Source organism: Oncorhynchus kisutch, linkage group LG26, assembly GCF_002021735.2.
Source record: "Oncorhynchus kisutch isolate 150728-3 linkage group LG26, Okis_V2, whole genome shotgun sequence".
Classification (NCBI taxonomy): Eukaryota; Metazoa; Chordata; class Actinopteri; order Salmoniformes; family Salmonidae; genus Oncorhynchus; species Oncorhynchus kisutch.
In genome coordinates, this window is record NC_034199.2 from 1004811 (window position 1) to 1293168 (window position 288358).

Consider the following 288358-nt stretch of genomic DNA (forward strand, 5'->3'; position numbering starts at 1 on the left):
CTGTACGTCTCTTGGGTATGTCTTCATAAGCTCTGCACATCTAGCCACTGAGCTTTTGCCCATTCTTCAAGGCAAAACTGCTCCAGCTCATTCAAGTTGGATGGGTTCCGCTGGTGTACAGCAATCTTTAAGTCATACCACTGATTCTCAATTGGATTGAGGTCTGGGCTTTGACTAGGCCAATCCAATACATTTAAATGTTTCCCCTTAAACCACTTGAGTGTTGCTTTAGCAGTATGCTTAGGGTCATTGTCCTGCTGGAAGGTGAACTTCCATCCCAGTCTCAAATCTCTGGAAGACTGAATCAGGTTTCCCTCAAGAATTTCCCTGTATTTAGCGCCATCCATCATTCCTTCAATTCTGACCAGTTTCCCAGTCCCTGGGTGATGATGATGCTGCCACCACCATGCTTCACTGTGGGAATGGTGTTCTCGAGGTGATGAGAGGTGTTGGGTTTGCCCCAGACACAGTTTTCCTTGATGGCCAAAAAACGACATTTTAGTCTTATCTGACCAGAGTACCTTCTTCCATATGTTTCGGGAGTCTCACACATGCCTTTTTGCGAACACCGAACATGCTTGCTTCTTTTTTACTTAATGGGGATAGGCGTGCCGCTAGCGGGACACAAGCCGACAACATCAGGTGAAATTGGAGGGTGCACAATTCAAATAAATATTAGTAATATTAAACATTCCTGAATATACAAGTATCTTATATCATTTAAAACCTTACATTCTTGTTAATCTAACTGCATTGTCCGATTTACAATAGGCCTAACTGCGAAAACACTTGTCTGAGGACGGTTCCCCACATCAACATATTTTTCAACCAGCACAGGCTTCATAAAATCACAAATAGCGATTTGTGATTTTATTTGCAATCCCAAGGGTCCCAGCTACAACATGAATGGTTGTTTTGTTAGATAAAATCCTTCTTTATATCCCAAAAGTCTGTTTAGTTGGCACCATCGATTTCAATGATCCACTTGTTCAACGTGCAGACAAAGGAGTCCAAAAAACTACCACTAACCTTCGTCCAAACAAGTCAAACAATGTTTCTGTTCAATCCTCAGGTACTCTAAAATGTAAATAAACTTTCATATTTAATACGGAAAGTAGTACGTTCAATAGAAAAGGAAAATGACTAAGTGCGCACCCTCTCCCTCACGCGCTGAAAGACTGATATTGTTCCCGTGCTCTTCATACCAAAACTCTAAATTCTTGCTTGTTTTTCAAAAAACAAGCCTGAAACTTTGAATAAAGACTGTTGACATCTAATGGAAGCCATAGGAATTTCAATCTGGAAGACAAATTATAAGAGCCTGGGACCTAAAAAACAATTCTGGTTGGTTTTTCTTTGGATTTTTGCCTGCCATATCCATTATTTTATAGTCTCAGACATGATTTTAACAGTTTTAGAAACTTCAAAGTGTTTTCTATCCAATGCTATCAATTACATGCATATCCTGGATTCTGGGCCTGACTAACATGCAGTTTACTTTGGGCACGTCAGTCAGAAATTCAGGAAACTAGACCCTATCCCAGAGAGGATTTAAAAGGATTTAATAATAAAAATGATTTATTATTATTTTTTTCTGGCCACTCTTCCATAAAGCCCAGCTCTGTGGAGTGTACGGCTTAAAGTAGTCCTATGGACAGATACTACAGTCAGGGTTATCCTTGGTGTCTTTGTTGCCTCTGATTAATGCCCTCCTTGCCTGGTCCGTGAGTTGGCAGGTTTGTTGTGGTGCCATATTCTTTCCATTTTTTAATAATGGATTGAATGGTGCTCTGTGGGATGCTCAAAGTTTCAGATATTTTTTTACATCCCAACCCTGATCTGTACTTCTCCACAACTTTGCCCCTGACTTGTTTAGAGAGCTCATTGTTCTTCATGGTACTGCTTGCTTGGTGGTGCCCCTTGCTTAGTGGTGTTGCAGACTCTGGGGCCTTTCAGAATAGGTGTATATACACTGAGATCCTGTGACAGACTTATGCACGAACCAATTTTTTAAATTGTTTTGGAAAGCCACGCATTCATCTAGTCATTTTTTTTCAACACACTTAGGGGATCCTTTAATTTTTCAACTCATGATTCATTTTCTTGCCCCTTCTGTGTCCTCATTATGTCAGACCATTCCCCCATTCCTCAAATATAGAAAATCCCTGCATTTAAAAATATACATTGTTTGCTTGTGATGGAATCCAATGGCTATATTCACAATATGTTTTTTTCTGCCTGTGCAGGCTCAACATTTCACTCAAACGGAAACAACAACACCTCAAAACCATTTATTTTATTTTGGACTAATATCAAATCCTTCAACTGATGAAGTTTGATTTTGCCCAGATTAAATCAAATTGAAAATAAGCAGACCTGAATTATTTACAAAAGCTATAGTCCATTTCGCCAGGGAAGGCCACTCAAGAAAACATTCCAAAGATGTCTGTGATATAATGTCTTGATTTTTTAAATCATCCCCTTGCAAAAGACACAAACTGTCCACAATACAGGAAGCCGTATAGATTGGAGTGTGGATACTATAAAGAGAACTACAGATTAAAGGTTATATAAATTGTATTCATGTAAAACACACAAGAAGAAAAAGAACCTACTGCATATCTGAAAGCTTGTAAAATCTTGAAAATGACCTGCTTGTACATGTAAGTCATTCAATGACTGAGTGAGAATCACAAGTTATGGACTAGTTCAGAAAGCACAACCATGTTATAGCTGTTTGTAGAGAGAAATCTAATTAGCATTGAAGTGCTCACAGACCAAAAATATAGATATTGTAAGAATCATGTGGTGTACAAATATTCCCTCAAAGTTTTTTTCAGCAGCTGACAAAAAAGTAATGTTTGTAATCCTCAATTCTAATTTCATTTTCCTCTGTAGCATTTGTGGAGTTCTGGTCGAGATGCACAAGTATCTCTTCGGCCTATTTTCCACCCACTCCAATCTTCCATTTGAAAAATACATTATTCGATGTGTGGCAATCATCCTCCCTCTCTCTCTCTCTCCAGGCTTCTCTGCAACACAACATCCGTATATGATTATGTAAACGGGTTCCAGAAAATGAATGTGACCCCTTTAATTTGGGCTGTATGAGAGAGAGAGGGTGGGAGAGAGATGGAGGGATAGGAGGGGAGAGAGAAATAGAGAGAGGGGTTGAGAGAGAGACATAGAGAGGAATAAAAAAGGGAGAGGGATTGAGAGATGGAGAGGGAAAGAATGAGAGATAAAAAGAGAGAGAGTGAGTGAAAGGGGCCCTGCAATTCTCCACACTCCCTCTTTTGCCAGAGACCAGAGAGAAGCTGTTGCCATGACTACTCGCTGGCAGCTTCTCTCCCTGTGTGTTCCGAGAGCACTGGCTGTATCCACTATCCAACGCCTGGGAGTGACGGAGGGGAGGGGTGGAGCCGCTGAAGAAAACAAGGCTAAGGTCTCTCTTCCACAAAACCTAAGGTTTGCCGGCTGGTAAAAGAGCAACAAGAGAGAAACAACAAGGGCTCCGATGTCGGATCAGCTCATGGCCCTTAGTTGGAAGATTGTTGGTGGTTGCTACTACATATGCAGTGGCAAGAAAAAGTATTTGAACCCTTTGCAATTACCTGGATTTCTGCATGAATTGTTCATAAAATCTGATCTGATCTACATCTAAATCATAACAATAGACAAACACAGTGTGCTTAAACTAATAACACACAAATTATTGAATTTTTCTTGTCTATATTGAATACATAATTTACATTTCCACAGTATAGGTTGGAAAAACCCCTAGGCTAATGACTTCTCCATAAGCTAATTGGAGTCAGGGGTCAGCTAACCTGGAGTCCAATCAATGAGATGAGATTGGAGATGTTGGTTAGAGCTGCCCTGCCAAATAAAAAACATTCACAAAATTTGAGCTATTCACAAGAAGCGTTGCCTGATGTGAACCATGCCTCAAACAAAATAGATCTCAGAAGACTTGAATAAAGCTGGAAATGGTTACAACAGTAACTCTTAAAGCCTTGACATTCATCATTCTACGGTAAGACAAATTGTTTATAAATGGAAAAAGTTCAGCACTGTTGCTACTCTCCCTAGGAGTGGCCGTCCTGCAAAGATGACTGCAAGAGCACAGCACAGAATGCTCAATGATGTTAAGAAGAATCCTAGAATGTCAGCTAAAGACTTACAGAAATCTCTGGAACATGCTAACATCTCTGTTGATGAGTCCACAATACGTAAAACATTAAACAAGAATGGTGTTCATAGAAGGACACCGTGGAAGAAGCCACTGCTGTCCAAAAAAAACATTGCTGCCAAGACCCAAAACACATAAGTAATTCAACAACAAGATGGCTTCAACAGAATAAAATACGCCTTCTGGAGTGGCCCAGTCAGAGTCCTGACCTCAACCCGTTTGAGATGCTGTGGCATGACCTCGAGAGTGGTTCACAGCAGACATCCCAAGAATGTTGCTGAACTGAAACAGTTTTGTAAAGTGGACTGGCCCAAAAATCCTCCTGACCGTTGTGAAGGTCTGATCCGTAACTCCAGAAAATGTTTGGTTGAGGTTATTGCTGCCAAAGGAGGGTCAACCATTTATTAAATCCAAGGGTTCACCTACTTTTTGCACCCTGCACTGTGAATGTTTACACAGTGTGTTCAGTAAAGACATGAAAACTTGTAATTGTTTGTGTGTTGTTAGTTTAAGCAGACTGTGTTTGTCTATTGTTGTGACTTAGATGAAGTTATGATCACATTTTATGACCAATTCATGCAGATATCCAGATAATTTCAAAGGGTTCACATGCTTTTTCTTGCCATTGTATACATCATCTCTATAGTTGCACCATAGTAGCGTTGGCACACTAGTGGTACAATGTCTTTCAGTTTGAGAAGTGCTGTATTAATGCAAATCATTATTATCAGGTATCTCCACGGAGTTTGTTACATTATTATGTTTTTGAGGTTATGGTTCCACCCACATGACTGAGGAGAATTATGTTCACTCACTGCTCGCCAGTATCATTTTTCACATTCCAAAGTAACTTGTAATACCTCAATTAAATTTCTGTAAACCACTTTGAAATATATAACATATTATATTTTCAGCTGTTTGAAGCTGGTGTAACAATCAGAAAGTAAAAGATGCAAAAACCAAACTTTAGTACAGGACGCACAGAAATAGCGCACATATAACATATCTACCTCTTCTTAGACTTGCTTTCAATGAGAATGACAGATCTATAACTCACATTTCTATGTAAATTTGATCCGGTTGTCCAAAAAGTTCTATATTACAATTGTAAAGGTTTTATTTAATTCCCCTGCGGTTCTATCAGTATGTGTACACAGGTGAATCAGGCATGTCAGAAAGGGTTTCAGTGTCTATGGCTGCACTCTAGCTCAGAAAACTGTGTGTGTGTACGTAAGATGATCGAGGTAATGGATACAGGTGGAATGGATATAATACAACAGCCAACAGCTTTAGGACATACAGGTCTCCTTGTTACTTTCATAGTCGTCCTTCTCCTCATCTTAAATAGTCAGGGCTACTTTGTCAGATAATCCACAGTGTTTCGATCACATTGTGATGGACTTTTGTTCTGTCGTATTGTGTGCGTGTGTGTGAATTCATGGCAGGTTGACATTTATTGGGCCAGTTGCAAAGTCAAAATTGGCTATATCATAAAATAATGCTATTTGGTCTTAATTTAAGTTTAGGGTTAGGCATTTTATTTATTTGTATTTCATCTTTATTTAAAACTTGTTAGTGCTAGGGTCCTTTATTCTCAATTTCCGCTTGACTGACGTGCCCAAAGTAAACGGCCTGTTACTCAGGTCCTGAAGCCAGGATATGCATATAATTGGTACCATTGGAAAGAAAACACTTGGAAATTTGTTGAAATGTTAAAATAATGTAGGAGACTATAACACAATAGATATGGCAGGAGAAAATTGAATTTTTTTGAGAGCCCATGCTCTTACAATGGAAAGTAGAGCGCCGTTCTGAAATCTAGCTCTCAGGATGCAATTCCTATGGCTTCTACTGGGTTCAGCACTCAATGTTCAAGGTTTCAGGCTTGTTTCTTCCAAAACGAGAACGAATAATATGTTTTACTCCGGTGACACAGACTTGGAAATGTATGTATGTGCCGCGAGGAAGAGGGCACGCACCTGTTAATATCGTTTTCCTATTGAACATACTTCTTTCCGTATGAAATATTATCGTTTAATAAAATTTTTGGATTCCTATCTTGGCATGTTGAATGAGTGGATTACTCAAATCGATGGCACCAACGAAACAGACTTTTTGGGATGTAAAGAAGGATTATATCTAACAAAACGACACTACATGTTATAGCTGGGACCCTTTGGATGACAAATCAGAGGAAGATTTTCAAAAGGTAAGTGAATATTTAATGGCTATTTGTGATTTTATGAAACCTGTGCCGGTGGAAAAATATTTTGATATGGGGCGCTGTCCGCAAACAATCGCATGGCATGCTAAAGCCTACTGTAAATCGGACAGTACAGTTAGATTAACAAGAATTTAAGATTTTAACCGATAAAGACACTTGTATGTTCCTGAATGTGTAATATCCATAATATTATTATTATTATTATTATATATTTGAATTGCGTGCCCTCCAGTTTTACCGGAAGTTGTCCCACTAGCTGGATGCCTAGCCTTATTAATCATGTTGGCCAGTTGAGAACAAGTTCTCATTTACAATTGCGACCTGGCCAAGATAAAGCATAGCAGTGTGACAAAAACAACAACATGGAGTTACACATAAACAAACGTACAGTCAATAACACAATAGAAAATATAATAAAATCTATGTACTGTGTGTGAAAATGTAGAAGAGTAGGGAGGTAAGGCAATAAATAGGCCATAGAGGTGAAAATAATTACAATTTAGCATTAGTACTGGAGCGATATATGTGCCGATGATTATGTGCAAGTAGAGATACTGGGGTGCAAAAGAGCAAGAGTTTAAGTAATAATATGGGGATGAGGTAGTTTGGTGTGCTATTTAGAGATTGGCCGTGTACAGGTACAGTGATCTGTAAGCTGCTCTGAAAGCTGATGCTTAAAGTTAGAGAGGGAGAAAAAGACTCCAGCTTCAGATATTTTTGCAATTCGTTCCAGTCATTAGCTGTAGAGAACTGGAAGGAAATGCAGCCAAACTAAGTGTTGACTTTGGGGATGACCAGTGAAATATACCTGCTGGAGCGCGTGCTATGGGTGGGTGTTGCTATGGTGACCAGTGAGCTGAGATATGGCGGGGCTTTACCTAGCAAAGACTTATAGATGACCTGGAGCCAGTGGGTTTGGCGACGGATATGTAGGTAGGGCCAGCCAACAAGAGCATAAAGTTGCAGTGGTGGGAAGTATATTGGGCTTTGGTGATCGATTTTATGATTTTTTTGGGCTGTGCCAGCTAGCGATCACTTTGCAGAGCTGCGTCCAGTACCAGTCATCACTATGAATGCCAACCTAAAAAATCGTGTGCATTTGTTTGTGAACCTGAATGTGTGTTGTTTATGTGTGCTGGCTTTTGTGTATACTTATTTGACAATGAGTGGTCTACTCTTCACTTGTGAACCTGAATGTGTGTTGTGTATGTGTGCTGGCTTTTGTGTATGCTTATTTGACAATGAGTGGTCTACTCTTCACTTGCCTCTCTGTGTGTCTGAAAGGCTTTACCTTTCCAGATTCAGTTGCTATTGAACACTGCATGCAGAGGCCATTGTGGTCATGTTGGAGCCTCCACTCCCATCTTCGCACCCACCGTGTCCGCTCTCTTCCCCTCCGGATCCCAGTGAGAGGCTGACCTTGGCTGGGCATGACAGAGCTGGCCTGGAGCTCCACACCAGCCCCTCGAATCAACCCACAGATGTACTGATGCCTGGACAAACACATACAGAACAGAAACACACATGCTCAGACAGGCGCACACAGACACACACACACACACACACAGCCCCTGGACCACTGGAGGCCCCTCGAGCTAGCAGATGTCCAGTCTCTCCCTCTGCCTCTATTCCTCTTTTTCCCTCTCTTTCTGTCTCTTTCAATGCCTCTTCCACTTATAGTAGCTGTGATCTACATCTGTCTGTATTACTTACTATGCTGTTACTAAGCAGTAGTGTGTGTGTGTGTGTTGTTGGTTTATTCAGATCCCCATTAGCTATTGCTGAAGCAGCAGCAGCTATAGCCTTCAGCCTGCCTGAGTCCCAAACCCAGGTTCTGTACCAACCAACACACTTACTGCCTAGTCCACTCCCTAAGACCATACACTATAGCGTTGCTTTGTATGATATTGGTTTGTTGGCATTGTTTTTGCATTGTCCGGGACACATAATTCCAAAGCATACATAATATTAGACCTTGATGAAAAAGTACTGTATCTTCTCAGACACCTGTTCGCATACCTTCGGACTAGTTAAGGAGCTCGTCTCGGACAAATCTTTCAAGTCAAACAACTTTGAAATGTTTCTCAAGAACAATGGAGTAAGGCACATCCTGTCACCAACTTACCACCCAGCATCAAACAGTGCATTGGAGAAAGACGTGCAAACCTTTAAAAAGGCCTGGACTAGACTCGACCCATCCATCAAACGCTTGCCCGCTTCCTGTTCACTTACCAGAACACACCACACACAGTAATGGAAGGTACACCAGCTTAACTGTTTATGAAATGCCAACCACGTACCAGACTTGTCAAACACTGTGGCTAAGCACCAGCTACAGCAGGTGAAAGCTCAAGACAGACAACAAGACCATTGTACTTGCCTATGGAGCAGAAAGAGGAACTGCCCCTCCCTACCTTCATGCTATGCTCAAACCCTACACCCCAACCAGGGTTGTTAGGTTACTTTCTAACTGAAATCTGTTAGACACTGGTTCCCTGTCCAAAATTGTAATCAGAAACGTAACTTTTGGATTACCCAAAATTAGTAACATACTCTGATTACTTTCAGTTACTTTTAGATTAGTTTCCCATCAAGAGGTATTAGAAGAAGCCAAAAATGTATGTTACCAATTGAGCGACATCTATTACACGATAAATCAATGTTAAAGTTTACACAGCTGGCCATATATGGATGTTAAATTTTACTTTATGGGTTGGTTATGTAGGCTTCTTCTAACCCATCGCTTTCTACTACAAATAATACTACGATTAAATGATATCTTTACATTAAAAACCAAAGTCTATCAGAATTCAAGTCATTCCAATAAATGTTATACCCCTTGATCTTCAATAATAGGACTTGGAAACATAGATTAGGCAAATCGTTTTACCTGAGTATAACCCCAAAACTAAGGACTTATTAGTCAGATCTACTCTGTTGTTTATGATCTTGTCATGGAGGACTGATTGCTGTGCTCATGGAATGGCATATTTTGAGCACTACTGAAAAGTGCTATGTCCATGTGAAAAATGAATGCCATGTGCTGCATTTGCTATAGGCCTATTATTTACCTTTAAATTGGTGACACTTTCATATCTTGATAATACATAGCTGTTTAAAGGGCAAATCCACAGATGAAACTAAAACAAATTGGCCCACCCCGCCTCTGTTTTGGTAAAAAGCTGAGGGATGGGCCTAGAGAAATGTAATCACTCTCAGATTAATAGACAGAGCTATGGATGCAAGGACTGACCATCCATGATATCAAAATTACTGTTTTAGCCATGTTAGGAGGCTATACAGTGTTTGTTTACATTCACAATCTTTACAAACATTTCAGAAAAACAAGCGTATATTTTGATTTGGGTTCTCATGGAGTGTGACAATTGAACTAACCTCATAAAGGATTTACAATATGTATTCTTCAATAATCAATGGATATAATAACACTACCATTCAAAAGTTTTAGAGCACCTACTCATTCAAGGATTGTTCTTTATTTTTACTATTTTCTACATTGTAGAATAATAGTGTAGACATCAAAACTATGAAATAACACATATGGAATCATGTAGTAACCAAGTGTTAAACCAATCAAAATATATTTTATATTTGAGATTCTTCAAATAGCCACCTTTGCCTTGATGACAGCTTTGCACACTCTTGGCCTTCTCGCAACCAGCTTCACCTGGGATGCTATTCCAACAGTCTTGAAGAGTTCCCACAAATGCTGAGCATTTGTTGGCTGCTTTACTCTGCGGTCCGACTTATATCCCAAACCATCTCAATTTGGTTTAGATAGGGAGGATTGTAGAGGCTAGGTCATCTGATGCAGCACTCCATCAATCTCCTTTTTGGTTAAACAGCCCTTACACAGTCTGGAGGTGTGTTGGGTAATTGCCCTCTTGAAAAACAAATGATAGTCGCACTAAGCGACTTAAAGCAAACCAGATGGTGTATCACTGCAGAATGCTGTGGTAGCCATGCTGTAACGGCTTTCTTCCTGGGAAAGAGAGGACCAAAGCGCAGTGTGGTGAGTTCATCTTCGATAATAATAAATCCCAACTGAGCACTTCAAATTACAAAACAACAAATGTGAAAAACAAAAACAGTCCTATCTGGTGCATAGACAAAATCACCCACAAACCCCAACACAAAACAAGCTACCTAAATATGGTTCCTAATCAGAGACAATGAGTAACACCTGCCTCTGATTGAGAACCATATCAGGCCAAACACAGAAGCAGACAAACTAGACACACAACATAGAATGCCCACCCAGCTCATGTCCTGACCAACACTAAAACAAGGAAAACACACAAGAACTATGGTCAGAACGTGACACATGCTGGTTAAGTGTGCCTTGAATTCTAAATGAATCACAGACAGTGTCACCAGCAAAGCACCCCCACGCCCATCACACCTCCTCCTCCATGCTTTACGGTGGGAACCACACATGCAGAGATCATCTGTTCACCTACTCTGTGTCTCACAAAGACACGACAGTTGGAACCAGACTCATCAGACCAAAGGACAGATTTCCCCTGGTCTAATGTCCATTGCCCAGTGTCTCAAGTCTCTTATTATTGGTGTCTTTTAGTAGTGGTTTCTTTGCAGTAATTTGACCATGAAGGCCTGATTCACGCAGTCTCCTCTGAACAGTTGATGTTGAGATGCGTCTGTTACTTGAACTCTGTGAAGCATTTATTTAGGCTGCAATTTCCGAGGTTGGTAACTCTAATGAAATTATCCTCTGCAGTAGAGGTAACTCAGGGTCTTCCTTTCCTGTTTCGGTCCTCATGAAAGCCAGTTTCATCATAGCGCTTGATGGGTTTTGCGACTGCACTAATGTTCCATATTGACTGTCATTTGTTTTTTCAAAAGTTGTAGTCTGATTGCAATATTTTAGCTGGTAACGTAATGGATTACAGTTCCCATTTTTTGTAATACATTACATGTAATCTGTTACTCGCCAACCTGAGTTCTCTGTTCTGCCATCTCTTGTCTCTCCCACTCCTACAGGAGGGAATCTCCTGCTCCGACCAGTCCAGTCTGTTTTCTATCCTGGCACCCCAGTGGTGGAAGCAGCAGAGAGCAGAGTCCGAAAACATCTTTAAATCTACCTCTTCAAAGAGTATCTTAAATAATCCCACAGCATCCCCCAAGAAAAATGAAAAAAATAAACGTGTGACCTAACACTCAGACTTGACCCCCCCTTCCCCCGTTACTAGCACAGACTTTGCTGATAGCTACTTAATTTAAAAACATTTAGTTACAATGACTAAAATGTAGAACAAATAAATAGACACTGAAAGACTGTCAGAGAATTCAAAGAGGGAGAGAGGGTGATGGTACGTGATTTCAGAACCCAGGTTTTATACTGTGACGTAGAGTATCTTTGACCTACCAAGTCCGAGTTAGTCATCGCCATGTCAATGCTCATGTGGTCCAACACCCCGGCAGAGACATACAGAGAGAACGAGAAAAAAAACAACTCCCAGGACTATATCTCTGACTGTGGACATACAAGAGAGACATAGCTTGACCTTCACCCTGAACCTGTCCCACCACCAGAAGCCCAGGAGGAGCGGAGGTATCCTTTTCAACATTGAAGAGCACCTCAAAAGCTTGACCTTTGAGTTGAGTTGATACAGGAAGTAACGAACAGTGAACAAAAATACTTTGATATGTCCTAAAGAATAAAAAAAGCAAATGGCATCACACAAATCATGTCCAAAAACTACACTGAACAAAAATATAAACATGTAAAGTGTCCCACGTTACAAAAGCTGAAATAAAAGATCCCAGAAATGTTCCATGTGCACAAACAAAGCTTAAAATTTGTTTACCTCCCTGTTAGTGAGTATTTCTCATTTGCCAAGATCCATCTACCTGACATGTATGGCATATCAAGAAGTTGATTAAACAGCATGAACATTACACAGGTGTACCTTGTGCTGGGGATAATAAAACGCCACTAAAATGTGCAGTTTTGTCACATGACACAATGCCACAAATGTCTCAAGTTTTGAGGGAGCATACACGGCCACGTGTAACCACGCCAGCCCAGGACCTCCACATCCAGCTTCTTCACTTGTGGGATCATCTAAGACCAGCCACCCGGACACCTGATGAAACTGTGGGTTTGCACAACCAAAGAATTTCTGCACAAACTGCCAGAAACCGTCTCAGGGAAGCTCCTCTACGTGCTCGTCGTCCTCACCAGGGTGTTGACTTGACTGCAGTTTGGCGTCGTAACCGACTTCAGTGGGCAAATAATCAACCTTCGATGGCCACTGGAACACTGGAGAAGTGTGCTCTTCGTGGATGAATCCGGCATTCAACTGTACCGGGCAGAAGGCATTGTGTGGGCGAGCAGTTTTCTGATGTCAAGGTTGTGAACAGAGTGCCCCACATGGTGGTGGTACAGTTATGGTATGGGCAGGCATAAGCTACAGACAATGAACACAATTGAATTTTATCGATGGAAATTTGAATGCACAGAAATACCGTTATAAGAGCTTGAGGCCCACTGACATGCCATTCATCTGCTGCCATCACCTCATGTTTCAGCATGATAAGGCAAGGCCCCATGTCGCAAGGATCTGTACACAATTCCTGGAAGCTGAACATGTCCCAGTTCTTCCATGGCCTGCATATTCACCAGACATTGAGCATGTTTGGGATGCTCTGGATTGAAGTGTACGACAGCATTCCAGTTCCCGCCAATATCCAACTACTTCGCACAGCCATTGAAGAGGATTGGCACAACATTCCACAGGCCACAATCAACAGCCTGATCAACTCTATGCGAAGGAGCTGTCGTGCTGCATGAGGCAAATTCTGGTTATACCAGATATTGACTGTTTATTTTATCCACGACCCTACCTTTTTTTCTAAGGTATCGGTTACAACCAGATTTATATCTCTATTCTATTAGATTAGGGCCTAATGAATGTATTTCAATTGACTGATTACCTTGTATGAACTGTAACTCAGCATAGTCTTTGAAATTGTTGCATGTTGCGTTTATATTTTTGTTCATACAGGTGTTCATTCTCGGACCAGTTTGGATTTTTTACTTTACCTTCTAAAACGGTATTTTAAAGTTTGATTTGTTACATTAAAGCATTCAGCAATTACTCTGAAACATTATGGCAATATTCTGATTTTAGCATCAGGAAGACCTGCTAAGAGCTAGATAACAAGCAAGATCAACAAGTCAACAACATTCGGAGTACAGACTCCCAGAAGTCGGGCGACTAAAACGCACAGTTATAGGACAAAAATAATTATGTCAAGGAAACATTGATTATTTTCTTGAAATAGAGGCACACTAAGACAAAAGAAAAGAGACAAATCAGGAAAATGAAAACGCTTGGAGTGAATAGAACAAATAACTATGCAAATGGAAAACCATTGGTCGAATAACAGTTTAAGAGGCTACAAATTATGAACACATTCAACTACACATTAAAATGCACTTTATTATACACAACAATACATGAAAAGCAAAACACAATCATAAAAAACAGACACATTCTTCAGTAAAAAGGTCCCCTAACAACCGTCTGAAATGCCCAAGAGTCACCAATTCCTCCAATTCTAAAGTGTATTGTAGATCATTCCACACGTAAAGTACAAAAAACTAAAACCAGATCTACCCAACTCAGTGGAGATCGAAGGGCTCTCTGGAGCCCTCCATGAGCTCGGGTCCGGTTGTCAGGCGGTGGGTGTAGCTGGTGCATGAAGTCAGGCGCAGGAGAGCAGAGATAAGTGAACAACACACTTTAATAAAGGCAATAGCACAAAGTAACAAACCCACCTATCAAACTAACGGTTTCCACTAAACACGGGTAAAACAGCACCCGGGAATAAACCAGCCGGAAACGTACCGACCTAACAATAAACAATCACGCACAAAGACATGGGGGAAACAGAGGGCTAAATACACAACACATAATGAGGGAAATGAAACCAGGTGTGTGGGAAAACAAGACAACACAAATAGAAAATGAAAAATGGATCAGCGATGGCTAGAAGACAGTCGAAGTCGACCGCCGAACACCGCCCGAACAAGGAGAGGCATCGGCAGAAGTCGTGACACCGGTAGCCCATACATCTACAGGTTAACAATGAGAAGGTATGGCGGAGGTTTATTCAAGAGTGCTTTATAGACAAGAGTGCAATGCAACGATCTACGAGACTTCACCCCGTAGGTCTCATGTACATAATCCTGTTGAGTGTTATTAGCTGGTAAATCGTTATACAATGGCTATTACTATGTACTTTTTCTTGTTTAATTCAATAGCAGAGTTTTTGGGTTGTGTTCCTGTGTGTATTCTATTAAACTATTCTGGTATTTTCTTTTCTTCCATCAGTGCACTTTGTTATCTGAGCCATGGGGAGAATCCCTTCACAACAGCTTTACATTGACCAAAAACGGTGGTTTGTAGTTCTCTTTCAAGTCCTGCAAAATACTACAAGTCCCAGCAGCAGCACAATCACTTACATTTACCTCTGGTTTCCGGTACATCCGGTGACATTAATGCTGGAGTATTTCTTCATGGTTAACATGACGAGCTTACTAGCTGGGTTTCTGATAGTAAAGAGTGTTTTGTGTGCTTGTTTAATATTGTTGCTGTAAGCATTTTTTTATTGATGGGATTTATAGCCATTATCATTTCACTTTATAAACTCATTTCTATATGTTTATATGATGTTAACTGCTACCTTCTGATATTGCACTGCAATATGCAACCTTAGATGCTATAGTTGTTATTTGTCATTTATGCTAATTCCTTACCACTGCTAAGCTATTACATGCTATATTTGCTTATGCTATGCAATGCTGTCTTTAATACCTGGTCTCTCGTGCTAATTCATTTATGCTATGCAGTCACCTGCTAATACTGCTTGCCACTACTGCTAAGCTATTCTACACTATGCTATTACCCTTACATGCTATTGCTGCTATAGATGCCATTATGCTATCCTAAGTTATGATAGTCTATTGTATGCTGTGCTATTCTGTTGCTTATGTTATTGCTGATCATTCTCTGCTATTACTTAGTAATAATGCCTAGCCATAGCTTATCCGAATGCATACGTTTCCTGTTTCTGTTTACTTCCGAGGAATATCATTAATTCATTTACCAAAAATATGTGTGTGTCTGAGGTATAATAAAGGGTTAGAATTGAGTTTGTGTCCTGTTCGTCATTGTGCCTCTAACTGGGTACCTGGAGCGATCATCCCTTGTCTATACCGACACCTCACTTTTCTGAGTCCATCACCAGTTGATGGCCCTCTATTTTTTTATGGTCGTTCATGATGGTTACTCTGGCGAGATGATGGACAGACGCAGCTCTAGTGGCACCCTAGCCCACAACCAACTCCCGGTCCTGGTCCAGGTCAGCTATCCCGACTGGTTGGAGGTGCATTACATCCCTTGCTCAGCACCCCGAGCGATTGGAATGACAGGGAGATCAAGGGGCTCAAGACACTGATCAGCCCCGTGGAAACTCTGTAATCCGTGCTGGCTAAATTCTGTATCAAGAACTGGGGATCCTCGTCATCAGATGAAACCAATTCCCCCTGGCCAGAACGCCGGACTCAGAGCTTAAGGCATGAGCAGCTCCACCATACAGCGCAGTCCTTGCAGTCCACTACAGGACCTTTAGGGACTTCCCTGCTGCTGCAGCAATACCCAACAGTATCGCTGCTGTGTAGGGAGTTGGATTGTGCATGTGGGCCATGGCCATCAGTCGGGTATCCGGCAGCTTGACCACCTCATTTACCTCAGGGCCTAGTAGGTCTTCCCAGGCCATTTCTCCCAGACTTCACATGAGACAACAGACGGAAATTTGTATTCCTGAAACTGGCCTAGAGGACCTGCTATGCCCTGGAAGAGCTTGCCCACATGATGGACACCCCCGATGTCTGCCTGGTTGATCCAAAGGGTGTCTGCAGATTATGCAGATTCTCCCTCTGTGTCCGGTCGCTAGAGATCGTCCTGAACTCACTCGGGCAAGCAGGAGAAGATGAGCTGACCTGCTGATCGGATGGGGAGATGATCCTCCACAAGCTTCCGCCGGAGCAAAGGATGCTCTTTCGGCATCACATGTCCGCCATCAGGCCACACACTCCCCTCACGCTTGCAGATGTAGCAAACTGGCTCCAGATTGAAGCGGATTTGATTTGATTTGATTTGAGTGTCAGGGCAGTGTAAAAGAGATCAGAGAGAGGCATGAGCATACAGCAGTGGCCACGGAAGAGCTGGGGCATTTAACGTTCTCCACAGGACCAACCAGCGTCCGTCCGTCCCCAGAGTAGAGCCAGCCTTGTCAGCTAAGGGTAAGTTCAAGGACAAATTCCAACCCTACTGTCCCTACTGTGAGAACCAGGAGCACTTCCTCAATCAGTGCTCCTGGTTCAAAGCCCTTAGACTAGGACCAGACGATTGAGGAGGAGGAGCACTGCACCAGATGTGGCCGAGGGTACTCAAGAAGCTCTGAAACGTCTTTGAGGGAATGTTCATGAGATCCTTGTCACAGCCCCCATGAGTACAGAGCAAATGGGGTGGCTAACCTGCAATGGCTGGGTGCTCCTCGAGGTGGACATGTTCTTGCAACTCCACAAAGGTCCCTGGAGACATACATGGTCCTGGACGATGGCTCGGATCAACCACCGTTCCTCCAAGCCGCTGCAAGACGGCTCGACCTAAACTGGGCAGCCAAAAGAGCTTTACCTGAAGACAGTCTTCCCGATGTGACAGCACTCCAGGGGTCAAATAAAATAAAATTGTATTGGTCACATACTCATGGTTATCAGAGTGTAGCGAGTGTAGCGAAATGCTTATGCTTCTAGTCCCGGCCGTGCAGTAATGTCAAACAAGTAATCGAACAAATTCACAACAACTACCTTATACACACAAGTGTAAAGGAATGAATAAGAATATGTATATACAAATAAATAAATAAATAATACAAATAATAAATATATGGATGAGTCACCAGGGTCACCAGTCTCCTTCGAGATCATGCCTCTACACAGGCCCAAAACGTTTATTACTGACGGCCTGACCCTGTCGGAGATGTCTTATCCGGTAAAGACCTTAAAGGAAAGATACCGTTGCCTGAGAGACCTTCCCTGCAGCGAGAGAGTGAAGACACTCCTCCTCATCGAAGCTGATCACATGCACTTGATCACTCCACCGGCTTCCTGGAGCATCCCTACCATTGTGTCACTGAGTTGTCATAATGCTTCAGCAAATGTACGCAATGTAAGTAGCCTAATGTATGTCCCTCTAACTGCCCTGAATGCCTCTGGTAATCCTACAGCTATTGTATGCAGTAATCATGTGCCTATGAACAATAGTTACAGTGCCTTGCGAAAGTATTCGGCCGCCTTGAACTTTGCGACCTTTTGCCACATTTCAGGCTTCAAACATAAAGATAGAAAACTGTATTTTTTTGTGAAGAATCAACAACAAGTGGGACACAATCATGAAATGGAACAACATTTATTGGATATTTAAAACTTTTTTAACAAATAAAAAACTGAAAAATTGGGCGTGAAAAATTATTCAGCCCCTTTACTTTCAGTGCAGCAAACTCTCTCCAGAAGTTCAGTGATAAATACAATCCACCTGTGTGTAATCAAGTCTCCGTATAAATGCACCTGCACTGTGATAGTCTCAGAGGTCCGTTAAAAGTGCAGAGAGCATCATGAAGAACAAGGAACACACCAGGCAGGTCCGAGATACTGTTGTGAAGAAGTTTAAAGCCGGATTTGGATACAAAAAGATTTCCCAAGCTTTAAACATCCCAAGGAGCACTGTGCAAGCGATAATATTGAAATGGAAGGAGTATCAGACCACTGCAAATCTACCAAGACCTGGCCGACCCTCTAAACTTTCAGCTCAAACAAGGAGAAGACTGAAGACTGAAGAGGCCCATGATCACTCTGGATGAACTGCAGAGATCTACAGCTGAGGTGGGAGACTCTGTCCATAGGACAACAATCAGTCGTATATTGCACAAATCTGGCCTTTATGGAAGAGTGGCAAGAAGAAAGCCATTTCTTAAAGATATCCATAAAAAGTGTTGTTTAAAGTTCGCCACAAGCCACCTGGGAGACACACCAAACATGTGGAAGAAGGTGCTCTGGTCAGATGAAACCAAAATGGAACTTTTTGGCAACAATGCAAAACGTTATGTTTGGCGTAAAAGCAACACAGCTCATCACCCTGAACACACCATCCCCACTGTCAAACATGGTGGTGGCAGCATCATGGTTTGGGCCTGCTTTTCTTCAGCAGGGACAGGGAAGATGGTTAAAATTTATGGGAAGATGGATGGAGTCAAATACAGGACCATTCTGGAAGAAAACCTGATGGAGTCTGCAAAAGACCTGAGACTGGGATGGAGATTTGTCTTCCAACAAGACAATGATCCAAAACATAAAGCAAAATCTAAAATGGAATGGTTCAAAAATAAACATATCCAGGTGTTAGAATGGCCAAGTCAAAGTCCAGACCTGAATCCAATCGAGAATATGTGGAAAGAACTGAAAACTGCTGTTCACAAATGCTCTCCATCCAACCTCACTGAGCTCGAGCTGTTTTGCAAGGAGGAATGGGAAAAAATGTCAGTCTCTCGATGTGCAAAACTGATAGAGACATACCCCAAGCGACTTACAGCTGTAATCGCAGCAAAAGGTGGCGCAACAAAGTATTAACTTAAGGCGGCTGAATAATTTTGCACGTCCAATATTTCAGTTTTTGATTTGTTAAAAAAGTTTGAAATATCCAATAAATGTCGTTCCCCTTCATGATTGTGTCCCACTTGTTGTTGATTCTTCACAAAAAAATACAGTTTTATATCTTTATGTTTGAAGCCTGAAATGTGGCAAAAGGTCGCAAAGTTCAAGGGGGCCGAATACTTTCGCAAGGCACTGTATACTGTTAGCACTGAGGCAGTGTTACTTAATAGGAAGTCCACTGTGTGCAGCTCACCGTGCACTCTCAGCTCCAATATAAATAACATGAGCAAGTCTACTTATGTTAAGCTTCCCAGTAAAGCATTAAAAACAATCAATCATCCCAGAAAAGTGCAAAAAAATAGACCATATTAACATATGTAGCTTAAACAAGGTTTATGAAATCAATAATTTGCAAGTAACAGATGACATTCATATTCTGAAAATCTCTGAAACTCACTTAGATAATACCCCTGATGACACTGTGGTAGCAATACAAGGTAATAAGATTTACAGAAAATACAGAAATGCCAGTGGTGGAGGTGTTGCTATTTATATTCAGAACCACATTCCTGTAAAGCTTAGAGAGGATCTCATGTTAAAAACTTTTCAAGTAGTATGGATACAGGTTCATCTGCCTTACCTAAAGCCCATTCTGGTTGGAAGCTGCTATAGACCACCAAGTGCTAACAGTCAGTATCTGGATAACATGTGTGAAATGCTTGATAGTGCTATACCTGATATGTGATATCAACAGAGAGGTATATTTTCGGGGTGATTTAAATATTATCAGGCTGCCCTCTCAAGAGAAAGCTTCAAACTGTAACTAGTGCCTGCAACCTGGTTCAGGTTATCAGTCAACCTACCAAGGTAGTTACAAACAGCACAGGAATGAAATCATCAACATGTATTGATCACATCTTTAGTAATGCTGCAGAAATTTGCTTGAAAGCAGTATCCAAATAAATTGGATGAAGTGATCACAATGCCAGGCCATACAATAAGTTTTGTAATTATTTTTACAGTATGTTGTTGATGTAAATGATATGTGTTGGTCAGTGGTGTATAATGAGAAGCAACCAGACGCTGCACTTGACACATTTATGAAATAGCTTATCCCACTTACTAATAAGCATTCACCCATTAAGAAAATGTAAAAACTGTCAAATCGCCATGGATTTATGGGGAATTGAAGGGATGAGGCTACATAAAATGGCAAATAAGTCTGGCTGCACCACCGATTGGCAAACATACTGCAAATTGAGAAATCATGTGACTGAAATGGAAAAAAGAAGAAACTACATTATGAAACAAAGACAAGTGACGTAGAGAAAGATAGTAAAAAGCTTTAAATTACCTTAAATTAATTAAATGGCTCATTCATCACAAATCACACAGAATTTGACAACGACTTTGATGATTTTTTTCACTGGCAAGATTTTCAAACTTAGGCATGACATGCCAGCAGCAGACGCTGACACTACACATCCAAGTTGTCTAAATTATGAAAGACAAGCGTTGTAATTTGGAATTCTGTAAAGTGAAGAGGTAAAAAAAGTATTGTTGTCTATCAACACTGGCAAGCCACCGGGGCCTGACAAATTGGATGGAAAAAAAAGTTTTGTCACACTTTTTTCATAGAAAACAAAAAGAAAATGTATTCACCAAAATACATTGACCACACAAGGCAAAGACTTTTGAGGTCTTGGAAAAATCTAAGCATCTTTTATTTTTGAGTGTAGTTTGTCCTCTAATTCAGTGTGCATGCGCTGCACTGCTTGGTTAGCGGAGTTTCTATAGCCGGAGTAAGCACATGTGATGAGTTCGCAAATCAAATGGCCACTTGTGGTGCCACTGGACAGTGAAAAGTTCACCTTTATATATTATATTAATTTGTTGATGATATTACATAGCAACCTCAATCGTTATTTCAAATAATTTTTGTAAATGTAAGAGGAATATAATCCTACGAATCGAATTGAGTTTCCCAATTTCCCAATGTAGTTATTTTGCCCTTATCCAGATGGTGTGACAAAGGCATTTCCTAACAGACCTGGTAACTTTCTTTGTTGTTATTTTTAAGGTTTAACCAACATGTAGTACCTCCAGCAGGCAGAGGCAAGAGCCATTTGCCCGCCAGCTCAGGGTCAAACTACACAATTCACAAATGTTCAATGTAATTGCATTGCTGGACTTTTTAAAACTTGATTTATTTGTATTGTTAAAAAAATACAAATAAATAAAAGGAAATGTATGGTTTAGACATGTTTTTAATGCCTATTTGTTTTAGCTGTTAGTGAATTCCCTAAGTGTTAATACATTTGTGTTTATGTACATTATGCCTTTATGTATGTGCTCCCGCCCGCACCCATAGCTTTTAATACCACACCCCTCCCGTACATGCTGGCTTTCTGTCTGCCTCCCACCCCCTACTGCAAGAACTGGTCTCTAACCCAACCACAGTCTCGCAATGTTATTTTAGGCATATGTGATGCAGCTCACTTGCCAGCCATGGTCCCAGCAATTTTGCAACCAATGGGCAATATCAAATGTGCAAAAATAACTTAAATTACCAGAGATTCTCACGTGGCCCATTATATTATTTGTTTGCTATTTGTTTTACTGGGCTACATCAGCGAATATTTTAGATGTAGTTTGAAGAGAGCAGAGTTGGAGAGACTTGCAATTTCTCTCGAGTTGCTATAATACCCTACCTTTTAGGAGTGGGACGATTTTCAGATTGAGAAATATGAGTGATCAAAAATAGAATCTAGGAAATGTAGTAAACTATAGCCTAATCATATTTAGCAACCTGCTACGTGCTTCTCTGCCCATGTAATACGACCATTTCAAATAATCTGGGGACAACAAAAATATTTTCATCCCAAAGTTTGTCTGTCTGACCTCCCGCACCCGCCCGCAGCATGGAAAATGCTGACCATGCTACAAAGATCTCTGGCAAGACATGCAGGTCCCGTGGGATGCTGCCATCTATTATGAATTACCAAAGGTGTCTAACTTTATAATAAGTACGGCGTCATGCGAGTCTATATGGGTGAGTGACCGAAGATGTCTCACTTCAAACAAAGTATTATAGGACACCACATAAAGTGTCAATAACATACTGCTAATTTATGAAGGACAGCCACAAAGTCATAATTATGGATAAACCCTGCCAATTTCTACAATTTCTCTACTTAAAATGTTATGGTAAACCTAACCCTAGCTAATGAATGCCAAGTTGAATGTGTTGGTTCATCAGACCCTCCACACATTTGGGCAGAAGTGTCTGGGAACAAGATTAGGTGTAATGTGACTTCACTTTAGAATCTGTGCCCTCCTCCAGCACACTATGTCACCCTTTATAAAGCACATGTTTACACTGTATCATATTTGACATAAGTGAGTTGTGTCACATTTGATATTAGTGATTGTCCCATGGTTATGCCACAGTTATGAACCCTTTATAAAGCATGACATATGGTTAAAGATGCTTTGTAACACATTTATGTAGTGCTTTATGAAGCCTTTATAAGCTGAATGTAATTTAAAGTGTCTAATGGACACTTTTTAAATGGACACCAATGGACACTAGGGAGGAAAAGAGAAGGGGGAGAGAGAGAGAGAATGAAAGACAGAAAATGCAGGAGAGAGGGGGAGCAGTGGTGTTAAGTACATAAGTAAAAATACTTTAAAGTACTACATAACTTGTTTTTTGGGGTATCTGTACTTTACTATTTATTTTTTTGTCAACTTTTACTTTCACTTCACTACATTCCTAATGAAAATAATATACTTTTAACTCCATACATTTTCCCTAACACCCAAAAGTTCTTGTTACATTTTTACAGGAAAATTGTCCAATTCACACTTCACACAAAATTACATCCCTGGTCATCCCTACTGCCTCTGATCTGGCGGACTCACAAAACACAAATGCTTTGTTTGAAAACTATGTCTGAGTGTTGGATTGTGTCCCTGGGCTATCCGTCAATAAAAAAAATAGTGTAATCTGGTTTGCTTAATATAAGGAATTTGAAATGATTTATACTTTTACTTTCGATACTTAAGTATATTTTAGCAATTCCATTAGCTTTTTACTAGTATATTTAAAAACAAATACTTTTAGACTTACTTAAGTAGTATTTAACTGGGTGACTTGGTCCAAAAGGCTCCTTAACAGCTTTTGCCCCCAAGCCATAAAACTGCTGAACAATTAATCAAATGGCCTCTGGACTATTTACATTGACCCCCTCCCCACACACACACACACCTGCTACTCACTGTTTATTATCTATCTATAGTCACTTTGCCCCCACCTACATGTACAGATTACCTCGACTAACCTCTACCCCTGCACATTGACTCGGTACCGGTACCCCCTGTATAAAAGGGGCCAATTATTGTTAAATATTGTGTCACTTTTTTATGTTTTAATATAATTTTTTACTTTAGTTTATTTTGTAAATATTTTATTAACTATATTTTCTTAAAACTGCATTTTTGGTTAAGGGCTTGTAAGTAAGCATGTCATGCTAAAGTCTACACCTGTTGTGATTTTGATATGTCAGAAATTACCTTTAAATGTCAAACATGCTACAACGCAAATCATCCTCAGCGCTACAGATTGAATCGAGCCCTACATTTTTATCCACCGGGTGGCCATTTGAAAAAAAATTCATAGCAGACCATACATGACTGCATCTGATTAATCGTATTTAATTGAAAATGTTGACTGTCCGTCAGTGACACAGATTGTCACAGAAGGGTTTTGGAGCAATGTCGTTCAGAGGAGGAAATTGACTCAAATGTGCATCCCTGTCAAGTACCTAAATCATAGATATTCGATCCATTACTTCTGTTCCTTTTCTCTTGGTGATGTTGGTCTCTGAGGTCTGCTCTCTTTCTCTCTCTCTCTCTCTCTCTCACTCCTCCTATGCCTCCTCCACTGCCTTCTCTCTCCTTCTCTTAACCCCCCTTTTCCACTTACCGCCAGCCCTGGACTCATCCCTTTCTCTCAGGACGCTGTGCAGGAGTCTTGCCCAGTCTGAGTGACCTCAGGAGGGGCCCTCGTGGCTGTGGTCTTTCACAAGCTCTGCTGGGGAGCGAGGAAGAGGGCTGGGAGCCCTGGCTCTGTTCCACAACCTTCCCATTTCACCTTCCCCCAGCCCCTGCCTGCAACCACACCAACCCATCTCCTTCCAACCTATCTAACTCAACCTCCCCCAGCCAACCACTCCAGCCCCCAAACCCTCATCCTCCCATTCTCCCTCTATCTCCTTCAACCTTCCCCGTCCAACTCCTCTCCTCCCTCTAGCACCAACTACCACTCACCCCCTACATTCCCCACCTCCACACCTCTCTCAAGTCCTTCCACCTTACCCCCTCCATCCCATCCCACCTCCCACAACCTCTCATCCTCCCTCCCTCTGCCACCCCACCCCTCCAACCTCTCCCTCAAATCTCCACCTCCTCCCTCATTCTCTCTGACTCCCTCTAACCACGTGCCAGGGGTTCCTTGTGAGTCTGTGTGTGCGAGTGCGTGTATTTGCGTGTGTGTGTGAGGCTAAGTCTGGTGCCCACTCCCTAGCCGTCATCGCGGCCACAGCTGCTTTATGGCCCTACATAGGTATTGGAAGACCGGGTGATTTTCAGTCGTGAACTGAGTTATGGATACATATTTTCAACCAATAATTTATTTGCATAGGGACAGATACAATCACAACATTGATACATTGAATATGCAACAGTCAGATTCATTGCACTATCTAGTCACTTATTCATCTTAATGTAAATATGTAATCAATTGGGTGTAGTTATTACTCTAAATGTCTCCATGTATTTAAAGTGTTAAGAACTTCTTATGGCTGCAGGGGCAGTATTGAGTAGCTTGGATGAAAGGTGCCCAGAGGTGCTCAGAGTAAACGGCCTGCTCCTCAGTCCCAGTTGCGAATATATGCATATTTTTAGTATTATTGGATAGAAAACAGTTTCTAGAACTGTTTGAATGATGTTTGTGAGTATAACAGAACTCATATGGCAGGCAAAAACCTGAGAAGAAATCCAAACAGGAAGTGAGAAATCTGAGGTTGGTCGATTTTCAACCCAGCCCCTATTGAATACACAGTGGGATATTGGTTATGTTGCACTTCCTAAGGCTTCCACTAGATGTCAACCGTCTTTAGAAACTTGAATGAGGCTTCTACTCTGATGTGGAACCAGATGGGAGGAGTTTGAGTCAGTGGTCTGGCAGAGAGCCAGGTCCTGGTCATGCGCATTTCACATGATAGCGACCTGCCTTCCATGGCTTTTCTACAGACAGGAATTCCCCGGTTGGAACATTATTGAAGATTTATGATAACAACATCCTAAAGATTGATTCGATACTTTGACAAGTTTCTTCAACCTGTAATATAACTTTTTGAAGTTTTCGGGCCGACGTTCGGCTGGACCTGCTGCTGTTTGGATTTGTGTACTAAACGCGCTAACAAAAGTAACTACTTGGACATAAATAACGGACATTATCGAACAAAATAAACATTTATCGTGGAATTAGGATTCCTGGGAGTGCATTCTGATGAAGATCATCAAAGGTAAGGGAATATTTATAATGTCTTTCTGATTTCTGTTGACTCCAACATGGCGGAAAATGTTATTTGTTTTCTGAGCGCCGTCTCAGATTATTGCATGGTTTACTTTTTCCGTAATCTGACACAGCGGTTGCATTAAGGAGAGGTATATCTATATTTCCATGTCTAACAATTGTATTTATCGAAATTTATAATGAGCTCTCTGCAATATTACCGGATGTTTTTTGAACTAGTGAACGTAACGCGCCAATGTATACTGAGATCTTTTGATGAAGATCATCAAATGTTAGTGATACATTTTATCTCTATTTGTGCTTTTTGTGACTCCTCTCTTTGGCTGGAAAAATGGCAGACTTTTTCTGTGAGTTGGTGATGACCTAACATAATTGTTTGTGGTGCTTTCGCTGTAAAACCTATTTGAAATCAGACACTGTGGTGGGATTAACAACAAGATTACCTTTAAAACGGCATAAGATACATGTATGTTTGAGGAATTTTAATTATGAGATTTTAATTTTTACAATTTTTTACATGACAATCCATAACCTACAGAAACATAAATTGCTCTAACCTTAATTTCAGTGGCTAGTTAGCTGGTTGTCTGTATGGCTAGCTTGTGAAAGTGAGAGTTGAGATTGATGCTTCCTGAGCGTAGCCCAAATTTACCGCTACACACAACTTTTCTTGCCTGACAGACTAACTAGATAGCTAGCTATAGTAAGCAGCTTGGGCAGGTTCCATATGAATTACATTGGTAGAAACAAGACAAAACAACTAACTAGTTAGCTGACTATATACAGCCAAACACTACAACTATTTCCATGACACAGAGATCAATCTTTTGAGCTCCACCGCTGATGTGCTCGCCTATACCAACCGTGATCATGACAGGATTTGCTTGTCCGATAACTATTCCCCAAGATACATAGCATCAAACATCGACAACACCAAACATGTATCTGCTGTTTACTTATTTCACTCACCTCGACATCGTCGCTTTTCAAAGTGCAAAGACGTGTCCGAATCCTTATTCACAATGAAAAGTTCTTCGGCGCCGTCATTTTGAGTAATGAAGTGAAAAAAACCCATTGACAAGTCAAAAGACAGTATCAGGACACAAGGCGAGACCCAGATGCAGACACAGGCAGATGGTTGGAGTCTTACAATGATTATTAATCCAAAAGAAGTTGGCAAGATAATGGTTGTGGACAGGCAAAAGGTCAAAACCAGATCAGAGTACAGAAGGTACAGAGTGGCAGACAGGTGTGAAGTCAAGGCAGGCAGAAAGGTCAGGCAGGTGGGTACAGAGTCCAGAAACAGGCAAGAGTCAAAACCAGGAGGACTAGAAAAGGGAGAATAGTAAAACGCAGGAGAACAGGAAAAATGCTGGTTGACTTGGAGAACATACAAGACTATATTGGCACAGAGAGACAGGAAACACAGAGGGAAATACACTGGGAAAAATAAGCGACACCTGGAGGGGATGGAGACAATCACAGGGACAGGTGAAACAGATCAGGGCATGATATGACAGCATACCCTGTTTCCAGTTTGTGATTGATGACAACTGCCAGGGAATACGACAACAGGTTGTTGGCAAGTTCATTTTGCGATATTGACACAGATATTATTGTTAGAGAAACCAGGCTGTTCGCGGTCGCTATAGTAATTTAAAGAGATGCTGTTGATGGCCGCTATGGGTTCTAAAGTGCTAACAATAAACTTGTTTAAATACATCTAAAACCAAAAACATTGAAATTGGTTCAAATAATTATCTTAGACCTCAACTGGAGTAGTGCATAAAGGGTGTGACCATTGAACAAGTTGAAGAAGCTGAACTCCTAGGAGTAACATCAGATGGTCAGTTGTCATGGTCACATAAGTCATATTGACAAAGTTGTTGTGAAGATGGGGAGAGGTATGTATGTTAAAAATATGTTTTGAAATAAAGATCAACTGTACTAGTAATTCAGACTCTGATCTTGTCTCATTTTGATTACTGTCTGTATTATTCTGACATTTCACATTCATAAAATAAAGTGGTGATCCTAACTGACCTAAAACGGAATTTTTACTTGTATTAAATGTCAGGAATTGTGAAAATCTGAGTTTAAATGTATTTGGCTAAGATGTATGTAAACTTCCGACTTCAACTGTACATACCCCACCAGACACACCACTATGAATTTCTTCGCTGTAGCCAAACCAAAAACAGTTTTACTGTGTCACACTGTTATGTATAGAGCCATGTCATCATGGAATGCACTGCCACCAGAGGTAACTCAGGCAAAAAGCTAGTTTAGCTTTAAAAACACAAATAAAATAAACACCTTGTATCACAGTGACTCTCCTGTCTCTAAATATTTCATTTAACTGTACTGCATATAAGAATATGAATATGTATACAGTGCCTTCAGAAAGCATTCACACCCCTGAGACTTTTTCCACATGTTGTTGTGTTAAAGCCTGAATTTAAAATGGATTCAATTGAGATTTGTTGTCACTGGTCTACACACAAATTCAAATAAAATAAATTGTTATTAGTCACATGCGCCAAATACAACAGGTGTATGTATACCTTACAGTATACACACCTTACAGTGAAATGCTTACTGACAGGCCCCTAAGCAACAATGTAGTTTCAAAAAAATATGGATAAGAATAAGATATAAAAGTAACAAGTAATTAAAGAGCAGCAGTAAAATAACTAAAGCGAGACTATACACAGGGGGGTACTGATACAGAGTCAATGTGCGGGGGCACCGGTCTGTTGAGGAAGTATGTACATGTAGTAGAGTTATTAAAGTGACAGCCTAACCAGCTCTACTAGGGTGAGTAAAATGGTCAGAGTGGGGTGGTCAGAGTGGGGTGTTCTCTCATTATGTGTCTGGAAGTAGCTAGCAAGTTAGCTTAGGTGCTTTATTTTTATTATTATTATTATGAACAAACAGAAATATACAAACAAGAGTACATAAACCTAACAAGAGATACATTTTCAATTTGTCAAAACGTTTTATGGTACATATTGCTTTTACACTTACTGATAATTTAAAAATAATATTTCAATTTTATCTTAAACAATGTGAAGAGGGGTTTGTTCTCAGCCCACGTTATTTCATGGATTAAGAATCTGCCATGAAAAATAAACGCATTAACAATAAAAGTTAAATCAGGGTACATATAATTTGGATCAAAATAAAAAAATTATGTTAGTCTTTCAAATTAACATGAATAGTAGTTTATTTTAAAATAAAATATTCTAACTCACTCCAAAATCTTCTGACATAAGAACAGTCCCAAAATAAAATGGTCAAGAGTCTCTCGGTCACAACCACAAAAGACACATTTGTTATCAATAGCTATTTTAAATCAGTGTATAATAAAGGTCTTTACAGGGGGTGCTTGACTGCTGCTGTTAGTACAGAACGCTCGGATCAACTCTTAAAGCGATGGGTAGGGCTAAAGCTTAAGAGGGTATGAATGAATCTGAATGAGTGTAGACAAAGAAGGGCTCTCCAGCAGTAGTACCAAAAGATTCAAAGGCCATTTTCTCAAAAGTAGGATTACAAGTTTTTCAACTTTCAAAGCCAAATTACTTTCCCATTGTTCCTCAAATGCAGTGTATGGTATATCATTTTGTAGCTCTGAGTCACTACTTTTATCTTATGTAAAAACAACAGTTTCAAATTTTGCTACATGATACCGATTTGAGCCGGTCGGCCACAAATGCTCTGAGACAAGGTTGAATATGATGTCCATTTTGATATTGCCTATAGGTCATACAATTGCTGGGACCATCGCTGGAAAGTGAGCTGTGTCACATACGCCTAAAATAACATTGTGGGACTACGGTTGGGTTTGGGACCAGTTCTTGCAGTATTGGGTGGGAGTCGGACAGAAAGCCAGCGGGAGCTGGCGGGAGCAGGTAGTGCGGTATGAAAAACTGTGGGTGCAGGTGGGAGCGGAATGAGGAAATCAGTCCCACACAGACCTTTACTTGAGATCATAAGGGTAAACTTCAAGCACAAAATATACTTTTTCGAAAAGTCTTAACTGCCATTGGGGCATCCTTTTTAATGCACTGTTGAAATGCTACCACATGGGCAGTAATGTTAGTTTGGGTCAAGATCACTTGGTGCCCTAAGGGCGGATTTCAAGAGGAAAAAGTTATAACAAGTATTAACCGCCCTTGGAGCAAACATTCACTATTTATTAAGTGCTTCCCTAGGGGCAGTAATGTTAGTTTGGGTCACTTGGTGCCCTCAGGGCAGACTTAAAGCTAAAGGTAATAACAAAGGCTTTTACTGCCCTTGGGGAGGCCAATAGAATGAAGTGTTTAATCTCTCTAGGGTACATGGGACGGTAGCATCCCACCTCGTCAACAGCCAGTGAAATTGCAGGGCGCCAAATTCAAAACTACAGAAATCCCACAATTAAAATTCCTCAAACATACATGTATTTTACGCCATTTTAAAGATACACTTGTTGTAGATCCAGCCACAGTGTCCGATTTCAAAAGGCTTTACGACGAAAGCAAATCAAAAGATGATGTTAGGTCAGAGCCAAGTCAAAGAAAAACACAGCCATTTTTCCAGCCAAAGAGAGGAGTCACAAAAATCAGAAATAGAGAAATGTATCACTAACCTTTGATGATCTTCCTCAGATGACACTAAAAGGACTTCATGTTACACAATACATGTATGTTTTGTTCGATAAAGTTCATATTTATGTCCAAAAATCGGAGTTTACATTGGCGCATTATATTCAGTAGTTCCAAAACATCTGGTGATTTTGAAGAGAGCAACATCAATTTACAGAAATACTCATAATAAACATTGCTAAAAGATACAACTGTTATGCATGTATTTTAGAGCCACTTCTCCTTAATGCAACCACTGTGTTAGATTTCAAAATGCTTTACGGAAAAAGCACACCATGCAATAATCCGCTCAGAGACCAAAACAACCCAAACAGATATCCGCCATGTTGTGTCGTCAACAGAAGTCAGAAATAGTATTATAAATATTCACTTACCTTTGATGATCTTCATCAGAATGCACTCCCAGGAATCCCAGTTCCACAATAAATGTTTGATTTGTTCGATACTGTCCATCATTTATGTCCAAATACCTCCTTTTTGTTAACGCGCTCAGTACACAATTCAAACTCATGACGCGCGGTCACTAGCAGCAGACGAAAAGTCAAAAAGTTCCGTTACGGTCCTTAGAAACATGTCAAACGATGTACAGTGGGGCAAAAAAGTATTTAGTCAGCCAACAATTGTGCAAGTTCTCCCACTTAAAAAGATGAGAGAGGCCTGTAGTTTTCATCATAGGTACACTTCAACTATGACAGACAAAATTAGAAGAAAAAAATCCAGAAAATAACATTGTAGGATTTTTTATGATTTTATTTGCATATTATGGTGGAAAATAAGTATTTGGTCAATAAGTGTGTAGGTGTGTACCTTTCCAAATCATGTCCAATCAATTGAATTTAACACAGGTGGACTCCAATCAAGATGTAGAAACATCTCAAGGATGATCAATGGAAACATGATGCACTTGAGCTCAATTGTGAGTCTCATAGCAAAGGGTCTGAAGGCTTATGTACATTTGGTGTTTTTTATTTATTTTGTAAAAATACATTTAAAATGTTTTTAATCAATTTTAGGATAAGGCTGTAACATAAGAAAATGTGGTAAAAGTCAAGAATACTTTCCGAATGCACTGTATTTAGTTGGGCGAAAAAAAAAACTAAATTCCATTTTTTTAAAAATCCAATCAGTTTGCCAGGTTGATTCAATGTCATCACATTGAATTTTGCTGTTGAAATTACATGGGAACAGCGTTGATTCCCCCAGTTTTTGCCTAGTAGGATGGGTCTTCACTATCCCCTGTCTCTCCTATCTTCTACTCTCTGTTTCTCGTTTAAAGCAGCAATCTGCAGTTGAAACAATAAAAAAGCATCTTCTCCACCACTGTTTTTGTAAAAAGTGGAGGGATGGGGCTGCAGAAATATAACCACTCTCAAATTCAAAGGCTATGGATGCAAGAACTGACCATCCACGATATCAAAAGTATAGGTTTAACCATGTTTTTGGGCTATACAGTGCCTTCAAAACTGGTCAAAACTGGTCACTAGGGGCAACAGTGAGCGCTACTGTGAGCGCTGCCACCATCAAGTAGACTAGGGTTTTGGTAGAATGCTGGTGGTGGATAGCCATAATCCCATGACTTTGATCAGAAGGTTGTGTGTTTGATCTCAGCAATGAACACTGTTTTTTATTTATGGTTGTAAGTCTATCCCAAACCTTAACCCGTACCTTAACCATTTGGAATGAGCACCAAAACGTTATGATTTAACCATATTACAAACATTAACCCTTACATTTGAAATTTGACTTTTGGAACGATACAGAGCAGCAGCAGCTTCAAAAACACTTCTAATTTTGAGGTTTGGAGCAGCTTTGACATTTCACGTTTGGAGAACGTGAGGCATTTCTACGAATCAATGGGTACATATCATTAATTTAAAAGTCCAAAAATGAATTTAGCAACTGCTGATTGTCCCTTTAAATGGGGAGGCACTCCAGTGATCACCCCCAGCCCTGAGAGGCAGAGAGAAAAAGAGGCAGGGAGAGAGAGAAAGGCAAAGAGTGAGAGAGAGAGAGATCTGCCTGCCTGGACGGATGCGTCGGAAACCTCCCACGAGGGGCCCCATGTAATTAGATGCATGCTGTTCAAGCTAGAGTATATTGTCTTCCCGTTGCCTATGAAGCCTCCACCCACTGGCCCACCCTACATTTAGCAGATCATGTGATGGGGGCGGGCAAGCTAAGTCATTTGCAAGTACAACAGTTCTCTGTGCAGCTCCCCATTCATTTCCTGAGAACTGCAAGAGCTCAGCAGCTGAGAGACAGAAGGGGAGGGAGCTGCACACGCAGGAGTGAGAGAGAGAGGAGCAAAAGAGAGAGGACTGGAGAAGGGAAAACCGTTTTCTACGGCTCTGCAGCTTCTGACAAGGTCTGTGGAAACGTTTCCTCCTTCTTCTGTTCTTCTCATGCTGTGGTTCTCATTTGTCATGCTTGTGGGATTGTGTGTGTGTGGTTCAGCTGTCATTGCTGTGTCCAGCCTTATGACAACTCCTGGTCATCTACCTACATACTGCACACTGCCTGGCTGCCCGTGTGTGCCATTGTGCACTGTAAAACTTTTCCCTGTAAATGTACAGTACTATTTTCCTTACTGTAAAACATATTACAGCATACAGCATCCCTGCTGTAAATGTATAGCAGGGATGCTGTAATGTTTTATTATTAGAGATTAGTAACGTGAAATATATTACAGCTTCTCTGCTGTAAAGCAAAATTACAGCATTGAACTGGCAACTCAGGTGCCAGGATTATGCTGTAAATTTACAGGGCAAGTCTCACTGAAAAGTAAATGTAGGAAAACAATACATTTGTACATAAAATACATTTATTCAAATTGGTAACAAAATGAACTGCAAATGAACAACAGAATGGAAAATAGAAGTAACAGTTAATATGTGTAACCAAATAAGAGCACCATTGCAACACTTATTTTAAAACTATATTGTATGTGGGTGGTGTGGGGGAGCGAGAGATTGGGTACAATTCTAGATCTACGATCAGGGGCAACTCTATTCGGCGTAAGGGGATTCAGAGGTAGTAAAACACAACGGGACAGTTTGGGCAAGAGAGCATCCAGGAGAGAGAAGTCAGCACAGCATCAGGTGTTCCTTATGAGGCTCCCTAACAATCCTCCTCAGTTCTGATTTGACAGCTCTTCTCACCCCTATGACAAGCCTGGAAAAATAAAGAATAGATTGAGAGACAGAGAGCACCGGGGCTGTTACTCTGTAGGTAAAAAGACAGGTGACAAGGGACATATCAAGCTTGTGTTGTGTGAGTACTTACCTCACTAGAGGTCGTCATTCAAACTCAGTAAGCTCTTGGAAGAATGAGGCATGGGGTTGAAAACAGCTGCTTCCTCTGGGCCACCTTGTCATGCACTTTGTCCCTTCTTCTGGTTTCATCATCTTGGGTTGATTCGAGACAGGAATCTGTACAGCTATATCCAATACTGTTTATGAAATACATTGAGGCACTGAACAAATACAAATAAGACAGCTACTGTAGATACTGTACACCTACTTCAAACCCTAGTTAACTATATAATAAAATATTGATATAAGCCTAAACAATAACACATTATTTGACCAAACTCACATGTTCCTTTCTTTCAGTGCCACCAAATGTTTGTATACTACTGTTGAAGTGAGAAGGTTTAGCTGATACTATGACATTATTTAACAATGCTGTTTAAATTAAACAAATGGAAAGGGGGAGAGGCTGTGCGGACACTCCTGGCCTGTAAAATGATGACGTACGTTGCGCAGCCGAGAGCCAGGTGAACCGAATCACAGGGTTGTGACAGCTAAGGACACTGTCCCAGTGTGGTTGCAGTTCGTGCTCTCCCCATTGAGCAGACTGTATCATGGTGACGTCTAGATGGCTACCAATATTAGTTATTCCTTGTGTAGCCTGCTGTCTTACTTGAAGTATAATCCTGGGAGTAAAACAAATTGCCACGTTACTAGCTACCGCCGGCGACACCGATACAGCTGCCCGTATTTTACATTTAATTTTTTATTTTATTTAACCTTTATTTAACTAGGCAAGTCAGTTAAGAACAAATTATTATTTTACAATGACGGCCTACCCCGGCCAAACCCTCCACTAACCCGGACGATGCTGGGCCAATTGTGTGCTGCCCTGTGGGACACCCGATCATGGCCGGTTAAGATACAGCCCGGGATCAAACCAGGGTCTATAGTGACTCCTCTAGCACTGAGATGCAGTGCCTTAGATTGCTGTGCAACTCAGGAGCCTGTATACACACCCCTTGTACACACCTTTTGGATTCACACCCCTTGACCTTTTCCCCAAAATGTTGTGTTTTTGTGATTTGTTTTGTCACTGGCCTATACACAATACCCCATAACGTCAAAGTGGATTTATGTTTTTTAAAGATTTGACAAATTATTATAACATGAAAAGTTGAAATGTCTTGAGTCAGTAAGTATTCAACCCCTTTGCTATGGCAAGCCTAAATAAGTTCAGGAGTAAAAATGTACTTAACAAGTCTGAAAGTTGCATGGACTCACTCTGTGTGCAATAATAGTGTTTAACATGATTTCTGAATGACTACCTCATCTCTGTACCCCACACACACATACAATTATCTGTAAGGTCTCTCAGTCGAGCAGTGAATTTCAAACACAGATTCAATCACAAAGACCAGGGACATTTCCCAATGACTCGCAAAGAAGAGCAGCTATTGATAGATGGGTAAAAAAAGTTATTAATTACATTATGGATGTTGCATCAATACACCCAGTCACTACAAAGATACAGGTGTCCTTTCTAACTCAGTTGCCGGAGAGGAAATTTCACAATGATTCTAATAGTGACTTTCAAACAGTTACAGAGTTTAATGACTGTGATAGGAGAAAACTGAGGATGTATCCACAATACTAACCTAATTGAGTGAAAAGAAGGAAGCCAATACAGAATAAAAATGTTCCACCAAAACATTACAACAAGGTACTAAAGTAGTACTACAAAAATGTGGCAAAGCAATGAACTTTTTGTCCTGAATACAAAGTGTTATTTTGGGGGCAAAACAACAAATTACACAGGTGCAGCTTCTGCTGGGGACAGTAATTTTTTTCATATGTTTTTTATTTAACCAGGTAGGCTAGTTGAGAACAAGTTCTCATTTACAACTGCGACCTGGCCAAGATAAAGCATAGCAGTTTGACACATGGAAAGTTATACATGGAGTAAAACAAACATACAGTCAATAATACAGTAGAAAAATAAGTCTATATACAATGTGAGCAAATGAGTTGAGATAAGGGAGGTAAAGGCAAAAAACAGGCCATGGTGGCGAAATAAATACAATATAGCAAGTAAAACACTGGAATGGTAGATTTGACAGTAGATGAGTGTGCAAAGTAGAAATATTGGGGTGCAAAGGAGCAACATAAATAAATACAGTAGAGGAAGAGGTAGTTGTTTGGGCTATTTATAGATGGGCTATGTACAGGTGCAGTGATCTGTTGGCTGCTCAAAGCTAATGAGGGAGATAAGTGTTTCCAGTTTCAGAGATTTTTGTAGTTCCTTCCAGTCATTGGCAGCAGAGAACTGGAAGGAGAGGCCAAAGGAGGAATTGGCTTTGGGGGTGACAAGTGAAATATGCCTGCTGGAACGCGTGCTACGGGTGGGTGGAGCTATGGTGACCAGCGAGCAGAGATAAGGCGGGACTTTACCTAGCAGGGTCTTGTAGATGACCTGGAGCCAGTGGGTTTGGCGATGAGTATGAAGCGAGCGCCAGCCAATGAGAGCGTACAGGTCGCAGTGGTGGGTAGTATATGGGACTTTGGTGACAAAACAGAAGGCACTGTGATAGACTGCATCCAATTTGTTGAGTAGGGTGTTGGAGGCTATTTTGTAAATGACATCGCCAAAGTCGAGGATCGGTAAGATGGTCAGATTTACGAGGGTAGGTTTGGCAGCATGAGTGAAGGATGCTTTGTTGCGAAATCTAGAATTGGCTTCCTATTTAACTTTAGATTGGAGATGTTTTATGTGAGTCTGGAAGGAGAGTTTACAGTCTAAGCAGACACCTAGGTACTTGTAGTTGTCCACATATTCTAACTCAGAACCGTCCAGAGTAGTGATGCTGGGCGGGCGGGCAGGTGCAGGCAGAGATCGGTTGAAGAGCATGCATTTAGTTTTACTTGCATTTTAGAGCAGTTGGAGGCCACAGAAGGAGAGTTGTATGGCATTGAAGCTCGTCTGCAGGATTGTTAACACAGAGTCCAAAGAAGGGCCAGAAGTATACAGAATGGTGTCGTGTACGTAGAGGTGGACCAGAGACTCACCAGCAGCAAGAGCGACATCATTGATATATACAGGGAAGAGAGTCTGCCCAAGAATTGAATCCTGTGTCACCCCCATAGAGACTGCCAGAGGCCCGGACAACAGGCCCTCAGTTCTGACACACTGAACTCTGTCGGAGAAGTAGTTGGTGAACCAGGCGAGGCAATAATTTGAGAAACCAAGGCTGTTGAGTCTGCCGATGAGGATGTGGTGATTGACAGAGTCGAAAGCCTTGGCCAGGTCAATGAATACGGCTGCACAGTATTGTTTCTTATCGATGGCGGTTAAGATATCGTTTAGAACCTTGAGCGTGGCTGAGCTGCACCCATGACCAGCTCTGAAACCAGATTGCATAGCAGAGAAGGTACGGTGGGATTTGAAATGGTCGGTGATCGGATGTTAACTTGGCTTTCGAAGACCTTAGAACGGCAGGGTAGAATAGATATCGGTCTGCAGCAGTTTAGGTCTAGCTTGTCTCCCTCTTTGAAGAGGGGGATGACCGCAGCTGCTTTCCAATCTTTGGGAATCTCAGACAACATGAAAGAGAGGTTGAACAGGCTAGTAATAGGGGTTGCAACAATTTCGGCAGATAATTTTTAGAAAGAAAGGGTCCAGATTGTCTAGCCGGGCTGATTTGTTGGGATCAAGATTTTGCAGCTCTTTCAGAACATCAGCTGACTGAATTTGGGAGAAGGAGAAATGGGGAAGGCTTGGGCGAGTTGCTGTGGGGGGTGCAGTGCTGTTGACCGGGGTAGGGGTGGCCAGGTGGAAAGCATGGAAAGCATTGCCAGCCGTAGAAAAATGCTTATTGAAATTCTCAATTATAGTGGATTTATCAGTGGTGACAGAGTTTCCTATCCTCAGTGCAGTGGGCAGCTGGGAGGAGGTGCTCTTATTCTCCATGGACTTTACAATGTACCAGAACTTTTTTGAGTTTGTGTCGCAGAAAGCAAATTTATGCTTGAAAAAGCTATCCTTGGCTTTTCTAACTGCCTGTGTATATTGGTTTCTAACTTCCCTAAAAAGTGGCATTTCACAGGGGCTGTTCGATGCTAATGCAGAACGCCACAGGATGTTTTTGTGTTGGTTAAGGGCAGTCAGATCTGGAGAGAACCAAGGGCTATATCTGTTCCTGCATATTTATGGACATTCTAAAATGTGTACTTTTGTCACACAACACCACAGATGTCTCAAGTTGAGGGAGCATGCAATTGGCATGCTGACTGCAGGAATGTCCACCAGAGCCATTATGAGAGAAAGCCACCTTCATCATTTTTGAGATTTTGGAAGTACATCCAACCGCCAGCCCAGGACCTCCACATCCGGCTTCTTCACCTTTGGGATCGTCTGAGACCAGCCATCCGGACAGCTGATAAAACTGTGGGTTTGCACAACCGAAGAATTTCTGCACAAAGTGTCAGCTTATCTGCGTGCTCGTCATCCTCACCAAGGTCCTCACCTGACTGCAGTTTTGCGTTATAACTGACTTCAGTGGGCAATGGCCACTGCCACTCTGGAGAAGTGTGCTCTTCACGGATGAATCCCGGTTTCAACTGTACCGGGCAGATGGCAGATGTGTGGGCAAGCGGTTTGATGATGTCAACGCTGTGAACAGACTGCCCCATGGGAGCGGTGGAGTTATGGTATGGGCAGGCATAAACTAAGGACAGCGAAAACAAAGCATTTTATTGATGGCAATCTGAATGCACAGAGATACCGTGATGAGATCCTGAGGCCCATTGTCATGCTATTCATCTGCCACCATCACCTCAAGTTTCAGCATGATAATGCACAGCACAAGGATCTGTACACAATTCCTTGAAGCTGAAAAATTCCCAGTTCTTCCATGGCCTGCATATTTACCAGACAGTTCACCCGTTGAGCATGTTTGGGAGGCTCTGAATCGACGTGCGGAACATTGTGTTCTATTTCCCACAGCCATTGAAGAGTGGGAAAAAATTCCACAGGCCACCATGTGATCAACTCTATGTGAAGGAGATGTGTTGCTGATGATGGTCACACCAGATACTGACTGGTTTTCTGATCCACACCCATACTTTTTTTTAAAGGTACACTACATTACCAAAAATATGTGGACACCTGCTAGTCGAACATCTCATTCCAAAATCCCAGACATTAATATGGAGTTGTTCCCCCCTTTGCTGCTTTAACAGACTCCACTCTTCTGGGAAAGCTCTCCACTAAGTGTTGGAACATTACTGTGGGGACTTTCTTCCATTCAGCCACAAGAACATTCGTGAACTTGGGCACTAATGTTGGGCGATAAGGCCTGGCTCACAGTTGGCGTTCCAATTCCTACCAAAGGTGTTCGATGGGGTTGAGTTCAAGGCTCTGTGTCAATTTCTTCCACACTGATCTCAACAAACCATTTCTGTATTTACCTTGCATTGTGCACGAGGGCATTGTCATGCTAAAACAGGAAAGGGCATTCCCCAAACTGTTGTCACAAAATTGGAATCATTTAGAATGTAATTGTATTCTGTAACGTTAAGATTTCCCTTCACTGGAAGTAAGGGGCCTAGAACAAACCATGAAAAACAGCCCCAGACCATTATTCTTCCTCCACCAAACTTTATAGTTGGCTCTATGCAGTTCCCCTGGCATCTGCAAACCCAGATTTGTCCATTGGACTGCCAGATGGTGAAGCATGGAATGCATTTTCAATGCTCCAGAGTCCAATGGAGGCAAGCTTTACACACCTCCAGCCGATGCTTGGCATTGCGCATGGTGATCTTATGCTTGTGTGCGGCTGTTTGGCCATGGAAACCCATTTCATGAAGCTCCCAACGAACAGTTGCTTCTAGAGGCAGTTTAGAACTTGGTAGTGAGTGTTGTAACTGAGGACAGACTATTTCTACATGGTACTCGCTTCAGCACTTGGTGGTCCCGTGCTGTGAGCTTGTGTGGCCTACCACTTTGCGGTAGAGCCGTTGTTACTCCTAGACATTTCCACTTCAGTTGACAGAGGCAGCTCTAGCAGGGCAGAAATTTGATGAACAGACTTGTTGGAAAGGTGGCATCGTATGACAGTGCCACATTGAAAGTTACTGAGGCCATTCTTCTGCCAATGTTTCCTTCAGAAACTATTCAGACCCTTGACTTTTTCCACATTTTGTCTCGTTACAGCCTTATTCTAAAATTAATTACATTTTGATAAACCCCATAATTGACAAAGCAAAAACAGGTTTTTAGAAATGTTTGCTCATTTATTACAAATAAGAAACTGAAATATCACATTTGCATAATTATTCAGACCCTTTACTCAGTACTACAGTATGTTGAAGCACCTTTGGCAGTGATTACAGCCTTGAGTCTTCTTGGGTATGACGCTACATGCTTGGCACACCTGTATTTGGGGAGTTGCTCCCATTCTTCTCTGCAGATCCTCTCAAGCTCTGTCAGGTTGGATGGGGAGTGATGCTGCACAGCTATTTCCAGGTCACTCCAGAGATGTTCGATCTTGTTGAAGTCTGGGCTCTGACTGGGCCACTCAAGGACATTCAGAGACTTTTTCCCGAAGCCACTCATACATTGTCTTGACTGTGTGCTTAGGGTCATTGTCCTGTTGGAAGGGGAACATTCACCCCAGTCTGAGGTCCTGAGCGGTTTGAGCAGGTTTTCATAAAGGGTCTCTCTGTACTTTGCTCCAGTCATTTTTGCCTTGATCCTGACTTGTCTCCCAGTCCCAAAAAATCCCCACAGCATGATGCTGCCACAACCATGCTTCAATCTTGGTTTCATCTGACCAGAAAATCTTGTTTCTCATGGTCTGAGAGTATTTAGGTGCCTTTTGGCACCAAACTCCAAATGGGCTGTTGCCAATAAAGCCTAAATGGTGGAGTGCTGCAGAGATGGTTGTCCTTCTGGAAGGTTCTCCCATCTCCACAGAAGAACTCTAGAGTTCTGTCAGAGTGAGCATTGGGTTCTTGTTCACCTCCCTGACCAAGGCCCTTCTCCCCCGATTGCTCAGATTGGCCAGGCGGCCAGCTCAAGGAAGAATCTTGGCAGTTCCAAACAGGCCACTGTGTTCTTGGGAACCTTCAATGCTGCAGAAATGTTTTGGTATCCTTCCCCAAATCTTAGCCTCGAGACAATCTTGTCTCGGTGCTCTACAGACAATTCCTTTGACCTCATGGCTTGGTTTTTGCTCTGAGATGCATTGTTAACTGTGGGACCTTATATAGACAGATGTGTGTCTTTCCAAATCATGTCCAATCAATTTAATTTACCACAGGTGGACTCCAATCAAGTTGTAGAAACATCTCAAGGATGATCAATGGAAACAGTATGCACCTGAGCTCAATTTCAAATCTCATAGCAAAGGGTATTACTGTTGTTCACTTTTTGTACATTTGCAACAATTATGGGGTATTGTGTTTAGATAACTGAGGATTTTATTTAATCCATTTTAGAATAAGACTGTTACATTATAAAATGTTGAAAAATTCAAGGGGTCGGGATACTTTCCCGAAGGCATTGTAGTGTAGCTGTGTTTATTCCCAGTTTGGTGAAATCCATAGATTAGGGCCTATAGAATTTAAACCAATTGACAGATTTCCTTATGAACTCAAAAAAAGAAGAACAAAAAACGTCCTCTCTCTGTCAACTGCGTTTATTTTCAGCAAACTTAACGTGTAAATATTCGTATGAACAAGATTCAACAACTGAGACATAAACTGAACAAGTTCCACAGACATGTGACGAACAGAAATGTAATAATGTGTCCCTGAACAAAGGGGGGGGAGTTAAAAATCCACCAGCTGCATTTAGTACTGCAGTGCATCTCCTCCTCATGGACTGCGCCAATTCTTGCTGTGAGATATTACCCCACTCTTCCATCAAGGCACCTGCACGTTCCTGGACATTTTTGGGGGGTATGGCCCTAGCCCTCACCCTCCGATCCAACAGGTCCCAGACGTGCTCAATGGGATTGAAATCCGGGCTCTTCGCTGGCCATGGCAGAACACTGACATTCCTGTCCTGCAGGAAATCATGCATTGAATGAGCAGCATGGCTGGTGGCATTGTCATGCTGGAGGGTCATGTCAGGATGAGCCGACAGGAAGTGTACCACATGAGGGAGGAGGATGTCTTCCCTGTAATGCACAGCGTTGAGAGTGCCTGCAATGACAACAAGCTCAGTCCAATGATGCTGTGACACACCACCCCAGACCATGATGGACCCTCAATCCCGCTCCAGAGTACAGGCCTCGGTGTAACGCTCACTCCTTCCACGATAAATGCAAATCCGACCATCACCCCTGGTGAGACAAAACCACGACTCATCAGTGAAGAGCACTTTTTGCCAGTCCTGTCTGGTCCAGCGACGGTGGGTTTGTGCCCATGGGCGATGTTGTTGCCGGTGAGGACCTCCCTTACAACAGGCCTACAAGCCCTCAATCCAGCCTCTCTCAGCCTATTGCGGACAGTCTGAGCACTGATGGAGGGATTGTGCATTCCTGGTGTAACTTGGGCAGTTGTTGTTGCCATCCTGTACCTGTCCCGCAGGTGTGATGTTCAGATGTACCGATCCTGTGCAGGTGTTGTTATACGTGGTCTGCCACTGCGAGGACGATCAGCTGTCCGTTATGTCACCTTGTAGCGCTGTTTTAGGCGTCTCACAGTACGGACATTACAATTTATTGCCCTGCCTTGTGTGTGTGTGTATGCACGGGGCGGGTGGATGGTGTCTTGGATGTCATCGGCAGTGGCTCTGATTTCCAGGGTGTTAATAGTATTGATATTGATGGGTGGCTGTCACCGGGCCCAGAGGCTCAACACAACCCAGGCAGGGCTAGGGGTGGCTGGGTGCTGGCCCTGGCCTGTTCTTTTCAATTACAGGGGACCGGGCCAGAGCTGACAGCAAAGGCATTTGTGCAACAGGGGTTGGGGGCCAGGGAGAGCCAAGGAGGGGAGGGGGGCTGCAAGGGACTGAGGGAGGGAGGAGACTGAGCACTGACCTCTGTGACCTTACCCCCGTGCTGGAGAGAGGCCCTGCCTTTAACACTGTGACAGCCGCAGGGTGTGCGTGTTTTTGTCTGTATGTGTCTGTGTGTGTGTATGTGTGGTGGGTTAGGGGTAGGGAGGGGAGGGGAGGGGGGTAAGAGCAGATCCACTGCTGCTCAACGGTATTCAGGGAGACAGATTAGTGCCCATTTAAGCTCTAACTTTAAATCTCTTTACCATAGGTCCCCTTGCCTCAGCATTAGTACACCTTATATGGGGTAATATAATGTACTTAACATTTACACTGAACATAAAATTATATTGATACGGTATTACATATATTACAAATATATTACTAATATTTTAAAATATATAATATAATATAATATACAAATATTAAAAAAAAAATACACTAACATTGTGTATAAATGTTTTCTATATTTATAATATATGTTATACTGTATACATAACTGTATTTGGTCATGTTTCCCAGATTTAGCCTAGTTTTGGACTAAAAACATGCCCAATGGAGATGTCCATTGTTAGACCCTTTTTGGAATAGGGCATGCCTTTCATTAAATAGCAGACAACAAATCATTCAGTTGACATTCATTCCGGCTTTAGACTATGGTGATTTTGTCTATTTGAATGCAGCTGCCACTGTATTGGTGCCATTGGACACTGTTTATCATAGTGCACTATACCTTTATTATGGCTGATAGGTTCAGTACACATCCCTGCATTCCTGCACTCTGTATCAGAAAGTAGGCTGGCCCTCTCTTAAGACTCATAGATCAATGCACTGCTCTCCTTTTGTTTATAAAGGCTCTTGTGTAAACTTCTGCCATACCTTACTTCATTGTTATATTACAGACATACGAGTCATCAGACCCGATCACAGGGGTGGCTAACTCTGGAGATCCCTTCAGTCTCCACGGACTTAGGTCGATCTGCGTTTAGTTTTTTTGCACCTTAGAGAATTCTAGAGATCATTCCACAAGGTTGGATGTTTCTGTGCCACTAGGGCAGTTTAAAGGGCTTGTTGATGACTTTTTACTGATGAAAGTGTTTGTTTTTCATGATCGTGTTTGTAAATGACTTTTCTTACATAACTTTATTGCATTTGATTTGTAAATATTGTGAATTGTATGATTGTGTGAAGGGCTCCATTGAAAAAAAGGCTTTGGTCTCAATGGGATTTCCCTGTTTAAATATATTTAAATGAAATAAAACAGAGTTCAGCCTAGGTAGTCAATTATAAATGACCAATCAGCAACAGACAGTCTGTCTGTCCAATCACTAACAGACCTATAGGGACATATACTGTAAAATTTTGATTTTTTTTTGCCTAATTCCATTTAGTTTTGGTGAAAACAATTCTGTTTTCTCTATTTAATTTTTCCAGGCTTCTGTTTTCCCCATCTTTTCAGGTTTCCGCTCTCAAACTCACACATTTTAACAGAAAGACAACTAAACTGGATGCTGTAAGTCCCCAACCATGCTTAAAACCACATCGGGAGACAACTTTTGAGGTAAATAATCATGAAATCATTCTTCCAGGTGGGCATAGGATACTTTGTAGTTAATATCTAATTGAGAACATTTTTTGGGAAAGCCTTTCCATCTTTACCAGAAGAAGGTTTTCGTTAACATCATCGCGAACGGCTACACAAAGTGTAGACATACTTGCACGTTGCACATGCACAGACAGGGCATTCCTGTGCCGTTTCAGAAAGTTGCAGGAAAATACTGATGCATTTTGTCCATGTTTAACATGACTTGAGAAAATGTATACATTTTCTAATAAGTTAAATACATTTAGTTGATTTCCTACTAAGTTCAATACCTTTTTCAATATTACTGAATTCTGTTTTAATGTCTGGATTCTGTTCCAACCACCTTCTCCGCAACGCAGGTTTGATTGGGCCCTAGACATAGATAGTCTGTCCAATCAGCAATGGACCCAGTCTGTGTCCAATTAACAAAAAAGGACCAATCAGCATGGACACAGTCAATCAAACCAATCAGCTGTCTAACTGTCCAATCAGCAGCAGACAGTCTACTGGTCCACAAGGATCATTCCAGTCCAATTATAATTCCTCTACAGGATCCTGCCACCACTGGCATCTGCTGTCTAACTCATTGTAATAACATCGACACAGATTGGAGCAATTGTCGACAAATGAAATGTTATGGACTAGCTATTGTATTCTATCACTGATAATTGTTCCAACTAATATTGAATAAACTGACCAGGTCTTGAATTATTTAAAAAAATAATGGATTGGATTTACAGTAGCACCTTTCCATGTGCTCAGAGGGTAAATGGGTTTAAATATCCTTATCTATGCTGAACAAAAATATAAACGCAACATGCAACAATTTGACTGACTTACAATTTATATAAGGAAATCAGTCAATTGAAAAACATTCAATAGGCCATAATCGATGGATTTCACATGACTAGGAGCGAGCGCAGACATTGGTGGGCCTGGGGAGCCAGCCAATCAGAATGAGTTTTTCCCCACAAAAGGGCTTTATTACAGACAGAAATACTCCTCAGTTTCATCAGCTGTAAGGCAGATGTGAAGGTCCTGGGCTGGCATAGTTACACGTGGTCTGTGGTTGTGAGGTCGGCTGGACACACTGCCAAATTTTCTAAAATGACGTTAGAGGAGGCTTACTGTAGAGACATTAAATTATCTGGCAAAAGATCTTGTGGACATTCCTGCAGTAAGCATGCCAATTGCGCGCTCCCTGAAAATGTAGACATTTGTGGCATTGTGTTGAACAAAACTGCACATATAATAGTGCCCTTTTATTGTAAAGGTGCACCTGTTTAAGGATCATGCTGTTTAGTCAACTTCTTGATATACTACACCTGTCAGGTGGATGGATTAACTTGGCAAAGGAGAAATGCTCACTAACAGGGATGTAAACACATTTGTGTTATGTAGCAAAATTTGAAAGTGTGTTTTTACATTGGATAAAAGTAAAGACCCAGGGCTAGAAAATGGAATATCATACACTGCAGTTAAGGAACAATGGGAAAGTAATTCTGCTTTGAAAGTTGATACAGTTCTAACCCTACTTTTGAGAAAATGTCTCTTGAATATTTTGGAACACCTACTGGAGAGCTCCTCTTTGTCTACACCCATTCAGCATCAATCACATACCGCTTAAGCGTTAGCCCAACCATCTCTTTAAGCATTCACATGTCATGTGCTAAACACAGTGAGTAGTTTGGTAAACAACCAAAGATTTCAAGACTTAAAGTGGTAAAAGTAATAGCCTACAGCAAGGAAAAACTCCCAAATAATATTACTACACAGATCATACACATAACGTTAGCTAGTGAGACAGCAAGCTAACGTTTGCTAGCTAGCTAACATTATGCTGTAACTTGCAATGAAAACAACTTTCTGACTAAATGTGAAACTTACAATATCTGAAAATGTAGCTAGACTCTTACCTGTGTATACATGGAATGCTTCATGGCAGACTGTAACCGTTTAACTCTGTTTTATTTGTAGCTACATCTTGTTTGCCAGCGTTGTGTCAAGTCACCCCGGTTCACACTGACCGTGGCATGTGTAGAAAGTAGCCCATCACTTTTTTCCAACTGATCTTGGATCAATTCAGGGCATCAATGTTGTTGAGAAAGTAGTATCCTCGATGGCTAATGTTATATCTTTCAAAAACAGCATGGTAGAAAGGACTATCAACACATATTGAGCAGCTCATGTTATAGACAGATGCATGCTGTCTATAACAGCAGACAGAAGACAGACACACACAATAGCAAGACTCCAGCAACACACACACACACACTTAAAAAAAAACTACATTCAAAAAATAATCGTTTAGTAACTGGTTCCACATTCTTTTTTTATTTAAATACATTTTTCATCCAAAGTGTTACCTGAACTTAACATTTTAGTTGGCCCAAATTTAGCTCCAATTTATGAAAAATGAGGTTAGGAACACCCACACTGCAAGGGCACAAGGCGAGTCCCAAATGCAGACACAAGAGGCACATGGTTGAGCTCCGATATTTATTATACCAAAAGGGTTAGGCAAAAGGCAGGTCAGAGTCCAAACAGTACCAGGCGATAGGCAGGCTCGAGGTCAGAACAGGGAGAGTGGTCAGGCAGGTGGATTCGGCGTACAGACAGGCAAGGGTCAAAACCAGGAGGGCTAGGAAAAAACAAAGACTGGGAAAAATAGGAGCTAGGAGAAACGCTGGTTGACTTGGCAAAACAAGACAAACTGTCACAGAGATTCAGGAAACACAGGGATAAATACACCAGGGACTAATGGGGAAAAGAAGAGACAGGTGGGTGGAGACAATAACAAAGACAGGTGACACATATCAGGGCGTGACACACACACACACACACAGTGCTTTTAACATACAATGTTTCCAACGTATATATTTGACACATCCATGATGACATTGTGCATGTTAATTTATACAGTTAATTATTATTCACCATGTCCTCACCAGGTATTTGAATCATGGCATTCCGATCTTCCTGCTACGTCACCATGTCTGTCAGTCTTCAGTTTACCGCTCTAGGATAAGGGAGGCTCGCGTCCCACTTGGCCAAAAAACAGGGAAATGCAGTGTGGCAAATTCAAATAAATTGATATAAAAATCTAACTTTCATTAAGTCACACATGTAAGATACTCAATTAAAGCTACACTCGTTGTGAATCCAGCCAACATGTCAGATTTTAAAAATATTTTCGGCGAAAGCATAAGAAGCTATTATCTGATGATAGCACAATAGTAAACAAAGAGGGCAGCATATTTCAACCCTGAAGGCGCGACACAAAATGCAGAAATAAAATATAAAACATTCCTTAACTTTGACAAGCTTCTTTTGATGGCACTCCAATACGTCCCATAAACATCACAATTGGTCCTTTTGTTCGATTAATTCCGTCCATATATATCCAAAATGTCCATTTATTTGACGAGTTTTATCCAGAAAAAAACAGCTTCCAAAATGCTCAACGTCACTACAAAATATTTTAAAAGTTGCCTAAAAACTTTGCCAAAATATTTCAAAGTACTTTTGTAATACAACCTTAGTTATTTTTAAACGTTAATAATCGATCAAATTGATCTATTTGTTTTCAATAGAGGACGAGAGGAAACTAAAGCTACTTTTCATGTCTTGGCCAACTCTCAACAGTGTTACGCAGTTCCCAGATGGCATACTTCTTCATTGCACAAATGATTAACCTCAAGCAAATTCCAAAGACTGGTGACATCCAGTGAAAGAAGTAGGAACTGAAAACAGGTTCCTAAGAAATATAATTTGCCATTGAGAAACCAGTGAACAGACAGAGACCTAAAAAAATTGAAATTCTGAACGGTTAGTCCTTGGGGTTTGCCTGCTACATACAGTGCCTTGCGAAAGTATTCGGCCCCCTTGAACTTTGCGACCTTTTGCCACATTTCAGGCTTCAAACATAAAGATATAAAACTGTATTTGTTTGTGAAGAATCAACAACAAGTGGGACACAATCATGAAGTGGAACGACATTTATTGGATATTTCAAACTTTTTTAACAAATCAAAAACTGAAAAATTGGGCGTGCAAGATTATTCAGCCCCTTTACTTTCAGTGCAGCAAACTCTCTCCAGAAGTTCAGTGAGGATCTCTGAATGATCCAATGTTGACCTAAATGACTAATGATGATAAATACAATCCACCTGTGTGTAATCAAGTCTCCGTATAAATGCACCTGCACTGTGATAGTCTCAGAGGTCTGTTAAAAGCGCAGAGAGCATCATGAAGAACAAGGAACACACCAGGCAGTTCCGAGATACTGTTGTGAAGACGTTTAAATCCGGATTTGGATACAAAAAGATTTCCCAAGCTTTAAACATCCCAAGGAGCACTGTGCAAGTGATAATATTGAAATGGAAGGAGTATCAGACCACTGCAAATCTACCAAGACCTGGCCGTCCCTCTAAACTTTCAGCTCATACAAGGAGAAGACTGATCAGAGATGCAGCCAAGAGGCCCATGATCACTCTGGATGAACTGCAGAGATCTACAGCTGAGGTGGGAGACTCTGTCCATAGGACAACAATCAGTCGTATATTGCACAAATCTGGCCTTTATGGAAGAGTGGCAAGAAGAAAGCCACTTCTTAAAGATATCCATAAAAAGTGTTGTTTAAAGTTTGCCACAAGCCACCTGGGAGACACACCAAACATGTGGAAGAAGGTGCTCTGGTCAGATGAAACCAAAATTGAACTTTTTGGCAACAGTGCAAAACGTTATGTTTGGCGTAAAAGCAACACAGCTCATCACCCTGAACACACCATCCCCACTGTCAAACATGGTGGTGGCAGCATCATGGTTTGGGCCTGCTTTTCTTCAGCAGGGACAAGGAAGATGGTTAAAATTGATGGGAAGATGGATGGAGCCAAATACAGAACCATTCTGGAAGAAAACCTGATGGCGTCAGCAAAAGACCTGAGACTGGGATGGAGATTTGTCTTCCAACAAGACAATGATCCAAAACATAAAGCAAGATCTACAATGGAATGGTTCAAAAATAAACATATCCAGGTGTTAGAATGGCCACGTCAAAGTCCAGACCTGAATACAATCGAGAATCTGTGGAAAGAACTGAAAACTGCTGTTCACAAATGCTCTCCATCCAACCTCACTGAGCTCGAGCTGTTTTGCTAGGAGGAATGGGAAAAGATGTCAGTCTCTCGATGTGCAAAACTGATAGAGACATACCCCAAGCGACTTACAGCTGTAATCGCAGCAAAAGGTGGCGCTACAAAGTATTAACTTAAGGGGGCTGAATAATTTTGCACGCCCAATCTTTCAGTTTTTGATTTGTTAAAAAAGTTTGAAATATCCAATAAATGTCGTTCCACATCATGATTGTGTCCCACTTGTTGTTGATTCTTCACAAACAAATACAGTTTTATATCTTTATGTTTGAAGCCTGAAATGTGGCCGAATACTTTCGCAAGGCACTGTAAGTTATGTTATACTCACAGACATGATTCAAACAGTTTTAGAAACTTCAGAGTGTTTTCTATCCAAATCCACTAATAATATGCATATTTTATATTCCTGGCATGAGTAGCAGGAGGTTGAAATTGGGCATGCTATTTATCAAAAAGTGAAAATGCTGTCCCCTATACCTTAAGAAGTTAATCTAACTATTCTTTCATCCTTGATTTGATTTACTTATTTTAGGGTTTTCCGTTTTAATGTTGCTACAAAGTAATAATTGTAACAATTCTGGAGTGTTTAAAAGCTTAGACACACCGGTAGGATTGTTAAGCGTTTGCCTGCCTACAATACTTTGCACCACTGAACAGAGTGTTGGCAGTCAATCTCTTTTGTGTTCACACTGCAAAGACCTTGGAAATCGTCAGCCACTCAGACTTGTTAACCTCTCTAGGGTATGTGGGGCGCTAGCCATCCCATCTGGCCAACATCCAGTGAGATCGCAGAGCACCAAATTCAATGCTCATCATACAATTTCAGAAAATAAACATATTTTACATAGGTTTAAAGAACTTCTAGTTAATCCAACTACGGTGTCAGATTTACAAAATGCTTTTCGGCGAAAGCATACCTAGCCCAAAACATACCTAGCCCAGAACATACATACAGCCCAGTTGACAAATTATTACAAACAGTAACAAGCCAAGCAGAAGCGTTACAAAACTCAGAAATAGAGATAAAACTAATCCCTTACCTTTGATCATCTTCATATGGTGGCATTCAGAAGACATTAATTTACTCAATAAATGTTATTTTTGTTCAATAAAGTCTCTTTATATCCAAAAACGTCCAAATTGTATCCGTAAAGTTCATAGAAACATGTCAAACGATGTTTATATTCAATCCTCAGGTTGTTTTTAGCCTGAATGATCTATAAATTTTCAACCGGACAATAACGTTGTCAATATAAAAGGTAAACAAGAAATGCACTCTCTCGGGATTGCTGGTCTTACTCCCTCATTTATAAGAATAGCAGCCTGAAACAATTTCTAACGACTGTTGACATCTAGTGGAAGGCATAGGAACTGCAAATTGAGTCCTAAGTCAATGGATACTGTGATGGCATTGAATAGAAAACTACAACCCCCCCCCCCCCAAAAAAAAAAAAATCCTGAATGGATTTTTCTCAGGTTTTCGCCCGCCAAATCAGTTCTGTTATACTCACAGACACTATTTGAACAGTTTTGGAAACTTTATAGTGTTTTCTAACCAAATATACAAGTTATATGCATATCATATCTTCTGGGCCCGAGTAGCAGGCCGTTTAATTTGGGCATGCTTTTCATCCAAAATTCAGAATGCTGCCCCCTACCCTAGAGAGGTTAAAATACTCCAAACCAGAAGGTGGCCAGTAGCGTTGTTTGGCAATGCATATCCCTGCACTTTGCTTATGGTATAGATTACAATCTGCGCAAATGTTGTGATTTTGTAGAAAGCCTTTGTTGATACTAACCACAGCTAGGTAACTACCTTGCAAGATGACGAAGAAACAATTTAATTCACTCTCCATAATCCCATACTGCCAGTGCCAGCCCACAGTCAAATGTTTAGCTAGGTGACACTTTGACCGAAAAGTTGACTAAACAAAAAAAAGGCTGTGGAACAAGATACTAAGTTACATTTTTATTTTATTTAACCTTTATTTAACCCTAAATTAACACACACACACACACACACACACACACACACACACACACACACATGAATGATGCTGTGAAATGATTTGGTGAGAATATTGTTGAAATCAGAATCACATTAGCTAATCTGAAATTGATTGCTGGTGACCGTCGCTTCTAGTCTTGCTGTATGTACAGTATATTATATTTAATGACATACTTTTCTAAATTAAGTGGTCGGAATGTTTCATTGAGAAATTTTGGAGTATTCATAAATGTATTCATTTCTGATTTATTACAGTATAGGCTATTTATCAGCAGTGGGAATCAAGAAAAAACATTTAAACATCAATTTCAGTAGATGGTTATACAATCAAATCTTAATATAAGATTGTTTATATATTTCGCACTCAGGAAACATCTCAATCTGAAATGTGTGTGTGTTTAGGTGTGTATGGATATAAAGGCCATCATCCCTACTAATTTCGACATCCGTTAAGTTGACAAAATGTTCTTTCTACGTGTCCTCATGTGTAATCAATCCTTGACCTCAGGTCCAGCCCATGTTTGTTTACTAAAGCTGTAGGGTGTGTGTCTGTGTGTGTGTGTGTGTGGGGGGGGGGCAGATTATGCAAACACCCACACAGTCAGAGGTGGAGGAAGGGGTGAAAGTAGAGGATCTGGTTCTAGTTGTTGACACTGACAGAAACATTAGTATCATCTGACACCATTGGCAAACCCTGTTAAATACCACACCAAATCAAATTTTATTTGTCACATGTGCCGAATACAACAGGTGTAGTAGACCTTACAGTGAAATACCTACTTACAAGCCCTTAACCAACAATGGTTTAAGCAGTTTTAAGTAAAACACAGATAAGTAAAAATATAAAAATAAAACGTATCAATAGCGAGGCTATATACAGGGGGTACTGGTAGGTACACCTGGTTCTTTGTTCAGATTCTCTCCTCAAAAAGTGTGGAATCCTCTCATTTTTCCAGGCCAGTGTGTTAGTTTTGAGCTATTGGACTAGGGGAAATTGAGAAAAGTGAGAGTGCCAGCCCACTTGTTGTGCAATCAGATGTATTTAAGCCTGTCTTGCTTGAGGAACGAAAGAAAATGCATTATGGATTTCTGAAACAGATGACAAACAACAGTGTACACATAGAGTAGCGAAAAGAAGCAAAGGTAGTCTGTCCCTACCTCACAGTCTTACCATTGTGCGTGGAATAAAAATAAAACAACTTCGACAGAAATATTCAGCCACACGGACAAAAACTGAAGGACATAAAAAGGACTGCAGAACTACAAAAAAAAGACAAACACTGAAGGACAAACTATCCTTACGCTTAGAAAGTCCTGTGAAAAACAGAGCACATTTACGTTCTCACACATTCCCCCAAAATCCTTAACGTTTGGGTTTAAAAGTTATGGATAGAATGCTTAGTGCTTAGACATAGAGAGACATATCGTCTCCAAAATCAATATTTTCCTGAATTTAACCTTACTTCTCACTGTAACCCTAACCTTCACCTCTAGTCTAGGCTATAACATAATCTAGGCTATGACATGTTTGTTAAGGTTCCTTGGACTGGGCTGTATGAGGTGAGGTGAGCCACTAGGAATTATGACAAACATCTTTGGGACCTGGTCCTTGTTCTAATACTGTAGAAGTAATCACAGATGTATTCACAGATCTCACCTGTTGCTTACGAAGCATGTGACAAGTACTATTTTATTTTATTTGTTGCGTGATTGAACTTTAAAAGTAATTTCCAGTTTAGCCGACATATACAGCATTGACCGTGAATGCAGACTCCGTCAATACGGTAACATTGCCTTTAAATATCAATCATGCTACAACCCAGATCTTCTGTGCTACGGATTAAATCGAGCCCCTACGCAAACATTTGAGTACATGAGCAACCGAAGTAAACACAGCTGCTGGTTTTATTAAGTGGGGCAAGAATACTGGAATGGGTCAAACTTAGCGGAATTTTTTTTCTCCTGTTTTTAAAAATAGCCGCAGTAAAATTTGATATAATGAGTGTCAGTGAGTAAGAATGTTTTCCTTGGTACGGTATTGTCTGTTTCCATGCGCTCAGTCTGTGTGTGTGTGTGTGTGTGTGGCGGGGGGGGGGGGGGGATTGTGTGTGTGGGTGTGGAGGTTTACAAGGTGTCAGCGTAAATGCTAAGTGAGGTCTGATAGTGTTACCATTCCGTGAGGCTGCATGGATAGGGCTCGATAGGACTCCGTAAGAACATTAAAGTGTGCGTGTGTGTGTTAGAGAGAATGAATGTGCTTTTTGTATTTCTTAGAGGGTATGAGTTTGTGTGCTCATTTGTGTTTATAGTTACTGTACATGTAAACACTTATTTTTCTACCATGGCAATGTGTCCATACAGTATAATATATACGGGTTATGAACTTCCATACATACTTGAGCATGCATTTTTATTTTATTTATTTATTATTATATATATTTTTGAACCCTACCACCCTTCGCCTAATTGGAGTAAACTAACAGACAACAACACTTAGGCTTCTATTTCCAGCTTATACATACTGTATATACAGAAATATTTGATGAAACTGGCTCTCATGAGGACTGCCACAGGAATTGGGTTTTTGGATACTACATGATTCCATATGTGTCATTTCATAGTTTTAATGTCTTCACTATTATTCTACAATGTAGAAAATAGTAAAAATAAAGAAAACCCCTTGAATGAGTAGGTGTGTCCAAACTTTTGACTGGTACTGTATACAGTGGCGCAAAAAAAGTATTTAGTCAGCCACCAATTGTACAAGTTCTCCAACTTAAAAAGATAAGAGAGGCCTGTGATTTTCATCATAGGTACACTTCAACTATGACAGACAAAATTAGGAAAACTAGGCAAATCCAGAAAATCACATTGTAGGATTTTGAATGAATTGTAGGATTTTGAATGACTTGGGTTATATCAAAAGTAAGTCAAGCCATTGTTTATCGGGAAAATACGAGCAGAAGAGCGAATGTAAACCATAGAAAAAACACACTACCGTCCCCTGTGGCCCCCCAAAAACACACTACCCTCCCCTGTGGCCCCCCAAAAACACGCAAAACCCCCCCCCCGTAATTTCGATCTGTCCCTTTTGGATCCCAATATATATTTAAATAAAGATGTAATGTGAATTGTGAAATGTTAATTATGTATCGGTAACATATTTCATCCTTGGCTACTCAATTAATTTCTCTACTGGGAGAATAAAGACTAATTTGAATATAACAGCACTATTAGATAAAAAGGTGTTATCTAGAACCATAGGATAAACGTTTGAAGAACCCCTTTTGATTCCAGTAAGAACTAATTTTGGTTCCATGTAGAACCCTCAGTGTAAAGGGTTCTACATGGAACCAAAATTTGTTCTAACTGGAACCAAAAGGGGTTCTACAATGAACCAAAAAGAGTGCATGTATGGGGACAGCCGAAGAACCCTTTTGGAATCCTAAGAGTGTGGAGGAGGAAGATTGTTTAGTACCTTGGTGACTGCAGCCTAAGCCCTCTGCAGAGAGAGTGAGAGGTAGAGGGAGAGAGAGAAAGAAAGGGGGAGGGGGACATGGAGAGTGGGAGAGTAAATAAGGGAAAGGAGTTGTGTCACTGTTGAACTCTGAGAGTTCACGCACATAAGCACACACGCATCTCCCAGAGAGAGTGCACTGAGAATGCTGCTCAATTGCACGCACATTCACACACACACACACACACACACACAGACAGACACAGACACAGACACAGACACACACACACACTGAGAGAGAGCCCTGAGGGGGATAAGGCAGCAGCTTTAGGGCAGGAGTGTACAACCATCCCAGAGAAGGAGAAAGAGATGAGAGTGGAGGAGCGCAGAGCAGTTATTGGACTGATGATAATGCTGTCTCTGGCCCCTCCTCTCCCCCTCTCCCCTCTGACCCATTCTGTCTCTTTCTCTCTCTTTTTTTCTCTTTGTCTCCTTCACTGGCCCTGACCCTAACTCCATCCTTGGGGTCAGGGCCAGTGAAGACCCTTGAAGACCCATCTTCTTGCGCCGGCCCACTAGCTTTCTAAGCGCCATGTCTCCCACTCGCCTAGCGTAGTACTAACTACTGAATGCCTCCCGGACTCACCTATAGCTGTTCTTTGAACCGTATGATCACTCGGCTACACAGCTGATGCCCCCTGGACAGTTTCAATAGCACTGTACCTTGTTTAGTTTCTGTCGGCCCCAGCCTCGAACTCAGGTCCTGTATGTACCTAACTGACCCGCTCTGCCCATTCATCGCCATTTACCCGTTGTTGTCTTAACTCTTGAAATTACCCCTCCAGGATCCGTGAGAATTGTCATCAACTACACTAATTAGCATAACGCAATGGAAAAACATCTTAAATATTCATATTCATGAAATCACAAGTGAAATATAGTGAAACACAGTTTAGCCTTTTGTTAATCACCCTGTCATCTCAGATTTTGAAATGATGCTTTACAGCCAAAGCAAGACAAGCATTTGTGTAAGTTTATCGATAGCCTAGCATAGCATTATGTCCAGCTAGCAGCAGGAAGCTTGGTCACGAAAATCAGAAAAGCAATCAAATTAAATCGTTTACCTTTGATGACCTTCGGATGTTTTCACTCACGAGACTCCCAGTTAGACATCAAATGTTCCTTTTGTTCCATAAAGATTATTTTTATACCCAAAATACCTCAGTTTCTTGTCCACGTTTTGTTGAGAAATCCACCGGAAATTGCGGTCACGACAACGCCGGAAAAAACTCAAAATTAGATACATAATATCGACAGAAACATGGCAAACATTTTTTATAACCATCCTCAAGGTGTTTTTCAAATATCTATTTGATAATATATCAACCGGGACAATTGGCTTTTCAGTAGGAGCGAGAGGAACAATGGCCGCCTTTGTCTGTCTATTATGCACAAATCACTCTGAGAGCCACCACCTGACCACTGACACAATGTTGTCGTTCACGCTCATTTTTCAAAATAAAAGCCTGAAACTATGTCTAGTGGCTATAGACACATTAGGGAAGCCATAGAAAAAGGAATCTGGTTGATATCCCTTTCAATGGGCAATAGGGATGCATAGGAACACAGTGGTTTCAAAATAAGAGTCACTTCCTGATTAGATTATAGATATCATCTTGACCAACCTGCCCTCTAAATACACCTCTGCTGTCTTCTACCAGAATCTCTGCGATCACTGCCTCATTGCCTGCATCCGTAATGGGTCCCTAAAACACTTCAGCGAGCAGGCCTTTCTAATCGACATGGCCCGGGTATCCTGGAAGGATATTGACCTCATCCCGTCAGTAGAGGATGCCTGGTTATTCTTTAAAAGTGCTTTCCTCACCATCTTAAATACGCATTCCCCATTGTAAATATGTAGAACTAAGAACAAATATAGCCCTTGGTTCACTCCAGACTTGACTGCCCTAGACCAGCACAAAAACATCCTGTGGCGTACTGCATTAGCATCGAATAGCCCCCGCAATATGCAACTTATCAGGGAAGTTAGGAACCAATATACACAGTCAGTTAGGAAAGCAAAGGCTATGTTAATCAAACAGAAATTTGCATCTTGTAGCAAAAATTCCCAAAAGTTTTGGGACACTGTAAAGTCCGTGGAGAATAAGAACACCTCCTCCCAACAGCTCTGCACCTCCCACAGCAACTTGCCAAAGCCCCCCCCCCCTGCTTCGCCCAAATCCAGATAGCTGATGTTCTGAAAGAGCTGAAAAATCTGGATTCCTACAATCAGCTGGGCTCGACAATCTGGACCCTCTCTTTCTAAAAATATCCACCGAAATTGTTGCAACCCCTATTACACACCACTGCAACCTGTATGCTCTTGTTGGCTGGCCCTTGCTTCATATTCGTCGCCAAACCCACTGGCTCCAGGTCATCTATAAGTCTTTGCTAGGTAAAGCCCCGCCTTTTGGGGCGGCAGGGTAGCCTAGTGGTTAGAGCGTTGGACTAGTTACCGGAAGGTTGCAAGTTCAAACCCCCGAGCTGACAAGGTACAAATCTCTCGTTCTGCCCCTGAACAGACTGTTCCTAGGCTGTCATTGAAAATAAGAATTTGTTCTTAACTGACTTGCCTTAAATAAAGATAAAATAAAAAATAAATAAAACGTTTCTCAGTGATGTCATTTCCAAAATAGCCTCCAACACTCTTAACAAATTGGATGCAGTCTATCACAGTGCCATCTGTTTTGTCACCAAAGCCCCATATACTACCCACCACTGCGACCTGTATGCTCTGTTGGCTGGCCCTCGCTTCATATCTGTCGCCAAACCCACTGGCTCCAGGTCATCTATAAGTCGTTGCTAGGTAAAGCACCGCCTTATCTCAGCTCACTGGTCACCATTACAATACCCACCCATAGCACGTGCTCCAGCAAGTATATTTCACTGGTCATCCGCAAAGCCAAATCCTCTTTGGCCGCCTTTCCTTCCAGTTCTCTGCTGCCAATGACTGGAACGAATTGAAAAAATCCCTGAAGCTGGAGATTTATATCTCCCTCTCTAACTTTAAGCATCAGCTGTCAGAGCAGCTTACCGATCACTGTACCTGTACACAGCCATTCTGTAAATAGCACACCAGACTTCCTCATACCCATATTGTTATTTATTTTTGCTCTTTTGCACCCCAGTATCTCTACTTGCACATCATCATCTGCACATCTATCACTCTGTGTCAATGCTAAATTGTAATTACTTCACCACTATGGCTTATTTATTGCCATACCTCCCTAATCTTACTACATTTTCACACACTGTACATAGACTTTTTCTATTGTGTTATTGACCGTACGTTTGTTTATTCCATGTGTAACTGTTGTTTTTGTCGCACTGCTTTGCTTTATCTTGGCCAGGTCGCAGTTGTAAATGAGAACTTGTTCTCAACTGGCCTACCTGGTTAAATAAAGGTGAAATGAAAAATGTAATCCTATAGGAACCATTGCTTCAGTAAGCTTCCGCTGCATTAACTAACAGTCAGATGTACACTGTACACCATTATACACTATCAATGTCTAAGATACTATGTGGTTACATTAAAAACACATTTACTTACTTTTCCAGTTATGGGTCATCAACGTAACTGTTGTTATTGGATCCCAATATATATATTTTTTAAACATGTAATGTGACTTGTGTATAGGCCACATGCTTTTTTATTATCTTGCACTGGCTACAGAATGCATTTCTCTACTGGAACAATAAAGTCTGATTTGAATTGAACTAGAAGCAGAAGATTGGTGACTGCAGCCTAAGCTCTCTGCAGAGAGAGTGGTGGAGAGCGAGGGGAAGGGAGAGGAGCACAGAGAGAGAGGGAGGTGGAGAGAGAGGGGAAGGGAGAGGAGTACAGAGAGAGAGGGAGGTGGAGAGAGAGGGGAAGGGAGAGGAGCACAGAGAGAGAGAGAGAGAGAGAGGTGGAGAGAGGGGAAGGGAGAGGAATACAGAGAGAGAGAGAGGTGGAGAGAGGGGAAGGGAGAGGAGTACAGAGAGAGAGAGAGGTGGAGAGAGGGGAAGGGAGAGGATCACAGAGAGATGGAGAGTAAATAACAAGAATGAGTAGAGTCACTGTTGATCTCTGAGAGGTAGACTAAAATGTATTTCCATTCAACATCATATTTTTCCTAAACTCTAACCCTTACCCTAACCTTCATCCTAACCCAAACCCTAAACCTAACGACTAACCCTAATTCTACACCTAATTGTACCCTTTCCCCAAACCTGACCACTAAGCTTAAAATAGCCTTTGTCCTCATGGAGACATGGGAAATGTTCTCGTGGGAGAATTTTCTTTGTTTTACTATCCTTGTGAGGACTTTTGGGGATTATAGGTACACCAAAATGATAGAAGAGCCAATCAACACATATACACACACACACCCCCCAGAGAGAGTGAAATCCACATGTTTACCTAGGTTTACTCCTCCCCCAAATCGGTGCAACTGAAGTTTTTGTGTCAGGGCTATTTTAGACAAACAGCCGCTGAGTTGACACCACTTTAATGTGGGGGAAAGGGTGTGTATGTGTGTGAATGTGCCTGCGTGTGTGTGTTGGGGGGTTCCACAGAGGTCATTATATTCTGTTTTTTAACATTCCCGACCATTCAGTCATGGTAAGTATTGAAATGGTACTCTCTGCTTTCTATGGAACTGAAACCTGTGAGCTGTGTGAGTCTCATATACAATCTTGACCACTCACATCTGTAGATCTTTCAAAATCACTACTTTGACTGCATCTGTGAAACGTACCAATTTAATGGTTGTTTTTAAAGCTGTTTTTAGTCTGCCTTCAGCACTGCCATGAGCACAGGTTGTTGTGCTGCTTCGCCCACAGATCTGAGGCACATGATGAAATCATCAGGCTGCCTCTTTCAGGACTGTTGTGTGAAAGAGTGTGAGAGTATTCACTCAATGGTTAAAGAGGGATCTCCCATGGTGCAGCTTGGTGTGAAGAGTGTGTTCCGTGTGTGTGTGCGTTGATGTGTGTGTGTGTGTGTCTGTGCCTGTGTGTTGAGAGTATTGGTTAAAGAGGGATCTCCCATGGTGCAGCTTGGTGTGAAGTGTGTGTTCTGTGTGTGTGCGTTGATGTGTGTGTGTCTGTGCCTGTGTGTTGAGAGTATTCACTCAATGGTTAAAGAGGGATCTCCCATGGTGCAGCTTAGTGTGAAGTGTGTGTTCCGCGTGTGTGCGTTGATGTGTGTCTGTGCCTGTGTGTTGAGAGTATTCACTCAATGGTTAAGGAGGGATCTCCCATGGTGCAGCTTGGTGTGAAGAGTGTGTTCCGCGTGTGTGCGTTGATGTGTGTGTGTGTGTCTGTGTCTGTGTGTTGAGAGTATTCACTCAATGGTTAAAGAGGGATCTCCCATGGTGCAGCTTGGTGTGAAGTGTGTGTTCCATGTGTGTGTGTTGATGTGTGTGTCTGTGTCTGTGTGTTGAGAGTATTCACTCAATGATTAAAGAAGGATCTCCCATGGTAAAGCTTGGTGTGAAGTGTGTGTTCCTTGTGTGTGCGTTGATGTGTGTGTGTGTTGGTTAGTGGTCTCCTATGGTGCTATGGTGTGAGGTGTGTTTACAGCGTGGTGTGTGTGTGTTGGTTAGTGGTCTCCTATGGTGCTATGATGTGAGGTGTGTTTACAGCGTGGTGTGTGTATGTGGTGTGTGTGTTGGTTAGTGGTCTCCTATGGTGCTATGGTGTGAGGTGTGTTTACAGCGTCGTGTGTGTGTGTGTTGGTTAGTGGTCTCCTATGGTGCTATGGTGTGAGGTGTGTTTACAGCGTGGTGTGTGTGTGTGTGTGTGTGTGTGTGTGTTGGTTAGTGGTCTCCTATGGTGCTATGGAGTGAGGTGTGTTTACAGCATGGTGTGTGTATGTGGTGTGTGTGTGTTGGTTAGTGGTCTCCTATGGTGCTATGGTGTGAGGTGTGTTTACAGCGTGGTGTGTGTGTGTTGGTTAGTGGTCTCCTATGGTGCTATGATGTGAGGTGTGTTTACAGCGTGGTGTGTGTGTGTGTTGGTTAGTGGTCTCCTATGGTGCTATGGTGTGAGGTGTGTTTACAGCGTCGTGTGTGTGTTGGTTAGTGGTATCCTATGGTGCTATGGTGTGAGGTGTGTTTACAGCGTGGTGTGTATGTGGTGTGTGTGTTGGTTAGTGGTCTCCTATGGTGCTATGGTGTGAGGTGTGTTTACAGCGTGGTGTGTGTGTGTGTGTGTTGGTTAGTGGTCTCCTATGATGCTTTGGTGTGAGGTGTGTTTACAGCGTGGTGTGTGTGTGTGTGTGTGTGTTGGTTAGTGGTCTCCTATGATGCTTTGGTGTGAGGTGTGTTTACAGTGTGGTGTGTGTGTGCACATTGTTCTATCTACCTAGGGGGACTCTGATGTACAGAGACAACAACACGTGGTAACTCAGTGACTGTGTCTGTGTGTCGTGCATGCCTGCGTTTGTGTATGTTAGTGCAGTGCAGCACAGTGTGGGTGCAAGCAGAGGTCACAGGAGTGTGTGTGTAGCAGACAGTTTTAGACGTGGAACAGAAGAGGCCCTAGGAAGCCAGACTAACTTTACAAATAGTGGGTAAAACCTCCAACACACACATGCAGACATGACGGAAAACACACACACACACACTGGATAGAAAACACTTGATTCCTACTTTAACTCTGACTATGTTCCCCTCGATTCTGAAGAGGAGTTCTTTATTTCCCACAGTTTGACAATATGAGAGGCAGAGGTGGTTAGATATCTATAGGCTGCTGTAAAGGCTGCACTGCTACTGAACAGTCTGACCTTTCTAAGTGAATAATAATGGCTGTTATTCTATTCTTACTGGGCACAGAAAGTACTTTGATGCACGGATACCTCATGTTGCAGACAATAAAGGACTGAACATGGCTGGAAATACAGGGGTTGTTTTAGGGTGTTGTGAGTAGTAGCATATCATGAAAAGGCAACCAACACATCAAACAGCTTATAGATAACGTGTGGCAACATTCACATGACAAAGTTACCATACTTGGATAAGAAATGCAACAGAAAAAGAGTGTTTGAGGTCTGTTTAGAAGTGTGCGTGTGTGGATGTGGTTGCCTGTATGTGTCTGTGTGCAACACAGTGCATCCAGCGACCTCATCAACACTATCCTATCAGCATTACTGACACAGGATCCCCTAGCAGAAATAAACCAGGCCCCAGGGCAATCCACTGGGATAGGGACTTCCATGTCTGTGTGTGTTTACATGGGTATCATCACTCTAAAAGTAGAGCCCGTTTTTTCACAGGTGCTGAGGCCCTGACTTGGGGCATTGAGGATATGATATTCATTCTGTGTGTGTCTGTGTTTGTGTGTTTACATGTACCATATTCTACTCTCCTGTCCTGCCTGTCAACACTATAATCAAATCAGGCTGTTCATCTTGGTTTGGATGCATCTCTCATACATATGGATGTGTTTAAATCTTTATCAAATCATGTTATACCTCCATTGTAGTGTATTTTTCTTAGTATTGAATACTTCATTAGGTTTCATCAAATGGGTTTAATATGAGCCTGCTGTGTCAGTAAACTGACTACTTTTGCTCCCTTTATTGTTGAGCTACTGTATACAATATGTTTACAGTGATTTTTTTAAATTAAACATTAGGTTAAGTAGGGCTTTGCTCAAGTCTGATGTAGTGTATTTTGTTATATGCACATTCGTTCACTCAATATGCAACCATTCCAGCCTTAACTACAATGGTTAGTAGCTCCATTAGGTAGTGCAGTCTGCACTGTAAAACATGAAAAGTGAAAGTCCCAGTGCAGTCAAATTCTATTTTTTCTGTGTTTTATATAATATTGTACAACAGCTGATGAAACGTACACTGTAAAAGTGAATTGTAAAAGTGAACGTACACTGTGAAACAATTTGATCAAGGTTATTTTATGTTACTTGCTGGTTGTACATTTTCACAGGACTTTCTTATCAGAAGGTTTGCATGGGCAGGAGTTTAGGCTTTCCATGGTGACATCACCATGTGGTAAATCGGTTATTGGGTCGATCACAAAGTGAGTTCCAAACCTCTGCCAGTTCCTCCAGACAGTTTTCAGTTTCCCCCTCCCTACTCAGACAACTACCAGACAGTCCTAGCAAAGTTTTGCCCATTTTATTGGAAATCTAGTACAGTAAGGTACTTAAATGCCCACACCTGTAGAAATCCACTTTTTTGAGCTGAAAGACGATGGCCAGCGCATACCTATGATGTTGAACAACGATTTAAGTCAATAATTCATAATTTTAGTCAAAATATGATATATTTGCATGACGTGACAAATCGGAACTGTCTTTGAAATGAGTGCAAATTATTTTCATTAAAAAAAATTTTTTAACACCGGCAAAGTTATTCCTCTTCGCGACTGAGCCAAACAGCCTTACATGTTCTTACTCCTGCTATTTTCTAATATCTATCTATCTGTCTGTGTGCGTGTGCGTGTGTGTGTATGGGTGGGTTGGTTCTCCTATCCTTGTGGGGACCTCTGTTTGTAACTTTGTCCATGTTTATGTGTCTCTCTTCATCCGTTTGTCTATCAGTTATAAGCTGTAGACGTTTGTGAGTGTAGGGTTTCTGGTCGCAAAATCAAAGACCAGGGTTTGCATGATTTACCCTCACGAGGTCTCCATCCTCATGTTGACCATCAGTGGAGGACTTTCCTCATCTTGGAAGGGTCGGAAGAAACTGTACGCGCTTTAGTCTGCAATGCGCATTTCACCTGGGAGTCCTTTTTGAATTACTTGCCGGAAGAGATGGACTTTCAAAATTCGACTCAATGAAGATGTTGTTCCGACCATCTACCTGGATGGTGTAAGTAAAGAGCTCTTCTCAGCTAGCTAGTTAGCAGATCAAATGTCAAATGTCAAATGTTCTAGACTTGCTTCTTCTAGTTAGCTACATCATTACAAGAAATGCTTATGCAAGTAACTAGCTAGTTAGCTAGCTAATGATATTAGCTATTTGACTAGCAAGCTGACTGCTGACTAGCAAGTTGATTAGCTAGCTGTGATAAATGCATGTTATCAAAACATCTTAATGAAGCGAGTTCAGTTCAAGTTAGCTAGCTAGCTACCAACTATTTGGTTTAGGGCAAAACTTATCCAAAACTGTAGAACATACAAATATATTTACAGGTTTCTAGAACACGAGAGATCGGCTGCCAGACAGACCCGCAAGAATCCCCGCAAAAGATGAGCAAGGGTAAGCTTCTTTAGTCTTTCTGCATCATTTACAGCCACCCTTTTCCAGACAAAATACAAGAGCGTCTATTGCAATACAGCAACACTGGTGTGCATGCCTGAAACTGTATCTCCTTCCATTCCAGTAAAAATGGCAAGAGTGGACTACTCTAGCAATGACTCCATACTCCAGTTATAACCCTGATGATGACACGGACACCATCCGCGATGGCCAACTGTAAGATGACACTATAGTGAGCATGTAATGGCAATTTATGGGTGAGTGTGTTGTTGTACTGACCCATTTGATCAGTGAACTGCCTTGCTGTGCCAAAATACTACATGTCGACTAATGTAGACAGTGTACCTAAACTTTTTTTAATCACTATTGCAGAGTCCCTGACATACCTGTTCACATGTACATGGTGTACAAAGACTGTCTGCTGCAGCTTTTCCACTGTTGTCCGGTTTGTACCAGAACATGGAGCATCACAAAGCAGTTCAAAGGCACCCTGATTTCCATTGTCAGATATGCCCTCACTGCGACCACACCAAGACGTGGAAGAGTCAGCCGTATGTGTCCGCCAACCCTGCAGGCAACCTCCACCTAACTGCAGCTATTGCTTTCACAGGCTCTTCTTTTGCTCAGACAAACAAGGTAAAGCAATACATGTTGTACTGTCACCTAATACCTTTAATGTAAGCCCATAATGCTGAACTACTTTTTTTACCTTCTTTATTTCTGTTTCAGTTTCTAAATCCGCTAAAAGTGCAGACCATATCTTAATCGATGTTTTGCAGACATCATAAAACGGTCCTGCTTCCAACCATATACTAGCAGTGGAAGTCAGAGTCGTCCAGCAGTATGTCGGGGAACCTTTGGATCTTGGAGGGGATATGACAGCAGACTAGCCAGGCCCCTGTGCAACATTTGGTTCGTAAAACGTATTTGCATGCTTTCCACTTTTGAATTCCATGTGGAGAACGGCACACATGACTGCATGTCCTACGCATATTTGACCATACGCATGCATATACAAATGTCAACAATTCTCTTGTGTTGGACAGACATTGATCTCATACTCTAACATCTAACAGGGTCCTACACCACAGTCAACTACAGAGTGCCTGATGTATGACTTGTAACTTGCTTTTCCTCCATGGAGTACCTTTTTCAGTGCCATGTTGGTAATGGCAATCCTGAATCCTGATTTGGGAGCCTCTGTGCCCAGCCTAACAAAGATTGAGGGAAACATTGCCAATGATACTGTTAATCTCTTCCACAGCGCAAAGAGGTTGGCAATAGTCAGAGAACGGAGAAGGAGGGACTGCTGAGGAGCATTGTTTTTGGAGGAGGCAGATGTCAGCATCGGCTCCATTATCACAGATCAACACTTCTCAATCCAGAAGTTCCTGAGGGAGGAGATGCCTGACATTAATAACTACTACGATGGGTGCCATGTGGCTAAATGTATGTAGTTGTTCAATTTTCATGTTTCAGTAAGTGTGGGTATGAGGGGGGGACTGCACAGGCAACAAGTGTGTGTAATACTCTGTCGGTTATTTTGCGTCTATCCAGCCACGTGGAAAAACTTGATGTCCCTGGGAAGGAGAGAAACTGTCAGATGGTTACTGGCTGGCGGAGGTCAATGTGAATGTTAAACATAATTGTGATGTTCACTTACATGTCTGACATGTTGTCTTACAGACTTCTCCTTGCAGCCATTCACTACAACGAGAATGCAGACAGGCCTCAGGTAACCACTGCAGCCGGAGAACCCAGGTTCATGATTCGGTTCCCTAAGTGGAAGAAAGGAGGCTATTCCATCCAAATGTATGGTAATTATTCCCCCCATTGTTTTAGAAATCTTTATTACCCAAATGTTATAACTGCCTGTATATGTCATTTATTTTTCAAAGCTATGTCCACAAACTCCTGGAGCTACTGTTCCTGGATGTAGTGGGAGATCCAGGGCCATACCGACAGCTGCTGGAAAGTGAGACTATCTTCTTTGAATATGACAGAGAAGAGTGACACCGTGGCCATACACTAGTCTTGCTTTGTCTCTCTGGAGAATGCTTGAGTATGTATCGGTCTAGAAGTTAAACATTGATCTATGATGGTTATAACAACTCTTTGTATACAGCCATGACAGACAGGTATCACTATTCAACTGTTTTACCACACTTTACATCTACCTCTGTCTGTTGCGTCTGCTACAGGAACGCTGCGCTGTGTGATGACCGGAGACTGGATGAGAAAGCAGTTGCAGCCGTCAACACAGTAAATGTGTTCTACCACGGCACACTGAAGAACTGTGCTCAGAGTGCAGTCTACACATTCATTCAAGTATAGTGAAGGTAAGTCATGGAATCCTATCACTAGGATATGTTGTTGTTGGATTTGGAGCCATGACAGACGGGACTGAATCATATCAACACATAATTTCTGCCATAAATCTCCCACTGACATCACAGCATGATTTGAGCAAAAGTCAAAGCACATAAATCTCAAGCTAGGATTCCACCTACACTCTTAGAAAAAAAAGGTGCTAACTAGAACTAAAAAGGGTTCTTCGGCTGTCGCCATAGGATAACCATTTGACGAACCCTTGTTGATTCCACGTAGAACTGTTTTGGATTCCATGTAGAACCCTATCCACAGAGGGTTGTACATGGAATCCAAAACGGTTCTACATGGAACAAAAAAGGGTTTTACCTGGAACCAAAACGTTTTATCCTATGGGTACAGCAGAAGAACCCTTTTGGAACCCTTTTTTCTAAAAGTGTACAATATTTTCTCTAACTCTACTTTTTTGTCATGTGTTTTACAGGACTGCTGTGCTGCGTGAGATCAGATGGACAGATGCTGAGGCAGTGGTTATATTGCAATAAAGAAGTGGAATAAAATGTATTCCAATCTACAAAAAGCCTACAGGTGTAATCTACTCCACTATTTGCTCAGAGTTAGATTTCCCAATTGACTTGGGGTTAATTGATATTTCAGTTACTATAGGGATGTCCAGTCCCCCTTTGATTAGAACCCTGCCTGTGCTCTAACACAGCATACTTTTCATTTACCTACCCATGTATTTCAGCATCCGTGTTCTTTTGACTTGTATGCATTGGATATGGCATGTAGGCCATATGGGGTTGAGACATACAGGGCAAAACCTGGGTGGTCAGTAGCATTAACACATGTTAATGCACTTGGCCCATCACCTGTACAGTGCATGCATACATACGTTCCTATTAAATTCCTCATTTTATGGTATACACATTGCCGGGCCGCCAGTGCTATGTCTTTATAGAACACTAGTTAGCCAACTAATAATGTTGTGTAGTTGCATGAACAGTGTGCTCAAAGATAATGATAACTAACCCTGTACGCTATCATCTGCATTGTGTGATGGTAGTTATATCATTGGAAATATGTTTATTGTGTGACCAACAAAGGGCTCATAACAACCACTATACAGTATGTAATGTATGTGTCTCTCAGTCATTTAGTTGTATGATTGATGATTATGTACTGAGTATGAAATGCAATCAGAAACATAAGCTTCCTCCTCTACAGCACAGATTCTCACTGGCAGTGGATACAAGAGCACCCATTTGGAGAGAACATTAGATGGCAAAGTTTTCCCTAAATGCTTATGACAAACTATTTCCAGAACCAGCCATAGCCAGTGTTATGAGTGAAGATGGAATGTGTTGTTCTTTATCATTGCCTGGGTACAAGGTCATCACTAGAGCATCATGGGTAGGTCACATTCATTCGGAAGTATCTGAGTGTAACGGTACCGCTGTATCACAGAAAAGTAGCATGTTAGGCTGTATGCTAGCTAGCTGTATCACACAAAAGTAGCATGTTAGGCTGTATGCTAGCTAGCTGTATCACACAAAAGTAGCATATTAGGCTGTATGCTAGCTAGCTATATGTGAATAAACCACCAGACATCACAAGTAAAGTTACAACATGTGCTTATCTTTATTCACATCATCTGGTGTCAAAAGCTAGAAGATTAGATATGGCATAAGGACTCAAAATAATTTATCCCCTTGTCTTTGTCGAAAATAACAGATAACATTACTAGCTATAATCTAGCTAGATAACATTAGCTAGCATGCTAGCTAGCTGTCAGTGTCATCCATATCAGCAAGCTGTCAGTGTCTGTGCCCTCCCCTCCCTATTTGTTGTTGTTTCACTCCATTCTACGTGGAATTCACCACAACGATGTGTGTGCACACCCCCAATTCATGCCTATCTATTAGTAGCCTTGTGTGGATCAAATCAAATTAAACTTGATTTGTCACATGCGCCAAATACAACAAGTTGTAGACCTTACCATGAAATGCTTACTTACAAGCCCTTAACCAAGAGTGCAGTTCAAGAATAGTATTATTTACCAATAAAATAAAATAAAACAATTATAAAAAGTAACACAATAAAATAACAATAACGAGGCTATATACAGGGGGTACCGAGTCAGTGTCCTGGGGTACAGGTTAGTTGAGGTAATTTGTACATGTAGGTAGGGGTGAAGTGACTATGCATAGATATTAAACAGCGAGTAGCAGCAGTGTACAAAACAAATGGAGGGTGGGGTGTAAATGTAAATAGTCCCGTGGCCATTTGATTAATTGTTCAACAGTCTTCTGGCTTGGGCGTAGAAGCTGTTAAGGATCCTTTTGGTCCTAGACCTGGTGCTCCTGTACCGCTTGTCATGCGGTAGCAGAGAAAGCTTTGGTGATTGGAGTCTCTCTGACAATTTTATGGGCTTACCTCTGACACCACATATTATATAGGTCCTGGATGGCAGGAAACTTGGCCCCAGTAATGTACTGGACCGTACACATGACTTTCTGTAGCACCTTGCGGTCAGATGCCGAGCAGTTGCCATACCAGGCAATGATGCAACCGTTCAGGATGCTCTTGATGGTGCCGCTGTAGAACCTTTTGAGGATCTGGGGACCCATGCCAAATCTTTTCAGCAAGTAGACAAGGAACTGAAATTGAGATTCTCCCCTATGTTCTCCTCCCTATACAGTAGGCACTCATAAAAGTATAGATTTAGGCATTCACTTAATTTTCTGTTCCTACTTCAAACCAAATACTCTTGACAACTTTATCTTTAGTACTGTTTTCAAGGCTCATGTGGAAGAAAATACAACTCCAGCCTTAAACTACACTGAACAGATCTAGCGGCTAGGGGTGGGTTATTTAGGAATGAGCCAAATAATGAACAGTAACCAGAATGACAAGAAACCTATCTGTGTGTTTAAAAATATACTAAGACTTCCTCATGCACCAACAAAGGAAGAGCACAGAGAACAGTATGGACATCATGTAGTTCCTAAAAGGATTACATATCTTGGTAACACTTTTCTTGACACCCAGCGTCAGAACACGATATGATGGTAATGATATCTGATATCTTTCAAAAGAGCCACATTGGAAAGGATTATCTACACATACTGACCAGCTCATGTTATAGAAAGAAGCGTGCTACATAGCAGACCAATCCAAACGAATCTTTCGGCATGTCCAGCCCTTCCATTATCTCAGCCAATCATGCCCAGTGGGAAGGTTCCCCCGCTTTTTCTGTGGTTAAACCAACAAGGCTTGTAATTTAACAATTGTATTCGTATCTGCAGATCGCATACACGTGTTTTTATTATGGCACATGAAAGGTCACATGGTTCAGTAAGCATTTCTGACAAAAAAAAAGCATTTTGATAAAAGAATGTATGTTTATGTTCAAATACCTCTCCTGTAAAGTAGTGACTTGCGACATATGTTTCCTGAAACGAGTCACAAACATCTGGAGGGGTGTTGTTGCACAACTCGGAAAAGGATATTAACAATGTAAGAATTCTCCAGAACTATACCAATCACCAGGATAAAGTGACTAAGGGTGCAGTTGAAATCATTGAGGGGCCACAATTTTGGGGAGCTTATATCACGCTATACCACAATACATATATATTTCAAATGCCAAGATTCAGAGACCATTGATTGTGTGCTTTTGAAGTGACAGGCTACAGATTCCATGCCTACCTATCTACAAGATTGATAGGCTGTTTACAATATGTTAATTACCCTATGTGAATGCAGTCGTACACACAGCTTTTTTTTACCAAAATAATGCAAACTAAATGATGAAAGTAGTAGCCTAGATATTCATGCATGCAAAAACAATACTAAATAGCTGTTTGGCTTGGAATACCGACACAACTGCTCATGCTAACGAAAGAATGCGAAGAGAACAAAGGAGTGGTACCAAGTAGGTCCAGTAAACAAAATATCGAATCGATAAAAGCATGCCAAAATCTATATTTAGGCTAGTTAAATTAACACTAAAGAAACGCAGTAAACAAAAGGCGAATGGAGATCCAAATAACCAAAACATAGCCTAAAACCTACTATAGTGAGATGCATCCATGCACCGATGTCTTGCCAAACAAATAGGCTCCAAACATGGAAAGCCATGCTGCTCATGAGTACAGCAACACAAACTCATGAGTGGCACAATACACTTCTGTGGATCAAATTCGACTTACGAAATCAAGCAATTCCAGCCTACCATAAACATGTTTCCAATATGTACAGTTCCAATTACAACCACGAAAATCAATAGGCTACCAAGAAAACCATAGTAGAATGTATCTATTTCTAGTGTAGGATTCTAGGCTAACCTGGGCCGGCTCCTCTGTTCCAAGATCGCCAGGAACAGTAGGAGGTGGAGGGGGCTGTGGAGCCATTATCCTTGCAGCTTTTGTGGAAAGGTGGGTGGGCTCTGCATGTGAAACTAGCTGGAGCTCAGCAGCATTGCCGTTGCTTGGTGGTTAGATGTTGCTTCTCATCGCTCTCATTCTCATTTTGGCTTTGTTTGGGTACTTAGTCAAAGCCAATTTCTGATATCCATCATGGCAGTGGCAGATTAACTGGTTCCAGCTAGCTAAGTAGGCTAAGGCTAATAACACTAGCACTTTTTAAGGCTAGCTATGAAGCTAACTAAACTCTGTAGTGGTTGGACATGAGGCAGAGTTGAGTGAAGCTGCTTCAACTGTAAACTTGACCCTGCCTTTGTGAATCCAAATCAAATATTACAGCTTGCATGTAACTAATTTGTTCTATCAATAACACTCAATCTGATTGTATACAATCTACAATAATTAATAATTGAGTAATAAGTGCTGAGTGAAAGTGAATACATTTAACTTTTAGTCACCTTTGAGTAAATTATACTTAATTTGTTTAGCAAGATGGACTGTTTGGAATGTAACCTCACAGTAAAACCTATGTCCACACTATAATACAGTGGTGGAAAAAGTACCCGATTGTCATACTTGAGTAAAAGTGAAAGTCACCCAGTAAAATACTACCTGAGTAAAAGTCTAAAAGTATTTGGTTTGATATATACTTAAGTATCAAAAATAAATGTAATTGCTAAAATATACTTAAGTGTCACGTTCTGACCTTAGTTCCGTTGTTATGTCTTTGTTTTAGTTTGGTCAGGGTGTGAGTTGGGGTGGGTAGTCTATGTTCTTTTTTCTATGTTTTGTTTATGTGTTTGGCCTGGTATGTTCTCAATCAGAGGCAGGTGTCGTTTGTTGTCTCTGATTGAGAATCATACTTAGGTAGCCTGTTTTCCCCATTTTAGTTGTGGGTGATTGTTTTCTGTTTAGGTTGTTTCCCTGACAGAACTGTGCGCTTTTGTTTTCTCCGTTTTGTCATTTTGTTTGAGTGATTTTCTTTGTGAACATTAAATATGAACAATTTCCACGCTGCGCTTTGGTCTCATTCCAACGACGATCGTTACATTAAGTATCAAAAGTAAAAGCAAATGTGTGAATAATTACAAATTCCTTATATTAAGCAAACCAGACAGCACAATTGTCTTGTTTTTTAAATTTACGGATAGCCAGAGGTACACTCCAACACCCGACATAATTCACAAATGAAGCATTTGTGTTTAGTGAGCTCGTCAGATAAGAGGCAGTACGGATGACCAGGGATGTTCTCTTAATAAATGTGTGAATTAGACCATTTTGTGTTCTGCTTGAGTTTCAAAATGGAACAAGTTATTTTGGGTGTATGGAAAATGTATGGAGTAAAATGTACATTATTTTCTTTAGGAATATAGTGAAATAAAAGTAAAAGTAGTCAAAAAAAGAAGTAGTAAAGTAAAGATAAAACGACTACTACAGTAGTACTTTAAAATATTTTTACTTAAGTACTTTACACCACTGCTAGAATACAATGTAGAGTGCATGCCAAATACATTGTTTCCTTAGTAGAATGCAAGTGTGAATAATGGAATGGAGTTTGAGAGTTAAGCTACAGTATGTTTATGCTTGTTCCTCTCACCTTTGGCCTTTACGTCTCCTCTTGGTCCAATTGTATACTTTACCTGAGTGCTGTGTTGATTATAGGTAAATAATCTGATAGTGTTGATATTGATGTTTTGATGATTCTTTGTTGGTGGGAAGGCTGGATAAGTCAGGAGGACACTTGAAGTGAAATTAGAGCACATTGGGAGGAAGTTCATATAGCCATATAGTTTTGTGATTAAGGTTGTAATTTGAGATTGAGATTTAGATTTGATTTGTAATCTGTAACAAGGCATGGATGTGGGTGTTTTGAGGTCAAGTGGATCAGTTGAATTGACCCACAGACAGAGTTTGAACACTATTACCAACACTTTCAGTGTTTTACTAAGAGTTCAGTTGTACAAATCATTACCAGCCAATGGTGATATCATTCATTAGAAGTAGTATGCAAGGACAGGAAAATGTATTGTGTTAATATCTGGTCATCCACAACAGTTGTTTGTGTGTACACCATTTTGTATTATGTATTATTTATCATGTATTGTGGAATAAGGATTAAGCATTGTAAATAAGGACTGTCATTTTCTGCTCCTGACAATTGCTTTCATAGTGTCTTACCAAAGGTAGCACTGAGGTAGCAGCACTCGGCTCTCTTGAGACCGGTTCAAACATTTCAAGGAAGAATCCAAAGGAAAATAAGCCTTTTAAAATGGAAATTCTGAGGCCATTCACAGAGTGCCAGAAAAGATTAACCAAAAAACTAAAACGGTGTCCATCTGAGTACATCCAGATCTGAGGAAAGAGCGAGTCCAAACAGCTATCACACTCTCACACACACACACACACACACACACACACACACACACACACACACACACACACACACACACACACACACACACACACACACACACACACACACACACATACACATACACATACACATACACATACACACACGTACACATACACATACACATACACACACACACACACACACACACACACACGCACAATATCCGTGAAGTAGGACTATGTGGAGAAACAAATTACAGGAGGTTGTTGGGAGTTCATTTTTTTTGTCAGTGTTAAAATGGAAAGACAGAGCTTTTTCACAATCATTTTTGGTGATGTTGATTTAATCCAGAAATATGATAATCGAATGGAAGCTAGTTAGATTTAGGAAGAAGAACCGGGGGGGCTAGATGAGGTCATTGCAAATTTAAATCAAATCAAATTGTATTTGTCACATGCGCCGAAGACAAAAGTTGTAGACCTCACAGTGAAATGTTTACTTACAAGCCCTTAACCAACAATATATATTTTTTAATAATTAAGAAGTAAAAAAAGTGTTAAGGAAGTTTTCACAAAAAGGAAAAAAAAAGTCAATTTAAAAAAAGAAGAAGAAGAAAAGGCCAGCATCTAGGAGTCGTCTCTTCCCTGTTGACATTGAGACTAGTGATTTGCGGGTACTATTTAATGAAGCTGCTAGGTGAGGACTTGTGAGACAAATTGTTTCTCAAATTAGACACTCTAATATACTTGTCCTCTTGCTCAGTTGTGCACCTTCCACTCCTTTTTCTATTCTGGTTAGAGACAGTTAATTTCTCAGAACAGTAATAGACTGACGAGTTTCAGAAGAAAGGTCTTTGTTTCTGGCCATTTAGAGCCTGTAATCGAACCCACAAATGCTGATGCTCCAGATACTCAACTAGTCTAAGAAGGCCAGTTTTATTGCTTTTTTAAAACTTCTTCAGGCTAAGGGTCCTTTTTTCAGAATTTCCGCCTGACTGACGTGTCCAAAGTAAACTGCCTGTTACTCAGGCCCAGAAGCCAGGATATGCATATAAATTGGTATAATTGGATAGAAAACACTTTGAAGTTTGTAGAAATGTTAAAATAATGTATGAGACTATAACACAATTGATATGGTAGGAGAAAATCCAAAGAAAAACCACCAACATTTTTTTGAGGTCCCAGGCTCTTATAATGGAAAGCTATGGGTTCTATGCAATTCCAGATCCCAGATTGCGATTCCTATGGCTTCCACTAGATGTCCACAGTCTTTGTTCAAGGTTTCAGGCTTGTTTCTTCCAAAACGAGGAAGAATTTGGAGTTTTGGTACAAAGAGTCACAGTGAAAAATCAGTCTGTGGGCACGTGAGGAAGAGGACGCGCACTTGCTAATTTTATTTTAGAGGGAGCTTTTTGGATTAATTTGTCTGCATGTTGATCGAGTGGATTACTCGTTCAATCGATGGCGCCAACTAAACAGACTTTTTGGGATTTAAAGAAGGATTTTATCTAACAAAACGACCATTCATGTTGTAGCTGGGCCCCATGGGATTGCAAACAGAGGAAGATTTTCAAAAAGTAAATTATTATTTAAATCGCTATTTGTGTTTTATGAAGCCTGTGCTGGTTGAAAAATATGTTGATGTGGGGCGCCGTCCTCAAACAATCGCATGGTATTCTTTCGCAGTAAAGCCTATTGTTAATCGGACAATGCAGTTTGATAAACAAGAATATAAGCTTTTAACCAATATAAGATACTTGTATGTTCATAAATGTTTAATACGATTATTTATTTGAATTGCACGCCCTCCAATTTCATCGGATGTTGTCGACAGGTGTCCCTCTAGCGGGACGCCTAGCCTTTTAATCAGCACAACAGTTTTCAGCTGTTCTAACATCATTTCAAAAGGGTTTTCTAATGATCATCTAGCCTTTCTAAATTATAAACTTGGATTAGCTACCACAAAGTGCTATTGGAACACAGGAGTGATGGTTGCTGATAATGGGCCTCTGTACGCCTATGTAGATATTCCATAAAAAATCTGCCTTTTCTAGCTACGATAGTCATTTACAATATTAACAATGTCTACACTGTATTTCTGATCAATTTGATGTTTTTTCAATGGACAAAAAAATAGCATTTCTTTCAAAAACAAGGACATTTCTAAGTGAGCCCAAACATGTAGGTACATGTAGGTAGAGATAAAGTGACAATGCATGGAAAATAAACAGAGAGCAGCAGCAGCGTTAAAATGGGGGTGGGATAGGGACAATGCAAATAGTCTGGGTAGCCATTTGATGAGCTGTTCAGGAGTCTTGGGGGTAGCAGCTGTAAGGATCCACCTCTTTTTTTTCAATTTTTGCCTAAAATGACCCAAATCTTACTGCCAGTCGCTCGGGACCTGAAGCAAGGTTTAAAATGTTAGAGAAGACACTTGCCAGTTGGTCAGCGCATGCTCAGAGTACACGTCCTGGTAATCAGTCTGGTCCTGCGGCCTTGTGCATGTTGACCTGTTTAAAGGTCTTACTCATATCGGCTATGGAGACCGTGATCACACTGTCATCTGGAACAGCTGATGCGCTCATGCATACTTCAGTGCTGCTTGCCTCGAAGTGAGCATAGAAGTAATTAATCTCATCTGGTAGGCTCGTGTCACTGGGTAGCTCGTGGCTGTGCTTCCCTTTGTAGCCCGTAATAGTTTGCAAGCCCTGCCACATCCGACGAGTGTCGGAGCAAGTGTAGTATGATTCAATCTTAGTCCTGAATTGACACTTTGTCTGATTGATGGTTCGTCAGAGGGCATAGCCGGATTTCTTATAAGCCTCCGTGGTAAGAGTTCCACTCCTTGAAATCGGCAGCTCTAGCCTATAGCTCAGTGCGGATGTTGCCTGTAATCCATGGCTTCTGATTGGGTTATGTACTTACAGTCGTTGTGGGGATGACGTCATCGATACACTTATTGATGAAGCCAGTGACTGATGTGATGTACTCCTCAATCACTGCCACCGTAAGAATCACAGCACATATTCCAGTCTGTGCTAGCAACACAGTCCTGTAGCTTAGCATCTGCATCATCTCACCATTTCCTTATTGAGCGAGTCACTGGAACTTCCTGATTTAGATTTAGCTTGTAAGAAGTCATCAGCAGGATAGAGCTATGGTCAGATTTGCCAAAGGGGGGGGGGGGGCAAAGGAGAGCTTTGTACACGTCTCTGTGTGTGGAGTAAAGGTGGTTTGGAGTTTTATCCCCCTCTGGTTGCACAGAACTATTACAGATGCCGCGTTCTGATACTTGTGACCTAAATAGTACAGTCGTGGCCAAAAGTTTTGAGAATGACACAAATATTATTTTCCACAAAGTTTGCTGCTTCAGTGGCTTTAGATATTTTTGTCAGATGTTACTATGGAATACTGAAGTATAATTACAAGCATTTCATAAGTGTCAAAGGCTTTTATTGACAATTACATGAAGTTGATGCAGAGTCAATATTTGCAGTGTTGACCCTTCTTTTTCAAGACCTCTGGAATCCGCCCTGACATGCTGTCAAATAACTTCTGGGCCACATCCTGACTGATGTCAGCCCATTCTTGCATAATCAATGCTTGGAGTTTGTCAGCATTTGTGGGTTTTTGTTTGTCCACCCGTCTCTTGAGGATTGACCACAAGTTCTCAATGGGATTCAGGTCTGGGGAGTTTCCTGGCCCTGGACCCAAAATATTGAAGTGTTGTCCCCCGAGCCACTTAGTTATCACGTTTGCCTTATGTCAAGGTGCTCCATCATGCTGGATAAGGCATTGTTCATCACCAAACTGTTCCTGGATGGTTGGGTGAAGCTGCTCTCGGAGTGTGTGTTGGTACCATTCTTTATTCATGGCTGTATTATTAGGCAAAATTGTGAGTGAGCCCACTACCTTGGCTGAGAAGCAACCCCACACATGAATGGTCTCAGGATGCTTTACTGTTGGCATGACACAGGACTGATGGTAGCGCTCACCTTGTCTTCTCCGGACAAGCTTTTTTCCAGATGCCCCAAACAATCGGAAAGGGCATTCATCAGAGAAAATGACTTTACCCCAGTCCTCAGCACCTTTTTCAGAATATCAGTCTATCCCTAATGTTGTTCCTGGAAAGAAAGGGATTCTTTGCTGTCCTTCTTGACACCAGGCCATCCTCCAAAAGTTTTTGCCTCACTGTGCGTGCAGACGCACTCACACCTGCCTGCTGCCATTCCTGAGCAAGCTCTGTACTGGTGGTGCCCCGATCCCGCAGCTGAATCAACTTTAGGAGACGGTCCTGGCGCTTGCTGGACTTTCTTGGGCGCCCTGAATCCTTCTCCACAACAATTGAACCGCTCTCCTTGAAGTTCTTGATGATTCTATGAATGGTTGATTAACCTTTTGCGTGTAGGGGGCAGTATTTTAGTTTTTGGCAAAAAAACGTACCCATTTGAAACTGCCTGTTTCTCAGCTCCGGAAACTAGAATATGCATGTAATTGTCAGATTAGGATAGAAAACACTCTAAAGCTTCCAAAATCGTAAAATGTTGTCTGTGAGTATAACAGAACTGATATTGCAGGCGAAAGCCTGAGGAAAATCCAATCAGGAAGTGCCTCTTATTTTGAAACCTCTGTTCCTATGCATGCCTATCCTCCATTTAAAGGGATATCAACCAGATTCCTTTTTCTATGGCTTCCCTAAGGTGTCAACAGTCTTTAGACATAGTTTCAGGCTTTTATTTTGAAAAATGAGCATGAAGGATCACATTGCGTAAGTGGAGAGGTGGGGGCTCTCAGAGTGAGTTTTGCGCAACTGAGTAAAGCCGCCATTGTTTCTCCCGCTGTTATTGAAAAACCTACACACTCGGTTGATATATTATCGAATATATATATATATATATATTTTTAAACCTGAGGATTGATTATAAAAAACTTTTACATGTTTCTGTGGTCATTATGGATATTATTTGGAATATAGGCCTGCGTTGTCGTGACCGCTCTCTCCTGTGAATTTCTGAACATAACTCGACAAACAAACATTGTTTTTTTGGGTATAAAAATAATCTTTATCGAACAAAAGGAACATTTGTTGTGTAACTGGGAGTCTCATGAGTGAAAACATCCGAAGATCATCAAAGGTAAACAATTTTTTTGATTGCTTTTCTGATTTTCGTGACCTAGCTACTTAATGCTTAGTGTACATAATGTAATGCTATCGATAAATTTACACAAACGCTTGGATTGCTTTCGCTGTAAAGCATAATTTCAAAATCTGAGACGACAGTTGGATTAACAAAAGGCTAAGCTGTGTTTTCCTATATTGCACTTGTGATTCCATATGTTCCATATGGTGGGTATCAAGAGCGATTGCGCATTAGATGATACCTGTGCTTATATGGTTTTACTAAACAGTACGCTCAAAATAGTACAGTGTGCTATTGTTATTTTCTCATAACATTAATAAAAAATACATTTCTGTTATTGTGTCATGAACACACATCAAATGTGGTTTCCACAATGTTAATACATGCGAATCAATGTTTTAGATGTAGAAAAAATTGTAATCGAGCACAAAAGCCAGGTTTTGTTTTCCTTTGGAAATACAAGTTCAATGATTTACATTTTCCACCTACCGCTGACTGAAAATCAAGCTCATTTGTCTTTAATTTTACAACTTTTATCTTACACAGTGGAAGTAAAAGCTGAGGTTTTAAGCATGGCACATGAGGAGATGTAATCTCTTGATGTTAAAATCTAGTTCATGTTGAGTGTGTTATTTTTTTAACGATGTTAACAGTCTCGTAGCAGTCTCTCTCTCTCTCTCTGCCTCTCTCCCCCGCCCCTCTTTCTGCAAGCTCGTTCTGTGTGCTCTGAGCTCGGCTGGGCTTTGGCTTCAATTCACTATCCCCCCTCTACCCCTCTCCCATCATTCACCCTCCACTCTCCTACTCCACCTCTCCACTGTGCCCCCCCCACACACCTCTAGAAAGCAGCTCCTCAGTTTTTCCCCTTTTCCAACCTCTCTCACCCTTCCTCACCTCACCCCCTTGTTTATCTATCTCTCTCTTTCTCTCTCACTCACAGACACACACTCTACTACCCCCCGACCCCTCCCCCATCATCTGTTCTTCCCCCCTCGGCCCGGGGCAGCAGGTCCAGTCTCTGTGACACAGATGCACACAGTTGCTCTGGGCGCTCGACATGGGAACAAAGCATTGGCGGGGCCGAGTGGGCCCGTCTGTTAGAGAGAGAGAAAGAGAGTGAGAGTGTGTGTCTGTGTGTCTGTATGTGTGGGTTGGTGCTCTCCTGAAAATATAAGCAGATAACAGAAGAGAGTAGAGGAGGAACTACACTTTCTGTCCTCTCTTGTTTAAGATACATCAGGTCCAATACACATCATTCCACCTCTACTAGCTGCCAGAACTCCCAATTTTACGGGCATTTTGATCTTGGAAAATATTTCCATTCTGACTTATACTAATGCACCGCACCACACACACATACACACACACACACACACCATTTAAAAATTTACAGTTGAAAACAAGCCGTGATTAAGAATGAGCAATTCCTTTTAAAAGTGAATACATCTTAGAATCATTCACTTTCCCTGACACACTACCATTGGATATGCACTGGAATAGATTCAATAGAAAATACTTCCAGTTGCACAATGAATGGACTGGACTGCCAGTGTTCAGGATCAAATGAATGTTCTTACAATCAGTTTGTGTGTGTGTGTCTGTGAATATGGGGTTTAGCGTGGGTCCAAGGTCAGGGTTTTCCTCAGAGGCCTATCGCCTCCTATTGATCCGCTATCATTCTGTCTGGCTGTGGCTCCCTGGCCCTTACCCCTCTACACCAGCCAATTGGTTCAGTCATCACAGAACTGATAGCCATCAGGGAGTTAGGAGTGATGGAGGGTGGAAGAGGTGGGTGGGGGTTATGGGTGCAGGATTGGATGGAGGCTCCTGTTGCGCGCGCACACAGACACACACACACACACACACACATCACACACACACACATCACACTATCTCTCTCTCTATTTCTCTCTCTGACAAACACTCTGACACACACCCTTCTACCCCCTTCGTTTTTGGGGAGTAGAATTGGCGTCATTCTTGCCTGCCTCCTCTCTGGGGATATAAGCGGGTCAGAGGACGGAGAGAGGGGGAAGGGGGTTGTAGATGCCTCAACACTCCACAGCCCATCTCAGCCCCCACCCAGTCTCCCTCACACCTGGGATGGTAATTTAATTTCGGAGCAGATCAAATGGAAAGACGATCTTAATCTCCTCTCCTTTCCCTGTCCCCCCCTCTTTCCATCTCTCCCACACACAGAGCCGTATATTTTGCTGATGAAGGTCTGAGGTCTGCAACTAGACCTAGTCTGAAGATAGTAGCCATAACCATTGTGTGTACATAGCTGCTATTTTCCTTGTAAGGGAGGGCTCCAGAGTACAACCACACGTTCGACTTTGCTGTGCGAGTAAAAAATGTATCGGTCGCATCGGTGAGAGCTGCAAATTCTAGCGGGTCACATCAATCAAAACACATTTTAGAAGTGGCTAAAATCATGATTTTGATCTGATCAACTCATGAGCTGGTGCCACCAACTGAAAATGTTAGTGTCACCAGGGCCACCAGGGGAAAATGTTTGTCCGGAGCCCTAGGTTCCTATTCCTTTCCGAACCATATTACTGTAGTTACATGGGTATAAGGGCAACTTAATGTAAAGCTATATACACATTTTACCTTAAAAGGTGTCAGGAAAAGGTTTCCTTTTTCTACTAAGCTAACATCTGGAATTGTTTTAAGATGGTCATACCATGGATTTCTAGCTATTTGGTTTTGAATTTTAGGACCCCTTTAGGTGGCAAATTGTTTTCATTTTTTATTATTTTATCAAATGTGACACACCAACTTGATTCGGTCTTATATAATAACATTTAATTGGTGTTTATTTTTTTATTTTTTTTACATTGAACAAAAGTAGAGACTCGGAGCTAGAAAATGATATTTCATACACTGCAGATGAGGAACAACGGGAAAGTAATTCTGCTTTGAAAGTTGATACACTTTTGACAAAATGGTCCTTGAATATTTTGGTACACCTACTGGAGAGCTCTTCTTTGTCTACATCTTCCTAATCTGATTTTGGTGCAGGTAACGTTGTTCTTCACATTACGTTCCCTGGTAAACACACACACTATCAAATAAAAACAACGTTTATTTGTCATATGCACAGGATACAGAAAGGTGTAAATGGAACAGATAAATGGTTACTTGCATAGTGGAGTCTTTTTTTTGTACATGTAGCTTGCTAGCTAGCTAAAAAATAAATCATAATCCCAACCTATACTACTAGAAATACAAACTGACTGTCATAGCTTGCCACCATGCATAGATCTGCAGGTAGCTAAAGCTAACTAGTATTACTATGCAGCCCATACACGTAATATTAACTAGCCAGCCAGACAGCTAATGTTAGATAGCTAGCTAAAATTACGCTTGAACTAAATTAGAAATGCTATAATATCTTAAAATGGAGCTAGACTCACCTGTATACATGGATGAACGACACTCCCTCTCTGTAATGGATGCCAGGGTTGCCCTTAGTTTGAAGATGTTATCCGGTGACAGGTGTTTTATAAAACAGCCTTCTGTGTTTACTTTTTGACTCACTCCACTGATTTCAAAACTCGCTCAACACTGAAGTTGTTCCAAACATTACATTGAATGTTTAAGGTTAAGTATAGGCATTAACTCTGAATTGATAGGGTTAAGGTTTGTGATAGACTAAACAAAGATCTCAAAAACAACTTCCTATCACTGGAATTGAGCATGCAACCAATTGCTCCAAAGGCAGATGCTTAAGTAAACTGTAGCCTTAACCAAAACCTACTTGAATGTAAGAGCACTCACTGTTGCCCCTAGTGGCCGGTTTCCACGTAATCTCCCGACATCCTAAGACATGGATGGACATCTAATACTGATTTTATCACAGATGACCTGGTTGTGAAAAACACTGCTATAGGTCGGCCACCTTCCACTGCAGGTGCAGAAGTCCAACATGCAAAAAAACTGATATCTCTAGTTTAAACTGACAGATTTGTATGTGGATTTTTTTATTATGTTATTTACTTTAAGTAAAAGGAGAGAGCCTAGATCCGAGCCGTGGGGGACACCAGTAGTGAGACTATGGGGTGCAGACACAGATCCTCTCCATGTCACCTGGTAGGAGCGACCTGCCAGGTAGGAACCTCCATGACACAGAGAAGAGCGGTCTCGGTTGAGTGACCCATCTTGAAGCCTGACTGGTTTGGGTCAAGAAGGTCATTCTGAGAAAGATAACGAGAAAGTTGATCAGAGACAGCACGCTCAAGGGTTTTGGAAAGAAAAGAAAGAAGGCATACAGGTCTATAGTTTTTGATGTCAGATGAGTTGAGTGTTGGTTTCTTGAAGAGCGGAGCAACTCAGGACATTTTGAAGTCAGAGGGGACATAGCCAGTGGTGAGAGATGAGTTGATGAGGGAAGTGAGGAATGAGAGGTCTCCAGAGATGGTGTGGAGAAGGGAGGGGGAGATGGGGTCAAGCGGGCAGGTTGTCGGGCGGCCAGACCTCACTAGTTGCAAGATGTAATCTGGAGAGAGAGGGGAGAAAGAGGTTAAGGCGTAGGGTAATTGTGTGTGAGTGAGACCAGTGGACTCAATAGGCTGAGTGAATGAGTAGCAGATGTAGTCAACCTTTTTTTCAAAGTGGTTTTCCTAAGTTGTCCTCTGAGAGGGAGGGGGGCTGAGAGGATGAAGGAGAAGGTGGAAAGGAGTTTCCTAGGGTTAGATGCAGAAGCTTGACATTTAGAATGGTAAAAAGTGACTTTAGTAGCAGATACAGTGGAAGAGAAGGTAGAGAGGAGGGAGTAGAAGGATAATATGTCCTCCCCGAACTTTAGTTTTCCTTCATTTTTGCTCAGCTGCCCACAGCCCTGTTCTGTAAGCTCGCAATGAGTCACTCGGCCACGGGCCAGGAGGGCTGAGCCGGCCCGGGAGGAAAGGGGACAGTGCAAGTCATAAGATGCAGAAATGGAGGAGAGTAAGGTCGAAGAGGCAGAATCAGGAGACAGGAGGGAGAAGAACTCAGGAGAAGGGAGAGATGATAGGATAGTAGAAGAGGAGAGAGGAGTGGTAGAGAGCGAAGATTGTGACGACGCATGACCAGCTGGGTTGGGGCTGAGTGGTTAGGGTTGAAGGAAAGGGAGACAGAAAAGGAAACAAAAGTAGTGATCAGAGACCTAGACAAGGTTTGTAGTGAGATTAGTAGGCGAGCAGCCTCTAGTAAAGATGAGGTCAAGCATATTGCCTGACTTGTGAGTTGAAGTGGATTGGGAAAGGGTGAGATCAAAGAGACGAGGAGGGGTAAGAGAGAGTTATAAATAAATAAATTGAAGACAGACGAGGTTGAAGTCACCAAGTACGAAGAGCAGTGAGCCATCGTCACGAAATGAGCATAAGGTGTCAATCTCATTGAGGAACTCTCCTGTTGAGCAATATATGACAATGTTTAAGCTTGAGTGGATATGAATATATAGCATTCACAACATTTGGTTTGGAGCTATAATACAGTTATGAAAGTTATTAAATTCAGGCTTGGCTCAATTGCTTTCAACGGGGAAAGATTGCTTCTGTACACGACTTCCGTGATAATCATTGAAAACGTCACTTTGCCATGTGGAGCTATTCCAGTCGAGTTGTTTTCACTTTTCACTTGCGCTTCACAGTGAGGCAGAATAAGAAGAGAAAGAAGCTGTTCTCCATCAATCTAGTGTATCATTATAAATCCCTTGAAACGACACTACTGTTTACAGTGATATTTATTTACGGACAGTGCCAAAGTGGTTGAGACAATTTTTTTGTAATTCAGACAATTATTTTCAAAGTGAGATCATGGATCATCGTGGCTATAATCCAAACTTGGGTTAGTTAACTTTTTCTAGCTAGCTACCCATTCGGCAAAAGGGACTAACTATATTTGATCAGAAACACCAAAGCTGAATTATTTAAGTGCTATTTTTATTTTATTTTTATGTGGTAGTTAGTCACATTTTGGTTAGCTATTTAGCTAAATGCTGTCTAGCTTGCTAGATATTTAGCTAGCTAATTATAGAGAATCCAATCAAAACGCATCTTTTCACAAATCGGTAAAATAATATGTTACTTGTGTAGATACTCCTCTAAGAAAACCAAGGTTGATAAACCTCATGTCTCTATCATAATCCATTCAAAACTTATTGGAATTTTTACCCTTGTAGGTCAAAATAAGGGTGACTAAGTCGATGGAGGCCAGAGAAAGAAAGTGATCACAAATCAGGAAAATAGCATTGCGTCAGCTAGGCTGGATGCTGTGTGAGTATTAAGGTTACCGGACAAGCTTACTATTGAACTCATCATCTTTCTTCTCAAATCCGGAGGTCATAAAACCATATAGAGGTGAGATAGATACGCTGTTCATATTAACCTCTCTGGGATCGTTCGGGACGCTAGCGTCCAACCTCGCCAACAGCCAGTGAAATTGAAGGGCGCCAAATTCAAAACAACAGAAATCTCATAATTAAAATTCCTCAACAATACAAGTATTTTACACCATTTTAAAGATACACTTCCTGTTAATCCAACCACAGTGTCCGATTTCAAAAAGGCTTTTCGGCGAAAGCAGAACATATCATTATGTTAGGTCAGCAACTAGTCACAGAAAGCATTCAGCCATTTTCCATCCAAAGAGAGGTGTCACAAAAAGCTGAAATTTAGATAAAATGAATCACTAACCTTTGACGATCTTAATTCAGCTCATGTAATGCTTGTTTAGCTTTTTGAGACTTGTGGAAAAAACTGGGAAGACGACGACCACCAAAGCATTCATCCATGAGTTCAGTGAGTTCTGTTGACCACTCTGTCAACAGAACTCATGGAATATTATTGGATGTATTAGGTTAAAAAAAATCAACTTTTTGAGTAAAATGTTAATACTTTAAAGAAAGACCCCGCTCAACAATTCAGAACATGAAGAATCATATTTGTCTTGATAAAAATGTATTTTTTTAACATAAGGAAGTGTCATCACCAAAGCACGTTTTCACCCACTTTGGGCAGAGTGGGGGGACAGCCTTGACAATATTTATTCTATGTTTATTAGTTAGCTAAAGAGCCAGCTAACATTCATTATGCATGTGTTGTCATCCAACCATTTCTGGTGGTTAGCTAGCTAATCTTAGCTGTTTAAATGGCAACCTCATCACATTGATTGGGAATTCACTGACTGGCTATGGCTAGCGAACTCTCATTTTCTGGATATGAATGATAATTGACAATTTTTCATCCAGGAAATTACACATGCCTCTAGCTTGTGTTGCTTGCAGTAAGCCAAATATTTTAATTTTTTACCCACAAATGTCATCATCTTTGTATTCTATGGTCAGAAAATGACATCCTCACCAAAACGTAGAAATGACAGCCAAAATGTAGTGATAGACAAGGCTTTATTAATGAAGCCTAAATGAGCATTACTATTTAGTGTTATGGTTTATGTGGAGACTTTTGCCTGTCACCTTTAAGGTACAATGATATGATGTTTTTACTTTCTGTTGTTGTATTTCACCTTTATTTAACCAGGTAAGACCCATTGAGGCTAAACACCTCTAATGCTAGGGCAACCTAGCAAGAAAGTGAACAGTGAAATAGCAGTGTGTACATACAATATTACAATACAATACAAAATACAAAGTTTCACAACTTAAAGAAAACTGCAGCTATCACAAACAGTGTCATCGATCAGAGTCTTAAAAACAGGCAAGGACACCAACTCCCCTATCTTAAATATCTTTTGAAGCCTGTTCCAGGATGAATATTGTTTCCCCATCTCAGTTCTAGCCTTAGGAACAGACAAGCACTTTGGGGATTTTAGTGTCTCTAATGCAAGCAACTGCGCAATGATCACTTATAATCATTAGGGAAAATACCAATGACCGAGTATTTATGCAGATTGTTAGTTAAAATATCAATAAGTGTTGCCTTAGAGATGTATTTTGGATTGAATTGTGTGACTGCATTTATAATTTCATTAAAATGCGTGGTATTGCTCAATCCTCTTAGGTCCTCGTCGTCTGGAGATACCCAGTTCCAGTTTAAATCGCCCATAAGCACCATTTAATTTCCCCCAACCACACATCAGTTAATTCAGAGAATCCAGGGATTCTACTTTTGCAGACGGAGGTCTATAACATCCTTTTAAATCTAAGTTCACAGCATTCGATAACTGCAATGCTAAAAACTAAGACTGTTTTGGTTTAGATAAAGACCTTAGTTCAGTAACCACATATCTGTCTTTAATATAAATGGCTATACCTCCACCCTTACTTCGTCGGTCACGTCAATAAACATAACCATCCAAGCCTATAGACAGATTTACAACAGATTTCTTAGGCCAGGTCTCGGACAGAATTTTAAGACATCTGAGTCAATAGTGTGAACCCAGACTTTTATCATGTCCATTTTCAGCATCAGACTCCTCACATTAATATGCATCAGTCCAAAGCCTGATCTAGTGTTTAAATCATTTGGAGTGGGAAGTTCATCCATTGCCAATGGGCCTGGGTTTGGGTGAATGTTTCATGACACCAAAAGCAGAAAGAATAATGAAGCACCTTGATTTGTTGCTTCCCAAAATCTCTACACTTTGATTTAAAAAAATAATCCAAACAGTCATCTGATACAACAAACAGTTTTTAGCCAGACTAAACCCTGTAGATGAGAAAGTTTTATAAGCATGTCTCAGTAGGAGTCAAATGGTAACACAATCAGACCCCTCTGAAAGATAAAAGCTGCTGTAACATCAAGGTGTTCAGCTGTAGTCAGAAACCAAGCCCGGCCTTGCTGCCTTAGTTAGAACGTCAGCGCGTTTCATAACGCGCCCGGCGCCTTGCCGTGCTCTACTGCACATTGAGCCCAGTAGAATGGTCATTCACTGTGTCCACCTAGCTGGGGTATCCTGGGCTAGCAAGCCCAGTGCATCTAGATGCCATGCCACCGCGCAGAGACCGACCTCTGGCTTCCACCACACAGCACAGAAAGGCAGTAGAGGAATCAGAGATTGGCGGAATACAGTTGACAAACTGACCTTTGAGGAGTATCCAAGGGTAATCAGCCCAACGTGTCTCGACAGTCAGTCAATGTGCAGATGTATCCTCTTGGCTTTCAGGGAGGGCACCACACTGGCACTGTCTCCTCGTGTCGAAAATAGCAGATGTCACTGCTTGGTTTACTAGCGATTTTAATGCTTTAATCATGTAGGATTTTAGATTTTTACCTGTTGTTTAATGACAACTCCCGCAGCCTATAACTGTTTTGCTTAGTAATAAAATCTGTAACACTTAATTTGTTTCAAGTGTGACAACTAGCTCAGTGGAACTGCCCTGCCTCCATCTTTAGTTCTGCCCTGTCGATATGTTCCATTGTTTTAAAGAACATGCATTCTGTGATTTGATCACACACAGGGCAAGAGCCTCAAAATTCATCCTACAACTCTTTCAAAAGAAAATGGCACATCAGAACCATTTTCCAATGGTCCTGCTTTCGAGAAAGAATCACTCCATTAGCTCAATACTCAGCGTTAATTCTCCTTCTCTGCTGTTTCTGGGTGGTCATTACATAGACAACCACTGGCCTGTTCTACCCATTGATTTCATGTGGGGAAGCTGCTCCCGGACAGTTCATTAGAGTAAATCAGTGTTTCCCAAACTTGGTCTTGGTGAACCCAAGGTTTTTTTTGGCCCTATACAGCTGATTCAAATCAAACTCATCAAGCTTTGATTTTCCATAAGGGAGGGAGTTCCTAATATGGACACCATTTACCTGCAGTATAATCAGTTCACTGGATCAGAAAGTGACCACTACTACCGGTCTGTGGAAATACTGTAGAGTATTAGACTACTGAATGAAACTGCATTCACGGTAAATGGTGCATGTCTTCTAAATCAGAAATTACCTTTACATTTCAACCACGCTACAAAGAATATCGTCGGCACTATGGATTGAATCGAGCCCTTGACCTTTCTATGAAAAACTACAGTTTTAGTTGGTGGTGTATGTCTGTGAGGTGGTCATTTGAAAGGAGAGAAAGAAAAAACCTGTCTCTCAACAGCCTCCTCTCCGCTCAAGTCGCTAGAGTGAGGCTCCACCCGTGGTTGCCATAGCAATGCTATCTGGGCCCACCAAGACCTAAAGCCCAAGGACAAACTGGACAACAATACAAAAGCTGTACACAGCCAGGAGTATCTGGTGAATTCAGACCTACACACACAGCTCTACAGCCAGGAGTATTTGGTGAATTCAGACCTGCAGAGGATTTCTGCCTGCTGGATATCAAGTGTGAATCTCCCCTATTTACCTTTTTTCAAACAGGGAAGTCATATTGAGATTAAAGTCTCTTTTGCAAATGAGCCCTGCACAATACAAAAATGAACATATCGATAGGCAAGTAGAGAAATGATTAAATACACATTAAGACAGGATTTTTTGTGTGTGTGTATAAATACAATCTCACAAAGTGAAAATATCTCACACACATGTTTACAAGGTAAACTTAATGCTTCAAAGTCTGTTTGCATCCTGGCAGTTGAACTGCTTGCAGTAAGGATTGGTGAACATGGATACAAACTAAACTTGTTTGCAGACATGATATACCTGACCAATATTGAAAACTCAATGCCCCCTGTAACAGAGACGCAGGAGGTCAGGAAGCAGGTGCAGTCGGTGAGTTTAATAGAAATTAAAATGGGGGAAAAAAGGATTAGCATCTAAACATGAATCCAGGAAACAATACTACCTAATGGGTGATACAACGGAGTGCTAGATGAAGGGGAAGTAATCAGGGAGTGATGAAGTCCAGGTGTGCCTCGTGATGGGGTGCAGATGTGTTTAATGATCATTTGTGGAAAAAGTACCCAATTGTTATACTTGAGTAAAAGTAAAGATACCTTAAAACTTGTTAAGGATAGGGGGCGGTATTTCCCCTTTGGATGAATTGCGTGCCCATAGTGAACTGCATAAAAATCTGTCCTAAATTGCTAATATATGCATATTATTATTATTATTATTGGATAGAAAACACTCTGAAACTTCTAAAACCGTTTAAATTATGTCTGTGAGTATAACAGAACTCACAGGGCAGGCAATCTTCCAAACTAGTTTTGGAATCCTGAAAGTTGGGGCAACTTTGACATCATCGCCCCCTCCCTTCCCAACCAGTTATGGATCTGGAAATACTTCCTATGTCTTCCACTAGATGTTCTCATTCAGTAGAACATTGAATGGTGCATATGCTGTGAACTTTGACCCTGTGGGGTGAGTAGTTCTAAGTGTCGCAAAGATTTTCATGTGCGTGAAACGCGCGCTTGGGAAAGAGAGCTTCCTTTGTTCCAGTCAGCCCCAGATGAACTAAGATTGTCCGGTTGGAATGCCATTCGTTTTGTACGTTTATAATATCCTGAAGCTTGATTCTGCACTTAGTTTGACCAGTTTCGTCGACCTGTAATATGTAATTTGGAAGTTTTGATGCGCAAATATTCTGGACCAGAAGTCATTTTTTTGGACATTTGAGCTGAAAGTGGTAGCATATGCTACTACATGGACACTAGAATTGAACATTATGAAACCAAACAATGTATTGTGTAAGTATGACTCCTTCCACTACATTCTGATCGAAGACCATCAAAGGTAAGGGAATATTTATGTTGTAATTTTGTATTTCTTTTGACTCCAACATAGCGGAGAAATATTGTTACGTCTGAGCGCCGTCTCAGATTATTGCATAGTAAACTAATTCCGTAACGTAAAAAAAAAATGTGACACAGCGGTTGCATTAAGAACCAGTGTATCTTTCTAACTATATGTAGAACATGTATCTTTAGTCAAAGTTTATGATGAGTATTTCTGTTATCTGGCGTAGCTTTCTATAATTTCTCCGGACATTTTGGAGAATTTTCTGAACATGGCGTCAATGTAAACCGAGATTTATGGATATAAAATGCATATTATCGAACAAAACATAAATGTACTGTGTAACATGTCATATTACTGTAATCTGATGAAGATTTTCAAAATGTTAGTGAATGATTTTTCTTTTAATCCTGCTTTTGTCATTTTATCTTTTGTTGGACAAAATGGCTACGTTTTTTCTTTGTTTTGTTGGTGGTCTAACATAAATATATGCTGTGTTTTCGCTGTAAAACATTTTAAAATCTGACACGCTGGGTAGATGAACAAGGTTTTTATCTTTCATTTGAGGTATTGGACTTGTTAATGTGTGGAGGTTAAATATTTCTAAGAATATTTTTGCAATCCCTGCACCACTGTTTGAGTTGAACGGGGGGGTGTAGTTCCCGCTTGGGAACCTATAGGCACAACAGGAAATGAAAATGAAAATGACTGAGTTAAAAGTGAAAGTCACCCAGTAAAATACTACTTGAGTAAAAGTCTAAAAGTATTTGGTATTAAATATACTTACGTATCAAAAGTAAATGGAATTGCTAAAATATACTTAAGTACCAAAAGTAAAAGTATAAATCATTTCAAATAACTTATAGTAAGCAAACCAGACTGCACAATTTTGTTTTTTAAATTTGTATTCACACTAATAATTTTGAAATTAAGCATTTGTGTTTAGTGAAGCCACCAGATCTGAGGCAATAGGGATGACCAAGTACTTTTGGTTGTCAGGGAAAATGCATGAAGTAAAAAAATCCATTATTTTCATTAGGAATGTAGTGAAGTAAAAGTAGGAAAAATATCAATAGTAAAGTAAAGAACAGAATAGAAAAAACAAAAAACAACTTAAGTACTGTTTTAAAGTATTTTTACTTAAGTACTTTACACCACTGTTAATGATGGTTGCCAGGTGTGCGTAATGATGGGTTGCTAGGGTTGGTGGTTAGTAGACCGGCTATGTCGAGCACCGGAGCGGGAGTAGACATGACAGTACCCCCCGGACGTGCGGCTCCAGACGCAGGATGACACTGGCCAGGGGAATGGGCCAGTCGGCAAAGGTGGAAATCTCAGATGTCGACTTCCGTACTCCTCCAATTCCACCAGGTACTGGAGCCGACCCCCACGAAGCAGGGAGTCCAGGAGGTATCTAACAGCATCGGAGGGGATTCCCTCGATGTCCAGGGGAGGTGGAGGGGTGTCGTGGGGGAGACGCCATCAGCCAGGGGAGCGGTAGTCAGTGGGAAGCTGTAATCAGTATGTTACCTCATTGACCCTCCGGAGGACTTTGAATGGCCCCACAAATGGCCCCTACCCTGCTCCGCTACGAGCAGGGTAGGCGGACCGGGAGGTTCTTGGTAGAGCCGTAATCTGCCTGCTCCTATTGGAGGCAGCATTCCAAACTTCCTCGGTGTGCCAGAACCACTCGTCCACCGCAGGGGCTTCGGTCTGGCTCGGGGTCCACGGGACCAGGGTCGGGTGATACCCCAAGACACACTGGAAGGGAGACAGCCCGGTGGAGGAGTGAAAAAGTGAGTTCTGAGCACACTCTGCCAAGGGAAGGAACCGGGCCCACTCCCCCTGCTGGACCTGACAGTGACTCCTCAGGAACCTCTCCAGCTCCTGGTTGGTCCTCTCCACCTGCCCATTGGACTGAGGCCGGGACCCGGATGTGAGGCTGACCGTGACACCCAGCTTCTCCATGAAGGCTTTCCATACTCACAATGTGAATTGGGGACCATGGTCTGAGACCATGTCCTCCGGAAGGCCATAGTGCCGGAAGACCTGCTGGAACAAGGGGCAACGATTCGGGAGGGTAGTACTCAGGAATCGTGGAGATGGGACAGGGCATTGGCTTTGATGTTCGGCGAACGTCAGCGTAATGACAGGGTGAAATTGAATCTTGCTTGGCGCGGGTTCAGCCACCACGCTGTCGGTATGTACTCCCAGGTTCTGATGGTCGGTGAGGATGAGAAACAGGTCTGTGGGGCCCTTCAGCCAGTGTCTCCACTCACTTCTTAAATGCCAACTTCACCGCTAGGAGCTCCCGATCACCGATGTCATAGTTCCTTTCTGTGAGGTAGTATTCTGTGACAGAGACGCAGGGAGTCAGGAAGCAGGTGCAGTCGGTGCGTTTAATAGGAACGAACATGGCATGAATACAAAAACAGGAGTAGCATCTAAATATAAAAACAGGAAACAATACTACCTAATGGGTGATAAAGGGGAAGTCTGGGTGTGCCTCATGATGGGGCGCAGGTATGCGAAATGATGGTTGCCAGGTGTGGATAATGATGGTTTGCCAGGACCGGTGGTTAGTAGACCGGCGACATTGAGCGCCAGAGCAGGTGAGCGGGAGTAGACGTGACACCCCCTTTCATACAAATGTTTTCAGAATACTCTAAAATCTCAGGATATAAAATTTACTTGGAAAAAAATGAAATAATGGCAACAAGAAAAAAGTATATCTACGAATTATGTAAAACATCACAGCACCATTTTAAAATATATGGCACATGGAAACCAATCGAGGGTGGTCTATGGTGATAGGTGGGATGGGCTGAGAGTAGCTGAGGGGTGGGATTAAAGAGCTTATGTTTGGTAATGCATTATTTTTATGTGACTGCTTTATATAAAAATAAGTATGTATGTAAAATGTATATGTAGCAGAAAAGCTATTAAAAAAACAAAAAGGTAGTTGTCCTCCGAAAGAGAGGGGCGGTGGAAGAGTAAAAACAAAAAGGATGTCTCACGATCTACTTAAAATCCACAAAAAATATTAAATACTTAGGATGCTTAATGACATACACTACTCAAAAAAATAAAGGGAACCCTTAAACAACACAATGTAACTCCAAGTCAATCCCACTTCTGTGAAATCAAACTGTCCACTTAGGAAGCAACACTGACAATACATTTCACATGCTGGTGTGCAAATGGAATAGACAACAGGTGGAAATTATAGGCAATTAGCAAGACACCCCCAATAAAGGAGTGGTTCTGCAGGTGGTGACCACAGACCACTTCTCAGTTCCTATGCTTCCTGGCTGATGTTTTGGTCACTTTTGAATGCTGGCGGTGTTTTCACTCTAGGAGTAGCATGAGACGTGAGTCTACAACCCACACAAGTGGCTCAGGTAGTGCAGCTCATCCAGGATGGCACATCAATGCGAGCTGTGGCAAGAAGGTTTGCTGTGTCTGTCAGCGTAGTGTCCAGAGCATGGAGAAGCTACCAGGAGACAGGCCAGTACATCAGGAGACGTGGAGGAGGCCGTAGGAGGGCAACAACCCAGCAGCAGGACCGCTATCTCCGCATTTGTGCAAGGAGGAGCAGGAGTAGCACTGCCAGCATGACCTCCAGCAGGCCACAAATGTGCATGTGTCTGCTCAAATGGTCAGAAACAGACTCCATGACGGTGGTATGATGCCCCGACGTCCACAGGTGGGGGTTGTGCTTACAGCCCAACACCGTGCAGGACGTTTGGCATTTGCCAGAGAACACCAAGTTTGGCACATTTGTGCTCTTCACAGATGAAAGCCTGTTCCCCAGACCTGAATCCAAATGAGCACATCTGGGACATCATGTCTCGCTCCATCCACCAACGTCACGTTGCACCACAGACTGTCCAGGAGTTGGCAGATGCTTTAGTCCAGGTCTGGGAGGAGATCCCTCAGGAGACCATCCATCACCTCATCAGGAGCATGACCAGGCGTTGTAGGGAGGTCATACAAGCACGTGGAGGCCACACACACTACTGAGCCTCATTTTGACTTGTTTTAAGGACATTACAGTTGGATCAGCCTGTAGTGTGGTTTTCCACTTTAATTTTGAGTGTGACTCCAAATCCAGACCTCCATGGGTTGATAAATTTGATTTCCATTGATAATTTTTGTGTGATTTTGTTGTCAGCACATTCAACTATGTAAAGAAAAAAGTATTTAATAAGAATATTTCATTAATTCAGATCTAGGATGTGTTATTTTAGTGTTCCCTTTTTTTTGAGCAGTGTATAACTTTATTCCATTACTCATCAATATGAAAGCAGCTTTAATTAAGTGATATACTCTTCCCATATCTCATGCAGGTAGAATAAACCTATTCCCAAACGTTTGTATAAATGTTTGATCATACCAATTACCCCATCTAAGGCATTCATTTTAAAAAGTATATTCAGTCATAACAGACTTTATATGGGCAAATATATTTTCCTAAGTCTGAGGGTGGTTTTAACCTTCCAGACCTGGAATTGCAAAAAATCTCTCCCCAAGGCTTTTACCTATGACATGTAGTTAAACGCACTAAAGAGGAACTATGGTTACATACTGAAGATGCTCATCCCCAGAATCTTTTTACGTGTCTGTTTTCACAGGATAAAGCTAAGAACATGTTTTATTTTTTATTTTTTTTCACCTTTATTTAACCAGGTAGGCAAGTTGAGAACAAGTTCTCATTTACAATTGCGACCTGGCCAAGATAAAGCAAAGCAGTTTGGCAAGTTATAAATGGAGTAAAACAAACATACAGTCAATAATACAGTAGAAAAATAAGTCTATATACAATGTGAGCAAATGAGGTGAGATAAGGGAGGTAAAGGCAAAAAAAAGGCCATGGTGGCGAAGTAAATACAATATAGCCATTAAAATACTGGAATGGTAGATTTGCAGTGGAAGAATGTGCAAAGTGGAGATAATGGGGTGCAAAATAAATAAATAAATACAGTAGGGGAAGAGGTAGTTGTTTGGGCTAAATTATAGATGGGCTATGTACAGGTGCAGTAATCTGTGAGCTGCTTTGACAGCTGGTGCTTAAAGCTAGTGAGGGAGATGTGTTTCCAGTTTCAGAGATTTTTGTAGTTCGTTCCAGTCATTGGCAGCAGAGAACTGGAAGGAGAGGGCAAAGGAAAAGGGCAAAGGAAGAATTGGTTTTGGAGGTGACCAGAGAGATATACAGTGAGGGAAAAAAGTATTTGATCCCCTGCTGATTTTGTACGTTTTCCTATGGACAAAGAAATTATCAGTCTATAATTTTAATGGTAGGTTTATTTGAACAGTGAGAGACAGAATAACAACAAAATAATTCAGAAAAACGCATGTCAAAAATGTCAAAAAAGGATTTGCATTTTAATGAGGGAATTAAGTATTTGACCCCTCTGCAAAACATGATTAAGTACTTGGTGGCAAAACCCTTGTTGGCAATCACAGAGGACAGATGTTTCTTGTAGTTGGCCACCAGGTTTGCACACATCTCAGGTGGGATTTTGTCACACTCCTCTTTGCCACTCCAGGCCCATACCTCTTGAAATTAGGGGGTACTATTTTCATTTTTTGAAAAATAACGTTCCCTAAGTAAACGGGCTATTTTGTCAGGACAAGATGCTAGAATATGCATATAATTGACAGTTTAGGGTAGAAAACACTCTAAAGTTTCCAAAACTGTAAAAATATTGTCTGTGAGTATAACAGAACTGATATTGCAGGCGAAAGCCTGAGAAAAATCCAATCAGGAAGGGACTCTTATTTAGAAAGCTCTGCGTTCCTATGCGTCCCTATTGAGCAGTGAATGAGATATCAACCAGATTCCCTTTTCTATGGCTTCCCTAATGTGTCTAGTGTCACAATACATAGTTTCAGGCTTTTATTTTGAAAAATTAGGCTGAACGACAACATTGCGTCAGTGGTCAGCTGGAGGCTCTCAGAGTGTTTTCTGCGTAAAAGACAAATGTGGCCATTGTTTCTCTCTTTCCTACTAAGAAGCCACCTGACCCGGTTGATATATTATCGAATAGATATTTGAAAAACACCTTGAGGATTGATTATAAAAAAAAACGTTTTCCATGTTTCTGTCGATATTATGGATCTAATTTGGCGTTGTCGTGACCGCAGTTTCCAGTGGATTTCTCAACCAAATGTGAAGTACAAACAGAGGTGTTTCGGCTTTAAAAAATAATCTTTATGGGAGAAAATGAACATTTGCTGTCTAACTGGGAGTCTCGTGAGTGAAATCATCCGAAGCTCATCAAAGGTAAACGATTACATTTTATTGCTTTTCTGATTTTCTTGACCAAGCTGCCTGCTGCTAGCTAGGCATAATGCTATGCTAGGCTATCGATAAACTTACACAAATGCTTGTCTTGCTTTGGCTGTAAAGCATAATTTCAAAATCTGAGATGACAGGGTGATTAACAAAAGGCTAAGCTGTGTTTCAATATATTTCACTTGTGATTTCATGAATATGAATATTTTCTAGTAATATTTTTTGTCCGTTGCATTAGGCTAATTAGTGTCAGTTGATGACAATTGGCCCAGATGCGGGAGAGGGAGTTCCAAGAATCCTACAATGTGATTTTCTGGATTTTTTTCTTCTCATTTTGTCTGTCATAGTTGAAGTGTACCTATGATGAAAATTACAGGCCTCTCTCATCTTTTTAAGTGGAGAACTTGCACAATTGGTGGCTGACTAAATACTTTTTTGCCTCACTGTATATGCAAAGAGATAATAAATATATATATAATCTGTTTGCATGTATATAATGCTGTATATTCCTAGAATGTGTTCAACATTTATGAATGGGTATCGAATTAGGACAATAAAATATCAAATATATATAGTTCGAACCAGCCACAAAACCTTGCTAAGCTAAAGCCTAAGCATTACTTCGGGGAGCTAATGCAAGTCTTAATTTCTCATGCAAGGGTATTCATCACATATGAAGTCTGATCCCATGCCAGCTTTGTTATGTGTGTGTGTTTGTGTACACGTCAATGTGTGAATGTGATTATCCGACGATCCAGACACTTGGGGGTTAACTCAGCCAAGGATGCTCTCTCTCCCCTCACCAGAGTAGTTTCGATGGGGTTCTGAGTGGAGACATGGCCACACATCCTGTTGCTGATGCCAGAAGTGGAGTGTAACAGAGATGTTTAGAGCATATTTGCTTTGCTTTGCTTGCATTCCTCCATGTACTGCCTGCTAAAATAATAAAAACCTGGGTTACTTCAGGTCGGCCTTGGCCAAGGGAGACGGAACATGCATTGTTGTCATTGGCTCCTTCTGAGGAGCCATCTTAAAGGTACCGTGCAGTGTCTTAAAGGTAGAGTAGTTTGAGGACTAAGGAGCTGCCCATATTATTGAATGAGTGTACTTTGTGTCCCTGTTACTGTGATAGGTGTCTGTAGGGTAGAGGTTCAGATTCAGAATCACATAGGCAGTACTTTCTTTAAACATTGTATTACATTTTCACTTAGGACTTAAAAAAAAAAAGATTGAATGACATTCAATAGTTTTCAATGCAGAAATTTCAGAGAAACTCCATTATAACATTGGTATCTGTACTCTAGTATTATGTGGTTCATGTTGTTTCATGTGCTATTCTAGAGACAGCGAAAGCCATAAGCAGTCAATTTCAAAGGGCTGTTTTAACATATAATGTCTCCTTAAACACATTGTCCCTCCAAGAACTGTAATGTACGACTCATTATCGTGTTCTTAGAAGACGTAATCAACTGTGAATGGGACATTCAATCAGGTCATTCATTGTCACACATTATGCTCACGCACGCACACACCATGCACTCACACACACTGCACACTGAATGTACAGGTTCACTGTAAGTCACTTTGGACAAAAGTGTCTGCTGAACAACTAGGGCCGGGATCCAACGCGATCACTGGTTAAATGCATTGCAACTATTATATGCAGCATTTACTGTGAATGCAATCTCTACAAATATCTGCACATCTACCATTCCAGTGTTTAATTGCTATATTGTAATTACTTCGCCACCATGGCCTATTTTATTGCCTTAACTCACTTATCTTACCTCATTTGCACACACTGTATATGTACTTTTTGTTTTGTTTTTACTGTATTATTGACTGTGTTTTGTTTACTCCATGTGTAACTCTGTGTTGTTGTATGTGTCGAATTGCTATGCTTTATCTTGGCCAGGTCGCAGTTGCAAATGAGAACTTGTTCTCAACTGACCTACCTGGTTAAATAAAGGTGAAAAAAAATTAAAAATTAAAACATGGGAACATTGCTTTTAAAAACCTACTGTATAACCCGTGATCGGACTGAATCCCAGCCTAGGAAGCATTAGCTGAAAATCAGAGTCTCTGTGTGAAGGAGAGACCTGGGTCATTGTCAGTATGCATGAAACAGAAGAAAATGTTTGTTTCTCTAGCAATTTGCCTCTCCACCTGTACCCAGCCACACTATCAATGATCCAGAAAATCACTTGTAACGATCTCCGCTGTTCCCCAGTCCTCATGGGTCATAGTGGATTTGAAAAGTGTTTCAGTGTGTTGTTCTTTTCTTGAACTATCTTTTCACCAAAACAATGAAGAATCCCAAACCAACCTCTAGATAAAAACATCTCCAGGGGAAGATTCTGCAGGCTACAGAAACAACCCGATATTCAGATTACAAATACATGTATTATTTTACACTTCCCCCTCCCGAAAACAATCATTGGATTGCCTGCCTATGGAGGTATAGGCAATGCTGACAAAGAAAGTGATGCACAAACAGCTCACTGTGTAAGCATTAAAGCCTTGCTCTACGATTCTCTCTTTCTTTCCCCATACCTGGTGTGATTGATTATATGCTAACAGTGATTTTTGGTCATATCCATGTACGAGCAGAATATTAGGACAAGTCAGCTGGACGAGTCATTGTGTGCTCAAACATGGATAATTGTTTATACTGTATGGATCGATATCTTTGTTACATTGTGTTGTACTCTATGACTTGGTGATAAGCTTGAAACATTCCCTATAGCATTTCTGGCACATATATTGTAAATGGCTGTACTATTTTGCCTTTGTGCAATGCAATCATGATCATTATATACTAAGTTGAGAAGTAATTAACAAAACGGACCATGAAATAAAATGCAAATAATAAATGAGTGTTTTGAGACGTGATAGGGCTCTGGTCAAAAGTAGTCAACTATGTACGCATAGGGTGGCATTTGGGACACATCCATTTGTATGGTTGTTCCAATATCAAATCAAATCGAGCTTTATTTATACTGCACATTTCAGACATGAAAGGCAACGCAATGTGCTTCACAGGAAGAAGAAAAAAAACAACATAGAAATTAATCGGATCTCCATGGTTGTGCTATTGTGCTATAGTTTTATGGGAATATAAATATGGTAATTATATGTCTATTGCACATTGATTAGTTGTAAACATACTGGAACACTCAGACAAGTGACGTCAGTGAACACAGTAGTTTCATACAAAAAAATGTGGCTTGTTTATACAGAGAGAGTGCGGTGTGTGTTCTTAGATGTGATTATTTCTTTGTGTACTGTATGTCAGTGTGTTTAAGTTTGTTTTTGTCAGTGCACATACAATACCTGTAATACCTGTAATATCTATTTGATTGTAAGCATGTGTATGTGTGTACAGTATTTGCTTGCGTATATTTCTATGTGTAGTGTGACTTTCTGTAATTTTGTGCAGTTTACTATTCTGTTAGTCAGCACCTCTACCAACTTTTTTGGGATGTGTGTCAGCTCCAGCTTTTTACTGTATGTGTGTGTCAAAGTGAAACTAAGATGCTTAGTCATGGTCAAACTCAGCGTCCGTCTTACACCTCCTCCCCCTCCCTCTCTTCCTCCACAGACGGCCCGAGAACAGGATGTTAATGCTTGATGGAATGCCTGCAGTCCGAGTCAAAGCCGAGCCCCTGGAATCGGAACACGGGGTAAGAGAGCAGTTTTCCAAACATTTCCTATTTTTTCCTTCCTCCTTTTTTTCTTTCCTCCTATCGACAATAGCCCTACAATCACTCCTGGGGGAGGAAGAGATCGAGAGAGAGAGAGAGAGAGGAAGAGAAAGAGAGTTAGTGACAGGGAGGGAGGGAGGGAGTACAAGGGAAGAGAGTGCGGGGGCTCGGAGGAGTGGTCGTAGAGAGTGGTGGTGAGGAGGAGAGGAGAGGGCTTAAACAGCTGCGGTCAGAATGCATAAAGGACTTACAGTGAGGTTGCTTTAGCTAGCAGGGAGTCCATGTTGGCAGGGGGGCAGAGTAACTGCTTCAGGGAGAGACACAAGGAAAACTCCCAAAACGAAGTATATCTCTCTCTTGCTTCTTTGTCTCTCCTGCCCTCTCTTTCCCCCTTTCTCTCTGCCTCTCTCCAATTCAAAATCAAAACACACACACAGTCTCAGTCTCTCCCTATAAGTCGCTTTCTCTCCCTAACTAGCTGTATGCTGGAATCTGTCTCTCTCAGTCCTCTGCCTAAAGCCAACCAACTCTGTATTTCCATCTATACAAACACTCACTATCATCCCTCCATCTCTCCCTCCATCTCTCTCACTCGCCTACACACAGTCTCTCTCACCCTTCGTTCTCTCCCACTATGCCCCACTCTCCCCCTCAGACATACTTTCAGTTCCAATCCTCTCTCCGTTCAATTCAAGACTGGCATGAAATGTAAGGACATTTCTTCACAATTTGCAACAACTGCGACAAGAATTTTGTTTTAAGTATCTAACAATATGTGTCATAGTAGGATAAGACGTGAAAACAAAGAAAGCTCTCTCTCTCTCTCTCTCTCTCTCTTTGTCACGATTCTCTTAATACTCTTCCTGTAACATAGCAGCCCTCCAAACTGTGTCACCACAATATGCACAAAAAGTGACACATTCATGGGTGTTTGGTATGCTTCATCCTTTGCTTTCCCCTTAATTTGCACAATTAGCTACCTTAGATGGGATGCATACTGTAGTGTAGTAAGTAAAGTGTATGTCTTGTACTATTCCTCGCTGCAAAGCTGCCAGTTATGACGTAATTGCAATTAGTTTTGGCCACTGCGTGAAGTCTCTGTACTGTAACAGGAGTCCAAAGATATACTATATTATTGTTTTTTTCCCAAACATAAGTGCTCTTTAGTCAAAAAATCATCAGCTACAGACATGAAGTGGTCTTCTGCTGTGCTGAAGCTGTTGCTAGGTTACGACAGAGCTTTGTGTAGCTGTTACAGCTGTGTGTGTGCGCAGAGGAGTCCAGCCAATGTTTTATTTTTAGTGATGGCTGTCACCACGATGAATAGTATATCAGTTATCAATAACTTGTTGATTCTAATGCGTTTTGTAATTGGAGATGTAATGTCTGTGACAGGATGGGCTCATTTCTAAATTGAGTTGGGGTCTTTCATTCCAATACAAGTGTCCAATTTGAATTGAATTAGAATTAAAGGAAATATAATTTATGCTGAGCAAAAATGTAAACAAGTAAAGTGTTGGTCCTGTGTTTCATGAGCTAAAATTAAAATTAAAAAAATTCTACACATTTTTTTCATTATTATTATTTTTTTGTTTTTTGTTTTTGTTGACATCCCTGTTAGTGACAATGTTTCCTTTGCCAAGATAATCCATCCACCTGACAGATGTGGCATATCAAGAAACTGATTAAACAGCATATCATTACACAGGTGCACCTTGTGCTGGAGACAATAAAGGCCACTCTAAAATGTGCAGTTTTGTCATACATCACAATGCCACAGATGTCCCAAGTTTTGAGGGACAATGCAACTGGCATGCTGACTGCAGTAATGTCTACCAGAGCTGTTGCAAGATAATTAAATGTTCATAAAATGTCTCTACCATAAGCCGTCTGAGACCAGCCTCCCGGACAGCTGATGAATCTAGGGTTTGCACAACAGAAATATTGTCAGAAACCGTCTCAGGGAAGCTCATCTGCATGCTTGTGGTCCTCACCAGTGTTTTGACCTGACTGCTGTTTTGCGTCGTAACCGACTTCAGTGGGCGAATGCTCACCTTCGGTGGCTGTCACGTTGGAGAATTGTGTTCTTCACTGATGAATCCCGGTTTCAACTGTACAGGGCAGATGGCAGAGTGTGGGCGAGCGGTTTGCTGATGTCAACGTTGTGAACAGAGTGCCCCATGTTGGCGGTGTGGTTATGGTATGGGCAGGCATAAGTTACAGACAACGATCCCACTTGTATTTTATCAAAGGCAATTTGAATGCACAGAGACACGGTGACGAGATCATGAGGCCCATTGTCGTGCCATTCTTCCGCCGCCATCATCTCATGTTTCAGCATGATAATGGATGGCACCATGTCACAAGGATCTGTACACAATTCCTGGAAAATAAAAATGTCCCAGTTCTTCCATGGCCTGCATACTGACGTGTCACCCACTGAGCATGTTTGGGATGCTTTGGGTATACGTGAATTTCAGCGTGTTCCAGTTCCTGCCAATATGCAGCAACTTTGCACAGCCCTTGAAGAGGAGTGGGACAACATTCCACAGGCCACAATCAACATCTGGATAACATGTGTGAAATCCTTGATAATGTATGTGATATCAACAGAGATGTGTATTTTCTGGTTGATTTAAATATTGACTGGCTTCATCAAGAAAAAGCTTCAAACTGTAACCATCAGTCATCAGTCAACCTACCAGGGTAGTTAGAAACAGCACAGGAATTAAATCATCAACATGTATTGATCACATCTTTACCAATGCTACAGAAATGTGCTTGAAAGCAGTATCCAGATCCATCGGATGTAGTGATCACAATATAGTAGCCATATCTAGGAAAACCAAAGTTCCAAAGGCTGGGCCTAATATAGTGAATAAGAGGTCATACAATACGTTTCGTAGTGATTCATATGTTGTTGATGTAAAGAATTTGGTTGGGTCGTGGTGTGTAATGAAGAGCAAACAGACGTTACACTTGACACATTTATGAAATTGCTGTAAAAACGTTTAAATCCCTGTGGATTGATGAGGAATTTAAACATTTTATGGTTGAGAGGGATGAGGAAAAGGGAATGGCAAATAAGTCTGGCTGCACAATCGATTGGCAAACGTACTGCAAATTGAGAAATGATGTGACTAAACTTAATAAAAAGAAAAAGAAACTACACTGACATAAAGATAGTAAAAAGCTTTGAAGCACCTTCAATGAAATTTTCAGCTCCATCATTCATTGAATCAGATGGCTCATTCATTAAAAAAATTACTTATATTGCCAAGTACTTTTATGATTTTTTCATTGGCAAGAAGAGCAAACTTTGGAATGACATGCCAGCAACAAACGCTGCATTACACATCCAACTATATCTGAACAAATTATGAAAGACAGGAATTGTAATTTTGAATTCTGTAAAGTGAGTGTGGAAGAGGTGAAATAATTATTGTCTATCAACAATGGCAAGCCATCGGGGTCTGACGGATGATATCATCACTCCTATTTGCCATATCTTCAATTTAAGCCTACTAGAAAGTGTGTAACGTCAGACCTGGAGGGAGGCAAAAGTCACTAAGAATAGTAAAGCCCCCTTTACTGGCTCCAATAGCTGACCAATCAGCCTGTTACCAACCCTTGGTAAAGTTTTTGAAAAAATTGTGTTTGACCAGACTTTCAGAACATTCAACAAGCACGGCACTTAGACAAATGACTGATGATTGGCTAAGAGACATTGATAATAAAAAATATTGTGGGGGATGTTTCATTAGACTTCAGTGTGGCTTTTGACATCATCGATCATAGTCTGCTACTCAAATAGCCACCCTTTGCCTTGATGACAGCTCTCTCAACCAGCTGATTTTCTATTTCAACAGTCTTGAAGTAGTTCCCACATATGCTGAGCACTTGTTGGCTGCTTTTCTTTCACTCTGCGGTCCAACTCATCCCAAACCAGCTCAATTTGGTTGAGGTCAGGTGATTGTGGAGACCAGGTCATCTGATGCAGCTCTCCATCACTCTCCTTCTTGGTCAAATAGCCCTAACACAGCTTGGAGGTGTGTAGGGTCATTGTCCTGTTGAAAAAAAAATGATTGACCCATTAAGCCCAAACCAGATGGAATGGTGTTTCACTGCAGAATGCTGTGGTAGCCATGCTGGTTAAGTGTGCCTTGAATTCTAAATAAATCACAGACAGTGTCACCAGCAAAGGACCATAACACCACATCCACGCTTTACAGTGGGAAATACACATGCGGAGATCATCTGTTCACCCACACCACATCTCAGAAACACTTGGCGGTTGGAACCAAAAATCATCAATTTGGACTCCAGACCAGAGCACAAATTTCCACCGGTCTAATGTCCATTGCTCGAGAGAATGCCAAGATGTGCAAAGCTGTCATCAAGGCAAAGGGTGGCTATTTGAAGAATCTCAAATATAACATATATTTTGATTTGTTTAACCTCTCTAGGGTACTTGGGAAGCTAGCGTCCCATCTGGCCAATATCCAGTGAGATTGCAGAGCGCCATATTCAAATACAGAAATGCTCATTATAAAAATTCAGAAAACAAAACATATTTTACATAGGTTTGAAGATTAACTTCTTGTTAAACCAACCACAGTGTCATTTTATGAAATGCTTTGATGATGATCATATGATATATTGATGATCTTCATATGGTGGCAATCAGAAGACATTAATTTACTCAATAAATGTTCCTTTTTTTCGATGAAGTCTCTTTATATCCAAAAACCTCAGTTTTGTTAGCGTGTTTTCTTCAGTAATCCACATGCTCAAATGCAGTCAAAATAATCAGACAAAAAAATCAAAATTGTACCGGTAAATTTCATAGAAACATGTCAAAAGGTAAACAAGAAATGCACATGCGCATGAAAAAGCTCTGCCTCATTTATAAGAATACAAGCCTGAAACGATTTCTAAAGACTGTTGACATCTAGTGGAAGGCATAGGAACTGCAAATGGAGTCCTAAGTCAATGGATACTGTAATAGAAAACTACAAAAAAAACCAAAAAACTACTTCCTGAATGGATTTTTCTCAGGTTTTTGCCTGCTAAATCAGTTCTGTTATTCTCACAGACACTATGTTTACAGTTTTGGAAACTTTAGAGTGTTTTCTATCCAAATCTACCAATTATATGCATATCGTATATTCTGGGCCCGAGTAGCAGGCCATTTCATTTGGGCATGCTTTTCATCCAAAAGTCCAAATGCTGCCCCCTACCCTAGAGAAGTTAACGCTTTTTTGGTTACTACATGATTCCATATGTGTTATTTCATAGTTCTGATGTCTTCACAATTATTCTACGATGTAGAAATTTGTCAAAATAAAGAAAAACACTTGAATTAAAATATTCCTGTCTGTGTAAGCAAAACAGTCCTGTAGCTTAGCATCTGCTTCATCTGATCACTTTTTTACTGATGTAGTCACTGGAGTCACTTTCATTTTTGCTTGTAAACAGGAATCAGCAGCATTGAATTATGGTCAGATTTTCCAAATGGAGAGCGAGGGAGAGATTTGTATGCATCGCTGTGTATGGCGCTCAAGAGTTTTCTTCCTCTGGTTGCACATTTAACCTGCTGATAGAAATTTGGTTTATTATTAGATTAGAATTAGATTTAAGTTTCCCTGTATTAAACTCCCCGGCTACTAGGAGCGCCACCTCTGAGTGAGCGTTTTCTTTTTTGCTTATGGCGGAATACATCTCATTCAGTGCTGTCTTAGACCAGCCTCTGACTGTGGTGGTATATAGACAGCTACGAAAAATACAGATGAAAACTTTCTACGTAGATAGTTTGGTCTACAGCTTATCATGAGATACTCTACCTCAGGCGAGCAATAGCTCAAGACTTCCTTTGATTTGATGTGGGTTCTAAAGCTTTTGCCCGTTAATGTACGTGTTATGGCTTTACACCCCTGCTATATTGTGGATAAAGAGTTACCTGTCTAACAGAACACAGACGGTGTTCTTTAAAACTTCGTATGGCTTGAATCCCACTAACGGGATCGATATGACAACAGCCAGTGAAAGTGCAAGGCGCCAAATTCAAAACATCAGAAATCCCATAATAAAAATTCCTCAAACATGGAAGTATTTTACACCATTTTAAAGATACCCTTGTTGTTAATCCCACCGCAGTGTCCAATTTCAAAAAGGCTTTATGACGAAAGCACACCAAACGATTATGTTAGGTCTGCACCTCTTCACAGAAAAACACAGCCATTTTTCCAGCCAAAGAAAGGTGTCACAAAAAGCAGAAATAGAGATAATATGAATCACTAACCTTTGTTGATCTTCATCAGATGACACTCATAGGACTTCATGTTAAACAATACATATATGTCTTGTTCGATAATGTTCATATTTATATACAAAAATCTGAGTTTACATTGGTGAGTTTGCAGAGAGCCACATCAATTTATAGAAATACTCATAATAAACATTGATAAAAGATACAACTATTATGCATGGAATTATAAGTACACTTCTCCTTAATGCAACCGCTGTATCAGATTTAAAAAAAATCTTTACCTAAAAAGCACACCATGCAATAATCTGAGTACAGCGCTCAGACAACAAATCAAGCCATACAGATATCCGCCATGTTGTGGAGTCAACAGAAGTCAGAAATAACATTATAAATATTCACTTACCTTTGATTATCTTCATCATCATGCACTCCCAGGAATCCCAGTTCCACAATAAATGTTTGATTTGTTCGATAAAGTCCATCATTTATGTCCAAATACGTCCTTTTTGTTCGCGCGTTTAGCCCAGTAATCCAAATTCATGACGTGCAGGCCAGACGAAAAGTCAAACAGTTCCGTTACAGTCCGTAGAAACATGTAAAACGAAGTATAGAATCAATGATTATTGAAGTATATCTTCAATAATGTTCCAACTGGAGAATTCCTTTGTCTTCAGAAATGCAATGGATGCAAGCTAACTCTCATGTGAACGCGCGTGACCAGCTCATGCCACTCTGCCTAGACCACTGACTGATTCAGCTCCCATTCCCCCTCCTTCACAGTAGAAGCATCAAACAAGGTTCTAAAGACTGTTGACATCTAGTGGAAGCCTTAGGAAGTGCAATTTGACCCCATAGACACTGTATAATCGGTAGGCCAAGCTTTGAAAAAGTACAAACCTCAGATGTCCCACTTCCTGGTTGTATTTTTCTCAGGTTTTTGCCTGCCATATGAGTTCTGTTATACTCACAGACATCATTCAAACAGTTTTAGAAACTTCAGAGGGTTTTCTATCAAAATCTACTAATAATATGCATATATTAGCAACTGGGCACCTTATTCATCCAAGCTACTCAATACTACCCCCAGCCATAAGAAGTTAATGGAAACCTCTCCAACATAATCCAGGTAGAATCAGCAATTCTCCAGGGCAGCTGTCTAGGCCCCTGACTTTTTCAATCTTTACTAATGACATGCCAGTGTGTAAAACCAGTGTGTCTATGTATACAGATGACTCAACACTATACACATCAGCTACTACAGCAACTTAAATGACTGCAACACTTAACAAAGAGCTGCAGTTAGTTTCAGAATGGGTGGCAATGAATAAGTTAGTCCTAAATATTTTAAAAACTTGGATTGCATTGTATTTGGAACAAATCATTCACTTAACCCTAAGCCTCAACTAAATATTGTACTAAATAATGTGGAAATTGAGCAAGTTTAGGTGACTAAACCGATTGGAGTAACCCTGGATTTTAAACTGTCATTGTCAAAACATATTGATACAACAGTAGCTAAGATGGGGAGAACAGTAGCTAAGATGGGTCTGTCCATAATAAAGTGCAGCTCTACCTTCTTACCTTCTTAACAGCACTATCAACTAGGCAGGTCCTACATGCTCTAGTTTTGCTGCACCTGGACTACTGTTCAGTCGTGTGGTCAGGTGCCACAAAGTTGCAATTGGCTCAGAACAGGTCAGCACAGCTGGCCGTTGGATATACAAAGAGAGAAAATAATAATACAAAATAATATGCATCTCTTCAGGCTCAAAGTAGAGGAGAGATTGAATTCATCACTACTTGTGAGCGGTATTGACATGTTGAAAGCACAGAGCTGTCTGTTTAAATGACTAGCACACAGCTCAGACACCCATGCATACCCCACAAGACATGCCACCAGAGCTCTTCATAGTCCCTAATTACAAAACAGACTATGGGAGGAAATACAGGACTACATAGAGCCATGACTCCATACCAGGTAACTGATGCAAGCACTAGAATCAGATTTAAGAACATTTAAAAATACACCTTATGGAGCAGTGGAGAGTGTGAATTAACACAAACACAAACACAAACATACACACTATTCTGCCCATGAGTTGCGTTCCCATGCAAAACTAGACAGATAGCTAACAACTAAGTCTTCAATAAAACTCCCAAGGCGTGACTTTTCATGAATTAATATATTGAAAACTTTTATGTTGTGAAACTGCAAAATACAGAAAAGAATATACTTTAGTATTCAATTCACACCGACATACTGTCGCTGTACATTATACATTTGAAGTTGCATAAATACAAAACACGCGCTAAGGTACCATGCATCTGGCATGATGCCAAACCATATAGCTAATTGTTACTCATATGGTAATTGGCTCCTTTCATTACTCTAATAATGTACAACCATCTATGTTGAATAACAAAGCATATTACACTAGAAACAGTAACAAAACTACAGTATTGTATATTTTACAAATCGTTTGCATGACGCACGAGCAAAGTAATACAGCTAACGATATACATTAAAGGCATTGCAATTGTGTGAGTAAACCAACCAACATTGATATGTAAGCAACTCTATCAATAACAAGATTATCATCATTAGCTAAATGCTTGAATCAAACTTAAAAACATATATTTTCCAAGGCTGAAGCGTGACAAGAAATAACTACATTGAAAGACCTGCACCGTAGCGTTGTTTGTAGCTGCTTCTATGCGTGCAGCACAAATTCTCTACTTCCTGTTTGTGTAGTCTTTCTAAGTACCAGAAAGCTCCACTAGGGGGCGAATAACACCATTGAACACAATGAAAATACATTTTAACCATTGTAATAAAATAATCTGTTACCTTTTAACAGGATGGCAGCACACGCACTATACACACACGTACGTTAGTGTGTTGTGAATTCTGTAATAAATGTATTGTAATGTTTTTTAAATTGTTTAACTGCTTTAATTTTGCCAGACCCCAGGAAGAGTAGTTGCTGCCATAGCAGATACAAACAGCCTGATTAGCTCTCTGCGAAGGAGATGTGTCACGCTGGATGAGGCAAATGGTGGTCACACCAGTTACTGACTGTTTTTCTGATCCACGCCCCTAAATTTATTTGAAGGTATCTGTGACCAAGTCATATAAAATCCATAGAGCAGGGACAAATTCATTTATTTCAATTGACTGATTTACTTTTATGAAATGTCACTAAGTTAAATCTTTGAAAGTGTTGCATATATATTTTTGTTCAGTGCATTGAATGAATTGAACTACAAATTGATCATGTATTTCATACATCATTATGTTTATTTTTCCATCATGTATGGTAACCTATGCTATGGTTAATATGTTCTTTCCAGTGGTCTGGAAATATTCTAAGAAAATGTTCTAATAATTCACAATTCACTTAGATGTTATCAAATATTAGGAAAAAATACATTTCCAAAAAGGAATTAGATCCAACACTTCAGAATGTAAGGGAACAACCAATAATGTTATGGAAGAATACAAACAAAAGCCTCTTTGACATATTTGAGTTATAATCAAACTAATATTTGAAATGGTATCTGTATTCTTTAGTAAAAGGATGCTTTTGGCAAGGTATTTGTCAAATGAATGAGACTCATATGTCTCGTGTCAGCATTAATGGCGTTATGTTCCACTTGTCCAGACGCTGTTTGTGTTTTGTTTCATGTCTGTTTATCCATTAAATATTCACTCCCTGTACTTGCTTCTTGTCTCCCAGCGTCTGTCCTTACATTTAATTCAAATTCTATTCAAATTCTGTTTGGCCAATTGAAATACAATTCTGAAAAACTGAATGGACCCCAACCCTGGTGCATGACAGAAACTGTAGATTTGAAGGATCACTTCTGAGAAGCCTGAGAAGCTTGCTGAGAAGCTTTGTGAGCATAGCTAATTTTGTACCCCACAAAAACACTATCCACTATAATAGCCTTAGTCACTTTTCATAGATCTGAATGGATTCGATGAGTGGGGGGAACAATCCACCTTGCCTGAGAGTGAAGTGAAGCTGTAGCCATAATTGTGTACACCTGTCTTAATTGAACCTATATTTTGACAGGGAAGTCATAATGAGACTAAGGACTATTTTACAGATGAGATCTGCGTAAATACATCAAACACATACAATATAGAAAATTACAGAAAAACAAACAAAGTAAAGGTCTACGATCAAAACTCTGAACTGACCAGGGGGGACCAGAACATCTCATTTCAGAAAGCACTGCATGTTGTTCCACATAAAGGGAGCAAAAAAAACACATTTTTTTATACAAAACACAATGGTGAGATCTAGAATCATCACCAGTAATAAACCTGAGGGCCCAATGGAAAACAGCGGTGGTTTAAGTGTAGATTCTGCTGCATGCATATAGATAATATCTAAGAAATAGAATAGAAATATAAAAAAAAGAATATCTAAAATAGACATTAAAGTGGCCTGGACAATTCCCTTCCTATTAACTGCTACAGGATCGGTGGGTCCCGCGCGGGAGGGTTGAGCTAACATAGGATAATGTGATTAGCATGAGGTTGTAAGTAACAAGAATATTTCCCAGGACATAGACATATCTGATATTGGCAGAAAGCTTAAATTCTTGTTAACCTAACTGCACTGTCCAATTTACAGTAGCTATTGCAGTGAAATAATATCATGCTATTGTTTGAGGAGAGTGCACAGTTATGAACTTGAACATGTATCAATGCACCAATTAGGCACATTTGGGCAGTCTTGATACAGAATTTTGAACAGAAACGCAATGGTTTGTTGGATCAGTCTTAAACACTGCTGCCATCTAGTGGCCAGAATCTAAATTGCGTCTTGGCTGGAATAATACATTACAGCCTTTCTCTGCATTTCAAAGATGATGGTACAAAAAATATAAAAAAATGCATGTTTTTGTCTTTGTATTATCTTTTACCAGATCCAATGTGTTATATTCTCCTAAATGAATGTTTCCTTTCAAATGGTACCAATAATGTACATATCCTTGCTTCAGGTCGTGAGATACAGGCAGTTAGATTTGGGAATGTCATTTTAGGTGAACATTTTAAAAAGGGGTGGATCCTTTTAACAAAAGTCAGACATGCTTTGTTTCTGCAAAACCAACCTTGAATTTCAATTTCTTCACCAGCTCAGTGACATTTTTTGTTTTCAATTACAGTTTGTCATAAAGCCAGATACCAAGATATTTGTAGGAAGGAACTCATTCAATTTGTGTACTGTTCAAACTAGTCATGAGATCAAGAAAAAAGCATGGATTTTTTGTTGTTGCATTTAGCACTAACTTTCAGATACAATAGAGACCTCTGCAGTGCTTGAAAGTCAGACTTCAAATGTGAAAAGGCTTGGCCAACCGATGGAGCAATGGAATAGAACAACGCATCATCTGCATACAAATTCTATATATATATTTTTTTACAGCATTACCAATGGTATTTATATTGATTGTAAACAGTAGTGGGCCAAGTACAAACTTTGGTGTGGGCCAAGTACAAACTTTACTTAGATTAACCCACCGGTGCATCAATCGACTCTAGGGGGAGATTATTAAACAGAAACGGGTCTAAATTGTCCCTGATGACTTCTTGTTATCAATAGCTAATAAGGCAGAAATAACTTTTGTTTCTGTGAGTTGAAAAATATACAAACATTGCATATTATTTCCCAAGTCACATGAGGTTGACTGATCATCCATCGAGGCCACTGGAGGCTGTATGTGGGAGGAACAGTCAACTGGAGGCTGTATGTTGGAAGAACAGTCAACTGGAGGCTGTATGTGGGAAGGACAGTCATCTGGAGGCTGTATGTGGGAAGAACAGTCAACTGGAGGCTGTATGTGGGAAGAACAGTCAACTGGAGGCTGTATGTGGGAGGAACAGTCAACTGGAGGCTGTGTGTGGGAGGAACAGTCAACTGGATGCTGTATGTGGGAAGAACAGTCAACTGGAGGCTGTGTGTGGGAAGAACAGTCAACTGGAGGCTGTGTGTGGTAAGAACAGTCAACTGGAGGCTGTATGTGGGAAGATCAGTCAACTGGAGGCTGTGTGTGGGAGGAACAGTCAACTGGGGGCTGTGTGTGGGAAGAACAGTCAACTGGAGGCTGTGTGTGGGAAGAACAGTCAACTGGAGGCTGTGTGTGGTAAGAACAGTCAACTGGAGGCTGTATGTGGGAAGATCAGTCAACTGGAGGCTGTGTGTGGGAGGAACAGTCAACTGGGGGCTGTGTGTGGGAAGAACAGTCAACTGGAGGCTGTATGGGGGAAGAACAGTCAACTGGAGGCTGTATGGGGGAAGAACAGTCAACTGGAGGCTGTATGGGGGAAGAACAGTCAACTGGAGGCTGTATGTGGGAAGGACAGTCAACTGGAGGCCTTATGGGGGACGAACAGTCAACTGGAGGCTGTATGGGGGAAGAACAGTCAACTGGAGGCTGTATGTGGGAAGAACAGTCAACTGGGGGTGGACATGGGAAGAACTGTCAACTGGAGGCTGTATGTGGGAGGAACAGTCAACTGGAGGCTGTATGTGGGAGGAACTTTGGTGGAGGCCGTTGATATTATTTCTGATTGTATAAAACCCTTTCTGGTATCTGAACTGGTTGTGTTAGGAGATCTAAATCTTGATTGGCGTACACATGCCTCAGATCAGTTTAAGAAAATCTGTCTTGAGTTCAACCTGAACCTGCTGTTAGTGAAACCCACTCGGATTAATGTAAAAATAAATTGATTGACCTTTTCCTGACTAACCGTCCCCAGAAGTAGTTAGCTAGTGGTGTTTTTGTAAATTATATCAGTGGCCACTGTTCTATTGCTTGCATTAGAAATACGAAATTGAAAAACTCTGATAGTTATGAATGTATTTATTTTTTACAAAACACAATGGTAAGTTCTGTGACCATCACCAGTAATAAACAAAGGAAAATAGCATCTACTGGTTAAAGTCAAGATGCTGCTGCATATAGATAATATCCCCGTAATCTAAAATAGACATTAAAGTGGCCTGGACAATTTCCTTCCTTCCTCATATAGAGTGGAAATGTGTATTGAAGTAACTAGTTCCACAGCCTTTTTTTTGTTTACTCAACTTTTCGGTCCATGTGTTACCTGAACTAAAACAATTGTTGAACTCACAACCTCTTGATTCACAGCATTCCAATCTTCCTGCTGCGCCACCATGTGTTTGCTGATGACAGATTTCAACTGTATTTCTAGATTTTGCACATCAAAGTAAATCTCATCTCTGTTTTAACTTCTTATGGCTGGGGGGCAGTATTGAGTAGCTTGGATGAATAAGGTGCCCAGAGTAAACTGCTTGCTACTCAGGCCCAGAAGCTAAAATATGCATATTATTAGTAGATTTGGATAGATAACACTCTGAAGTTTCTAAAACTGTTTGAATGATGTCTGGGCACCTTATTCATCCAAGCTACTCAATACTGCCCCAAGCCATAAGAAGTTCAAAGTAAAAAATATATTTAAAAAATGCTGAAATAAGTTAATTAAATCAATAATGAGAGAATAGTCAGATTAACTGATAATTGAAACAGACAAAGCAGGAAAGTCGGATTCCCATGAACCAAGAGGTTGTGAGTTCTTATCCCCGGTGAGGACATGTTGAATAATAATTACGGTATAAATGAACATGCATAATGTAATCATGTATGTCAAATATGTAAATTGAAAATGTATGTTAAAAGCACTGTGTGTGCAACTAATTACACAGCCTTTTTGAGTTAAGATGCCCAAATATTAATTCAAAGTTGAGTGAACATGTGAGACAAGTTGAACACATCATTTTAAACTGACCAATATTTTTGAGCTAAGTCGGAGCAAAGTTTGGGCCAACATTTTCTAGTTCAGGTAAAAACAGTTCAGTAAAAATAAAAAGGACAGGGAAGTCATACTGAGATTATGGTCTCTTTTACAGATGAGCCCGACATACAGTGTCGTCAGAAAGTTTTCCACATTTTGTTGTGTTACAGCCTGAATGTAAATAGTCTTAAATGTAGATATTTTGTCACTGTCCCACACACAATAACCCATAATGTCAGAGTGGATTCATGTTTTTTTTTTATTCAAAATGTATCAAATGTGCAAAGCTGGGATGTCTTGAGTTATTAAGTTTTTAACCACTTTGTTATCAGAAGCCTAAATTAGATCAGGAGTAAAACAGTCACATGATAAGTAGCAATAAGCGCAATGATAGTGTTTAACATGATTTGTAATGACTACCTGATCTCTGTACCACACACATACAATTATCTGTAGGGTCCCTCAGTAGAGCAGTGCATTTCAAACACAGATTCAACCACAAAGACCAGGGATGCTTTCCATTGCCTCGCAAAGAAGGGCGCCTATTGATAGATGGGTAAAAACTAAAAACAAGCAGACATTGAATATCCGTTTGAGCATGGTGAAGTTAATTAATTACACTTTGGATGGTGTATCAATACACCCAGTCACTACAAAGATACAGGCGTCCTTCCTAACTCAGTTGCCAGAGAGTTTTTCAGGATAAAATCCTAGAGGAAACCTGGTTCAGTTTGCTTTCCATCAGACACTGAGAGATGAATTCACCTTTCAGCAGGATAATTACCTACAACAGACCAAATCTAGACTGGAGTTGCTTACCAAGAAGACAGTTATTGTTCGTGAGTGGCCGAGTTGCAGTTTTCTATGGCAAGACCTGAAAATGGTTGTCTAGCAATGTTCAACAACCAATTTTACAGAGGTTGAAGAATTTTGAAAAGAATAATGGCCAAATGTTGCACAATCCAGGTGTGGAAAGCTCTTAGAGACTCACCCAGAAAGATTCACAACTTTAATCGCTGCCAAAGGGGATTCTAACACAATCCAGATGTAGAAAGCTCTTAGAGACTTACCCAGAAAGACTCACAGCTATAAACGCTGCCAAAGGTGATTCTAACACAATCCAGGTGTGGAAAGCTCTTAGAGACTTACCCAGAAAGATTCACAACTTTAATCGCTGCCAAAGGGGATTCTAACATGTATTAGTGTTGATATATAAGATATATTAATGTTGTATTATTTTTTTTACGAATGTTATAATATTTCTTCTACTTTGACATTTCAGAGTAGTTTGTGTAGATCATTGACAAAAAATGACAATAAAATAAATTTTATTCCCACTTTGTAACACAACAGAATGTGGAAAAATCAAAGGGTGTGAATACTTTCTGAAGGCAGTATAAATGCATCAAGCACGTACGATATACAAAATGACAAACCATATAAAGAAAAACAGACACATTTAGCAACATAGATGTCTCTGATCATTACACTGAACTGACCAAGGGGGACCAGAGCATATCATTTCAGTGAGCTCTGTATGTTGTTCCACATAAAGGGCACAAAAAAAAGGAAAGTAACTTTACCCAACTCTGTGGAGTCCGAAAGGGCGCAGTGTTATCCAAGTCTGATAACGGGTTTGGTTATTTGTAATTCTAAATAGAAAAAATGATGATAGGTAGATAGGACATTTCTGCATTAGTGCTTTGTAGATAAACACAAGAAAATGTTGAGTTTTAAAACCATCCCCAGTAATAAACTTAAGGGTACAATGGAAAATACAGTCCCACTCAAAAGTGTGATTTTAATGTATTTTATGTGATTGTTCTGTATTTTATTTATACATATGTGTTGAGTAAATAAACAAAAGGTCTGTGGAACAAGTTACTTAATAACAATTTGTTAAAACGACTAGATTTTTACAGTGTGCTCCTGTTCCTCTTATAGAATATTAGCTCAAAAGTATTGTGGAGCTCCTGCACCTAAATATAAACAGTACCGGCACCCAACGTGAGTCCCGGCACCAGTGGGTGTGTGTGCGCCTCCTTAGTCGGACTAGAAGTCCATTCCGAGTACCTCTTTTCCATCGGCGATGTTTTGATCTGCCTCCGGAATCAGTTCAATTGCCCTGGGAGGTACGAACTTAGCATCCGATTCGGAAAGGTAATTTTCCTGGTCGTAATGCTGGTGAGCTGCCGTCGCTCTGGTATCACAAAGTTCTGGCTGGCTGTAAGTAATAACACAAAAAAATTCTGGACTAGTAATAAAAATAACACATAAAAACACATAAAAAACTAAATAATGCAAAGTTGCCTAGGGGCTAGAAGCACAGCTGCACTCTTTGCCAGGACAACAACCCTGAATGTGATCAAGACACAGGAGCTGATTATAGACTACAGGAAATGGAGGGACGGGCACGCCCCCATTCACATCGATGGGACTGTTGTAGAGTGGGTAAAGAGTTTCAAGTTCCTTGGTGTACACATCACCAATCAACTATCATGCTCCAAACACACCAAGACAGTCGTGAAGAGGTCACGACAATGCCTATTCCCCCTTTAGGAGACTGAAAAGATTTGCCATGGGTCCTCAGATCCTCAAAAAGTTCTACAGTTGCACCATTGAGAGCATGGATGCATCACCACCTGGTATGGCAACTGCTCTGCATCCAAATGCAAGGTGCTATAGAGAGTCGTGTGTACAACCCAGTACATTACTGGGGCTAAGCTTCCTGCTATCCAGGACCTCTATACCAGGCGGTGTCAGAGGAAGGCCCTAAAAATTGTCAGAGACTTCAGCCATCGTTGTTATAGACTGTTCTCTCTGCTATCGCACAGCAAGCGGTACCGGAGCGCCAAGTCTAGGACAAAAAGGCTCCTTAACAGCTGCTACCCCCAAGCCATAAGACTGCTGAACAATGAATCAAATGGCTTCCCAGACTATTTACATTGACCCCTTTCTTTTTAGGTGAATTAAAGTGCTTATGTTTCTAGCTCCAACAGTGCAGTAATAACTCACAATACAAAAAACACACAAATCCCAAAAATAAAATGAAAAGAATTAAGAAATATCATAATGAGCAATGTCAGAGTCCAGAATATAAATATATATGTAGCCTATATGATTGTGTGTATAGACCTTATGGACAGTGTCACGCCCTGACCTTAGAGATCCTTATTATTCTCTATGTTTGGTTAGGTCTGGGTGTGACTCGGGTGGGAAATTCTATGTCTTCTGTTTCTTTGTTTTTGGCCAAGTGTGGTTCCCAATCAGCTGTCTATCGTTGTCTCTGATTGGGGATCATACTTAGGCAGTCCTTTTTCCCACCATTAGGTTGTGGGATCTTGTTTTCTGTTTAGCCTGACAGAACTGTGCGCTTTGGTTTTCACTTTTGTTATTTTGTTTCAGTGTTTTTTTTATTTAAAAAATCACGAACACTTTCCACTTTCCACTTTGGTCTACTCTTCCTACCACCAACGAGAGCCGTTACAGACAGTATATGAATAGAAAAGGTGTGTACAGCAGTAGTTATATAGGATGAGCCGTTACAGTTACTAGTTACCTGTCCAAAAATTTCATCAGTAATGTAACTTTTGGATTACCTAAACTCGGTAACATAATCAAATTACTTTCAGTTACTTACAGATTACTTTCACCTTAGATTTGAGTAAGTCATTTCAGGCAAAAATTGAAAAAAAGGGGCGGATCCTTAAGAGGGAGTCACAGGTTAGTAGCTTGCTCATCCACAAAGTCATAAAATCTGATTTTAAACCTAACCTTAACCTTAAGCAAACTGCTAACACTATGCCTAAATACAACCTTAAATAACCCTAACCTTAACCACCCTGCTAACCCTAATGCCGAACCCTAACCTTAAATTAGACCAAAAGGCTAATTTTTGTTTTCATAAACATTTTAATATATCTAATTTTGACTTTGCAGAAATAGCTCAGTTCTGCCAAAACACATCCCATTAAAGTCAACGTGCTTAAGAGGAACGAGAAGAAGACATAAATTAATCCTATTGCAGGATAAATCAATGTCAGAGATTAGATAGCTGGCCATAAATGGATGTTGCATTTTACTTTATTGGTTGGTTATGTAGGCTTCTTCTAACTCACAGTTTTCTACTATAGATAATAATACAATTACATAAAAAACAACAGAGTCTGTCAGATTTTCAGTCATTCCAATTTTAATACACCTTGATCTACAAAAATAGGATTTAGAAGGAAATATGGAAGTATAGATTAGTCAAATTGTTTAACCTGAGCATAACCCCAAAACTAAGGACTAATTAGCCTACTCTGTTGTTAATGATTTAGTTGTCATGGACACCTGATTGGGCTCATTGATTCGAGTTGAAAAATAAATGCTGCTCTCGGAATGGCATGCTTTGAGCACTACCGAAAAGTGCTATTTGCATGTGAAAAATGTATTCCATATGCATTCTATATTCCATTTATGTTTTTGTTGGTGACACCTTCATATCTCAATCATTTCCAGCTGTTTGTCTATCTGTTAGGCCTATGGCCTTTTTTTGAATCAGAACAAATTAGATTGAGCGGTAAAAGCCCCACTCGTGGTGTTCTTAAATTCAACTTGTTTTTGACAGTATGCAGCACAATACCACGGCGGAGTGGTATAAACTTTTATTTCATAGGCTGGGATCCACACTATGCAGCTGTTGCAAGAGCGCATATTTCACTGGCTGTCCACCGGGACGTATTCAATACACCAATTCTACTGCAAAACGTTTAGTTTCTTTTCTTTTAAAAACATTTTTTTTTACCCCGTTTTCTCCCCAATTTCGTGGTATCCAAATAGATTTTTTTTGTAGCTACTATCTTGTCTCATCGCTACAACTCCCGTACGCCAAGCCGCACTGCTTCTTAACACAGCACGCATCCAACCCGGAAGCCAGCCTCACCAATGTGTCGGGGGAAACACCATGCACCTGGCAACCTTGGTTAGCGCGCACTGCGTCCGGCCCGCCACAGGAGTCGCAGGTACGCGATGAGACAAGGATATCCCTACCGGCCAACCCCCCCCTAACCCGGGTGACACTAGGACAATTGTGTGTCGCCCCACGGACCTCCCGGTCGCGGCCGGTTACAACAGAGCCTGGGCGCAAACCCCGAGTTTCTGCAGGCACAGCTGGTGCTGCAGTACAGCGCCCTTAACCACTGCGCCACCCGGGAGGCCTGCAAAACGTTTCTTAAATGGGAGTCAACAGAACGAAACATGGAGGGACCTACCTGAATTTGTCCAATAGAAACTCTCATTTTGCTCAGTTTTCTCAGTTTACTTCTGTTTGGTTCTTAAGCGGTAAACGGTTTCAGTAATGAATACACCCCATGTTGCAAAAGCAATGATTGATAGACAGCTTAAACTTCTTCAATTCAACCATTATTGGGTTTACATACACATATACATTTGTGAACAGCCATCCACAACAACTACAATTCGTAAGGCGCAAATAGCTAAATGAGAGAGCAGCAGTGTGATCATTGTGCTATGTAGCCTAATGGGCCTATGTGATATCTGTATTTCCCGTAGGTTACACCACTGCTGTAGTCATTACCTCTTAAGAGTTTATTCAAGTTGGATAATCTTTGGATGCCGACAACAGTCACATCACTGGAAGTATCCTACAAAAGCCTATTCCTGCTGTTATCCTGTGATCCATCAAACGCATTTAGCGTGTCGTCATTGTGTCTCTGACTTGTGGTCAGACTCGCACAGGCAGAACAAACTTAAACTTTGCTGCCTTTTTTCAATGCTGATGTCACGTGTGCTCCCTCTCTGGCCTCTAGGTCACCAGGCTGCTTGTCATGGCGCACACCTGTCACCATTGTTACGTGCATCATGACACTCACCTGGACTCCATCATCTCCTTGACTACCTTCCCTATATATGTCACTCCCTTTGGTTCCTTCCCCAGGTGTCATTGTTTCTGTTTCAGTTGCCTGTCTGTGCATTGTTCGTGTTTCTTGTTTTGTGTTATGTTTTCATTTATTTATTAAAACACTCACACTCTGAACTTGCTTCCCGACTCTCAGCGCACATCGTTACAGATGATTTGAATGTCATTGAGAAAACAGAATGGTGTAAAATAATTATTTGGCAAACATCCTTTTTGAATTTAAAAGTAATCCTTTAAGCAATCGTCTAGTTTTTCAAAAGGTATCTGTAATCTGACTACAATGTCTTTGAGAACACAGAAAGGTATCTGTAATCTGACTATAATGTCTTTGAGAAAACAGAAAGGTATCTGTAATCTTCAAAAGGTATCTGTAATCTGATTACAATGTCTTTGAAAAAACAGAAAGGTATCTGTAATCTGACTACAATGTCTTCGAGAAAACAGAAAGGTATCTGTAATCTTCAAAAGGTATCTGTAATCTGATTACAATGTCTTTGAGAAAACAGAAAGGTATCTGTAATCTGACTATAATGTCTTTGAGAAAACAGAAAGGTATCTGTAATCTTCAAAAGGTATCTGTAATCTGACTACAATATCTTTGCTGGTAATGTAACGGATTGCATTTACAGTTCTTCTTTTGTAATCCGTTACTCCTCAACCCTGTATACAGTGTAAACAAGTTCAAATATATACCACTGTACGTTTTCCACTGTTATAGGCACTTGGGTTTTGCTCGATATTGTTTTCAATTGCGTTTTCGTTTTGGATTATAGAGGTTGGTCCTGTTTGGGTATGGCTTGCCCCGATTGGAAACATCCTTGTTGGTCAGGATGTGTTGCACCTGTAGTCTCCTTAGTCAGTCATTAGGACCCATATTTCTTGTTGCTTGCAACTTTCAGTGGACATAGGTGTCTTTGAGAACCCATTCGAAACCCCTGCCTGTTTTGTTTTGGTTGTTGTTAGTGACTCTTTGTTAGTTCCCCCTGCTGTTTGAGAGACAGTTTTTTGGTTTCTTGTTGGGGAGCGTAACATTCACACACAGCTTCATTTATCTGGCAACACTTTACTGTAGGTGTCCGTTGTATTTATATCATAAAGACTATATAACATGCCGTTGCTAATTATGAATAACTTTCAATAACTGTTAACAAAGGCTTATGATGAATGTTATAATGTGCTATGTAGCTGTTATGTAGCTGTTATAAAGGTTCTGTGAATGTGGAAGGACACCTACAGTAAAGTGTAACCTTGTTGGTAACTAATAAATACAATGGATAGTTTGCATCTATGGACTGTATACATTACTATTAAAATGTTCTACAGGATTATTCATGCACCTACTGTTGTGGATTTACTTCTTAAAACATTGTAATAGTTATGCTTTAAAATAGGGCCTTTCATGTAGCCACCACGTTCAGAGAGTCCTGTCTATTGACAGCAGCAGGCTAGCAGTTGACAGCGGTATGTCCTAGATAGTTAAGTTGAGATAAACAGTGTTATGAAATGCCTCCGGACAGACAGAACAATGTGTCTTAGAGGCCTGGGATTTGTTAAGTATAGGGTGCATGGAGGGACACACTGAACCACCAGCATTGGCCTTAAGAGGCCTGGGACAGATGATTGCCCATATGATGTTTTTTCCACCATCACAAAAGGAGATTTAGGAGAGATATGGGGGAGCCAAGAGAGCTGTGTTCCTGTGGGAGGGATAGAAACCAGGAAGGAGAAAGAGACAAACGCCAGGCGAGAGAGAGAGAGAGGTGGAGAAAGAGAGGGAGAGAGAGAAAGATGGGGGTGGAAATAGTCAGGAGAAAGAGAGAAGGGCCAGAAGAGAGAAAATGAGAGATAAGCACAGTAAGAGAGAGAGAAACACTTTGAGAGAGAAAGTAATGAATGCCAGTAGAGAGAGAAGAGACCAAACATTCCCAATCATTTCCTCTCGGTCTATGACATCATAGTTACGGCAGATGAATCATTTTTTTACTTGACAGCTTCCATGAGCAAGAGGATATTACTATGTTCATATACTTCACCCTCTCTAATCTAGTAAATATCAGTGCATACATATGTCTGTTTCGTCATCATATCTCTGTCATACATCATAATCTATGTATTTATGTTACCTTTGAATGAAAGATTGAAACAAGTCCTTCTGAGATTGAGGCTGTTAACTTGTAGTACATATAGACACGCTAGTTCCAATACTTAATACTTAGTCCTCTTCATCATTTATGGGACATCATTTTCTGCCACAGGAATCGGTCTTTGGCCACAGCTTGCGTAGTAGTTCCAATGAGCTATATGAATAGCTGTATAATCATGACACATGTAGATCATATATAGAACATGGATCTTTTGTGTTTCTTTTCCTCCCTCAATCCCCCAAAGGTCAATAGTGTGTGTCTCTTGGCAGGTTGAAGTGATATGCATACCAAAGGGAAGACCATCACATGACTAATACAGATGGTGGATCAATAATCAGATATTTGTCTCCTTTTTTCCTCTTTAGTCCCCCAAAGTACACAGCTACCCCACGATGGACACCGTCCCCCTCCTGCTGAGCAAAGTCAAACCTGAACCTCCTGAGGACCTGCTCTCCCATGACCCCCACTTCCAGACACAGACCGAGCCTGTCGACCTGTCAATCAACAAGCCCCGCCCCTCACCCCCGTCCTTCACCTCCACGGCTTCTCCTGTCACTTCCGCTTTCTCGCCGCCCTCCATTTCTTCTTCATCATTGTCATTCTCCTCTCTGTCTGTCATCACCTCCGCCTCGTCCGTGCTCACGCCCGGGCCCCTGGTAGCCCCTGGAGCTGCTGTCCGGGGTCATCATCATCATCATCAACAGCAGTTTTTGCACATCATGCACCCCGTGCCGCCACCGCCCTCAAGCCCCCTGAACCTTGGAGGGGTACAGGGCGGGGGAGGAGTAGGGGGTAAGATGGGGGGCCACCAAGTGCATCGTATCCCTGTGGTGGTGCAGTCGCTACCCCTCATGCACACCACGTCCGTGCGCTCACCCTCCAGCCTCCACAACAATGCCATCATGCTACCTCTGCTGGACGACCACAAGAGCCACCATGGCAAAGGTGAGACAACGAGTGTGCTCTCTCTCTCTAATCTGTCGCTCTCTTTATCTATATCTCTTTATTTTTATCTCTCTCGTCATCTTGAAGAGTCGGGTGAGACGAGGCAGAAGACTACCTAATTTTCTTCAGTCTTCTCCTCCCTCCCTCGCTCTTCTCTTTTCACTCTGTACTGGAATGTACAGTATATGGCAAAAGTGGGACAAGTACCGTGCCATGTAGTGTAGTTACTGTACACTGTGTCACAACAGTGTCATTACTGTTTAGTTGCATGTACCCGAACTCAACAGCCTGACATTCACATCATACTAACATCATACTAAACATCTTCCTGCCTTATCATCCCAATGCCATAGTTGGAGTTACTTGGGATAAAGTTAGCCACCCCTACATAGTTCTGCCTTCTCCTCCCTTCTGTCTCAACAGACAATGTCTACAATACAGTGTGAGAACACTTCAGGTCAGACATAAAAAGAGACAGGATACAGAGAAAGACAACACCGTCCGGTGTAATGACAGGCCTGTGTGTGCTCTATGCTATAGATGGTCCCCAGGAGATAGCGCACTCCTTTTGAGAGGAGATGAGATTTAGAGGATGAAAAGCTTTCCGTCTGTAAGTGTGAGGATTTTTCTCCTCGGCCGTCCTATTGCCTCCAGTCAAGGTAACGAGGACCAGGCAGGCTGCCATATTTCTCTCCCCTAATCTAAAGCACGCATCTGGGTCTGGGTTATACTTAGATTTGAGAGAGAGAGAGAGAGAGAGAGAGAGAGATAGACCGAGAGACAGACCAAGAGACAGACCGAGAGACGAGTGTGCGTGTGCTTATAATAAATCCTAATAATTGTACTTGTGCATTTGCTCTCTATGTGAATGTTTGCATGCATGCTTGTATGTGTGTGTGCGCTCTGACTGATCCTTCTGTTTTGGAGCAGACAGGCTTGCTTAAGGGTGTGGTTTTATAGTCAGTGTGTGTAAACCACTAGTGACTTTGGGTGTTTCTGTCAAGTCGACTGGAGGCTGTACACTGGGGAGCAGTTTGTTGTAAAAGAACATTGTTTATCTGAGGTTGCTGTCCGTCACTCCCTGGCAGATTGACACACACACACCCACTCATTGGGTAGGCGGGAGGGTCCACTGAGACGGGCGCTTTAAACGCTGGGTGTCTGCATTCTGGGAGAGGAGAGAGGACAAAAGAGAGGAAAAACAAGGCTTGCGTAATAGGGTGGAGACCAGTATTAAAGATGGGTGGCAGTGTACATTGAGAGCACAGACACACACACACATACACACACACACACAGCAACACCATCAGCTCCACCCAGTGTGTGAGTAGAGAGCAGGGGAATCGGGGTCAGCCCTGGGGTGGGGCAGACACAGTCACTGTGGTGAAACAGCCAGAACATGAGGCACTCAGAGCATTGCATTGTACTGTACTGTACAGTTACTGTGTGTGTGCACATGTGTTTAATGGGTGGTATAGCGTAAGACGTTACAGAAAGAACATGGCAATGAACTGTAGAGTCATTGGGTTTGGCAGTACTGCAATGATATCCAAACAAATGGTTTCTCTGGTTGGAAAAGCACTGCAGAGCAAGCCAAAGTACTGTACCATCCTTTCACTGTAGTGGAATGCACACTAATATGCTTCTTGTATGATTACATGACCTGTCCCCTCATATGACACATTATTGTTCTTCTTCTATGGCAAGTCACTCTCCTTTCCTATTGTGCTGACAGACAGATTTGAAACAGTGGGAGATAGATGAGGAGGAGACACAGAGAGAAGGGAACGCTCGGGATTGAACCCCAGTCTCCTGCGGCGTGGCACATACGTGCATGGAGCCAGGAGTGTTAACACTGGACCACAGCTCCACACTGTGCTTCTTTGTAGGATGTGCCATTTGTTCCTTATGTGTTGATAACTGGCAATCATACTGTGTTGCAGACCAGTAAGAATCCCTGTCACTATATTGGTCTCATAATGTCTTCTTGGGAATTGCTTTTGCTGCATGCATCATCTGGACTGGACTGTAATGAAGTATAGGATCAATAGAATTATGAAAGAACAGCTCTCTTCTCTCCCATTCTCTTTTTTTACTCTCTCTCTCTCACACGGACACGGCCCTACCGCCCACCCACCCCCCATACACACACTCAGGTTGGCCATTCCTCTTTCAGAGAGAGGGGCATGTGCCCTTCCTCTCTCTTATCTGTCTCCGGGAGCAGGTTTCCATGGAAACTAGGCTTGACTGGAAACAACAGGCAAGAAAGAGAGAGAAAGAAAGAAACGCGCCAAGGCTCTTCTCACCTCTCCACCATGTACTCCTCTTTTGTGTCCCCTTCCCTCACTCCAAATACACGGTTTCCAACTAACGTTTCTACTAATCAGCCTGTATAATTAGGGGTTTTGCTGAGAATATAGATGCTCAGTCTTGGTAGGTATACAGGAAAGCCAGAGACAGAGTTGTAGTTTTAGTATTGGCTGTGTTTTCTTTCCGCTGTAATACTCAGTCCTGGGTTCAAATAGTGATTGAAATATTTCAACATACTTTGAGTGCTTGCTTGTTTGTATGGAGTACCAGATGGGTGGAGTTTGGCACTTTTGGTGATTACTGTATGCCTTTGGTTTAAATGACCCAAGCAAGCTCAATCCATCACCGTTTTGAAAGGGTTTGAATACTAATTGAACCAAGGTCCAACAATAACACCATGTCTGTCTCCTGCCTCCAGACTCGTAATATTCGAGACCGTTATGGTCACTGTCTGCACTGCTCTGAGACAGCAGCTGACCTGGTAGATGGGGAAGAGAGAGTAGCATCAAGATAGACAGCACACTAGAGAGGACATGCTTTGTTGTATATTACTGCATCTATGAAATACAGTAAACACCTCTAACTGCTACACATTGAATGCACTGTGTACCAAGAGGTGAACAAAATATTGTTCTCTATCAACAATGGCAAGCCACCGGGGTCTGACAACTTGGAAGGAAAAATACTGAGGATAATAGCAGACGATATTGTCACTCCAATTTGCCATATATTCAATTAAGCCTACTAGAGAGTGTGTGCCCTCGGGCCTGGAGGGAAGCAAAAGTCATTCTGCTACCTAAGAATAGTAAAGCCCTTTTTACTGGCTCAAATAGCCAACCAATCAGTATGTTACGAACCCTTAGTAAACTTTTGTAAAAAATGGTGCTTGACTAGATACAATGCTATTTGACTATAAACAAATTGACAATAGACTTTCAGCACGCCTATAGGGAAGGACATTCAACAAGCACAGCACTTACACAATTGACTAATGATTGGCGAAAAAAATTTGATGACAGAAATTGATGACAAAAAGATTTTGGGAGTTGTTTTGCAAGACTTCAGTGCGGCTTTTGGCATTATCGATCATCGTCTGCGGCTGGAAAAACATATGTGTCATGGCTTTACACCCCCTGCTATATTGTGTATAAATAGTTACCTGTCTAACATAACACAGAGTATCATGGCACAAGGCGAGACCCAGATGCAGACACAGGAGGCAGATGGTTGGAGTCTTACAATGTTTAATAATCAAAAAGGGGTAGGCAAGAGAATGGTCGTGGACAGGTTAAAGGTCAAATCCAGATCAGAGACCAGGAGGTACAGAGTGGCAGACAGGCTCGTGGTCAAGGCAGGCAGAATGGTCAAGGAAGACGGGTACAAAGTCCAGAAACAGGCAAGGGTCAAAACTGGGAGGACTAGAAAAAGGAGAATAGCAAAAAGCAGGAGAACGGGAAAACCGCTGGTGACTTGACTAAACATACAATATGAACTGGCACAGAGAGACAGGAAACACAGGGATAAATACACTGGGGAAAATCAGCGACACCTGGAGGGGGTGGAGACAATCACAGGGACAGGTGAAACAGATCAGGGCGTGACACAGAGGGTGTTCTTTAATGGAAGCCTCTCCAACATAATCCAGGTAGAATCAGGAATTCTCCAGGGAAGCTCTTTTGCTTTTTTCAATCATTACTAAGGACATACCACTGACTTTGAGTAAAGCCAGAGTGTCTATGTATGCGGATGACTCAACACTCTTCACGTCAGCTACTACAGCGACTGAAATGACTGCAACACTCAACATAGAGTTGCAGTTAGTTTCAGAATTGTTGGCAAGGAATAAGTTAGTCTTAAATATTTAAAAAAAACTAAAAGTATTGTATTTGGGACAAATCATTCACTACTTAAGCCTAAACCAGTAGTGTAGTACCCAATTGTCATACTTGAGTAAAAGTAAAGATAACTTAATATAAAATGACTCAAGTAAAAGTGAGATTCTACTTGTGTAAAAGTATTTGGTTTTAAATATACTTAAGTATCAAAAGTAATTTAATTGCTAAAATATTCTTAAGTACCAAAAGTAAAAGTATAAATCATTTCAAATTCCTTATATTAAGCAAACCAGATGGCACCATTTTCTTGTTTTTTAAATTGATGGATAGCCAGGGGCATGCTCCAACACTCAGACATAATTTATACCAGAAGCATGTGTTTAGCATGAGTCCACCAGATCAGACGCAGCAGGAATCACAAGGGATGTTTTGTTAATAATTGTGTGAATTAGACCATTTTACTGTCTTGCTTAGCATTCAAAATGTAAGGAGTCATTTTGGGTGTCAGGGAAAATGTATGGAGTAAAAAGTACACCACTTTCTTTAGGAATGTATTGAAGTAAAAGTAAAAGTTGTCAAAAATATAAGTAGTAAAGTAAAGTACAGATATCCCCCAAAAATACTAAAGTAGTACTTTCAAGCATTCTTACTTAAGTACTTTACACCACTGCCCTAAATCTCAATTACATTTTGTAATGAATAATGTGGAAATTTAGCAAGTTGAGGTGACTAAACTGCTTGGTGTAACCCTGGATTGTAAAACTGTCATGGTCAATACATATTGATACAACAGTAGCTAAGATGGGGAGAAGTCTGTCCATTTTAAAGCGCTGCTCTGCCTTCTTAACAAAACTATCAAAAAGGCATGTCCTAAAGGCCCTAGTTTTGTCGCACATAGACTACTGTTCAGTAATGTGGTCAGGTGCCACTAAGAGGGACTAGGGAAAATTACAATCGGCTCAGAACAGGGCAGCACTGCTGGCCCTTGGATGTACACAGAGAGCTAATATTAATAATATGCATTTCAATGTATTTTGGCTCAAAGTGGAGGAGAGATTGACTTCATCACTAATTTTATTTATGAGAGGTGAATGTTGAATGCACCAAGCTGTCTGTTTGAACTACTGGCACACAGCTCAGACACCCATCCATACCCCACAAGACATGACACCAGAGGTCTCTTCACAGACCCCAAGACCAGAACAGACTATGGGAGGCACACAGTACTACATAGAGCCATGACTACATGGAACTCTATTCCACATCAAGTAACTGACGCAATAAGTACCATTTGATTAAAACAAAACAGAAAAAAATGCAGCTTATGGAACAGCGGGGACGTGAAGCATCACTAACATAGTCACAGACACATGCATACACACACACACACACACACACACACACACACACACACACACACACACACACACACACACACACACACACACACACACACACACACACACACACACACACACACACACACACACACACACACACACACACGATAACATAAGCACTATACACACATGGATTTTGTATTGTAGATATGTGGTAGTAGAGTAGGGGCCTGAGGGCACACACTTAATGTGTTGTGAAATCTGTTGTGAATGTATTGTAAAAAGATTCGTATAACTGCCTTAATTTGGCTGGACCCCAGGAAGAGTAGCTGCTGCCATGGGGATCCATAATAAATACAAATACCAGGATTGGTACAGAATGCATTCAGATTGCATTCTATTTCAATTCAGTCAATTTATCAAGTAATCTGAAATTCCGATTACAATTACAATTTTCCACTAAGATTCTGAATTAAGTGACAAACTCAAGTGTGTATTGTGTATTTTACCATGTACTGTACCATGTAATGTCACACATTTCGTAGCGATATTCTGTTGTATTGGTGAGAGATTGTTCATTGCATTGCTCTGCCTCTGTCCTGGCAGTACTCGGAGAGCAGGAGAATGCTTAGCTAGAGAATGGCTGAAGGCCCGGGTCAGATATCCAAAGAGTCGCCCATTGGAGAGGTTGTGGAGGGAACATTAGCTACAATAGAGCATTGCTCCCCGGTCAAGGGTCACATTTGGCCTGGTCAATGAAAAGAGAATTCACACATGTAGAATTGACATTGGTAACTGAGGAGAATGGAGCTGTGGATGATCAGGGATGGGCAACTGCATGCCTATTGTGGGGAGTGCAGGCTTTTGTTCTTGCCCAGCTCTGAAACAACTAACAGTGGTCTATAATGAACACCATATACACACTGCGGTCCTTGTTACCCACCACAGAATTACACAGTGAGCAGAGTGGTCTTTCTTAACATATCATTTCATTACTCTATACATGAAAGGTAAATGCCTGAATGTGTTTTACAGAATTTATTGTCAAATAATATTTCACAACCTTTCATAACATATTTTTTTATAAAAGAATGTCTGAACATTAGTCTGCTGTAGGAGAGATGTGCTTTTGAACAAATTGTTTAAAATCTCACATGGACTGTGGGAATGTAGACACACAAACACACTTGCCGGGCTATCACTATCACAACATCCCCCACCCACTGCTCAAAGACAACAATAACGCCCAAATACACCGCACCACCCAGCTTCTTATCTACAAGGCGGGGGCTATAGTGGCTAATAAATTGTGTGTGTGTGCATATGTGTATTAGTGCCTGTTCGTGTCTGCACATGTTGGGGTGTCTCTGGGGTGGGCCCATCCTCAGTGTAGACCCTGCAGGCACTTCCTGTCAGGAGCTGTCAATCATACCAGACAACTGATCCGAGGGCAGGACAGCCTGTTAGCCTGGCTACCCATACTCCTTGCTCCTGCCAATTGCTTCACAATGAGTCTGGAGTACCTCCCCGACGCTCCCCGAATACGAACACATTCAGGACCGTCTGTTTAGTCCAGAAACCAATGGGTTGGGCTAGAGCCAGAACATACGTGGATAAAGAGATGGTTTGAAAATGCATAATTTGCTTTGGTTAGAGACGATCCAAACACTGATGACAATGTTAAGTACAACAACCCTTGTCGCCACAAACAACTTCAATGATGGCAGTGTCATACTAAAGAATGTAGCGAACGACAGAGCAGCGAAATAATTGTGTGTGAGTCGTCAGACTAACAGCCTGTAGCATGGCATGAGCATTGTCCCTCCCTGTGGTGCCAAACACACACGCACGCATGCACGCTCGCACACACAGAGGTTCAGACAGTCTACCATACAGGATGTACTGGGTGTTTTCACTATCTATTTTCGTCTGCAGAAAGGGTGGAGGGCAAGAGGGCTGGGGCTTTGATTGCTCTAAATGCAGAGGAGAGAAAATAGAGCTACATTATTCAAATTCTTAAAAAACATTCATTTGGTTTTCTATGAGTGAAGTGGCCTTCATCAAGCTCTTCTTTGAGTGAAATTCAGTGAATGAAATTGAATGTTTTGTATACGAGTATGAATGAAATTCAATGAAAGTATGTCAGAGCAATAGGACTAGGAATGAGACAGACATCGGTGTCAGACAGGTCATTTGAATAACCCCAAAACAGCCACATAGAGGGAAATTTAAAAAGTATTGACAACATCCCCAGTAACTGGAAACCATGTACAGTAAGAGCACCTTATTCTACAGAAAAGTAAAAAACATTGTCTGATACTGTATGTTGGACTGTTATTCATACAGTATGACATATGATTAAAACAGCCTGTATTTTAAGGAGTGGTTGTTGATAGATAAAACTCTTTGGCTTGTAAAGTGTATCGGCTTGTCTGTGTCTGTATATGGTAGAGTATAAAGTATAATGTAATGTGGGACTTCTGTCTTTGTCTTCTGTGTTTGTGTCTGAATTATAAATAATATACATTTTTGTAGGAGTTGATCCAAAAAAATCTTAGTATACAGTGGGGTCTGAAATTATTGGCACCCTTGATAAAGATGAGCAAGCAAGACTGTATAAAATACAAATACTGAACTATATTGGTGTGTGACAAAATAGTTTTTTGTTTTTCATGCCGTCCACCAAATGTAAATGCCTGGCGTGTGCTAAACGCCATTGGCACTTGGAATGGAACCGGTCCTATCATCAGATGAAATTAAAATAGATCTCTTTGGCCACGCATACCAGTAGTGGATTTGGCATGAAAATAATGATGCAGAATTTATTTTTATTTTTTTGCTCTTTTGCTTCCACTGGTCCTAGGGCCCTTGTTAAGGTCAACGCATGATGAACCTAGTACCAGGACATTTTATCCAAAACCTGGTTGCCTCTGCCAGGAGGCTGAAACTTGGCCGCAAGTGGATTTTCTGTCAAGACAAAAACACCAAGCATCAAAATCCACAAAGAAATGGTTAACTGACCACAAAATCAACAGCAATGACCAGCTCAGTCTCTGATCCCCTTTGAAAACCTATGGTTTGAACTGAAGAGGCCAGTCAGTATGCGTTCTAAGATCCCTCCCAATCTATTCTCCATTCTCAGCATTTTTTGGGGAACAAGGCTCAGTGCCATTACCCTCGAAAGGTGAGGAATTGAAAGATATTGAAAACAGTGTGTACAAAACATTAGGAACATCCCCTTTTGCCCTCAGGAAAGCCTCAATTCTTCATGGTATGGACTCTACAAGGTGTCAAAAGCTTTACACAGGGATGCTGGCCCATGTTGACTCCAAAGCTTCCCACAGTTGTGTCAAGTTGACTGGATATCCGTTGGGTGTTGCACCATGCTTGATACACAAAGGAAAATGTTGAATGTGAAAAAACCCAGCTGTGTTGCAGTTCTTAACACACTCAAACTGGGATGCCTGTTCAAAGGCACTTCAATCTTTTGTCTTACCCATTCACCCTCTGAATGGCACACGTACATAATCCATGTCTCAATTGCCTCAAGGTTTAAAAATCCTTCTTTAACATGTCTCCTCCCCTTCATCTACACTGATTGAAGTGGATTCAAGGGATCACCTGGTTTCACTTGGTCAGTGTGTCATGGAAAGAGCAGGTGTTTCTAATGTTTTGTCCACTCAGTGTACAGTATGTTAGTATAAAATAATATAATTTACCACTTTTTTTTGCAAACAATATAGCTCAGTATAAGTATTTATTTTAATTTATACAGTATTTTTGTGAATCTTGGCAATAATTTCAGCCCCTACAGTAATCAAGTCTGACACGCTACAATTTGTCTTTTACAATTCTTTTACACTACAATTTGCATTTCCTGCTTTGCAGGAAAAGTATCTTCTACAACAGAGTGATCAAATAAAGATAGTATATCTGTATGTCTAACTCATGTAACCTCTTGACAGTATCACATGCTACAGTATATAGAATAGAACATGTGGGACTTACTCTTCTCTGTCTGTTTCCATGGCAGCCCGCACTGACCACAACGGCTTGTTGCCACGGCATATCAAGAGTGACAGTGAAGATGACGACCTGCCCAATGTCACACTGGACAGCGTTAACGAGACCGGATCTACTGCTCTGTCTATAGCACGGGCCGTGCAGAAGTAAGTACCAGAGTGTTCTGTGTGTGTGTGTGTTTGTGTATTTTATGTCCCTCTGTATAGCCTTTATCACCCTCCCCATGTGTCTAGTCCATCTGTGTATAATAAGATGAGTCAGGGCTTCCCCATCCATCCTAGTGTAGTCTGATAATCAGAACCAGTGTTTCAGTCTGCTCTCCCTCCCCCCTAAACGTAGACACTTCAAGACCCAGCACTCACACTTTAACACAGCCAGGTCACCCATGATACAAGTCAGTATTCAACATCCATCCATGTCTGAGGAGTTGATGTGGAAACCAGCCACTAGGGGCAACAGTGAGCACTGTTCCTTCAAGCAGGTTTTGAATTTGACAGGCTGTTGTGGTCAGGGATGGTGGATGGGCATATGCAACTGCCTCTGGTGCCAAAGGTTGCATGTTCAAATCCAGTGATAGAAAGGTAGAAGCAGCTACTCTTCCTGGGGTCCAGCAAAATTAAGGACATTTTAAAAACAGTACATTCACAGCAGATTTCACAACAAATTAAGTGTGTGCCCTCAAGCCCCTACTCTACTACCACATATCTAGTCCATGTGTACAGTGGATTGTCATTTAAAAGTTATAGAGTGTTGCAGCACAGCTTGCATGGTGCCGCAGAATTCTATGGCACGTTATTTAAGTGTCAACCACTGTTACCATTAATGCTAGTTTGACCACCAGAGGGCATCTTTGAGAAGCATTTGATAGCCTTCCATAATGGCTGTACGAGAGAATTTAAAACCTTTTTTTGTAAGAACATAATATTTGGGACTGTGTTTCCATTAGGATGGAACGGAAAATATGGTACTGTACAATGTGACGGTCGGTAGGCAACAGTACTGGGCTATTTAGATAAAGAATTCCTTTGACGTGCAGGCACGTGGGAGATTGGGGTTCAATTCCTTGACAGGCAGGAAGGAGTAGGCTGTCCTTGTAAATAAGAATTTGTTATTAACTGACTTGCCTAGTTAAATAAAAGGTTACACTAAGAGCATAACAGTTCCACACTGTAATTGTAGTCTAACCGATACCCAAATGCATATTCAGTGAAAATAAACATCTCATTGATTTATCAAGACCCTTGCTTTTCTCAGAGCAGCGTGAAATGGGGCTAAAATAGTTATATAATAGTTAAATATAAAATAGGCTATTGCTTAAATTAAAACCAAAAGCCACCTCATGTGTCTCCCGGTGGCAGCCAGCACAGGTATGGAACCTGCATCTGTAGCAACGCATTTTGCACTGCAGTGTACAGCTGCGCCACTCAGGAGGCCTCATCCACAAAGTATCAAAATACAGAGAGGTGTTGGTAAAGGTATATTGTCCTGCTAATAGCCTGTAATAATACTGTACATGGTGTCCAGGTCAGGATCACCAAAACATTGATTTATTTAAGACTATCAGAAAGATTGTTGGTACTTATTTATTTTGATCCAAAGCCATGAATGAGTGAGTCACCCCGCTTTATGTAGGGGCTGACTCTATGACTATGCCATCCACTTGATAATATATAATGATATTTTGGAGGTTATTTAAATTTCCAAAAAATTTAAGTGAGCGATTGTAATCTGAATAAAGGCCAAAATAATATTTGTAAAGGCCAAAACATTTATTTCTGTTTTTAGAGGGAGAGAAATGCTGGGCGAATTGTGCGCCACCCTATGGGACTCCCAATCATGGTCAACAATACTTTTTGTTGTATTATTTGTTTAGTCTTTTCTGGTGGATTAAACTGAAACTGCAACCAATCATGGCCGGTTGTGATACAGCCAACCTAACTAAAAAATACATTTGACGATAGAATTCTCCCCCCTACCCTCCTTCTAGGCAAGTCTATTGTCCAGCTACCTGCTAATATTCATAACGGCGCTGTACAACGTGATCGTGTGTGTTTGAGAGAGTATTTTCCAGTAAGCATCAATTTGTTTACCTTCATTAGACAACTTTGTTCTAATATTTCTGTAATTCAGTGACATTTATTCCCATAGTAATTCGTTATGGATCCATAACTAAATAAACATTGGCATTTTGAAAGAGTATTTTTAATATTTTATTAACGAATGCATACAGATATTGATGAAGAAATACAGTGCTGTACAGTATATGCTTTATCCGACATTTTGCGGTTACATGAGATCGCCCGCTTTATGTAGATGCCGAGTCTATATGACTGAGCCATCAACTTGATTATTTATTAGACATCACTTGCTTATATTCAGTTAACAAATTTATCTTAAGAATATCATGGAATATAATTGAACATTTTAGTTTCTCCATGCTTGTCTCAGAGCAGCCGAAACGGTGCTGAAATAGTCGTCCACGGCGAGTAGGCTATATACAGTGTGGAGAACAAGTATTTGATACACTGCCGAATTTGCAGGTTTTCCTACTTACAAAGCATTTAGAGGTCTGTAGCTTTTATCATAGGTACACTTCAACTGTGAGAGACGGAATCTAAAACAAAAATCCAGAAAATTACATTGTATGATTTTTAAGTAATTAATTTGCCTTTTATTGCATGACATACGTATTTGATACATCAGAAAAGCAGAACATAATATTTGGTACAGAAACCTTTGTTTGCAATTACAGAGATCATACGATTCCTGTAGTTCTTGACCAGGTTTGCACACACTGCAGCAGGGATTTTGGCCCACTCCTCCATACAGACCTTCTCCAGATCCTTCAGGTTTCGGGGCTGTCGCTGGGCAATACGGACTTTCAGCTCCCTCCAAAGATTTTCTATTGGGTTCAGGTCTGGAGACTGGCTAAGCCATTCCAGGACCTTGAGATGCTTCTTACGGAGCCACTCCTTAGTTGCCCTGGCTGTGTGTTTCGGGTCATTATGCTGGAAGACCCAGCCATGACCCATCTTCAATGCTCTTACTGAGGGAAGGAGGTTGTTGGCCAAGATCTCGCGATACATGGCACCATCCATCCTCCCCTCAATACGGTGCAGTCGTCCTGTCCCCTTTGCAGAAAAGCATCCCCAAAGAATGATGTTTCCACCTCCATGCTTCACGGTTGGGATGGTGTCCTTGGGGTTGTACTCATCCTTCTTCTTCCTCCAAACATGGCGAGAGGAGTTTAGACCAAAAAGCTCTATTTTTGTCTCATCAGACCACATGACCTTCTCGCATTCCTCCTCTGGATCATCCAGATGGTCATTGGCAAACTTCAGACGGGCCTGGACATGCACTGACTTGAGCAGGGGGACCTTGCGTGCGCTGCAGGATTTTAATCCATGGCGGCGTAGTGTGTTACTAATGGTTTTCTTTGAGACTGTGGTCCCAGCTCTCTTCAGGTCATTGACCAGGTCCTGCCGTGTAGGTCTGGGCTGATTCCTCACCTTCCTCATGATCATTGATGCCCCACGAGGTGAGATCTTGCATGGGGCCCCAGACCGAGGGTGATTGACCGTCATCTTGAACTTCTTCCATTTTCTAATAATTGCGCCAACAGTTGTTGCCTTCTCAACAAGCTGCTTGCCTATTGTCCTGTAGCCCATCCCAGCCTTGTGCAGGTTTACCATTTATCCCTGATGTCCTTACACAGCTCTCTGGTCTTGGTCATTGTGGAGAGGTTGGAGTCTGTTTGATTGAGTGTGTGGACAGGTGTCTTTTATACAGGTAACGAGTTCAATCAGGTGCAGTTAATACAGGTAATGAGTGGAGAACAGGAGGGCTTCTTAACCTCTTGAAACTAGGGGGCACTATTTTCTTTTTTTAAACAACGTTTCCCAAAGTAAACCACCTATTTCTCAGGACCAGATGCTAGAATATGTATACAATTGACAGCTTAGGATAGAAAACACTCTAAAGTTTCCAAAACTTTAAAAATATTGTCTGTGAGTATAAAGGAACTGATATTGCAGGCCAAATCCTGAGAAAAATCCAATCAGGAAGTGACTCTTATTTTGAAACCCCTGTCTTTCTATGCATCCCTATTGCCCATTGAAAGGGATATCAACATGATTCCTTTTTCTGTGGCTTCCCTAAGGTGTCTACAGCCTTTAGACATAGTTTCAGGTCTTTATTTTGAAGAATGAGCGTAAACGACTACATTGCGTAAGTGGCCAGCTGGGGGCTCTCAGAGTGATTCTTGCGTAAAAGACAGAGGTAGTCATTTTTCCTTTCGCTCCTACTGAAAAGCCAATTGTCCCGGTTGATTTATTATCCAATAGATATTTGAAAAACACCTGGAGGATTGACTATAAAAAACGTTTGCCATGTTTCTTTCGTGACCGCTATTTCCGGTGGATTTCTCAACATAACGTGACCAACAAAAGGAGGTATTTTGGGTATAAAAGTAATCTTTATGGAACAAAAGGAACATTTGCTATCTAACTGGGAGTCTCGTCAGTGAAAACATCTGAAGATCATCAAAGGTATATGGTTAATTTGATTGCTTTTCTGATTTTCGTGACCAAGCTTCCTGCGCATCCAACCCGGAAGCCAGCACCTGGAAGCCAACACTGTGCACCTGGCAACCTTGGTTAGCGCGCACTGCACCCGGCCCGCCACAGGAGTCGCTGGTGCGCGATGAGACAAGGATATCCCTACCGGCCAACCCCCTCCCTAACCCAGGACGACGCTAGGCCAATTGTGCGTCGCCCCACGGACCTCCCCGGCGGCCGGTTACGACAGAGCCTGGACGCAAGCCGAGAGTCTCTGGTGGTACAGCTGGTGCTGCAGTACAGCGCGTGTTTTAAGCCTATCCCAAACCTTAAACGTTACCTTAACCATTCTGATTTAATACCTAACCTTAATATGTCGGTGTCAATGCCTAAACGTAACCTTAAACACTTCGAAATGTGACTTTTGGAACAACATAAATGTGACGTTTCAGAAACATGGATGAACATTTCATTTTGATGTGAGTCTGTGAGAGCTGGTTGCCATTGAAGCCCATTCGGATGATCAGAACCAGGGACTCATCGTCTGCTCTCCTGCCCTAAACCCATAAAGTTCCAGACACAGAACTACAGTCATATGTCCCTGCCCAGACTCTGTACTGTTACCCGTCAGACTGGCCAGACTCATAATATTGCCGGTGTTGCACTGTAATTAGGTTTAACTAGTAGGAAACACAAACCGTCTATGTGTGCCACACACACACACACACACACACACTGTTAGTTAGACTAACTGTTAGGAAACTGTTCCAGGACTGTGTTCCTGTGTTAAACCCCCACTAATGATGTTCCCTCAGTAAATAGACAGGTTTCCCTCTTCCAAAATGACTCACATTCCCAAACATAGTACGACATAGGGAATATGGTGCCATTTTGGACACAGGCATACAGTACTATGCATTTGTGCTGCTTTTCAACTGTGACACCAGTGTTACACTGGGGTATATACCCTGATGTTATACTAGGAAAATTGTGTTTCCATAGCTACAGATGTTGGATCTTAACTTGATCACTCTTTTGTCGCTGAGAATTTGAGAAGTACTCTTTCTCTCCCTGCAGGGGCAACCGAGTCATAGGGATCAGAGCTTGCTATCAAAATCATATTCTCTCTCACTCGCTCAAAACGCTATGCCTAGCTCCTATTTTTGCAACATAAAAATGTATCTGAAATGCAGCCATACACATCAACAACCGTTGTTTATATAGCTTAATAACATAAGATGAACATAAGCTATTGGTCTTCACTAGGCTACGACATAAAAGTGTCTAGTGTATCCCAAGGTTACGAATGAACTGTCAAAATGTAGTGGTGGTCCAGGTGCGTAAATATAGGCCTAATGTGTAATTAAAGGCCTACGTGGGTTCGATTCTGGACCTTGCACTTCTGGCAAATAACTCAATCCCTCCGATTGACTAGATTTAGTTACAGATTTCAAGTATGGACAGCCCAGGGATATTTTACCCCTGATCTTGATGATAAATTACCATACCAGACACTTTCGGATAACATACAGTGCATTCGGAATGTATTCAGACCCCTTGACATTTTCCACATTTTGTTACGTTACAGCCTTCTTCTAAAATGGATCAAATAAAATGTTTGCTCCTCAAACTACACACAATACCCCATAATGACAAAGCAAAAACAGATTTTTTAAATTTGTGCAAATTTATATGTACATAAGTATTCAGACCTTTTGCTATGAGACTCGAAATTGAGCTCAGCTATATCCCGTTTGCATTAATTATCCTTGTTTCTACAACTTGATTGGATTCCATATGTGGTCATTTCAATTGATTGGACATGGTTTCCTCCAGATGTGACACTTGGCATTCAGGCCAAATAGTTCAATCTTGGTTACATCAGATGAGAAATTATTGTTTCTCATGGCCTGAGAGTCTTTATGTGACTTTTGGCAAACTCCAAGCGGGCTGTCATGTGCCTTTTACTGAGGAGTGGTTTCCGTCTGGCCACTCTTCCATAAAGTCCTGATTGGTGGAGTGCTGCAGAGATGGTTGTCCTTCTGGAAGGTTCTCCCATGTCCACAGAGGAACTCTAGAGCTCTGTCAGAGTGACCATCAGATTCTTGGTCACCTCCCTGACCAAGGCCCTTCTCCCCCGATTGCTCAGTTTGACCAGGCAGCCAGTTCTAGGAAGTGCCTTGGTGATTCCAAACTTCTTCCATTTAAGAATGAGGAAGGCCACTGTGTTCCTGGGGACCTTCAATGCTACAGAACTTTTTGCGTACCCTTCCCCAGATCTGTACCTCGACACAATCCTGTCTCGGAGCTGATTCGACCTCACGGATTGTTTTTTGCTCTGACATGCACTGTCAACTGTGGGACCTTAAACAGACACGTGTGTGCCTTTCCAAATCATGTCCAATCAATTGAATTTACCACAGGTGGACTCCAATGAAGTTGTAGAAACATCTCAAGAATGATCAACAGAAACAGGATGCACCTGACCTCAATTTCGAGTCTCATACAAATACAAAGGGTCTGAATAGTTATGTAAATAAGTTATTTTAGTTTTTTTTCTTTAATAGTTTTCGCAAAAAAATGGGGTACTGTGTAGATTGCTGAGGATTTTTTTGTATTTAATCCATTTGAGAATAAAGCTGTAACGTAATAAAATGTCAAGGGGTCTGAATACTTTGAAGGCACTGTAAACTATTATAGAACATAATATATTCCAAATAACTAATCTAATCAGGCAACAACCCCCTTACAGTCTATGGTACTGTCCCCTGAGGGAATATAATGATTCACTATAGTAATGATAACATTTCATTTTGTAATATCAGTAATATCAGCACCTCAAGAAGAATGTGAAACCCATAGCAGATCATTGAGGTGGATGGAAGAAAAGGGGATTGTAACTGTAACCCACCTGGAAGCCAAAGCCAAGACAGGCCAATTTGAAGCTCTTGATTCACCTGGCTAGACCAAGAGGTTATTCAGTGGGGTCTAGCTGAGTCCACTATGAAGGAGACGTGAGACCACCTGTTGCCTAGGGTAGAGAAAGGGAGATGAATGGGATGGGAAGGGAGAGGAGGGTACCTGTGAGTAGAGTGCTGTCAATATACGTTCAAGTCAAATGTGAGTGTGTGTGTGTCTCTGCCTGCCTGACTGCCTGTCAGTCAGTTACTTCATAGTCTACCTCGATCAGTAGAGTGTTGCATGGGGATAAACATTACTCCTACTCCTGCTGGCGGAATTCTTCCTGGCCCTCAGCACCGAGGGGTGAAGGACAGCAGGGGATCTGATGGGTGCTCATCTCTCATCCAATAGAAATGTTGAATGCAGAATAAACCATCTCATGGTGAATGGATGGAAAATAAATAAATCATTGCCAATAATTGAGCAGAGCTGCTTTTGCTAGTTCCAGATCTGTATGTACAATCACCCACAACTACTAATCATAGACCAATCTGAAGTTAAATCAAATCAAAATGTATTTGTCACATGCGCCGAATACAACAAGTGTAGACCTTACCATGTCAATGTAAATAGTCTGGTGGCCATTTAATACATTTTTCAGCAGACTTATGGCTTGGGGGCAGAAGCTGTTAAGGAGCATTTTGGTCCTAGACTTGTCGCTCCGCTACTGCTTGCCGTGCGGTAGCAGATAAAACAGTCTTTGAACTACATCACTAGGGTGACTGGAGTTTTTGGGCTTTCCTTTGACACTGCCATTTATATGTCTGGTTGCAGGAAACTTGTCCCCGGTGATGTACTGGGCCGTTCGCACTACCCTCTGTTGAGCCTTACTGTCAGATGCCGAGCAGTTGCCATACCAGGTGGTGATGAAACTGGTCAGGATGGTCTCGATGGTGCAGCTGTAGAACTTTTTGAGAATCTGAGAACCCATGCCAAATCTTTTCAGTCTCCTGAGGGGAAAAGGTGTGGTCATGCCCTTTTCACGAATGTGTTTGGACCATGATAGTTTGTTGGTGATGTGGACACCAAGGAACTTGAAACTCTCGTCCCACTCCTCTCCCCGTCAATTTTAATGGGGGCCTGTTCGGTCCGCATTTTCCTGTAGTCCACAATCATCTCCTTTGTCTGGCTTACATTAAGGGAGAGGTTGTTGTCCTGGAACCACACTGTCTGACCTCCTCCCTATAGGCTGTCTCATCATTGTCGGTGATCAGGCCAACCACTGTTGTGTCGTCAGCAAACTTAATGATGGTGTTGGAGTCGTGTTTGGCCATGCAGTCGTGGGTGACTAGGGAGTACAGTAGGGGACTAAGTACCCACCCCTGAGGGGCCCCAGCGTTGCAGACGTGTTGTTGCCAACTCTTACCACCTGGGGGCAGCCCGTCAGGAAGTCCAGGATCCAGTTACAGAGGGAGGTTTTTAGTCCCAGGGTCCTTAGCTTATTGATGAGCTTTGTGGGCATTATAGTGTTGAACGCTGAGCTGTAGTCAGTGAACAGTATTCTCACATAGGTGTTCCTTTTGTCCAGGTGGGAAATGGCAGTGTGGAGTGTGATTGAGATTGGGTCATCTGTGGATTTGTTGGGGTGGTATTCAAATTGAAGGGGGTCTAGGTTATCCGGGAGGATGCTGTTGATGTCAGTCATGACCAGCCTTTCAGAGCACTTCATGGCCACCGACATGAGTGCTACGGGGCAGAAATCATTTCGGCAGGTTACCTTCACTTCCTTGCGCACAGGGACTATGGTGGTCTGCTTGAACCATGTACAGTGCCTTACAAAAGTATTCATCCCCCTTGGCGTTTTTCCAATTTTGTTTTATTACAACCTGTAATTTAAGTTGATTTTTATTTGGATTTCATGTAATGGGCATACCCAAAATAGTCTAAATTGGTGAAGTGACATTTTAACAAACAAAAAACAGAAAAGTGGTGTGTGCATATGTATTCACCCCCTTTGATATGAAGCCCCTAATTAAGAGGGGCGGCAGGGTAGCCTAGTGGTTAGAGCGTTGGACTAGTAACCGGAAGGTTGCAAAGTCAAATCCCCGAGCTGACAAGGTACAAATCTATCGTTCTGCCCCTGAACAGGCAGTTAACCCACTGTTCCTAGGCCGTCAGTGAAAATAAGAATTTGTTCTTAACTGACTTGCCTAGTTAAATAAAGGTAAAAAAAAAAAAAAAAGATCTGATGCAACCAATTACCTACACAAGTCACATAATTAGTTAAATAAAGTCCACCTGTGTGCGATCTAGGTGTCACATGATCTGTCACATGATCTCAATATATATACACCTGTTCTGAAAGGCCCCAGAGTCTGTAACACCACCAAGCAAGGGGCACCACCAAGCAAGCAGCACCATGAAGACCATCAAGCTCTTCAAACAGGTCAGGGACAAAGTTGTGGAGAAGTACAGATCAGGGTTGGGTTCTTGAGCACCATTATTAAAAAACTGAAATAATATGGCACCACAACAAACCTGCCAAGAGAGGACTGCCCACCAAAACTCACGGACCAGACAAGGAGGACATTAATCAGAGAGGCAAAAAATAAACCAAAGATAACCCTGAATGAACTGCAAAGCTCCACAGCGGAGATTGGAGTATCTGTCCATAGGACCACTTTAAGCCGTTCACTCCAAAGAGCTGGTCTTTATGGAAGAGTGGCCAGAAAAAAGACATGACTTAAAGAAAAAAATAAGCAAACATGTTTGGTGTTCGCTAAAACGGCATGTGGGAGACTCCCCAAACATATGGAAGAATGTACTCTGCTCAGATGAGACTAAAATTGAGCTTTTTGGCAAACAAGGAAAACGCTATTTCTTGCACAAACCCAACACCTCGCCTCACCCCGAGAACATCATCCCCACATTGAAGCATGGTGGTAGCAGCATCATGCTGTGGGAATGTTTCTCATGGGCAGGGACTGGGAAACTGGTCAGAATTGAAGAAATGATGGATGGAGCTAAATACAGGAAAATTCTTGAGGGAAACCTGTTTCAGTCTTCCATAAATTTGAGACTGGGATGGAGATTCACCTTCCAGCAGGACAATGACCCTAAGCATACTGCTAAAGCAACACTTGAGTGGTTTAAGGGGAAACATTTAGATGTCTTGGTATGGCCTAGTCAAAGCCCAGACCCCATTCCAATTGAGAATCTGTGGTATGACTTAAAGATTGCTGTACACCAGCGGAACCCATCCAACTTGAATTAGCTGGAGCATGGGCAAAGAATGGGCAAAAATCTCAGTGGCTAGATGTGCCAAGCTTATAGAGACATACCCCAAGAGACTTGCAGCTGTAATTGCTGCAAAAGGTGTCTCTACAAATGTAACGACGTTCTTCGTTTGTAGAAGGAGAGGACCGAAATGCAGGTGGTTACTCATGACTTTAATGGAAAAGTGAACACATGAAATAACTATACAAAAATACAAAACAACAAACGGAACGTGAAACTTAATTACAGCCTATCTGGTGAAACTACACAGAGACAGGAACAATCACCCACGAAATACAAAGTGAAACTCAGGCTACCTAAATACGGTTCCCAATCCGAGACAACGAGAATCACCTGACTCTGATTGAGAACCGCCTCAGGCAGCCAAGCCTATACTAGACACACCCCTAATCAACCACAATCCCAATGCCTACAAAACCCCCAATAAGACAATACAATAACCCCATGTCACACCCTGGCCTGAACAAATAATTAAAGAAAACACAAACTACTAAGACCAAGGCGTGACAACAAATAATTTACTTTGGGGGCAGGTGAATAGTTATGCACGCTCAAGTTTTCAGTTCTTCTGTATAATTTTTTGTTTGTTTCACAATTAAAAATATTTAGCATTTTCAAAGTGGTAGTCATGTTGTGTAAATCAAATGATACAAACCCCATAAAAATATATTTTAATTCCAGGTTGTAAGGCAACAAATTAGGAAAATTCCAAGGTGGGTGAATACTTTCGCAAGCCACTGTTGGTTTTACAGACACGGTCAGGGAGAGGTTGAACATGTCAGTGAAGACACTTGCCAGTTGGTCCACGCATGCTTTGAATACACGTTCTGGTAATCCATCTGGCCCCGCGGCTTTGTGAATGTTGACCTGTTTAAAGATAAACTTTAAAAAAAAAAAAATATTCAACCTTTATTTAACCAGGTAGGCTAGTTGAGAACAATTTCTCATTTGCAACTGCGACCTGGCCAAGATAAAGCAAAACAGTGACACAGACAACAACACAGTCAATCAAGCCAATAACACAATAAACAAGTCAATGACACAGTAGAAAAAAGAAAGTCTATATACAGTGTGTGCAAAAGGCATGAGGGGGTAGGCAATAAATAGGCCATAGGAGCGAATAATTACAATTTAGCAGATTAACACTGGAGTGATAAATGAGCAGATGATGATGTGCAAGTAGAGATACTGGTGTGCAAAAGAGCAGAAAAGTAAATAAAATAAAAACAGTATGGGGATGAGGTAGGTAGATTGGGTGAGCTATATACAACTGCTGCGATTGGTTAGCTGCTCAGATAGTTGATGTTTAAAGTTGGTGAGGGAAATAAGAGTCTCCAACTTCAGCGATTTTTGCAATTCGTTCCAGTCACTGGCAGCAGAGAACTGGAAGGAAAGGCGGCCAAATGAGGTGTTGGCTATGGGGATGATAAGTGAGATAAACCTGCTGGAACGTGTGCTACGGGTGGGTGTTGTTATCGTGACCAGTGAACTGAGATAAGGCAGAGTTTTACCGAGCATAGACTTATAGATGACCTGACTTGATGTTAATCCCACCACAGTTTTTCAGAATACAAGCCTGAAAGAATTTCTAAAGACTGTTGACATCTAGTGGAAGGCATAGGAACTGCAATTTGATTCCTAAGTCAATGGATACTGTAATGGCATTGAATAGAAAACTACACACAAAAAAATCAACTTCCTGAATGCATTTTTCTGAGGTTTTCGCCTGCCAAATCAGTCTGTTATACTCACAGACATTATTTTAACAGTTTTGGAAACTTTAGTGTGTTTTCTATCAAATATACTAATTATATATATATATATATATATATATATATATATATATATATATATATATATATATATATATATATCTATCTTCTGGGCCTGAGTAGAAGGCAGTTTAATTTGGGCACGCTTTTCATCCAAAATTCCAAATGCTGCCCCCTACCCTAGAGAAGTTAAGTTAAAGATCCAGGCAGCCTCTCGTTTTAACAATAAATTATCAAGGTCACCCCCTCTCCTCTCCTAGGGAGGGTGACATGTTCGATGCCAATATAACTCAGAGACAAAATCGAGTGGCCTGCCTCCAAAAAGTGGGCCGCAACTGGGTAAGTCAAGTTTTTGCACCTGATGGTGCTACGATGCTCTGAGAAACATACTTTTAATTCACCCTTTGTTTTACCCACAAGGACAAGTTATAAGATAAATAACTGCCTTATTGGAGCACGTAATAACACTTTTGATTGGGATCGATTTCCCTGTGTCACGCCCTGACCTTTGTATTCTTTGTTTTCTTTATTATTTTGGTTAGGTCCGGGTGTGACATGGGTGATATGTGTGTTTTTGTCTTATTCTAGGGTGTTTGTACTGTCTTGGGTTTTTTGTAGATTTATGGGGTTGGTTTCATCTAGGTGTTTCTGTTGGTCTATGGTTGCCTAGATTGGTTCTCAATTAGAGGCAGGTGTTTATCGTTGTCTCTGATTGGGAACAATATTTAGGCAGCCATCTTCTTTGGGTATTTTGTGGGTTATTGTCTATGTGTAGTTGCCTGTGTCAGCACTCATTATCATAGCCTCACGTTCGTTTTGTCATTTTTGTTTTAGTGTTTTGTGTTTTTCGTTATTCAATAAAAGAATGGATTCACACCATGCTGCGCTTTGGTCTACTCCATATGACAATCGTGACACCCTGTTTGCGGGTATTTGAAGGATCTTCATTTATAAGTGCCATTGCAATGAGCACAGCCATTACACTTGTAATTTCCATCCAGTAGGAGTGCAAATAGACATTGTTCAGGAATATCTTGGGGTGGTAAATCAGAGTGTACCAATTGGTCTCTGAGATTTCTGCCCCGCGAGAATATGACCAAGGGAAGGTCCGAAAACACATTAACGAGACTATCATCGGATTTTAGAATGTGCCAATGTTTGTGAACGATTCTCTTGTTTTGCTTCCAAAACATCCGGTGATTTTGCAGAGAACCACATCAATTTACAGAAATACTCATAATAAACATTGATAAAAGATACAAGTGTTATGCATGGAACTTTAGATAAACTTCTCCTTAATGCAACCGCTGTGTCAGATTTCAAAAAAGCTTTACGGAAAACGCACACCATGCAATAATCTGAGAACGGAGCTCGAACACAAAAACAAGCCATACAGATACCCGCCATGTTGTGGAGTCAACAGAAGTCAGAAATAGCATTATAAATATTCACTTACCTTTGATGATCTTCATCAGAATGCATTCCCAGGAATCCCAGTTCCACAATAAATGTTTGTTTTGTTCGATAAAGTCCATCATTTATGTCCAAATACCTCCTTTTTGTTCGCGCCTTCCAAATTCCAATTCCAAATTCACGACGCACAGGCCAGACGAAAAGTCAAAAAGTTCTGTTACAGCTCGTAGAAACATGTCAAACGATGTATAGAATCAATCTTTCGGATGTTTTTAACATAAATCTTCAATAATGTTTCAACCGGAGAATTCCTTTGTCTTTAGAAATGCAATGGAAGCAGCTACATCTCACGGGCACACGCCTGACTGAGCTCATGGCCTTCTGCCAGACCTCTGGTTGAAACAGCTCTCATACTCTCCTCCTTCACAGTAGAAGCCTCAACAAGGTTCTAAAGATTGTTGACATCTAGTGGAAGCCTTAGAAAGTGCAATCAGACCAAATTTACACTGTGTCTTGGATAGGCAAAGAGTTGAAACACTACAAACCTCAGATTTCCCTCTTCAGGTTTTTGCTTGCCATATGAGTTCTGGTATACTCACAGACATCATTCAAACAGTTTTAGAAACTTCAGAGTGTTTTCTATAAATATCCTAATAATATGCATATCTTAGCTTCTGCGCCTGAGTAGCAGGCAGTTTACTCTGGGCACCTTATTCATCCAAGCTACTCAATACTGCCCCCCAGCCATCAGAAGTTAAAGGTCTTGCTCACATCGGCTACCGAAAGCTCTTTTGACGCTTTGCTTGTTTGATGGTTCGTCTGAGGGCATAACGGAATTTCTGACAAGTGTCCGGGTTTTTGGCATGCTCCTTGAAAGTAGCAGTTCTAGCCTTTAGCTCGATGCGGATGTTGCCTGTAATCCATGACTTCTGGTTTGGATATGTACGTACGGTCTATGTTGGGACAACATCGTCGATGCACTTATTGATGAATCCGATGAATGAGGTGGTATACAGTGGGGCCCCAATTTTTTTTTGTCAGCCACCAATTGTGCAAATTCTCCCACTTAAAAAGATGAGAGGCCTGTAATTTTCAGGTGTCTTTTATACTGATAACAAGTTCAAACAGGTGCCATTAATACAGGTAACGAGTGGAGGACAGAGGAGCCTCTTAAAGAAGTTACAGGTCTGTGAGAGCCAGAAATATTGCTTGTTTGTAGGTGACCAAATACTTATTTTCCACCATAATTTGCAAATAAATTCATTAAAAATCCTACAATGCGATTTTCTGGAAAAAATGTATCATTTTGTCTGTCATAGTTGTGTACCTATGATGAAAATTACAGGCCTTTCTCATCTTTTTAAGTGTGAGAACTTGCACAATTGGTGGCTGACTAAATACTTTTTTGCCCCACTGTATTCCTCAATTCCATTGGATTAATATCTGAAAACATATTCCAGTCTGTGCTAACAAAACAGGCAGATGTTAGTCATTATCTCTGATTGGGAACCATATTTAGGTTGCCTGGGTTTGTATTGTCTTTGTATTTGCACCAGATAGGGCTGTTTTGAGTTCTCACATTTCATTGTTTTGTAGTTTATTCATGGATAGTTTTTCCGTTATTAAACAAACATGAATCATCATCACGCCGCATTTTGGTCCGCCTCTCCTTCAACTAAAGAGAACCGTTACAGTACATTGGCCAATAGAACGGATGGCAGTGGGGGTTTACTCGCTCGCCTACAAATTCTCAGTAGGCAGCAGGACCTCCTCTCCCCTTTTCTCCGTCTCCCTTTTCTCCTTCTTTTCTTCACGCAAATGACGGGGATTTGGGCCTGTTCCCAGGAAAGCAGTATGTCCTTCCTGTCGGACTAGTTAAAGACAAAAGAGAAAGTATGAGGGAGAGAGAGAATTCACATAGGAGTGCTGATCTAGGATCAGGATACACTCTGTCCATATAATACTAGTCTGAAATATGATAGTACTGTAAATCCATATGTACATGTACTAGCTAGCACCGTAGTAGTACCTAATTTAGGACACTTGCATCAGCTGTTATAGCTTCATGACCTGCTACAGTAAAGTTGCCCTCCAGTGGCCAACACCACTCCTCCAGCCACATGTGGAACTCCAAGACAAACAGATAGACAGGCTGGTAGACCCACACATGCACACACGCACCCATGTCGGCCCAGTTGATGAAGAAGGTCAGACTCAGATTTCTCTGCAGTGTATATAAAGTAAACTAATGACAACACCATGGACATTGCTCAATGACAAAATATCTGCCTCAAACCGAGGAGAAAAATAAAAGTTGATCAAGAAAACCGGCCATAATGTAAAACTGTGCATGAGAGGAAGCCAAGCATACCAATTAGTCTATGATAACGTTTCCCCATAATAACATCTATTTCTCATAACTTGCCTATCTCGCTATAACATGATCTTTCTCATTATAACCTTATCTTTCTTGTAATAACAAGATAATGGATTATTTTGTTTTTAAGAGATGTTGAATTTTTTCATAATAATGTCATGTTCGTCGTATGAGTGAGACCAAGGCGCAGTGTGGTATGTGTACATTCTCTTGTAATGAATGAAACACTTAACAAAAACAACAAAACTAACGAACGAAACGTGAAGCTGTACAAATTAGTGCAGACAGGCAACTAAACATAGTCAAGATCCCACACCAGAAAGTGGGAAAAAGGGATGCCTAAATATGATCCCCAATTAGAGACAACAATAAACAGTGGTCTCTGATTGGGAACCATATCAGGCCAACATAGAAATACACAACATAGAATGCCCACCCCAAATCACACCTTGACCTAACCAAATAGAGAAATAAAAGGCTATCTAAGGTCAGGGCGTGACAGTACCCCACCCAAAGGTGATGACCCCCGGCCGCAAACCTGAACCTATAGGGGAGGATCAGGGTGGGCATCTATCCTCGGTGGCAGCTCTGGTTCGGGGCATGGTCCCCGCTCCCTACATTGATCCCTTCGCTTCTGTGGAACCGGACCGTGGATCGTTGCCGGAGGCTCTGAACTGGGAACCACCTCTGAAGACTCTGGACTGCAGCTCATCGCTGGAGGCCCCGGACTGGGGGCCGTCGCTGGAGACTCCGGCTGGGGATCGTCGCTGGAGACCCCAGACTGGGGACCGTCGCTGGAGACCCCAGACTGGTGACCCCAGACTGGGGACCCCAGACTGGGGACCGTCGCTGGAGACCCCGGAATGTGGACCGTCTTTGGAGGTTCCGGACTGTGGACCGTCTTTGGAGGTTCCGGACTGTGGACCGTCTTTGGAGGTTCCGTACTGTGGACCGTCTTTGGAGGTTCCGGACTGTGAAACGTCACTGGAAGCTCTGGACTGGGAACTGTAGCCGGAAGCTCTGGACTGTGGAGGCGCACTGGAGGCCTGATGCGTGGGACCGGTACAGGTGGCACTGGGCTGATGACATGCACCTCAGGGCGAGTGCGGAGAGGAGGCACAGGACGTATTGGACTGTGGAGGCGCACTGGAGACCTGATGCGTGGGACCGGTACAGGTGGCACCGAGCTGATGGCATGCACCTCAGGGCGAGTGCAGAGAGGAGGCACAGGACGTACTGGACTGTGGAGGCGCACTGGAGACCTGATGTGTGGGACCGGTACAGGTGGTACCGGGCTGATGACACCCACCTCAGGGCGAGTGTGGAGAGGAGGCACAGGACGTATTGGACTGTGGAGGCACACTGGAGACCTGATGTGTGGGACCGGTACAGGTGGTACCGGGCTGATGACACCCACCTCAGGGCGAGTGTGGAGAGGAGGCACAGGACGTATTGGACTGTGGAGGCACACTGGAGACCTGATGTGTGGGACCAGTACAGGTGGTACCGGGCTGATGACACCCACCTCAGGGCGAGTGCAGGGAAAAGGCACAGGATGTACTGGACTGTGGAGGTGCACTGGAGACTTGATTTGTGGGACCGGTACAGATGGCACCGGGCTGATGACACGCACCTCAGGGCGAGTGTGGAAAGGAGGCACAGGATGTACTGGAACCGTGGAGGCGCACTGGAGGTCTATAGCGCAGAGCTGGCACAACCCTTCCTGACTGGATGCTCACTCCAGCCCGGCAAGTGCGGGAAGATAGCAGAGGACTCACTGGGCTGTGAAGGCGCACTGGAGACCTGATGCGTGGGACTGGTACAGGTGGCACCGGGCTGATGACACGCACCTCAGAATGCCCGCCCTGCAGCGCTCTCAATGCCAGAACCTCTCACCGGAATCTTGCGTCAAGCTCTTCACTCGATCAAAAAATGATTGGGGTTGCCTCTCGCGCTTGCTCCGTTAAGCTATCTCATCGCATTTTCGTCGTCCTGCTTTCGCTGCCTCTATCTCCTCCTTAGGACGGCGATACTCCCCGGCCTGCGTCCAGGGTTCTTTTCCCTCCAGGATCTCCTCCCAAGTCCACTCTTCTTGTACACGCTGCTTGGTACATTTTTGGTGGGATCTCCTGTCACGTTCATCATATGAGTGAGACCAAGGCGCAGCGTCGTATATGTACATTCTCTTTTAATAATGAATGAAACACTTATTAACAAAAACAACAAAACCAACAAATGAAACATGAAGCTATACAAATTAGTGCAGACAGGCAACTAAACATAGTCAAGATCCCACACCAGAAATGGGGAAAAAGGGCTGCGTAAATATGATCCCAAATCAGAGACAACAATAAACAGCTGTCACTGATTGGGAACCATATCAGGCCCACATAGAAATACACAACATAGAATGCCCACCCCATATCACACCCTGACCTAACCAAATAGAGAAATAAAACGTCTATCTAAGGTCAGGGCGTGACAAATAATGTGATTTTATCTCGTAAAATTTTCTTGGTCACATACACATATTTAGGAGATGTTATTGCTGGTGTAGTGAAATGCTTGTGTCCGTACAGTGCAACAGTGCAGTGGTACGTATCTAACGTATCTAACAATTCACAGCAATACACACAAATCTAAAAGTAAAATGGAATTAAGAAATAGATAAATATGATGACGAGCAATGTCGGAGTGGCATTGACTAGAATACAGTACAATAGAATACAGTATATACATATGAAATGAGTAAAGCAGTATGTAAACTTTATTAAAGGGACTAGTGTTCCATTATTAAAGTGACCAGTGATTCCATGTCTATGTTTAAAAAACAGTATGTTGGGCAGCAGCCTCTAAGTTGCAGGGTTGAGTAACTGGGTGGTAGCTGGCTAGTGATGGCTATTTAACAGTCTGATGGCCTTGAGGTTGAAGCTGTTTTTCAGTCTCTCTTATCCAGCTTTGATGGCCTGTACTAACCTTACTTTCTGGATTGCGGTTGATGTCCTTGATTATCTTTTTGGCCTTCCTGTGACATTGGGTGGTGTAGGTGTCCTGGGGGGCAGGCAGTGTGCCCCCGGTGATGTGGGGTAGACTGCACCACCTTCTGGAGAGCCCTGCAGTTGCGGGCAGTGCAGTTGCCATACCAGGCGGTGATACAGCCGACAGAATGCTCTCAATTGTGCATCTGTAAAAGTTTGTGACGGTATTAGGGGCCAAGCTGAATTTTTCAGCCATCTGAGATGCTGTTGCACCTTCTTCACCACAATATCTGTTTGGTTGGACCATTTTAGATTGTTAGTGATGTGTACGGATGGAATTTGAAGCTTTTCAACTTCTCCACTGCTGTCCTGTCGATGTGGATAAGGGCATGCTCCCTCTGCTGTTTCCTGAAGTCCACGATCAGCTCCTTTATTTTGTTGAGGGAGAGGTTATTTTCCTGGCACCACTCCGCCAGGGTCCTCACCTCCTCCCTGTAGGCTGTCTCGTCATTTTTGGTAATCAGGCCTACGAATGTTGTACCATCTACAAACTTGATGATTGAGTTGGAGGCGTGCGTGGCCATGCAGTCATGTGTGAACAGGGAGTACAGGAGGGGGCTGAGCACGCACCCTTGTGGGGCCCCTGTGTTGAGGATCAGCGAAGTGGAGGTGTTGTTTCCTACCTTCACCACCTGGGGGGAGCCCGTCAGGAAGTTCAGGACCCAGTTGCACAGGGCATGGTTCAGACCCAGGGCCCCAAGTGTAATGATGAGCTTGGATTGTACTATGGTGTTGAAGGCTGAGCTATAGTCAATGAGCAGCATTCTTACATAGGTATTCCTCTTGTCCAGATGGGATAGGGCAGTGTGCAGTGTGAAGGCGATTGCATCATCTGTGGATCTATTGTTGTGGTATGCAAATTGAAGTGGGTCTAGGGTGTTAGGTAAGGTAGAGGTGATATGATCCTTGACTAGCCTCTCAAAGCACTTCATGATGACAGAAGTGAGTGATAGTCATTTAGTTCAGTTACCTTAGCTTTCTTGGGAACAGGAACAATGGAGGACATCTTGAAGCAAGTGGGGACAGCAGGTCTCTGGGATAGGGAGAGATTGAATACGTCCGTAAACACTCCCGCTCGCTGGTCTGCACATGCTGTCGGGATGCGGCTAGGGAAGCCGTCTGGGCCGACAGCTTTACGAGTGTTAACACGTCTAAATGTCTTAGTCACGTCGGCTGCGGAGAATGAGAGCCCACAGTCCTTGGGAGCAGGCTGAGTTGGGGTGCACTGTGTCATCCTCAAAGTGGGTGAAGGAGGTGTTTAGCTTGTCTGGGAGCAAGACGTTGATGTCCGAGATGTGGCTGATTTCCCCTTTGTAATCCGTGATTGTCTGTAGAATCCTGCCATAGAACACAGACAAATTCGAGACATATACCCTTCCCCTCTTTATTGCTGAATCAACATTGATACTAGTTGATCTTGAATAATAGTTACATTAACAATTAAAACAACTTTAAACACTTCAATGTCAACACTTTATTTCATAATGTGCAAATAAGCTAACTCGTATGTAAAAGGTTAGACATCTTAGTAACAAGTAGTTTATTATTACTAAAGCTTATACCACAGCATTGTTGAATACTCATTTCTGAATGGCTTGAAGGTCATTCTAGAATGGACATTAAAAGTCAGATAACTGGACAGTTGAAAAAGTAATCAGGACACCTTGCAATCGCCGCAATATGCGCCTATACATGCAGACCATACTTGCTACAAAGTTACAGAAAGCTAAACCAACAACTACCCAAGCAAAATATTTGTATATATAACAAGTATACTTAATTTATTTCAAATACAAGATTGACTTTTATAGTATATCTTAAATATACTATCATTACACGTCAATACACTTATTAAATGTGTACTTTAAATTAATTGGTTTTCAGTCTATACTATATGTTCACTATCATTTAGCACACTTATTAAAACTGTACTTTAATTTCAAACGAGTTAATGTACTTGGAGTTGTTTTAAGTTGAAGCACAGATTTATTTATTTTTTATGAAGTGATCAAGTACGCTATAAGTATACAGTGACTTGCATTTCTTCACTTTTGATTGTGTTACAAAGTGGGTTTCAAATTGATTTAATTGTAATTTGTTGTCAACAATGAACTCAAAGTACTCTGTAATGTCAAAGTTAAAAATATATTCATATTAAATCAAATGTGATAACTAAAATATAGTAGTTGCATAACTATTCAGCCCCTTTGTTTAAGCAAGTCTAAATTAGTTCAGTAGTAAAATTTGGCTTATTAACAAATCACATAATATGTTAAATGGACTCATTCTGTAAGAAATAATAGGGTTTGACATGATTTTTGAAATGATTAACCCTTCCTCTCTCCCCCATAGATACAACATCTGTAAGGTCCCTCAGACAAGTATTGCATTTCAAGCACAGATTCAACTACAAAGACAGGGAGCCTCATAAAGAAGAGCAGAGACTGGTAGATGGGTAAAAACATCAGACATTGAATATCTTTTTAAGCATGGTCAAGTTAATAATTATGCTGTGGATCATGTATTAAACCACCCAGACACAAAGATACAGTAATCATCCATGGGTTTTACAATGAAGCCATTGGTGATTTTGAAACTGTTGCAATACACTTGTTAAATGACTGAGATGGGAGACCTGAGGATGGATAAACATTGTAGTGACTCCACAATAATGACTTAAATGACAGAATGAAAATAATACAAAATAAGAATATTCCAAAACATGCATCATGTATGCAACAAGGCACTAAAGTAATACACACAACAACAACAAAATTGTCAAAGGAATACAATTTTTGGCCGAAACGCAAAGCCTTACCTTTGGGGCAAATCGAACACAGCACGTCACTGAGTAACTGCCACCTTATTTTAAAGCATGGTGGTGGCTGCATCATGGTACGGGTACGGGACAATCGGCAAAGGAATTCACCTTTCAGTAGGACGAGACCTACAACACAAGGTCAAATCTGCACTGGAGTTGCTTACCAAGACGACAGTGAACGTTCCTGAGTGGCCAAGTTACAGTTTTGACTTACATCTGCTTGAAAATCTATGGCAAGACTTGACATGCTTCCTGAGAGTATACTTCTTCATATCTCAAGGAAATATACTTAATAATGACAGCTTTGCACACTCTTGGCATTCTCTCAACCAGCTTCATGAGGTAGACATCTGGAATGCATTTCAATTAGCAGGTGTGCCTTGTTAAAAGTTATATATATTATTTTTAAGGTATCTGTGACCAACAGATTCATATCTGTATTCCCTATCATGTAAATTCCATAGATTATGGCCTAATGAATATATTTATTTGTATTTATTTATTTTACCTTTATTTGACCAGGTATGCAAGTTGAGAACAAGTTCTCATTTACAACTGTGACCTGGCCAAGATAAAGCAAAGCAGTTCGACACATATAACAACACAGAGTTACACATGGAGTAAAACAGACAAACAGTCAATAATACAGTAGAAAAATAAGTCTATATACAATGTGAGTAAATGAGGTGAGATAAGGGAGGTAAAGGCAATAAATGGGCCATGGTGGCGAAGTAAATACAATATAGCAATTAAAACACTGGGATGGTAGATTTGACAGGAGATGAATGTGCAGTAGATGAATGTTCAAAGTAGAAATACTGGGGTGAAAAGGAGCAAAATAAATAAATACAGTGGGGATGTGTTAGTTGTTTGGGCTATTTATAGATGGGCTAATGTACAGGTGCAGTGATCTGTGAGCTGCTCTGACAGCTGGTGCTTAAAGCTAGTGAGGGAGATGTGTTTCCAGTTTCAGAGATGTTTGTAGTTTGTTCCAGTCAATGGCAGCAGAGAACTGGAAGGAGAGGCAGCCAAGAGGCTTTGGGGGTGACAAATGAGATACACCTGCTGGAACGCGTGCTACGGGTGGGTGCTGCTATGGTGACCAGCGAGCAGAGATAAGGCTGGACTTTACCTAGCAGGGTCTTGTAGATGACCTGGAGCCAGTGGGTTTGGCGACGAGTATGAAGCGAGTGCCAGCCAACGAGAGCGTACAGGTCGCAGTGGTGGGTAGCATATTGGTTGGTGACAAAACGGATGGCACTGTGATAGACTGCATCCAATTTGTTGAGTAGGGTGTTGGAAGCTATTTTGTAAATGACATCGCCAAAGTCGGTATGTTTGGCAGCATGTGTGAAAGATGCTTTGTTGCGAAATAGCCAATTCTAGCTTTAACTTTGGATTGGAGATGTTTTATATGAGCCTGGAAGGAGAGTTTACAGTCTAACCAGACACCTAGGTATTTGTAGTTGTCCACATATTCTAAGTCAGAACCGTCAGAACTGAGTTCTGTCAGAACCGAGTAGTGATGCTGGACGGGCAGGCAGGTGCAGGCAGCGATCGGTTGAAGAGCAGGCATTGAGTTTTACTTGTATTTAAGAGCAGTTGGAGGCCACGGAAGGAGAGTTGTATGGCATTGAAGCTCGTCTGGAGGGTTGTTAACACAGTGTTCAGAGAAGGACCAGAAGTATACAGAATGGTGTCGTCTGCGTAGAGGTGGATCAGAGACTCACCAGCAGCAAGACTCGGCGCAGGAATTGAACCCTGTGGCACCCCCATAGAGACTGCCAGAGGCCCGGACAACAGGCCCTCAGATTTGATACACTGAACTCTGTCTGAGAAGTAGTTGGTGAACCAGACGAGGCAATCATTTGAGAAACCAAGGCTGTTGAGTCTTCCAATAACAATCCATTTAAATTGTTTGATTTCCTTATGTGACTCACCACCTGGATTATGTACTATGTAGCAATATTTGAAATTGTGTTTTTTACTTTGGATAAAAGTTGAGACTAAGGCTATGAAAATGGAATATCATACACTGCAGTTGAGGAACAATGGGAAAGTATTTCTGCTTTGAAAGTTGATAAACTTCTAACCCGACTTCTGAGAATATGGCACTTGAATTTTTTTGGTACACCTACTGGAGAGCTCTTCTTTGTCTACACCCATTCAGCAACGTTCACACCCTCTTAAGCTTTAGCCCCACCCATCGCTTTAAAACCTTTTACGGCTAATGTCCCTGTACAGGGACCAAATCAGCGGAAATTACAGAGCGCCAACTAATAGTACTCGATACAACTCAAACTTTTTTTTAAACACACATGCAGGGTACTCAATTAAAGCTACTCTCGTTGTGAATCTAGCCAACATCTCAGATTTGAAATATGCTTTTCGGCGAAAGCATGAGAAGCTATTATCTGATAGCATGCAACCCCCAAAATAACCAAATGGGACGTAAACAGAAATAATTAGCGTAGCCGGCGCTACACAAAACGCAGAAATAAAATGTAAAACATTCATTACCTTTGACGAGCTTCTTTGTTGGCACTCCTATATGTCCCATAAACATCACAATTGGGTATTTTTTTCGATTAAATCCGTCCATGTATACCCAAAATGTCCATTTATGAAGTCCGTCTGATCCAGGAAAAAGCACCTTTCTAAAACGCAACAGCGTTTTTTTAATTAAAAAAGTTGCCTATAAACTTTGACAAAACACTTCAAACTACCTTTGTAAACCAACTTTAGGTATTAATAAACGTTAATAATCGATCAAATTGATCACGGGGCAATCTGTATTCGATAGCAGCAAGTCTTGAAATCATCGTCCATATTCTCCCTTTCATAACTTCCTTTGGTGGACCCCAAGACAGGAAGTGCCTATTCGTCATCCCACCAAGGATAAACTACAACTGAAATACCAGTACTGGCGACATCGTGTGGAAGCTGTAGGCATTGTAAATGGGGCTCTATCTATTTTTCCTTGCCATAGACAATACAGAGACTGGCGGATGGATATTTTTTGTGTGTTTTTGGTGAACAGTTTTCTTTGCGATTTTGTCTCCTAAACACGTTCTGTTATAGCCACAGACATGATTTAACCAGTTTTAGAGACTTCAGAGTGTTTTCTATCCACACATACTAATCATATGCATTTACTATATTCCTTGCATGAGTAGCAGGACGTTGAAATCTTGCTCGATTTTTAACAAAAAGCTGCGAAGAATCGCAGCCTCCCTAACAGGTTTTAAAGATTCACATGTGAGGCCATTTGCTAAACAGAGTGAGCAGTGCAGTTAACAACCAAAGATTTAGGACTAAAAGTGGTAAAAGTAGTAGCCTACAATAAGGAAAAACTACAGGTAAAAATACACCATCTAGTTCTTGGCCTTTATCCCTATCTGACTTTGGTGCAGGTCATGTTGTTCTTTGCATTACTGTCTCTGGTAAACACACACTATATCAAATAAAATATATGTTTATTTGTCACATCTACAGGATACATAAGGAGTAAACAGTACAGATAAATGGTTACTTGTATAGTAGCAATATCAAAAACAGTGTCCAGATAAAAATATTTTTTTTATAATAAATTAAGGTATTACGTAAAATTGAAACACATATAAGTACGCTTTCTTTGTAAAAAAAAACAATACAGGACTTGAAATGCCATTTTAGTATATTTCAAATTTATGAGAAATGTACATAAAATGTACTTAAGGTGTATTCAAAGTACGCTCTTTATCTGATATACTAACAATATACCAAAAAAGTGTCCCAATTTAGATAATATTAAATGTATTTAATATACCTAAATGCTAATAGAAATACAAATAAAGTTGATGTAAAAAAAAATTGAGCATCTGATGAAGTAACATTAGGCTGGACAATAGAACAAGTAAAAATGTGTTGGCTGAACTGGAAAACTAGCACGAGGCCTTTGCAAATGAATTGAAACTAACCTTCGCTGATCCTCTTCTGACATGAGTGAAGCTTAGAATTCCATTTTCCCTAAATGGCACCAAAAAATGTCTTCCTTTTTATTTTATCACTACAATTTGTTCTTAGGACGAAAATGAAAAATAACAACTTATGTAAAAAGTAAACATCCGCACCTCGTTGGTCTCAAGTGGGCTTATGTCTGCGTAATGAGGAAGTAGGACAAAAACTGCAACTTCTGACTATTTCTGGTCTAGTGATCGATGACAGCAGAGTACACTGCACAACCTTATGTCATTAGAAAGAGGAGATTATCCTGATTAAAATGGTGTCTGACATGTGAGATATTTGGCGAAATAGACCAGCATGCCTCTCCATAGGAGAGCAGTTTCTGAAAACAAACTGCTCAGCAGAGCAAAGGCTCTTTTGAGAACTTTTTTTATTTTACTAGGCAAGTCAGTTAAGAACAAATTCTTATTTTCAATGACGGCCTAGGAACAGTGGGTTAACTGCCTGTTCAGGAGCAGAACGACAGACTTGTACCTTATCAGCTCAGGGATTCAAACGTGCAACCTTTCGGGTTCCTAGTCCAACGCTCTAACCACTAGGCTACTCTACCACATTTATAAAAATTTAAAAAACATTTCCAGTGTCTGTGTCCAGTGTCTGTGTTTATACACTGAGTGTACATAACATTAAGGACAACTGCTCTTTCTCTTTCTTTCTTTTTGATACCATGGATGCTTAGTCCTTAGCTTTGTCTGTACATTTTAGAGTGGTTATATTTCTCTAGCCCCATCCCAGCTTTTTACCAAAACAGTGGTGGGAGACCACTTTGTTATTGTTTCACCTGCTGATTTTAACTTTAAGGGGGGTGTTACTTTGGCAGATAATGTTACCCATCTTAATAGTGTTTTATAATAATTAACTAAATGTATGATGTTTTTGGATTAGTTTTTTAAAGATATTGTCAGTTGCATTGTTCATTGTTATGCTGAAAATGGCTATTTTATGGTTGTAAGTGATAAAATTAACTAACAACTATTTTATGGTTTGCAATTCTGAGTAGTTACTACTCCAGTAAGGATTGATATACCTTGGCTATATAACTTTTTGATGGACTGATCAACACAATGTTTAAGGTACTGCAATTGCAAAATATTTCCAATAGATGGGGGTATAAGACCGCAAATTAAATTTCAGACGATTCGTTTTCTCCATGGACACATCAAAGGATACTCCCATGAGCGCTTTTTTTTGTCCCTTTCCACACTGCAAGAGGAAGGGACCGACTCTGAGAGAACTGTAACAATGCCGAACATTAAATCAGTCACCTCTGGTCAAACATGTTTTTCCTAGTTAATACAGTCATTGTCAAATTCATCAACCAGGTACTGCAATTCTCAATTAAACCAAAAAAGTGACAGCATGACCACAAACAACATTTTCTGACGTTTCCTTGAGATTGACTTTGTGCTTGTTCTATCTAGTGAAAAATAGATTTCAGGCGCTTGATGCTGACAATTGAGCGCTGATCTATCTAATTAACATATTTCACAAGATATATAAAATATAATTGAAATGGCATGCCATCGTCTGAGAAGTAAAATCTAAAAGGCTTAGAAATGGAAAAAACGAACTTGCTGAATACAAGTTTAGAACTCGCTGAGTAAGTATCACAAGTCAAGAGAGAAAATCCACTACACTGCAATATTACCTTTTCGCTAATGTGCAGGCCACTTATATTATTGACACTTCCACGAGGGCATGGTTAACTCCTCTGCCTTCTCTCGCATCAAGCCCCACCACAAGCAGTAAAATGAGTCCTATATCGACATAACCTGAAAGGCCGCTCAGGAAGAAAGAATCCACTGCTCCAAAACCGCCATAAAAAAGCCAGACTACGGTTTGCAACTGCACATGGGGACAAAGATCGTCATTTTTGGAGAAATGTCCTCTGGTCTTGTGAAATAATAATGTCCTCTGGTCTTGGCCATAATGACCATCGTTATGTTTGGAGGAAAAAGGGGGAGGCAAGCAAGCTGAAGAACACCATCCCAACCGTGAATCACATATGTGGCAGCATCATGTTGTGGGGGTGCTTTGCTGCAGGAGGGACTGGTGCACTTCACAATATAGATGGCAGCATGAGGGAAGACAATTATGTGGATATATTGAAGCAACATCTCAAGACATCAGTTAAAGCTTGGTCACAAATTGGTCTTCCAAATGGACAATGACCCCAAGCATACTTCCAAAGTTGTGGCAAAATGACTTAAGGATAACAAAGTCAAGGTATTGGAGTGGCCATCACAAAGCCCTGACCACAAACCCAGAGAAAAATTGTTGGCAGAACTGAAAAAGTGTGTGTGAGCAAGAAGGGCCTACAAACCTGACTCAGTTACACCAGCTCAGTCAGGAGGAATGGGCCAAAATTCACCCAACTTATTGTGGGAAGCTTGTGGAAGGCTACCCAAAATGTTTGACTCAAGTTAAACAATTTAAAGGCAATGCTACCAAATACAAATTGAGTGCATGTAAACTTCTGACCCACTGGCAATGTGATGAAAGAAATAAAAGCTGAAATAAATAATTCTCTCTACTATTATTCCGACATTTCACATTCTTAAAATAAAGTGGTGATCCTAACTGACCTATGCCAGGGAATTTTTACGAGGATTAAATGTCAGGAATTGTGAAAAACTGAGTGTAAATGTTTTGGCTAAGGTGTATGTAAACTTCCAACTTCAACTGTATATACTTGCATGCTATTTTATGTCAATCATATTGTTGCTTGTAGTTTATAGCCAAAAGCTAATCTTCTGAAATTGGTATTATGCTTTGTGGTCTTATGTTTCCATCAATTGGAAATATTTTGCAATTGCAGTACCTTTTACATTTCTTAACACCCTCTAGATTTTATTGACGCACCGATGTGTCAATTTAAGTAACGTTAAAAAAAATACCCATAAAAATCGATCAGTTTAAATTGGCCAGATCTTAAAAAAGAAGAAGGTACATGTGTTTTGATAAGGTTTGACACCATTTACGGAAAACATATTGTTAACCATGATCATAACATTTTTCACTTTTGATTGGTAGACACCAGCCAACTCACTACAACGTGTACCCAGCCAAACGGTGAAATAGCCATAAATGTGTTAACATCAAGTTACCTGAGGTAAACCCACAAAGTTTACACTAGTAAACCTCATTGCTACTAACACCGAAGCTAGCATTGTGATGTAGAACAACGGGCTGAGAATACAATATTTGGAAAGTGAGTTGGTGCTATTGGCACTCAATAAAACTAATGCAATCTGTCAGGTTGAAAAATGTCCTAAAATAAACTTGATGAGGCGTGTGTGGCCAAGCAGTTATGGGTGAACAGGGAGTAGGTGTTGTAGGTGTTGACAAGCTGAATGTACGGAGCTGTCTGTCTAAACTACTGGCACGCCGCTCAGACACCCATGCATACGCTACAAGTCATGCCACCAGAGGTCTCTTCACAGTCCCCAAGTCCAGAACAGACTGTCGGAGGCGCACAGTGCTACATAGAGCCATGACTACATGGAACTCTATTCCACATCAAGTAACTGATGCAAGCAGTAGAATCATATTTAAAAAAAAACAGATCAAATGCACCATTTGGAACAACGGGGACTGTCAAGAGAAACACAAAAGTACAGACACATGCATACGCACATATTGTGATATTGTTGTATGGTGGTATTGAACATTTGTGTAAATGTGGTGGTGTAGGGATGTTAAATTATGTACTGTTTTATCTTTAGCTCATTCAGTACAAACATAGTTCACTGTTTTGTATTTTGTTTTATATGTAATGTAGGTGCTTTGATGTGTTTGGACCCCAGGAAGTGCTAATGCGGCTCACTAATAAATACAAATACAGGAAGAGGCTGAGCACACACCCTTGTGGGGCCCCTGTGTTGAGGATCAGCAGAGTGGAGGTGTTGTTGCCAACCTTCACTACCTGTGGGTGGCCCTTCAGGAAGTCTGGGACCCAGTTTCACAGGGCTGGATTCAGACCCAGGGCCCGAGCTTGATGATGAGCTTTGAGGCTACTACGGTGTTGAAGACTGAGCTGTAGTATTCTGACATAGGTATTCATTTTGTCCAGTTGGGAAAGAACAGTGTGGAGTGAGATTGAGATTGCATCATCTGTTGGGGCAGTATGCAACTTGGTGTGGGTCTAGGGTTTCCGGGAAGATGGTGTTGATGTGAATCATGACCAGCTTTTCAAAGTACTTTTCCGGCTACTGACTTGAGTGCTATGTAGACAGGCAACCTTTGCTTTCTTGGGTACAGGGACTACGGTGGTCTGCTTGAAACATGTCGGTATTACAGACTCGGTCAGGGAGGGGTTGAAAATGTCAGTGAAGACACTTGCCAGTTGGTCTGTGCATGCTCTGAGTATACATCCTGGTAATCCGTCTGACCCTGCAGGTCTTGTGAATGTTGATCTGTTTAAAGATCTTGCTCACATCGGCTACGGAGAGCATGATTACACAGTCGTCCGGAACAGCTGGTTTTCTCATGCATGTTTCACTGTTGCTTGCCTCGAAGCGAACATAAAAGGCATCTAGCCCATCTGGTAGGCTTGCATCACTGGGCAGCTTATGGCTGGGCTTCCCTTTGTAGTCCGTAATAGTTTGCAAGAACTGCCACATCTGACTAGCGTCAAAGCCGGTGACGCAGGATTCAATCTTAGTCCTGTATAGACGCTTTGCCTGTTTGATGGTTCGTCTGAGGGCATAGCAGGATTTCATATAAGCGTCTGGATTAGTGTCCCCCTCCAGCTCGGTATCGATGTTGCCTGTAATCCATGGCTGGGATATGTGCGAACGGTCACTGTGGAGACAACGTCGTCGATGCACTTGATGAAGCCGGATTTCTGAGGTGGTATACTCCTCAATGCCAGTCTGTGCTAGCAAAACAGTCCTGTAGCATAGATCTTCATCATCTGACCACTTCTGTATTGAGCGAGTCGCAGGTCCTTTCTGCTTTAGCTGTTGCTTGTAAGCAGGAGTAAGGAGGATATAATTATGGTCAGATTTGGCAAATGGAAGGCGAGTGAGAGCTTTGTATGCGTCTCTGTGCGTGGAGTAAAGGTGGTCGAGAGTTTTTTTCCTCTGGTTGCACATTTAACCTGCTGATAAATCCGATTGAACAAATTTCTAAGTTTGCCTGCATTTTAAAGTCCACGGACACTAAGAGTGACGCTTCTGGATGAGCATTTTTCTTTTTTGCTTATGGCCTTATACAGGTCATTGAAAATGCCTCCGTTCTGTACAGCTCATTGAGTGTGGTTTTAGATCCGTTGATCTATTGGGGTGGTATGGGTCTAGGGTGTTGGGTAAGGTGGAGGTGATATGACTTCTCTAGGGTAGGGGGCAGCATTGAGAATTTTGGATGAAAAGCGTGCCCAAATTAAACTGCCTGCTATTCAGCCCTAAAAGCTAGAATATGCATATACAGTGGGGCAAAAAAGTATTTAGTCAGCCACCAATTGTGCAAGTTCTCCCACTTAAAAAGATGAGAGAGGACTGTAATTTTCATTATAGGTACACTTCAACTATGACAGACAAAATGAGAAAAAAAATCCTGAAAATCACATTGTAGGATTTTTAATGAATTTATTTGCAAATTATGGTGGAAAATAAGTATTTGGTCCCCTGTGAACGCGCATGGTCAACTCGTGGCAGTGGTGAATATTTCCTGTCTCATTCGACACCCCTTCACATTTGAGTCATCAGACAAAGTTCTATTGACTGTTGACTTCTAGTGGAAGGCGTAGGAAGTGAAAACTCATCCATATCTCGCTGTAATTTCAATGAGAGCTTGGTTGAAATCTGCCACCCCCAGAAAAAATCCAAACAGGAAGTGGAATTTCTCAGGGTTTCTCCTGCAATATCAGTTCTGTTATACTCACAGACAATATTTTGACAGTTTTGGAAACTTTAGAGTGTTTTCTATCCAATACTAATAATAGTATGCATGTATTAGAAACTGAGACTGAGGAGCTGGCCATTTACAATGGGCACCTTTTCATCCAAGCTACTCAATACTGCCCCTGCAGCCATAAAAAGTTAAGTGGCACCATTGATTTCAGTAATCCACTCGTTCAATAGGCATACAAACGAATCCAAAAAGTTCCCGGTAAAGTTTGTCCAAACAAGTCAAGCGATGTTTCTATTTGATCCTCAGGTACTCTAATATCTAAATAAACGATAGCAGACAGAGAATAGTACCTTAGTGCCTTAGTGCCTTTGAATGGGGTATGGTAGTAGGTGCAAAGCCAACCGGTTTGTGTCAAGAACTGCAATGCTGCTGGGTTTTTAATGCTCAACACACTTGTACTGTAGATATGTGGTAGCCGTGGAGTAGGGGCCTGAGGGCACACAGTGTGTTGTGAAATCTGTGAATGTATTGTAATGTTTTTAAAACGGTATAAACTGCTGTACCCCAGGAAGAGTGCATCCCTCCTTTGCCAAGATAATCCATCCACCTGACAGGTGTGGCATATAAACAAGCTGATTAAACAGCATGATCATTACACAGGTGCGTCTTGTGCTGAGGACAATAAAAGGCCACTTTAAAATGTGCAGTTTTGTCACACACCACAATGCCACTGATGAGGGAGCCTGTAATTGGCATGCTGACTGCAGGAATCTCCACCAGAGCTGTTGCCAGAGAAATTAATGGTAATTTCTCTGACATAAACTGCCTCCAATGTCGTTTTTAGAGAATTTGGCAGGACGTCCAACCGGCCTCACAACCGCAGACCACTGCCATGGTAGTGACCAAAAAAACATGATAATACCATGGTAGTTTTTTCATTGTACTACCAAGGCAGGAAAATACCATGGTATTTGCATCAGTAGCATGGTATGTTTCTGCCATGGCAGTGACAAAATATATATATATATTTTACATAATGCAACATTGACTACTTGCTCTGCAATGGCAAAGCATAGGCCTAGTATATCCTCTTAAATCCCTTTAGCTCATAGTGAAAAACCACAACACACGCGGTCTAGTAGTGTAGTATACCCTCTTAAACCCCTTTAGCTCATAGTGAAAAACCACAACACACATGTTCTAGTAGTGTAGTGTACCCTCTTAACTGGAGCCAACGTTAGCTTCTATGCTAACGGACTTTTATAATTTTCCCCCATTTTCCATTTTCTTTGACATTATAGACATATTAGGACCAACAATAGTAGCCTGCCTCTGACTTTATCAGAAACTTGCCCATACTGGTATGTAAATTCATCAATATAATACCAACCAACCTCTTTTGACCTTGGAGGATTTATTTTATAAGAAGTGTTGACATGCTGAATGCACCGATGTGTCTGTTTAAACGACTAACACACAGCTCAGACACCCATGCATACCCTACAAGACCACCAGAGGTCTCTTCACAACCCCCAAGTCCAGAACAGACTATGGGAGGCGCACAGTACTGCATAGAGCCATGGCTACATGGAACTCTATTCCACATCAGGTAACAGATGCAAGCAGTAGAATCATATTTTTAAAAACAAGTAAAAATAGACCTTATGGAACAGTGGGGACTGTGAAGAGACCATCACAGTCACAGACACACATTCACATGATAAGCCACGCAATCTATACACACATGCACATGGATGTTGTATTGTAAATATGTGGTGGTGGAGTGGTGGCCTGAGAAAACACACTGAATGTGTTGGGTAAGGTCTTATGAAATGTAATGTCATGCAGTAATTTAAACTGTATCTAACTGTCCTATGTTGCTAGACCCCAGGAAGACTAGCTTCTCCCAGGCAACAGCGAATAGAATCCATAATAAATGCAAATACAAATGTGTTTAATACATTATACTGCAATTGTACCATGGTAGCACACAATTAATAGAAATGGTACCATATGATCATTTTTGGTACCATGTATCATAATTGTGCATTGCCATGGTAAAATGTATAATGCATGTCAAAACCATGGTATGTCCATGATCCACATCTATACCATGGTATAAATTATGCAATACCATGGTAATATTTATGTACAACGGCAGTACCATTATACTTCAAGGCTAAAATCATGGTACGTTTTCAATATTTAGGCTATACCATGGTATAAGTGAACATACCATACTAGTACCATGGGTTTTATGGGGAAAACTCATTCTAATTGGCTGGGCCTGGCTTCCCAGTGAGAGGATCTGGCCACCAAGGCCCACTCATTGCTGCACCCCTGCCCAGTCATGTGAAACCCATAGATTAGTGTTTAATGAATTTGTTTCAACTGACTGATTTCCTTATATGAACTGTAACTCAGTAAAACCTTTGACATTTTTGCATGTTGCGTTTTATATTTTTGTTCAGTATAGTTGTATAAAAGATTATATAGTTTGTTGGAACCATACTGTCTTCAGTTTGAGAGTAGGCTTACCAACAGTTGAGCTGAGGGCCAGGTATCCACATCAATACATGAGGAGATGAAGAGGGCTAGAGGGAGGGAATGGGGAAGAAAGGGAATAGCAGGAGGATGAACTAAATGTGAGCGGCATGAAGCGGGAGAGGAATAAATTGAAAGGGGTAGAGAGGGAGAAATAGGAAAAAAGGGCAAGCATGGATATGTAATGGGCTTCTTGGCCAGCCTCCTCCATATTCATGTGGAAACGGTGGATGGGCTATTGTGAGAAAGAGGGAATGAGGGAGGGAGAGAGAGGGAAAGAAGAAAATAAGGAGATAGAGTATGAGGGAGAAGGGGAGAGAGGGGGAAGGGAGTGAGAGAGTACAAGGCTCTGGTGATTTCTGGCTGGTCCCCACATGTGTGTGCTTATGAATGTGTGTGTTCCTATGCCTCATTTCCATGTGAGATGCTCTCTACAGTTGAGGGCTTGTTGTTGTTTTTTTCTGAATCTTGTTGTATTGGTTGTGTTTCCTTTGAGAACCTCAGAGCCAGAGAAATGTACAGCCTTTGTCCTGTACAAAGAGTGTTCCGCGGACACACACTCAAACACAGACACCCACACATGTAGGAACGCACACACCCCCCCCCCCCCCACACACACACATACACACACACACAGGTACATGAGGACGAGGGTGAAGATAAAAGGACAAACTAAAAAACATCTCGGCTGGAAAGTTTCTCTCTCGGTGCATTGGCTTGGGAGAGACAAACACACGTCTTTCATTCAGGCTGGAATGGCCGGTTTCAATGCTACCGCTTTGCCACGGCTCTCAGGAAATATTATTACTACTTCCAACAATACGGCTACTATGATAATGGTACATGTAGGGGTAGAGTAGTAGTAGTAATGGTAACACTTTACAATAAGGTTCCATTTGGAAAGGGTTAATAAAGGGTTTGGAATTACGTTATTAACGCTTATTTAATAGTTTGCAAAATGCATTATAACAAATTGGTCAAAATAGTGCCATAGAATGTCCGTGCTTGCCAAATAGTGAGACACTATTTACTTCCGGCTAATATTGAACCCCTATGTATCATCGTGCAACCTTATTGTCAATGGTTGCACAGTTAAACAATAGTTATTTTCTCATTTTTGAGTGTGATGCATTGTTGCCCTGTCCAAGGAACAGAAATGGTTGGTTTTCAGACCAATGGTCAAGTCCCATGATGTGCCCCATGTTTGAAACCCTGATGATGCATTGGTTCACTTATTTATTCCAGGAATGAAGGCTTCATCTGAAGATCTCAAGACATGTTATTGGTTTGGTTCCCTGGTTTCGGAGAAATTCCCCCGACTTTGTGAGATCTGCCCAATCTTTGAAACACACTTAATAAATAAAGATGACCTGGAACGTGCCCAGAATTTTGTGTTGACACTGACACCAGTGTCATCAGTGAAGAATCAGGATGGTCATGGCTATGAGAAGTGTGCAAAGGCCAGACAGAAGAGAAAGAAACATTGTTCACAAGACAAATCTTTTGACAGGGGAGAGGGTAAATTCTTTATGCAATTTGTTTCACTTTTGGATACAGAAATTCTGCTGGATGATTTAGCACTTTGCTCAGCTAGCTAAGTAGCTAGCTAACATTTGCTAGCACACTTGACTGCCCTACCTAGCTAGCTAGGAAACCTAAAATGTATTTTTGAATATAGAAATTCAGCTTGACGATTTGCTATTAACCCACACTATTTTGTAAGATACCATACATGGCTCTTCCTGCAGGCAAAAAACCCTCTCAGAGGCTCCAATTTACCATTCTTCAACTGCCTGCGGATTAGTGCCACCCGACCTGAGCCCGACAGGCCCCGATGTTATACATTGGGTTAGGGCCTGGTAAGGTCTGTTTTCTCATCAGTAGCTAGGGTGGGGTAGTGCTCGGGTATCACTAAAATGATCACTAACATCATAACATGGTGTTAGAAGTGCTTAAACCTTCTCAAATATAAAACAGGTAGATCATCACGGGCATGGGTAGGGCTCAGAAATAGTCGTTTTTTGGGGTATCTAAACTTTACTTTTTCTGAACTCAGCAACAACAAAAAAACATTACTTTTTCAGGACCAAAATAATTCCTCTCTCTCTCCTCTCTGCAGATCCTCTCAAGCTCTGTCAGGTTGGATGGGGAGCGTTGCTACGCAGATTTTTTCATGTCTCTCCAGAGATGTTTGATAGGTTTCAAGTCCGGGCTCTCGCTTGGCCAATCAACGACATTCAGTGAATTGTCCCGAAGCCACTCCTGCGTACTCTTGGCTGTGTGCTTAAGGTCGTTTTCCTCTTGGAAGGTAAACCTGAGGTCCTGAGCACTCTGAAGCAGGTTTTCATCAATGATATCTCTGTACTTTGCTCCATTCCTCTTTGCCTTGATCCTGACTAGTCTCCCAGTCATGTCACTGAAAAACATCCCCACTGCATGATGCTGACACCACCATGTTTCACCGTAGGGATGGTGCCAGGTTTCCTCCAGACTTGACACTTGGCATTCAGTTCAACGAGTTCAGTATTGATTTCAACAGACCAGAGAATATTGTTTCTCATGGTCTGAGGGTCTTTAGGTGCCTTTTGGCAAACTCCAAGCGGGCTGTCATTGGCCTTTTACTGGGGAGTGGCTTCCGTCTGGCCACTCTACCATAAAGGCCTGATTGACAGAGTGCTGCAGAGATGGCTGATTTTCTGGAAGATTCTCCCACGCTGACAGAACTCTAGAGGTCTGTCAGCGTGACCATCAGGTTCTTGGTCTCCTCCCTGACAAAGGCCATTCTCCCCCGATTGCTCAGTTTGGCCGGGCGGCCAGCTCTAGGAAGAGTCTTGATGGTTCTAAACTTCTTCCATTTGAGAATTTTGGAGGCCATTGTGTTTTTGGGGATGTTCAATGTTGCAGACATGTTTTGGTACCCTTCCCCAGATTTGTGCCTCGACACAATCCTGTCTTTGAGCATTACGTACAATTCCTCTGACCTCGTGGCTTGCTCTGACATGTGCTGTCAACTGTGAGACCTTGTATAGACAGGTGTGTGCCTTTCCAAATACAGTGCCTTGCGAAAGTATTCGGCCCCCTTGAACTTTGCGACCTTTTGCCACATTTCAGGCTTCAAACATAAAGATATAAAACTGTATTTTTTTGTGAAGAATCAACAACAAGTGGGACACAATCATGAAGTGGAACGACATTTATTGGATATTTCAAACTTTTTTAACAAATCAAAAACTGAAAATTTGTGCGTGCAAAATTATTCAGCCCCCTTAAGTTAATACTTTGTAGCGCCACCTTTTGCTGCGATTACAGCTGTAAGTCGCTTGGGGTATGTCTCTATCAGTTTTGCACATCGAGAGACTGACATTTTTTCCCATTCCTCCTTGCAAAACAGCTCGAGCTCAGTGAGGTTGAATGGAGAGCATTTGTGAACAGCAGTTTTCAGTTCTTTCCACAGATTCTCGATTGGATTCAGGTCTGGACTTTGACTTGGCCATTCTAACACCTGGATATGTTTATTTTTGAACCATTCCATTGTAGATTTTGCTTTATGTTTTGGATCATTGTCTTGTTGGAAGACAAATCTCTGTCCCAGTCTCAGGTCTTTTGCAGAATCCATCAGGTTTTCTTCCAGAATGGTCCTGTGCAAGTGGCCTTCCTGGTGAAATAAAGCTGAAAATAAATAAATGAAAAGATCCAGATGCAGACTGTGGAAGTAACACTGTTTATTGTAACAAACAGGGGCAGACAAAGACAGGTCAAGGCAGGCAGGGGTCGAAAATCCAGGGTACGGCAAAGGTACAGGACGGCAGGTGGACTCCGGGACAGGCAGGGTTCAGTAATCCAGAGGTGGAGCAAAAGTACAGGACGGAATTTAGGCTCAGGCAGAGAGGTCAGATGGGTGGGTATAGGGTCAGGACAGGCAAAGGTCAAAACCGGGAGGACTAGCAAAGAGAGGCTGGGAAACGGAAGGAGCTGACAGGAAAAAATCTGGTAAGCTTGAACGAACAAGACAAACTGGCAACAAAATTGGGAAGATGGGCGACACCTGGAGGGGATGGAGACAAGCACAAGGACGGGTGAAACAAATCAGGGTGTGACAGGACGCCAGCTGGTGTTCCACCTGGGTGGATACCTGGTTGACTGGAGTGAAAGTCAGCAATGAGGGCCGGGTCCTAGATGTATTTAGCAGGAACCCAGCACCTCTCCTCCGGGCCATAACACTCCCAGTCAACCAGGTACTGGAAACAGAAGACAAGGGGAAGTCAGACATGGTTTTGACTCTAAACACAGAAAAGGTAGGAAGAATACGGAGGGTACATGGCAACAGAGGATGAACAGCAGAGGGGCTGATAATCTTGGAGCGGTTCGGGAAGAGGTGAAACGGCAGTCTCTGGAGGCTCTTGGAGAGACTCGGGTAAGCATGGCTCCTTTCAGGGATGTAGACGCCGGGGACTTCCGGAGTTTATCAGCTGCAAGGTGAGATCCCTGAGTGAGTGATTGGGAACACAAATTGAACCTCTTCTTCCTCCTTTATTCCAGTAGCCAACCGTCAATCCGAATGGTTAAAACGATGAGTGAGTTGAGATCCGTCAGCAGTTCTTGGGCTGCCAGCTCATCCTTTATCTCCTCCAATGCTCCCACACCGCCGTGGCCCATTTGAGTGCCCTCCAGGACATCAGCGTAATAATATACGCTATCTTCGAGCGGTTCAAGGGGAACGAAGAAGGCTGCAGCTTGAAAATGAGGGAGCACTGGGAGAGAAAGGCCCAGCAGGTTCTGGAATCTCCATCACAGCACTCCGGGGGAGGTAAGCTGGGTTCCTGGGAAACTGGGGTGCCAGCGCTGCTACCAGCCAGGTTACAGTGGGGCTGGGAGGTTACCGTCATGGTCGGCTGCCTGGTAGGCAACCCACGGACTTGCTCCCACAACATGTCCAATGCTTGGTCATGACGATCGTCCGTGGCCTGGAACCCCTCAATCATGCCGCGAAGCAACTCCTTGTGCCTACCAATGGTGGCTCCCTGGGAAACGATGACATAGCGGAGCTGGTCCAAGTGTGCTGGGTCAGTCAGGGCCAGTTCGTACTATCAGGTATCAAGGTAAGACCCAGATGCAGACTGTTGAAGTAACATTGTTTATTGTAGCAAACAGGGGCAGACAAAAACAGGTTAAGGCAGGCAGGGGTCGAAAATCCAGGGTGCGGCAAAGGTACAGGACGGCATGCAGGCTCAGGCAGAGAGGTCAGGCGGGCAAGGACAGGGTCAGGACAGGCAAAGGCCAAAACCGGGAGGACTAGCAAAGAGAGGCTGGGAAACAGAAGGCGCTGACTGGAAAACCGCTGTTAAGCTTGAACGGAAAAGACGAACTGTCAACAAACAGACAGAGAACACAGGTATGAATACACAGGGGATAATTGGGAGATGGGCGACACCTGGAGGGGGTAGAGACAAGCACATGGGCAGGTGAAATAGATCAGGGCATGACACCCTGTGAAGTTCATTATAATGAATTTAATCTGTAGCCTAGTATAGTGCATGCTATCCTGAAGAATCGTAGTGGGAGGACCATGTTCACCTGGAGAAGATTGACCCCAAGAGACACATGTAATAAGGATGTGTTATGATGAGCCTCTGTTGGCTGTCAAAGGACAAAGGGGAGTTTTTTGTTGTTGTTGTAATAAAACCTTTTCCATGACAGGACTCCAAGTTTACTTCGATATGATTATTATTATATCAATATTTGCACATAAAAGCGTTTCCACTGACATTTTCAGATTCCACCTTGTCAAGCGTATTTTGTTTTGTCGACATTTAGAAAGTCTCCATCAGGCCTGTCATGACATTTTTTTTATCCGACATGTATTTTACTCGCATAAAAAGGTTGGATGGAAACCTGCTTACTGCAAAAAAATGGTTTGCCTCAATTTACAGGGGTGAATATATAGAGAGAGAGTTATCAGTATCATATCTGACCCAAGCGCTCATATCCTGTGTGTGTGTACGCTGCCTATGTGTGTCCTTGTGTGGCATATATGTGTGTGTGTGTCAGTGAGACAGGATGTGGGCTGTGTGTGATGGAGACAAGAGGGCCTGTCTGGCCAGGCCTCGTCTCTTCTACACCACCCAAAGGAACCTATCTGCTCCCCTCTCCCTCCTCCCCTCTCTTCTCTATTTGCACCCTGTAACCTTTTCTTTTCCATCCTCGAAAGAGCCCATTTACACACTCCTCTAGAAATCCAGACACCACGAGACTGCTCATCTTGTTCATTTTCTCCTTCCTTTTGCCCCCAACATCCCAAATATACTATAGGCTGCTCCTCGTTGTCCTGCATGACCCTCATCCCCCTTCTCTTCTCCTCTAACTGTAACCCCTCCCCCATCTCTGTGCCCCTATGACTCTCACTTCTCTGTCTGGCCTCAGAGCTGTATGAGGAGTGAAAGAAAATGCAATGTGGATATCCAGGTTGACAATCATTAATGGAGAGAGACAAGTACCAGTGATATTCTACCCCACCCCCTTCTCCTCCCTCCTCCCTCACTCTTTCCCTGCATCATCCTCTAACCCACCCCCACAAACACACACCATGGCAGTTGATTGTGTGGATTCTGAATTTGTGCAGATAACAAAAGTGTGTCCCTGCCGTGTGTTTGTGTACATAATGTATTTTTTGGTGTGTGTGTGTGTGTGTGTGTGTGTGTGTGTGTGTGTGTGTGTGTGTGTGTGTGTGTGTGTGTGTGTGTGTGTGTGTGTGTGTGTGTGTGTGAGCAAGGGTACATGCCTTTTCCTGAATATATGTGTCAAATGTTATTTGTCACATGCTTCGTAAACACCAGGTATAAACTAACAGGCCAATAATGCAGAGAGAAACATAAATAATAATAATAAAAAACGTGAGGAATAAATACACAAGGAGTAAAGACAACTTGGTACCAGTACAGAGTCAGATTTGCAGGGATACGAGTTCATTTTGGTAGATATATACATTAACATTACCAGTCAAAAGTTTGGACACACCTACTCATTCAAGGGTTTTTCTTTGTTTTTACTATTTTCAACATTGTAGAATAATATTGAAGACATCTGAACTATGAAATAACACATATGGAATCATGTAGTAACCAAAAAACTGTTAAACAAATCAAAATATATTTTTTACTTGAAATTCTTCAAAGTAGCCACCCTTTGACTTGATGGCAGCTTTGCACACTCTCGGCATTCTCTCAAACAGCGTCATGAGGTAGTCACCTGCAATGCATTTAAATTAAAAGGTGTGCCTTGTTAAAAGTTATGTTGTGGAATTTCTTTCCTTCTTAATGTGTTTGAGCCAATCAGTTGTGTTGTGATAAGGTAGGGGTGGTATACAAAAGATAGCCCTATTTGGTAAAAGACCAAGTCCATATTATGGCAAGAACAGCTCAAATAAGCAAAGAGAAATGACAGTCCATCATTACTTTAAAACATGAATGTCAGTCAAAATGGAACATTTCAATAACTTTGAACGTTTCTTCAAGTGCAGTTGCAAAAACTATCAAGCACTATGACTAAACTGGCACTTATGAGGACCGCCACAGGAGAGGAAGACCCAGAGTTGCCTCGACCGATAAGTTCATTAGAGTTACCAGCCTCAGAAATTGCAACCCAAATAAAAATGCTCCACATCAACTGTTCAGAGGAGACTGCTTACATCTGGCCTTCATGGTTGAATTGCTGCAAAGAAACCACTACTAAAGGACACAAATAAGAAGAAGAGACTTGCTTGGGCCAAGAAACACAATACATTTTTATTAAACCAGGCAAGTCAGTTAAGAACAAATTATTATTTACAATGACAGCCTATCCCCCCGGCCAAACCCTAACTATGCTGGGCCAATTGTGGGCCGCCCTATGGGACTCCCAATCACGTCCGTTTGTGATACAGTCTGGAATCGAACCAGAGTCTGTCGTGATGCCTCAAGCACTGAGATGCAGTGCCTTAGAGTGCTGTGCCACTCAGAAGCCCATTGACATTAGACTGGTGGTATTCTGTCCTTTGGTCTGATGAGTCCAAATTTGACACAGATTAGTTGAACAGATGATCTCTGCATGTGTGGTTCCACCGTGAAGCATGGAGGAGGAGGTGTGATGGTGTGGGGGTGCTTTGCTGGTGACACTGTCTGTGATTTATTTATAATTAAGGCACACTTAACCAGCATAGCTACCACATAATTCTGCAGCGATACACCATCCCATCTGGTTTGCGCTTAGTGGGAATATCATTTGTTTTTCAACAGGACAATGATCCAACACACCTCCAGGCTGTGTAAGGGCTATTTGACCAAGAAGGAGAGTGATGGAGTGCTGCATCAGATGACCTGGCCTCCACAATCACCCGACCTCAACCCAGATGAGATGGATTGGGATGAGTTGGACCACAGAGTGAAGGAAAAGCAGCCAACTAGTGTTCACCATATGTGGGAAGTCCTTCAAGAATGTTGGAAAAGCATTCCAGGTGAAGCTGGTTGAGAGAATGCCAAGAGTGTGCAAAGCTGTCATCAAGGTCGTGGCTACTTTGAAGATTATTGTTTAACACTTTTTTGGTTACTACTTGATTCAATATGTGTTATTTCATAGTTTTGATGTCCTCACTATTATTCTACAGTGTGGAAAATAGTAAATAGGAAAAGGAAAAACCCTTGAATGGGTAGGTGTGTCGAAACTTTTGACTGGTACTGTAGGTATGGGTAAAGTGACTAGGCAACAGGATAAATAATAAACAGTAGCAGCAGCGTACCGCATGTGAAGAGGCAAAAAGGGTTCATGCAGATTGACCAGGTAGCTACTTAGCAGTGTGTGTGTGTGTGTGTGTGTGTGTGTGTGTGTGTGTGTGTGTGTGTGTGTGTGTGTGTGTGTGTGTGTGTGTACATTCTAGATAGAGTGACTGTTTAGCATGTGAGCTAAGCGAACCTGCCACCACTGCTAACCATTACTGGAAGCACATATGGCTGATGGCACATATCAATACTGTCTGTGTTGGGAAATGCACACACTCTAGCTAGTGGCTTTATTGTGATAAATTGTACTCCATGTACTGACTACTAATTTTTAAAGGAAATGTCATGAAAAATGTAATGGATGACATACACAACAGTCATTATGTTTATTGAACTGCGTGAATAAAATAAATATGAAACTGTCTTCAGATTATTGAGAAACCTATACGAATGGTCAAAATAACAGTCTTACCTCATCCAGTTTCCTGTGCCGTCCCACTGGGCACACACTGGTTGAATCAACGTTGTTCCCACATAATTAAAAAAATAATTGTTAAACTAACGTGGAATAACCCATCTGGGCCCAGTGGGTTGTGGGGGTTTCTACCAAGGTGCAAGACCACCATCTAATGGCCATTGAAATGTTTTAACAATATCTCTGAATGAACATGTCATACATAACATGTTGTGAAATATGATCTTGAATCTATTTCCAGGTATTTCTATTGGAGTAATTGGAGCTTGCTTGAAAGGTATGTGCTATCTGGGATCCTTCGGATGTCCCTACCCATTGAAGTTGACATGTAAAATGGTTAAGGTAAGGGTTAGATAAGGGTTGTGGTTATAGTTAGGGTAAGGTTAGTGGTTAAGGTTGAAGTTTAGGGTAGGGACATCCAAGGATCCCGGATAGCACTGAACTTGGGTGAAATGTGTCAAACATTACATACAAGTGCTGGGATTGTTTTGAAGGATAAATGTACATGTGTATCCAAGGGAAGGGAAAGTTACCCGATACTTCACAGGATACAATACATGGAGTACAATGGCACTATTGATATAATTACAGTAGCCAAGGCATACACAGTAAAATGTCATGTTGGGTTTTGGATCATTGTCTTACAGCTAATATCTAAATTAGTCATGTAAATGAAAGATGCTGAAGATGCTCCTCTAATGATCCACCATTTCTCTCTTGTTGCAGTTCCATGTCACCATTCAGTATTGAGAGCATACGCCGCCCCCGGAGGTCAGAGTCGCCCGACTCCAAGAAGAGACGCATCCACAGGTGTGACTTTGAGGGCTGCAATAAGGTCTACACCAAGAGCTCCCATCTAAAAGCACACCGGAGGACGCACACAGGTCAGTGTGTGTGTGTGTGTGTGTGTGTGTGTGTGTGTGTGTGTGTGTGTGTGTGTGTGTGTGTGTGTGTGTGTGTGTGTGTGTGTGTGTGTGTGTGTGTGTGTGTGTGTGAGTGTGTGTGTGTGTGTGTGTGTGTGTGTGTGTGGCTTCACCAATTTAATCCAGTTTTCTTCATCAATTAAGGGCTAGGTCTCTTCATCAATTAAAGGCTAGGTCTCTTCATCAATTAAAGGCTAGGTCTCTTCATCAATTTAAGGCTAGGTCTCTTCATCAATTAAAGGCTAGGTCTCTTCATCAATTAAGGGCTAGGTCTCTTCATCAATTAAAGGCTAGGTCTCTTCATCAATTAAAGGCTAGGTCTCTTCATCAATTAAAGGCTAGGTCTCTTCCTGAATAATGTTTTTTTGTAGCGCTAATATACATGGTAAGTGAATACACATGGAAGGTGCTTCACAATATCTGTAAACACAACAAGCAACCTGGACTTAGGGGCAGACGCTACATAGTAAAAGTAAATCCAGGAGACTCCAATTAGTATGATATGTTATGTTTCGTATGGTATGTAGTCATTTGTGGATGTCCATCATCCATTTCATATGATATGTTATGAATGACAATTTATATTATATGTTACGAATTGCAATTTGTACAAGATGTTACGAATTGCAATTCATACAATATGTTAAGAATTTGCTAAACGTGTGATATGTTACGAATTCCAATTTGTTGTTGCTAACGTTAGCTAGTTGGTTAAAATTCAAGTTAGCTATGTGGCTAAGGTTTAGGGTTAAAATCAAAGCAAATGTTATTTGTCACATGCGCCGTGAAATGCTTACTTACAAGACCTTAACCAACAGGGCAGTTCAAGAAATAGAGTTAGGGAAATATTTACTCAATAAAAATAAAGTAAAAATGAAAAGTGAAACAGTAGAATTACATAACAATAATGAGGGGCACCGGTGCTGAGTAAATGTGTGGGGGTACAGGTTAGTCGAGGTAGTTTGCACATGTAGGTAGGGGTAAAGTCACTATGCATAGATGATAAACAGCGAATAGCAGCAGTGTAAAAATAAAGGGGTGGGGGGGTCAATGTAAATAGTCTGGGTGGCCATTTGATTAATTGTTCAGCAGACTTATAGCTTGGGGGTAAGGAGCCTTTTGGACCTAGACTTGGTGTTCCGGTACCGCTTGACGTGCGGTAGCAGAGAGAACAGTCTATAACTAGGGTGGCTGGAGACTTTTTTTTGGCCTGCCTGGCATACAGGTCCTGGATGGCAGGAAGCTTGGCCACAATGATGTACTGGGCCATATGCATTACCCTCTGTAGCGCCTTACGGTCAGATAACGAGCCGTAGCCATACCAGGTGGTGATGCAACCGGTCAAGATGCTCTCAATGGTGCAGATGTAGAACTATTTGAAGACCTGGGGACCCATGCCAAATCATTTCAGTCTCCTGAAGGGGAAAATGTTTTGTCGTGCCCTCTTCACGACTGTCTTGGTGTGTTTGGACCATGGCAGTTTTTTGGTGATGTGAACACCAAGGCACTTGAAACTCTCAACCCACTCCACTTCAGCCACGTCGATGTAAATGGGGTCTGTTCGGCCCTCCTTTCCCTGTAGTCCACGATCAGCTCCTTTGTCTTGCTCACATTGATAGAGAGGTTGATGGCCTGGCACCACACTGACAGGTCTTTGACCTCCTCCCTATAGGTTGTTTCATCATTGTCCGTGATCAGGCCTACCACTATTGTATCATCAGCAAACTTAATGATGTTGTTGGAGTCGTGCTTGGCCACTCAGTCATGGGTACACAGGGAGTACAGGAGGGGACTAAGCACGCACCCCTGAGGGGAACCGGTGTTGAGGATCAGCATGGAAGTCCAGGATCCAGTTGCAGAGGGAGGTGTTTATTCCCAAGGTCCTTAGCTTAGTCATGAGCTTTGTGGGCCCTATGGTGTTGAACGCTGAGCTGTAGTCAACGAACAGCATTCTCACATAGGTGTTCCTTTTGTCCAGGTTGGAAAGGGCAGTATGGAGTGCGATTGAGATTGCGTAATCTGTGGATCTGTCGAGGTGGTATGTGATTTTCAGTAGGTCTAGTGTTTCAGGAATGATGGTGTAGTTGAGAGCCATGACCACTCTTTCAATGCACTTCATGGCTACCGATGTGAGTGCTACAAGGCGGTAGTCATTTTGGCAGGTTACCTTCGTAGTCTTGGGCACAGGGACTATGGGGTTCTGCTTGAAACATGTGGGTATTACAGACTCATTCAGGATGAGGTTGAAAATGTCAGTGAAGACACTTGCCAGTTGGTCCGCGCATGCTCTGAGTACAGGCCCTGGTAATCCGTCTGGCCCCGCAGACTTGTGAATGTTGACCTGTTTAGAGATCTGGCTCACATCAGCTATGGAGAGCATGATCATATAGTCGTCCGGAGCAGCTGGTGCTCTCCTGCAGGCTTCAGTGTTGCTGCCTCGAAGCCTCGAAGCGAACATGAAAGTAATTTAGCTCGTCTGGTAGGCTTGCGCCACTGGGCAGCTTGCGGCTGGGTTTCCCTTTGTAGTCCGTAATAGTTTTCAAACCCTGCCACATCCGACGAACGTCAGAGTCGGTGTAGTAGGATTCAGTGTTAGTCCTGTATTGACTATTTGCCTGTTTGATGGTTCGTCTGAGGGCATAGGGGTATTTTTTTATAAGCGTGCAGATTTTTATGTACTGGTAACATCAACCCCCTTACATCATCAACAAATTAGTAGACAATTAGTAGGCAATTAGTAGGCAATGCCTACACATAATTGATTAAAATCACACGATGCACACCGATGATGTGATGTTCCTCCATTTCATTTTCTACAAAACATAGAAATATGCAAATATGCAAGTGAACATTTTGTTCATAATTTGTCCCAAAATTATTAGACTTGTTAAAATACTCCAGACCAGAAGGTTGCAGTAGTGGTGCTTTCTTAAAGCTTTGTTTCCATTGGCACGTAGTAGGACCATGTTGCTATATAGCCAATGTTAGCTATCTGCGTTAATGTTGGTAGTTAGAATTTGAAGAAAGCCCTGTTGATAGCTAGATAGACACAACTAGATAACCACTAGCTGGCAAGATGTTGACAAAATATATAATTCACTCTCCATTATCCCACACTGCCAGTTCCATCTAGCCACATTTGTAGTTTATATGTTGCGCAAGTGAATGCCGATGCTAGCTAGAAAACTGGCACTCGCAGTATAATGCCGTGTTCATATTATGTAGGAGTGATCGGAGGAACGACTTGTAGAGTTCACATGCTCAGAACTTGGAAGGAACACAAGAACCATTCTCACCATTGACAAACAAAATTGTGGCCATGGTTGTTGACATTTTCAGTGGTGTGTGATGTCAGAGTTCATCATGTGGGAAAGACCGTGATCCAGAGGTCATAGCCGAGTTTCCTAGTCCTAATCATGAGTTGGAGGGGCATCCAGGTGCATTTTTTCCAGTTGGAGGGACTTATTTACAAGTTCCCGACATGGCATGAACATAGCATAAGTCTGGCTCGAGCTCACTCTGTCCACCACTGCTTTTGGCAGAACAGCTGCTTCACTAGTTGGTGATTTTGATTGCCGACATTCTAGTCAGAGGTGCTAAATACCTCGGGCCATCAGTATCATTTGTGTGTTACTAGCTACAGTGGCTAGATACTAGATAGCTAGCTTATGGAGGAAGCATTTAGCTAGTGTTTAGCATTATTGCTCGTTACCATCTCATTTGTTTGACTATCAGTTAGCAATCTAGCTATCTAGCTAATGGACCATTTTTGTGCACATTGTCGTCAAACTGAATAATATAAAACATTTATAAACTAAAAATAATGTTCCTTCAAACTCAAAACTCCTTAGCTAGATGTAAAATAAGTAACAAGGAATTGCTCTAGAAAAAAATAACTTACAAATGAGTTGCAACTTGCAGAGTATTGTTCTAGTTAACAAGTAAAAGTAACATGGCTACAGTGTCTTGCAAAAGTATTCACCTCCTTGGTGTTTTTCCTGTTTTGTTCCATTACAACCTGTAATTTAAATGGAGTTTTACTTCAATTTCATGTAATGGACATAAACAAATTAGTCCAAAATGGTGAAGTGAAATGCAAAAAAAAAAAAAAATCTAGAAAATTCTAAATGAAAAAGTTGAGCGTGCGTATGTATTCACCCCCTTTGCTATGAAGCCCCTAAATAAGATTGGGTGCAACCAATTACCTTCAGAAGTCACATAATTAGTTAAATAGTCTTAACTGTGTGCAATGTAAGTGTCAGATGATCTGTCACATGATCTCATAATATATACACCTGTTCTGAAAGGCCCCAGTGTCTGCAACACCACTAAGCAAGGGGCACCACCAAGCAAGCAGCACCATGAAGACCAAGGAGCTCTATAAACAGGTCAGGGACAAAGTTGTGGAGAAGTACAGATCAGAATTGGGTTTTAAACAAAATATCCAAAACTTTGAACATCCCACGGAGCACCATTAAATCCATTATTAAAAAAATTGAAAGAATATGGCACCACAACAAACCTGCCAAGAGAGGGCCATCCATCAAAACTCACCGACCAGGCAAGGAGGGCATTAATCGGAGAGGCAACAAAGAGACCAAAGATAATCCTGAAGGAGCTGCAAAGCTCCACAGCGGAGATTGGAGAATCTGTCCGTAGGACCACTTTAAGCCATACACTCCACAGAGCTGGGATTTACGGAAGAGTGTCCAGAAAAAAAGCCATTGCTTTAAGAAAAACATTTGCAAACACATTTGGTGTTCGCCAAAAGGAATGTGGGAGACTCCCCAACCATATGGAAGAAGGTACTCTGGTCAGATGAGACTAAAATTGAGTTTTTTGGCAATCAAGGAAAACGCTACATCTGGCACAAACCCAACACCTCTCATCACCCCGAGAACCTTATCCCCATAGTGAAGCATGGTGGTGGCAGCATCGTGCTGGGAGGATGTTTTTCATCGGCAGGGACTTTTCAGCCTTCCAGGGATTTGAGACTGGGATGGAGGTTCACCTTCCAACAGGACAATGACCCTAAGCATACTGCTAAAGCAACACTTGAGTGGTTTAAGTTAAGGGGAAACATTTAAATCTCTTGGAATGGCCTAGTCAAAGCCCAGACCTCAATCCAATTGAGAATCTGTGGTATGACTTAAAGATTGTTGTACACCAGCGTAACGAACCCATCCAACTTGAAGGAGCTGGAGCAGTTTTTCTTTGAAGAATGGGCAAAAACTCCAGTAGCTAGATTTGCCAAGCTGATAGAAACATACCCCAAGAGACTTACAGCTGTAATTACTGCAAAAGGTTGCTCTACAAAGTTTTGACTTTGGGGGGAGGGTGAATAGTTATTCACACTCAAGTTCTCTGTTTTTTTGTCTTATTCCTTGTTTCTTTCACAATACAAAATAGTTTGCATCTTCAAAGTGATTGGCATGTTGTGTATATCAAATAATACAACCCCCCCAAAATCTATTTTAATTCCAGGTTGTAAGGCAACAAAATAGGAAAAATGCCAAGGGGGGGATGAAGACGTTAGCAAGCCACTGTATATACAGGGAGTCGATGTGTAGGGATACAAGGTCATCGGAGGTAGCTACAGTATGTACATATACTGTGTCGTGTCGTCTTCAATTTTACAATCATTAAATTGAAGACTTAGTTTTTATCAAAGATTCTCTGTAATTAGTATTACGCGATCAAACTGATTAATCATGTAACTGTAATTAACTAGGAAGACGGGGCACCAAGGAAAATATTCAGATTACAAAGTTATAATTTCCCAATATAACCTTTCAGATATTTTCATATCTGATCTGTAGTCATCTGATTTCATTAATTATTTACTTTACCTCACGTTAGTCTCATTCCAAACGTCGTAAATGGTTGGTTATCTGCATGAACCCAGTATTCACTATAAGTCATCCATACATCAATTGTCTTAAATAATTTATTTATTACTAACTAAGTAATTCACAGAAATGCATAAACAAAACAAACAAAGTAAATTTGGGTACAAGAAATGATAGGAGAATGTGCCCCTAGTGGGCTAAACCGGCATGGCGGCTTGTTATACAAAAGGGAAGTGGGGGTCGACTAAGAAGTCACTACAGAGTGATAATTATAACAATTGAAATGCTAATCCTTTACACATGAACGCTCACTCATTCGGGAACAATTGCAATGAATATATATATTTACGCTCAGTGTGTCGTCTTGATCGCTGTTGAAAAGTTTGTTTCTTTCGTAGATTTGCCCGTCTCTCTCTCTCTCTCTGTCGTGGTTATAGTGGATAGTTCAGAGTGAGATTCATTCATGTTGTTGTAGAATGGATGTTTTGTCGGTTGTCGTTCTTTGCGTTCAATGATACCGAATTCCCAGCTGCAGACTAGTAATTAATATGAAAGACTTGTTCTTGTTCTGTCGAAATTGATAGTCTAAGAGTTTAACCACGTGGTATGGTTAAAATATTCAGCAATGGTCTGCAACCTTTGTCCTCCCGTGATTGAGAGAAACATGGTCTACTGAGAATTTCTCAAAGTTGGGTTTTATTCGGAATTGCAGAAAAGGGGCTGCCCCAGGATGCCTGACCCTAACTGGGCTCATGGGCTGTCCTTTGATTTAGTTCAACTCAAAAGGGAATTGGAGTTTCCTTCAATAAACAGTCCAAAATCACATGACACAATTTTACAAACAGTATCATCCTCACACATTCATCTTATACGACAATTAGATGTAAACCTCATATCTGAGGCTATTATATAAACAGCGTTATGGTAATGTGGCCCCACTGTCTCCCATGAGCTTCCCCAAGTTGTAACAAACGGACCAGTTCGTAGCTGGATTCTTCACCGATCTTTTATACCTTCTCCGGAACGTGAACATTGTTCGGACCTCAAGTTCAGTGAGGTGGAATAAATTCCTTTGTTCTCTATGAAACTTCACTCTATCTCTATACTGTGTGGCCATGTGGCAGGGTCTTCCCTAGGAATGTATGACCTCACTGACCATAGCAGCCTGGTTGAAGGAGCAGAGAGAGGCAGGGAGAGGGGGATGGTGCTTGCTGTAACCAAAGAGGGCAATGTCATGACAATTGTAGGTTGGGGTAAAGTGACTAAGCAACATCATAGATAATAGACAGTAGCAGCAGTGTATGTGGTGAGTGTGAAAGTGTTTGTGAGCGTGAAAGTGTGGAATCAGTATGCATGTGTGTGCTTGTAATGTGTTTGTCGGTGAAAATGTTTTGGCCCTTCCACTGACACCGCCTGCTACAGAGGTCTTGGATGGCCATACTCACCACCCTCTGTAATGCCTTGCGGTCGGGTGTCTTGTAGTTGCCGTATCAAGCGGTGATGTAGGCATTCAATTTGCTCTCAATGGTGCAGCTGTAGAACTTTTTGAGGATCTGAGGGGCCCATGCCAAATCTTTTCAGCTTCCTGAGGTGCAAAAGGTCGTGCCCTCTTCGCAAATGTGTGGTTGTGTGTGGACCATGTTAATTCCTTAGGGATGTGGATACAGAGGAACTTGAAGCTCTCGATCCGCTGCACTACAGCCCCGTCGATGTGGATGGGAGCGTGTTTGCCCCTCCGTCGCCTGTAATCCACGATCAGCTCCTTTGTCTTGCTGTCATTGAGGGAGAGGTTATTCGCCTGGCGAGCCATGAACAGTTGATGATCTGAGCTATATAAAATAAAGTGACTGCTGACATAGTCAGAGCTGCAACCTTGGCCGTCAGTAACCTTGGTGTATTTTTAGCTTAACTGTGAGGCGACACAATTAACTTAATTTACAGTTAATTAACCGCTGCAAACCTCTTTGTTAGCAAGCACTGTCTCCAAAACGGTAAGCTGTTTCGTGTAATGTTTACTTTACTTTTATGTTTGTGATGTCTCCACTTTCCAAGCATATTGGAAGACTGTTTTAGAAGAAAAAGTGAAATCAAAAATATGTGCACATGAATTGTATGTTGCGAATGTCATTACTTTACCAAGTCTCTGTTTATGTCTGTTTGTGTTGACCTGTCCAGGTGAGAAGCCATACAAATGCACCTGGGATGGCTGCACATGGAAGTTTGCCCGCTCTGACGAGCTGACACGCCACTACCGGAAACACACAGGTGTCAAGCCCTTCAAGTGTGCGGACTGTGACCGCAGCTTCTCGCGCTCAGACCACCTAGCCCTGCACCGACGGAGACACATGCTGGTGTGAGACAGTTACAGGGTGATGATGTCATCAGAAGGAGCATACACACACACTTACACACACACAGTGCCGCCCGGGGGAGCAGGGTCTCTCCCTCAATGTAGTTCAGCTGGACTGGACACACACCGCTGTCTGTCTGTGAGGCGGTGGGAAGAGCAGAGTAAAATGCAAAGAAAGGCGTCTGTCTGTCCACAGAGAAAAAAAAACAGGGTTGGTTCTGGATCCTCAGTGACTGAGGAGGGTCGGAACTGGAAAATGCTCTTTTATTATCATTTTGGAGTTTTGACATAAACCTGTCTGTTTTCTCAGCACTGTTCTTAAATTGTTTCACGTTGGAGTTTTTCTCGGATGGAGTATTGCTCTTCTTCGTTAATTTGGAAAGGAACCTTAATCACAACCGTTCATCTTGGTGTCTTTGGTTATATTGTTCAAAATGGCTGCTTTTCTCGCATCTATAATGTGAAAGAACTGAGGATTGGATGGCTTGATGGAAGGGCTGTGTGTATGTGTGTCTTTGAAGTATAGGGCAGACCTTGACCTTGCATTGGAAAATGGAATAAACAGGCACAGATTCTGGTTCGTCCATGGAGAGTATTGTTTCCCAGTTCACTCCCTACAGCAGCTCCCTGCCCCTCTGTGCTTCAGGACAACCGGCAGCAGAGGGCGCCATCCACTCATTGATTGTACCCATAAAAACTGGTTTGAGTGTTCAAGAATCAGCATTCTAGAATGAGTTGTCGTACCAGTGTTCTAGATTCAGAAGAATCAGAGTCATCCCAGTGGGCCAGTGATATAGAAGCTGTAAGGGGCGGAGTTAACCCCAACCCAATGTCAGCAAACCTGCAACTGAGATTAAGAGTACAGTATATCCACAAACAGAGAGCATCAGCAACCTTACTTCTCATTCACATCCACACATATTACAATACATACAGGTTTAGTATAAATGTTTGTTGTTTTTGGTATTTGTTTAATTTTTTTATCCAGTGGTTTTTGTTAGCACATGACTCAACCGCATTGCACCTAGAGCTTCTTTCAAACATTGTATTTAAAACAACTTTATTGGTGCATTTTGTGATTAGCAATCTCATTGGGTAAATATAGTTTCAAAATCGAGACTTTTTTCGTTTTTTGTTTATTATATCTTGCTGTGTATGCCTGCTTTTGATCCATTTCACAAATAAAGATCCATCCACACCTCAATGTGCAATGAACTTTAAAACAAATCAAATTAACATATCTGGCATTTGAAGCACCTTACAGATTGACACCTTATATGACGATTCCATAATGTTCAAGGATTTAGTTTTGTGTCCCTGCTCTTTACAGTGAAAGGGATTGGCATTGTGATCATTTGTGTGTTAGTAGTCTAGAGCTAACACATCTTGGGTTTAGTTAATAATAATAATATAATATCTGCCATTTAGCAGGTGTTTTTATCCAAAGCGACTTACAGTCATGCGTGCATACATTTAGATCAGAGGGCTAAGCCACTCGGTTAGACAAGTTCAATAGAAGAGCAATACTTTCAGTAGAAGGAATCAATGTACCCTTGTTCTGGTTGCTGATGTCATAGACAAATAAGTCCTCAATCACAGACCGATTTCTACCAGTTCCACTTCTTTGTTTCTACTCTATACTACAAATATCTATATTTCTACAGCACAATGTTCTAGGCAAATTCACTTATTTTGGTTACCCCTTCCTGTAAATTGTGTGGAAAATGTCACATTAATGATTGGTGGTTGAGGGGGAACAGGTTTTTCTAAATGTATCTATGAACAGACCTACACCCTTAGAATAAAGTGTTATCTAGAACCTTTGGCTGTCCCCATAGGAGAACCCCTTGAAAAACATTTTTTTTGTTTGAGGAGGAACCCACAAGAGTTCTACCTGGAACCAAAAAGGGTTCTCCTATGGGAGAAGCTGAATAAACCTTTCTAAGAGTGTACAGTGCCAAAATGAAGGGGAAAGAAACATAACTTTTCTACATTCTTTATAACGTAATACACTGTAGTACACAATGTACACAGACAGTTGGCCCTGTAGCTTTCTGTGGCTGGGAGCAGTGTCTTTTTTAATCACACATACACAAATCATGATGTGAGGTCTTCAGATCCAGCTTCAGGTCCACCTTTACTTGTAGTTTGTCATGCATCGATGACAGATACTTATTTACCATATTCAGTGTTAAGGTTTATTCAACACACTGAAACCACATTTTGATCATTGTCTGTTTGTACATGGAGTAAAAAGACATCTACGGCTATATAGAAATGTATTTAGCCGTATAAAGATGAATGGCTATATATAACTGAAGTATTCTGTGAAAAAAAATGTGGCTCAACTTTCATTAGTCAGTGCAATGACATCAACCACTTACATTTTGCATATTGATTGACATCAACTGCAAACTACCAGTTAAAGACAATTTATCCAGCCACCTGGAAAGAGATATCTATGGACATACAAATAGCACGACATAAACCTTTCTGAGATACATGAAAGCAATATCTGCAACTGTTCCTATCACAGCGAAGTTATCAGATTTTCCTTTTTACAATATTGAACCTAGATCTGACCTTGTTCATCATTATCATAACTATTCTCAACAGAATCCCACATGTATGACAATTGTATGTTTTCAAAGTATTTTTGTAGTGCAGTACACAGACGTTAGAGTATGCTGGATCCCTGCTTACAGTTTCAGGAGCTGATTTCAGAAGGTCAGTAAGTTAAGGTGTTGTCGAGTCAAGTTTTTGAGATTGCAGCATATGCCTAGTGATTTAATAACACGCATATACCACTGGTACTGTCCTATAATTCAAAACCACATCCTTAGCGGAACAAAGAAAAATTTATCAGAAACAATATTATGCCCAATTTGTCTCTCTCCATTTTGCTTTTCTGAAGTATTATAATATATGTCATATTATGTTGTTATATGTTGTTTGTGTACATGTGAATATTTCATTGGCCTTTTTTGGCCCAAGCATATCATTGGCAACTTGTTTGTTGTGAAGTATAATTTTAAAATTAGTCCATTTATACATAGTCATAATTTTAAAAATTTTATTATTCATATGCTGTACTTTTCTGAAATGAGGGGCACTTCATTTTGCATATAACGATTTTCTGTAAAAATATATATATTTTGAAGTGTTTTAATATATGTGATTGTGGAAATAAAACTCAGTTCTACAGCCTGTATATACATTTGAAAATAGGGCTTTGATTATTAGATACAAGGAAATGCATTTATACATGTAAAGTATTTTTCAGAGATGCTAATTTATCTGATTTGATATACAGTAAGATGGGGCTATTGATTCTAAACTGTTTTGTTATCTAAAATACTAATATGAATGATCAAATCTGATGTCAGAAATGTGCATTTTGGTTCGTGATTTTCTTCTTTCTCAAAACAAGAGAATGTTTTCATATAAATATAGTCAATATGATAAATGCTTTTATAAATTGATCAAACTTTTAATGTCATTCTCTACCCAGCCATGTTGAGTTGAATAATATTACAATTACAAGTACAGATTCATATCAACGTTTATCCAAATTCTACATATATTTTCTTTCAATTTAACTTAACTTGAAAGTTATAACTAATATTTAGCATGTGTACACAGAGGCTTATTGCATGCGTGCATTACCACTCCCCTTTGGCATAATAAAAGTTTTTACGAGCATAATTATTTAACGGTAAGCAGGGTCAAAGTTATGCAATAATGAATAGTGCCTCCTATCACAGCGAATCTCTGAAAAGCATGCACATAAACTATTTCACAACTAACACATATCATATACATTCAAATATAAACCCTTGAATTGATACTGAGACAGAGATGTATTTGTAAAACATAAAACTCTGGGACCATTTTGGAAAAACCCAGACTCCCATTGTTCAGTTTATTTTCAATGCACTGAGCCTTACCCCATCTTTTCAATACAGTATCCTCAAATTTCAGCCTTTAACATGCTGTATGTATGTCCCATGAAAGCTGCATATTGTTTGTATGGATGTATTTACAATATTAACTTCACTTAGAGAATGTAATTATTTTATCATTATTGTATCATTTAGGTTTTGACCTCTCCGATACTGGTCATTGGTGCAACTACTTCGTTTTTTTCATAATCAGCCACACCATACTGCAGTATGCGAAATCACAGAAGAGATTGAAAGACATTTGAATTACCTGATTGAATTTATTGCAGTTCGCAGGGAATGCTGTATTGAATATGTAAAGGCCAGGAATACCAACCCTTGGGGAGCTCCCTTTGAAAGAATTCTGATTACACTTCTGTATCCGTTCAATATTTCTTTAATTTCTGTATCAATTCTGTGTTTGTTTTATCTCTGTTTTTGAAGAATTACGTAGTGATGCCAATGCCTTTGTTTCAAGTTTACTGCTATTACGTACAGTAATTGTTGTTCCTGTATTCATGTAAAGTGACTGTATTGTAAATGTATTCAGAGCTTTTCATTCTTACCGTAAAATTGTGATATGCCCCACAATGCTTCAAAGGGAGTCGTTAGCTCAAGGAATTCTGGGAACTAATTCGGAATCCCAATGTTTTTCAAAGGTTGAAAGAGGTTCAAAGGTTTTTCTTCTGTTCTTTATTTCTGTTATTAAGAAGTTGTCTAAATATTCTGTCAATGCTTTTTGCTTTTATCTCTGTATTTTTTCGTATGGATGGAGCTGTGAAATTAAATTAAACCGAGTTAAAACATATACATGTATATGAATTAGGCATGAAGGTTAATAAAGTTGCATTTTGTATGTAACATGCTTGTAACAGAACTCATTTAGACTGTGTTGTTGCTGGTATGTGATTTTGGTTTCACTAGCAGATTTGAAGTGCTATGCTCACATTCGCTGGAATTCAGAAAACTAAGCTTGTGTTTTTTTTTTATTTCACCTTTATTTAACCAGGTAAGCTAGTTGAGAACAAGTTCTCATTTGTAACTGCAACCTGGCCCGAGATAAAGCATAGCAATTTGACACATACAACAACACACAGTTACACATGGAATAAACAAAACATACAGTAAAACAGTAGAACAATAAAACAGTAGAACAAAAGAAAACAAAAAGTCTATATACAGTGAGTGAAAATGAGGTAAGTTAAGGAAATAAATAGGCCATGGTGTCCTGGAATGTAAGGATAAGATGATCCATGACCTTTGGTGGGCATTCAATCATCTATCCAATCATCTATCTTGGTGACAGGTGGAACCTAGGAGCGGCTTCGGCCGCAGATCCAGGGCAACCACCACATACTTGGTTGAAGTCCCGAACAAGTCTCGGGTCCAGGATGTCCCGGGCAGGCACCCACGCCTGCTCCTAGCTCTCCCAGTCCACCAGGTACTGCAGGGTGCCCCAGACCCGACAAGCCTCCAGCAGACGCCAGACTGTGTAAGGCGGGTGGCCGTCAACAAATCGAGGAGGCGGAGGGGCATATGTGTGGGGAGAAGGGACTGGTTCTTAACAGTTTGATATGGGAAAAGTGGAGGATGGACAGACTCTCAATGACCTGGGGAGCTGGAGATGATAGGTGACCAGGTAGATGCGACTCAGGATCCTGAATGGTCCTACGTAGAACGGGGCGAGCTTCCGAGAATCCACTTTTAAAGGAGGATCGCGCTCTGGTCCAGGTGCGGCAACATTGTTGAATAAACGCCTTTGCTGAGGGCACCCCCGCTTTGGCCCCTTGTTCAGGAAACAGGGTTGGGGGGACTTCTTCAGACATGATTTATCATGAGATTGGCTGTCTCCTTGACTGAGGTAGGGCAGGGCGATGAAGTCTGCTACCTTGGAGAACTGATCGACGACCACCAGGATAGTGATCAGTCCTTGGGATGGAAGAAACCCAGCCGATCGCTGTCGTGAGGACTTTCTTTGGGCACAGGTGGAGCAGGCCATAACGAAGGATCTAATATCCTCAGTTATTTTGGGCCACCAGAATTTCCGCCTCAGGAACTCTAGTGTTCAATTAACCCCTGGACGCCCAGCTAATTTAGAGGAATGACATCAATCAAATGTATTTATAAATCCTTTCTTACATCTGCTGATGTCACAAAGTGCTGTGAAAGAAACCCAGCCTAAAACCCAAACAGAAAGCAATGCAGGTGTAGAAGCACGGTGGCTAGGAAAAACTCCCTAGAAAGGCCAGAACCTTGGAAGAAACCTAGAGAGGAACCAGACTATGAGGTGTAGCCAGTCCTCATCTGGCTGTGCCGGGTGGAGATTATAACAGAACATGGCCAAGATGTTCAAATGTTTCCATTGAAAGTCTATCCACGATACAACGACTTAGGACCCAGTTCACAAGCCCTTTGCCTTCCTCTACATGTGAGCAGTCTTTAGGCATTGTTTCAGGCTTTTACTCTGAAAAATGAGGGAGATACTGCACTTTCAATCAGTGACCAGTGGAAATTTCCATTCATCAGCCATGCCCCCTGATCGTGAATGCGCCTTTCTTGTTTCCTTTTGATGAAGCTTTTGTCCGGTTGAAATATTATTGATTATTTATGACAAAAACAACCGGAGGATTGATTTTAAACATCGTTTGGCATGTTTCTACTAACTTTTATTGTACTTTTTAAAAACTTTTTGTCTGGAATTAGTGCACGTGCCTCTGCATTCGGATTACTGGACAAGACCCACAAACAAAAAGGAGGTTTTTGCTCATAAAGAGGGACATTATCGAACAAAACATAGATTTATTGTCCAACATGGAGACCTGGGAGTGCAACGAGATGAAGATCATCAAAGGTAATAGATTAAGTTTAATTTTATTTCTGATTTTTGTTACTCTCCTTTTTTGGAAAATTCCTGTTAAAATGGTGGATAATAGTTGTATGTTGAGGAATTTTAATTACAGCGGTTGCATTAAGGAGAAGTTTATCTATAATTCCATGCGTAAAACACTTGTATTGTTTATCACTGTTTATGATGAGTATTTCTGTTATTTGATTTGGCTCTCTGCACTTTCACCGGATGTTTGTATGAGACAATGCATTTCTGACCATAACGCTCCATTGTGAACTGAGATTTTTGGATATAAATATGAACTTTATCGAACAAAACGTACGTGTATTGTGTAACATGAAGTCCTATGAGTGCCATCTGATGAAGATCAGGATAGTGATTAATTTGATCTCTATTTCTGCTTTTTGTGACCCTTTGGCTGGAAAAATGGCTGTGTTTTTCTGTGATTAGGTACTGACCTAACATAATCGTTTGGTGTGCTTTCGCAGTAAAGCCTTTTTGAAATTGGACACTGTGGTTGGATTTACAAGAAGTTTATCTTTAAAATGGTGGATAATAGTTGTATGTTGAGGAATTTTAATTATGGGATTTCTGTTCTTTTGAATTTGGCGCCCTGCAATTTCACTGGCAGTTGTCAAATAAAATAAAATAAAATTTATTTATATAGCCCTTCGTACATCAGCTGATATCTCAAAGTGCTGTACAGAAACCCAGCCTAAAACCCCAAACAGCAAGCAATGCAGGTGTAGAAGCACGGTGGCTAGGAAAAACTCCCTAGAAAGGCCAATACCTAGGAAGAAACCTAGAGAGGAACCAGGCTATGTGGGGTGGCCAGTCCTCTTCTGGCTGTGCCGGGTGGAGATTATAACAGAACATGGCCAAGATGTTCAATGTTCATAAATGACCAGCATGGTCGAATAATAATAAGGCAGAACAGTTGAAACTAGAGCAGCAGCACAGTCAGGTGGAAGTTGAAACTGGAGCAGCAGCATGGCCAGGTGGACTGGGGACAGCAAGGAGTCATCATGTCAGGTAGTCCTGGGGCATGGTCCTAGGGCTCAGGTCAGTTGAAACTGGAACAGCAGCATGGCCAGGTGGACTGGGGACAGCAAGGAGTCATCATGTCAGGTAGTCCTGGGGCATGGTCCTAGGGCTCAGGTCCTCCGAGAGAGAGAAAGAAAGAGAGAAGGAGAGAATTAGAGAACGCACACTTAGATTCACACAGGACACCGAATAGGACAGGAGAAGTACTCCAGATATAACAAACTGACCCCAGCCCCCCGACACATAAACTACTGCAGCATAAATACTGGAGGCTGAGACAGGAGGGGTCAGGAGACACTGTGGCCCCATCCGAGGACACCCCCGGACAGGGCCAAACAGGAAGGATATAACCCCACCCACTTTGCCAAAGCACAGCCCCCACACCACTAGAGGGATATCTTCAACCACCAACTTACCATCCTGAGACAAGGCTGAGTATAGCCCACAAAGATCTCCGCCACGGCACAACCCAAGGGGGGGCGCCAACCCAGACAGGATAACCACAACAGTGAATCAACCCACTCAGGTGACGCACCCCCTCCAGGGACGGCATGAGAGAGCCCCAGCAAGCCAGTGACTCAGCCCCTGTAATAGGGTTAGAGGCAGAGAATCCCAGTGGAAAGAGGGGAACCGGCCAGGCAGAGACAGCAAGGGCGGTTCGTTGCTCCAGAGCCTTTCCGTTCACCTTCCCACTCCTGGGCCAGACTACACTCAATCATATGACCCACTGAAGAGATGAGTCTTCAGTAAAGACTTAAAGGTTGAGACCGAGTTTGCGTCTCTGACATGGGTAGGCAGACCGTTCCATAAAAATGGAGCTCTATAGGAGAAAGCCCTGCCTCCAGCTGTTTGCTTAGAAATTCTAGGGACAATTAGGAGGCCTGCGTCTTGTGACCGTAGCGTACGTGTAGGTATGTACGGCAGGACCAAATCAGAGAGATAGGTAGGAGCAAGCCCATGTAATGCTTTGTAGGTTAGCAGTAAAACCTTGAAATCAGCCCTTGCTTTGACAGGAAGCCAGTGTAGAGAGGCTAGCACTGGAGTAATATGATCAAATTTTTTGGTTCTAGTCAGCATTCTAGCAGCCGTATTTAGCACTAACTGAAGTGTATTTAGTGCTTTATCCGGGTAGCCGGAAAATAGAGCATTGCAGTAGTCTAACCTAGAAGTGACAAAAGCATGGATTAATTTTTCTGCATCATTTTTGGACAGAAAGTTTCTGATTTTTGCAATGTTACGTAGATGGAAAAAAGCTGTCCTTGAAATGGTCTTGATATGTTCTTCAAAAGAGAGATCAGGGTCCAGAGTAACGCCGAGGTCCTTCACAGTTTTATTTGAGACGACTGTACAACCATTAAGATTAATTGTCAGATTCAACAGAAGATCTCTTTGTTTCTTGGGACCTAGAACAAGCATCTCTGTTTTGTCCGAGTTTAATAGTAGAACGTTTGCAGCCATCCACTTCCTTATGTCTGAAACACATGCTTCTAGCGAGGGCAATTTTGGGGCTTCACCATGTTTCATTGAAATGTACAGCTGTGTGTCATCCGCATAGCAGTGAAAGTTTACATTATGTTTTCGAATAACATCCCCAAGAGGTAAAATATATAGTGAAAACAATAGTGGTCCTAAAACGGAACCTTGAGGAACACCGAAATTTACAGTTGATTTGTCAGAGGACAAACCATTCACAGAGACAAACTGATATCTTTCCGACAGATAAGATCTAAACCAGGCCAGAACATGTCCGTGTAGACCAATTTGGGTTTCCAATCTCTCCAAAAGAATGCGGTGATCGATGGTATCAAAAGCAGCACTAAGGTCTAGGAGCACGAGGACAGATGCAGAGCCTCGGTCCGATGCCATTAAAATGTCATTTACCACCTTCACAAGTGTCGAGGTGGGAAGTTGTACCAGAGAGGTTAAAAACTACAGAGTCTCTCATTGACCCCATTACTAAGGTCACCAACACATCTATTGGTCAGGGCGTGTTTTCAAGGGTATTGAAGTCGGCTATAATAACGGCCATCTTTAAATTGGGTGACCCTGCTGACTTGAGTAACTACAGGCCCATTAGTATACTACCTATGGTGTTGAAGGTTGTTGAAAAGTGTGTAGCAGAGCAACTGATTGGTCACCTCAACAACAGCCCATTCACATTACACTCCATGCAGTTTTGCTTCAGAGCAAAACACTCCAAAGAAACGGCCAACTGCTTTCTTCTGGAAAATGTCATAATTCCTTTGTCTTTAGAAATGCAATGGAACGCAGCTACCTCTCACAGGAGCGCGTGTGATCAGCCCATGGCCTTCTGGCAGACCTCTTACTCAATCAGCTCTTATTCTCTCCTCCTTCACAGTAGAAGCCTGAAATAAGGTTCTAAAGACTGTTAACATCTAGTGGAAGCCTTGGGAAGTGCAATCAGACCAAATTTACACTGTATCTTGGATAGGCAAAGAGTTGAAAAACTACAAACCTCAGATTTCCCACTTCCTGGTTGGATTTTTTCTCAGGTTGTTGGCTGCCATATGCGTTCTGTTATACTCATCATTCAAACAGTTTTAGAAACTTCAGAGTGTTTTCTATCCAAATCTAGTAATACTATGCATATCTTAGCATCTGGGCCTGAGTAGCAGGTAGTTTACTCTGGGCACCTTATTCGTCCAAGCTACCCAATACTGCCCGCAAGCCATAAGAAGTTATTCAACACCAATACTACAATACTGTCAAATAAGTCAAGGTATGGAGACCATCTGAAGGCACTGGAGGTTGGGGTGAAATCATTTTTATGGCCATATCATTACCAAACAGCTAGGTGGAGTTTGCGAGGGTGTGGCAACTTCAGAATGATTTGTACTCTATATAAAGGTATGTCAATCGTAGGGTTGGCATTGCTCTATGAGAAACTGACAGAAGGCATTTAAAACACAATAGTTCATGTTCCAATGAAAGCGCAAATGTCTTGATATAGTATCCTTTGTTAAATGTCTATGCGGATCATTCCTGTTTTTTTCTCACAGAGCAGTGTCAGTACAGTGGGTGTGAGGTTCAAATGCTTTGTTTCTATGGCAAGAGAATACTACAGTATATCAATCCACACATCCCACATGTACCTTGAATACAGAAAACACAACTTTTTCTATGGTAAACACACAGTTTATTTAAATGTTCTGTTGCTCACATGGCAATCTTGGCACAGATTTGCAATTATAGCCTACAAGTATATCTCAAAATGTTGAACCCTAACATTTTTGAAGGACTACTTACAAGTATCCTTTAAAGTTTAAAGATGTAATAAACAAAAAAATTACAATAAGATAAGAAATACAGAGGATACAAAATGTACATTTCAATAAATTGTCACACCTCCCTGGTGCGCGAAGGCGCCAGGCTCCCCAGCGTGACACAATCCGGCCACCATCATTAGGCACACCTGCCTTCCCCCCAGTCACACGCATCAGCGATTATTGGACTCACCTGGACTCAATCACCTCTGATGCAGAAGCCATCATATGAAGCATCGGGGAGTACTGGCGTTCCGATTGGTGGTGACATCGGGTCCAGCGGCCGCCACCGATGGAACTGGGGGTGCCTAAGCCAGCTCGTCGGGCTGTCACGCCCTAGCTGGCACGAGAGGTTCTTGCCTTGGTTGGCTCGGAAGGCGCCCATCCCAAGTTGTGACTCAGCCAGATCATCAGGTTTTTACGCCCAGCTAGCTCGTCAGGATGCTATGCCTCCGCCGGATCATCGGGCTCCCACGCCTCAGCAGGATCGACAGGCTTTCACGCCCCCAGCCGGATCGTCGGGCTCCTATGCCTCAGCCGGCTCGCCAGGCTCTCATGCCTCTGCCGGTTCGTCTGAAGTTTACGCCCAGCCGGCTTGTCCAGCGCCCATGCCTCAGCCAGCCCGTCAGGCTCGCCCAGGTGGGACGACGGGTGGCACCCCTAAAGAGGGGGTACTGTCACCCCTGCTCCCGCTCGAAGGCGCCAGGCTCCCCAGAAATACGCACACCTGCCTTCCCCCCATCACGCGCATCAGCGATTATTGGACTCACCTGTACTCAATCACCTCTGTCATTACCTTCCCTATATCTGTCTGGTTCCCCGCTCTGTTCCCTGCTTCAGCATTAATGTTCATATGACTTTGTATACCCGTGTGCTGAGGCTGGTCCTGTTACCTGTCTGTTCCGCATTAAATGTTAACTCCCCGTATCACCTTCTCAACTCCGGCGTCGGTCCTTACATAAATATTGGTAACCTGAAATGATAGCTCTTATTAAATGCATTTAATCAAATTTACAACACACAGTACATACAGTATCTTACATTTTTGTATAGACAAGAAAGGCAGTAATCAAGTTGTTTTTACAGTGTACCAGACTGGTCTTTCACGTCATCTTTAATTCATTTATAAAACATTACAGGTAGAATCCTTAATTAAACAATAACAAAGCGTACTCCTGTTTGTTTTGCTAAAAATCGAAGGGATTGGGCTGGAGAAATGTAACCACTCAAATTCATAGATGTAAGGACTGTCCATTCATTGCATCAAATGTATAGTTTTAACCATGTTTGGAGGCTATACAGTGTTTCACATTTATGCAGTTTACAAACATTGTAAAACAAGTAAAACAAGTTGAACTAAGCTCATGAGGCATTTATAAGTTATATACCTCAAGAATCAATGGTTATATGTCATTCATTTATGAGTCCAAAAATGGATGTAGCAACTAAGGAGTCTAGCTTTAAAAGGCACTTAGAAAATCAGTAGAATCAGTATAATGCATGATATTATTTTTTAACAATATATATTTAAAAATACTTCGACTTCCCTTTGTACATGGTCTACAGCAATGGAAGGTAGTTATACCTAAATGTCAATAGCAATACATTGTCAAATATTGTCTTTCAGTGCCAAAAGGAAGTGATGATACAGTAGATCTGGGTTTACATTTTCTAAACCTCTCATTGAGTACCCCCAACTGTTGCACTTGTTCGATATATTCCAGTACTAGCACACCTGATTCAACTGGTCAACTCATCATCAAACATGATTGGTTGAATCAGATGTGCTAGTACCGGAATAGATCAAATACGTGGAATAGCTAGGGATACTTGTGCAGAGGTTTGGGAAACAGCTGTAGATAAACCATAGAGATACTAAAAGTAGCTCGTTTGTCATTATAGCTTGACTCAATCCACCTTTGAGCTCTTACTAAAAAAATTAACTATGGCAGTATTTACTAAAATAAATTCATGGAAAATCTACACCCATGTTGCAGTCACAATTGTATTGTGTTGAGATTAACTTAAATATAATGTTTCATTTGACTTAGATCTAATAAAAAAATATGATTTATGTAGGTTTCCCTATCTCTGGTGCTTCTTCGTGTGTAGAGCCAGGTGGTCAGACCGGGAGAAACAGCGGTTACACACACCACACTGGAAGGGCTTGGCCCCTGTGTGTTTCCTGAAGTGTCGAGTCAGCTCGTCGGAACGAGCGAAGCACCACTCGCACCCCTCCCAGGAGCATTGGTATGGCTTCTCTCCTGGAATGCAGCACTGGATTAGATTATACTACAGCAGAAACAGGGACGATTATGTTACATCATAAAATGTACAGTAATAACTAAATAATTAAACTATACTACTTATGTTGATAGGGTCAGTAAAGATAATATTTCAATATTAGCATCAAAAAGTCTCTTGAATGAATTAGAATCAATAATAAAATAAATAAAGAAATAAAGACTTAAAACACAAACCGGTTTAGTTTGTTTACGCTCTTTAAAACAGCTTTCCCATTCGACAACATGCAGCAACATTTGGCGGGCCATATTTCAGTCAGCATAAAGAATGAAAAAGCATTCTTCTGCCTGGTAACATAACATACTGCCTCCCCCCAAAATAAAATACGGGTCACCCATGACAGGACTTTTATAATGTTACCAGTAAAACACTTACCCGTATGTGTCCGCAAATGGGCCTTTAAATGGGAGGACTTGGTGTAGACTTTCTTACATGCTGATGAAAGAGAATGGAACAAAATGTATGTCATTACAACATAACTATAATTGATTCATAAGCTTTTAACAAGAACATCCTACATCTAACAGAGTGGAGTTAATGGTCACGGTTGAATTATAAACCATGCATTGCATTAGTGACATCCCACTGACCTCTCACACTCTCCTGTGCAGCCAAAATGGAACCCACACGCCATTTCTGTCTCTTAATTTGTCGTGTTTTTAAAGTTTTGTAAATGTACAAAAGTGCAATCTAAGTCTCAACAATAGTGAAATAACATTGTAATGGAAATGTTGTGAGTTTTATGACAATTTAGTCATGTTTATTGAATGAGTTGGAAAACATATTGACATTGTGCCAGTGCCTAGCTAGCTACCTAGCTAGCTACATTAGTGAATAATGCTAACTTGCTAGCTAGCTAGCTAGCTAGCTAGCTAGCTAGCTTTACCACCCTGTGTTGGTACATTTTACTAACTAAAATAGTTATTGATTTGAGTCTGAAATGTGGACTTGAATTTGAATGGTTTGAATCTTTGTCAAATCCATCAATGAAAAGTCAAACTGAAAAGTCTCCTTATTGCTCCTGGTAAGCCTAAGCCAATTGTCTGCAAAGGTTGTTACATTGTAACTACATAGTAATTATAAAGGTTATACTTTACTGAGTTTTACTTTACACTAAAGGGAAACTTCACAAGTTTTTTTAGGGTGAATTATATTGATCATGCATTGTACTGCATATATATCTTCCAACAATGCCTTACTCTACGTCATGGAATGTTGAGTCAAATATAACCTAGTTTTTCAACCTCTTATGAAGTTGGTTTTGTAGCATAAATTGGGAATGTTATATTTTTGGCTGATATTATGATTGCAGATATGAAACAAAGTAATTACAACACTGTCAGTTCCACTTTAAGTCGCTTGGTCCTGGGTAGGTACATGATAATTACAACACTGTCAGTTCCACTTTAAGTCGCTTGGTCCTGGGTAGGTACATGATAATTACAACACTGTCAGTTCCACTTTAAGTCGCTTGGTCCTGGGTAGGTACATGATCCTTACAAGTATATCCTATGTAACTACATTGTTCTTACATTACAGCATTTGAACCAGGTCATAACATATTAAATCAAAATGTCTATCCAATCCTCTCATATCTCCTAGGGGTTGATTTGGGATTCATGAATTTTGTCATCCCTGCAATATCTATTGCCGGAGCACGAGGGATGTATTGCTGCCGGAGCACGAGGGATGTATTGCTGCCGGAGCACGAGGGATGTAGTGCTGCCGGAGCACGAGGGATGTATTGCTGCCGGAGCACGAGGGATGTATTGCTGCCGGAGCACGAGGGATGTATTGCTGCCGGAGCACGAGGGATGTATTGCTGCCAGAGCACGAGGGATGTAGTGCTGCCGGAGCACGAGCGATGTATTGCTGCCGGAGCCCGAGGGATGTAGTGCTGGCGGAGCATGAGGGATGTAGTGCTCCCTCACTGTTTTCAATTTGAGAATCCACGCAGCTGGTAACAACATTTCTGGAAAATTATTTCCCGCAACATCACATAGTGATGAATGACTATTTAACATAACAGTACCGAATAAAATAGCATAGTAGGACTGTAAAGTCAATGTGTTACACCAAAAACACCTAATTTCTAGTGAGATTTTAGGATGGTTAGCTGAAGCTGAAGTCACATTTCTTGTCTCATGTGTCCAAAACGCAACAGCAAGCGCCACTATGTATGCTTTGAATGAAACAAAATACAAGAAGGTTAATAGTTGAACACCATCTTCTCTAATTCACTCACAAAACAGTAATTAGAGAAGATATAATTGCACATTCCCATGAAACTGATTGACATTAAATGATTGGCATGCAGACGCAGTTTGTACATTTCACCGGTAAAACGTGATGATTGCCTATTTAGAAATCAAGTATGCCTGACTTGGTGTTTGAGGGTATTAAAATATACTATTTTCTTGAGACAATATGTGTTGTCATAGGCAGACGTTACATTAGGAGGATGCATTTTATGCATATTCTATAATAATATTCTGTCAGTACAAACTTTGATTGAGAAATGATGAGGTAATTATTTTTTCAAAAATTCCCACTCCCGCACCTAAGAAAATATCACTACACTATTGCCTGTAAGTGTAATGAGACTCCCTGTCAGTTCTTCTCACCTGAAAAGTCACAGTGATGTATCCTCCTCCTCTCCAGGTCAGGGTTATTCCTGCGGTTACACCTCCCCGGACCTGTCTGGGCCAATGCTGGGGACACTGGCCCAACACCGGGGCTCAGGCCTGCTCCAAGACTAGAACTTTGGCCTTGTCCAAGACCTGGACTCTGAACAAGTCCTAGACCTGAGCTTTGGACTGGCATAAGACCAGGACTCAGATTCGAGGCAATCCTTGCTGCATAGGATGGAGGCAGAAACAGATTCTGGATCAGCTCTTTTCCTCTGTCCGGGCTCCCTGGCTTGGAGTTGGGCGGAGATAGAGGAAGATAGGCTGGTCGCTGCTGCGAATGGCTTGCGAACTGGGTTTGCAGAGTATAGCCACCATTTTGTCGGCATCCCATAGATTTGACAGCACTCTGGGGGGATGATAAGTGGACGTTGCTGAAAGGGAACGACAAGGCGGACACGGGGACCCCGCTGTGGAGGTCTGAGTTCACTGGACGACTAGGCACCAGCTGCTCTAGCTCAGAGTTCAATAGCTGGAACAACGGAACATCTGGGAAGTCCAGGGTGTGCATTTCCTGTTTGATGAACATGCTACTTCCTGTGTCTGTTGAAGCACCATAAAGCCCAGGGTGTTCTAGAAGGGTTGTTGGACCAAGGTTGCCGTGGCAACTGGGGTGCATGAGGGAGTGGGAGAGAGGCTCTGTCTTGATGGGTCTCCTAGGCCGACATATGCCCGGTCTCAGGTAAGTGATGTCAGGGAAGAGAAGGCTCATGTTGATGCTGCATGGGGAACTAAGGTCCTCTGTGAAAGATGTCTGTCTGGAGTCTGGGACTTCCTGAGGATAAGGGGACAGATATTTGTCCATCTCAGATTTACCCTGTAATGAAAAAATAGATAATAGTGAGTGTTCAATATGAGTATTTGTAAGTTACATTTAATACAGTTTTGTGTTAAATCATTAACTTGTGAATATCCATGATTGTAACATTGTAACATCATGAAAATTAAGGAGGACTATAACTTAGTTCTAACAATCCAATTCTTCACTGAAATGGCCTATAAAGTATTCACAGGGCTATCACTGAAATAGACCCATGTGAAGGCTACTGGAACATGGTGTGGCATGGGTCATCGCTTAATCTCTGTTTATATTTGTTTTGTAGCCCTACCAGTGCTCATAGGAGTGAAAGGAGAGAGTGGTGACCATGTTCACATCAACCAGTCTGCAGTGAAACATTTATCATGTAGGCTACACAGTACTCCTGTCACACCCTGACCTTAGAGAGTCTTTTAATGGCTCTATTTGGTTTGGCCAGGGCGAGTCCTGTGCCTGCTCCCAGAGCCAGGTCCCCTGTATGTCTCCCTAGCCTGGTGAGTCCTGTGCCTGTGCCTGCACCCAGCCCAGAGCCCCCAGAGACGGCCTCCAGCCCGGAGCCCCCAGCGACGGTCTCCAGTCCGGGGCCCGCAATGAGGGTGCCCAGTCCGGGGCCCGCAATGAGGGTGCCCAGTCCGGGGCCCGCAGAGAGGTTCCCCACACCAGAGGCGTCACCAAAGAGGGGTGAGCCAGAGGTGGAGCGGGGTCTGCGTCCCGCACCTGAGCCGCCACCGCGGATAGATGCCCACCCAGACCCTCCCCTATAGGTTCAGGTTTTGCGACCGGAGTCCGCACCTTTGGGGGGGGGGGGGGGGGGGGTACTGTCACACCCTGACCTTAGAGAGCCTTTTAATGTCTCTATTTGTTTTGGTCAGGGTGTGATTTGGGGTGGATATTCTATGTTTTGTTTTTCTATGATTTGTATTGTATTGCTCTGTTTTGGCCGGGTATGGTTCTCAATCAGGGACAGCTGTCTATCGTTGTCTCTGATTGGGAACCATACTTAGGTAGCCCTTTTTCCCCTCCTTTCTTTGTGGGAAGTTGTCTTTGTTTAGGCCACATAGCCTTTAGCTCCACAGTTTGTTTTATAGTGTTTATTGTTTTTGTCAGCTCATATAAATAAAGAATATGTACGCTCACAACGCTGCACCTTGGTCCTCCTCCTTCAACAGCCGTGACAACTCCCCAATGGCCGTATGCTACATTCACCCTTCTCTCGTAAAACCATTCATTCCACATCCATAAAAAGACTACGCTGACCAACGCAAAACAAGATCACATTGCACAATGTTATATCTGTCTCCATGTGTCAATCAACTGATATTGATACATGTACAGTATTTGGAGAAAACAACTGGAACCAGTGCACTTTGCTTGGTGGGCTTCTGAAGAGTAGCCAGGCTTCTGAAGAAGGCCTAGTGCTCCAATCTAGTCACAGAGCATTTCGTATTATTATGTACACAGTCCATTTAGTATGGAATGTAGTAATCTGTGGATGTCCATTTCGTATGACATGTTACAAATTACAATTGGTGTTATATGTAACAAATTCGCTAAAAGTATGACATGTTACAAATTCTAGCTAGGTGGCTAACGTTAGCTAGGGGTTAGGGTTAAGTTTAGGAGTTAGGTTAAAGGGTTAAGGTTGGGGGAAGGGTTAGCTAAAAGAGTTCATTCAAGTTAGGGTTAGCTACATGCTAAGTAGTTGCAAGTAGCTAAACATTTTTAACTTGTTGAAAAGTAGGCTAATTAGCTAAAATGCTAAAGTTGTCCAGGATGAGATTCAAACTCACAACCGATGGGATGCTAGAAGTTTGTGTTATATGCAACCCTACTTTCGTTTTTGCCTTAAGTAACAATCTGTCTTATATAACCATACCAAAAATAACATATAATACAATTGTGGGGTTTTCAGATTGACATTTATTATGTTACGTCTAGTGTCTGAAACCAGGCTGGGCGCCCCTGTCTAGGCGATGGAACTCTATGACGGATTTTAGACTGTCCAGCTGCTGCCTGCATGCGCTGCACATATCTATCCTACATTTTGAGATGGGGGGCAACGCTTCATCTCAGTCCACTATGTACCTGTCTGTACATGTAGGCTATTTTGCCAGGCAGTTAGATATCAGAATAGTATAATATAGCCTAAATATCAAAGTGTGCCTAGTAACATCCGATGTCAGTTCAGTACGAACCAGGGTGCAGGGAATTTTGCATACCACCTAGACTATTGCAGACCGACAACCTGTCTTTACAGTGATGTGGGCGAATAACGTCCCGTAAAATTTTACAAAAATCACATGGGTTACATCTACGTACGACTATCAATACAAATTCCCAAGCATTCAATACACTCTTTGCCGCTACGTTTCACTTCTAAAACGGGGTGTGTTGTTGTGGCTGTGCGCCAACGATTCCATGCAATCTACTTGCTCAAACTGTAAACTCGCTTTCTAATTGAATACCGTACCAGATTGTAGTCGTGGAATGAAGAGCTGCCACTGATTGTATTCCTCACGTTGTAGAGGACTTGTCCATGTCCTTCTCCGTCTTCTTCTTCTCCTCCTCTTCTCATCCCGCGTGCCAGTGGTGGTGCGGCGAGTTTATGGTTGTCGAGCGCGTCCTGATCCAGAGCAAACCAAACATTATTCGTTAACAAGTCAGTGGCCATAAACGCTGATAATGTTAAGTCCAGTAGCCCGCGAAATTGGGCAAAATGAATAATTTATCATAGGAATAATTATGATTTGAACAAATAGCTCAAGCCAGGCAGCTGTCAAATTCTGCATATGCTATCTTGTTTTGTGTATGTGCTTCTCAAATTACACAACTGCATGATAGCAGTATGGGCGGAGCTGGGCATGTATTGGCCATATACCACGAACCCCCGAGTGCCTTATTGCTATTTTAAACTAGTGATCAACATAATTAGAGCTGTAAAAATACATTTTTGGGTCATACCCGTGGTATACGGTCTGATATCCCACGGCTGTCAGACAATCAGCATCCAGGTCTCCAACCACCCAGTTTATAATGCAGAATAGACAGAACATAAACGTTAAAGTATTGAGTGGCTTTGCCTTTACATTACATTTCAAGGAAGGGAGGAGTGATAAGGCAAAAGACGTGGAAAGGCAGCAACATGATTGTGGGATGATTAACTTCAAGTGGGGAAACCTATTAATTCATTCAGTTACTTATTCACAGCCTCTTAAAATAACATTGTGACACATAAAACCTATCCGCCCCCCCAGCAGTATATGAGAATGACAGTACCTTCGTATTGACCTAAAATAGGACACTTGAATGTGAATGAATGATTCAGCAGCACATTGTTGTTCCTTTGTGACACCAGGCTTTTTGAGGGCCATTGTGGATGATACATTCTATACAGGTCCTTGGAATCAAGCCCACAAGTTCCTATTCAAGTAATATTGAATTTAGCATCAATGGAAGTTACCGGATACAATGCTTTTTTGTCCCTAGCCTACTTAATCTTTGTCTAGGAAACCGGGCCCATGAAGTTTGACGTGATGATGAATGCTTTGTATATTTAATGTGTCAGTGTGTTTGTTAGTAGATGTTCTTGTGTTTCAAACTGTTCCTCTAGTCCAGGAAACTGTCCCTTACGTCCGTCTTAGTTGTTCACTCTAGTCTTGTTTATACCTGGTGCTAAAATTCATAATTTTTCTGAACTTGTCTACATTCTGATTGTGCCCACATTTTCAGGCATGCATCTATCTACACATGGTATTAAAATGTGTTTCTTATCTGTCCACTGTGTCCACATTGGGCCCACATTTTCAGACATGCATCTACACATGGTATTAAAATGTGTTTCTTATCTGTCCACTGTGTCCGCATTGTGACCACAATTCCCTGTCCCTCCCTGTATGCAAATTGTTTGACAGTCATTCTTTCAAAATAAAATATATGTATTTATTTTAAGACACATATTGATGATAAACAGTGAGCTCCTAAATTATTGGCTCTGTACCACAGCACTTTGGATTTGAAATTATACACTGGCTATGATGTTAAAGTGCAGACTGTCAGCTTTCATTTGAAGATATTTTCATTCATATTGGGTGAACCGTTTAGAAATTAAAGTACTTCTTGTACTTTAATTTCACATTTTAGGAGACCAAAATGATTTGGACAAATTAACTTATTTGTTTATTAAAGTAGTAAAAAGTTAAGAATTTGGTCCCATATTCATAGCATGCAATGATTACATCAGGCTTGTGACTCTACAAATTTCATTGATGCATTTCATTTTAGTTTTGGTTGTGTTTCAGATCATTTTGTGCCCAAAATAAATGAATGGTAAATAATGTTTTGTGTCATTTTGGAGTCACTTTTATTGTACATAAGAATAGAATATGTTTCTAAACACTTAGATGAATGTGGATCCAGCCATGATTACGGAGAGTCCTGAATGAATCGTCAATAATGATGAGTGAGAAAGTTACAGATGCACAAATATCATACCCCAAAGACATGCTAACCACTCACCATTACAATAACAGGGAGCTTATCATTTTGGGGTGGGTGGGTGTTTGATAAAACACTCTGACAGGAAGGTACTATCTGTGACATGTCAGATTCAGTTCCCACACTTGACTTGGCAGCGTAACCAATGAATAATGGCAGGGATCAGTGTAACCTGTCAAAACAGGAAACACAGGTATGCCCATGTGTTGGCACAGCATACAAAACATCAGGTTGAGGGTTCAGTTAATTGCCCAAAACACCCAAATAAACACACACACGCACACAGACAGACACACTAGTGACGGTCAGTGCCGTTTATGACCACCGAGGACAATAGTTTTTTTTTCATGAGCATGGCCTTATTTATATTACAGCATGTGGGATGACTGTCATTCATATCCCATTCACCCAGTTCAATGTAACATCGATAGGTTTAGGCTACTACATGATACTCAAAATGTCCCTATACCCATCATGAGGTTGCTTCAACCTAGCCTATGAATGAAAGTTTACATCGTAGGTACACACAGGTTGAGAGAAAAATTTGAGACGACAGAAAGTGACACATGGACAGACAGTGACACATTAAATAGCGCCCTGCACATGCTTGCCTGCATCTAGCTTATCTAGTGTGTAATCATTAGCCAAACAGTTGCAAACAAGAGTTTCTATTGGAACAATTGTCTATTTCTATCCCTGTTTCATTGAGTTTTATTTTATTTAACTAGGCAAGTCAGTTAAGAACAAATTCTTATTTACAATGACAGCCTACCCCGGATGACGCTTGGCCAATTGTACGCCCCCCTATTGGACTCCCAATCACAACTGGATGTGATACAGCCTGGAATCAAACTAGGGACTGTGGTGATGCCTCTTGCACTGAGATACAGTGCCTTAGACCGCTGCGCCACTCTGGAGCACTATGCTTCCGTTTAAGAAACATTATTCAACAGAATCGGCGTATTGAATATACCCCTGACCACGCATAAACAGTTCACTTTCATAGCAGCCACATTGTATTCCTTCTCGCCTCTATGCACTCTCCCCCTCTCACCTTTTTTCTTTGTTTGTGGACATCAATGAATAACACATCAGCTGTATGTGACCTGGCAAAAAACCTTTCCAAGCCAGACCATGTCATAACCACTACACACAGCCTACATTGTTGTCCCCATATTAGTTAAAGTAACGTCATAGTCAACATAGCTAATAGAACTAATGTGTTAGTAAAGCCACTACAATCTTTCAGTAACATTACAGTGTATAGTCAGTAAGCAGTTACACTGGCGGGCCCCGGTGGCAATACATTAATAAAACCAAAAGCTTACCTTGATTCAGAAGAGTTTCAATGTTGTGTTGGATAGTCATAGTCCGGTAGCTAACATAGCATCCCTCTGTCTGAGCCGGATGTTTGAGTAACTAAACTAGCCAGCTTCATTTGCTAGCTAAAAAAGTGAAACTGAAAGTGAAAATGACAAAATCTCTTTCTCTTGCTTCTCCAATTTTGAATAATTAATTTGTTGAAAACTGTTCAACTATTGTCTTTCTGTCTTTCTGTCTTAAAGTCAACAACTCACCACATTTTATGCACTGCAGTGCTAGCTATCCGTAGCTTATTCTTTCAATACTAGATCCATTCTCTGATCCTTTGATTGGGTGGACAACATGTCAGTTCATGCTGCAGGAGCTCTGATAGGTTGGAGAATGTCCTCCGGAAGTTGTCATAATTACTGTGTAAATCCCTGGAAGGGAGTGAGAACCAAGAAATCAAATCAAATCAAATGGTATTTGTCACATACACATGGTTAGCAGATGTTAATGCGAGTGTAGCGAAATGCTTGTGCTTCTAGTTCCGACAATGCAGTAATAACCAACAAGTAATCTAACTAACAATTCCAAAACTACTGTCTTATACACAGTGTAAGGGGATAAAGAATATGTACATAAGGATATATGAATGAGTGATGGTACAGAGCAGCATAGGCAAGATACAGTAGATGGTATCGAGTACAGTATATACATATGAGATGAGTATGTAAACAAAGTGGCATAGTTAAAGTGGCTAGTGATACATGTATTACATAAGGATGCAGTCGATGATATAGAGTACAGTATATACGTATGCATATGAGATGAATAATGTAGGGTAAGTAACATTATATAAGGTAGCATTGTTTAAAGTGGCTAGTGATATATTTACAAGAGCCTCCTAGGTTTTGTTTTAAAATCAATGTACTAAGAGGAGGGTGAAAGCTAGCTGTCAGAGTGCTGTTGAGTCTACCTACTGTTGACCATTGCAAAACAATGTGTTTTGTGACATGTGAATATATTTAGTATAGTTTCATCTGAAAAGGATAACTTTTTCAATGTTTTACAATTTTATTTTCATGAAATTCAGTGAGGAGGATGGTCCTCCCCTTCCTCCTCTGAAGAGCCTGAAACACATATGCATGCATTCACCAACTGTACATAGTCCATCGGTAAATAGCCCACCCAATTTACCTACCTCATACCCATACTGTTTTTATTTATTTACTTTTCTGCTCTTTTGCACACCAGTATCTCTACCTGCACAAACTGCCCCAAACACGGGGGACGAAGATAGTACAACAGAATACACGACCAGGAACAAACACGTTCCTCTACTACATAACCGAAGGTCACAATAATTAATCCCGCACAAAGAAACAGGAGGGCCGGCTGTCTAATAAAGCCCAACTAATGATTGACGAACAGGTGCTAACAATAAACATACAAGGAGGGGGAGGAAAGACAATCAGTGGCAGCTAATAGGCCGGTGACGACGACCGCCGAGCGCCACCTGACCGGGAACGGAAGCCACCCTCGGTCGGACTCGTGACAGTACCCCCCCCCCCTTATGCGCGCCCGAGGCCGGTGTCGACCTCCGGGGGGAGGACGAGGTGCAGGGCGATCCAGATGGAGGTGATGGAAATCCCTGAACATTGATGGATCCAAGATGTCCCCCACCGGTACCCAGCACCTCCCCTCCGGACCGTACCCCTCCCAGTCCACGAGTTACTGCAGGCCCCTCACCTGGCGTCTTGAGTCCAGAATGGCCCGTATCGTATACGCCGGGGTCCCCTCGATGTCCAGAGGGGGGAGGGGACCTCCGGCACCTCACTGTCCTGCAGGGGACCAGCTACCACCGGCCTGAGGAGAGACACATGAAACGAGGGGTTAATACGATAATAGGAAGGGAGTTGTAATCGATAACACAGGACTTTAAAGGGCCCTACACACTGCGGACCCAGCTTCCGGCAGGGCAAGCGGAGGGGCAGGTTTCGGGTCAGGAGCTAGGCGGTCAGCACTCCTCTTCTGCCGTCCACTCGCTTGTTGGAGAGATTCCTGGAGGTCTCCTTGGAGCGCTGTACCCATTCCTCCACCGCAGGAGCTTCGGTCTGGCTCGAATGCCATGGTGCCAGGACCGGCTGTTACCCTAACACACACTGAAAAGGGGACACATTGGTAGAGGAGTGGCGTAGTGAGTTCTGGGCCATTTCAGCCCAGGGAATGCATCGTGCCCAGTCCCCTGGCCGATCCTGGCAATACGACCGCAGAAACCTACCCACCTCCTAGTTCACTCTCTCCACCTGCCCATTACTCTCGGGGTGATAACCGGAGGTCAGGCTGACAGAGACCCCCAAACGTTCCATGAATGCCCTCCATACTTGGGACGTGAATTGGGGGCCCTGATCAAAAAAGATGTCCTCCGGCACCCCATAGTGCCGAAAGATGTGGGTGAATAATGCCTCCGCAGTCAGTAGGGCTGTAGGGATACCGGGCAATGGGAGGAGACGGCAGGACTTAGAGAACCGATCCACAATCACTAGAACCGTGGTGTTCCCCTGAGACGGCGGAAGATTGGTCAGGAAATCTACGGATAGCCGTTGTGGAACGGGAAGGGGTTGTAACTTCCCTCTAGGAAGGTGCCTAGGAGCCTTACTCTGGGCGCACACCGAACAGGAGGAGACATAAACCTTAACGTCCTTAGCCAAGATAGGCCACCAATACCTCCCCCGAAGGCTCCCCACTGTCCTCGTCACCCCAGGGTGACCCGAGGAGGGTAGGACGTGAGCCCACTGAATCAGTTGGTCCCAAACACCAAGTGGCACGTACTTTCGCCCCGCTGGACACTGAGGGGCGCGGGTTCCGCCCGTAACGCCCGCTCGATGTCCGAGTCCACCTCCCATATCACTGGTGCTACCAGCCTTGAGGCGGGAAGGATGGGAGTAGGTTCGGTGGACCTATCCTCCGTGTCGTAAAGGCGGGACAGTGGGTCAGCCTTTACGTTCTGGGAGCCCGGTCTATAAGACAATGTAAACCGGAACCGGGTGAAGAATATGGCCCACCTTGCCTGACGTGGGTTAAGTCTCCTAGCTGCCCGAATATACTCCAGATTCTGGTGGTCGGTCCAGATGAGAAAGGGGTGCTTAGCCCCCTCAAGCCAGTGTCTCCACACCTTCAGAGCTCTGACCACTGCTAGCAACTCCCGGTCCCCCACATCATAGTTACACTCTGCTGGGCTGAGCCTCCTTGAGAAGAAAGCGCAGGGGCGGAGTTTTGGTGGCGTACCCGAGCGCTGTGATAGCACGTAACCCACCCCAGCCTCGGACGCGTCCACCTCCACTATGAATGCTAGAGAGGGGTCCGGATGTTCCAACACGGGTGCATCAGTGAACAGCGCCTTCAACTTGTTGAAAGCTCCGTCCGCCTCTGCTGACCACTGTAACCGCACGGGGCTCCCCTTCAGCAGTGAGGTAATGGGAGCCGCTATCTGGCCAAAACCCCGGATAAACCTCCAGTAGTAGTTGGCAAAACCCCAAAACCGCTGCACCTCTTTTACCGTGGTTTGAGTAGGCCAATTACGCACGGCCCTAATGCGGTCACCCTCCATCACCACCCCCGAGGTGGAAATGCGATAACCCAGGAAGGAGACGGCTCGTTTAGAGAACATGCATTTCTCAGCCTTGACGTATAGGTCATGCTCCAGCAGTCTACCAAGCACCTTGCGTACCAGAGACACATGCGCGGTGTGAGTGGCCGAGTAGATCAGAATGTCATCGATATAAACAACCACTCCCTGCCCGCACAGGTCCCTGAGAATCTCGTCTACAAAGGATTGGAAAATGGCTGGAGCATTCTTTAACCCATACGGCATGACGAGGTACTCATAGTGGCCCGATGTGGTACTAAATGCGGTTTTCCACTCGTCTCCCTTCCGAATACGCACCAGACTATACGCGCTCCTGAGATCCAGTTTTGTGAAGAACTGCGCTCCGTGAAATGATTCCACCGCCGTAGCGATGAGAGGTAGAGGGTAACTATACCCCACTGTGATGGCGTTTAGACCTCTATAATCAATACACGGACGCAAACCTCCCTCCTTTTTCTTCACAAAAAAGCAACTCGAGGAGACGGGTGAGATAGAGGGCCGAATGTACCCCTGTCCCAGCAACTCCGTGACATATGTCTCCATCGCCAACGTCTCCTCCTGGGACAATGGGTACATGTGACTCTTGGGAAGCGCAGCGTTTACCTGGAGATCTATCGTACAATCCCTTCCCGGTCGATAAGGTGTTATTTTAGTCACTTTCACTTTACTGAAAGCGATTGCCAAATCGGCATACTCGGGGGGATTGCACACCGTGGAACCCTGGTCTGGACTTTCCACCGATGTGACACCGATGGAAACTCCCAAACACCTTCCAGAACACTCCTCTGACCACCCCTGGAGAACCCCCTGTCTCCACGAAATTTTAGGATTGTGCCGGGCCAGCCAGGGAATCCCTAGCACCACTGGAAACGCAGGCGAATCAATAATATAAAGACTGATACGCTCCCTATGATTCCCCTGCGTCACCATGTCCAGTGGAACCGTGGTCTCCCTGACCATCCCTGACCCCAATGGCCGGCTATCTAGGGAGTGCACGGGAAAAGGAGAATCTATCGGCACCAGCGGAACCCCTAACTTAAGGGCGAGTCCGCGATCCATAAAGTTCCCAGCTGCGCCTGAATCGACTACCGCCCTATGCTGGGAAGAGGGAAAAAAGTTAAGGAAAAAAGTTAAGACAAACATGTGGCCAACAGGGGGCTCTGGGTGAGTTTGATGTTGACTCACCTGGGGTGATCGAGAAGCGTTCCACCTACCATCTTTACTCCCAGACGGACCTCCCCAGCACCGATCGGCCGTGTGTCCTCTCCGACCACAGTTGGTGCAGGGAAGGCCTCCTCCTCCGGTACCCCTCTGCACGGCCCCTCCCAACTCCATCGGAATGGGAGCGGAGGGGCTGGGTGGTGGAACACACAGGACCCTCTCCGAACGCCCGCGGGCAGCCAGCAGATTGTCCAGTCGGATGGACATGTCAATCAGCTCATCCAGGGAAAGAACGGTGTCCCGACACGCTAGCTCCTTGTGGACGTCCTCCCGGAGACTACACCTGTAGTGGTCAATAAGGGCCCTGTCGTTCCACCCAGATCCTGCTGCCAAGGTCCGGAACTCCAGCGCGTAATCCTGGGCGCTCCTCCTCTCCTGCCTGAGATGAAATAGTTATTCTCCCACCGCTTGGCCTTCTGGAGGGTGATCAAACACGGCACGGAAGCGGCGGGAAAACTCTGGGTAGTGCTCCCTCGCTGAGTCTGGGCCATTCCAGACTGCGTTCGCCCACTCCAGAGCACGACCCGTGAGGCAGGAGATGAGGACACTCACCCTCTCCGCTCCCGAGGGAGTGGGTCTGACGGTGGCCAGGTATAGCTCCAGTTGGAGTAAAAACCCCTGGCAACCCGCTGCCACTCCATCATAAGCCCTCGGGAGCGTCAGATGGAGGGTGCTGGAGTCGGGAGAGGGGGAGTCCGGAGCCGGGGGTGCCGAAGGTGGAGAGAGGAGACCACTCCTCTCCCACTCCTCTCCCACCTCTCCATCACTTGATCCATCGCCGATCCGATCCGTGGAGTACCCGTTCCTCCATCGATGGGAGAGGGTTGGCTGCTGCTCCTGCTGACTCCATTCAATACAGGTGCGGGATTCTGTAACGCTCCGGGTGTCGTGGGTGTGGAGTCAGACGCAGGAAACAGAGAGTGCAATGCTGTGCTCTTTAATGCAACACAGGGTGCTCACAACCAAACTGCCCCAAACACGGGGGATGAAAATAGTACAACAGAATACACGACCAGGAACAAACACGTTCCTCTACTACATAACCGAAGGTCACAATAATTAATCCCGCACAAAGAAACAGGCGGGCCGGGCCGGCTGTCTAATAAAGCCCAACTAATGATTCACCAACAGGTGCTAACAATAAACAGTCTGTTGACTATTTAGCCAACTTATTGAAAGCTAGCCAATGTTACAGTTGACTAGCCTAGTCAGCTAATACTGTAAACGTCAATGCCTGCTCAGGAAGCTAGTATTTCATTAGCTATCTCTGTCAGTGAAATCAATTTTGAATCATGTCTCACTTAAAGTAAATAGTTGCAGGCTTAAAGAAACACTCAATCATATAATTTGCATTAAAACCAAATAAAAACATATAGAAAGATGCGTATGTCATGTATCCTAGAATGGAGGTTAAAAAATTTGATGCATATTAGAAAATTGGATGCATATCAAACTGCGTATGCATATTAGCCAACACATATGGCAAAGCCTGCACATTTTGCAACACAACCTTCTCTGAAAAGAGTTCTACAATGTGCTCTGCAATAAGTTTGATTACCAACCCAGATGAGTTCTCAAATAGCAGCTGCACAATACTATAGTGGGCATGCATAATGTTGGATGCAGTGGAATATAAGGTACGGAGAATGATGAAGAGCCTGAGGATTATAGAAAAAGCAGCTGGTAAATGAATGTCTGAGTTTCAAATACTAAAAGGTTCAGCGAATGTGAGTATATTTAGGTGGTTTAAATTATTAACTTTCCTACTAACCTTCTAAAAGTTAACGGTGCCCAAATCTTGACTAAGTGTTAGACATGTTTTCCATAGTATATGTTTCATGCATATACATTAGAACAAAGAACACCATCACAAATAGTTTCAACATTTATTGAGTACGGAGACAAATAGCAAAGGTGTCTCAGGCAGTATTTGAAGTACAGTATCTAAAGTGTAAACTACCAATCATCAACACATGCTTCAGTATTCCTCCTCTCTAGGAGCATTTGTATGCTCAGGCCCCATAGGCGTATCGAAAGGATCCCACCATGGTCTGCAATATAGATGACCGATGTAGAGAGATACCAGTGCCTTAGCAGAATGCAATCTAAGCTTGTCTAAATAGTAACAGCAGGGCAAGTTCAAAATGCAGGACTTTGTGAATAGATCATGAGAGACAAAGTGAGAGACAATAATAACAAAAATACACTCAAAACAAGCATGTGTATCTGTAGTGGGTGTTCTTCAACTCTAAAATGCACTAGACTATGTAAGACAGAATCCACAAAGAAATGCAAGTGCATGTGTGGTCCCAATGTCTAAATAGTGATGTCAGGGCAGTAGGATGGTTCTCCTCACAGGTGAGGGAATCAGCTCATATTTAGTGATCTTCCTGTCCGGGTTGGCGCCCCCCCTCTGGTTCGTGCCGTGGGGGAGGTTTTTGTGGGCTATAAACGGCCTTGTCTCAGGGTAGTAGGCTGGTGGTTGAAGATTTCCCTCTAGTGGTGTGGGGGCTGTGCCTTGGCAAAGTGGGTGGGGTTAAATCCTGCCTGTTTGGCACTGTCCGAGGGTATCGCCGGACAGGAGCACAGTGTCTCCCGACCCCTCCTAACTCAGCCTCCAGTATTTATGCAGTAGTTTATGTGTCGGGGGGCTAGGGTCAGTCTGTTATATCTGGAGTATTTCTCATGTCTTATCCGGTGTGCTGTGTGCATTTAAGTATGCTCCCTCTAAGCATAATTCTCTCTCTTTTTTTCTCTCTCTCTCTCTTTCTCTCTCTCGCTTTCTCTCTCTCGCTTTCTCTCTCTCTTCTCTCGGAGGAACTGAGCCCTAGGACCATGCCTCAGGACTACCTGGCCTGATGACTCCTTGCTGTCCCCAGTCCACCTGGTCATGCTGCTGCTCCAGTTTCAACTGTTCTGCCTGCAGCTATGGAACCCTGACCTCTTCACTGGACGTGCTACCTTGTCCTGGACCTGCTGTTTTAGACTCTCTCACTACCGTACCTGCTGTCTCTAACTCTGAATGATCGGCTATGAAAAGCCAACTGACGTTTACTCCTGAGGTGCTAACCTGTTGCAACCTCAACAACCACTGTGATTATTATTATCTGAACCTGCTGGTCATCTATGAGCATTTGAACATCTTGGAACATCTATGAGCATTTGAACATGTTCTGTCAGGCTGATATAAAAAGGGCTTTACAAATACATTTGATTGATTGATGGATTAGTAAACAGCACTTGGTTGATCTCTGGGAGCAGGACACAGGATAACTGAATAGATCATGTGAGACAAGAATTAATAAAATAATCACAGCAAAGGAATGTAGCTTGTGAGCTAGAAAAATAAAATCCTGACAGTCTGAGGTAAGGTGCTCTGTAATCATCCTACTCCAACTATTGACAATGCACCAATATAGGACTAAGATTGCAAGCCCTGCCACATGGGACAAACTATCACAGATTACAAAGGGAAACTCAGCCACCAGCTGCCCAGTGGTGCAAACCTACCAGATGAGCTAAATGGCTTCTAAGTGCACTTCGAGGCAAGCAACACTGAACCATTCATGAGAGCACCAGCTGTTTTTCCGGGCGGCTGTTTGCTGTTTGATTACGTTCTCTGTAGCGATGTTAGCAATCAAGGTTAACAATCACAAGGCCAGACGGATTACCAGGACGCGTACTCAGAGCAAGCACTGACCAGCTGGCAAGTGCCTTCACTGACATTTTCAACCTCTACCTGACCTAGTCTGTAATACCTACAGTGAGGGAAAAAAGTATTTGATCCCCTGCTGTTTGCCCACTGACAAAGAAATGATCCGTCTATAATTTTAATGGTAGGTTTATTTGAACAGTAAGAGAGAATAACAACAAAAAAAATCTAGAAAAACACATGTCAAAAATGTTATAAATTGATTTTAATGAGGAAATAAGTATTTGACCCCCTCTCAATCAGAAATATTTCTGGCTCCCAGTTGTCTTTTATACAGGTGATGAGCTGAGATTAGGAGCACACTCTTAAAGGGAGTGCAGTTTGTTACCTGTATAAAAGGCATCTCTCCACCATGGACATTACCAAAGAGCTCTCCAAGGATGTTAGGGACAAGACTGTAGACCTACAGAAGGCTGGAATGGGCTACAAGACCACGCCAAGCAGCTTGGTGAGAAGGTGACAACAGTTGGTGCGATTATTCGCAAATGGAAGCAACACAAAATAACTGCCAATCTCCCTCGCCCTGGGGCTCCATGCAAGATCTCACCTCGTAGAGTTGCAATGATCATGAGAACGGTGAGGAATCAGCCCAGAACTACATGAGAGGGTCTTATCAATGATCTCAAGGCAGCTGGGACCAAAGTCACCAAGAAAACAATTGGTAACACTACGCTGTGAAGGACTGAAATCCTGCAGTGCCTGCAATGTCCCCCTGCTCAAGAAAGGACATACACATGCCCATCTGAAGTTTGCCAATGAATATCTGAATGATTCAGAGGACAACTGGGTGAAAGTGTTGTGGTCAGATGAGACCAAAATGGAGATCTTTGGCATCAACTCAACTCGCCGTGTTTGGAGGAGGAGGAATGCTGCCTATGACCCCAAGAACACCATCCACACCGTCAAACATGGAGCTGGAAACAATATGCTTTGGGAGTGTTTTTCTGCTAAGGGGACAGGACAACTTCACCACATAAAAGGGACGATGGACGGAGCCATGTACCGTCAAATCTTGGGTGAGAACCTCCTTCTGCCAGGGCATTGAAAATGGGTCGTGGATGGGTATTCTGCCAGGGCATTGAAAATGGGTCGTGGATGGGTATTCCAGCATGACAATGACCCAAAACACACGGCCAAGGCAACATAGGAGTGGCTCAAGAAGAAGCACATTAAGGTCCTGGAGTGGCCTAGCCAGTCTCCAGACCTTAATCACATAGACAATCTGTGGAGGGAGCTGATGGTTCGAGTTGCCAAACGTCAGCCTCAACCTTAATGACTTGGAGAAGATCTGCAAAGAGGAGTGGGACCAAATCCCTCCTGAGATGTGTGCAACCCTGGTGGCCAACTACAAGAAAAGTCTGAGCTCTGTGATTGCCAACAAGGGTTTTGCCACCAAGTACTAAGTCATGTTTTACAGAGGGGTCAAATACTTATTTCCCTCATTAAAATTACCCTTTAGGACTAACGTATTCCTTGCCACCCACTCCCGAAACTAATTGCAGCTCTTTTTTAAGTGTTTCAGTCTTTTTAGTTGCTGTAGTAGCTAGTGTCTAATGTTGAGTCATATAAACACTGGCTTTATACAAAGCCAGTGCATGTCGTTAGTAAAGATTGAAAAAAGTAAGGGGCCTAAACAGCTACCCTGGGGACGTCTTGCTTCTCTCTGGATTATGTTTGAGAGGCTTCCATTAAAGAACACCCTCTGTGTTAGACAAGTAGACAAGTAACTCTTTATCAAGAATATAGCAAGGGTGTGAAGCCATAACACATACATTTTTCCAGCAGCATTTTTCCAGCAGCAACAACTCATTTGGCCGCCTTTCGTTCCAGTACTCTACTGCCTGTGACTGGAACGAATTGCAAAAATCGCTGAAGTTGGAGACTTTTATCTCCCTCACCAACTTCAAACATCAGCTATCTGAGCAGCTAACCGATCGCTGCAGCTGTACATAGTCTATTGGTAAATAGCCCACCCTTTTCACCTACCTCATCCCCATACTGTTTTTATTTATTTACTTTTCTGCTCTTCTGCACACCAATATCTCTACCTGTACATGACCATCTGATCATTTATCACTCCAGTGTTAATCTGCAAAATTGTAATTATTTGCCTACCTCCTCATGCCTTTTGCACACATTGTATATAGACCCCCCCTTTGTTTTCTACTGTGTTATTGACTTGTTAATTGTTTACTCCATGTGTAACTCTTTGTTGTATGCTCACACTGCTATGCTTTATCTTGGCCAGGTCGCAGTTGCAAATGAGAACTTGTTCTCAACTAGCCTACCTGGTTAAATAAAGGTGAAATAAAAAATAAAAAATGATCGATAATGTCAAAAGCTGCACTTAAGTTTAGCAAGACAGCCCCCCAATAATTTTATCATACATTTCTCTCAGCCAATCATCATTGTTTTTTGTGTGTAAGTGCTGTGCTTGTTGAGTGTCCTTCCCTATAAACGTGCTGAAAGTCTGTTAAATAGCATTGTATCTGGTCAAACACTATTTTTTCCAGAAGTTTACTAAGGGTTGGTTACAGGCTGATTGGACTGTTTTTTTTTCTATTCTTGGGTAGCAGAATGACTTCCCTCCAGGCCTGAGGGCACACACTTTCTCACTTTAAAAAATGGAATATGTGGCAAATGGGAGTGGCAATATCGTCCTCTTATTATCTTCAGTAATTTTCCATCCAGATTTTCAGACCCAGGGGGCTTGACATTGTTTTTAGACAACAACAAAAAATTCACCTCTTCCACTCTCACTTTACAGAATTCAAAAGTACAATTCTTGTCTTTCATAATTTGGTGAGATACTTGCATGTGTAGTGTCAGGGTTTGTTGCTGTCATGTCATACCTAAGTCTGTTTATCTTGCCAATGAAAAAGTAATTAAAGTAGTTAGCAAAATCAGTTGGTTTTGTGATAAATGAGCCATCTGATTCAATGAATGACGGGGCCGAGCTGCTCCGAAGCAGCCTTGTGATGTCCTGTACTCCTGGATAGGAACTACAATCAACAATATAGCTATAGCGTACATTCATTCACATTAGACAGTATAAGTAGGACCCTATAACCTAATACATATGGGACTCTGTATGCCTAGACTTCAATTAACTTTGACAATGTATGAGATAGGATATTTTCAGGAATCAAGGTAAGACCCAAGTGCAGACTGTGAAGTAACAATGTTTACTGTAACCACAGGGGCAGGAAAACAACAGTTTAATGCAGGCAGAGGTCGATAATCTAGAGCAGCGGCCAAGGTGCATGACGGCAGGCAGGCTCAAGGTCAGAGACAGGCAGTGGTCAGGGGTGAAGGTACAGAGTCAGGACAGGCAAAGGCAAACCAGGAGAAAGAGAAAAAGAGATACTAGGGAAAACCAGGAGCTGAGGAAAATCCCTGGTAGGCTTGAACAAACAAGACAAACTGGCAACAGACAGAGATAAAACACAGGTATAATCACCCAGGGGATAATGGGGAAGATGGGCGACACCTGGAGGGGAGTGGAGACAAGCACAAGGACAGGTGAAACAGATCAGGGTGTGACAGATATGGGCCTACAGAAATATAAATTAATCACTCCTGGAATCCTCTCGTGAAATCCATGAATTAATTACATGAACAATGCATAAATGCATTATTATAATCATTCACCTCATCACATGTGCTTGGACCAGCAGTAAACAGAATTTTTCCTTGACAAAAATGCTTGAAGCTAGGGGGGTTCGAACCCACAGTTAATGAGAACTGTCGTTTGTGAGTCAATTTAGTGGTGTGTAACACAAGGAAAGCAATGATGGTGTCACGATCATTATAAGGAGTCGACCAAGATGCAGCGTGGTATGTTTCCATCCTCTTTATTAGGAAAAGAAACTCAAAGAAAAAACAAATAAAGCGTATAAACGATACAGCAATTATACCTAGACAAGATCCACAAAGCACAATGGGGAAATGGCTGCCTAAGTATGATCCTCAATCAGAGACAACGATAAACAGCTGTCTCTGATTGGGGGTCCGGGTGGGCATCTACCAACGGAGGCGGCTCCGGTGCGGGGAGAAGTACTCACTCCGCTCGCAGATACATCATCTTCCATGGCGGCTCTGGTGCGGGGATCATCGCCGGAAACTCCGGACCGTGGATCCTCGCCGGAGGAACCGGACCGTGGCTTGTCGCCGGAGGAACCGGACCGTGGTTAGTTGCCGGGGACTCCAGACCGTCGATCGTCGCCGGAGGAACCGGACCGTGAATCATCGCCGGAGGCTTCGGACCGTGGATCGTCGCCAGGGGCACCGGACCGTAGATCGTCGCCAGAGGCACCGGACCGTGGATCGTCGCCGAAGGAATCGGACTGTAAATCGTCGTCAGAGGCTCTGGACTGCAGACTGTCACTGGAGGCTCTGGACTGCAGACCATCGCTGAAGGCTCTGGACCGCAGACCGTTGCTGGAGACTCTGGACCGCAGACCGTTACCGGAGGCTCTGGACTGCCGACTGTCCCCGGAGGCTCCAGACTGGGAACCCTTGCAGGAGGTTCTCGACTGGGAACCCCCACTGGAGGCTCTGGACTGCAGAAAGTCACTAGAGATTTCAGACTGCAGACCATCTCAGGAGATTCCGGACTGTGGACCGTCTCAGAAGATTCCGGACTGTGGAGGCGCACTGGAGGCCTGATGCGTGGGACCGGTACAGGTGGCACCGGGCTGGTGACACGCACCTCAGGGCGAGTGCGGGGAGGCGGCACAGGATGTACTGGACTGTGGATTTGCAATGGAGGTCTGGAGCATAGAGCTGGCACAACGCGTCCTGGACAAATGACCACCTTTGCAAGGCAAGTGCGGGAAGCTGGCACAGGACGCACTGGGCTGTGAAGGCGCACTGGGGATACAGTGTGTATCACCGCAAAACATGGTGCCTGACCGGTCACACGCTCCCTATGGTGAGTACAGGGAGTTGGCTCTTGTACAAACCCTGGCTCCGCCAACCACCCCGTGTGCCCCCCCCCCAAAAAAAATTGGAGGCTGCCTCTCAGGCTTCCGTCGTGGCCGTGAACCCCCGGTGTCGTCGTTGTTCCTCTCTCGCTGCATCCGTCTGCTCCCATGGAGGGCGATCCTTTCCTGCCAGGATCTCCTCCCACGTCCATGATCCCTTACCATTCAAGTTAACCTCTCTAGGGTACGTGGGATGCTAGCATCCCACCTGGCCAACATCCAGTGAGATTGCAGAGCGCCAAATTCAAATACAGAAATGCTCATTATAAAAATTCAGAAAACAAAACATATTTTACATAGGTTTAAACATAAACTTCTTGTTAATCCAACCACTGTGTCAGATTTATAAAATGCTTTTCGCCGAAAGCATACCTAGCCCAGAACATAGCCCAGTTGACAAATTATTACAAACAGTAACCAGCCAAGCAGAAGCATTACAAAACTAAGAAGTAGAGATAAATGTAATCCTTTACCTTTGATGATCTTCATATGGTGGCACTCAGAAGACATTAATTTACTCAATAAATGTTCCTTTTGTTCGATAAAATCTCTTTATATGCAAAAACCTCTGTTTTGTTTGAGAGTTTTCTTCAGTAATCCACAGGCTCAAACACAGTCAAAACAGGCAAACAAAAAATCTAAATTGTATCCGTAAAGTTCATAGAAACATGTCAAACGTTGTTTATATTCAATCCTCAGGTTGTTTTTAGCCTAAATGATCAATAATATTTCAACAGGACAATAATGTCATCAACATAAAAGGTAAACAAGAAATGCACTCTCGGGATTACGCATGAAAAAGCTCTGTGACACACGAGGGTCCACTCATTCAGACTGGTCTTACTCCCTCATTTATAAGAATACAAGCCTGAAACAATTTCTAAAGACTGTTGACATCTAGTGGAGGGCATAGGAACAGTAAATTGCATCCTAAGTCAATGGAAACTGTAATGGCATTGAATAGAAAACTACAAAAACAAAACAAAAAAACTTCCTAAATGGATTTTCTTAGGTTTTCGCCTGCTAATCAGTTTTGTTATACTCACACTAGTTTATGTGTCGGGAGGCTAAGGTCAGTTTGTTATATCTGGAGTACTTCTGTCCTATCCGGTGTCCTGTGTGAATTTAAGTATGCTCTCTCTAATTCTCTCTTTCTGTCTCTCTCTCGGAGGACCTGAGCCATAGGACCATGCCTCAAGACTACCTGACATGATGACTCCTTGCTGTCCCCAGTCCACCTGGCAGTGCTGCTGCTCCAGTTTCAACTGTTCTGCCTGTGATTATTATTATTTGACCATGCTGGTAATATCAGCTGATGTACGAAGGGCTATATAAATGAATTTGATTTGATTTGATTTGTCTCTTCGTTGTTGGTGATCAGGCTGTGACACTGTTGTGTCATCGGCAAACTTGATGATGGTGTTGGAGTTGTGCCTGGCCATGCAGTCATGAGTGAACAGGGAGTACAGGAGGGGTCTGAAGGGGTAAGCAGGGTTGGCTCTAGAGTCTGGACGACAACGGCTATTCTTACTGTATGAGGTCGGAAGCTTTCTGCTTTTCTGTTATCAGTGTTGGCCTCCCAAAACACAAAAGGCCTCCTGTAAGGATGGGGACTGGGATTAAAAATTAAAAATAAATAAAATATAGGACAAAACACACATCACGATAAGCGAAACAGCACAACACTACATAAAGAGAAACCTAAGACAACAACATAGCAAGGCAGCAACACATGACAACACAGCATGGTAGCAACGCAACATGGTAGTAGCACAACACATGATACAAACATTATTGGGCACAGACAACAGCACAAATGGCAAGAAGGTACAGACAATAATACATCACACAAAGCAGCCTCAACTGTCAGTAAGAGTGTCCATGATTGAGTCTTTGAATGAAGAGATTGAGGTACCTGATGATTAATTACACCGACCTTTCTAAACCGGTGTCTGATTAAAGGGGAACAATGGGTGGAACTGGCTTCGAGGTCCAGAGTTGAGTTTGATTGGTCTAGATGATCCTATCCACCAATGTAAATATATTAAAATGTGTATCAGACTGAGGCTCAGGGAAATAAATTACTACAAATATATATTTTGAATTATATTAATGAAATAGACACAGTGATTTATTAGACACAGTGATGATTTAAAATGTTTATTAAAAAGACTGCATGGGGGCCTTAAGAAAGGCCACTGGATTGTGGATAATAATGTTAAGATCTTTGATAGGCTGATGCGGAATTTGTTACATAAAATAATCACTGCCACCTGATGAGGTTAGCACATGGCTAAATGTTTCAGCTTATGTAATGGGAACAGCTAACATGTATACTTTGGTCAGTTGCAACTATGTAGAAAATTTGAATTGGCTGATGCTCAAACTTAAACAAAAACTTAAAATAGTTCTAATGTTCCCAAGTACGGCCCACTACATTTGCCAATTAAAAAACTTCAAAACAGACATCATGCCATTTCTGAGACATACTGTACAGTATCATCTTGACATGCCATCTTAAAGCACTGTATCCTGTATCCAATACCTTGTAAAACCCATTGTTGTGAACCTATGGTGCTAATTGTCCCAATCCACACTTGTGGTTGGTCGTATTTAGTCATGACCACGAGCGAGACAACTATTGCATGTGGGTGGGTATGATGTGGTAAGCACATTCGGCATTCCCTCTGATCTATGGTCCAGTTGCTGAGTATATATTTTAAGTTTCAATACTGGGGATCTGTGGGAGGGCTCGGCTCACATTTGCAGTAGAAGAAGACCCAGGGCCAAGTACAACAGTTGGTCCGCTCGGGTGCTGAGTTGCTCCGGGATTTAAATAGCATCGGTAAAGGTCACCCTCCTTTGTCACAGTCAACCCTTAATGAGGCAATCACCATTTATATACAATGGAGATTTCGATAAACCTTCATAATAATCATTTCCAAGAATAAGCCATGCTTATGAATGGTTATACAAGCTTATAAGTGCTTTATTTTTTAATTACATTTTAATTTAACGAGGCAAGTAATTTATGCATTAATACAAATGCAATGAATTGTAATGATTATAAATGTTTACAAATAAATTAGTTAGCATAAAGTATTACCGTGGTTTTAAACATAGCTATATTTTTCACCGGTAAAGAAATGTAAGCAATTCATAGATCTTAAAGCATTGATCAATATAGGTATATATATAGACATCCATGTGGCATGTACATACCATACCCACCAGATGGCAATGGTAAGCTGTTGAGTAGAGGCATCTGTGCATTTTGTATGTCTTCATTAGAGGACAACTGTGTTGTATGTCATCAGTAATAAAAGTATGGACACATACGACCACACTTGACATTACCAGTGGAATTACCTATGTAGTTCATCTGTAATAGACCAATAAGTACATACAGTTATATAATACATTTATTTGTATACTAAAATATGATTACAAGGATTTACTTAACTGGAATCCAATCATTTACATAAGGTTATCCAGTTTTGTTACTCATCCTATGTATAGACTTTTTATTTTATTTTTTTATCCTTTATTTATCTAGGCAAGTCAGTTAAAGACACATTCTTATTTACAATGACAGACAGCCTAATCCAGACAATGCTGGGCCAATTGTGCACCACCCTATGGTACTCCCAATTACATCCAGATGGGATTCAACCTGGATTCGAACCAGGGACTGTAGAGACACCTCTTGTGCTGAGATGCAGTACCTTAGACAGCTGCGCCACTCGGGAGCCTTTAAGTAACCAAATATTGTTAGATTTAATGAGTTTTGATTGAATCTTAAACTCTGTTATTTTATATTGTATGCAAATATATACCAAGCATTGAATATATTTAATAGACTGTATTTGAAAACTGTACAGACAAAGCAGGTGTTCAGTTGTTTTAAACAGTTGTAAAGAAATAACTATCAAACAATATCACTTTCTAACAAATGTTTCAATCAGTGCACTCTTAGAAAAAAAGGTGCTATCTAGAAACTGAAAGGCTGTCTCCATATGAGAACCCTTTGAATAACCCTTTTTGGTTCCAGGTAGAACCCTTTTGGTTCCAAGTGGAACCCTTTTCATAGAGTTCTACATGGAACTCTGAACCTGAAACCAAAATTGGTTCTACTTGGAACCAAAAAAAGTTATCCTATGGAAGAGTGTAGAATGGAAGAGTGTAGAATGGGTATCCTCACCAAAAAAAACTGGCTTCTGGCAAACTTTGCAGCAAGCCCATAATTTCACACTCAAATCAATTTTGTGGCAAACTGTTGAGGAACATTTGCGGCAATTTGTGAACTTCTGGCACACATTCTACTGTTTGCTGCAAATTTGCTGCAAAGTCATTACGAATATGCAAATTTGATCAGGTTTTTGATAACTTAGTTTATTAACAACATTGAAATGTATCTACATCACCCAAATCACATACTGTATAACTTTAAATGAACTTGCTTCTCACAGAGGGGAGAGACATGGATGTGGCGGATCTGTGGTATCAGGAATCAAGGTAAGACAAGTGCAGACTGTGTGAAGTGGCAATGTTTATTGTAAACACAGGGGCAGGTAAACGACAGGTCAAGGCAGGCAGGGGTCGATAATCCAGAGGTGGAGCAAAGGTACAGAACGGCAGGCAGGCTCAGGGTCAGAGGCATGCAGAGGTCAGGCGGGCGGGTACAGGGTCAGGACAGGCAAAGGTCAAAAACCAGGAGGACGAGAAAAAGAGAGACTAGGGAAAAGAAGCTGAGACAAACCGCTGGTAGGCTTGAAGAAACAAGATGATTTAGCAACAGACAGACAGAAAACACAGGTATAAATACCCAGGGGATAATGGGGAAGATGGATGACACCTGGAGGGGGGTGGAGGCAAGTACAAAGACAGGTGAAACAGATCAGGGCGTGATATGTGGAAGTATTTAGTCCAAATGCATACACTGAAACAATCAGAAAACACAAAACAGAAACAACTTTAGGATACTGAAAACAGTTACTTAAAACATTTTATATTTTGGCATCTTAAATAGCAGACTCAGTGGCTAATGGATAGATTTAGCTTGGGAAAAATGGGGTCAGATGTTGCAAAGTTGCCTTGATGTTGCTGTGCTTCTCATTGAAACATTCTATGTATTTGTCAGCAAGGAAACAAGGTTTCTGGTTTGTATGTATGTTATATAAACAAACAATGTAGCTAACATGAACATCAACTTGGACTTAGGCCTAGTAAATCTACCTTTACATGTGTGGCCAACTGTTCCTAGAGAGCCAAAGTATACAATAGTTTTCTCCAGCCAAGCCTCAACACAATTGATTCAGACTAATCAACTAATGAGGACTTCATCATTAAGAGCCATTCGCCTACTAGTTGTCTCTTCTTCCTGACTCAGGTGTATAAGGCTTGGGTGAAAGAAAAGCCACCTCAAATTGAGTTATACATAATATGGCAATTCATATTATTTTTCCAATATGACTAGTTGTCTCTTCTTCCTGACTCAGGTGGATAAGGCTTGGGTGAAAGAAAAGCCACATCAAATTGAGGTCGACCTAATATGGCAATTCATGTTATTTTTCAACTATGAATTGTTGTTAACTTACATCTCAAAGCCATCCATGCAAGAAGCACACATAATTTCTCTGTCCTCAGTTTGATTAAAGGCTGCAATCTGTCTTTTTACCTTGTAACTGAATGCTTCTAGAAAGATAGAGAGAAGGAGAAACACATGTTTAAGATGAGCTAGCTACTAGTTTAAAGCAATTAAATATCTAATTGTTATAAAGAATGAGTGAGGCTACATTTATGAGACTAATACATGCATTTGCTTACCTTATCAAGCTTGAAGACGATCATTTATCACTCAAAAAAAGTGTTTTATCATTCAAAAAAAGTGTTACTAGTGAGTGCACCACGAACATCTTTCCAGGGTGTTGATGCATCATCTTCCCAATGCAGCATCTTCCAACATCAAGGTAGGGGAAGGCATAATGTTGCTGCTACCGTCTCTTATGACCGAAAAGAGCTTCTGGACATCAGAACAGCGATTACTCACCTCGAATTGGACAAATATTTTTTCTTTAATGATCGGACTGGAAGGATATATTCCAAACACCCGTACAGGCCCTTATCCCCGTCATTCACTGGAGAAAGAAACTGAAATTTCGCAGAAAGAGATCGTAGTGCCTTGTGTAACATGCCCTAACCATAGAGAGCACTTGTTTCTCTATGCTGTAGTAGGTCAGGGTGTGACTAGGGTTTTTTCTAGTTTATCATTTCTATGTTGCGTATGATTTCTATGTTGCGTATGATTCCCAATTAGAGGCAGCTAGTAATCGTTGTCTCTAATTGGGGATCATATTTAAGTAGGTATTTTCCCACCTGTGTTTGTGGGATATTATTTTGTGTTTGTGCATGTGCACCACGTAGTCAGGTTTAGTTGTTAGTTTATTGGTATATTTTTGTTTTGCTGATGTTTCACTTGGAAATAAATATGTGGAACTCAACATCCGCTGCGCCTTGGTCCCATTCTCACGACAACCGTGACATTGTGATGATCAGGCGACGAGTGGCCCCCTGCCTTTGCCATCCGCACTGTTAGCTAATGTTCAATCGCTGGAAAATAAGTGGAATGAACTGAAAGCACATATATCATACCAACGGAACATTAAAAACTGTAATATCTTATGTTTCACATGGCATTGTCTTATGAGTCGTGGCATTAATTTTATTCAACTAGGCAAGTCAGTTAAGAACAAATTCTTATTTTCAATGACGGCCTAGGAACAGTGGGTTAACTGCATGGTTCAGGGGCAGAACGACAGATTTGTATCTTGTCAGCTCGGGGATTTGATCTTGCAACCTTTGCAACGGTTACTAATCCAACGCTCTAACCACTAACCGCCCCAATGACATACAGCTGGCGGGTTGTACACTATCGGTAGGATAGAGCAGCAGCCTCTTACCAGACACAGGTCGGGAGCCTATGCATATATGTAAACAACAGCTGGTGCACGATATCTGAGGAAGTCTCAAGGTTTTGCACGCCTGTGGAAGAGTATCTCATGATAAGCTGTAGACCACACTATCTACCAAGATAATTTTCCTCTGTATTTTTCATAACTGTCTACATACCACCACAGACCAATGATGGCTCTAAAACCGCACTCAATGATTTGTATACGGTCGAATCCCAAACTAAATAGTGTTCCACAAAATTATTGCAAATGTTTACCACTAGTGGTGAATCTATGGAAATCCTTTGGCAACAATAATATGTATTGCCACTAGTGGCAAACAGTTTCTTCTGGCAAACAATTCTCTGAAGATTCTATTTGAATCTGGGGAAAAAATCTTGACTACCACTAGCGGCAAACAGTTTACCAGAAGCCGTTTCTGGTAAATACATCAATTCCAAGACCAGTAAACGTTGGCGACCAGTCAGTGAGAGAAGAAAAATCTATTGGAAAATGGAAACCAAGTTATAGACTGAAGTTGTCTGGCGTGATTAACTTATTTTTTAAACTTTAAATCAAATCAAATTGTATTTGTGAAATACTTACTTACAAGCTCTTAACCAATGCAGTTTTAAGAAAATATCAAAAAAAAAAAAAAAAATTAAAGAGCAGCAGTAAATAACAAAAGAGGGACTATATACAGGGGGTACCGGTACTGAGTCAATGTGTGGGGAAACCGGTGTCGAGGTAATTGAGGTAATATGTACATTTAGGTAGAGTTATTCAAATGAATATGCACAGATAAGAACAGAGTAGCAGTAGCGTAGAATAGGGGGGAGGGGGCAATGCAAATAGTCTGGGTAGCCATTTGATTAGATGTTCAGGAGTCTTATGGCTTTGGGGTAAAAGCTATTTAGCCTCTTGGATCTAGACTTGGCTCTCCGGTACCGCTTGCCGTGCAGTAGCATAGAGAACAGTCACTGACTAAGGCGGCTGGAGTCTTTGACACCACCTGGTATAGAGGTCCTGGATGGCATGAAGCTTGGCCCCGGTGATGTACTAGGCCGTATGCACAACCCTCTGTGGTGCCTTGCGGTTAGAGGCCTAGCAGTTGCCATACAAGGCAGTGATGCAACCTGTCAGGATGCTCTCGATGATGCAGCTGTAAAACATTTTTAGGATCTGAAGACCCATGCCAAATCTTTTCAGTCTCCTGAGGGGTTATAGGTTTTGTAGTGCCCTCTTCACGCCTGTATTGGTGTGCTTGGACCATGTTAGTTTGTTGGTGATGTGGACACCAAGGAACTTTAAGCTCTCAACCTGCTCCGCTGCAGCCCCATTTATGAGAATGGGGGAGTGAGCTGTCCTCCTTTTCCTGTAGTCCACAATCATCTCCTTTGTCTCGATCATGTTGAGGGAGAAGTTGTTGTCCTTGCACCATACGGTCAGGTCTCTGACCTCCTCCCTATATGCTGTCTCATCGTTGTCGGTGATAAGGCCTACCACAGTTGTGTCATTGGCAAACTTAATGATGGTGTTGGAGTCGTGCCTGGCAGTGCATTCATGAGTGAACAGGGAGAACAGGAGTCGACTGAGCACGCACCCCTGAGGGGCCCCCGTGTTGAAGATCAGAGTGGCGGATGTGTTGTTACCTACCTTTACCACCTGGGGGCGGTCTGTCAGGAAGTCCAGGATCCAGTTGCAGAGGGACGTGTTTAGTTCCAGGGTCCTTAGCTTGTCCTGGTGTGAAAGGGCAGTGTGGAGTGCAATAGAGATTGCATCATCTGTGGATCGTTTGGGGCCGTATCCAAATTGGAGTGGGTCTAGGGTTTCTGGGATAATGTGTTGATGTGTTGATGTGAGCCATGACCACGGGTCGGTAGTTATTTAGGCAGGTTACCTTAGTGTTCTTGGGCACAAGGACTATGGTGGTCTGCTTGAAATATTTTGATATTACAAACTTAGACAGGGAGGTTGAAAATGTCACTGAAGACACTTGCCAGTTGGTCAGCGCATGCTCGGAGTACACGTCCTAGTAATCCGCCTGGTCATGCGTCCTTGTGAATGTTGACCTGTTTAAAGGTCTTACTCACATCGGCTGTGGAGAGCATGATCACACAGTCACCCGGAACAGCTGGTGCTCTCATACATGTTTTACTTTCCTCGAAGGAAGCATAGAAGTTATTTATCTCGTCTGGTAGGCTCGTCTCACTGGGCATCTCTCAGCTGTGCTTCCCTTTGTAGCAAGTAATAGTTTTCAAGCCCTGCTACATCCAACATGCTTCGGTGCCGATGTAGTACGATTCGATCTTGGTCCTTCATTGATGCTTTGCCTGTTTGATGGTTTGTCGAAGGGCATAGCGGGATTTCTTATAAGCTTTCAGGTTAGAGTCTCGATGCTTGAAAGCGGCAGCACTACCCTTTAGCTCATTGCGAAATGTTGCCTGTAATCCATGGCTTCTGGTTGGGGTATGTACGTACAGTCACTGTGGGGACGACGTCATTGCACTTATTGATGAAGTCTGACTGATGTGGTGCACTCCTTAATGCCATTAGAAGAATCCGGAACATATTCAAGTCTTTGCTAGCAAAACAGTCCTGTAGTTTAGCATCTGCTTCATCTGACCACTATATTTATAGACCGAGTCACATGTGCTTCCTGCATTAGTTTTCGCTTGTAAACTGGAATCAGGAGGATAGATTTATGGTCAGATTTTCCAAATGCGCTAACATGTGGACTATGCAGATCACACACTCTCTGGGAAATCCCATATCTGCAATAGATTTGTTATCAGCCTTTAAATTCTTGAAATAATCAGGAATTTCCATTTTAGACTTACTCACTTCCACTGACAATTGGCGGAATAGTTATTAGGTATTTATCTCATCTAACACCATATTTTTGGCTTCAGTAACCACTCCCACACACACACACACACATGCACGCACGTGCACGCGCACACACGCACGCGCACACACACGTTACTCAAGCTAATGTTTGTAAAACAGCAGATGAGGCTAATGCCGTTCTCTAGGGAAAAGTTCAATATAGTTTGTTAATTAAATTGAATAATTGAATTACACTAACTCCAGAAGCATTCATCAATATAATTGTTTCTGGAGCCAACCGATCTAATTGAGCTCTAAGTGAAAACAACTCTGTTTTCTAATATTGGTAACACGCCGACTGACACAGTAATCTTGCCCTGCATTCGGTCTTTGCTCTGATAATTTTACCATGCCTTTCTATCTATGCTGTGTTCTGTTTGATATCCAGCTATAGCACATCAGTGATACCAAAACAGTTATTACAGCCATTTAATTTAACCTCAAAAGGTGTAGACAGAGGGGACCCAAATTAAATGCTATTCCCTTATTAGTGCACTACTTTTGACCAGGGCACATAGATCTATGGTCACAAGTAGTGCAATATATAGCGAATAGGCTGTCATTTGGGACAGGCCTGATAGAACTTGTCCTAATAGGCCCTCGCTGTTCACTTTCTAATCCGAACCTCTCTCTTGCCTTTTCATAAAGACTGGCCCCGAGTATTTCCCTATACCTGGACTCCAAACATACCTCCAACACCATTTAAACTGTCTTTGATTTCACCACAAAGAGAGCCAGACAGGCCAGATAAAGTCCAATTCATCCTCCAGGGGCCAAAATAATAAAACATAATTTTGCCTCTAATCTGCCTGAAGAATGTGTGCTGTTTGAAGTTGATAGTGTTGATAATCTTCTGAGAGGGAATAATTGCATATTGACTGAAACCATAGGGCCCACTGAGGTAAGCCTCTCTGGGGTCTCCACCTTGCAGGTGTGCCCTTGGACACACTGCTGGCTCCTTGTTCGAGAAAAGGAGAGAAGAGGAAAAAAAGCCTTGACTGAAAGAATACATCTGACAGTTGAAACTTTGCAACATGAGAAAAGATTCAAGAAAGGATCTATGCCAAATTGAGCTGAACAAAGACATTGGTTCTTCCTGTCTGATGCAGCTGCCTGCATCAGACAGGAAGTTAATAACCTTTTATCGGTTTGTTTGGTCTCCAAAATGCTCTGGGTCTCGTCTGTTTGATTTGGGCACTGATATTTCTGTGAGAGAAAAACAACTGGATAAGAAAACATTTTAACATTATTTTACAGTTCCCTGTTTACCAGGTAGTTACTTCAAAATTATTTGAAATTAACAGTAGCTAAATACCTAATATTTGCATAGTAAGTACCATAAAGTATACATAGTTGCCATGTCATTTCTCAGTCAATAGTGTGATAATACCAAATAAGTATTAAGTAAACGGTTAGTAAAATAATTTTCTATTGTAAGGATACTCTTCAAATTCTATTTGCGTATGTGAATACTAAAATGTTACATATTGAGATTCATTACTACAAACATCACTAATTGATATGGGGGGGGAGGTTAGTGTTAGGACATAGGCAAACACACTACCCAGGATGCATTTCCACACTCCATCCCCAGGTGGCAGCAACCAGGTCTAGGTGCTGAGCCAAGGCATGATAAGCACATCAGGTGCTGCCAATTGTGACCGGATTCAGGAAACTAGGCGTATGTTGCAAGTAACAACTTCACAGGAGGGCTGTTTGAACATAAAAAAATATGTTTTTATCAAAATGGAAGAAATGCCTTCTTGAACATGTTTACTTTCATTTGCCTTAATATCAAACTTGTATGCCATCTGCAAATAAAAATAAAATTGTTAAATTATGAGCCAAGTTGGTTTAGCCACAGAAGTGAGAGCAACCTTCCAGCTAGCCATGCTTGGCTGAGATAATGAGTGGGCTGGACATGCCGAGAGATGAGTTTCGATTGGTCTGGCATATAGCACGCATCTGTCTATTTGAGCTGGTCAGTACGTCTAGGTAATCATGTCGAACGCAGCTTTAACATATTTTATTGAGTAGTAAAACTGCATAAACTTAATGTCAAGTTAAAGTGCACTGTTAGCTAGCTAACGGTATGTGTATGCTCTCCACTTTCTGGAAGACCGAGTTTTGAAATCAGTGGAATTCGAGTATGATAGCTAAGGAGATGGAGAAAACACCATTCTGGATCACCTTCAAACTAACGGCAACCATGCATGGCATCAGACAGGAGACACATCCAACCATAATGAATACAGGTAAGATAGTCTAGCTAGCTACATTTTTAGACATTACATGTTTCTAAATTTGGCAAAGTGGTTTAATTTCAAGTGTACTGTTAGCTAGCTAGCGTTAGCTGGCTGGGTAGCTAGCTAACATTATGTGTATGATCTTATTCTTCATATATCAGATACATTTGCTTGACTAGTTATAGCGATAGAACTGGTTGGTTAGCTACCTGCAGATTCATGCAGGTTAGTAAGGTCATGAGTTGTGACTACGGTCCATTGTTTAGCTAGCTAGCTACATGTCTTAACAAAAGACTCCACTATGCAAGTATCCATTTCAATAGAATGTCACTGCAACAGTTGATAGAAATACTAGCAGGTAAATTCGCTCTGGCTATCTACAACGATTTCGGACGACGGTAAAGATAGTCTAGCTAGCTACATTTTCAGACATGACACTTTTCTAATTTTGACAATGTATTTTCATTTCAAGTTAGTGTACTGTTAGCTAACTAATGTTACATCATGCATTGGGATTCATAGTTTACCTAGCTAGCTATTTAGCTACATTTCTTAACTTCTTATGGCTGCAGGGGCAATATTGAGTAGCTTGGATGAAAGGTGCCCAGATGTGCCCAGAGTAAACGGCCTGCTCCTCAGTCCCAGTTGCTAATATATGCATGTTATTATTAGTATTGGATAGAAAACACTCTGAAGTTTCTCTGAAAGCGCAAACCATTGCTTTTAATCAGGGGAAAAGGTGACCGGAAACATGACCTAATACAAACAGTTTAGCTATTCCCTCCTCAAGGCAATCAAAAGAGGTAAGCATCAATATGGTGACAAAGTAGAGTCACAATTAAACAGCTCAGACACGACAGGTATGTGGCAGGGTCTACAGTCAATCATGGACTATAAAAGGATAACCAGCCCCGTCGCGGACCACGATGTCTTGCTCCCAGACAAACTAAACAACTTCTTTGCTTGCTTTGAGGACAATACAGTGCCACTGACACGGCCCGCTACCAAAACCTGCGGACTTCTCCTTCACTGCAGCCAACGTGAGTAAAACGTTTAAACATGTTAACCCTCGTAAGGCTGCCGGCCCAGACGGCATCCCCAGCCGTGTCCTCAGAGCATGCGCAGACCAGCTGGCTGGTGTGTTTACTGACATATTCAATCAATCCGTATCCCAGTCTGCTGTTCCCACATGCTTCAAGAGGGCCACCATTGTTCCTGTTCCCAAGAAAGCTAAGGTAACTGAGCTAAATGACTATCCCCATAGCACTCACTTCTGTCATCATGAAGTGCTTTGAGAGACTAGTCAAGGACCATATCACCTCCACCCTACCTGACAATCTAGATCCACCCCATTAGGTCCACAGACGACGCAATCGCAATCACACACACTGCCCTAACCCATTTGGACAAAAGGAATACCAATTAAGAATGCTGTTCATCGACTACAGCTCAGCATTTAACACCATAGTACCCTCTAAACTCGTAATTTTGCTCGAGATCCTGGCCTCATCCCGTCAGTTGAGGATGCCTGGTCATTCTTTAAAAGTAACTTCCTCACCATTTTAGATAAGCATGCTCCGTTCAAAAAATGCAGAACTATGAACAGATACAGCCCTTGGTTCACCCCAGACCTGACTACCCTCGACCAGCACAAAAACATCCTGTGGCGGACTGCAATAACATCGAATAGTTCAGGGAAGTCCGGAACCAATACACGCAGTCAGTCAGGAAAGCTAAGGCCAGCTTCTTCAGGCAGAAGTTTGCATCCTGTAGCTCCAACTCCAAAAAGTTCTGGGACACTGTGAAGTCCATGGAGAACAAGAGCACCTCCTCCCAGCTGCCCACTGCACTGAGGCTAGGTAACACGGTCACCACTGATAAATCCATGATTATCGAAAACTTCAATAAGCATTTCTCAACGGCTGGCCATGCCTTCCGCCTGGCTACTTCAACCTTGGCCAACAGCTCCGCCCCCCCCGCAGCTCCTCGCCCAAGCCTCTCCAGGTTCTCCTTTACCCAAATCCAGATAGCAGATGTTCTGAAAGAGCTGCAAAACCTGGACCCGTACAAATCAGCTGGGCTTGACAATCTGGACCCTCTATTTCTGAATCTGCCACCATTGTCGCAACCCCTATTACCAGCCTGTTCAACCTCTCTTTCATATCGTCTGAGATCCCCAAGGATTGGAAAGCTGCCGCAGTCATCCCCCTCTTCAAAGGGGGAGACACCCTGGACCCAAACTGTTACAGACCTATATCCATCCTGCCCTGCCTATCTAAGGTCTTCGAAAGCCAAGTCAACAAACAGGTCACTGACCATCTCGAATCCCACCGTACCTTCTCCGCTGTGCAATCTGGTTTCCGAGCCGGTCATGGGTGCACCTCAGCTACACTCAAGGTACTAAACGATATCATAACCGCCATCGATAAAAGACAGTACTGTGCAGCCGTCTTCATCGACCTTGCCAAGGCTTTCGACTCTGTCAATCACCATCGGCAGACTCAGGAGCCTCGGTTTTTCGGATGACTGCCTTGCCTGGTTCACCAATTACTTTGCAGACAGAGTTCAGTGTGTCAAATCGGAGGGCATGCTGTTCGGTCCTCTGGCAGTCTCTATGGGGGTGCCACAGGGTTCAATTCTCGGGCCGACTCTTTTCTCTGTGTATATCAATGATGTTGCTCTTGCTGCGGGCGATTCCCTGATCCACCTCTACGCAGATGACACCATTCTATATACTTTCGGACCGTCTTTGGACACTGTGCTATCTAACCTCCAAACAAGCTTCAATGCCATACAACACTCCTTCCGTGGCCTCCAACTGCTCTTAAACGCTAGTAAAACCAAATGCATGCTTTTCAACCGGTCGCTGCCTGCACCCGCATGCCCGACTAGCATCACCACCCTGGATGGTTCTGACCTAGAATATATGGACGTCTATAAGTACCTAGGTGTCTGGCTAGACTGCAAACTCTCCTTCCAGACTCATATCAAACATCTCCAATCGAAAATCAAATCAAGAGTCGGCTTTCTATTCCGCAACAAAGCCTCCTTCACTCACGCCGCCAAGCTTACCCTAGTAAAACTGACTATCCTACCGATCCTCGACTTCGGCGATGTCATCTACAAAATGGCTTCCAACACTCTACTCAGCAAACTGGATGCAGTCTATCACAGTGCCATCCGTTTTGTCACTAAAGCACCTTATACCACCCACCACTGCGACTTGTATGCTCTAGTCGGCTGGCCCTCGCTACATATTCGTCGCCAGACCCACTGGCTCCAGGTCATCTACAAGTCCATGCTAGGTAAAGCTCCGCCTTATCTCAGCTCACTGGTCATGTTGGCAACACCCATCCGTAGCACGCGCTCCAGCAGGTGTATCTCACTGATCATCCCTAAAGCCAACACCTCATTTGGCCGCCTTTCGTTCCAGTACTCTGCTGCCTGTGACTGGAACGAATTTCCAAAATCGCTGTAGTTGGAGACTCTTATCTCTCTCACCAACTTCAAACATCAGCTATCTGAGCAGCTAACCGATCGCTGCAGCTGTACATAGTCTATTGGTAAATAGCCCACCCTTTTTCACCTACCTCATCCCCATACTGTTTTTATTTATTTACTTTTCTGCTCTTTTGCACACCAATATCTCTACCTGTACATGACCATCATTCACTCCAGTGCTAATCTGCAAAATTGTAATTATTTGCCTACCTCCTCATGCCTTTTGCACACATTGTATATAGACTCCCCCTTTGTTTTCTACTGTGTTATTGACTTGTTAATTGTTTACTCCATGTGTAACTCTTTGTTGTCTGCTCACACTGCTATGCTTTATCTTGGCCAGGTCGCAGTTGCAAATGAGAACTTGTTCTCAACTAGCCTACCTGGTTAAATAAAGGTGAAATATATATATATTTTTTATTTAAAAAGTCCTGGGCTTCGACCCCGCCCTGTGCAACTGGGTCCTGGACTTCCTGACGGGGCACCCCCAGGTGGTGAGGGTAGGTAACAACATCTCCACCCCACTGATCCTCAACACTGGGTCCCCACAAGGGTGCGTTCTCAGCCCTCTCCTGTACTCCCTGTTCACCCATGACTGTGTGCCCATGCTTGCCTCCAACTCAATCATCAAGTTTACAGACGACACTACAGTGGTAGGCTTGATTACCAACAATGACGAGATGGCCTACAGGGAGGAGATGAGGGCCCTCGGAGTGTGGTGTCAGGAAAATAACCTCACACTCAATGTCAACAAAACAAAGGAGCACCGCCTGGTACGGCAACTACTCCACCCACAACCGTAAGGCTCTCCAGAGGGTAGTGAGGTCTGCAAAACGCATCACCGGGGGCAAACTACCTGCCCTCCAGGACACCTACACCACCTGATGTCACAGGAAGGCCAAAAAGATTATCAAGGACAACAACCACCTGAGCCACTGCCTGTTCACCCTGCTATCATCCAGAAGGCGAGGTCAGTACAGGTGCATCAAAGCGGGGACCGTCAGACTTAAAAACAGCTTCTATCTCAAGGCCATCAGACTATTAAACAGCCATCACTAACATTGAGTGGCTGCTGCCAACATACTGACTCAAAAATGGATGTAATACATGTATGACTAGCCACTTTAAATTCACTAGGGTAGGGGGTAGCATTCTGAATTTTGGATGAAAAGCGTGCCCAAATTAAACTGCCTGCTACTCAGGCACATAAGCGAGGATATGCATATAATTAGTAGGTTTGGATAGAAAACACTCTAAGGTTCTCAAAACTTTTAAAATGATGTCTGTGAGTATAACAGAACAGATATGGCAGGCGAAAACCCGAGGAAAATCCAACCAGGAAGTACTATTATTTTGAAAGGCTGTTTTTCCATTGAAAGCCTATCCACCATACACATACTTAGGACCCAGTTCATGATCTCTATGGCTTCCTCAACATGTGACCAGTCTTTAGGCATTGTTTCAGGCGTTTACTATAAGAAATTAGGGAGATACAGCACTTTCAATGAGAGGCCAGTGGAAATTTCCAGACATGAACCAAGCATGTGATCGGGAGTGCGCATTTCTTGTTTATCTTTTCCATTGACAAAGCTTTTTTCCGGTTAAAATATTATTCATTATTTATTACAAAAACAACCTAAGGATTGATTTTAAACATGGTTTGACGTGTTTCTACTTTCTTTTATTGTACTTTTTTGTCTTGGTGTTGAGAGTGCGCATTGTGCCTTTGGATTTCTGAACTAAACGCACCAACAAAACGGAGGTATTTGGACATGAAGATGAACTTTATCGAACAAAACAAACATTTGTTGTCTAACATGGAGACCTGGGAGCGCCACCAGATGAAGATCAAAGGTAAGTGATTCATTTTAACCTTTTGAAGAAAGGGGGCACTATTTTTATGTTTGGAAAAATAACGTTCCCAAAGTAAATGGCCTCTTTCTCATGACCAGATGCTAGAATATGCATATAATTGACAGATTAGAATAGAAAACACTCTAAAGTTTCCAAAACTGTAAAAATATTGTCTGTGGGTATAACAGAACTGATATTGCAGGCGAAAGGCTGAGGATAATCCAATCAGGAAGAGCCTCTTATTTTTAAACCTCTGTGTTCCTGTGCGTGCCTGTCCTCCATTTAAAGGGATATCAACCAGATTCCTCTTTCTGTGGCTTCCCTAAGGTGTCAACAGTCTTTAGACATAGTTTCAGGCTTTCATTTTGAAAAATGAGCGTGAAGGATCACATTGCGTAAGTGGAGAAGTGGGGGCTCTCAGAGTGAGTTGGTGCACAATTGAGTAAACCGGCCATTGTTCCTCCCGCTGTTATGGAAAAAGCTACACACTCGGTTGATATATTATTGAATATATATTTTAAAAACTACCTGAGGAATGATTATAAAAAACGTTTGACATGTTTCTGTGGACATTATGAAGACTATTTGGAATTTCCGTCTGCGTTGTTGAGACCGCTCTTTCCTTCTGAACATAACGCGACAAACAAACGTCGGTATTTTGAGTATAAAATAATCTTTATTGAACAAAAGGAACATTTGCTGTGTAACTGGGAGTCTCGTGAGTGAAAACATCCGAAGATCAAAGGTAAACGGTTAATTTGATTGCTTTTCTGATTTTCATGACCAAGCTTCCTGATGCTAAGTGTACATAATGCTATGCTAGGCTATCGATAAACTTACACAAACGCTTGGATTGCTTTCGCTGTAGAGCATCATTTCAAAATCTGAGACGACAGGGTGATTAACAAAAGGCTAAGCTGGGTTTCAAAATATTGCATTTGTGATTTCATGAATATGAATATTTTCCTATTCAGGTGTTGCAGATGGAAATTATCCAGCTACAGGGATTGGTAGCATCAAGAAGTTAATGCTATTTCTGACTTTTGTGACACTCTCCTTGGTTGGAAAATGGCTGTATGGGTTTCAATGTCTAGGCGCTGACCTAACATAATCGCAAAGTGTGCTTTCGCCGTAAAGCCTTTTTGAAATCTGACACAGCTTGCATTAAGGAGAAATTAATCTGTATTTGTATGTTGAACACTTGTATCTTTTATAAATGTTTATGATGAGTATTTCTGTTATTTGATGTGGTTGCGCAAACTCCCTGTGCTTACCGGGGGGCTGGAGAGACCGGGCAGGCACCGTGTTATGCTGTGGAGCGCACGGTGTCTCCAGTGCGGGTGCACAGCCCGGTTCGGTATATTCCAGCTCCATGTATCGGCCGGGCTAGATTGAGCGTCTAGCCAAATGCCATGAAGCCAGCTCTACGCATCTCCTAGTGCTCCTAGTGCGTCTCCTTGGGCCGGTTTACATGGCACCAGCCTTGCGCTCGGTGTCTCCGGTTCGCCTGCATAGCCCAGTGCGGGCTATTCCACCTCGCCGCACTGGCAGGGCAACCGAGAGCATTCAACCAGGTAAGGTTGGGCAGGCTCGGTGCTCAAGAGCTCCAGTGCGCCTGCACGGCCCGGTCTATACGTCACCACCTCCACGCACCAGTCCTCCGGTGGCAGCCCCCCGCACTAGGCTGTCTCTTCGGCCCATCCTTACGGGGGCTCCCGCCTGTCCAGCGCTGCCAGAGCCTTTCTCCTCTACAGCGCTGCTGGATTCTCCCGCCTGTTTAGCGCAGCCAGAGCCTTTCTCCTCTACAGCGCTGCTGGAGTCTCCTGCCTGTTCAGCGCAGCCAGAGCTGCCAGCCTGCATGGAGCAGCCAGAGCTGTCAGTCTGCATGGAGCAGCCAGAGCTGTCAGTCTGCATGGAGCAGCCAGAGCTGTCAGTCTGCATGGAGCAGCCAGAGCTGTCAGTCTGCATGAAGCAGCCCGAGCTGTCAGTCTGCAAGGAGCTGTCAGTCTGCAAGGAGCTGTCAGTCTGCAAGGAGCTGTCAGTCTGTAAGGAGCTGCCAGTCTGTAAGGAGCTGCCAGTCTGCAAGGAGCTGCCAGTCAGCACGGAGCCGCCAGAGCTGTCAGTCTGTAAGAAGCCGCCAGAGCTGTCAGCCTATATGGAGCAGCTAGTGCCCCCAGTCTGCCCAGCGTCGCCAGTCTGCCCAGCGTCGCCAGTCTGCCCAGCGCCGCCAGTCTGCCCAGCGCCGCCAGTCTGCCCAGCTCCGCCAGTCTGCCCAGCGCCGCCAGATCTGCCAGTCAGCCAGACTCTTCCAGATCTGCCAGTCAACCAGACTCTTCCAGATCTGCCAGTCAACCAGACTCTTCCAGATCTGCCAGTCAACCAGACTCTTCCAGATCTGCCAGTCAACCAGACTCTTCCAGATCTGCCAGTCAACCAGACTCTTCCAGATCTGCCAGTCAACCAGACTCTTCCAGATCTGCCAGTCAACCAGACTCTTCCAGATCTGCCAGTCAACCAGACTCTTCCAGATCTGCCAGTCAGCCAGACTCTTCCAGATCTGCCAGTCAGCCAGACTCTTCCAGATCTGCCAGTCAGCCAGACTCTTCCAGATCTGCCAGTCAGCCAGACTCTTCCAGATCTGCCAGTCAGCCAGACTCTTCCAGATCTGCCAGTCAGCCAGACTCTTCCAGATCTGCCAGTCAGCCAGACTCTTCCAGATCTGCCAGTCAGCCAGACTCTTCCAGATCTGCCAGTCAGCCAGACTCTTCCAGATCTGCCTGTCAGCCAGACTCTTCCAGATCTGCCAGTCAGCCAGACTCTTCCAGATCTGCCAGTCAGCCAGGATCTTCCAGATCTGCCAGTCAGCCAGGATCTGCCAGTCAGCCAGGATCTGCTGAAACCACCAGCCAGCCAGGATCTGGTAGATCTATCTACCTGCCTGAGCTTCCTCTCACTCCTGAGCTTCCTCTCACTCCTGAGCTTCCTCTCACTCCTGAGCTTCCTCTCACTCCTGAGCTTCCTCTCACTCCTGAGCTTCCTCTCACTCCCGAGCTTCCTCTCACTCCCGAGCTTCCTCTCACTCCCGAGCTTCCCCTCAGTCCCGAGCTGCCTCAGTCCCGAGCTGTCCTTCAGTCCTGATCTGCTCCTCAGTCCAGTGGGGTTCTGGGTGAGGACTACTAGGCCATGGTTGGCGGCGAGGATGGACTATCCAGGGACGAAGGGAGAGGGGACTAAGACATTAACCGAGCGGGGTCCACGTCCCGCGCCGGAGCCGCCACCATGGACAGACGCCCACCCGGACCCTCCCTATTGTTTTGAGGTGCGTTCGGGAGTCCGCACCTTAGGGGGGGGGGTTCTGTCACGCCCTGGTCAAAGTATTTTGTGTTTATCTTTATGTATTTGGTCAGGCCAGGGTGTGGCATGGGGTTTTTGTAATTGTGGTGTGTTTGTCTTGGGGTTTTGGTGGTGGTATTGGGATTGAAGCTTAGTGGGTTGTCTAGCAAAGTCTATGGCTGTCTGGAGTGGTTCTCAATCAGAGTCAGGTGCTTATCGTTATCTCTGATTGGGAACCATATTTAGGCAGCCATATTCTTTGAGTTTGTCGTGGGTGATTGTCCTATTTGTCCTATGTGTACTCTCTGTTAGTTTGCACTAGATAGGCTGTTTCGGTTTCGATTACGTTTATTGTTTTTTGTAGTGTTCGTGTTTCTTTGTTTGATTAAACATGAATCTCAATCGACACGCTGCAGTTTGGTCCGACTCTCCTTCATCACCACTAGAAAACCGTAACAGGTTCTATGCACTTTCACCGGATGTTTGTTTGAGACAATGCATTTCTGATCATAACACACCAATTTCAAATGAGGTTTTTGGACATAAAGATTTTCTTTATTGAACAAAACACACATTTATTGTGGAACATGAATTGCTGTGAGTGCCATCTGATGAAGATCATCAAAGGTTAGTGATTAATTTAATCACTATTTATGACTTGTGAGCCCTCTCCTTGGCTGGAAAATGGCTGTATGGTTGTCTGTTACTAGGTGCTGACCTAACATAATCGTTTGGTGTGCTTTCGATGGAAAGCCTATTTGAAATTGGATTTACAAGAAGTTTATCTTTAAAATGGTGTATAATACTTTAATTATGGGATTTCTGTTGTTTTGAATTTGGCGCCCTGCAATTTCACTGGCTGTTGACGCTAGCGTCCCACTTGTACCAGACAGGTTAAACAATGCCACTTTATATGATGCTTACATACCCTACATGACTCATCCCATATGTATATACTGTACTCTCTACCATCTACTGCATCTTGCCTATGCCGTTCGGCCATCACTCATTCATGTATTTTTATGTACATATTCTTACTCATTCCTTTACACTTGTGTGTATAATGTAGTTGTTGTGAAATTGTTAGGTTAGATTACTTGTTAGATATTACTGCATGGTCAGAACTAGAAGCACAAGCATTTCGCTACACTCGCATTAACATCTGCTAACCATGTGTATGTGATTTGATTTACCATTTTGTAGCTCTGAGTCTCTGCTTTTTCCAATATATAAATCAGAAATTCAAATGTTGCCACATAAGACCGAATCTAGGTGGTGAGTCACAATTAAGGTGATCGTCAGTCAGTGTCTGAGTTTACAAGCGGCGAGGCTGTGGGTTGGTTTGGTGTCCATGAGGCCAGTTGTTTGTTTTTGAGTCTTTAGTTTGGGCAACCCTGTTTGTAGATTCCTATTTGTACATATTTATGTTTCGTGACCATCTGAACAAATAATAATCCGCTTGTACTGGCTGAGCCAGAGGTCAAGAGACAGAGCTGGCCCTGGACCAAGTTACGGTTGCTGTCTCACTGGGCACATGTACATTCAACACCTAGGCGTATATGCTTATTTATAACTAGATGCACATCTTAAAACAGATTAAAGACAAGTTAACTAGGCCTACATTAGACATAATGAGTGCAGAAAAATCAGTAGGCTAGTTATTGGTTTCTTAACACTTATCTTTATTATTGCAAGAACAGACACACATTTTCCACCACCGTCTTCAAAACAAGCTGTGCGTGTGTCTGTATCATTCATCAAACCTCCCCTGACTTTCATGGGGCCTATTAATTGAAAGTAGAAATATGTTCCTCTCTAAACATGGTGAACAGCTGTCCCAGCCCCGGAGAATCATATGGAAGAATGCATTATCGGCCTTGTTTGAATATTCCCTCCAGTTTGGAATAATTATGCAGCTTTTCAGTTGGTGCGATGGGCAACACAGATGCCAAAGCACAGCTGAGGGGAATAGCTAATGCTGCTGCTGCGCCACTGAATCACCAACACGACCATGGGACACAAGAAAAGAAACAAGGAACAAAACAGAGGTGTGCTCCATTAAAAACTGTACACTTATTGGTACAATGTGTAGACTCCTTGCTTCCTACTCGCCAACATACTGTACCTAGAATCATAAAAGGTTCTTCAGCTGTCCCTGTAGAAAAATCCTATTTGATACAAGGTAGAATCTTTTCAACAATGGGTTCTTTAAGGGTTCTACCTGTAACCCCCAAAAATGTATATTACAGAGACAGCGGAAGAACCCTTTTTTAAACCTTTTTTCTAAGAGTTTGCTTTCCTTATTTTCTTCCTTACTTACTTGTTGACTTTCCTCTGTTCCTTCTTAAAATATTTCCTTCATGTCTTCCTAACACCTAACAAGGTGATCTTTAGCCCGGGCCTTCAGAAAGTATTCATACCACTTGACTTATTCCACATTTTGTTGTGTTATAGCCTGAATTTAAAATTGACTAAATATATTTATTTTGTCACTCATCTACGCACAAGATGTAGTGAAAACATGTTTAGACATTTTTGTACATTTATTGTAAATTAAATACAAAAATTTCTAATTTACTTAATTATTCACACCCCTGAGTCAAAACTTTGTAGAAGCTCCTTTGGCAGCGATTACAGCTGTGAGTCTTTCTGGGTAAGTCTCAGATGGCGCCGACAGAGATAGTCGCCTGGCTTCGCATTCCTAGGAAACTATGCAGTATTTCATTTTTTTATGTATGATTTCTTACATTGTTACCCCAGGAAATCTTAAGTCGGCAAGAACTATTGGATATAAGAGCAACGTCAACTTACCAACATTAAAACCAGGAATACTACTTTCCCAAAGCAGATCCTCTGTTCGGACCACCACCCAGGACAATGGATCTAATCCCAGCAGCTGACCGAAAACAACGGCGACAAGGAAGGGGAAGACAGAACGGTCTTCTGGTTAGGCTTTGAAAATGGTATACTAAAAAGTAGTATACTCCCGAGTATCGGGAGCCACCCGGCTTCTCCATGCATCGTGCCGACAGAGATAAACACCTCTCTGGGAAGAGGCCGGGCGGGGGTGTATGCTTTATGATTAACAATTCTTTGTGTAATCATAACAACATACAGGAACTCAAGTCCTTCTGCTCACCCGACCTACAATTCCTTACAATCAAATGTCGACAATTCTACCTACCAAGATAATTCTCTTCAGTTATAGTCACAGCTGTGAACATCCCCCTCAAGTGAACACCAAGACGGCCCTCAGAGAACTTCACTTGGCTCTATGTAAACTGGAAAATATATATCCGGAGGCTGCATTTATTGTAGCTGGGGATTTAAACAAAGCATAATTTGAGGACAATGCTACCTAAATTTTATCAGCATATTGATTGCACGACAGGTAGGGCTGATACTCTCGACCACTGCTTCTCTAACTTCCGTGATGCATACAAAGCCCTCACCCACCCTCCCTTCGGTAAATCCGACCACGACGCCATCTTGCTTGTCCCGGCTTATAGACAGAAACTTAACCAGGATGTAGCAGTGACGAGAAACATTCAACGCTGCTCTGACGAATCTGAAGCCACCCTCCAAGATTGTTTTGATCACGCGGACTGGAATATGTTCCGATCAGCCACAGAGGACAACACTGACCTATACGCTGACTCGGTGAGTGAGTTTCTAAGTAACTGCATTGGAGACGTCGTACCCACTGTGACCATTGAAACCTACCCTAACCAGAAACTGTGGGTGGATGGCGACATTCGCATAAAACTGAAAGTGTGATCCAATCAATTTAACCATGGAAAGAGGTCTGGAGATATGGCTGAACATAAACAGTGTAGTAATTCGCTCCGCAGGGCAATCAAACAAGTGAAATGCCGGTACAGTGACAAGGTGGAGTCGCAATTCAATGGCTCAGGCATGAGACGTATGTGGCAGGGTCTACAGGACTACAAAAACAAAAACAGCCACGTCACAGATACCGACGTCACGCTTCCAGACAAACTAAACACTGTCTTTGAGGATAACACAGTGCCACCGTCGCGGACCTTTCACAAAGACTGCGGCCCCCACCCCTCCTTCTCCATGGCCAACATGAGTAAAACATTTAAACTTGTTAACCCTCGCAAGGCTGCTGGCCCAGACAGCATCCATAGCCATGTCCTCAGAGCATGCGCAGACCAGCTGACTGTTGTTTTTACAGACATATTTAGTTGCTCCCTATCCCAGTCTGTTGTCCCCACATGCTTCAAGATGGCTACCATTGTTCCAAGACCCAAGAAAGCTAAGGTAACTGAACTAAATGACTATCGCCCCATAGCACTCACTTCTGTCATCATGAAGTGCTTTGAGAGGCTAGTCAAGGATCATATCACTGCCACCCCAGGTCCACAGATGATGCAATCGCCATCACACTGCACACTGCCCTATCCCGTCTGGACAAAAATAATACCTATGTAAGAATGCTGTTCATTGACTACTGCTCAGCATTCAACACCATAGTACCCTCCAAGCTCATCATCAAGCTGGTGGCCCTGGGTCTCAACCCCTCCCGGTGCAACTCGGTCCTGGACCTTCTAACGGGCTGTCCCCAGGTGGTGAAGGTAGGAAATAACATCTCCACTTCCTGACCAACACTGGGGCCCCACAAGGGTGTGTGCTAAGCCCTCTCCTGTACTCCCTGTTCACCCACAATTGTGTGGCCATGCACACATCCAACTCAATCATCAAGTTTGCACAACTTGCAGACTTGTTTACGTGCTGCTGTGTTTTGTTGCTAAGGGGGCAGTAGTTTGGATGAAAAACGTACCAAAATGAAACTGCCTATCTCTCAGGCCCAGAATCTAGAAAATGCATATAATTATCAGATTAGGATAGAAAACACTCTAAAGTTTCCAAAACTGTCAACATATTGTCTGTGAGTATAACAGAACTGATATTGCAGAACAAATCAAGCATTTATTGTGGACCTGGGATTCCTAGGACTGCATTCTGATGAAGTTCATCAAAGGTAAGGAAACATTTATCATGTATTTTCGGTTTTCTGTTGACTACAACATGGCGGCTAATTTGGCTACTGTTCTGACCTCCGTCTCAGATTATTGCATGGGTTGCTTTTTCCGTTAACTTTTTTACAAATCTGACACAGCGGTTGCATTAAGGAGAGGTATATCTATAATTCCATGTGTATAACTTGTATTATCATCTACATTTATGATTGTCACGCCCTGGCCTTATTTTGTGTTTTCTTTATTATTTTGGTCAGGCCAGGGTGTGACATAGGTATTTATGTGGTGTGTTTTGTCTAGGGTTTTTTGTAGGTTATGGGATTGTGGTTAGTGAAGTAGTCTAGGTAAGTCTATGGTTGCCTAGAGTGGTTCTCAATCAGAGGCAGGTGTTTATCATTGTCTCTGATTGTGAACCATATTTAGGCAGCCATATTCTTTGAGTATTTCCTGGGTGATTGTTCCTGTCTTTGTGTTTGTTGCACCAGATAGGGTTGTTTCGGTTTTTCACGTTTATTGTTTGTGTATATTGTTCTATTTTCATCTTTATTAAAGATGTATGAAAATAACTACGCTGCATTTTGGTCCACCTCTCTTTCAACAGAAGAAAACCGTAACAATGATGAGTATTTCTGTTGAACCGATGTGGCTATGCAAAATCACTTGATGTTTTTGGAACTAGTGAATCTAATACGCCAATGTAAACTCCGATTTTCTGATAAAAATATGAACTTTATCAAACAAAACATGTATTGTGTAACATGAAGTCCTATGAGTGTCATCTGATGAATATAATTCAAGGTTAGTGATTAATTTGATCTCTGCTTTTTGTAAATGCTATATTTCGCTGGAAAATGGCTGTGGTTTGGTGGAGACCTAACATAATCGTTTGTAGTGCTTTTGCTGAAAAGCATATTTGAAATCAGACACTTTGGTGGGATTAACAACGAGAATAGCTCTAAAATGGTATGAGACACATGCATGTTTGAGGAATGTTAATTATGAGATTTTAGATGTTTTGAAAATGGCGCCCTACACTTTGACTGGCTGTGTAGGCCAGTCAAAGTAGCTCCCGTTAACGGGATTGCAGCCATAAGAAGTTATACTTGCGTACTATTGTTTGCACAGATTAATGTGGTACCTTCAGGCATTTGGAAATTGCTCCCAAGGATGAACCAGACTTCTGGAGGTCTCCAATTTCTTTTTCTGAGGTCTTGGCTGATTTATTTTGATTTCCCCATGATGTCAAGCAAAGAGGCACTGAGTTTGAAAAATTACTTGTCATGCACAAAGTAGATGTCCTAACCGACTTACCAAAACTATAGTTTGTTAACACGAAATTTGTTGAGTGGTTGAAAAACAATCATTAAAACTCATATGTAAACTTCCGACTTCAACAGTATGTCTCAATACGTCTTCCCTGTTAAAGTTAATATTGAACCAAGCATTCCTTTAGTATTTTTCCTGTGCTTAGCTCTTTTCTGTTTATTTAACAAAATGTGGAAAAAGTCAAGGGGTCTGAATGCGATGTAAATGCAACATGTAAAGTCTGATGTCAACATTGTGAACAGAGTGCCCCATGTAGGCGGTGAGGTTATGGCATGGGCAGGAGTAAGCTACATGCATTTTTTCGATGGCAATTTGAATGCACAGACAAACCATGACGAGATCCTGTGGCCCACTGTCGGGCCATTCATCCGCCACCATCACCTCATGTTTCAGCATGATAATGCACAGCCCCATATTGCAAGGATCTGTACACAATTCCTGAAAGCGGAAAATGTCCCAGTTCTTCCATGGCTGGCATACTCACCAGACATGTCACCTGCTGAGCATGTTTGGGAAGTTCTAGATCGATGTGTATGACAGCGTGTTATAGTTCCCTCCAATATATCCAGAAACTTCGCACAGCCATTTAAGAGGAACGGGACAACATTCCACAGGCCACAATCAACAGCCTGATAAACTCTTTGCGAAAGAGATGTGACATGCTGCATTTGACAAATGGTGGTCACACCAGATATTGACTGGCTTTCTGATCGACACGCCTACCTTTTTAAAAAATGTATCTGTGACCAACAGATGCATATCTATTCCCAGTCAAGTGAAACCTATAGATTAGGGCCGAATGAATGTATTTCAATTGACGCCAATTGGCTCATATAACGAGGATCGCTACAATATCATTATTTTAAACATGTACAAATAGACCAATTACAGATGCGCTCTTTAAAACAAAAGTGGTGTTACTTTATTGTTATACATGGTTAGTATTTTGTTCTGTTTGCAACATTCTTTACTTTCTTTGGGAAGCACTGTTACACTTTGACTTTATTCATAGCAACATAACTAGGGTTGTTTATAAATCACTGCATTGTCCCTGGCATTCCCATTTATGCAACTGTATTTGATATTACCATGACATTATTTGGCTCCAACATCCAACACACCAGTCAGCTGTAATGGTAATCACACACAGTCTTAATGTCTGGATTTAGATTGCATATACAGGAGCTGTTGTTTTCTTAAGGTTGCAGCGAAATGGAAATCCCATATCTTGGGAGGGGGCCCGGGGTGAGAACACAAACAAACAATGTGTACTTGCTGCGGCCTCTCTCTCTCTCCATCCTTCTCTACTAAACAACACAATCACACAATCAAAGCCTTTCGCCTCCTTTTTCCTTCATTGTTTAATTTTCTATCTTCGATATCTCTAGCTAGCTGTTCTTATCTATGACCTTCAGCTTGTTGCTCTGTCGCCTCTTCCACCTCCTACTCAATGCGACCTTCACAGGGGTGTCATTACACCCTGACCCCATTTGACAATCCTCTCATGTGGAATGTGCATATGCCCGATTCACAGCGAATCGGCGCAGCATGGGGTGAGGTGAAGTACTTACAGAAATATGACTTGACATGCTTTATCAAATCGGAAAGATGAAGACGAAACAGCTGCCGCTGCTGTCGCAAGCAATCTGGCCGTGATTGAATAAAATTGTCAGGAAAAGGTCTGCTTGATGGTCTTTTGTTCTCCCCCATCCACCTTGATGTTAGTTTGAGCTGTCAGATGGGAATCACAGCTGGGTGATTTATCAATACTCGGAGTGACCTTGCAGCCACACTGCTTTGGAGTGTGTGTGTGTGTGCGCTCACAGGCATCCAAATTAAAAATAGCTAATCAGGAGAACATTCTTAAACAGTTGGCACACACTCAGACACGCCGTTGGGTTGACAAAGTCATTTTTCTTCTAAGACATAGTAAGTGGATTGTTCTGCCATCACGATAAGAGAATCATTTTGCTTTGGATTTTTCAGAACATCAATGTGCTCAGAAATACCACAGTGAGACCAAATGTTAACTTTGACAAAAGTATCTCTTGAAACAAAGAGGTATTTTTCTGTCTCTCACAACCTTTCCACCTATTCCCGGACCAGCAGATGCCAGACATGCACTTTCTTTGAGATGGACATCTCCTTTCATTTAAGACAATGTGTTCCTTCTGCTACTAGTAGAGACGAGCTCTGTTGTGATTAAACAGATGTTATATAGTAGGCTGGAACAGTCGTTACTCCCATAAACCCATCTGTGGAATTACTTTTTATGCAAATGTGTGAGGAATCTGCATAAATAAAGTTATAATTTATACCTTTCCGCAAACCTCCAGTCTCTCTAATTCTAAAGTGTTTATAATTGTTTACACACAGTTAAAAAGTACAAGTGTTTTTGAATCAGAGTAATAGTGATTTAGGAAAATAAGTATGTTCATGTTTGTTTCGAAAACGCCTTCTTAGCCATAATTCTTAAATTAATTCTTTAAACTAGCACAAGATTTTCATATCATGCTAAATCAAACCTGTGAAATTATTGACCAGATGAAGTCATCCATCCATCTTCATTTATTTATTTTAATTTCAATATATTTAAGAAAAAAACTCTTTATATCATGGTAACATTTATACAATATAAACTTGAAGTGAGTTTAATTTTACAACCCATTGTTGGTTGGGTTACAAGGGAAATGAAATAAAATAAATAAAATTCAAATAACTCTTTTATATCATGGTAACATTTATACAATATAAACTTGAAGTGAGTTTTATTTACAACCCATTGTTGGTTGGGTTACAAGGGAAATTAAATTAAAGCTTGTCTGCTGGTTGATTGGGAACTAGTGAAGAGTAAAGTGTCCCTGAGAACATTTGGCTTCTTTATAGATCCCTTTGTTGTGTGGGTGCCAATGGAAGCTTGTAAAATTTCCCCAGGTTACTTTACGAGGAGTGTAGAACATGTGGCCACATATGCCTTCCGAGGACCCCGGTGATTGGCAGGCCCAGCTTTGCAAGCATGCTGAGCACTTTCATCGCGAAGGTGCCCCCTTTGTTTAGCCTGATTCTACTTCACAGCCTCAGACATGAGGATTGTAGATTTTTGTATTAGGTAATATTATCTGGAAATCTAAAGCATATCTTTTTGTGTACACATCACGAGTGTCCTCGTAACACCACCAACTGTTATTTTCTGGGTCCCCCCTCCCCTTTTTTTCTATAGAATCATTTGACTAGAGGAATTAAAAGGGAGAAGATTAACAGAGACTAAAATGTATTTTATTTGCGGATTTGTATAGTATTTCTACTACCTATTACTTTTCTTCTTGTCAATTCAGCATGGAAGTACATTTACAAAATAAAACCAGATTAGTTGAACAACAATGCTGGTATTTACATGGTATTACTTTAAAAACTATGTGGTACCAATGGACACTTTTTGGAATTTACCTTAAATAATTCAACAAAATTGGTAACTACCTGGTACTAAATGCCAATGGATCTTTTTTATTTTTAACCTTTATTTAACTGGGCAACTCAGTTAAGAACAAATTCTTATTTACAATGAAAGCCTGGGAACAGTGGATTGCCTTGTTCAGCGGCAGAACGACAGATTTGAACCTTATCAGCTCAGGGATTCAATCTAGCAACCGTACGGTTACTGGCCCAACTCTCTAACCACTAGGCTACCTACCGCCCCGGTTATCTTCAAGATCATAACAAAATAATATTTAAGTAACTACCTGGTAAGTAGCAGGCTGTAAAATAAACTGTTACCAACTCATATTTTTTTTACAGACAGACGTATCTAGGGCGACCATATAATACAGAACATGTACAGTGCAGAGTGTATACTTTACTGTAGATTGTCCCGTGCTTGTGAAACCCAATTATTTCTCTGAAGGTTTCTCACCAGTGGGTGGTGCTGGAAGACAGAACCTAAATCATCTTTCATGGAGCAGATGCTCTGGTTTATGAAGGGAATTTGTTTACTAAAGCTAATGGAAACATACAGGGGAAGTTAAACACTGCCAATGTAACTCACTGTTAGCCTGTGTGGCATCAAATTTCCCATCGTAGTTCTCTTAGTGGTTGTTACGAGATTGTAGTTGTTCGAGGAAGGTTGTGATCATTTATGGTAATATGGTCACTTAGCTTTTGCCCAAAGCGACAGAACTGGCCACATTGACATATTATTCAGTATAAATGGCCCATGCAGGAGTCAAACCCACAACCCTGGCACAGTTGTTTTTGCCTATAGGGGTAACACATCAATTTGTTGTAAGTGTTTAATATTGGTTACCGTTGCGCCTAGTGGCAGCCTTGGTAGGTTACTTTTGGAGTCCATCATTATTTATTTTAAGTGTTTTTATGTGCATTGTTTTGATCATTTGTTTTTTTATAGTTAAACAAGTATTGAAAACAGAAATCTAGATTCTTTTTTTTTCAACAACATTAAATAAGTTAACATATTTGATTACTTTTCCAATCAACAAGCTAATAGTTTGGATTCAAATACCAGCTCAGATCCTCCTAGACCCTCATCTCATATATACTGAACCAAAAGCTGGACCAAAAATGGCAACAACTATTACTCACTACACCCAATGATTCCTCAGAAGTTTTGAACAACCCTGTGCAGGGAGCAGAAGAACAGTCTTATGCAATACGGGATCCTCTGGTAAAAATGCTGACAACGGGTGACTAATGATCAACCTTAAGTCTATTGTGTGCACTCGCAATGCAAGCAGTACATCATGCACACCTGAGGTGGATGATGAAGGGCAGTTCTGCAGGCTCCTTCCAAAGTAATTCAACTGGGGCATTTAAATGTAAGATCCACAAACAACAAAGTCTTAATATGAATGACATCATCACTGACAGAGGTCTAGACATTCTCTGCCTCACTGAGACTTGGCATCAGCCCAATGAGTACATATCCTCAACCAGTGCACTCCATCTGGCTATGCCTACCTGGACTGTCCTAGCAACATCCGGTCAGGGTGGTGATTGGCTGTAATCTACAGGACTGACTGCACTTTGAAGTCTACTCATGTACCAGCTGTCTCATCTTTTGAATACTGGCTTTCGAGATCAATGGCTCTGTATCTGTACTAGTTGTGCTGATTTATTGGCCTCCTAAAATCAACTTTGACTTTCTTGCTGAACTACCTGAGGAACTAACACTCCGGAGACCCTCTGTGCCCTGCTATGCTAGTGCTTGGTGATTTCAACATACATGTCGACTCCCCTGACTGCAGACTCTCTACCGGCCTGGACTTTCCCACCCACAACAAAGGCCATACACTGGGCCTGGTCTGTACCACAGGCATCCGACCATAAACTCTTCATCTTGCTATCACCCTTGCTTGCAATTCCTCTACAATAAACACCACCAAGCTTACTGAAGCCATCTCCTACCTGCCAGTTACAGTGGCTTGCAAAATTATTTGCCCCCCTTGGCATTTTTCCTATTTTGTTGCCTTCAACCTGGAATTAAAATATATTTTTTGTGGGGTTGTATCATTTGATTTACACAACATCACTTTGAAGATGCAAAATATTTTAAATTGTGAAACAAACAAGAAACAAGACAAAAAAACAAAACTTTAGCATGCATCTTTAGCATGCATAACTATTGACCTCCCCAAAGTCAATAGTTTGTAGAGCCACCTTTTGCAGCAATTACAATTGCAAGTCTCTTGGGGCATGTCTCTATACGCTTGGCACATCTAGCCACTGGGATTTTTGCCCATTCTTCAAGGCAAAACTGCTCCAGCTCCATCAAGTTGGATGGGTTCCAACAGATGTACAGCAATGTTACGTCACACCACAGATTCTCAATTGGAATGAGGTATGGGCTTTGACTAGGCCATTCCAAGACATTTAAATGTTTCCCCTTAAACCACTCGAGTGTTGCCTTAGCAGTATGCTTAGGGCCAATGTCATGCTGGAAGGTGAACCTCTGTCTTCCTGAGATTTGAATCTGGGACTAACAAGTTTCTCTCAAGAATTTCCCTGTATTTAGCACCATCCATCATTCCTTCAAATCTGACCAGTTTCCCAGTCCCTGCCGATGAAAAACATCCCCACAGCATGATGCTGCCACCACCATGCTTCACTGTGGGGATGGTGTTCTCAGGGTGATGGGAGGTGTTGGGTTCACGCCATACATAGTGTTTTCCTTGATTTCCAAAAAGCTCCGTTTTAGTCTCATCTAGCCAGAGTACCTTCTTCCATATGTTTGGGGAGTCTCCCCAATGCCTTTTGGTAAACACCAAACGTGTTTATCTATTTGCTTCTCGAAGCAATGGCTTTTTTTCTGGCCTCTCTTCCGTAAAGCCCACCTCTGTGGAGTGCACAGCTTAAAGTGGTCCTATGGACAGACACTCCAATCTCTGCTGTGGAGCTTTGCAGCTCCTTCTGGATTTACTTTCGTCTCTTTGTTGCCTCTCTGATTAATGCCCTCCTTGCCTGGTCCATGAGTTTTGGTGGGCGACCCTCTCTTGGCAGGTTTGTTGGGGTTCCATATTTTTTCCATTTTTAATAATGGATTTAATGGTGCTCCGTAGGATGTTAAAAGTTTTTTATATTTTTTAATAATACAACCCTGATCTTTACCTCTCCACAACTTTGCCCCTGACCTGTTTGGAGAGCTCCTTGGTCTTCATGGTGCCGCTTGCTTGGTGGTGCCCCTTGCTTAGTGGTGTTGCAGACTCTGGGCCCTTTCAGAACAGGTGTATATATACTTAGATAATGTGAGGGATTATGTGACACTTAGATTGCACACGTGGATTTTATTGAACTGCTATGTGGCTACTGAAGGTGATTGATTGCACCAGATCTTATTTAGGGTCTTCATAGCAAAGTGGGTCAATACATACTGTATGCACGCACCACTTTTCCGTTTTTTTATTTATTTTTTTATTTTATTTTAAACAAGTAGTCTTTTAAAATTTCACTTCACCAATTTGGACTATTTTGTGTATGTCCATTACATGAAAGTCAAATAAAATCTATTTAAATTACATCTAATGTAACAAAATAAAAGGCAGTGTAGTGACTCTGTGACACAATACAACACTCCTTTGGACCCCATAATGGATGAAGTTGTTCTTTTGAAAACCCGCCTGGTGTCTTTCTCCAAATCTTCTCCCTGGTTCAGGTCCTCTCTCACCGATCGCTTCCAGTGTGTAGCTATCGGTCCATGTTGGTCACACACAGTTGTGGTCCGAAAAGGGGTCCCTCAAGGCTCGGTCCTGGGGCCACTACTGTTTTGTATTTGCATGCTGCCACTGGGAAACATAATGAGGAAATACAGACTGACACTCAGCTGACATTGCCGATGCCAATGCAGTCCTTGTCAGATGCCTGCAGGACATCAAAGTGTAGACGCAGTTGAGTTTCCTGCAGTTAAACTGCAAAAAAGGCAGAGGTCATCCTTGGCACTTGGCACTTGCACCATCATAAACGACAACAGCAGGTACAGTCTCAATATTGATGGTGTCAAGGTCCTCCTCTCCAGTGAGGTTCGCAACCTGGGTGGGATATTTGACAGTCAGCTCTCGTTTGAGGCCCATATCAAGTGTGAACAATGTCAAATTTTTCCACCTACGGAACATTGCCAGGTTATGACCTATGCTATCAAAACCTGCAGCTTATGGAAGCACTTCTAAGTGTTATTATATATTTTTACATTAGCTTTTTACGCCTTATATTATTGATCCTAATGATATAGGTCTAGGTGTAAAACAGCCAAGTTGATAGAGCAACTACCCTGGAGTAAAAACAAAATGTCTGTGGGTGGAGAGAAGGTTGGTTTTACTCGCTCTGGATTGTCAGTAGTGCATGTCTTCTTGGCTATCAAGCCATGGCTGTGTCAGGGTCGATTGTAAATTAAACTTATGTATCCCTTCATGGATAGTGTCATGCATAAGACACATTTTTACTGGCAGTCATGAGCAGCCTTTAGAATGTTCCTTTTTCCGTCTTCCTTTTTGTGGGAATAAAACAGGATATAATAAAGACTATATGAAATGTGTGTATCAGCCAATAGGCTGCGTGCATGTAATGGATATAAAGAACTGGTCTTCCAACACTTATAGCTATTTTTCTCTTCATATTTCTGTTTTTTCGAACAATTGGATCCATTGAACTGAGCAGGCTGGGCTGACATGCTTATAGCCTTGCTAGGACTTTTTTTAATATGAGCATGAATTTATAATATTGTGCTGTTATTATTTCTATGAATATTATTATTTATTTATTTCTGACTGTTTTCTATGTTATTTGGTTAGTTCTCTCTTAAATAACACCCTTATAGATATGCAATAGACCTATGGGGCTTTGAATGTGTGATTGAAGGGTGCAGTATTGAATTATGTTATCATGGGACTGCCCATATTTCCCTCTGGCCTACGCCAATTGGCAGCCAATGGTTTGTCTTAGAACGCAAAGGTGCGTCATGAGTCAGGGAGATGGTCTGATGGTGTTAGTGACAACAGACCGAGATATGGGTGGAATATTAGGACAATTGGAGGTTTACAGTAGCAGCCACAGTATGCTTAATAGTGCAAATATTATAGTACAGCTAAGTGGACACGTAATCATCATGGTGCTTTTTGATGGTGCAGTGGCAAGAAAAAGCATGTGAACTCTTTGGAATTACCTGGATTTTGGCATAAATTAGTCTGCATAAATTACATTTTGATATAATCTTCATCTAAGTCACAACAATAGACAAAGACAGTGTGCTTAAACTAATAACACACAAATTACTGTATTTTTCTTGTCTATACTGAATGCAAAATTTAAACATTCACAGTGTAGATTGGAAAAAGTATGTAAGTGAACCCCTAGGCTAATGACTTCTCCAAAAAGCTAATTGGACTCAGGAATCAGCTAACCTGGAGTCCAATCAATGGAACGATATTGGAGATGTTGGTTAGAGCTGCCCTACCCTATAAAAAAACTCACAAAATTTGAGTTTGCTATTCACAAGAAGCATTGCTTGATGTGAACCATGCCTTGAACAAAGGAGTTTTCAGAAGAGCTAAGATTAAGAATTGTTGACTTGCATAAAGCTGTGAAGGATTGCAAAAGTATCTCTAAAAGCCTTGAGATTCATCAGTAAGACAAATTGTATATAAATGGAGAACGTTCAGAACTGGCCGTCTTGCAAAGATGACTGCAAGAGCACAGCGCAGAATGCTCAATGAGATTAAGAAGAATTCTAGAGTGTTAGCTAAAGACTTCTGGAAATATCTGGTACATGCTAATATCTCTGTTGATGAGTCGACGATACGTAAAACACTAAACAAGAATGGTGTTCATGGGAGGACCACGGAAGAAGCCACTGTTGTCAAAATAAGCATTGCTACATGTCTGAATTTTGCAAAAGAGCACCTGGATGTTCTATGGACAGATTCAACTAAAGTTGAATTGTTTGGAAGGAACGCGCAACACTATGTGTTGAGAAAAAAAAGCACAGCACACCAGCATCAAAACCTCATCCCAACTATGAAGTATGATGGAGGGAGCATCATGGTTTGGGGCTGCTTTGCTGCCTCAGGGCCTGGACAGCTTACTATCAATGATGGAAAAAAGTTTATCGAGACATTTTGCAGGAGAACGTAAGGCTATCCATCCCCCAATTGAAGCTCAACAGAAGTTGGGTGATGCAATAGGACAATGACCCAAAACACAGAAGTAAATTACAGAAGAAAATACGCTTTCTGGAGTGGCCCAGTCAGAGTCCTGACCTCAACCTCAAAATTCCTCCTGACCGTTGTGCAGGTCTGTTCCGCAACTACAGAAAACGTTTGGTTGAGGTTATTGCTGCCAAAGGAGGGTCAACCTGTTAATAAATCCAATATTTCGCATACTTTTTCCACCCTGCACTTTGAATGTTTAAGCATTGTGTTCAATCAAGACATGAAAACATACTTGTTTGTGCTACAATATTAGTTTAAGTAGACTGTTTGTCTATTGTTGTGATTTAGATGAAGATCAAATTTGATGACCAATTTATGCAGAAATCCAGGTAATTCTAAAGGGTTCACATACAGTGGCAAGAAAAAGTACATTTACAAACATTGGTTGTGGTAAGTATAAGTGAAACCTGGGTATCATTATGGTAATAGAGTTATAATTGTAATGGCTCGTGTGAGATAAAGATTATGGTGTGAAATTAACAAAATAAGATTCTTTTTTTTACCCCGTTTTTCTCCCCAATTTTGTAGTATCCAATTATTAGTAGTTACTATCTTGTCTCATCACTACAACTCCCGTACAGGCTCTGGAGAGACAAAGGTCAAAAGTCATGTGTCCTCTGAAACACAACCCAACCAAGCCGTACTGCTTCTTAACACAGCACATCCAACCCGGAAGCCAGCCGCACCAATGTGTCGGAGGAAACACGGAGGAAACACCTTGCACCTGGCGACCTTGGTTAGCGTGCACTGCGCCCGGCCCGCCACAGGAGTCACTGGTGCGCAATGAGACAAGGATATCTATCCCTACCGGCCAAACCCTCCCTAACCCGGACAACGCTAGGCCAATTGTGCTTTGCCACACAGACCTCTCTGGGTGAGAACCCAGAGTCTCTGGTGGCACAGCTAGCGCTGCAATGCAGTGCCCTAGACCACTGCGCCACCTGGGAGGTCCATAAGATTCATTTTTACCTGGCTAAAATAAATAATATATCTATTGTTTACAGGAAATTCACTCACCAAATATAGATAAGTTGAGTGGGAAATGGACTGGAAGGGACAAATATATTTTTCTCTTGAGAAAAAGAAACTCAAAATGAACTAATTAATTAACAATTATGATGAAATTGTGTAAACTGTGCAAACAGATCCTTAAGGAAGATGGATCCTTTTAAATATACTTTCATGTCTAAAAGGACTGTCATTTCTCTTTGCTTATTTGAGCTGTTCTTGCCATAATATGAACTTTGTCTTTCACCAAATACGGCATTAAAAAGGAAAGAAATTCCACAAATTAAATTTTAACAAGGCAAACCTAATAAATGAAATGCATTCCAGGTGACCACCTCATGAAGCTGGTTGAGTGAATGCCAAGAGTGTGCAAAGCTGTCATGAAGGCAAAGGTTGGATACTTTGAAGAATCTCAAATATAAAATATATTTAGATTTTTTTAAACACTTTTGTGTTATTATGTTTTCATAGTTTTGATATCTTCACTCAAATGTAAATCTTCACTCCCTACAATGTAGAATATAGTAAAAAATAAAGAAAAACACTTGAATGAGTAGATGTGTCCAAACTTTTGACTGGTACTGTGAATGTGTAGATTTGAGGGATTCTGTGTTGAGTAGTTAACAAAGAAATATCCTATTTGCTAAATATGGAGTTACTAATGTAACTTTAATTGTTCTACAAACGATGAATGTTTTGATTTTTAAAACATTGTAAGGCTGCAGGATGCGACAATTGATTTGAAAAAAGTTGTTTGAAAGGCATGGGCTCTGCTTTGTTTTTTTGCGCAGGCTGTACACATTAGTCTCATTCTCAAGTTGACAAGAACTTGATAATGCCTCAAATTTCACGGCAGCATCCCATTTGTTTCTGTAATGCACCCTAAAAATATCCATGCCTTTTGCAGACCAGTGGCTGCTGCTTTGTGCCCTTCTCCCTGAGTTTTGCACGCTCCTAAGCAGCTCTCACTCACATGGCTCTCCATCACATGATTGTCTTTACTTGTAGCCTGTGAAAAAGGACCAGACACATCAGCTGCATGCGTCCTTATCCATTTCCGAGGTGCAGATTGAAGATATTGGAAGAACTGTACACATTTATTTTTTGTCAGCCAACAAGATGAGTAGGCCTAACGAACAGCAAAAGCACTAGCCTATGTCAATCAACTATCTAGCCCCATAGTACAAAAGTTGACCTACTCTGTGCGAGAAAAAAATATTCCAAACATTGTCTGGGACAGTTGTGGGATGCAATTCCAAATTAGTACAACCACTAGCATCAAAAATACTCAATGTGGCTGATGAAACAGATCAGAACATTTAGCTGAAAATGTTTTTAAACTGCAAAGGTATTTCTTCACATTATGAGCGCAGCAATGCAGACATGGCAGTAGGTTATAAACACACATTTTCCATTAGCGGAAAACATCATTATCAAAAAGTGACCGCAACAGGAATTTTGCGTGTAAGAGCATTTTTATGATGAAACTCATGCACTGCTTATTTATGCCAGTTAGGCTCCAAACCCCTTGTAAAATGGATTAATGTGCTTAACTTTTTATGACGATATAGCGTCCCACCTGGCCAAAATCCGGTGAAATTACAGGGTGCGAAATTCAAACTACAGAATTATAAATATTTAACTTTCATAAAATCACAAGTTTAATACATCAAGATAAAGCCTAACTTCTTGTTAACCCAGACGCTGTGTCATATTTCAAAAAGGCTTTACAACGAAAGCACACCATGCGATTATCTGAGGACAGCGCCCCGCATACCAACACATGAAAAACATATTTCAACCAGGCAGGTGCGCCATGAAAGTCAGAAATAGCGATATAATAAATGCCTTACCATTGATGATCTTCTTCTGTTGGCACTCCAAATGGTCCCAGTTACAATACGTAAATAATCTATACAATTTAACTGTGAATGTGTAGCACAAAAGATTTTAGGGATTCTGTAATACATAAATAATCTATACAATTTAAGAAGGAGAATCGTTATTGTCTTTACCAGAGAAAAATACCAATGAACGCATTCTCTTCCACCTGCTTGGAAACACTACAGCCATAATGGGAAAAATCAGCATGACAAAAAATCAGCATGACACTCTTTCTAAAGACTGTTGACATCTAGTAGAAGCCATAGAAACTGCAATCTGGGAGGATTTCGCCTTATAATCAAATTGACAGCCATTGAAAACAGTGGTAGACTGGAAAAAAAACATTTCTGGGATGGTTTGTCCTCGGGGTTTCGCCTGCCATATCAGTTCTGTTATACTCACAGACATAGTTTTAACAGTTTTAGAAACATTAGAGTGTTTTCTATCCAAATCTAAATTCCAATTATATGCATATACTAGCTTCTGGGCCTGAGTAACAGGCAGTTTACTTTGGGCACACTTTTCATCCAGACGTGAAAATATTGTCCCCTACCCAAGTGAGGTTAACTTCTTAAAAAATATTTTGCCATTTTAGTTCTGATACAAACCTTATTAAAACATATAGACCTATGGGCTAGGCTACATGAGAAAAAAGCAGTTTCTTATGCTCACAATTGATAATATATAATTCACAAGTGAAATACTAATATTGTCACCTGTCAGCGATTTCCTCCTCTTCTTCCGAAGAGGAGAGGCGAAAAGGATCAGAGGACCAATATGCGGCGTGGTAAGTGTCCATGGTTCTTTTAATACGTAAACGTACACATGAACAACTGATTACAAAAAAACAAGAAACGTGTGAAACCCTAAACAGCCCTATCTGGTGCAAAACACAGAGACAGGAACAATCACCCACAAACACACAGTGAAACCCAGGCTACCTAAGTATGATTCTCAATCAGAGACAACTAATGACACCTGCCTCTGATTGAGAACCATACTAGGCCAAAACATAGAAATACCCAAATCATAGAAAAACAAACATAGACTGCCCACCCAACTCACGCCCTGACCATACTAAATAATGACAAAACAAAGGAAATAAAGGTCAGAACGTGACATCACCCATTAGAATACTCTTGATTAAATATTGTCTTTACATATAAATAATATGTGTTGTTTTGATTTAGAATGGACCATTAACATGCACCTGCCTCGAAACAAGGACAGTGGGAAAAAATACATGTCATCTATGCACTTAAATACCGAATGGAGGACACTCTTGCCGTGGTTCATTTTCATGCCAGCCAGGTAGGCTATACTCCTGTTGTAAAGATACACAAAGTGCTTATTAATAGGAAAGTTGAGAAATAAATATAGTAGGCCTAGCCTATAGAAAGATGATGGGAGCCTCCTCTTTTTAGTAGAGGCCATCACTCTGTTTTCTCGTGCAATTGCATAGCCTATAGAAATGAGTACCAGGCAGTTAGCAAGTTTAGGTTACTAATGACCATCAGCAGCATCAGAACTTGGAGAAGCCTAATTACCGTGACTAAACAGTCACGTGGAATTAGACTGCCTTCAAGATTCATGACTACCAGTGTGGTGGTAATAACGGCCATAGCCCTAGCCTCTCCAACATAATCCAGGTAGAATCCGGAATTCCACAGGGTAGCTGTTTAGGCCCCATACTTTTTTCAAACTTTACTAACAACATGCCACTGGCTTTGAGAAAAATATCATTAATGTAGTTGGCAATATCAGTCAGATCTAATGAAAGAGCCAACTGATTCAATGAATGATGGAGCTGAGCGTGCCTTTTCCCCCAACATTTCATTGAAGGTGCTCCAAAGCTTTTTACTATATTTTATATGTAATTTCTCTTTGTTTCATCGTGTGGTTTATTCTTCTTTTTACTCAGTTTAGTCACATTATTTCTCAATTCGCAATATGTTTGCCAATCGGTTGTGCAGCCAGACTTATTTGCCATTCCTTTTGCCTCAATCCCTCTCAACCACACAATTTTTCAATTCCTCATCAATCCACAGGGATGTAACAGTTTTTACAGTAATTTTCTTAATGGGTGCATGATAATTAGTAACTGTGATAAACAATGTCATGAAAATGTCAAGTGCATTGTCTGGTTGCTCCTCATTACAACCCACGGACACACACGTATTCCTTACATCAACAACATAGGAATCACTGCAAAACATTTTGTATGACCTCTTATAGACTATATTAGGCCCAGGCTTTGGAACTTTGGCTTTCCTATATATGGCTACTATATTGTGATCACTACATCCAATTGATCTGGATACTGATTTCAAGAACATTTTTGCAGCATTAGAAAAGATGTGATCAATACATGTTGATGATTTAATTCCTGTGCTGTTTGTAATTATCCTGGTAGGTTAACTGATAACCAGAATCAAAATGTAGGCACTAGTTACAGTTTGAAGCTTTCTCTTGAGTGGGCAGCTTGATGAAAGCCAGTCAATATGTAAATCACCCAGAAAATATACCTCTGTTGATATCAAATACATTATTCACACGTTATCCAGATGCTGACTGTTAGCACTTGGTGGTCTATTGCAGCTTCCTACAAGAATGGGCTTTAGGTGAGGCAAATGAACCGGTAGCCGTATTATTTCAACGGTATTTAACATGAGATCCTCTCTAAGCTTTACAGGAATGTGGTTCTGAATCTAAATGGCAATACCTCCACCACTGGAATTCCTATATTTTCTGTAAATGTTATAACCTTGTATTGCTACCACTGTATTATTTAAATGAGTTTCAGAGATCAGAATATGAATGTCATCTGTTACAAGAAAGTTATTGATTTCACAAACCTTGTTTCTTAGGCTACATATGTTAATATGGGCAGTATTTTGGCACTTTTCTAGGTTGCTTGATTGTGAAGCCCTTTGTGAAGCCCTTTCTGTGCAAAGTAATGATGACAGCACGTGTTTCCTTGCAGGTAACCATTATTAACTGAGGAAAAACAATAATTCCGAGCACCACCCTCCTTTTGAAACTTCCAATCTGTTATTTGAACTCAGTCAGCATGACAGAGTGATCTCCAGCCTTGTCCTCGTCAACACACACACCTGTTTTAACGAGAGAATCACTGACATGATTTCAGCTGGTCCTTTTGTGGCAGGGCTGAACTGCAGTGGAAATGTTTTTGGGGGATTCTGTTCATTTGCATGGCAAGGAGAGACTTTGCAATTAATTGCAATTTGGCTGATCACTCTTCATAACATTCTAGAGTATATGCAAATTGCCATCACACCAACTGAGGCAGCAGACTTTGTGAAAATTAATATTTGTGTCATTCTCAAAACTTTTGGCCAAGACTGTATGGCACGACAAAATCATGTCTCGGAGCTCTATGGACTAGTCCTTCAACCTCATGGCTTGGTTTTTGATCTAACATGCATTGTCAACTATGGGACCTTATATGTGTGCCTTTCCAAATCATGTCCAATTAATTGAATTTGCCATAGGTAGACTCCAATACATTTTTAGAAACATCCCAAGGATGATGAGTAGAACCAGGATGCACCTGAGCTCAATTTTGATTTTCATAGCAAAGGGTCTGAATACTTATGTAAATAAGATATGTTTTTTTAATTTGTAATACATTTGCAATTTTCGAATAGCGTTGTAACATAACAAAATGTGGAAAAAGTCAAGGGGTCTGAATACTTTCCGAATGCACTGTATGTGTATATATATTACACACACAGATGCAGAATTACCATGTAGTTATTATTCTATTATGTTTTAGTCTTGGATGTGAGAAAAGTGCTCTACATCAGTGGCATCTCCTCAGAGGAGGAAGGGGAGGACCGTCCTCAGTGATATTCAGAAAAATAAATAAACATCCTTTTTAAATAAAACTATACTAGATATATTCACATCACCAAATAATTGATGAAACACAATGTTTTGCAATGAAGGTCTACAGTAGGCTCAACAGCACCATGGTATTGCAGGAGGACAGCTAGATTCCATCTATCAATGAAGGTCTACTGTAGGCTCAACAGCACCATGGTGTTGCTGGAGGACAACTAGGTTCCATCTATCAATGAAGGTCTACAGTAGGCTCAACAGCACCATGGTGTTGCCGGAGGAAAGCTAGATTCCATCTTTGAATCAAGTAGTTGACTCAAACACAGAGAAATACAATAGTTAAACAGTTTTGCACAAATTAATTTCTTCAAAAATGAAGGAGAAACAAGAGAGAGAGGTAGCTATATTTCATATGTTTTTCACTTTTACTTTCACTTACTATCAGGTATGAATCCAACAGGGACAGAGAATAGACAAGTCAAGGCAGGCAGGGGTCAGTAAACAAGAGGTGGTGCAACGGTACAGGTCGGCAGGCAGGCTCAGGGTCAGGCAGAGTGGTCAGGTAGTTGGGCTCAGAGTCCGGACAGGTGAGGGTCAAAGCCAGGAGGGCGAGAAGAAGAGAGACTGGGAAAAGCATGAGGTGAAACACAAAACCGCTGGTTGACATGACAAGCAAGACAAACTGGCAACAGACAAACAGAGAACACAAGTATAAATACACAGGGGATAATGGGGAAGATGGGCGACAACTGGAGTGGGGTGGAGACAATCACAAAGACAGGTGAAACAGATCAGGGTGTGACACTTACTTAGCTAGCAAATGCAATGAGCTAGCTAGTTTAGCCTACTCAAACACCCGGCTCAAACAGAGAGGGCTGCTATATTACCTAGCTGGCTATGGCTATCCAGCACTGGAACTCTTCCAAGTCAAGGTAAGCTTTTGGTTTTATATGCTAAACTACTTGGTAACTGTACACTGTACTGAATTAGAGTATGTTGTTGACATGACGTAAGCTAGTATGGTGACAACGATGTAGGCTGTGTGTAGCGGTTGGAAAGGTTTGGCTTGGAAAGTTTTTTTTGCCTGGTCACAGACAGCCGATGTGTTGTGCACTAAACTCCACCAGAGAAGGGGAAAAGGTGAGAAGAGGAGAACGCATAAATGCAAGAAGGAATTATACAACGATCTGGCTGCTATGAAAGTGAATTGCTTTTGCGTGTGATCAGGGGTGTATTCATTCCACTGATTCTGTTGAAAAACATTTCTTAAATGGAAGAAAACGGACGAAACGGGGATAAACATACTTGAATTTATCCAAAAGAAACTCTAATTTGCTACTGTTGGACTAATGATCCTAGATCAGCTAGATGTAGACAAGATTGTGCAAGGCGGTATTGAATGTGTCAATGTCCTTCACCTTGATGACGCAAATGTTTCTCAACCTGTGCACCTACAGTACGTTGTAAATAAGGCCATGCTCATAAAAAATACAATCATTCTCACTGATCTTAAAAGACACCAACCGCCACTGCTGTACGTATTAAATTAACTATTATTATTATTTTTGAACCCTACTTGGATTTGATATCATGCTGCATGGTACCAACACTGAGTCAACAATATGGGTTGTTGCTTTGGAGGCGACAAACACCTTCAGGTGTCAGGTAAGGTGCCCTAATCCCGCCCCAAGTGTAGCCTAATAGTATAATGTAGGTAGTTAAACAAGGAACCATCTCGTTTTTGCATCACACATGATCGTATAAGCTCCGCAGTCCAAACCTACCACATTTTCTGTGAATAAAACCTGTATATCTGCTGAAAAATTGTTGCTTATATCAAGACCAGGACAGCTCACTCCAACTCTGCGTTGGCCGAGCTCCCAGGAATGCAGTTAGCGAGCACCCAGTCACCGCCTATTCACGGAGGCACAGCTGCTGTGGTCTTGTGTTCTCCACTAAAGAAGGATGACTTCAGTAGGCCCACCTTGCTCAGGTTAACAGATGTAAGGCACACACACTCTCTCTCTCTGTCCCCTTTTGTGCTTGCCTGACAGCTAGGTGCCCTATGCAGAAATCGCTCCACCATTTCCTGTTTGTTAAAATTCTAATAGTTTGCCTAATTTCAGGTATAGTGTAGAGAACCATTGTACTATCTAAACCTCTGTGAAATATATTTTCCATATTCCAAAATATAGTATTTTCAGCTGTTTGAAGGTGGTGTACAAAACTGAAAGTAAAAGATGCAAAAACAAAACATAAGAACGCTAAGCATAGAGATAGCGTACATAGAACAGATCTACCGCTTGTTAGACTGGCTTCAATGAGAATGACAGATCTATAACTCACATTTCTATGTGAATTTGGTCGGGTCGCCCACAAAGTGACATATTACAACTTTAAGTTTCCATCAGAATGAGGCGGAAATACTAAACTTGTTCACTTGTCCATGGCGGATTGGATAAAGGTTAGAATTTTGTCAATTCACATGAATGGAAGTGGTTATTATTTGGATTTTATTAGATGAGCAATAGTGAGTTGTCACATTGTCTCAGCGACTAGCTTGTTATCTAAACACTTCATGTTTTTGTGATACTACTGACAAAAGCTGAGCACACACTCTACACCACATGTCCATTGCCTTTGTATTACAGCAAGAACATATTGCTTTCCTTTTTATTCATATCCTACTGTCATATTGGAAAACTTCTGAAACTGAATGCCCACGTTAGAATTTTCCTTGGCTATCATTTGACAACATTATATATTTTTCACAATCTATTACTGACTGACTAACTTCAGCATCCTTGGACTGCTGGAAAATAAGAAAGTGCTGAAATCATGATGAGCCCAAGGATCTGTGTGCATTCGTTTCTGCCTATCTCACATCTTCTCTGGGCTTTATGAAAGGAGGTGAGCGGGGTCAGCTCAATATGCAATTTGGGGTTACAGACAATTAAAAGTTTGGGTCTAAGCTCCTTGATGAAAGACGGCTATGAATAAATTTAATATTTTCTCTTCATTCCTGGTCATTTGGCTGGGTGCAGATCTTTGTTGTTAAACGCTCCCTAAAATATGATGATTGCTGTAGTCTACTTCTGAGACAATTGGAATACGGTTAGAAATTGTATTGATTTCATGTATTTTATTTGCAGTTCTGCATATTATTTGGGTTGAATCAATTGCCAATTTAAACAAACATTTTTTATTTTACAATGCAAAAAAGTTTAATAGTTATTTACTGGTGAACTTCACACACATCTTCTCCAGTTAAAGGCCCTGTGCAGTCAAAAACGCGATTTACTGTGTTTTTTATATATATTTCCAAACTATGAGGTTGAAATAATAATATAATTATGATAATGCCTTAGTGTAAAGGGTAAAAAAAAATAGGTCAAAACTGTGAAACCCCGAACTACAGTGACAGGGCATTATCCCCTATTTGCACATATACTTTTTCCAACCATTGCCACAACTGCAACCGACAGCCTTTACGGAGCCTCTAAAGGTTGTTCTTTGTAATGTTCACAGCAAGAGACCCTAGAGTCACATGGCTTAAACTCTCCATCATCGCAACACTTATGGTTCCCAGTGATCCCAAAACATTCTCTGACTGAGTAAGCATTACATTTCCTTTTCCCCCTTATTCCTATTACCGTGCCCTAATTAAAGTGTAAAATATGAGCAGGTCCCATATAAGTCACATGTTTATAAGTGAAGTATAACTTCATGATGTATTCATCAGACCAATAAATGATTTTGCTGACCATAAATGCCTTGGGATTGACAGTGTCTGTGTGACATGGGTTTGAATCCCGGATCCACCGGGCAGGGATGGACCACGATACAGTGGTTAATTGAAGGTTTGCTCCGGTGAAAGGGGACGTCCTGAGGTACTGTCTGTCGTCATCGACCCATGTCTTATCGTTTATGTGTCAATGGTATTGACAGTGCTTTGCATGGGAACACTGTGTTGTTGTGACATGGGTTTGAATCCTGGGTTTGCTTTGACAGAGGTGACACTGTCATTGTTGTTGAAAGAAGCGTACATTTATGAATGTTTACGTAATGTTGGTCAATGTGTTATAAATGTCATATGTAACTGTTGGATCCTTCCTTACTCTACCATACCATTACCATCCCACCCAAATCCACCATCAACGGAGAGAGAGGTGAACACTGAATTTCATCCCTCAAACCAAACAGAAAACTATTGCAAACTAACTAGAACTAGACTAGACAGGGACTGTGCATCCTGTTTCAAACTGTTAGGGGTTTTAGCTGCAGGAATGTCTCTCTAATGATTTCCCAATTAGAGTTTTGAGACCTGTTTATTAAGGCTAATTCATCTCTTCATTGTGCTGAGCATATCAAATGTAATACTGGAGAATTGTCAATGTGTTCATTAAGGGCTGCATTTGTACTGGGCACAATGAAATCTTGCATTTCACAGATGATTGAGGCTCGTCAGATACATTAATTAGCAGGCAATGGTGTTGGCATTATTCATTCTAAATGTATTTTCAAAAGCCAGTCTAAGTCGACTATAACTCACAAAATGCATTGTTGGACGTTCCTGTTTCTGTATGTTATATTGTAAGTAAGAGTAGAATAGAATGTACGGTTATGAATATAACTACTGTTCCCTGAAGGAGGGAACAAGGTATAATATACTAGGGGGTGTCAACGATCAATCCTATTAACCTGAAGCTAACTTCCTGGCTTTAATACAGAGGCTCACATCCATTGCCTCAATTCAGTACTGTTCTTCAGTGAGCCCAAAACATGTGAAAGCAAGGGCCAAAATATGTTATACCTTGTTCCCTCTTTCAGGAAACAAAATGTTCCCTTTCAGTCGGTCACTCGGTATAACTATGGGGACATACAATCCCAAGCCCCAAGCATAGAAAGTATACAACCCTCACATAGACGGCCAACTGTACAGTCATAATCACGTTCGAGTGTAAACCCCTAGCCGTCAAATTCAATTACGACAATTCGCATTCTCATGATCGGCCCTGCCGAACCGGTCCCATAACTGGGCCACCACTGACAGGGTGCAGTCTCCACTCAGTAAAGATAGGACCTCTCTCCCCCTGGAAAGTAGCTCCTCACCCAAGTTTTTATTTTTTATTTAACCTTAATTCAACTAGGGAAGTCAGTTAAGAACAAATTCTTTTTTACAATGACGGCCTACCAAAAGGCAAAAGTCCTCCTACGGGGGCTGGGATTAAAGATAAATCAAATATAAATATAGGCCAAAACACACATCATGACAAGAGACAACGCAACACTATGTAAAGAGACCTAACGTAGCAACACATGACAACACCGCATGGTAGCAACACAACATGACAACACAGCATAGTAGCAACACAAAACATGGTACAAGCATTATTGGGCACAGACAACAGCACAAAGGGCAAGAAGGTAGAGACAACAATGCATCACGTGAAACAGCCACAACTGTCAGTAAGAGTGTCACTGATTGAGTCTTTGAATGAAGAGATTGAGATTAAACTGTCCAATTTGAGTGTTTGTTGCAGCTCGTTCCACTCGCTAGCTGCAGCGGACTGAAAAGAGAAGCGACCCAGGGATGTGTGTGCTTTGGGGACCTTTAACATAATGTGACTGGCAGAATGGGTGTTGTATGTGGAGGATGAGGGCTGCAGTAGATATCTCAGATAGGGGGGAGTGAGGCCTAAGAGGGTTTTATAAATAAGCATCAACCAGTGGGTCTTGCAACAGGTATACAGAGATGATCAGTTTACAGAGGAGTATAGAGTGCAGTGATGTGTCCTATGAGGAGCATTGGTGGCAAATCTGATGGCTGAATGGTAAAGAACATCTAGCCCCTCAAGAGCACCCTTACCTGCTGAGCTATAAATTATGTCTCCATAATTTATCATGAGTAGGATGGTCATCTGAATCAGGGTTAGTTTGGCTGCTGGGGTGAAAGAGGAGCGATTATAATAGAGGAAACCAAGTCTAGATTGAACTTTAGCCTGCAGCTTTGATATGTGCTGAGAGAAGGACAGTGTCTAGCCATACTCCCAAGTACTTGTATGAGGTGACTACGTCAAGCTCTAAACTCTCAGAGGTAGTAATCACACCTGTGGGGAGAGGGGCGTTCTTCTTACCAAACCACATGACATTTGATTTGGGGGTGTTCAGAACAAGGTTAAGGGTAGAGAAAGCTTGTTGCAGAGCATTTAACACAACATCCAGGGAGGGGCCAGCTGAGTATAAGACTGTATCACCTGCATATAAATGGATGAGAGAGCTTCCTACATCCTGAGCTATGTTGTTGATGTAAATTGAGAAGAGCGTGGGGCCTAGGATTGATCCTTGGGGTACTCCCTTGGTGACAGGCAGTGGCTGAGACAGCAGATTTTCTGACTTTGTACATTGCACTCTTTGAGAGAGGTAGTTGGCAAACCAGGTCAAAGACCCCTCAGAGACACATTTTCCAACACTTTTGATAAACAGGGCAAAATAGAAATAGGCCTATAACAGTTAGGATCAGCTTGATCTCCCCCTTTAAATAAAGGAGGAAGTGTGGCTGCCTTCCAAGCAATGGGAACCTCCCCAGGAAGGAGAGACAGGTTAAAAATGTTGGAGATAGGCTTGGTGATGATAGGGGCAGCAACCTTAACTTCTCGAGCAATCCCGTATCCGGGAGCGTAATCATAGCCTCAAGCTCATTACCATAACGCAACGTTAACTATTCATGAAAATCGCAAATGAAATGAAATAAATATATTGGCTCACAAGCTTAGCCTTTTGTTAACAACACTGTCATCTCAGATTTTCAAAATATGCTTTTCAACCATAGCTACACAAGCATTTGTGTAAGAGTATTGATAGCTAGCATAGCATTAAGCCTAGAATTCAGCAGGCAACATTTTCACAAAAACAAGAAAAGCATTCAAATAAAATCATTTACCTTTGAAGAACTTCGGATGTTTTCAATGAGGAGACTCTCAGTTAGATAGCAAATGTTCAGTTTTTCCAAAACTATTATTTGTGTAGGAGAAATCACTCCGTTTTGTTCATCACGTTTGGCTAAGAAAAAAAAACGAAAATTCAGTCATTACAAACGCTGAACTTTTTTCAAAATTAACCCCATAATATCAACAGAAACATGGCAAACGTTGTTTAGAATCAATCCTCAAGGTGTTTTTCACATATCTATTCGATGATAAATCATTCGTGGCAGTTTGGCTTCTCCTCTGAACCAAATGGAAAAATGCACGCAGCTGGAGATTACGCAATAATTTTGACGGAGGACACCAAGCGGGCACCTGGTAAATGTAGTCTCTTATGGTCAATCTTCCAATGATATGCCTACAAATACGTCACAATGCTGCAGACACCTTGGGGAAACGACAGAAAGTGTAGGCTCATTCCTGGCGCATTCACAGCCATATAAGGAGACATTGGAACACAGTGCATTCAAAATCTGGGGCACTTCCTGTATGAAATTTCATCTTGGTTTCGCCTGTAGCATTAGTTCTGTGGCACTCACAGACAATATCTTTGCAGTTTTGGAAACGTCAAAGTGTTTTCTTTCCAAAGCTGTCAATTATATGCATAGTCGAGCATCTTTTTGTGACAAAATATCTTGTTTAAAACGGGAACGTTTTTTTATCCAAAAATTAAAAGAGCGCCCCCTATAATCGAAGAAGTTAAAGAAGAAAGGGTCTAAACCATCTGACCCAGATGGTTTTTGGGGGTCAAGTTTAAGGAGCTCCTTTAACACCTCGGACTCAGTGACTGCCTGCACCACTTGACCTCATTAACCAGTAACTTGTCCCAATTGACCGAGCATTTTGGGAGCACTGTTTCCGCAGTAAATGCTTGGGGAGGAGTTTTTGTCAAAACTGGCTCATCCAAATACAGCCTATCCTTCTCAGGAATCCCGATAACTATCGCTGTTTATTCAGAAGCGCTGTGCTAGGATTAGCTAGTAACTCGCCACTTATCACTGAAATCTTTAAACAGGGGTAAGCGACATTTCACCACTGCAGGGACAGGAGGTAAATAACTTCCCCCAAACCTGGAGGAATTCCGAACACCATCAATGGCACATTCACCCCTAATGGTAAACTCTCCCCCGCCAAAGTCGGGGCTTCAGGCTGCCTCAGACTCATATCATCCGATTCACTCTGAAAACACTCCAGAGCCAATTAGGGATATTATCCAGTATCATCCCCGGAATCCGGACTCTGAACACTGCCAGAAAATGAGCCTTACTCGGCTGGGATGACACTGCTATCTAGTCCGACCACCAGTCTTCCTAACAAAGTCAACCCGACTCCCAAGGGAAGTTGAACCCATCCGGTGAAATAAAAATGGTCACACAAACTGGTCCAAGTCATCCTGTGCATGTTTCCCCAGTCGGAAGTTCAAACTCGGCTGATTAGCCTTTTATAACTTATTCTTACCACTGGCCATCTTACTCAAGCAAGGAAACACTGGCTACCCAAGCGGAGCAGAAAAAACTATACCAAGACCCTATTATAGCCAGGAAGGCAGGGCTTCCGAGGGTGGGCTCGGCATCCATTGGCCTGTTGGATATGATTTCAGTTTGCTTCAGGTGAATATGATTGGTCGTTGACTCTCCATAGTATATTATACCGAGTGACCAACTATATTAACTGTTGTGACAAGCACTGGAATCTATATGGGGTACTAAGTAAATGCCAACCTTATAAATGTAAAAGTGAGTATGATTTTGACAGTCATTTTCCATCGATAAAGTTGCCCCCTTGGCAAACCTCAAAATGCCACCCATCTTTTAACAAACGAGACAATTTGGCACATCTCCCCAATTTAGGAACCGACAAAGCTGCTGATAAAGAGAAACTATAGGATTTTATAAGACATCTAAGTGTGATGGACTAGGAAACGACTTCATATTACCTATCTAGCCAGACCAGACCCTATTGGACACATTAATATCTCCAGCAATGACTTGTGCAACACTAAAGAAGAAAAACCTCTAAAATGATTATAAAATAGCAGAAAGGAATGACAAGTATTATCATTAAAAATATTTTCATTAACTCATAAAATAACGTGCAACTGCCTCTTTTTTCCCCCTTATTTTTCTCTCCGGGATGAGAATTAATTAGTAGAGGGAAGGTCAGGCATAAGATGCTGGCATCACTCATCAGACCGTTGTGGCAGTTCTAATTATTTGTCTTCCAGGCTTGTCTGATCGAAAATTATTGCCATACCTGAGCAACATTTAGAAGGGGAGGCACTATTTTGTTTTAATTAGACCTGCTATTTGATTAATGCATTATAAGCATTCGGGATTGGCCTCCACATCAGCTTTTTCTGACAAGTTTGCGAGGTATTGTTGTGTGAAAGACGTTTCATTGACGCTAACAGACTGTTCAGTATTTAATTCGTTCACTTTGCTCACAATTAAAAAGCTATTTACTCAGGAGAACTTGATGATATTAATAAAGATGGTGTACACTTTTACAAAGCAGCCTGTATCCATACTTGAGCAAGCCACCAGTGCATTGAAGGGTGGTAATGACACCAAATAAACCCATGCAGGGTATTACTAGCTATCCTGTTTGTTCTTGTGATATATTGTTGTATATGTTACTTGTTCCTTTAGTAGAATAAAAACAGCCATAACATGTTACACCATCCTTGAAGACCACAACCCACCGACATTTGATGACAGAAAGCCACCTGTGGATATTATATTTCACAAAATAACTTTAAATAAGGTTGATTTGAGACCTAGACAAATTCGACAAATTCACATTATGTAGCCTCAACTGCACACATTGGTCGCTTATACTCGGAATGAGCGAGTGTTGCTCTGACTTTGTCTGACCCTCTGCAATGTATTCCAAGCTGTAATTAACACCATTGAACAGAGATCATTTTAACCCAACACAAGTACCTAACCCCTGTTTATTATATCACAGAAAGGTCAACATAAAGTAACTACTGTGGCTCTTATTCACACGAGGGAAAGACATTTTAAGCTGTATTTTGTATGAGGCATGTTGGCCAATAGCTTATGCATACAGGCCTGTAAGTGTAGCAGACCTGGTTTCAAATAGTGTTTTAATGAGCCGGACTGGAGTGCCAGAAGGGTGAGAATTGCACGTTTGCGTCTATTTCATTGTTCCTACTACAGGCAAGCTCGATCAAGTGCAGCTAAAGCATTTGAAAGTACGTACATACTACTTGAACCCAGGTCTGTAATGTAAGCCTTCTGTCATACAACAGTCTCCACATGCCGAACTATCTCCAACAACCCTAACTACATCAATTCCCATTACCTGCAAATTAGCAAAGTTCTACCTCTCCAGTGTGTAAAGTCAGTTTGATCCAAATAGACTCTAAATGCCATTTCTCTTCCTATTAACCTGCAGATCGGTGTGGCAGATATTTCCACGATGTTCCCGGGGAGAAAACCTGAGGCTAATGGCTTGCTTGTGACAGGGCTATTCATGATGATTTATGATTCTGTGTTTAAGTTGATTACTCCACTGCTAACTCAGAATACTATTTCAATCAGTGCAGGTCACTCTGTGTAATCCCTCCATAATCTATTCCTATTAACACTAATGCGCTGACTATCCATATCTGTTCACCCTTGTTAATTCGAATCATCCATAGTCCTAACGGCCGGCTTGTTCACCAGTTTACTAGTTCGGACGTATCCTGGGCTCAAGCACTGTTCAGACGCCAAACTTACGGCGAGTCAAACTGAATAGAAATGAAGAGCACGCTGGCATGGTTGAGAGCTTTGCCTCGATGTATCAATTAGTTTAATAAAACTACTCTCGACACTGCAGACTTCCTTGTTGGTTTTGGGTCGAATTGAGACATAAGAATGACCTCTTCTGTGTTAAAGAAGCAACTAAGTTTATTGCACTAAAAAAGGCAAAGAAAGACAATTCACACACCTGTACATTTCTGAAACAGCGAATATAATAGGTTTAATGTTACTCGGTTAACTTTTTATGGCTGCAGGGGCAATATTGAGGAGCTTGGATGAAAGGTGCCCATATCAAACGGCCTGATCCTCAGTCATAGTTGCTAATATTTGCATATTATTATTGGATAGAAAACACTGAAGTTTCTAAAACTGTTTGAATGATGTCTATGAGTATAACAGAACTTATATTGGCAGGCAAAATCCTGAGTTGAAATCATAACAGGAAGTCAGAAATCTGAGCTTGTATGTATTCACCAGAGTCCCTAATGAAATCCCCTTGAGATATGAATGATGTTGCACTGCCTAGGGTTTCCACTAGATGTCAACCATCAATAGAAATTATAATGAGGCTTCTATGTTGTTGTGGAAGTGAATGAGAGCAGAATATATCAGATGTCCATCAAGCAGCCATTGTGTGATCGCACTTTTTCCTCATGGTAGTCCCTTACGTTCCATTGCTCACGTAGACAAGAAGGAATACTCCGGTTGGAACTTTATTGAAGCTATATATTAAAAACATCCCAATGATGGATTCTGTACTTAGTTTGAAATGTTTCTTCGACCGGTAATATCACTTTTTGAAGTTTTTGTAAATTATAACGCTGACGAGAATTAGCGTTTTGATATGTATACCAAACGCGCTAACAAAACAAAGTATTTGGACATAAATAACAGACATTTTCGAACAAAAGAAATATTTATTGTGGACCTGGGATTCCTGGAGTGCTTTCTGATGTAGATCATCAAAGGTAAGGGAATATTTATCATGTATTTCTTGTTTATGTTGACGCCATCTTTACAGCTGTGGTGTTTTTACTTTTGAGCGCCGTCTCAGATTAACACGTGTTTCTTTTTCCATACATTTTTTTACAAATCTGACACCGGTTGCATTAAGGAGAAGTATATCTATAATTCCATGTGTATAACTTGTATTATCATCTACATTTATGATGAGTATTTCTGTTGAATGATGTGGCTATGCAAAATCACTTGATGTGTTTGGAACTAGTGAATCTAACGCGCCAATGTAAACTCCGATTTTCTGATATAAATATGAACTTTATCAAACAAAACATGCATGTATTGTCTAACATGAAGTTCTATGAGTGTCATCTGATGAAGATAATTCAAGGTTAGTGATTAATTTTATCTTTATTTCTGGTTTTTGTGAATGCTATATTTTGCTGGAAAATGGCTGTGCTTATTGTGGTTTGGTGGAAACCTAACATAATCGTTTGTAGTGCTTTCGCTGAAAAGCCTATTTGAAATCGGACACTTTGGTGCGATTAACAACGAGAATAGCTTTAAAATGATATAAGACACATGTCTTGGAATTGTAATTATGAGATTTCTGTGGTTTGAATTTGGCGCCCTCTATTTTCACTGGTAGTTGTCATATCGATCCCGGTATTGGGATTGCAGCCATAACAGGTTAACGTAACGTCTTCCCTAAAATAAACCATGAGATTTGATATGGCTGTGCAACATAGCCCATCAGTTATTATTGTTTCAACTTCTGTGTTGAGAAGTTGTGTTTCTACCATCAGTTGCTGTTTTCAAAGAGCACCAAAAACAAATCATTAGCCTTTTAGCATTTCTGCCGCCACAGAAACAGACTACGGGTCTGTTTTAACGTGTCCACCTGCAAATTCGAGGCCATGATTTTGCTTCTGTTGTGGGTGTGGTAGCCAAGCACCTTTCTTTGCATGTAATTAATATTTATTAATTTGCATTACCATATCTCCCGACAGTGGAACAACTGCTCTGGCGTGCTGCATGAAACAGAGGCCTGATTCAACCGCACCACATCAAAAGAACGGCAGAAAATGCCGTCAAAGCTTATTGTGTGGTTTCAGATGGCACTCTTTCCCCACTTTTCCAAAGAGAAAGTTATGTATTTTTTTAGTGCAGGGGATGGAGCGGTGTTTGAAATAGGGCTACGGTGGTAATTTTTCTTGAAATCCTTGCTGGATCATTAATGTGTGCAGTTTTTACATTGATAGGAGGGACATCTCAAAAGTGTGTGTGTGTGTGTGTGTGTGTGTGTGTGTGTGTGTGTGTGTGTGTGTGTGTGTGCGTGCAAGTTTCGCTAATGCTTTAGTTTAAGTTGCCCCTATTACTATGTAACTACACAGTAACAACTGTAGTGACAACATAGTACTTATAGGCGTTATTGTGTAATTACATGATTATACGGTTGTAGCGCTATCAGCTACACAATTGAAACAAGTCATGTGTAATTACACCATTTGCTGAAGGTTATTCCACATGTGTAATTAATGATATTACACATTTCCTTGTTGGAATCTGATCATATCCCTTTAAATCCAGCAAAAGGGAGGCTATGGAACATGGAGTTTTCAAAATAGAAGCCACTTCCTGTTTTGATTTTCCTCAGGGTTTCGCCTGCAATATCAGTTCTGTTATACTCACAGACAATATTTTGACAGTTTTGGAGTTTTCCATCCAATACTAATAATAATATGCATATATTAGCAACTGAGACTGAGGAGCTGGCCGTTTACAATGGCACCTTTTTATCCAAGCTACTCAATACTGCCCCTGCAGCCATATGAAGTTAACAAACACAAAGATATCTGGAAGACAGACTCGCTAGATTGCAGGGTTATGGGTATTCATGTGGTGTGTATTCCCACTCCACCCAGAGCAGCTCCTATGTTTGTGAGATACTAAAAAATTCCGCTTGCGGCGTTACGCGATGGTACAGAAGATTATTGACCACTGCTGGTGAAACAGATAATCAGGGAATGTAACAATACGTACAGCGCTCCTGTGTGGCCTGTTATGAAACCAATGGTAAAATGGCATCCTACCATTGACTATAGGCAGCTTAACAAGCTGATTCCGTTGTCACGTTGACCGATGACACAGCTCAACCAAGAATTGCCAAAGGTGGCAAATGTCAAATACTTCTCCATCGTAGATGTGGCGAATGGTTTCTGGGCGATGACAGTCGATCCTCGTAAGCAACACATGTTGGCTTTCTCCTTCTCAAACAAACTCTTCATGTTCAATCGCTGCCCGTTCAGGTATGCGAACTCCACCCCTGAATTCAACATCTTCCTGCACAAGGCAATGCTGGATGCAACCACCAGGGGGACAATAATCTATGTTGACGATGTTCTCACCACCTCAACGAGATGATCACATCCTTACCCAACTAGGTGCAGCCGGGGCTAAGTTGGAAATCATGACAGGTCAATAGTGCAGGACCAAAGTGAACTATGTTGAACTTCATGAGGTGCGCAGCTTCTTGGGTGCATGTAATTACTCCCATCAGTTCATCGAACATTATGCAGATTTGTCAAAGCCTTTGACCCGTCTTCTTCAGAAAGATACCCTGCTTGTTTGGGATACAACTCACTACGATACCCCAACAAAGACAAGACGTTCTTTTTGTAGGTTTTTCAAAGCAGATTTTTCAAAGCACTGCCTTAGTGCTTTGTACCAAAAATACGACCAAGACAGACGTGTGGTTGCTTACGTGAGTAAAACACTCAACCCTGCTGAACATAAATACTCAGACTGAGAAAAAGCAATGCTGTCCGCAGTTTGGGCAGTCAAGCACTTCACCAGTTACCGGCGGACAAAAATTGATAATTGAAACATGTCACAGGTCGATTACTTTTCTGACGAGCCAATGTCTCCAGGAAGGGGCTGTACACAACAGCAGGATAGCGGCTTGGCTACAAAGCCAAGATGTGGTTGTAAACTATGCAAAAGCTGCTTTTGGGCAGAGCTTTGGCGGTGTGTCAAACCTGTGGTGACGACGACACCGACTCCAACCCGTCCCGCATGACATAGCTCCACTGTTGCCTTTGAACCATCACTACTTCGAAGAAAATGTGTGTCTTGGCCGATGGCCTTCGTTGATGGCTTTTATTACCGTCATCTAGACCACTTGCAAGCTGGTGTAGGATTGGTATGACAATCCGTGCAAACCACTTCAATTTCAGCTTGGCTACAAGACCAGCTAGCTAGTATGCAGAAGTTGGTGGCATACTTATCACCCTGCAAACTGTGGTGACACACCACTTGTCAGAACTTGCAATCTTCACCGACTCAAACAGCCAGGCTCACCTTCTTATACCACTTGTCGTTTTCGTGACAAAAACACATGAATACTTCAAGTGGCAACGAAGTGAAAAACAAATATCTCATTCTAGCTTGTGGTGACCTCATAACCAAACCCGACATATGGGTTGGCCTTGAAGGTTGGCCTTGAAATTGGAAGAAAGTCAAGCGACACTCCAAATCACCTGGACGTGACAAACTTGGCGACAACCATGCTGATAGCATCGCTAAATCTGGTGAAAATAACGGCGACATGCAAAGCACTGTGACAGCTCTCATGGAACAAAACATGGTACAATACGTGAGCGGGTGCCTAGTTTGATGCCAGTTTCAACCCACCAAGCCACATCACAGAGCACTCTTGCAGCGCAATGACACAGCGGAACCCACGTCAGTTTTCTTGCTGAACCACTCTTTTAGTCGGTTTGGTCTGCCAGGAGAAACCGTGGACACGACCTAGAAGCCCATTGTTAAGCTGATGTAATGACTGAACTGTTGAAGCTTCTGGGAGTCAAAGCCAGACTCCACATCGCGTACCATCCTAGGAGCTCTGGCAGAGTGGAAAGGAGCAATCAGACAATAGTCACAATCCTGAGGAAATATGTGGCAGCCAACCACAAAGATTGCGACCTCAAACTCCCATTGGTACTGATGGCAATCAGAGCCACACACAAATATGTCTACAGGAATAACATAATTGGAGATGATACAGGCTTATGACTTATGATTCCACTGCACCTCCTGTACCAACTGGGAGATGTTGCCGTAGCCACCGCATACACGGCTCATCAGTACGTGGCTTACTTGTGAACCCACCTCCAGACTACCTTCGCATACGTTCAAAGAAAGTTGGAAAGAAGTGCAGAAGGCGACAATACCCACTACGACAAAAAGGCCTACAACCAGGTGTTCGAGGTCGGTCACCAAACTCATAGGAGTAGTTAAAAAGTTCCTGCCACACTGGTCAGGACCATACGAGATTGTGTTCAAGCTGTCACCTGTGGCTTATCAAATCACAATCAGCAAAGGTTGACAAAACACCATGTTCAAGTGGGTCCACAGGAACCAAATCATGTTGTACACTCCCCCCATGGGAATAGAAAGGCGTCAGTCAGGCCCAAATAAATAGAACCCTAGCATATCCGAGGTATTAAAGAAAAACGATTTAAGTAGCCTCATTTGATCACTTCAAGGAGATCAGTACGTTGCATCTAAACATATTTTATTTTCTTCCCAGATACAAGATATACATTCGATGTCACTGTTGAGGACCCTAGGACTAAACACCACCCTCTGCACCTAAATAATCACATAGAATTACATATACACTGGATTGATCATACATTGATTACTAATTATGTCATACAAGAAAACGTCCCTAGCAGACGGAACCGATATGATGGCTGGTTACACAAAGAAAGGGGGTTGGGTTTGAATGAAAGCGCGGGAAGACTGAGGATCAAAATAATTGGGTCTCTATTGGACCTTATGAAGCTGAGCTCCTGAGAGGAGGCTGAAAGTCTATCACTGTATATAGACTTTTTCTAATGTATTATTGACTGTATGTTAGTTAATTCCATGTGTAACTGTGTTGTTGAATGTGTCGAACTCCAATACATTGACTTTGTTGTCCTTAAGCCATTTTTCCACAACTTTAGAAGTATGCTTGGGGTCATTGTATATTTGGAAGACCCATTTGCAACCAAGCCTTAATTTAAGCCTGACTGATGTCTTGAGATGTTGCTTCAATATATCCAAATAATTGTCTCCCCTCATGCTGCCATCTATTTTGTGAAGTCCACCAGTCCCTCCTGCCTCAAAGCACCCCCACAACATGATGCTGCCACATACAGTGCCTTGCGAAAGTATTCGGCCCCCTTGAACTTTGCAACCTTTTGCCACACTTCAGGCTTCAAACATAAAGATATAAAACTGTATTTTTTTGTGAAGAATCAACAACAAGTGGGACACAATCATGAAGTGGAACGACATTTATTGGATATTTCAAACTTTTTTAACAAATCAAAAACAGAAAAATTGGGCGTGCAAAATTATTCAGCCCCCTTAAGTTAATACTTTGTAGCGCCACCTTTTGCTGCGATTACAGCTGTAAGTCACTTGGGGTATGTCTCTATCAGTTTTGCACATCGAGAGACTGACATTTTTTCCCATTCCTCCTTGCAAAACAGCTCGAGCTCAGTGAGGTTGGATGGAGAGCATTTGTGAACAGCAGGTTTCAGTTCTTTCCACAGATTCTCGATTGGATTCAGGTCTGGACTTTGACTTGGCCATTCTAACACCTGGATATGTTTATTTTTGAACCATTCCATTGTAGATTTTGCTTTATGTTTTGGATCATTGTCTTGTTGGAAGACAAATCTCCGTCCCAGTCTCAGGTCTTTTGCAGACTCCATCAGGTTTTCTTCCAGAATGGTCCTGTATTTGGCTCCATCCATCTTCCCATCAATTTTAACCATCTTCCCTGTCCCTGCTGAAGAAAAGCAGGCCCAAACCATGATGCTGCCACCACCATGTTTGACAGTGGGGATGGTGTGTTCAGGGTGATGAGCTGTGTTGCTTTTACGCCAAACATAACGTTTTGCATTGTTGCCAAAAAGTTCCATTTTGGTTTCATCTGACCAGAGCACCTTCTTCCACATGTTTGGTGTGTCTCCCAGGTGGCTTGCGGCTAACTTTAAACAACACTTTTTTATGGATATCTTTAAGAAATGGCTTTCTTCTTGCCACTCTTCCATAAAGGCCAGATTTGTGCAATATACGACTGATTGTTGTCCTATGGACAGAGTCTCCCACCTCAGCTGTAGATCTCTGCAGTTCATCCAGAGTGATCATGGGCCTCTTGGCTGCATCTCTGATCAGTCTTCTCCTTGTATGAGCTGAAAGTTTAGAGGGACGGCCAGGTCTTGGTAGATTTTCAGTGGTCTGATACTCCTTCCATTTCAATATTATCGCTTGCACAGTGCTCCTTGGGATGTTTAAAGCTTGGGAAATCTTTTTGTATCCAAATCCGGCTTTAAACTTCTTCACAACAGTATCTCGGACCTGCCTGGTGTGTTCCTTGTTCTTCATGATGCTCTCTGCGCTTTTAACGGACCTCTGAGACTATCACAGTGCATGGGCATTTATACGGAGACTTGATTACACACAGGTGGATTGTATTTATCATCATTAGTCATTTAGGTCAACATTGGATCATTCAGAGATCCTCACTGAACTTCTGGAGAGAGTTTGCTGCACTGAAAGTAAAGGGGCTGAATAATTTTGCACGCCCAATTTTTCAGTTTTTGATTTGTTAAAAAAGTTTGAAATATCCAATAAATGTCGTTCCACGTCATGATTGTGTCCCACTTGTTGTTGATTCTTCACAAAAAAATACAGTTTTATATCTTTATGTTTTAAGCCTGAAATGTGGCAAAAGGTCGCAAAGTTCAAGGGGGCCGAATACTTTCGCAAGGCACTGTATGTGATTCACGGTTGGGATGGTATTCTTCAGCTTGCTTGACTCCCCCTTTTTCCTCCAAACATAACAATGGTCATTATGGCCAAACAGTTCCATTTTTGTTTCATCAGACCAGAGGACATTGCTCCAAAAAGTATGATCATTGTCCCCATTTGTAAACCGTGGTCTGGCTTTTTTATGGCAGTTTTGGAGCAGTGGCTTCTTCCTTACTGAGCGGCCTTTCAGGTTATGTCAATATAGGACTTGTTTTACTGTGGATATAGATACTTTTGTACCCGTTTCCTCCAGCATCTTCACAAAGTCCTTTGCTGTTGTTCTGGGATTGATTTGCACTTTTTGCACCAAAGTACATTCATCTCTAGGAGACAGAACGCGTCTCCTTTCTGAGCGGTTTGACGGCTGTGGGGCCCCATGGTGTTTATACTTGCGTACTATTGTTTGTACAGATGAACGTGGTACCTTCAGGCATTTGGAAATTGCTCCCAAGGATGAACCAGACATGTGGAGGTCTACAAGTTTTTTCTGGGGTCTTGGCTGATTTCTTTTGATTTCCCCATGATGTCAAGCAAAGAAGCACTGAGTTTAAAGGTTGGCCTTGAAATACCTCCACAGGTACACCTCCAATTAACTACAATTATGTCAATTAGCCTATCAGAAGCATATTAAGCCATGACATAATTTTCTGGAATGTTCCAAACTGTTTGAAGGCACAGTCAACATAGTGTATGTAAACATCTGACCCACTGGAATTGTGATACAGTGAATTATAAGTTAAATAATCTCTGTAAACAATTGTTTAAAAATTACTTATGTCATGCACGAAGTAGATGTCCTAACCGACTTGCCAAAACTATAGTTTGTTAACAACAAATTTGTGGAGTAGTTGAAAAAATAGTTTTAATGACTCCAACCGAATTGTGTGTAAACTTCAACAGTAGATATTCCATTTAAAAAATCAGCCGTTTCCAGCTACAATAGTAATTTACAACATTAACAATGTCTACACTGTATTTCTGATCAATTTTATATTATTTTACTGGACAAAAAAAATAGGACATTTCTAATAGACCCCAAACTTTGGAACTGTTAGGTAAACCTACCTAATTTTGTTCTCCCCATCGATGACCATAGGTGAGCAGGAAAGACATGAGGCTTTGCCAACGCCCCATTGATGGGCATTGCAGCGTAGATCGTGTCCTTCAAAGATACACACAAACACAGGTTCCAAAGGCTGGGCCTAATATAGTCTATAAGAGGTCATTCAATACGTTTTGAAAATGCTTATGTTGAAGATGTAATGAATATTTGCTACTCTGTTGTGTGTAATGAGGAGCAAACAGACGTTGCACTTTACACATTTATGAAATTGCTTATCCCAGTTACCAATAAGCATTAACCCATTAAGAAAAGGACTGTAAAAGCTGTTAAATCCCTGTGGATTGATGAGGAATTGAAAAATTGTATGGTTGAGAGGGATGAGGCAAGGGGAATGGCAAATAAGTCTGGGTGCATAACCGATTGGCAAACACACTGAAAATTGACAAATCATGTGATCAAATTGAATATAAAGTAGAAGAAACTATACTATGATGCAAAAATAAATTACAAAGTATGACAGTAAAAAGCTTTCAAACCCCTTCAATGAAATGTTGGGGAAAAAGACAAACTCAGCTCATTCATTTCAAAACCGGCTGTTATTGCCAACTAATGTAATGATTTTCTCTAGTTTTGTTGCACCTGTACTACTGTTCAGTCATTTGGTCAGGTGCCACAGAGGGAAATTACAATTGGCTCAGAACAGGTCAGCACGGCTGCCCCTTGGATGTACACAGAGAGCTAACATTAATAATATGCATATCTATCTCTCCTGGCTCATAGTGGAGGAGATATTGACTTCATCACTAATTGTATTTGTGAGAGGTATTGACATGTTGAATGCACCAAGCTGTCTGTTTGAACTACTGGCGCACAGCCCGGACACCCATGCATACCCCACAAGACATGCCACCAGAGGTCTCTTCATAGTCACCAAGTCCAAAACAGACTATGGGAGGTGCACAGTACTACATAGAGCCATGACCACATAGATCTCTATTCCACATTAAGTTACTCATGCAAGCAGTGAAACTAGGCTTAAAAAACAGATAGAAATATACCTTATGGAATAGCGGGGACTGTGAAGCAACACAAACATAGGCAAAGGCACAGACACATGCATACAAACACATGATAATGTATGCACTACACACACGTATACATTGATTTTCTGTTGTAGATCTGCAGTAGTAGAGTAGGGGCCTGAGAGCACACACTTAATATGTTGTGAAATCTGTTGTGAACCTATTGTAATGTTAAATTTTTTTAAATAAATGCCTTCATTTTGCTGGACCCCAGGAAGAGTAATGGGGATGAATAATAAATATAAAAATACAAATACTAAGGTCCTTCAGCAGGAAATGCAAACCATAGAACTTTGGCTGTGGAGACATGTTCAAACCATATATGGCCTGTGACACTTTGAACGCGTTGGCGGTGGTGAAACGGAATGTAGAGAAGTGGAATGGGAGGAGGGGCAATTTGCACGTGGAGCTTGGCAAAAGGGGGCATGATTTGTTGACCTAATTGTTATCCAAATCCAACATTAATTTACTCATTGTGATGCACTAAGGTTTTAAGGGCCCCTTTTTAAACCTTTTTAAACACGACAAATTATACAGTGTCCAATAAAAAATGCATATTTTGAGCAGTGGATAAAATAACTGTCCAAACCTAGTGCTGCTATCATAATCCATTCAGAAGTTATTGGAGTTTTATGTTTGTAAGATTGCCAAAATTAGGGTGACTAAATCAATGGAGGCCTGAGAAAAAAATCAGAAAAATTGCATCTCAAAAACAAGACAAAACATATTTGTATGCACTCTAACTTGCATGGGGTTTATTGTAATTCAGTAAAACAATATATAATTGTTTTTATTACATTGTGTAGAATATCATTGAATCAATTGAAAATACAATATGTCCCAAAGAAAATCTAAATGGCTGACAATAAAACTGCAACTGTAACTACAAAACGAAAGACAACAGGGTAAGAGCTGAAAAGTTGTCATATTCATACAAATCTAATCATACATTTATACAGTGTGTTTTCATGTCCAAAAGCAATAACTAATTCATCAATGTGACTTCAAGGTGGCTTGTGTAAATCGGCACATACCTGGCCCAAACCTGGGACCTCTGCTTTACAAATACACGTCACCGTCCTCCCTCAACAGTCAAAACCAGTTGCACCACTCAAAAGCAGCACAAATGTGGACACCTAAAAGAAAACTCCACCCAAAAACGATATTTTGGTATTAGTTTCGTTAGTCCCATTGTTGATATAGTCCCAAAATGTTTTGCTTGTCAGCAATCAAGTTTTCAAGATATGTAACTTTAAAAATACAGAAATATGTATGATGCATTTTGCGTCACATATTTTTGGGGGGATTTTCTCTTTACAGGGGACCTTTCAGCTCAAACCGGTGTGATTGGAACACCTATTTAGAACGTCCAGTAATGATTTAGCATTTGGTCCCATGTTCCAAGTACGCAATGATTACACCAAGCTTGTTACTCTACAAACTTGTTGGATGCATTGTGTGTCTAACTTTCACACTCAGTATTAGTAACAATTCATTCAGGACTATCCGTAATCATGGTAGCATCCACATTAATGTTGAAATGTTTAGAACCATATGTTATTCTTATTTAGAATAAAAGTGACTCCAAAATGGCACAATGCATTATTTGCCATTCATTTCTTTTGAGAACAAAATAATCTGAAACACAACCAAAATAAGCAGCAAATGCATCCAACACGTTTTAAGAGTCACGACCTTGATGGGACCAATACTACACTTTTGAATACTTTAATAAATATGTATGTTTATTTGTCCCAATACTTTGCCCTAAAATGGGGGCACTATGGAAAAAAAGTGCTGTAATTTCTAAACGGTTCACCTGATATGGATGAAAATACCCCCAAATAAAAGTTATTAACAGTCACTTTAACATCATAGTCAATGTATAATTTAAAATACAAAGTGCTGGAGTAAAGAGGCAAAAATGCTTAACTGTCCCAGTAATTATGAAGGCCACTGTGCAATCGGAAAGTATTCAGAACCCTTCCCTTTATCCACGTTTTGTTACGATACAGCCTTATTCTAAAATTGATTAAATTATACATAATAAATAATACATATACTCGTCAATCTACATACAATACTCCATAATGACAAAGTGAAAACAGGTTTAGAATTTTTTTATCGTTTATAAAAAATAAAAATAAACATATTTACAGTACATAAGTATTCAGACCCTTTGCTATGATACCTGCAATTGAGCTC

General features: G+C 41.7%; 2 protein-coding genes and 1 long non-coding RNA gene across 4 annotated transcripts; 1 reads left to right on the forward strand and 2 right to left on the reverse strand.

Moving 5' to 3' along the window:
* The first annotated feature begins 32491 nt into the window (after positions 1-32491).
* Positions 32492-190368, forward strand: LOC109870890 (Krueppel-like factor 12). Of its 2 annotated transcripts, XM_020461579.2 has the most exons (7): positions 32492-32791; positions 99924-100005; positions 122555-123134; positions 132653-132788; positions 176686-176721; positions 177171-177328; positions 185392-190368. In XM_020461579.2, the coding sequence occupies exons 2-7, from the start codon at positions 99940-99942 to the stop codon at positions 185571-185573; spliced, it is 1158 nt and encodes a 385-aa protein (XP_020317168.1). In that variant the 5' UTR covers positions 32492-32791; positions 99924-99939; the 3' UTR covers positions 185574-190368. The 2 variants fall into 2 exon arrangements, with proteins under 2 accessions (XP_020317168.1, XP_020317169.1); XM_020461580.2 differs by lacking the exon at positions 176686-176721 and having other exon boundaries at positions 32499-32791.
* Positions 82374-88000, reverse strand: LOC116357703 (uncharacterized). Its single transcript, XR_004205622.1, has 3 exons — positions 87425-88000; positions 82672-82898; positions 82374-82596 (listed from the first exon to the last, which is right to left on the reverse strand). It is a non-coding gene; the product is annotated as an uncharacterized LOC116357703 (long non-coding RNA).
* Positions 190369-197669: 7301 nt separating the features above from the next.
* On the reverse strand, positions 197670-205333 carry klf5b (Kruppel like factor 5b). Its single transcript, XM_031806300.1, has 4 exons — positions 204962-205333; positions 201612-202491; positions 199363-199422; positions 197670-198947 (listed from the first exon to the last, which is right to left on the reverse strand). Exons 1-4 carry the CDS (start codon positions 205160-205162, stop codon positions 198769-198771), a joined length of 1320 nt encoding a protein of 439 aa, XP_031662160.1. The 5' UTR covers positions 205163-205333; the 3' UTR covers positions 197670-198768.
* Between the last annotated feature and the right edge of the window lie 83025 nt (positions 205334-288358).

What these genes read in the sequence shown, in the direction of transcription:
- LOC109870890 (XM_020461579.2), top strand. Translation starts at nt 99,940, where the DNA reads ATGTTAATGCTTGATGGAATGCCTGCAGTCCGAGTCAAAGCCGAGCCC. An exon ending in CCCTGGAATCGGAACACGGG is followed by an intron (nt 100,006 to 122,554) that starts GTAAGAGAGCAG and finishes TTTCCTCTTTAG; the next exon opens with TCCCCCAAAGTACACAGCTA. An exon ending in ACACCGGAGGACGCACACAG is followed by an intron (nt 177,329 to 185,391) that starts GTCAGTGTGTGT and finishes TGACCTGTCCAG; the next exon opens with GTGAGAAGCCATACAAATGC.
- klf5b (XM_031806300.1), bottom strand. Translation starts at nt 205,162, where the DNA reads ATGGCCACTGACTTGTTAACGAATAATGTTTGGTTTGCTCTGGATCAG. An exon ending in ACATCACTGTGACTTTTCAG is followed by an intron (nt 199,423 to 201,611) that starts GTGAGAAGAACT and finishes CTCTTTCATCAG; the next exon opens with CATGTAAGAAAGTCTACACC. An exon ending in CCATTTGCGGACACATACGG is followed by an intron (nt 198,948 to 199,362) that starts GTAAGTGTTTTA and finishes GCTGCATTCCAG; the next exon opens with GAGAGAAGCCATACCAATGC.